The sequence below is a fragment of the Phalacrocorax aristotelis genome, chromosome 1, assembly GCF_949628215.1.
Source record: "Phalacrocorax aristotelis chromosome 1, bGulAri2.1, whole genome shotgun sequence".
Lineage (NCBI taxonomy): Eukaryota > Metazoa > Chordata > Aves > Suliformes > Phalacrocoracidae > Phalacrocorax > Phalacrocorax aristotelis.
Window position 1 is genome coordinate 174719626 of NC_134276.1, and position 243793 is coordinate 174963418.

At 38.8% G+C, this 243793-nt stretch overlaps 2 protein-coding genes and 1 long non-coding RNA gene across 8 annotated transcripts; all 3 read left to right on the plus strand.

The window, feature by feature from the left end:
* The first annotated feature begins 21489 nt into the window (after nucleotides 1-21489).
* On the plus strand, nucleotides 21490-145512 carry PPP1R12A (protein phosphatase 1 regulatory subunit 12A). 4 transcript variants are annotated; one of them, XM_075080741.1, is made up of 25 exons: nucleotides 21490-21919; nucleotides 68281-68411; nucleotides 86027-86145; nucleotides 95098-95257; nucleotides 96334-96478; nucleotides 99567-99641; nucleotides 100063-100151; nucleotides 100281-100438; nucleotides 103700-103827; nucleotides 106611-106826; nucleotides 107605-107699; nucleotides 111873-111995; nucleotides 113877-114038; nucleotides 114495-114671; nucleotides 117572-117662; nucleotides 119553-119750; nucleotides 119928-120096; nucleotides 122179-122297; nucleotides 123071-123131; nucleotides 128550-128571; nucleotides 129739-129880; nucleotides 130584-130688; nucleotides 131605-131652; nucleotides 136240-136290; nucleotides 137996-139219. In XM_075080741.1, exons 1-25 carry the CDS (start codon nucleotides 21683-21685, stop codon nucleotides 138128-138130), a joined length of 3156 nt encoding a protein of 1051 aa, XP_074936842.1. In that variant the 5' UTR covers nucleotides 21490-21682; the 3' UTR covers nucleotides 138131-139219. The 4 variants fall into 4 exon arrangements, with proteins under 4 accessions (XP_074936842.1, XP_074936841.1, XP_074936844.1 ...); XM_075080740.1 differs by having other exon boundaries at nucleotides 21546-21919; nucleotides 123071-123136; nucleotides 128555-128571; XM_075080743.1 differs by lacking the exon at nucleotides 137996-139219 and adding an exon at nucleotides 143361-145512 and having other exon boundaries at nucleotides 21547-21919; nucleotides 123071-123136; nucleotides 128555-128571.
* A 14927-nt stretch (nucleotides 145513-160439) lies between these two features.
* PAWR (pro-apoptotic WT1 regulator) lies at nucleotides 160440-240512 on the plus strand. Of its 3 annotated transcripts, none has more exons than XM_075080745.1 (7): nucleotides 160440-160550; nucleotides 161232-161901; nucleotides 201604-201732; nucleotides 223006-223040; nucleotides 231583-231730; nucleotides 233174-233278; nucleotides 238079-240512. In XM_075080745.1, the coding sequence occupies exons 2-7, from the start codon at nucleotides 161386-161388 to the stop codon at nucleotides 238163-238165; spliced, it is 1020 nt and encodes a 339-aa protein (XP_074936846.1). In that variant the 5' UTR covers nucleotides 160440-160550; nucleotides 161232-161385; the 3' UTR covers nucleotides 238166-240512. The 3 variants fall into 3 exon arrangements, with proteins under 3 accessions (XP_074936846.1, XP_074936847.1, XP_074936845.1); XM_075080746.1 differs by lacking the exon at nucleotides 160440-160550 and adding an exon at nucleotides 160807-161030; XM_075080744.1 differs by lacking the exon at nucleotides 160440-160550 and adding an exon at nucleotides 160823-160896.
* LOC142051557 (uncharacterized) lies at nucleotides 181652-184383 on the plus strand. Its single transcript, XR_012658540.1, has 2 exons — nucleotides 181652-181790; nucleotides 183916-184383. It is a non-coding gene; the product is annotated as an uncharacterized LOC142051557 (long non-coding RNA).
* Nucleotides 240513-243793: the final 3281 nt, after the last annotated feature.

Below are 243793 nucleotides of genomic sequence, written 5' to 3' on the forward strand. Positions count from 1 at the left end.
GGGGCATTTTCACTTGGAGGGATTTTATACTGATGGAAGTTTTTAACCAGCTTTAATCCTAAAAACATAGTATTTGTGGAACAGACAAGCAATGGCCCTTGGGGATTATTATTGTAGCTCCACCCCGACACCTGCACATCTTCTGTTTGTTCAGGTTTTCCCTCAGGGAAAACATTTGCCCTTACATGCAAACCTAAGAGCTTAAAAGGATTTTCTTTCACAGATGTTCTGCCTCACAATTCCAACTCCTATTTTTGAAATCTGTCAAAGTATATACTAAGTGTATGCTAAGACCCACTGGCACATCCAGCTTCAGCCCCATCATTCATTCTTTTTCAGTTATTCTTGTGGAGTGCTTGTGTGTATGTATATCTAGCCATCCATCCATCCACTCGTCCACCCACCCATCCATCCATCCATCCATCCTATCTGCCTGTCTGTGTCTTTTCCCTTTCATACAAAACATACATAGATTGAACAATCTTTTCACATCAACATGAAAAAAATTGTCCACATAGGTGCTTAACATGGCTTTAGAGATGGTTAAGATAGAATCAATTTTCATTCATAAATGACTGGTATGTGTTATACAAAAATTCTTTAGGGCCTTCCTATAATATGAAAGGCAAGTTCTTTTTAGCCACCAATACAAGCAGCTTTTTATTCCTTTTGTTTCTTGAACTCTGTCTGTCTAATCATGTACCAAAACATTGCTCTACCCATTCAGCAATTAATTTATTTTCTGGCTTGTGATTTAAAAATAGCAACAACTTCTTTGCCTTTACCCATATCCACTATAAAATTGATTTATTCCCTTTGATTATTTCTGATTTATTTATCCATTTCGCCAGTTCTTAACAGGGGGCTAAGAGCAACATGCTAGCTTTAACCTTTTAAAAAGCTGTTCTTGTAATGGTGCAGAAAAAGAAAGGTCAGACTTAGTCCATAAAGAGCAGCGTTAAGTACTACATCATGGAGATCACACGATGGCACTGGAAGTGGAGGCAGGGCTGTTGGGCAGCAAAAGTGGTGGGGGCATGTGTCAGTGTGGCTCAGGCTGTGGCCCTCTTGCCCCTAGGCTGACAGGCCATGTTCAAATCTCATTTTCTGATGCTGTGGACAGAAGTCTGAAGAATTAGTGGCTTCATTTTGCAAACAAGATATTGACCTAGGGTTTATGGAAGTTGAAGATTTCAGGGCACATTTTGGGAGGAAAAGGGGAATAACCCCAATGCCTTGGCCAACATCCCAGTCTTCAGCATAACTAGTACCAAAACTGAGTGTGATTAATGCTAAGTGCATAATGGCTGCCACATTTGTCTCTGCAAGCAGAAGGTCTCCTGCAAACTGGCTTTTTATTCTTTCTTTCTGGTTCTGGTTAAAAGTCACAAACTTTCCTTAACTGCAGGACAAGCATTGTAAAATATGTTGGCGCTCTAATGTTTTACAAGGATTATCTTGACTTATGAATATGTTTTCACTGCCAATTTTAAATTGATGTAATTTAAATACTTTCAGAAGATTTCCATTCCTCTTAAAGACAACAGTCTGTGGCCTGAACTTACACTCTTCAAGCTCAACACTGCTGCTCTGATAATCTCTGTAAAGACAGAATGGTGCTTACTGTTCAAAGATGGCAATTTTGCGTGAAATAAAACACTTTTCTTGTTCCTGTGGCTCTTGAAATTTGATGTAGCTAGTGCTGGAGAAGCTTAAGTGGCCAAGTTTAGTTTGATTTTCAGAATCATACTTTCCCCCAAAATACGTGTTTAAAAAATCACTATGTTTTTGCTAACATGGTCTCAAGCATATAGGAGCTCAGGCTGTGGCTCAGACAGTTCCCATGCTGATCACATATGCTTCAAACTTAGCACATAGAGAAACTGCATTAGAAGCAAATTATCTTAAGCCATATAAAAATTCACTTTTCCAAGTGGTGAAGTTGGACTGTGGCAGTCAGTAGCAGTTGTACAGCTCCTGGGGAGAACGCTCCCTGAGCTACCTACCAGCCTTGCCCTTGCAGGAATTAAATCCCTAAAAAGTAGGAAATGAATCATTAAAATGGCAGAAACTCGTGCTCCTAAAATGTAGGAAGTACAGAGGTGGAATACATCCACTTCTGAAACACAGCCGTAACTCTGCCCTGGGGCCTATGAAGCCAACACTGCATGTACGAGCAAGCTGCAGTTGCAGATGTACTTTGGAGAGAAACCATATGAATACTGTAGTAAAGTACTTGTTTTAACACCTTCTCTTTGCTATGGTAACTCTATGCTAACTCAGCTTCTCAGACACAGTGAAGAGGAGATACATATAGTTGGCTTATCTGCAAATACTCGGGGTCATGTCGGCATGAGGCCGTTTACCTGGCGGGGTTACTTCTGGCTCACAACTGCCAGCATTGCAGCTTGGATAGACAGAGTGAACAGCTGCTTTTGCCTGTGGTGGCCTTCCCCAGGGAACCCTGCCGGGTGATCTGCCCCAGCATCCCTCACCACACTGCCTGCTGTGGTGCTGCCCCCGGGGCAGCTTAGCGCTGTGCTGGGAGTCCAGAATTCCTTTTTTTAGATTTGTGATGGGACTTATGGGGAAAAATTCTTACACAGCAACCTACACGTTGTATAATCTTCTCTTCTCCTGTCTTTTATTTTGCATTTCCTCCGTAACATCCATATTCTTTTTCCTGTCACGGTTCATTCTCTCCATTAATTTTCATAGAAATCCAGGTGATATGCAGGCCAACAGACGTTTTGGTGTTAGAGACACAGTGCATCAGTTTGTTTTCTTTTCTTTTTTTATTACCTGCAGAATTTCAACAATTACTGAAATGACTGTTTGCAAAGCAGTGAGAATAACTGGAGTGGACAATAAATTAGTTTCTGAATGTTACTGGCATTTAAATAACACCTACACTTGGTCAGGTAAAGCTACAGGGATTGCAAAAGAAGTAATGAGAAGTGAGGCTGAACTGTCATATAAGCCTTGACGATCACCAGGAGGAGAGAGGCTACAGAAGACAACTCTCTTGGAGAGTTCAGCCCCAGCCCTCCAACTTGGCATCCACTGAAAGATGAGAGCTTTGATGGAGGAAAAAGAGATGACACTCGCACTGTTGAAAACTATTATTTGATTTTTCAGCAACTATGTGGAAGCTGGAAGATCTAAGGCATTTCATCCAAGACTGCAAAGCTACCAAGTCTGCATGGTATTGTGACCATGGGCAATATAGGGAAAGTAACAGAGGAACACAATGTAATTTGCCTCCTAAACTGTGCTTTGGAGGGAAGTAATATCACAGCTTTGCCACCCACAGCTTCCTCTCTACTTTGCCAATGAAAAAAAAAAAAGAACTAATTTGCCAGAGTTGTGAAAATATTATTGGATCACTGGGGACATATCATTACTGTGAACACAACTGGTTGGTGAGATCCATGGTAAGTCTTCAGAATGAAAGGATTTTTTTTAAGCTTTTTGAAAGTCCCAGAGGGGGACATCTTCCTAGACTGGCTCATTCACACTGGTATTGTTGCCAGACTAACAGCTTCCTGAGGAACCACCTATTTTTCCTATTCATCTTGGAGCCACTGGGACGCAAAGAAGGATGTGAGCATAGCTTGAACATTTTGCATTGCCATGCAAAATGGCTTTTTAATGTGTATTTGTAGACTGATGCTAGAAACGCCTCATAATTAGACTGTGTCTAAGTAAGCCAAAATATTTTTGTTGTGATATTTGAATGTTGCATTTTACAGAATATTTGTAAAACAAAAAGGAAAATGTTACCAGAAAAGGAGGTAGGGACAGAAATACCTCTGCTGATTTTGAACTGCCAGACACAAAGGCAATTACCAGAGCAGACTGTGGAGATGTGCACCTGAAGGAGGCCTTAAGGGCATTCTTTGACGGTATGTCAAAATCAGAGGAATATCTGCTTCGTGCTAATTTGTGTCATTGTAGTTGGCTTGCATATAGACTTTAAATGAACTGCTGTTTTTAAATGAGTATGTCAGTTTTGAAAGCTAAAGTAAATCATGATCTACATAAGAAATCATAGCAATCAGAGACATTTCTATGAAGATTTATGCCATGAACAAAGAAGATTCAAGGTACCGACCATTCTTACATGGATCACAGATTAGAGTATCATGCCCCTTAGTGTACACTGTGCTCAAGTGAAAAGACCTGATTTGGTCATAATATGTTACCGTGTGGCAGAATATGGCTGTAACCTAGATCACAAAACCATCCATACAGTACAGTAGCTCCTGGCAAGTAAGTTTTAGGTTCTTCTGCATCCTAATGCTTTGTAATACATTCTTTTGGTATTTGAAGGGCTGCAAAACATGTTGTGGGCTTCCCGAACCACCTTCTGGTTCCTCTGCCCAATCTTGAAAAGATATTCCTTTCACTTATTGCCTTCTGCAAACTCTTGACCAAGTTAGAGATCACATCCTCCAGTTTCCTATTTCTTCATTCTTCCAATTAAGTTTCTATACTTGCTTTTCAAATATAGCACAGGAGGGCCACTGAGAAGTATCTGATGAGCAAGGAGAAAACTGTAAATGAGAAAAACTCTTTAAAGTTTTCCATAAGGATATTGTTAGAATTATTTAATCTGCTTTAGATGGCTCATTCAGGACAGTTCAGCAAATCCCAGTATAATAAATACATGAAGAATGTGACCAATGGACTGCTGGATGCCAACACTGATAACTGACTATACTTGTGATTCTGACTGATATTTCGCTTGTCAGGTTGCCAAAGGGTCAGTGGAATAAACTGAAATGGATCAAGAACCTGTGTTATGTGATATTTCAGGGTGATAATTGTGCCAGAGTTTCATTGATATTCTAGGGGGTTTTCTGCAGCCAAACTTATCACTGATTCTTCTCTACATCGACTGAGGAAGTTCAAGGCTTCTTTCCTGAGAACGCTGAGGAACTAGACTTTGAATGGCATTTTTTTCTTTAGATCTGCACTGAGTCATACCTTTATGCTTTAGAGGTAGAAGTACTGGGAAAGAGGTATTTGAAAAACACACTGGGAGTTATAATGGAGGGAAAGGAGGGCTTTAGATGTAATTGCTGTGATTTTGGGACATGGAGTTCAAGTCAATAACATGAACAGTCTTAGCTGTAGGATCACAGGCATCGCTTTCACTGTGGATTAATGCAGCATCCAGACATGCCCTAATGGAAAAAAGATCAAAAAGGAATACATGTCAGCTAGTTACATTTAATCAGCAAATATCTGAGATTTTACCAACCAGACTTCAGGTTGCAACATGGAAGTAAATGCCAAACCAGGGGTAGTTCTACTGGTAAAATCATGGTGGCTAGACCTTGCCTATCTATATTCAACAGTAGCCACATCAGGCTTGCTAAATGTTAGCAGTCTTCATCATTATTCTGTGGTCTTGTAAAATATGCCAATCTTTACTCATCACCATACCATAGAAACTATAGTTATGCATGGAAGCAGGCTGCTGACAATCAAATTGACAAGATATATTTCTGCTTCTACTGTTTGCAGTCTACAGCCTACAGACCCTGGTACATTAATTCCACCTATCATGAAACATGTCTTCATATCTCAGTTTATATGGCTACTGCTCAGGACAAGCCTTAAGGATCTCCTTCAACAGTGCAACTTGGACAGAATTTTTTCCCTGTCTTTCTTTAGGTCCCTGAATGCCTGAGTGCCAAAGGACTGGTTTATGAAACAAGAAAAGGCAGAGTGTATCTCATGTCCCAGTTCAACAGAGTGGCCAGGCTGGAAGGCATCAGAGAGCTGAGCTGGAAGAGTGATTATATCTGGCTTTCAGGGCAAATGTGAAGCCCATACTAATTATCAGCAAAGACATATCAACATAATAGCAATTCTTGCAACCTTCCCTAATTTGAGTCTTCATCAGTCAATAAAGACAGACTTAATTTCATGAACCCATCTGGAATAGCTGCTAAAATTTAAATCTGTGGAAGCCAGCTCAAATAATGGCCTTTTCAAAAAAATTATTCTCCATCTCTGCTTATTATGAAAAACAGCAATTTTGAATCATTTTGGATCACTATCGCCAAAACTCCGTGGAAGCAATTGAGGCTTCTCTGCACTAATGGCATATACAGTATCTCCTTGACACTAGTTTCTTTTCAGGTAAATGTTTTTCACCCAAAGACTTCTTCCTTAACAGACCCCTCTGAAATACAACTCATCTTTGGAGTGCTGGAAAGACTTTGTTACATGAAAGACACCTAAAATACTTCTCTAGCTCTTTCTAAAGCAGGAACATCCAAATCTCTGCAGTGAGCAAGCACCTCCATGCACTATAGTCTAAAGCAGGATCTTCCTCTCCTGCCAGTTACTGTAGGATTAATATTTTAACGGATTTAGGGCATTAACTACCGGCAAAAAAGGGACATTATCTTATCATGCCTCCCTTTTACACCTCATATATATTATCTAAGGAAAATATGGTAAACTAGACTGTGATTCATTTCACAGCATCCCCAACTGCTGTAAACACTCTTCAAATTATACTCATTATATAGATGGTGTTTCCAAATAAACTTTGCCAGTGTGGGTTATCTTAGTTTACACTTGATTTCTAAAACCTCAAAAATTTTACATGCTCTATACTACTAACTCAAATTATTTTAAAATTAAGCTTCTTTTCTGTGTCTTCCATTTTGCTTTTGTTGCTCTTCTTCAGAAGATCTCAGCAAACTCGATTTCTTTAGTAAAAGCAGAGCTTTTGAGATAATATATTTCTAACCTAAATTTTCAAGCCTCTTCCCAAAGATTTAATAGACATGATAGTTCTTGTGAAGCAGTTATCAAATGTTACAGAGGCTGCACAAGGACCAGGTGTTTTTATTATTTACATTAAAATCTTAAAGTTACAGAAGAATAACTTTTATTAGTAGCCAAGTTAAATAACCTCTTTTAAATCATTCATCACCATGGCATTAACACATACTTTTGTTGCCAGACCTCTCTCTTCTGAGCTGGAAGAATCTATTTAAAGTGAACTGGAGATTAAATGCTCTCATTGTCAGACCAAAAAGTTCATGCCTTGGGACAGCAGCAAATTGTTCTGAAACACTACAAATATAAGAAGGCTAAGGGTGATTTATTAGGAGCATATTTAATGAAAAACAAGTTTTCAGATTAACATCATTCAGATATTCACAGTAACTTCTGTAATGTCTTATTTGCTTCTAAAATATGAAAACAAGCATCTATCTTCAGTTCTGTAAAAGAAAACTGAATCATTCTTCCTGCATGTAAGACCCAGGATAGCTGATTTATATCCACAACACACAAATGAATGTCACATAACAAAATAAAGTGAAAAACTGCAACTCTCCAAATGTTTTCTATTGTTCTAACCACAAGCTTTAGCAAGGCTGAAAGAGCCGAGTGATGTAGTTCATCAGCCAGATATGCATTAATATTATGTGCATTTTAAAGGCAGTGGTCCTGATCTTGCTGAGGATTAGGTCATCCATTTACAGTGGAGCAGGAACGGTCTCAGTAAACAGTCTTCAGTACCTAGAAGCCGCACCTCCAGCAGGGTTTTTGTTCAGAATAGTAGTGAGGTTTTGAAGTGAATCCTGTGATAACCCCCACTCACTCTGCGTTGGCTTGGTTTGTGGAGTCATTTTGGCCATAAAAAGGATATTCTTTCTGGGGGAAATTAAACTGTAACTTTCACTCCAAAAGTGTATCTACTGTGGTCCAAGCCTAATCAGGCAGAAGGATTTTGAACCACAAGTGGTAGGAACCATCCACAGTATAAACCTAGAAATAGTTCGAGCGTCACAGTAAATTTGGTCTAAGGTAAAATGCCCATACAGACATATAGACGTAGGACTCGGTGCCAGCCATTTCCAGCTGCTGATCTGCTCCTATTGCATTGAATTACTTGTTGAGGTAGATGTGACCATGGTGCTAATACATGGTAGCATGCAGCTGACTACTGAGTATTGAATGGAAAGTAACATCACACATTTCTGAAACAGAGCTACAAAGCATGGGATCAACAGTGAAAGCTGTGGAAATCCAAGAGCTGTAACTAAAGCTGTGAATGATAATTACTTCTTTCAGGCAGTTGCTCTGTGAGGTAACTCTCATTTTGGATTCTGCTTCCTTTGCTCATATCAGTTGCATATAGTCAATGAGACTGTGCAGGCTGAGATGTAATTGAAGGGGCTTGATTCACTGTCCAGCCACTTACAGGCGTGCAAAGACAATGTAACAGGAACGTTTAAAATTATCCCACCAGGAGCCCAGTCCTTTCATTCCACTTTGCACTTGCATTTTGTTGGTTTAAATGAGTGCAAAGTGAGGGATATTAATGCTGCCTGACTTCAGGGACCCATCTGAGGAGAACAGTCTCCTTGGATTCCATAGTCTCTGGAAAGAGAAAGACCTTTCCAGAGGGCAAGTCTGCACCTAACTTTGATGACTGAACTCAGATTGTGAAAACACTCTCTAATACATAGCAACAGAGAACCAAGCCTACTGTCAATAGAATTAGGACCTCTGTAATGTAAGAGTGCATTAAAATAGTGAATGAATGCATTTTAATGCATTAAAAATGATGGAAAATCAATGATCTTTGTACAGCATGGAATTTAAAATAAACATGGTTATTTCAAGAGAAACCTATGTGTTTCTTAAATCTGATGCAATAGAGTTTTAGGTTGTAGAACCAGAGGAAAATAATTCTGAAGCTTTGTACAGTTTTCCTTTTTAAATTACTTCATAAACAGCAAATAGAAGAGCACCCGCTTCAAAATGACCTGCCAAACATTCCAATTACAGCAAGGTTAATACTACATGATTATTGTCTGATTACTGGGATATGATAAAGTCATCTGAAAAACACAAAGCACTGGAAACCTCACATTTGCTTTGGATACATATCCTAAACGTAGTGTAAGGTATGACGTTACCTTTTTCATTTCCTTATTTAATGTGCAAGAAATAGGAAAATTATTTGAAATTGTTGCTTTTTTTCCTGGGATAAACGAAGATCACTGACAACAAATCCAGAAGATAAGTTACTGTGAGTGCATTTTCAATCTTAAGTATGAAAGACGAAAATTCTATTTGAGGAAGGTATTTGACAGAAACAAGCAAATGTGGGTAATTCAGCATGCAGGCTAATTCCCTTTACTTAGACTTTCTCATGTACATTTATAGTTACCTAAGAACACCCCATCCTGAAAATCCCATCTCATTGCTGAGAGTAATTAGTCTTAATCACAGTTTATAAGTCTAAAGGGAAGCTGGGGATGAACTGGGGCACTGCCTAAATGGCAAAAACCAAACACTTTTTGTTCCTGAAGGACTAAAAGCTGTCATAGTGTCACATGGCACTTTGGTGGAAGCTCAGCTTCTCACACGTAAGTGTAAGCTTCACGTCTCTTTCCAGCTAGAAGCCAATGAACCCAGGGAAAAAGACTCTTCAATTCTGTCGCACTGCACCAGAGCAAAGTGTGCTACAGACATAATTGCTGTTGTATCTCTTTGGTTAGATTAACATAAATATCATAATTTATATGTCATCAGTCTCCAGGCTGTTATTTCACAGGCGCTGTGCAAAGATGTACACACCTCTGCAGCAAAATATTTTATTACAATGACTTACATACATGCCAGAAAGCGAACCCATCCTCTTGCACCACCTTCAGCCCTACAGGTACTGAAATGCCCAGTTCTACTGTTTATTACATCCTCTCCTCCCCTTAAAAATTAAAGCTCCTGCTCATATTGAAGTAGAGGCCTTAATAAGTATATGTTTGCTTAATAAGTGTACATGTAACCTTATGCATACCTACTAGGGCTTACAGGTTTCAATGGGACTGATTACATGATTGCACCTCATTATATTGATTAATTTTGTGTGGAAACAAACGTTCCACAGATTTCTTTGCAGTCCTGCTCAAACTTCACTAGAATTAATAAATGCAGTCGCTTCTAGGTATGACTGTGCAATGACTAGCCAAGGAAGATGACTCTTCCTTCAAGCAGCCAGTCGTTGGGTGCTGTGCCCTCAGGAAGCGGACCTGGCTTCCAAAACAAGTGTTATAGCCAGCAGACAGATGTCATTCATTAGATGTTGGTAGATAGGTGTGTGCACGAAAGATGTCCTGAGAACAAGTGCATTGGCTTGAACTGAACTCTGTTCTCTGCCTTGCCTCTAGGCCTGGTCTCTGTCATTGTCTTTGCTTTCACCATACAGGATCCAGCTCACATCTGCCGCCTGTTCAGTCGTAGTTCTGGCCCAGGCCGCCTGTCCTTGCTGTTGCTCTGTCTGCTCCTTCTCCTGGACCCACCTCATGAATTGCACTCCCTGGCTTCCTGGCCCCATCTGAAGTTTAGCTACGCTATTGCCAAGATGTGTGCAAGCTCCCTGGCTTCTTGGTGCCAAACCCTGCCTCCAACCATATCCTTGCCTTGCTCTGCTAGGCTAATAAGCATTATATGTCTCTGGTTCTTGATTTCAGATTGCCTTAATTAAGTCACCTAGCTCCTGCCTCCACCCAGACTCCAGCCCGGGGCCTCACTATGAGGCTTGCAACACCCGTGTCCCGTCACAACAGTCTACAGGGACAGGTGCAGCCAGACAGCAGCTTGTTTCACTAGTGCTCCAAGCTGGGCAGAAACAAGCTAGCTTTGGTCTAGGAGCCATAAACCTACATTACCTGAAAGGAAGAGCTCTTTTATTTCCAGACAAGATACACAGCAGCTTGGAGCATAGACAAAGCGAATCCATCTCTGTCTATACTTGCTCAGTGAGACATACTGCGTAAACCTATACTAACTTTTAGGGTACAGAGTAAATTTAAATACTAAATAGAGACAGGTTGTGTAGATGTCTCAGATATTTGCCCAGACGTTGGGCAGCATCCCTTGTGACACACAGGTAGACAGAAATCTACCGTGTGGGTCAGAGTGAACCAAGGCAGAAAGGTTTGTACTAAACTTTCTAAAAGCTGGTTTTAGCTTACCTGAGAACAATATATGTGTTCACCATGCCATTCAGGTGAAGCATAGCAACTGTATTTAATTATATTTGGGTATCAACCAAATTCTAGTCTCAAGCACACTTTTGTGAATTAGGAGTCTCTATTTGCTTCAGCACAGTTCATCTGGACTTTCTCAAAATATGTGTTTCTATAAGTGAAACCCAAATCTTATACTAAAATTCAAAGTTCAGGCCTTTATCCAGTGCAGTTACAATAAGTTTTACCTAGCTCATGGTTTGATCCTGAGTAACTTCCACGCCAGCAGATGAAACTTCAACTGATAGAAGACGCCAGGAAGATGTGCTTGATCTACCTTAAAACTAACTAGCTTGGCTACTGGTGGTAGCATACCCAGAGCTACATAAAACTCAAGTGTAAACTAAGGTAGACTAGATTTAATTTAGTCTACCAGAATTTTGCAGCTTAGGCTGAGCTCTGTGTTTGCATAGCTTGTACCCAAGCCAGGTAACACAAACCTAACAAAGCCACTGTACACTGGATTCATTAAATCAAATATTGAATCTATATGGTGCCTGCTTTATGGCAGTTTTAAAAGCAACTGAAGCATCTATTAACTTCCAAATTGTTTCTAATACGCAAGTACCTCAATGGGACTGCTCGTAAGTACTGTAGAATGTGAGCAACAGTGGCAGGATCTGACCATAAATGCTTTCAGACATGTGATAGAGACAGAGACTTTTGTGCTTTTGTTTCTAGGTAACTGCCTGGTTTTGTTTAACTATGTTTTGGCTAAGGTATGGAGCTCATTTAACACTATATGGGCAAATGGCATGCTTTATGTTATATTTAGCTTTATCTCTCTACGTATGAGGACCGCGTGGGGTAACTGCTCCTTTGAGGCCTGATCCTCATCTCCTTACTAAAGCTAAAGTGTGAATCTGTGGGAACGTTACATAACAGGGGAATGTGACTCCAGATCTGTTATAATATGTTTAACCTGAATAAATAGTCAGGCTGGAAATTGTCTGTGTGTTGTATAACCCCATCATAAGTTAACACATAATTAAATTTCAGATTTTGGAACTTATACTGGAAACCATTTACTTGCGTAAGTAACTCCAGTGGGATTCAGTGGAACATTAGTGGTAGGTAATAGAAGCTCACTAAAACCAGTAGGAGCTCCTAAATCGAGCCTTGACTGATTTAAATAAAAATAAATTAATACATCTAGGCATTCTCTAGACAGTGTCTAATGTGACCTATGTACGTATCACCTATACACTTATACTAGAAGAAATTGTCATGAGAAGTACTGCATATATTTTGGGTATAAAATATTAAGAAATGTGTTTTCCTTTGTGCTTACTGCTGCTGCAGAGAAGCGTGAGTGTTATATGGTGGTGATTGTAGGCAGGATATGGTCGCAGGATATTCCTGGTTTGTGCTGGGAACTGCCTGGTATCTCTTTGAAAGTAAGGATCTTCTGAAATATGCAATGGAGAAAAGCAGTGACATAGATTTTGAATTTTAAGTATGGATTAGGCATTTTTTACAGAAGGAAGACATCAGAACGGTACTTTAGGCTATTAGTTTTTTACACTGTTTCCTTTTCTGTAGTAGTTAAGCCTCTTCTCCAATCTTATCTAAATGCAAAGTGATGAGAGAGTAGGGCCAGATCCTTCTCTTTCTGAAGTAATCATTTGCCATTTATTTTCCTGGGAATAGCACTGTGATTTTACAGAGATCATGAGATTTAATATTATGCACAATTTCAAAATTATGCAAAACCTAAGTTTTTTAAATATAGGAGCCCACAGAACTGTAACACAGACATTTTAGCACAGAAATCGCTTTTGGTGTTTTCTAACACACAAGAGTGTTTGTGTTTTTTCAGAACACTCCTTTCTCAATCAAAATTCCCACTGCATAAGGAGCTGCAGTATTGGGTGCTTTATGTCCAGCAGACTTTTATATCTTTATTAAGTCTTTAATTTAAATCTTTTAAATCTTAAGCTGTGAACACTGAGAGTGGGAAGATTCTAATTAATGTGATCAAAATTCTTTATTCAGCTCTTGAGGTTTAAATACAAACCGAGGTAAAAAATTTAAAATTAAGAACTTTGAGTTATTTATCACATGTAAAATCAAGGTTCAGATGCAGAGCCAGAAATATTCCAACTTCCTACTATTTATTTTACTTATCAGCCCACAGTCCTAAAGAAGTAATGAAAATGTTAATAATCAAAATAATAAATTTTTAAATTATATCTTTAAACTATAACTATATATGCAAGTATAAAGTTAATTTACTTTATTAATCTAGTTGAAATAATGTCATTCCACATCTATCTATCTACCCATTTGTCTTAAAATAAGTGTGACATAGAACTTTTCTAGGACCACCTTTACTTTCTTGAGCCAGTTCCATTAGAAGGAGAGAGCAACAAAATGCACATAAATAACAGTACAAATTAAGGAATACTTAATGCAACCTGGAGCCAAGTCTTGGATCTTGGCAAAATCAGCATTTTAGGTCTCAGTTAGTGCTTGAAGTAAAAGCACACCATGACTGTTCCATAATCATAAAGAAGCAGCTATACCAGCATTGCACGCAGGGAAGTGACCCTGACACAAACATGCCTGGGAGGAAAGGGCAGGTGGACATGGGGGATGAACGTCAGCATTGCCTGGATGTGCTGGGGGGTGAGTTTCAGCTGGGGTCCTGGCTTGCTTCGTGCCACTGTTGCTGCACTCCCAGGAGTGAGTGTGTGCTAAGTGTGGCCTCTCAAGAGTGTTGCTTTGTAAAATGAAGACCGCCAAGAATGAGAAAGTCATTTTTATTACTTAATATGAAAATTATCTAGCCCTCCACTCACTGCCGTGTTTGCACAGAATCCTATTTGCTAGCTGCCACTTGGAAACAGAAAGCGAAACAAAGGCAGATGCATCAACTCCACAGAGAAGACAAAATGGTGGGTAAAGGAGCATAGGAAAATTAACTTGGCAGTGCTCGCTTGCCTTACTCTAGTTAGAAAATTTATTTTCCACAAGCCAGAATCCAGGTCCAAAGGACACCAAACCATTAAAGAAACCTTCCCAGAGAGGAAAATTAGCAACTTAATGGTCACATCTAGAACTACAGGTGAGATTTCATGTGATGGTTGAGACCACATTATGTCTCCCTGCTTTTGAGGAGAGTGACTCTGTCCTTCTTGAGGCCTGGCCATGCACTCCCATCTCTTTTAGAAGCCTCCTGTCACCCTTTGATGAGTCTGCTCAGTTTGCTAAACCAGCAGAAAAATAGCCAAGCCAAGAAGTAAATACTAGTCTGCTGGTGTAGACAACTCACTCAGGTGTCAGATGAAAACCAAAGGCTGGGGAAGGTTGGGAATGGTGTCTATGCATCCAGGGGTAGGGAACAGGCAGTACAAAGAAAGGACTGGCCCTTTCTGTGGCAGTAACTTGCGTGGATATCTCCATTATCTGGGGAAACCTCAGCCTAGGTCTCTGGGAAAATGCTGGAAGAGATGCCTTTCTCTCAGACATAGAGAAGGCTGTATCATAAATCCAAAATGTTTAGGGAAATTAAAAGTTTTGGCTAAGATCTAGAGATTACAGCCTTCTCCTCACCTTACACTCAGTGATCAAATAATGCTTTGGTGGAAAGAAGCTGGTTTTGAGTTACTTTAAGCATCTGCTAAAGGAAAAGGATTTTTATGGGTCCCTTCTCAATGGGGCCTTTTGAGTTATCATGATGACTGAATAGGGGAGTTGCAGGCCAGCAAGCCAATTTAGGAATGGTTAGGAAATGTGATTTCATCAGATGAGGGTTGAAAGTCATAAACCTGTCAAACCAGAGGCCATACAAGAAGATTCCGAAGTGTACATCTCTGCGTATTCATGATATAGACGTTAAAGCTTCTGGAATACCTTGGCGTTACATTAGTGGTTGCTGCAGATGAATGTTGCCTCAGATTAATTGTCTCAATTAAGTCACGCTTCTTTTGAACTGACAGAATGAAGCAATTCAATTTCTTTATGGCCTTGTGCTAAGGAACAATAGGAGGCCACCAAAGGAGTCACTTGATGGCTTGGGATGAAGTCTGGTCAGTTAAGCTGTAGCCTGAGGAGCTACCTACAGAAGAAGTAGCTTTCCACAGCAAACACAGGGCTAGTAACAAATACAGGAGACAGAAAAGCAGTGGAAGTATTTATTAGAACCCTGAACTACTAGAAGTGATTTCTGAGCAAGGAAACTGCTTTCAGTTGCTTGTTTCTGTTGTATTTAGGGAAACAGGTCTTTCTGAATATTCTTACAAATAAGCATTGCTATACTCTTATTAGCCAGTTCTCTTTAAAAAAAAAAAACCACTTGGTTTTCCTTTTAGCAGCTGTCTGAATAGACTAAAGGATGACATTATTTTTGTCAGTGATATAGGTGTGTTACTTGTGTTACTACATTGCTAAGACTAAACATGATGTGAGTGCGCAGTTATGTCATATGCTCTGCTGGCTCATAAAAATAGAGCCTGTAGGCACCATGAGCAGCAGGGCATACTCCTAGATGCCCAAAAGCCAAGCCAAGCCAACTGTGCAGACACACAGGTATTTTAGTATTTTTAAACCCCAAGATGGAGAATATACCCAAAAAAATATTGGAAAGGGAAATTCATATACCTTCTAGTAGCAGAAAGGCAGAAATCCAAGTGTCACGGCTGTCAATAAACCTTGAGAGTATGTATATTTGCATTGTGAGCAAGAAGCTAGAGCAGGATGTCTTTCATTTCTCTTTGTCCAAAGCGTCTTGCTGCAGCCCTGGAAGTATGTTTCTCAGCTGTGTTATGTTCAGAATGTAGCTCACAGGGAACATCTCGCCTGCATTTCAGAGGGACGGGTCATTCCCTTCCCCCTCAGTATTTAAATCCTGTGTTTCAACAGTACACTCCTTGACTTGAGCCACACACAATAGTGGAAAAGAAACACTTTACCTGCAGAAATGTTGAACAGAGGTTCGTAAAAGCTACTGTAAAATTATGTGGCCTTCTGGACATCAGAATAAAGCAAAGATCCTTGTTCTCAATAGCAAGAGGCCAAAATGGACAACTGTCACAGCAGAGTGTCTAACACCAAGTCTACATCCATATACATGCAGCGTTCCCAGGAATGCAGAGACTGAATAACGGAATACATTTCCGTTACACAACATACAGCTCAGTTCTGTTTTTTCATGAAGTGACTAGGCAAAACTGAAATTTAATTATAAGAATGGTTTTATAAAGTCAATTTTATAAATAAGTGTATTTCTCTATTTCTAAAGGACATGGTGTTACTTTTTACTAGCCAAGACAACTATTTTTAGCTTAACCCATGCACTGTTGAAATTGTCAGTAGACCAAATGCTGGTTTAACAGATGGGTACACGTAGAAGTATGTGAGAGCTTCTCAATGTGAATCAAATTTAAATGTTAGTTTGCATTGCCATCCAAGAATATGGAAAGAACAATCTGTGTAAAGCTCATGAAAGATGCTGGGAGAATACACCATTGCAAATCTGATTCAGAACTGCATAGTTTATAAATATGTGCCCTGGTTGCTATGGTAGTTTTAGTTTTGGGGTTGGTGACTCAGGATTATGCAGCATCAAAAAGTAACCCACCTTGAAACGTGGGGTTTCTGTGCAGGAATCTTACTTAGAACTGACAAAATCAAAGAGCAAGAAGTCTGCTTCTTACATGATTTACTTCAAAATTTTGAGAGCGCTTTTTGCATAGTCTTCTTACCTCTTTTCTTCTGGATAAGGAATGTACCAGAGTTTTCACTGTTATTTGTGTGGGTTTGTCACTCAACCACAGTAGAGAATACAACAGATTTAAAAATAGAAAGGACTATGACTATCAAATAAAAGAATGAAAGAAAAGCCTTATTCTTATGATAAGTACCTCTGTCACGGCCTTTTCGTGTTGAAAAAGGCTTTTATATTTTATTATCCCATCTCTCCTTTTACAATCCATGATTCTTTATAAAAATCTAGAAGATTTATTAGAAAGTTTTGTGTCAATATATACAGTATTTGTCACTATCTCTCCAAATTATCAGTTCTTCCCAGAGCTGGAGTTGATTAATTTTAAAATATTAGTTTGCTTCACTGGGGAAACAAAAATGTTAGGACAAAATTTTTAGAAGCCACATTATGGCTGTTGCTGTTCAAGATGAAAGACAAGACAACGATTATCCTTAGGAGGCCAGAGCAAAAATTCTACGTCCCAGAAGCTGACTATTTTGGGTAGTGCAAAAGCTTCATCTGTGTACTTCTGTGGTCTAGAATTCTGCATGAAATAGCTTTGAACGATGGTTGTAATGCTTTTAAGAAAAAATGGAAAACCAGAAAGCACACTGGTAACAATCTCATTGCTAAATCATTTTATTGATCACTTGAGGCCTGCCATTAAATTAACTGAAAACATATATGTGCTTATTTGTATGTGGAAAATTACATATTCAATCTGCTTTAGTGCTATGCATATACACGCAAACAAAGTATTTTACAGCACTTCTAGTGTGTTTGTGTTGGGCAGTCTGGTAGAGAGACATCAAAAGAGCCTGATAAAACTACGTCTACTTAATGTGTCCTCAAATAGCACACATCAGGTACCTAAAATGGTAAGTGTCTCTTGTTAGCATGCTGTTATTATTGTAAACACACATACACACTTATGCAGTTACCTAATTCCATCTTGTGATACTGTCTTGCAGTAACGACTGGTTTAGGACAAATTTTGTACTTACTTTCAACATTGTCCTCGGGGGGATCCTTAATATATAGGGTTTGGTCTAACCCTCTGCAGAGATGAATTTCACCCTCCATGCTCAGGTAGGTAATTGGAAAAGAGTATCAGATTTCTGCAGCAAATATTATTGGTAATTGGTATGTTTATCTCAATTGGTACTGAATTAGAAGCTGTAGATGGTCTTGTCTCCTCTCAGTTACACTGATTTTACAATGAAATTGAATGAGATCAAACTGGCAGGATGGGCTAAAGAATGTGGTCCAGTATGCCTTTGCTACTGAAATTAGAAACATTTATGTGATATATGAGATAGGAAAAATACAGAAATTAAAAACAAGTTTTAAGAATTATTATTAATCATTATTCCCTTGTTCTGAATTTTGTTGAACACAGAAAATGTGAACAATTGCAGAGATTAACCAGTTTACATGAATGACAGCTCTACTTCTTGCTTAAGGGAGACCATATGCTTTGCTAGATCACATTAAAGGACCACATATAATTTACTGCAGAGCACACAGCTATCTGGGAAAGGAATATATACTCCATATATATGGAATATCTGAATTTCAGCTGGCTGCACAAGTGAATTATACGTTGCCTGTGGAGACTGTAAAAAGCCTCAAACATAACATAACTCCTAAATGAGATGCAACCCAAAAAAATGAAGAAGTCAAGGAAAAATAAAGTCAAGAATGCAAACATAAAAATAGCTCCAGCGTAAGGAAAGATGTTTGCTAAGTTCTCTGAACAGCTGGAACTGAATCAGTGAAAAATGCCCTGGAGAAAGGAATAGAAGGGAAGTATTAGATCTTTAAAACTAGTATTAGTTTTTAAAGCCAGACTGTATGATACTTAAGAACAGAAAGGGGCATGCTTTCTGAGCTGCAGGACCTCTACATTTTACTAACAAGCCAAGGAGAGTGAGCTGAAGGAGTTAAAGGAAGGTCCATGACCAGAAAGGAAAAGCCAGGCGGGAAGAATGTGGTCAAGGAGAGGGGACTGGAGCACTGATGGAGGCCTAAAACCATGCTCCATGACAATGAAATTCCTAAGAAAGTGCATTTTGAATAAGCCTAGAATTACTTTGCTGCTAATAGAGCACTTGATTTAAATATTGCCTGCTGAAATCAGTGTATTACATTCTTCAGCTATGTGGTTTCTCTGAAGAGTGAAATTTTCAGAGAGAGAAAGACAGAAGCAGCATGTTGGGCAGGGTACCTGTAAAATAGCAGAGACACCCGGGGAAGGAGGACTCAGCTTTTATCTTGTGTTAACTTCTTCTGAGTTACAGTTTTCAGCTCCTTAGGAAAAGGCACTGGATTGAGAGTCTGTCCCCAAGGAAGCTTGCCCACAAAGACAAGACCACAGCAGGCGGCTGGAGCCTGCAGAAATCCCCTCCTTAGACATGAGCCAGTTGGTGCAGCCAAGCTGCTGGCTGCTAACTGTCCATACTGGGCCGATGGTACAAGCGCTACGCCAAAGCACAACTCAATCACCCGTGTGAGTAATAAGCACTGCAAAGACTGCTTCTGAAGGGCATTACGCAGAATCAGCTATACTTTCAAACCCAGGAGGCCAAACTGTACCTCTAAAGAGTCACACAGGCTGTCGATGGCAAGGTATAAATTAGGTGCCAGGTAATCATTCATCCACATATTTAGACTGCAAATCTTTCCCTGGCAAGTCTTTCATCTTGACTACAAGATGTTGTCCTTCATTCACAATTACACTGCGCCTGCAAATCGTCAGTGCGTTGCATCTCATGCACTGCCATACGGGTGTATCTGATGGATGCCATGCAACTATCTCCAGATGAAAACCTCTTCTGAAAGACATTAAGAACAACACATTGCTGCAGGTACCTTACAACTACTTCTTGTGAAATGCCACTGACACTTTTATCAATAAAAAAGGAAATAAGCAGCCCAAGTAGGCTGTGCAACTACCCACCATAAGAAGGAGACATTATAATTAGAAAAGAACAAACCATGCAAAAAGTACATGAGGTTTGGTGACCCTCTCAAACTATACTTTGTTTCCTATAATTAGTTGAAAATCTTTTTTTCCAGTAAGTTTAAAACCACGTTTTATCCCCAGAGATGATTCACTTTAAAACAAAATACATATTGCTTTTAGCTAAAGAAAACACAATACACATGGAAGAAAATTTGCTACATATAATAGCTCAGTTCCTAGAAGTCACAACTCCGTACGAATACATTTTAGCCTTTGTATCTTTGAACTCTGTGTGCTTTGTAACTACTTGTTCTCCCCCAACAGAAAAGATGGATGTGCTACCCCTGGTTTTACAATAATGGCAGTGAACTTAAAGAAGAACGGACAACGAACATAGGGCTTTGTCCACTGCCATGCAGAAGCGCCAGGGCACATGGGAGAACACTTTCATGTAATTATAGAATGTCCTGAGTTGGAAGGGACCCACAAGGATCATCGAGTCCAACTCCTGTCCCCGCACAGGACAACCCCAAATTCACACCAAGTCTCTGAGGGCATTGTCCAAATGCTTCTTGAATATTGCCAGGCTTGGCACCATGACTGCCTCCCTGGGGAGCCTGTTCCAGGGCTCCACCACCCTCTGGGGGAAGAACCTTTTCATAATATCCAGCCTAACCCTCCCCTGGCCCATCTTCCTGCCATTCCCTTGGGTCCTGTCGTTGGTCACCAGAGAAAAGTGATCAGCGCTGCCCCTCTTCCTCCCCTCGTGAAGAAGCTGTAGACCACAATGAGGTCTTCCCTCAGTCTCCTCTTCTCCAGGCTGAACAAACCAAGTGACTTTAGCTGCTCCTTGTATGGTTTCTCCTCTAAACCCTTCACTAACTTCGTGGCCCTCCTCTGGAGACTCTCTAGTTGTATCCCTAACGTACTGTGGTGCCCAAAACTGCACACAGTACTTGAGGTGAGGCCACACCAGTGCAGAGCAGAGTGGGAAGTGAGCTGCCCTAATGGGGACATGTCTGACCCCCAAAACTAAGGGCCCTCAGTAGGTCACCCAGTTTCTTCCCATCTTCCCTCCGAGCGGCTGCTTTTGCCCAGTTTGCCAAAGCGGGCAGAAGGGCCGATGCTGTTGCATGCAAAGGAGTGGTCGCTGGCAGGGACAGGCGGCACTAACTCAGCTGCCCAGCGGAGATGGAGAAGCACCGCGCCCCCAGCCGCAGCAGCCCCGGGGAGCCTGGCTCAGGTTTTGCGGCGTAAGGCCTACACCCGGCGCCTCAATAAACCCCGCCTTTCCCTCTCCCCACACGCTTCGTTTCGGAGCGGCCCATCCCCAATCACCCGCCGGCGACGCCCGTTTTATGGCAAGGCTCTCGTCGCTTTTGGCCTGTGTTGTACCAGCCCGCAACGCGGACGCGGCCCGCAGCAGGCCAAGGCCGGCGCCCCGCCCGCCCCCACCGCCCGGCCCGGGTCCCCCCCCGCGGCGGCGGCGGTGGGGACTTCCGCCCGGCGGGGCGGGGCGGGGGAAGCCAGTGACCCCAACGGCTGAACTCTTGAACTCACGAGCCCGGGATAAGGCAAACCGAGACGGCCGCGCCCCGGTCACAACGCGGCCATCGGCGACGCCCGCTGCACTCCTCAGCCCGGCCCCTCCTCCTCCCCCCCCCACCCCCGGCCCCGCCGGGCACGCCGCCCCCCGCCCGCCAGTGACGCCACCGCCCCGCCCCGGTCCCCCGCCCCGCCGGGAAGTCTCGCGGGGTTATGGTAAGAAGGCGGCCGCCGCCGCCCCGCCCCACCGGTTCCCTCCCGCCCTGCGCCCTCCGTCCGCCCGCCCGGCTGGGTGGGTGAGCGAGCGAGGGCCGCGGTGCGCTGTGGGATACTGGCGGTATATAGTGTATCCTCGGTGCGGCGTTAGCGAAGGCGGCCAGGCAGGAGCGGGGTATGAAGATGGCGGACGCCAAGCAGAAGCGGAACGAGCAGCTGAAGCGCTGGATCGGCTCCGAGACCGACCTGGAGCCGCCCGTGGTCAAGCGCAAAAAGACCAAGGTGAAGTTCGACGACGGCGCCGTCTTCCTGGCCGCCTGCTCCAGCGGGGACACCGAGGAGGTGCTGCGGCTGCTGGAGCGGGGCGCCGACATCAACTACGCCAATGTGGACGGGCTCACCGCGCTTCACCAGGTCGGTGCGGAGCTCTTCCCGCCGGCCGGGGCGGGTGGTGGGGGGCCCGGCCGAGGTCGGCGGCGGGACCGGGGCTTGGGCTAGGCGGGGAAGGCGGGGGGGATGGAGAGGGGGACGAGGCTGGCCGGCGAAGTGCCCCCCCGGGAGGAGGTGGAGGAGGAAGGGGCCGGAGGCGGCTGCTTTCCCCTCCGCTGGGGGGTGTCGGGGCGGGGAGGGGCCGGGAGTGAGGGCGGGAGGTGGCGGCGGCGACGAGCGGGGTCAGGCTCGGGGGCGGCCGGCCGGAGCAGGGAGCGGGCCGAGCTGGAGGGGACGAGAGGCTGCGCCCCCTCCCCGCGGGCCGGGCGTCGGGAGGGGGCGGTCGGGCCTCTCCTTCGGCGGGGAGGAGGCGCCGGTTACCCTCCTTGGCGTTCCCTGCTCGCCCGGTTGCCCCTGTTGGCAGGGCCGGGGGAGCGGGCCCTGTCCCGAGCCGTCCGGGGGGACGGGGACAGGTGCCCCCCGGCGGAGGGGCGGGGGCCGGCAGGCGCGGGGGGCGGGCTTGAGCCAGGTCGCTGCCCCCGGCCCGGGGTGCCGGCGGCGGTCTGCCGAACTCCCGTCTCCTCCCCGGCCCCGCCGCGGCTGAGCCGATTAAACCCCGCTCGTGTGTGCGGGCGGGCGGAGAGACGGATCATCTCTTTCCCCCCGGTTTCTGAGGGGGACCAGTGTTTTGTTCCTAATATAGAAACGTGTATCAATAACAGGCTGCTCGCCTTCCTCAGCGACGGATTCTGCCGCAGTGTGAAAGCTGAACTTTAAGGGGAGCAGGGCTCTCAGAGTTTGCTTTCGTGCGTCGGAGAGCAGTGAAAAACCGAATCCATATTGCTTTGTTCTGGCGTGGGTATGTGGGAGGGGGGTTGGTGCTGAGGGGGGATAACTTTCACTTGGGGCAGGGGGGGAATGGAAGAGAAACTGGCTGTGAAGTTTCCTCAAAATGGATGCTTTGTGCATGTTGAACTTCATAGCAGTCTGATTGGAATCTCAAAACGTTAGCCAAATAAGGAAAGGCTGTGGCAATCCGGAGATAATGCGGGTTTGCCTGAATAGTTTTTGTTTCTCTAGAAGGCCAAAAGCTTCCAGACAATATTAAATTCACTGGTTCTCCAAAAAGCAAAAAATGATCTTTGACAGGCTAGCTGCCTCTGGAGTTTAGAAGTTGTTCAGTAGTTTAGGGAAAAAAAAAATCTTAAGGATTATCAGGTGCAGGTTGACCAAGTAGAAACCTTCCTAAAATGGCTAGGTGAGGTAATTAAGACACTGTTGTTATACAGTGCTTTTCTTAAATATGCCACCTCGTTTTTGTTTATATAGGATGGATAAAATATATTAGATTTTTCAAGGATGTGAGGCTCTGCAAATATACGAGTTGCCCCATGGTACTGGGTAGAATCCCCGCCTGAACAGAAGTTGTAAAATTCTACTACGCTTTGCTCTATTTCCTGTGTATAAGTCATCGCTTGCTCCCCTGTAAAGGGTATTGGTTTACTTTCAGTTGTGAACTGAACTGGAAGAATGTGTGTTGTGGTTAAGCCTGTCAGCATGTTACTGCAGTACGGTTACCTGACTTCAGGCTAGCCTGTCACTGCATAGCGAGGTTTTACGTATTTATCCTTCGCTAATCAAGTTATGATTGCTTCATGCTTTCACAGAGCTCTGTATTAGAAGTCCTGCCTTAACTGGTTAGATTGTTGGGTCTACAAGTTCCTGTCCTCCAGTGACTGATAGGATAGGATGATGTTTGGTTTAACTCTATTGTTAGAGTAAGAGATGAATGGAGTTGTCTCTCTTTGAAGTCCAGATGGCAATTTCAAAATGTCTTTGACACTATATACAACAAAGCTTTCATCAAGATCATTTTGAGCTTGTTCTCCCCTTCTTTTTACCTGTTGTTGGCTTGCAGATTGGAAGGGCAAAGTCTAGGGGAACAGAGGTGAAGATTTACATCACTGCTAAAAGTCTTGCTCACTCTCCTCCTCCTCTACCCCCTCCCCTCCTCTGGTGATACCAAAGAGCCTTTTCTGGTTTTATGATATTAAAAGCAAATAAGAAGATAAATTGTGAAGCTACAGTCCTCTTGAGGCAGTCCAGTAAATGAATGTTGCCTGTTGCTATAAAGAAAAAAGCATATAACAAATGCCGGCCTGTGACCAACTCTGTTTCACTTCATTATTATCAATAAATCTTATTCTTCTCTAACATGCCATATGAAGGGTGCAAATCATACATGATGCAGTCTGTAACATGACTTCATTTAATCAGATTTGGCTGTCGCATGGAACAAAGCTGTATCTGTTCCCAAAGGAAACTCTTCAAAAACTTGGTTATACTTCCTGACAGAGTTTTTTCTGATTGATTTCAATTGTGTTGAAATCCATGTTGTTGTGTTTAAGACTGCCATGGTTTGCTGTTGCTTTGTGGTTTTTTGTTTGTGGTTTGGGTTTTTTTTAATGTGTGTATGTTGTCTGTCAGATCCCATGTAGATTTTACTGCTTCACAGGAATAAAATTATATCAGTAAAGATAAAGTGACTCTACCTTTTTTGGGTTGTATCCTTTTTGTCTTGCATCTAATTTTTTCTTTGCAGTTATTGGGAACAAATGCATGTGTCTGAAAGAGCAGTAGAATTAAATATTTAATATACTATTCAGCCTTTGTTTTTCCAGCTAGCTATGGCCGTTATAGGAAGAGGCTTAAGCTGTGTTTTCTTTTCCACAGCCCAGGTGGTTGGAAGTGCTGAGGGGAAAGTACCATTAATCCTGAAATTGTGGTGAACTTCCAATCTCATCTTTAATGGAGCATCAAGCTTTGTTCATAAAGCCATTAGCCAAACTTTTCCTCTATCAGTTGGCTAGAATATCATCACTATCAGAAAGCTTTATGTAGAATTGTTTCTCTTGATGCATACAGGAAAGAAAAAATAACACTTGGCTTGGTAGCTTAGAGAAGGAAGGAGGAGAGCGTGTGCAGGTATTGTCTTCATCTCTTGGCGCTGCCAGTGAGTGATTTTTGTTTCATGTTTGCATGTGCATAAATGAGTGGACTTGAGTGCATCACATGTGAGGACATGTCAGTTAGATTTCTTTGAGTTAAAAATCTCACAGAAGGGGTAAAAATTGTCATCAGATGATGATTATTATTGCTGTATGTAATGTTGGGTTCAAATGTCATTCTTTTTATGAACTTGTTTTAGCATATGTTCAGATTAGGCCTTCAAAGGACAAAACTGGGTATGCTGTTTTTCTCTCTATGGGAGATACATGCAGAGTAGAATACTGCAGCAGGATAGTATGTATTCTGCAGGAATATCCTACGTTACGTACATGTTGTGCGTCTGTAAGTCTAGACTTAAATTTACAATCGGATGTCTCTTCCATTACTCTAGTGAAGGCTGAAGTTGGTGGTTTTTAAATACTGCGTTCACAGACAGTGTCAGGCAGGGTGATATCTAACTTACAGATAGTGCAGCTTTTCTCATCTGCCTTAACAATTGAATGTAAGGAGAAATTGAGAGAAAAATAGAGCCCCGAGGTGAGCTGTGACCTCACAGATTAATAGTTTCTGCGGGGGCGGGGGGCGGGAGGGAAGTGGCATGTTCTGCAATAACGTAAAGAGACAATATATACTGTTTCAGTAAGACCTGGCCCCTTCTAGGCAGTCATATGTGGAGTGGGATTTGGTTCTATTAAGCTTAGCACCTGTCCTTCCTCAGAGTTTGGACTCCCTCTTCTTCTCTGTTTTTGAATTCCACGAAAGAGGACTTTGTTCACTAGTTCTGACTGGAATTTATTGTCCAAGTGACGAAAGTAATTTTGACTAAAAGTGACGTAGAGCTTTGTACAGGAAAGAGGAGCCCACCCTTTCTGGGCAGCACCATGGCAAGGCTGCACAAGGTGGGGAGGGACCGTGACGTGACTGGTTTCCTGCAAGGCTAGATTTCCTCTACACTCTGCTCCCCAGGGGGCACAGGGTGTGCAATGTGGAGTACCTGCATGCTCCTGATAAAGAAGGCGGCTGAGATTAGGCTGTGGTTAGGTATGACAACTTAGGCAGCCTGCTTTTCGGTTGCCCTTTTTCTTTGAGGCTGTTCAGATTTAGGAGGTGGTAACCTGGTTTTTGGCCTCATTCTGTCTGGGTGAGGAGGGTGGATGCTGGCCTAATTCCACCACATAGCATGAAAGGAGCATGTCCTGCTGCCTTGATCTTGCTTCTTTCTGGGGAGGGTACTCCTTTGGAGGGTAGGTAAGGGAAACTGTCTTAGCTGTTTCCCTTAGCATGTGGGAATCTGTCTTAGCATGGGGGTCGTTGAGTACTGTAGGTGTTGTCATTGATGAAAACTGAACAGCAAGACAGGCTGCTTGCCCTTAGTGAAGAATTCGTGTGCTCTTTTTTTTGTCCAGGACAAGTACAATTAAGCAATGCTCCCCAAAGGCTCTCTCTGTTGCAAATATCAGTGTTTTTCTGCAACTCTTCAAGTACTAAATAGAATATGAAGGTGAGACTGTTTTACCCACATTATAGTTATGTATTAGTTTGCAGGCATAGCAGTATGCAGTGTTAAATAGAAATTTTGAGTTGATGCCACTGCTGTAGGGCTCTGCTGCATTGACCCCTCAGTAGTAATTAAGATGTTGAGAAACTCTTCACAGGTGTGTTTCACTGAACACTTACTCCTTCTAACTAATTAAGGACAGTTATTGCTGTCTTAATATTTCCTGTGAGTTCTGTGGGATTTATTTCTTGGAGAAGAATTGCCTTCCTTTATGGGAGCTTCTGCAATAGTTAATGTGAAAAATTCTGTCAGGATTCCTGGTGGCGTGCTCATAGTACCTGATATGGTAGAGGGTATCCTTACAGTAGGCATCGACTGTTGTCCTTGTTACAACATCCTTCCTAACAGCAGGGAGTGATGAAAGAGACACAAAAACTGCGAGCACTGGATCCTTTCGCCTTAGAACTTGGTAGAGGGCATTAAGGCTGCACTGTCAGGATACTTTTTGATAAATGATAACACAGGTCATGTATTTGAGCTGGGGCCACAGCATGCGGAGCATGTCAAGTCATAAGAGCAAAGAACAGGTTGCTACAGTCTTAAATCTCTAGGGTGGTTGCATCATAGCAGCACTACCCACCAACCAAGGGTAAGGAAGGTATGGAAACAGCTCAGAGCTATCTTAGTAACTTCCTAGCTATGACTTCTGCAGTACCTCTTTTGGAGAGTGAAAATACTGGTGTGTACACTAAACCTGTTAATTTTTCAAGACTGTCAAGTAAGAGAGCTTCCTTATGTACAGAAGGTTTGTACTCAGTTATGAACCTGATGCTTAAATCTCACTGTTTGGAGGGGAAAAAAACTCCTACCCACCGACCGCCCTAATGTTCTCATTGTAGATTATATACAACTGAGAATTTTGGAGTCATTTGCTCAGCTTGTATTGTGCTATCCTGATTTATTTTTTAATTCTCTATCTGAACAGAAAAACACAGAGAAAATGAGTCCTGAAATAAGTGTAATGTTGACTTCGCTCAGTGATTAGACTACAGAGGCATATTTGTTTAAAATCCCCTTTGTAATAGGAGTTGGTTCTTGTGTGGGCTATAGATATTTCTCCATAGTTACAGTAGCTAGGTTCAGATTCTACAATAAGTACTTGTTAACGTCCTACTGATCTTGTCATCTTAGACTTTTTTTTTTACCTTTTGAAATGGAGGCAGGAAGAAGAAAAAAGATGTGATTCTTCATAATATACTTCAATAGTGGAAACTTAAATATGGCATTCAAAAGAATTGTATTCTGCTTGGTGTTTTAAAAAAGAAACAAGTAACAATCTTTTCACCTTTTTAGGTTTATTGTCTTCAAGTGTCTCTTGGTCTCTTCATGGTCTGTCAGGTTTGAACCTGGGGTTTCTATGTCTGGTTACATAACAACTTTCTTTGCTATAGATATTCCTTGTACACAAATAGAACAACCTAAGTAAACTCTAGCATATAGTGACGATTTTAATTATTTAAAGCAATTTTCCATGTTAGTGTAAGTGACAGATTTCTTAAACTTATCTAGTCATGGATGTTCTACATTCAATGTAAGGATGAATTCAGCTGGTTGGGCTTCAGTACTTGCTGAAGCCAATGTTCAGGGGTAATTTCTGCTGGTCTCTAGCTGTGAATTTTGCTGTAGCATTAATACTGCTTTTACACTAAAGCTTTATCCATTGTATTCTGGCATATTGTTGGTATCACTAGAACATTTTTTTCATGATAAATCATCAAAAGCACCTTGTAAGGGTAGATGAGATGTGCTCTTACATGTGTGAATAAAGCTGATGTGAACACACTTGATTTGAGTCCTTTTTGACCATGGCATTGTAGTGGCAAGTCTGTTGGTTTGTGGGTTGGTTTTCTTACCAAATTAAATTTCAGTTTGTTAGCTGAAACTGAGGCTAAGAGACAGAAGCAGTCAGTATAAATCATTAGTAGAGATAGAACTTAAGTCTTCTAATGAGGATCTGTTTTCCAGGCTTAAGGGTATATGCAAAATTTTAGTTGGAACAGATGGTTTGACAGGCTCTTGGCCAGCTCTTAGCTTACTTATCCCTTTGCTCATACTCTTGCTTGCTCTCTGAGCTGTTACCTGGGCTAGTAAGACACTTAACTGCAATCTTTTCAAAAATTGAGAGCCCAGCAAATTGCTTGCTGCTTTCTGTGTAGTTGTGCCTCTTTTTTGAGGCTGCGCTGACAGGATGTGGAGTTTGAGGAATGTGCATGTGTTCTTGCAGATACTTAAATTTTATTGAAGAGTATATTCAGACGGATTAGACTTAGACAAACCAATACGCTCTGAAAGGAATGTGGTGGTAGGTTTAGACAACTATAGTATGAGGACATCCTTTTGGAACTCTTGCAACCAAGAAATTGTAAACTACGTGTTGTTGCTGCCATGCCGTAGTAATCAATATTAGAGTACATGCGTCTAGAACATGCAATGTATGAGGACGTTTACTTAACAAATGTTATATCAGTGCTTAACAATATACTTTTCTTCATTCATCTGGGCAACTGTAAAAATGCCAAACTGGAATGCAGCTGCAAGGCACTGGAGCTGTCAGTAAGCTGGGAAGCTTCTGATGCTACTGGATGGGTGGAGACATTCCAAGCTGCTTTACTTTCCTATATGCATTCCTGAAATGACAGTCAATGGAAAGCATGGCATAAGAGTGGCAGCATTCCTCAGCTGTTTCCTTTCTAGTAATTTCAAGACTGTAAGGATAGAACAAGAAGGCAAAGGATGATCAGGGTACTTGGGGATAAGGGGGGAAGCATTTCGTTTTGGTTTTTTTAAATGCTTTGTTTTGACAAGACCTGGTACCCAGCTTTTCTGTCTCAGTTGTTTTTTGTGAACACTGAATCAGCCACTCTGCTTATCCTGGAAAGACTGCATCTTTGATGACTCATTCACAAACCCAAAATTAGAGCAATATGATGAAGTCTTTTGAACAAGACTGTTTCCCATTTATGCCTGAGTGGTGTTAGCACTTACCCCATTAACAATATATTTCTTAGACTAATGGCTTCTAAAGGTCTGTTAAACAGAGTGAAGAGTGGAGTTGGCTTTAAGAAGAGGGTGAAACCCCTGAAAAAAAAACTTGGCCAGCAAATGCAGCCTCATTTTGGGCCTATATACAGAAGTAGGTTTGTCTTCAAGGCTGCAAGTGAATAGTTCTTATACCACTGTAACTTCTGAATACTTCAATTTTACATTTGGTCTATAACTGGCACATAACCATCTATTTTGATACTAAAATATCTGTAAGCTGAGGTTGTTAGAAATGGTTCCAGCTACAAAATGTTCTCTCAGGGGCCAAGTCTCAATTTCTTTTTTTTTTTAAATCAGTCTGAAATATCCTTTGATTTATTTTCCCATGTTATGATTGTAATTCATGGTCTTGAGTTCGAACTATGACAGCTTGCTTTGACAGGATCAGTTAGCCAGCCAGCGATGATTACTGTGCAAGTTTTAGTTTGAGGGTGATTATTCAGTTTTGCTGTTGCTGTTTTACTACCCTGACAGTGAAGCTAGAAGAGTAACCAAAGTATCTTCTATATACATACTTGAGTTTTTGAGGTTTCTTGTCCAGCAGGGGATTACATGCAAGTCTTGGCCTGTGTTGTGGTTCTGAAATATATAAATGCCACTTTTTGTGTGAATTTCATTTTTCTGTTATTTCTTTGGTTCTTTCACAGAAAGACTAAGAGGAATGTTAGCAGTGTGAAACCTGTCTGTTAATAGTTCTGCTTTAAACTTACAGGATGAACTTACCTAACAGTATTTTTTCTTAAAAGCTCATACTTGAGGATTTGTCTAAGGCAAAATAACAATGCCTTCATTTGGTAACAAAGGTGAACACAGCTGACAAGCGTATGCTGATGTACGTGTGTGGTCAACGCTGCCTTCTGAAACAGTTAGCCTGGATGAAGCTTTCACTGAGAAGCTGCATTCCTCTGTCAAATCTGGAATCCTTGTGGGCCCCTTTTGAAACCAAAATACTGTCTTGGACTTCTGGCTTTGAAACTTTTGGCTGACTGATGTCCTGAAATTTGCTATAGCATTCTTGTTTGAAAACCTATGCTTCCATTACTGAAGTGGAAAATTTGTTATTTTAAAGCTGCAAAGCATGTTGTACCAAGTTTTAATGAAAGCATTGTTGCTTGCAGCACGTTCACAAATGTGTGCAATTATACTTGATTGGGTAGGCTAAATTAAGTGAATCTTAATGAAATGAGATTTTCCAAAAGTGTGCCTCCACCCCCATGTCAGAGGTGAAAATACAAAGCTATTGGTATTGTCTCCTTGATCAGTCTTAATTTTGACTACCTTTCCTGTATTCTATAAAATATGAGTAACCCTGCCTATTGTTACTGCAGCATAAAGCTAGTTTTTATCTAGCTACGAAAAGTCAACAACTCTTAAACTTGTTTAACTAACCTGCTGTTTGGAAGTATTTTCAAGTCAATCCAGCCTGTAGGTGCTGAACTTGCTGCAAACTTGGGCAAAAATGGATTGCCTTAGGTTTTAATCAAAGTGAGAAGTGAAGATCGGGGTGACAGCATTGTGCCTGTGGGCCAAAGTGGACTCCTGTTAAGTAATAATCTCACTTCTATCACACCATATAAAACAGTGTTTTTAGAAAGCTTGCCAAACTTCACAATTTGCTACCACTTTTATTTTGTTCAACTACTGCAACTTGTATTATTTTAGGTCCTAATTGTGAAGATTTTTTTTTCATGAGTATGTGCTTTGTCTCCTACTCGATGGAAAGCACAAGTTTAACACTTTAAGAAAAATTTTTGTGTAACATCAATTTCTTCTGAGAATAGCAGAGCAGAAAGGGTGGTTTGCACTAACACTGTGGCTGTCAGGGGGGTTTTCTTTGTGAATCTCTCTGGACCTGGCTTTCTGTTCAGTCATTTTCTACTTGCTTGCAGACAGCCTAGCCAAATGCTTGGCATTTGTATCTCTGTATAGCTGCACTTGTATGTGTGTAATTGTAGTATTGAATGCTAATATTTGTATGTCACAGTGCTTATAGGGTATTTGTACGCTTAGTAAGAGAAACAACTTTACCCCATATCTGTAAAGGAGTAACTTAACAGATCTTAGTGGCTCTTGTGCTTAATGCTTGAAATATACTTGTAAGATACTGAAGAAGGCCACTGGCAAGTATATGATTGCCCTCTGTTTTAGTTGAGCTGCCCTGAAACTTATGTTTATGGGAAATAACTTTTTCGTATTTTCACCTGCAATCTCCAATGCCTTACATTATCCACTGTCTACCTGGCTTTGGCCTGATCTGTGAAATGCGACTTCAAAGAAAGCTCAGGAAGTTATTGTATAAACAAGTTTTTACCTATAGCTGTAGGTAAATATAGCAGTGGTGACTTAAAAACTACATTTCAAAGGAAAATATGAGATGACTTAGTGTGAATGCCAGAAGACACATTGCACGTTTTGTAGAAGTGTTTTATCAGTTACTGACCCATGTAAGAAGATGGGGGGCAGGGGGAGCTTTGCAGTTTTCTTGGCAATTTCCTTCTTGGCAATTGAAGAGGATGCGGTACTCCATAATATAGTAAAAAAGTGTTGACTGTAATTTTAGGTCTGTGCTTGCAACCTCAAGTGGCATTTGGAGTTTTAGAATACCTTATTCATTAAAAGATTTGACTGCTGCAAATACTGCTGGAAATGTCGCACTTGCTGCTTCTAGAACAAGAAGAAAAATCTTCATTTTGGTACACAAATAGCTCCAGGTATAAACATCTTGAATGTACAACTGGGGTGGGGTGGGAATCTGAATCAATTTGTACACTGTAATAGCTTGTGAAAAGAAAGACCTAAGTTAAAGGAGCTGCAGTTGGGATCCAAGAAGAGGCTGTCTTGAGAAAAGTATGCTGTGGCAATATATACCAGTGCTGAATGCAGCTATAGATACTGATGTGAATTATGGAAATGCAGGCTACCTCTGGCTACTTGTATGTAGGAATTCTTGTTTAAAAGAGGTATTTATATTACTTGTTTTTCTGAAAGTAGGATGAGAGATGTGGGGTGATTTTTATCCTTTCCCTAATTTCCTCTAGAGAGTTGTTCTTGAATTAGATTATCTTGGTGCTAACCTCTGTATGTAGTTATCATTCACTTAAAACTAGTAATTCCTGACTAATTCTTTGCTAATGGGCTAGTACTAATGAATAGCAATGACAATCTAATTTCATAAGGCTGAGTTTGGAATCCACGTGCTGTTCCAGTGCCTAAGCAATGTTGAAGACAATGCTGCCTTATGATGAGATTACTTAAAGCTGAATGCAGACTAGGCTTTTTCTCTCCATAGAGGAGTCTGAGCTTCATATAATAATAATTGTGGCTAGTTGACTACCATTAATTGGGAAAAATACTCAGTGTCAGATACTCAGTTGACGTGATGGTGTGGTAGATTATTTCTGCCTCTTTGGTAGTACCAGCATGTTAACTGTAACTCTTCTCTTGCACATTGAAGGTATTCATGTGACTGGGAGGAAAAGCCCATTTCTGTTTAGCTGTCCCTTTGCCCTTTTATCATGCAATTCTTTTGTGGCAGCTTGAGATAGTGCTTTATATTTATATTAATTAATTGCTTAATTGGTTGAGTCCATTCATTATATCTACATTCTTAAACAATACTTTTCCCCATGGTCCCTAGAAAAGCACAACTACTGTATTGGTAGGTGTGAGTATACCACAGATGATGGAGGCTCTGTTTGAAGAGACATGCATTGTAGGCTTGAAGTGCCAGGTGATTCTGTGGTACTGTTTTAGCATGCCTGAGGAGGACTCTGATTTATCCTCTTGCTAGTTACAGATTAGCTAGTATTTAGGTTTAGTTTGTTGGTTTTGGTCTTGTTTTAAGGCTAAAGGCTTCCCCAAAGTATTTGAATATCACACTACCTTCAGTAAGAACTTCATGCTTAAAAATGTTATTTCCCTTCTCCATTCAAGAAAAACTACCACTCTGATCAAGCTTTATTAAAGACTAGTACAAATATTTAACATGGTTTTGAGTACAGTTGAATACGGATCTTCAGTAAAATAACTACAGAGTTCTGAGGTTTTTCTTAATCAGCACTTTCAGTTCACAATTCATAAAGGTCATGTAACGTAAACATGAAACCTAAGTGGCAGCTACCACATTCAGTACCTGGTTATGTTTGGTAGGATGGTGGGAGTCCTATAACTGATTAGCCAGTCACTTCAAGTAGTAGCCTTATTTTGTATCTACCAATTGAGATATATACATATGAACTGAATTTGTCCAGTTTGAGAAGTGTGCTGTATCTGGAATGCTATATTAATTGCCAGTTCCTGATACAAAGGGCCATTAACTAGACATGCCTTCACAACCTCCCAATTTCTGCCTAGAATTACAGATTTCCTATTGGAATTCGAATAAGACTAATGTAACCATTTGGTGACTTGAATTTTTTCTTGATTCTAGCACAAGTATCCATCCTGTCACCAAGGCAGGAATGATACAGTAACCCAAGAAGATGCTCATCTCCATGTTCAGTGCAACAGAGGAAAGAAAAAACGTACACAGAACTCAAAATGAGGAGGACACACTGCATTGGGTGAAGTTTTGAGTTCTGATGTAGCAGGTGGATTGGCTGGATGACATGTTTGTGAGCTATTAAAATCAGCTTAAATGTGTCTGGAGCTGTCTTCCATTTTTGCTGCGAGAAGCCTACCCATGTGAGAATTGCTGTGCCCGTGAACAAGTTACCATAGCTTTCTAGAGCCTAATCATTAGCAGATTCTCTGGCACAAGGAACATGAAATAGGGGAGCCTTTCTGCATGTAGATGGAGCAGTCCCTAAGAGAAGGTCAGCTGTTGGGTGTGAACTTCAGTTTGACTTCTGAAAACTTTACAAAAGCCAGACAAGCCTGCCAAAACAAAATAATAAGATGGTGGATTTTAAAAGCTGTTGATGCTATTAATTTTTTAAAGTAACCTGTCATGTCAGGTGTATGTGCTGGATTAAAATATGGAAACAAGAAAATTCTGGCATGGAGAAGCTTACATGATAGTAGTCTTAATAAAGATGGGTTTTTTGGTTTGTGGGTGTTTTGTGTTTTTTGTTTTTTTTTTTTAATAGAGCATGTAGATAAAAGCATCAGTAAAAGTTGAAGGCATGCAAACTATTGGTATTCCAATAAAAGACCAAACAGCACTTAAAAATAACTTTGTATTAAGAAGCCTTGTTGACATCAGAGCCATAGATCCTTCAGTGACATAGTTTATCATCAGCTACACAGTGATATGACTCAAGTGTTTGCTTGAAGAGCTGATGTGTAATTTCCCCCTTTTTGGACAGCCTCCAGGGACTTTGTATCTCTGCAGCTGTTTGTTTACCTGCACATAGAGTAACAAGTTCGTAGTCTTTTCAAGACAAACTCTTGTGACTGCATTTGGAAGGCTTTGCTGTCTTAATTTCTTTCTTCTGGGATTTCAAGGACTTTTCAATTCTTTTCTATAATTATCTAATACTATTTTCTATAGCTAAGTTAAATGACTTCAATATCTTGGTGGTTTTTTCCTGTTTGTTTTGCTTTGTCATGTTTCAGTGTTGATAAGGTATTTGATGACATGCTTTGCATTTTATTAATACTTGGAAGGTAAACAAATAACAGCCTAAGTCAACAGATTTGGACTGCTTTATGCTGCTTAAACTATAAATATTACTTGGGTATTAAAACCATTTAAACCTTAAGCCAGAATCTTCAATTTTTAAAACAAACATGGTTTAAAATCTGACATCACGTTTGGCAATTGAGCTCGCGTTATAAGCTATAAAACTGAGGAGTGTCACTTAGCTAGGAATGACATCACTAACATTTTTTTTTATCAACACACTTCTGCACTTACCTTTGGTAGCTGTCTGATTCATGAGACCCATATTACATCGTACAGTTGCATAAGTTGCTCTTTGAAGAAGTTCTTTGACCTAGACAAAGGTGGGACCAGGGAAAGAGATGGTAGTAGATATTCCCCTGATCATAAGAAGTAGGATTTTATATTTTAAATCCAGGTAAATTGCACTTTTCTCTCTTTCTATTCTCCTGTTTCCTTGCTCTGCTTGCGTTACAGAAACTGGATCTTGGCAATCAAATTCTTTTGCCTTGTAACTTTTAATAAATAAGCATCACTGGTTAGTTACTTGTGCTTTTAGAGTTATAAAAGCAGGCTCTGAGTTCAAGTCTGCATCTGTAGAGAGTTAAACAAGGTGCTGATGCTTATGGAAACCCAGCATGTGCTCTGCTTTGATTTCTTCAAGAAAGGTCTCTTGCAGGTTTCCTTCCTTTCTTTGAAAGCATCAGCAACCATTGAGACACATCTCTGCTCCTCTTGACTTCATGAGGATACCTAAGACAACACCCCTACCTGCCCAAACCCATGACTGCACTGTAGATTTCTCTCTGGAACGTTTTAACCCTCTTTAATGCAAGGAATAGCAGAATGTGAGGAGTTGTTCCTTGAAAGCCAATTATGTGAACGAAAGATTTCTGTGAACTCTTGCTTTTGCAGTCTCAGTGTGTAGCTTTTGAAATGCTTCTGGCACTTCCAGTGAGTCTGGATTCACTGAGAATATTGATGACTCTGTTAGGCTATTTACCTTCTTAATCTCAAGTATTTCTGGGTGAAGTCCAATTTTAGTAACGCTCTGGCTTTAGAAGTTGCATATAAGAATCTTTCTTAAATTCATACATTAAGATGCAGATAATTTGCCTGCTTTAGGCACAGTGTGGCATGTGGGTTTTCTGCAATTTTCTTGATTTCTGAATGTAAGACTTGAAGTTGGTGGAACCTGACTCCATGGTAACACAATACTTGGGAAAAAAAGTTATTAACCACTCCAGTGAATACTGCAAAAAGTTGTCCATCTCTTGGAGGAAAATATGATTCCCTTCTTCCCCAGAACCCTTTAGTCATGCAACAATAATACTGTGGCCAATTTAGAAGAGGATGCTGAATGAAGGAAAGTTGCTGATTGCAAGATTATGCTGATACATGATGGGTGAGTAGCAGGCTGTTGGTGGCCTGCTAGGATAACTAGGTAATTTGTCTGCCCCATCTGCTTTGTTGGAGGTAGAAGGGATGAGAACAGCACTTAATTTGTAAAATTACACTTTTCAGGTTGGCACAATGTCTAAACAAAAAACAATTAGGTAACAAGTTACTGGCTAAATGGACTGGTCCATCATGCCAAGAGAACCCTCTCTTTAGTCAGCAAGGTGTGTGTTTCTGCAGTTGAGCCAGTAGTTGTGGCTACTTTGCTATCTTGTATTTGAATGTGTATTCTGAGGCCTGTTAACCTGAAGCTTTAAAATTGTCATCAGGTTTATCCCTTTGGCCTTGTCACAGCTCTAATGTCCACAAAATCAAGAATCAAAGGGAAGTGCTGCGTCTCGCTGAACGAGAATGTGAAATATGTCAGATTGGACTGGCTATGGTAAAGGCTGTAGGAGTTGAAACATGAAGAACTTGTGCAGAAGATGCTGTAGTTATAAGCAACTGTGGAGAAGAAAAGTTATATTTTTGCAACAGAAACTGATATCCTTCATCAGCAAGTATCAAGAGGTTATAAGTAAGAGCAAACTCATATTATGTTTGATTTCTTGTCTCATTTTAAAAGTATTTAAAGGCATCTGACCTTCTGATCTGTCTATTCCACTTAAAGAACTTTTAGTTTCTAGCCCAAAGAGCGGTAGTGTGTTTTTAAAACAGGCTGTTGTGGTGTAAGTGTAAATATTTTTCTCCCCTCCTGCTTCAAGTGTAAACTACACCAGTGGTTAATAATTATTAACGTTCTGAGTGGCTTTTCTTTGCAGCTATTAGGAGGAGATGTTTCCATGCCATGTGGTTTGACTCTGGTGACATCCCTTGAGTTCAGGGTTGAATAGACAGGTGTGCTCTAGAACCTTCAGATGCATGGTAGTGATGTACTTAACCTGTAATATCTCCATGCTATTACTAGGTCTTCATCCTGTTTTTACTAGAGTTTTGGCAGCCTTGATTAAACAACAACACAGGTGCTTAGCTGGTTGGCAGTACTCTTCAGCCATAAAATGAGTTAAAAATTTGGCTTTAATTATGTCTCAATCTTCGATGCAATAAACTTTTACAGCATTCTTTTTGAGCTTGGGAATTCAAGTAAGTATGTCAGCAGTGACTTTTTTAGAAGAATGTTCAGATTGGCAAGCTTTAAGTTTGTCCTCTCTAATCTATGTTTGTGCTGGGTTTGACCTGTGACTTCAATATACACACCACATAAAATTAAAGAATTGTGAATTTTCTGTTTTGCCGTAATTCTTTCCTATATTATGCTAGTTATAACACTTCGTACTTCTACTAAGTGCTGTAAGCCAGTAATCGTTTTTTTTAGCTATTTCGAAGGACTGCAGGAGAGAAGTATAGATGTTCCACACTTGTGAATCAGTGAACTTATGTTGAGTTGTACATGGCCACTGCATTTGAAGACAAAGTCTTTGAATGCGTGAAACCAAAATTGCTTACCCACCATCACTGCGATATGGGATTATTGAATTCATAATTTCATCCAACACTTGAGCTAAAACTGCTGGAAACATATTAAATTCTGCAGTAGTAGCTGAATCTCAGTAGTAAATTTTAGTGCAACTTCTGCTTCATTGATGAAGTTCCAGTACACTTGCTTTGAACTTATATTTTGTGCATGCACTGGCATAAGCAGATCCTTCAGCTTGTAACCAACCATGATGTGCAATCAAGGATAGCCAGATTGCTCTGACCTCCTGCAAGTTGGTCTCCTAAAATGGAAATTATTCATTTTGCAAATGGAAATTGGAGCCAAGCAGCTGTGAATTCCTGGAGGCAAATACTGAGGCAAACTCATAACTTTGCTCCTCTGTTCAACAACCAAATGACAGTTGATTCTAGTATTTGCTACTTGCTTTTAATCTGCGATTCAAAGGTCTTTTCCATGAAGCCAGCAAGTATTTTTATGAGGACACTGCTTAATATCCAAAGTGACTGTTTTTCTTTAAAAGTCTTTTCTTCATAATCCTAGACTTCCCTAGCTTCCTCCCATTTCTTCCCCTAAAACAACAAGACCTTGCTATCCCACAGCCCTTACTTCTGTGGCTGTTGTTTCAGGGAGTTACTGTTAATTAGCATGTAATCAGCTCTTACAAACTGAATGGCAGGAAACTAGGATAGTTTGACAACTTCGTGTGCGTGTTTTCCTATGCATGCAGCAGTGACTTTGATTACCTGCACTCTGAGAGGTCAGTGTGGAACTGCTGAACTAAAAGGGCTGTTACAAAAGTAGAAGTCAGAAACTACATGCTTATAAATAAATAACACTTCCATGAATCTGTGCTCTGCTGTGGCTCAGTATAAATGTTCTTGCCTACATGGAAGGCCTGCTGTTCCATCCTCGGCTTAGTTTTGGAAATTAAAGTTAAAAACTGGGTGAAATTGTATTACTGGTATTGCTAGTGTTCTGTGCTGTTCCCAGGGGACTATTTAGTTAAACTCACAAAACCGTCATCTAACTGATGTAGAAATTTTCAGTCTTGTGTGAAAGCTTGCTGTGTATTTCAGGTTTTGATGGAGGCTTACAACTAGCACTACTTCAGGTTTGTTTTTGACAAAAATGTGACTTGTAAGCAAAAGCAGATCTGGGAATACATGCAGGCAAACTACCAAGCAGTTCTGCTAACAAGTTCCCAAGGGTCCTACATAAGCTGGAAGAAAAATAATGCAGCCTCCTTAAACTGCAATCTTGATAGCCATATTGAAACCTTGCCTTTAAAGAATGAGGGCTCTTGTGGTTGTGCCCTGGGGTTGCAAAAAACCTAATACAATGGCATACATAGCAGAACGGTTAGGATCCTTTCCCAATAGCCAGGTCAGACTAGAAATTTTATTTGGTGGAAAGTGGACCATTAAGGAAGTGAAAGACAAAGTAGGGCTGTGGTTTACTTAAAATTATTTCCAAAACCCCCAAAAGTCTTGTGCTGGGCCTTGAAGACGAGAAGGTGCTGTTGCACAGGTTTCACAACCTTCCTTAAAAGCTGAATCAGGAGTAGGCACTGTGAACATGGCACTACCTTCTGTTATGAGGTGGGATATATTTGAAGTATATAAATTACCTTTCAGATGCCAGCTGTTGAGTGCCTAGTGGAAGGCTGTGCACTTCTACCACTGAAGTATCTGGAAAATATTTGCTTAATCTTTGTCCGAGTAATTTTAAGTGAAAAAAAGTCTTTGATTTATAGGTTCTACGTAATTCTAACTTCCTCAAGTCCTTGGCCATGGAAGGCAAGTTAATATATTGAGACTCGGTACTTACTGCTGTTTGGTGTCAGGTTTCCTGCTATAGTCTGGTTGGTCTGCCCCCCCTCCCCCCCTCCCCCCCGCCCACCAGAAGTAGTAAGATGATCTTTGCTCTGCTCTTCTTTTAGAATGCTGTTTGGTATTATATTGACCTTCATAGCTTGTGGTGTGGTCTTTCCTGTTTCAGTCAGACCAATCAAGGAGTTTCTCTCCAGTCTAAGTGCAAGCTTCAGTCAATTTCTCCAGTCTAAATGCAAGAGTACAAGCTTCAGCCTATTGAGAAGGGAAGGGGTATGTTTCTGCTCAGCCTGTTCCTGGACCCAAGAGCTTATTTCTTGGGCAGGTAGGTATGTGTTACAATCTTCCCATCTACTGCAAAGTTAGTCCGGACAGAAGTTGTGCTCATCTTAAGTGGTGTTAGTTCCTGAAAAGCTAATGTACAAAGCGGAGAAACTAGAGGAGAGGAAGGATAGCAACGGCATACCAAATAGAAAAAGATTGGATGTGAAAAGAGAGTAACAAGTTTTGTTACCACAGAGTATTTTGTTCCACAAGCAGTGATGTAAAATGCAGTTCTTAACTTTAATGCTGTATAAGTAAGCGAGTATTTAATATATAGGGTATCTTGCAGCACCTTTCTAGATTTTTGCAGCAATCTATGCCTTAGATTGGCATCTTACTTTTTTTTTCTTACATGTGACAACTATGTGAATAGGTGAGTATGAAAAGAGGTGAAGGGCACTGGCTTGAGAAATCAGTTTGAATAGAAGTATTTTTTTAAATGAAAATATGGTTTCGATTGTCTGCTTTGAATAGTCATTCTTATAATTGGATGCAAAAATCTAGATACCCAGGATAATTCTTCAGCGGTGTTGTTTGTAGAGTTCATGACTTTTGGTGGCATGCTAATTAATGCTCATCTATTTATTTTAATTTTTTTTCTTCCTCCCCTTCTTGGAGACACTCCTGGTTCTGTTACACTCAGCAGATTTTCATCGATCAAAGCAGAAACCTTTTCCAGAAAACCTGAGTTGCTCCACAGACGTAGATATAGATGCTTCTGGAGATCCTGGTCTGTGTCTATTGCTCCTAGGTGTTAGAGTCATACAGGGAGTTATGTGATAACTGCTGTATTCAATAGCTTTTATCCAATAATCTGCCCAATTTACAGGCCCAGCAGAAATTCCTAATGAAACAGTGGCTTCACATGTGCTGGGCTACATACAGATCTCTGAAGACATCGTTCGTTCCTGCTCTACAGTGCATCATAGCAGATGACGTATATGAAGTTTGGAAAGGAAGAATACAATCAAACACAAACTTGCGCTAGCTTGCATTGTAATGTCAGTATCTTGTTGAAGGAAGATACGTTTCAGACTTAGTATTCTATTCTGTGAACGGTAGGTTGTACTCCATTTGTACCTGTACCTGCAAATTGAAGGGCACTGTAGAAAAAACATTGTCCACTGTTTCTGTGCTGCTCAGTTTTTGTTTTGTGGGTTTTTTCTTCCTTACCAGATGAATTTAATTTGAGTAGTTGGGTAGGAATAACTATTCAGAACTTCTCTAGGGCAATTTTACTCCAACTTTTAAATGTGTGGTTTTTTGCTTTGAAAACTGGAATACTATCAAATATGTAAAACTCTCCAATCCTGTAAACTGTAAGGATTTTTTGGTAATAGTATATGCATGTATTTAATGCAATAGCTATTAAAGAAACAAATATGCAATCTTGCTGTTCAGAGACTTTATTTGTAATGTGATGAAGCAGAGGATCTTTTAACAGTTTTCATTTCTATAAAGCCAGGATCCTAAAGTAAGAAATTAAAACTGTGATGGTGTAAGTTAAGACCCCTGCTGATAAAATCTGTATGTTGGGTCCCTAACATCCATCTGAAAGGTGATAATACTCTTGCTATTTGTTACTCAATGACAAGGAATGGGTTAAATTTATATTTTGGTATTTAAGTATTGTGCAGGTGTTTCTTTAAGTAGATGGGCCATAACTCTTGCTTCAAGCTCTTTTTAATTGTCAATTTCAGCAAATTTTATCTTGCTTTAACAATAGTTCTGAAGTTGTGATGTTCTGAACATGCTTAGACTGAAAGCATCCAATAAAAATGAAGTGGCTTGCAGTAATGGAAAAAATGACTCAGTACAACTGAGAACAGAAATTAGCTAAAAGGCAAACAGTAATCCTTAGAACAGAAGTTAAGTTTAAGCACTTCATAAACTAGGTTGAAGATCCGTCTGTTCTGCTGGTTTTCTAGTTACACAAGTGCTTTAGTCATAGTGTTCATGTATAACTTCTAGTAAAATTTCCCAGTTTTGCCACTGTGGTATTCTAGGGCTGGTCAATTATTACCTTATTTCAAGAACCATAAGCCACCACAAGGACAGTCATCTGATATTAAGGTACAGTTTAGCTGAGGAAACTCATGCTGCACAGTTCAGAATGTCACTTGAAGAATAAGGATGGTACCAGTCTGCTCATCTTCTGCTGACTGTGCTAATAACTGCATACTTCACTGGAGTAATGAGGAGGTTGCTGGTGATGCGAGAGCCATGAACTGTTCAGCTTTTCCACTTCTGTCTACATAAGAGTTCCGAGATTTAGATCAAATAAATCTAAACTGAAATAAATAAGCTATTTCCTTATAGGCAAGAAAAATCATGTATTGCAGTTCCACATTTAACTTCATTTAGACCTCATATCTTCCCTTCAAGACCTTAAGTACAGGCTAATTTTAAATATTAAGCATTAATGGGAAAGATTGCTGCAATTAGGGACTCATTATTTCATGGTTATGAATGAGGTTAGTTTATACATGTCTCATATAAAGAATGGTATTAATCAAATTAACAAAAGGTGCTTCTTTCCTTGGATTCCTAATTCAAGTTGTTCTAACTGTACCTTTGCGCAAATTATAATAAATAACTAGAATATTCTGCTTAAACTACTAGTCATATTCTGCACTGTTCTACTATACATTGCTAGACATGTAGCAGGTACCTACCAAAACAGTACCCAGAATGTGTGGTGTAATGCATGGTGCAACTGGGTAGACATTTATTTTACAGACACTACTTTTGTTACCTTAATGCTCCCTAAATATAACATGGGAGAAGCTAACTGCTGTTTTTATGGCATCCAAATGAGCTCCAAATTACAGAAAACTGCCTTTGTCACCTGGTTTCCCAAGAGGAAGTGAAAATTAAACACAACTGACTCTTAAACTTCTTAATTACTTTTTCAAGGTGATAATCCCCAGTTTTACACTCATGTTCCCACATCCAGTCTCTGATGTTGGCTCCTGTGTGAATGATGTCTCTATTATGCAGGTGATTTAAGGCACAAGCATGCATAGACTTCTTCCCTAGGTAGCGTTAGCTTTCTGAATAAGAATGGGGAAGTTCTGAGCAAGGGCTTTGGGTTACTTCTGCAGGCATTGGCCAAGCTTGAGTCCGACATTTTTCTAGTCTCATTGTTAAAAATAATAACTCTGCAATGATTTAAAACACCAGGAAAATAAATATAACTCATCCTTCTTTGTTGTCTTATTTGTGTTAAAATTGATTCGTTACACTTGATAACTGCTCAACCAAATACTACTAGCCCTTCTTCGAAGAACACTATTAATCCATATCTGAAAACCTCAGTTATCAATGCAGGTCTAAGAAATGCTGATTATTTTATCTACACGTCTTTATAGGGTTCCACTGTAGACAGTAGTAAGCTCCGTCTGAAGCACTGGATGTTGCTTCAACACCTGGAAACACTTACTCTTGTAAATTCCAGACCTTTAGGAGAACTCTTCATAAAGTATGCCTAGTTAGGGCCAAACTCTACAGCCTTGTCTTGGTATACTTGGAGCATCTTTTTGTCAATGCTCAGACTTAAAACCATATATTCTAGATTCTCCAAAACTATAGCTGTAACTTTAATGCAGCATTCCAGTTTGCAAAGGCATTTTCCCCATCTCTAGAACAACAACTACTTACCTAAGCACACAGGTTGCATCTGTTTTAAATAAATTGATTAGCAAAAGGAACCATCTATGGTAATACCTAAACCTGTCTTACTGCAGACAATATAAAAGTACTTTTTTCTGGTCTGCTGGATAATGATATACTCTGCTTTTGGAATAGTGTGGTTAAACGCAAATCTCTAGAGCAGCAAGGTGGTGCGAGTGTCTTCTCTCTCACCACTGGTTTTGATTGCCATCTTCATGTGTGGGAACTTTGAGTTTGACCCAACTCAGCTGTTTCTTCTACTTGGATAATAACCTCACTCCTTCATAAGTGTGCTGCTGCTGGTGTCCCTGATGTCCTGTTGCTTTTCATTAGGGATGAAACTCAACATCTACATTGATTTTAATGCAAATATATACACATGCAATTTTGTTGATGACTATATCAACAGTATGGTGTTGTATGAAGATACAACGAACATCTGCAAAGTTATTGGAAGCTTCTTGGCTAGAAAGTGACTGAGATGTATTTGGTTTCAACTAGTCTGGGCCTGACCTTTTCTTCACTTTGACCTCAGAAAGCAAGGTTTGTGTTCTGCAACATCATCTTTCACAACTGTCCTCCACAGTTGTGAGATGCAACTTTTTGGTGAGAATGAGCATGAGCAGTGCCCCAGCATGTGATCAAGGTCAGATGTTCATAGGTTTTCAAAGAGGAGTGCTTATTATTCTTTGTGATCTTGCAAGGCGTGAGACTTCTAAATTGTCAGTCATTAAGTGAAGAACAGTATATGCTCTTGTTTTGCCCTGACGTGAACTTCCATTCTTTCCCTAAGTGATCATAAAGACTGCTGGGCTGAATTTTATTGGTAGTGAGCTACCCTCTCCTCTCACAGTTCCTAGGCAGCAGGAGGGGAACGAGGAAGGGGCAAGATACAAACTGATTCTAAAATTTTAAGCTAGTGACTGGATAAGAAAGTCCAGCGTGACTGTGCAGCATCAGCTGTTGTCTGTGTAGAACCCCACTCTTTGTACGTTGCAGCTTAAGGTATTTAAGTGCTAAGTACTTGGCTGTTTTAGCAAAGTGTTCTGTCTCAGACATTAGTTATTCCCATGGGAAGAAAGCGATCTATAGCCTGGACTAACTTGGGAAGGCAAAACTCACCTACCATGTCATTTCCCTTTCACTCTTGCCTACTGGCCCATTGCAGAAGACTTTGACCTGCACACAGTATTTGTATGTCTGCAGCATGCTACAGTTGAGCTGCATTTTTTACCTAGCCTAATTTAGTCAAACAAGAGTTAGCCCTCAGCAGAGCAGTAAGTATTTTCTGTGCCATTCTTAAGGCCAGTGGTATATTAATGCTATATTGCTTCACTGTTAATCTGATGTTATATATTTAGTGCAGGACTGTTAGAAAATAACTTTGCTGGGTTCTAGAAATGTCTCAACACTGAATACAGCCCTTCCAAATGAAGCTCGCCATCCCAGCGGCCACAGAGACAGTCTCTGGGATGCCCGTAGGAATTGAACGTGTACACTTCTTTAGACATTTCTTTTAAGGAGAGCCCATATATATGGTTTTTTGAGTCCAAGGCCACATAAAACATGCTTTTAGGAAATTGATATCCTGCAGAGCAGAAATGTAGTGGTAGCTAATGTTAGGTTATCTGAAGTAGCTTGGTATAATGATACTTTTTTCAGAACTCAGTGTACATTTACTTTAGATATTTAGGGATGTAGACGCTCTGAATTACAGTGCTGTCATTATTATAGACTAAATGCCTACTTAAGCACAGTACTTATTCATTGACGGCTCCTGTACATTCCTGTGCTCGTTCACTCTTGTGTAGAGAAGTTTAATTTGTCCACTTGGCACATCACGTGGTAGACGAGCTTGCAGTTGGAGTGCAGTAACTTCTAAAATATTGGTATAAGAACTAGTTGAGCAGTCCCTTAAATTACTGCTTAGGACAGGCCCATGATAAGATCTTAGAACTGGAGTCTTAGTTCTCCTCTGTGGATAAAATTGCATAAATCTAAATGCTTTACAGCTCTTTAAGGGATATTTTTAATTTGGGGGAGTGCTAGCCAAATGAATTCTGAACTTAAATAGAGATGGCTCTGATTCCTAGTGTGGCACATAGGTTTCAAAGGTGGCTGACGTTGGGGGCAAATTTAAGAACAGACTGAAATTTCATCTTACACAGAAACGTAGTGGCGTCTTTCCTCTTTGTGTGTGTATTTATACTGTGGTCATATATGTAGTTAATTTCTGTAATAAGAATGATTATGGGTCCTGTTTGGCTATACGCTGCTTCTTTTTCAACTTCGTTTTTTGTGCAAACTGGTGAACTGCCTATACTATTCATCACATAAATCTAGTGACTATGAGATTTAAGACTATCTTAAATATCACACTTTTTTTTTATTTATAGGAGGCAAAATAGAGACGAAGGTTCATAGAGAGCTGGCCCATGACATTTTCTCTAAATTCCTCTTTCTGTCTTTATTGGTCCAGAATGGTCTTTGTTTCCTGATAATTAGAGTTTAATGTTGGCCTTCCTTACTAAACTTAATAAGTGTCAAACCATGCTATATGGTTAAGTTCTCTTTAGTTATGAACAAAATCTTTGAGTCCACTGGGATCAGGGGGAAAGTAAGTGAAAGATTATTCCTGGAACATCTGGGCTTAGTGATTTTTGAGACTTTTGCCGGTAACTCACACCTCAGTTGGAATGAAAAAGGCATCTTCAGGAGATCTATATGTATATATTTATGTAGTTTAATAGGAAAATTGTCTCTTAACAGAAAGTTTTGTTCTGACTTGAAGTGGTGGCCAGTGTTTTATGTTAAATGACTGTGAAAAGATCCCTCCCGTTAGGGTGTATTAAGTATCTTACAATAAGAGAAAGCAGTGGATTTGTTAATCCTTTCTAAAGCTTAATGCTTAGAAGACCATAGTGCCATTCATAAGTACTGAAATCTTAGGCAAAGATGTGCATCCCATCTGCCTCATCAATTTAGAGCTTGAAGAGTATATGTTCTTTGGATGCCCAAACTAGCCTTTCCCTAGAAAGAAGCCAGATTTCTGAATCTTGCTGCTTATATATTCTATACCAAATCTTGAGGGCTATTTCTCTAAATAAACCTTTTATTTTGTCAGCCCATCCCGTTCTGAATCTGTTTATTTGCATTGAGGAAAACCCCCTATGTGTTCTTTTAGTTCTTGGACGTCTTTGCTTAAAGTTCTCAATGAGCAGTGAGTTGTCTGTATTTCTCAATGATGGCTGTTGTATTCTGGTTATGGATACTAATATAAATCAGTATTGTACTTGGAATAGAAGGTTCATCCTTTTGTAAAGGGTTTTGCTTTTCCAAATCAGAACCCTGTCTTTAGACTGTTGCCTTAACTAAAAATGCCACCTAATGATTACATAAAATTCAAACATTGAGGTAAGTGGAAACATAGTCTTCCTCTTTTCCTCAGGAAATAATAATAATTTTAAAAAAAAGAGCAAACCCAGGGGATGCAAAATTCAAGACAAAATTTTGAAGTTTACTTTCATTCTCAGGTACAGGAATTGTTATATGTAGGGGTGCCATAGTGATGTCATGGCCAGTTAGATCTTCGAGTGAGTGGTGTGTGTGTTGATAGTTAACAATTTTCCAGTGTGCTTGCAGGAAAAACTCAGGTGCATTTGTTGACAATATAAAGTAAACGGTTACATTAATCTGAAACCCCTATATTTTTGTGGAGGATATTTGAAGTTGATCTCACTACCTGTCATTTTACAAATTCTTTGATGTGACTGACTGGAATAGTAACTAATAGATTGATGATGATGTAATTCAGTTTGTAAGCAGTTGGGTTGTGGCAGAGGGAGTCCCAAAAGAGCTATTAAAGATAAGTATCATAAGCCATATGCAATGGAGGAAACATTTAAATTTTCAGTATTTAATGGATTGAATTGTTGGTGACTGATACTAATTACTATTTGTTATTACTGCACATTGTTTCACTGAACATATCTTATTCCTGTGATAGGATAGCAACAGTCTAAAATTTCACTTCTCTGTTAAGGGAAGGGAATTTTTAGGTAGAGAATTCTGTATTGACAGTACCAGCTTCCGTCATGATGCTACACTAGCCTGTGTCATACAGGCAGTTGGTAACCAGTGCATATAGTAATGAGGAAGTAGGGATGCTTTCAGAAATCACTGAGTATTATTTTTAATATTAGTACAGAGATTAGTGTCTATGTTAGATGGAGTATATTCTCTGAGGTGCAGGAGGGCAGCTAGGCCTGGCAGCAGCTGGAATTGATTGGAATAGTTCTCTTCAGATTGTATTAAACTACAGACGCTTTTTTTTTTTGTCCTTACGAATCAATAGACCATGTGTTGATTGGAGAATTATATTCTAATCCCAGCTAAAGCAGGTGCAAATGTCCTAGCTAATTTAACAGGTTGGGTAGTCTGGTATGCAGAATACTGTGAGGTTTGGATATCTGTTTGAAAAGGAAACACGGCGTTGACCAAACTGTAAAATGTATTGGCAAAATAGAGTTCTCAAAAAGCACTAATCCATGTTGTGAAATTCATACCTAAGAAGGCATTAATTTAATTAATTGACCTTTTAATAAACGCAAATAGTAAGTGAAGGTAGGACCTAAGAGGAATGGCAGAGTTCTCTAGTAATTTTGGTACAGTGTTTGAAGAGTTGCTTCCCAATATGTGTTTGATTCTTTCTGAAAAATAAATCCTAGAGTTAGGAAGATGCTGTCGTCATGCTGGCACATGCCTCTAACTAAGGCTTTTTGTGTTCCTGTATTTGTGTGTCTAACCCTAAATTCTGCCCGTATTTCTTTCTTGTCCCTTTGTTGAGAATGACAGTGTTTTCCTTCCATCGTCTTGAAAGCTCCCCTGCCCTTCTGAAGAGGAAGGCCTCCAGTCCCCTCTACTTCACCCCCCCGCCTTTTCAAGAATGGTGCTTTCTCCCATTCTCCCTGCCCTTTGTCTGTAGACTGTGTATGACCATCTCCTTATAAGCCCTTGCTCGTTAGAGTTATTCTTGTTGGAATCTAGGCTACAAATAATCTTTCCATGCAGCAAGTTGCTGCCTCTGATAAATGCAGGCTGCAGCCAGTGGCTGGCAGGGAGATTCATTTGCTGTCAGACCCCTGAATTGTGAATTAGGCTTTTCTGGTACTTTTCATTTGCACCAAAATCAAGGACATTGTTTATATGAATTCTGGTTGCAATTTTGAAATTGATCTAGTGTAATATTACCTAAATAAATGTATTCAGTTGAATGTTATGGTGTAGATTCTTCTGGAAGGGTACTTACATGAAAACTCAGTTAAGGCAAAAGTAATGCTATATCTGTAAGAATTCTGAAGTGTCTTTTAAAAATGTACTGCAAATGTTCTTATTAACTATAATACATAAACTATAAAGACTGCATAGATCTGATTTGTGTAAGCATTTTCCATGGGAATCCCAGTGCCTTATATGGTCAACTTGCTTTGTAGTGTTTCAGTGAAATGAAGGCAGCCATCCAACAACAACAACAAAAAAAAAAACGCAGCCCAGCTGGCTTTAGCTTTGGCTATAATACCCTCTTTCTTGGCCTCCTTCGGTAGCACAGTAGCTAATTATTAAAACTAAAAATGTGGCAAGAGCCTATATAGCTAGTAGAAGAAACTCCTTTTGTGGCAGTGACTGTATACTACAGATTTAATTCTAATTTAATAAAGAATAGTAGCATATTGATAGTACAGCTTTGTTGCATAATGAACTTTTGCCATCAGATAAGCTTTACCCAAGCTCGTTGTAAACTGGTGATAATTCCTGTAGCTGTTATAAACAAAGTTTAGCCAACAGAATCCAGCATGCTTTTTTTTTTTTCTGTGTGTTTGACCTGTTTATTAACCACTTGAATAGATGCTAACAGTTTAAATAAGCCCCTGTTGAGGCTTGCGTATTAAGGGATTGCTTCAGAGAGGTCTGGTTCAGGTTCCTTTGGAAAAAGCATCTGAGTATGGTGGCACCAGTCATTGAAAATTACTATGTTTGCTGTGAGGTAAGCTACCCTGTATTTACTCTCAGGTCTTAGGATGCACATAAGCTTTACTCTGATTCTCCTTGTGGTAACTTATATACCTATACTTTAAAAAGGCCTCATGAATGAGAGGCTAGACTGTTAAATTTAAATCATATCTCTTTATTCAGATACACAGCATCCTGTTTTACAGAAGTATAAATGGAGAACACACAAGAATGTCAGTACCTTTCTTTGGAATAGTAATGAAAGGCACAACATATTTTCTATTGCAGAAGAGAAAAAACAGAGCACTTTGTCACTTATCTACTGTGATGAGTGGTATGCAGTAAAAATGCTATAGTATTCATTTGACTTGCAGTGAAGAGAGGGTTTTTTTCTATATCTGGGCTGCCTAAGGCCTTTAGGACTCTCTCTCAGTTAATCACATAGCTCCAGTGCCCGATCTGTGTAAAAAGGAAAGGCCAAACTACTGAGCTCACTAATAAGTCATCTCTGCTTCTGCTGATACGGGGCATTCCGGTCAGCTTTCAAAAAAGCAGCTTTTGTTTTTTGATGTCTTTTGGTCTCAATTCTTAACTAGCTTCATGTAATGACTTCAAATCCTTGTACTAGCAGAAAGGGTGAACAGCTGATTCCTATTTTTCTCCGTATTACTCATGATTTTGTAGTCCTTTATTATATGATTATCAAAGTCATTTTGTTCTAGGCTGAAGAGTTCTGGCCTATTGAGTTCTTTCTTCTGGAAGATAGTCCTTTGATCAAAAGTACAGATCTCGACAAAGTCTGTTCTCTGACTGTTTTCAGCTAAGAGCCGTAAAGAAGGATGATACTGTGGGTTTTTTTCTTCAGTCAGTCAGGGTAGGGTTTGCCACCATGGTAGGGCATTCTGTTAACTGTAGCTGCAGAATGACAGCTGGATGTTTTTATACTTAATCAGATTGGGAGAATCAAAGGAGAAAGTGTTCTTGGAATGATCTGTGTTTTTAATATCCTTTGTTTTTAATATCCTGTGTTTTTAATAGCCTTTTGGAGGCTATTTAGGATTTTTCAGAACTCCTTTTTTCAAATGTTTTCAGATTCACCAGAAGAGAAGAGTGCTTCAGAGAAAAGCTCACATCCAACAGAATTTGCCAAGACCTAAAGAAAAAACTGCAGTACTATACAGTGATATATCTAGGTTAATTTTGAATATGGTAATTTGGAGCATGGATGCAGTACAGATATCAGGTTGCTGTGGACTTCTAAAAGCAGTTAGAGACATGCTAGTGCTATCTGTGCTGTGACCTCTTTGCCTCCATTAGCACAGAGGAGGAAGCTGTAAGATGCAAAAATAGAGTAGGGATGTAGCAGTGAGTCAGAAGAGTGGAGGCAAAAGCGAGCTGTCAGACGTGGGCTGGCTGTCAGGATGAAACTGAGAGTTAGGAAAATTGGTGGTGTGGAAGAGGAAGTGGGAAAGAAAGGCTTATGCTGAGAATACTGAAATAATGGAACTGAAGTGGTGGTGTATTGGACATCAGGTAGTTAATGTTGCCTGTGATATCTGTACTTGGACTTAACACGCATTAACCTTTTAATACTCTGTTATGTCATCATACCTAGATTATAGGGCCTGTATAGGGGATTTGCTCTTGGGATAGTTCAGGACATCTGATAAAAGATGCTGTTGCACGTGGGGCTCCTGCGTTATCAGTGGGGGAAAAAAGAAAGAGAATGGTATATGGGGTAGGAGATTGGAGGGAAATATGTAGAAACGTTATGCACTTGTGGCTGTAAGTGTAATGAAAGGAAGCTTTTCTTTAGACATGTGAAATAGTGTATATCCTAAAACCTCAGTTCCATGGTATTTCAAATTGTATGGTGAAATCAGGGAATATGGCTTATGTTGACCTTTTTGTCTGATTACCATCTGTAAGATGATAACTTTTGTGGTGGAGGTTTTGTGAAAATTCTGCTTATGTACCTAAATGGTGGGAAGTGCTGATAGGTAGAAGAGCCCATGAGAAAATGAGTTCCATTTGGAGCGAGATTTCAGTTATACAGCCGAACACTGAACAGTGAATATTCAGCTACACATTGTGAAAGATCTGATCATCTCTCAGATTGAATGAAATGAGTTCCTTTGGCCACAGGGAAATAGGGATCATGTAGGACTGTACACAGGTCATATGCTTGTGGGGCCATAAGCTTTGGCTTAGGCAGCATTAATTAAAGCATTTCCAAGCCCTGGAATATTTGGCTGTTTGGCCTTACTATATAACTTGTGTGTAGGTCTGTGCATAAAAATTTAATGTAAAACTTGAGTCCTTAGAGAAGCATAAAGCTTAAGCACATTTTGGCTAATTTAATAGTGTAAATTAAGCTGGCAGAACAGCTTTCCCCTCCAGGAATTCTTGTAGAGGTGTGCACCATAGAGGACAAAAAGCAAGCTGAAGGCAGCGAAGGTAGTCTTCTGGCATGTCAGGGAGTGGGTTTCTCTTTTCTGTTTAACGTGGAGGCAGTTTCTCACCGTGCACTCCAAGGTATTTGGAGCGTAGCCCCTAGCGAGATGGCTAGATCTTTCATGAAAATAAATTGAGAACCAGTTTTAAAAACAGTTTGCATTGCAGGAGCTTTCAGTTTTCAGCATGAATGGTGGATGACTGAATAGCAGAGAAAGCCAGATGGGCCTTTCTCTGTTGTCTGAAATGGGGAAACTTGGAGGTCTTCCTTGTCAAACCCTTGCTGCTGCTCTGTCCCTGCCAGGGCCACTGAATGGTTACCTGCCAAAACTCTGCAGCCCATAGACTTTCCCCATGCCCAGGCAGTGTGTATACTTGCTCCGTGTAATCAAATCTGTTTAATTTTTGTTTGTTCTTCTACCTGTTTACTTTAGTACTTGTTCTTACATATTGGTGGGGGAAAAGCATTCAGTAAAGTGACCCACATTGCTATGACTGACCTTGAAGCCAATGCGCTTTCCAACCAGGCTTTCATTTTTGTGCTCTTTGATAATAAACATCTTTAGCAGTGTGGTGTACAAGAAGCAGACTTTAAAACACTTATGATTAATTTCATGGTGACGTGCATACTGCTAAGGTCAGGTAAACTTCTGGGTTCTTCTTGTTTCTTTCAAGCTGACACAGTCCTGGTAAAGAGAAGGCCAGCGTGTTTTCTGTCCTGGTGCAATTCAAAGATGTCAGCAGTCTCTCAGAGTTAGAAGTTGACACAAATGAGTTACTACAAAATTAGAAACATAGGCTTTTAGCCCTTTCTTCAGAATCCTTTGAGAAGGAAAGTCAGAAGTGGCTGCAGGTCCAGGTGCGACTAAGCCAATCCTGCACTTGGCTGCCTTGAAAGGGCGTGCTTTTGCTTCCTTCCTCTCACCATGCTGTTTTCATTCCCTCCTGTTTTTTTATTTATTTCAATGGGTGGGGAGGGAGAAAGGCTTGTTTCTGCCTTGCTGATGAGTTGAATCGGCTAATGGAGAGTCTGACAAATGCTTTTGGGAGTGTGCAGCTGAAAATGGGGAGGGAGGCTGGGATCTCCCTGTTTGTCAACAGTGAGCTCGTGTAGAATCATGCCCTGAGTGATTAGCATATGTTAGCTCAAAGGAGTTAGGGTTTGGTGATTTTATAACACTGCGTCCTGCAGGGGACAGAATAGTCCTTAAAACTCATCTTGAAGCACAGAAATTAAAATTATCTAGCAGGAATGGTATTTATTAGTACTTTGAAACATTGTCATCTCCTGAATTTCAGAGATTCCAATGCAGAATATTCAGGTGAAGGTCCAGTTATTATCAGCTAGGGTATTGTTTTTGTATAACTACCTAAAATCATGTGTAGCAGGGGAAGAAGGTCCTACAGGCTTAATTAGAATCCTGTCTTGAAGTGCGTGTTTTTATCAGATACCAAAAGTATCTTCTGCTAACTTCTTAAAAGTGGCATTATGTGCTGCTAAAGACAGTGGAAGAAATATGTTAATGTCTTACTTTGACGCAAGTGAATGTTTCCTGCAAAGTGACACTGTTGATTAAGTAGTGAGCATAAGTACTTAACCTTTTTTAAGAAATATTTTGTTTTTCTGGCAAGTTTCTTTAGAGCCTTTTTTCCTTGAAACTGATGTCTGAGCTTCCAAAATCTGGCATGCAGGACTGAGAAGCTAGAGATGAACTGCCACAGCATGTGTAAGAATGTATTAATTTCTTGTGCTCTGGCAAAAAAGCAGATAACACGAGCGCCATGCTGATTTTGGCATGTATGCTATGGGTTACAATTGCTTATCTAGGTACAGTATTTTCGTGTTGCTTGCTTACTTGCATAAAATTGCTCTTCAGGGGCAGGATAAGTGGAAGATTTAGAGGTTACTAGACTACAGGTTTACCTTTACACACAAAGGGAGCTTGGTTTGTGAGGACCTGCGGCACTGTAGATGTTGGGGAAAATACGGCTGTATCCTAGCCCTTTTTGTAAGCTCTTCCCTAGATGTTTGCAGAGAATTTGGGGATGGCAGGGGGAGCCTCTTCAGGCAGTGCAAGTTGTGCCACACAGAATAGGCAATGACCACAGCTGTGGTTTGGACAGTCCTTAAGTCTTGCCACATGAGGTGCTGCAGATATACTGTCCAAGTGTTTGGTGACAGTGGTGAAGGTGGTATAATGTGAATTACAGTGTACAAATATGCCAGAATGAGTCTGGATACTTTGGTGGTAGTGGACCACATGCAGCAAATTGAAGAAAAAGAAGCTGCTGCTTCCTTTCCTTCTGTATCAGAATAAATATGGAGCTGAGGAGTCTGGTTTGCTTTTCCCTTTAATGCCATGAGGAGAACAATGATGCTAGTTGCAGATGTAGTCTAGAGACGGGCTTCTCAAAAATACTCGATTTCTGCTAGCTTTTCATGCACTGTGTGCCAAAACAGTGGAGTTAGTCTTTGATACTTGGTGTGATGAAGGGCTACTATGGTTAAAAAAAAGAAAAGTCTGTTTAATTCAGGTTTGGGCGGACAGAGGCGTCCTCTGATGAGGAAGCGTGTTCAGGTTCAGCACCTAAGGTGCATGAAAGCTAATAAGCTTCCATGAGCATTTATGAACAGTTGCCTGGTGTGGAGTCAACTTCAATCTGGCAAGACTACAAGCTTAAAAAGCCTTGATGGACCCATGTTTGTTCAAAACTGTGTTTGCTGGTGCCCCAGATCTTAGGAATGTGTGTCAGTTGTGGTCCTTCAGCATTGTTCAGGTCTGGCCTCATGCTGAAAAAAAGCTGTGGTGAAGCTAAGCAAGCCTTTGAAGCAATATAACTGCTCGCATGGTATTGCCTTCTTGCTAATAAGCCTAATGAACCTCAGTTATCTTGATATCTGTCACATGGATTTTTGTGTGTGTGTTTTTTCATTCTTTCATCCAGTATGGCTGACAGGCTAACTTGTTTAGGCATCTGTGTTATTGCTTTGTAGTGATAGCAGTCCTCTACTGTTTCCCAGGTATTTCAAGATCTGTTTAGAAAATAAATATCGGCAGACTTGGAGCTGCCTTAAGTTCTTCAATAGTGGCTAGAGCTGCCTAAGCATACTTGTGATTTGTATTACCAAATTCTGATGAGTTAAATAGTGATCTGTGGGTTTTTAGCGATTTTCTTTGTTACTAGTAGACTGGAAGGTGGTATATAATCCTCATTATGCAAGACAAAACTTTCTGCTTCTTTGAAAACACAAAGCAGAGGCATTTGTTGATCAGTTCTCTCTCTCCTATATTATTCATATATATGCCCTGGTATCACTGGTGTTTTTTTCCCCTACTGTTAACATATTTAAGAAATACCTTAGTATTACTGCCCCTGCCAACTGTGTTTTTCACTGATGTTCATAGCTGTCCTTTCCAAATTTCTACTCTCTGCTACTTAAAGTTTATACTGATTTATACCCATTTTTAAAAGTCTGATTTTATATTGATTTTCACAGTTTGATTTGTTAAGCATTTTACTTTTAATTGCTGCTATTCCTTTATCTCTGTACTACTGTGACTTCCTAATCAAACTGCTTTGTCTAATAACGGATTCTGGTCTGTGTGATACCCATTTAAAAAAAAAAAAACACACTTGAAAATTAGCCCTTTTAAAATGCCATGTATTGTGTCTATGTAGTGGTATGTACTGTTGTAGATGAGTCTATGTAAACTTAGATTTATTTTTTTTTAACTTGTTGGCTGTTGTCTTCCTGTCCATTTTTCAATGTAATTGGGATGTAAGTGGTTTCCTAGGAACTTGTGATTACTTGCAGTTTCTTCGTTAATCTGTCATAATGAGTTTCTAATGGGACAACTGTACCAAAGTATTTCCTGTTTAGATAGACCAGAGGGAGCCCAGTGTCGAAGCTGGTGCTTCTGTCATGCTCTTTTGGGAGAGAGAAACTTCACCAAGTGGTTGTTCTTATGTTTGTGGCTGGAGATAAATTTGGACGTGTATTATGAAGTACTCATGGCTGTTTTCTTGTGCTGGTGAAAAATTTGGATACAACTGAAAGATAGTTGTTGGAGGTGGGACTGGGATTGCTGCTGGGGCAGAGGAAGTGCACGCAAGTGAGCGCAGGTTTTCTCTTCGTTCCAGCCAGTGAGGGTTTGCTCAGCACTTTGCATGATGTGGCTAGTCTATTGAAAATAGAGTGTTAAGTTACACTGTGGCAAAAATGCCTTTTTTAGAAGTTGCAAACCATATCTGTGTGTATGAACAGCTGCATAGCTAGCCTTCGGGAAAGAGGGAGTTTGGTGTTGCATACTTTTTTTATTCTTTATAATTGACAGAGACTTGTAGTGTATTTGATTATCATCTCTGTATTTGTACAAACAGTTTTATTAGCTATACTAAAACATGGCAATGTATTTCATGTAAGTTATTTTAGAAGACTGTTTAGCAAATTTAGCAAAGGCACAGCATGAGAACACCCTTATTTAACTTAGAGGGGATTCCTGAAGTGCCTAGTCTGACTCAAATTTTGGCTTTAGGTCTAGTCTGAGTTGATCTTATCCTTGCAGAGGATTTATTTAAGTCTCGGTGACCTTTGTCTGCTGCAAGTATCTTACCTACTGGGGATCACAGTGACATTTCTTTGTGCAGATTAAATGAGAAAAAAAGGCTTTGGACAGGTTGTTCCAAGTGATGCTGTGTGTTTCCCTACAATGTGGAATATGAAAATGTATAAGGAAATTACCTGACACTGGATTTTTTAGCATTTTCTGTGTGGTCCCCTGAACAATTCCTTCAAACTTTCAGCAGATCAGAAAGCAAACCAGGGCCCAGTTTCTTTAGGCTTTATGCGGAATATATTTCTGAAGTCAGAAATCAATTGAGCTATTTTAAAATGTAGCTATTTATATAAGTGTGTACCGCAGCCAGTGTTTTCTAAAAAGGAATATTAGAGAGCTGCTTCTTGGTTTTTTTCTGTTGAAAAGTGAGGTTAAAATGCATGTACATTACTGATGAGTGAGGAACATACTGTGCTGTCTTTAGATGTTTAAGATGCTAACAGGATTATCCTGGAGGTTTATCAGCATGTCCGTGTTGCCCTGCTTCGGAGCTAGGGCTGCCCTGAGGAGCACTGAGGTGTTACTTCTGCTACACTTGGCAAAGGTGGTGCCTGACACCTGCAGGGTTGTGAGGACTGGAAGCTGCAGGTTTCTCACCTTGTTACCATCTGAATAGACAAAATATGTATTAAAAATTACAGTTTTAAGAAATAGCAACTGCTTGATTTTTACTGTAACAAGTTTGGCTTATTTGCTTTTGGGTGATTTCACTAAACTATTTAATTGGTTGTTAGACAGTCCTTGGTTTTCTGCTAAAATTTTAGTGACACTCTCAGAATACTCCGCCTTCATCCTGAACATGCTGATTTGCAGCCTACCGAGACTTAGTAGTGTTTTTGAAGAGCTGAAAATACTTTCCAATTGATCTAGTCATTTCAGTGAATCACAAGTTTGATCGTAAATGATAAAATTTACTGGGGTTTATAGTAGAGAAGGATAGCTTTTCTTTTCCCAGTCTAGGAACAGAAAGTAGGAGTAGCAATATAGTCTTCCCTTACAAATGAAAAATTATGACAAACAGTTATGTTTCCTCTTTATATGTGGTACTACCTTTGTTTAATTGGTTTTGTGTACAAAATGCAGTTTTGATAAACTGATATATTTGCCACATTTAAGATAATTTGATAAGTGTTTAAGCAATTCAAAATGCCTCTTTTACTTCTAATGTAATTCTTATTTGCATCAGGAAATACTGATTGTATTAATTAAACATGATTGTATTAATTTAACATTAATTATTAAACATTATTAAATTTTAAAATATAGAATGTATGTAAATCTGACAAACCATCATACTTCATATGTACTTCTTAATTCTATTATGTTAAATTGAATTATACAAATTAGTTGTTTATTTGCATAGATTCCTCTACGTAGGGAGTAAAAAAAGCCCTGAATGATACCAGCTTTATCAGCTTACTAAAAATATGCTTTTACTTCTAATATATTGTATAACGATGAGGATAAAACCACAGATGGCAAGTGCTAATTGAATGAAGAATTCATAGGTGTGTAGTTGCAAATTTGAGTGTCTTACTACTTTTTGTACCTGTAAACTTGGTTTCTTCTGTTAAAGGTGTTTTTTACTGTCAACAGTATGTCTAGTAGGAAAGTAAGCATAGAAAAAGTCTGTCTTGGTTAGTTTAGTATGCCCTATCAACATGGGTATTTTTTCCCTTAGTCAGATGTTCTTATTAATCGATGTTATTACTTTTAACCTGCTCAGTTTTTCCACTTGGCTAAAATTAGAAAGCAATGAGAACTTCCCCTAGATCCTACTAAAGCAGAAAATTAAGCTGACAACTAGATCACTAATGTAGCCCATAAGAGTTCACACTGGAGTGCTGATAAATGTGGTCAGCTTTACTTTCTTCCAAGGCAGCCCAGTTTTCCTCTCTGAAGAACTCAGAGCTGTACAGAGGTAATAGTCAGAAGCAGAGGAAAAAAAGGAAAACTTGGCACATGTGGTTTAAATTTAATGCAAGGAACATAAAAGTGAACAAACCTGTTTGTTTACGTAAACAGATTCTTCTAGTAAGTTTTCTGGATGCCTTTTTGTTTTGCTAGATGATTAGTTTGGTTAAGAATGTGTATTAGAGGGTATCGGTATGTTAGGTGTTTTAGATTGAAAGGCAACTTTAGCTCATGAACTTGTTTGGTTGCCCATATGCTAAAAAGCAGATTATGTTTACTCATGAAAAATTTTAAGTACTTGAAATATGATTGGCATATTCTTCAATTTGACTGGACAGAAATACATATATAATATGACACTGCCTTGTCTTCTCAAATTTAATCTTTACACATTGTGTGACCATGAAAACGAATCGCTATCTGCCAAAGTTATAACAGTGAATGCTTAATGAAAGCATAGCTGCATAATGGCACTGTATTTTTATAGTATGAAAAATTTGTTTACTCCTAAAAACCATTTCTTTTCAATGAATAAAGACTGCTTCCATACCTGTCAGGAGGTAGATGTGGAGGGTTGTATGTCTGTGTCCTACGAAGCGTGGCGCATCAGCCACAACTGTTGAAATTGTCTCGGAAAGCAAACTGCGAAGGGCTGGAAGAGTGAGAAAGCCATTTGTGAAATTAATGTATCTGAAATTCGGTTCCGGATTTCACTCCTAAATTTACTGATTTGGTGCTCCTGGACAAAGGGAGTAGGTTTCAACAACGTGTAGCTAAAACGAGAATCTGTTGTACGTGATTTGCATGTACCTATGTATGCTATCTAGGTCTTCGGGGCTCAGAAATTTGTACATCTTACTAGCTGTAATACCATGCCATCAGTCAGATATTCATTTGTCTGTTTCACGTGGTAAACTCATGGTCTTTCACCTGCAGAGTGGTTATAAAGCTGTCCAAGAAACCTGCATCTACATTTAAAAGCAAGTTCTGCTGTACCACAGAATGTACTAATTTTGTTTTGAAATTGAAGGAAACCAGAAGGAACGGCAGAAGTTGTTTCTCAGATGCTTAATATCAGGAGTTTAAGGGAGAGCCTCATTTGTGTGAGGTTTAAGCAAAGGTTGCTTCATAGAGTCCTTTGTGTCCCGTATCGTCACCAACTTTGTGTCAATGTATTTAGCCAGGAGAAGAAAGAGAATTCAGGCAAATAAATCTGCTCTAGTATCAGTATATCAGTTTTTGAATGCTGTTTGGTTTGATCGCTTCTAAAATAATTTTGTAAGGGCTAGCAGTTTTTTCCATGACATCTCATTTTTCCGGGATTGTTTGGGTTTTTTTGGCAGACTTTTTCCAAATTTTTTTTTTGGCAGGCTGTCCTGAGATTTTTCGAGTTGAAATAAATGAATGCCATTGAAGTTTAACACTAAACATTCAGTACATTTGAAACATTAAGTTTTAATTAAGAGAACTTTTAGTGTGGGAATTTCAAGTGTTCCTGAAAATAGATTTGCACGTAGCTAAAAAAGGAAACAAATATTTATCTGAAAGTAGATTTGCAAGTAATACTAGGTAGCCTGGAATAGTTGGGGTTTATTTTTTCAGCAAAAACAGGAAAGCAGGCATTAGACTGGGTTGTTTTGTCCATATAATGTCTGTCAGAGTAAGTCTTCATCCATTACTGGGATTGCTAATGGAAATGCTAACATCTCTGGCTATAGAAAATAACATGCTATGGCCAACTCTCCTCTTCCCCTTATCTCGGCAGGAGGTTAGAGGACAAGAATAATTCTATTTCTACTTGAAGCACACTAAAACTACTGAAATATACGTATTCTATTACAGTCCTGATTAAGAACTACGATTAAGCATTCATTAGGGTTTATATAGTGGAAAGTCCCTAAGAAATCAGTTTTATAACATGCAGATTGTATCAGCCTCAACAGCGATAGATTTTAGTGTTTTTCATGAAATGTGACCTTAATTAAATTTACAGGTTTAACTATAAATTACAAACGAGCAAAGCTTAAGGGCATGTAATTAATTTAGTAGTTCAGTGTAACAGAGAAAACAAGGCAAAATTGTAGTTAGAAATTACATTATGCTCTTACTGAATATTTGAGCTAAACTGATTTTGCGTAGCTTCTGGTTTTATCTACCTCTTGGAGCTGAAATAAAATCTAAGTGAACTTCTATTGAGATATACTCATGCATATGACAAGGTGTTTACATGAAGTGGAATTAATAGCTAGAGAAGTTTGAGTTCTGGGATGATTTGTCTATTTTTGTCGATGTTTGACGGTTCTGTAGCATTTGAATTAAGTAATGATGGTTAATGGGTGCTCGGTTTCAATAGTCTCTGCATGCCTTCCCCATGAGGCTTGAATGGACATGAAACGTTGCATCAGCCTCAGGTGGTGTTTTCTTCTGAGGAGAAAGCGTCTTGCCCACCTGCTTCTGGAAGTGTCTGAAAGCTTCTCATTTTCTACACTTAGAAGTGAAGCATTTCCAAGCAATTTCTCCAGAGATAAGTTTTCTGCCCTGCATTGGGAGAAAGGGAGAAAGAATTTATGCCAAGATTGCATTATATTCTGGGGTGAGAGAAATACAGACAATAAGCTTGAAAATGCTGGAATTTGCAGAAGCAATGAGATGCTCTTGAAATTATTTGTTGAGTTATTGGATATGGCAGCTATCACTTTAACAATTCTGCATGGACCAGCTCTCCAGGATTTTAAGTATTAGGTCATTATTAACTGAAAGTAACACAGTCCTGCATCATGCACACAATATTTACAAACAAGTTAAAATAACACTAGTGTAGCAAAAGGGTAATATTACTAGTTTATCAAGAATATTTGCGTGGTAAACTGTTCTATTTTTATTAGTAAGCATGCTTTAAAAAAGTAAAAGATTCAATCCTTTGTCAGTATGCAGAGATACCTGGTATGATCCCAGCTCACTGAAAAAATAGAAGCTGTGACTTGTGGGTTGGCTAAATGAACACTGGAAAGATTGCACTTAATTTCATGATTGAGCAACATTTGTCATCTGTAATACTAGATTAATGCCTGAAGTTCTGTTACAACACCAAAACCACCCTGTTTCTTACCGTAAATGTGGACATCAACAGTCTTTCCACCCTGCGAGTACTATATTAAAAAGAATACTCAGCAAATGTAAAATATGTGCTTTTATAGTTATTTCTTAAATAGTAAATAAGTGTAGTAATCACTAGTATTTCATGACCTAATATGTTGGTTATCCTAGAAGTGTTCCCAAATATTCAGTGAGTCTTAGGACACTGTCATTACTAATAATAGACTCTTAAGATGTTATACTTTGTACCTAAACATTGAATTCATAACCTATGAATGAATTTAAGGTGCAAATAAATATTCCTCCTTTGTTCTAGTGGCTGTAACTGCCAGGTTACCTCAAATCTGTAGCTTGGAAGTTAGATAAGGCTTATGTTTTCATTTCATATGCCTTACTGCCGCTTCGCTTGTTTGTGCTGCATTCTTAATTAATGTGCAGCATAAATATACGACCTACCAAAAGTGGGAAATGTTGCTCAAGCTTGTTTTGGATCTTTTGACTAAATTTCCTTTTATACCTTCTCAGTTAGTGGTTTATTGAAAGAAAAAGGTAAAATTAAGAATAGCAATGTGTAAGCTTATTCTTCTTTTTTCACAAGGAGGGTGAAGATGAACAGAAGATGTCTGTAAACAGTGTGACTAGTGAACAGTGATGTCCTTTGCCCTAACAAAACCTTTCCTCATGGGGACAAAAATCACTGCAGACCGAGACCAGTGTTCAGGCTGTAGGAATTATCTGGCGGTGCTGAGCTCACTCGAGGGCCAGCAAGAGGACCCAGCTAGGAGGGGTAACTGTGCACTACTCTGTGGCAGCATTATTTCAGAGGACTTATCCTTTAACCACCGCTTCATGACAAGTAGAGAGTTGAATTCTCTTCAGCCTCTATTTCTGTCTCAATTTCAATTGAAATTGCTGAGGGAGGGAGAACAGCCAGGTAGACAGAGTGAATTATGTGATTTCCTGAGGAAGTCTGTACAAACAAGAAAGTAGGCTAAAATGTGTTGTAAATTTAAAAGTGAGAGTGGTAGAGGTGGTTGCAAATTTAGAACCCTGTTCTTTGAAAAGTGTCAGTTTGAAACAAGAAGCTTTAACACAGGGTTTGTAATGGGTGAAATTTCATAGTAAAATGAAATTTAGTTTCTCTGATAGTGGAATTAGGACATGGAGACGAATTTCAGAACAAGGCTGCTTCTCTGAATATAAAAAACATCCTTAATATAATCAAAGCAAATAATTCTGCCTTAATCAAGTAAAGATAATAGTATATTGCTCTCCTTTTCTTATTTTATTTAATTTTAAATTCTAACTGCTTTTCTGATCCACTTCAGATCCAGTTCAGCAAAGTATGTCAGCATAGCTATAAGGGTGTGGTGTGTGATGGCCGAGGAAACAAGCAATCCAGCATGAAGAGAATAGCAACCACTTTTACTAGCTCTGCTGTTAGGTGTGGATGCCCTCCCTTAGTTTGATTCTTGGGTACGTTAACAAAGATGTTAATGTCCTGCTTAGTTCCATTGGACTGACTGGATTTGGCTCACTGGATAAATCAAAGGAAGGGATAAACTGTTCTCCAGGCCACTGCGTGAGGTCTTTCTCCTGTTTCCAGCATTCCCACAGGAATTCAGAATGGTTGTTTGGCTTGTTTTATCCCTTCAAGTCTAATGTATTACTCTGTGTTCGTATTTTTGACTTCTTTCTGTACTGGGGAAAGTAAGGAAAAATGAAGTGTGGTGACAGATTAAACATACATAGTTTATTTTCTGCTATTAGAGGCAAAAGATCTTCATTTGTGGACTAGATCAGGATAACAATCAGGTGACAGTAAAAGGTAGGTTCTACTCTCTAGAAAACACTGGTGAAAAACTGAATGTCTAAACCTCATTAGATGTCATTACCTCATTAGATCTCATCGTTGATGAAAAACAACAAAGACTGTAGTCCAGTATAAGATACATACTGTACAGCTTTGCTGCATGTATATGGGACAGTAGATTCTCTGATTGCTTGTCTCTTTCCCGACAAGATCTCAGATTTTTTAAAAAAATACAGACTTGTTTTTCCCATCTTTTGGGGAGGAGTACTGTCTGCTGAATTCTTTGTGTGGTTACTCACTTGAGGGACCAAGCAGTCTAGATATCTCTTTTAAAGTTACCTATTTTAGGGTTACTCCTAACTTAAGTTTACCCATCACCTGTACACTTAACACCTGATAGTCAGGAGAGCCAGCTGGATCCCACGCCACTTGCACCAGGATACAAAGTCGTGGTGAGTACAGTTAAAATCTAGCATGTTCAGCAGGCATCTGGTTATCCCGTTTGCAGTGATCAGAAAGTGTTTCTGGGAAAAGTTTGAAATGTTGTTTCACTTAACATAGGCACGTTGTTTCCAGGACAAGTTGGACCCCCCTAGGGTTGGCCTGTGCGGGAGCCAGGCGCTGTTGATTTTTGCTGGTCTTTGCAGTCCAGGTTTCAGGTCGTTGTACAAATAAGAAGCGGTTTTCTTTCCTTGGCCTTAATATACTTCCTTTGAGGTTTCATCTCTGTTCTTATCAGAAAAGGTAACCAGACTTTGGATTATCAACTTTGATTTGTTTTGCTTTCTTTGTGACTAATTAGCCTAGTTTCTAAATTAGTTCCCAAAGGAAATGAGGTTTATATGGTCGCACTGTCCAGCTGTTGTTCTGTTTGGGGCCCACTGGCTAACTTCCATCAAATTTGGCAGGATGATGAGTGCTTCATACAGAAGTGCTGCCTTTCTACCAGTTTGTGGTGGCTGGGAGCGGGGCTGAGAGACAGAACCAGTGCATGGGATGAAGATAATCTTGAGCATGAGCTCCCATGCTCTTCTGCTTGCCCCAGGGGCTAGCTGGTGCATGTGCTCTACAGATGTGGTGGTTAGCAAGCACTCGGAAAGAGCTTTAGGACAACCTGCTGTTTCACTAAGTGGTTGCTGAGGCTCTAAGGTGGGAACTAAGGACCGTGAAGGGAGAGACTGGGAATGGGGAGATGAATGCCAAGAACCGAGATTAATCCTAGAAAGATCATAGCAGACATGGAAGAGGAAGGCCTGTGGCTATCTGCCCTGTGTCGAGACTGGGACAGAAGTCATCATGCGAATTTATCTTTTTAGTTGCTGTAACGTCAGTGGAACTCTTTTTATTTACATCTTGCATGTACATTGCTTTTTCCTTTGTACTATTTTCAGGCTCAGGTCTAGAAGAGCAGACTTCTTGGAGGCTGTTGCTTTAAGTTTATCTTGCTGTTCTGACAAGCTTTCCTTTTGGGGTTGAGATGTCAGTCTTTAACGACAGAGCACTTCTGGCACTTGATAAATACTGCTTTTAGAAGTGACTATGAAGATAGCACCATGACAATCAGGGTAGAAATGGAAAAACATTGAGATAAAATTTCTTTTGCAACATTTGTTTCTTGGCTTTCTGATATAAGGTACCTGCTGATAGTCAGAGGTTTCTTTAATATAGAAAGTCCTGATAATTATAGGGTCCATCAAACACCTGTGGTGCTGTTAAGGTGAAAAAGGGGACAAGGAGAAATAAAATGTGTTATATAGGTATTCTTCAGCAACAGGATCAATTGCGTTTGCTTTCCTTCACCTGGAGGCCACAGTGGGTTTTCTATCAAATATTTCATGTACAAGGCTCATTTTTAGGTAGTTTTTGTTAAAGGAAGCTCAAAGGTCATATTATTTAAATTACACAACTGTCTTCCATTTCATTAACTTCAGCTTCTGTGGCTCCTGTTGTCCTGTAACATTGTTAGAACAGTTGTTCAGACTGTATAATCAGTTATGAGGAACATTATTTAAACCTCACAAATGTGATCACTAGTCATGCCAGTACTTTCCCATTTGCATATGCAAGTAGATTCTGTTATTATCTTAATAGTTACTTTTCTACCATCCTAATATATATAATCTCACCGATTGTTTATCTTTGCTTGTCATGAATGTTCAATCTCTGATAATACATGAGAAGTGTATTTGAGCTCTCCTGATTCTTGCCATGTATGGCACAATAAACTGCCCAAATTTGGTCAAATATTTTTAGCCACTTAGTCATATGTCTTTTAATGTGCTGCATATGTAAGCTTTTGATTCACTTAGCAACAGTATTTTTATGAGTATGTCTTGCCAGTTTTTTCTTATGTATACTTGAAAAATGGGCAAGGATTATTCTGTGTTGGGTTCTGTCACAACCAGATGGTCTGGCTTTTTTTTTTCTGTAATTGTGCTAATCAATTTTAAGATATCCTTTTTCACAGATTATGGATTTTAGAGGATTTTAAGATACATGAGTATGCAGCATATTGAAATATAGTATGAAAAGATCTATATTTTTAAATGTTTAGGCAATTTCAAAGTTTTCTGGTATACATTTATTTTTCTTAAAATAAATTGGTGAATATTATGATACATAGGCTATTAATGGTCAGGCAAGTTGGATATCCAGAAAAACTAGATATATGGTATATGTGAATTATGACTAGGTTAATGTTTCTATTAAGTGTAAACATCTGTGTTTCTTGAATTTGTTTTCCTCCTGAACTGAGTTCTGATGTTTTGCATTTAGTTCCTTTTTGTTTAAGTAACAAAATGCCTTGCAAAGGGAGGCGATTCTCTTCTTTCAGAGCTTGTTACTAGCGTATAAGCATTATACACTGATGACAAGTGGAAGAAATTGAAGATAATATGCTGGAGGAATTTGTAGTCTTTATTGTTGGGAGTATGTTCATAAATTATTTTCTTAAAAGATTTGCTGATTTTAGGGATGGATATGACTAAAAAGATAACTTTAAAAGTCCTTTAGGGAGGCAGTTTTCAAGAATACCTGAAAAGGTAGGAAGGTTTTTGAATGTCTTCTCTCAAGAATATGTTTTTGTTTTTAATTGAAAAACATAATGTAAGCAGTGTACTGCAGTCTAGTTGCAGTCTAGCTGCAAGTTTGTGGATGAATATGTCCAGACGAGACTCGTTGTTAAAACAGTTCTGTGTTGCATTCTAAACAAAGCCTTAAGTTTGTACCTAACTAAAGCAAATGGGGTCAAAGAGGAGTAATTTCTTGCTGTTTTTGTTTGGCTGGTTAAACAGGGCAGCAACACGTCTCTCTTATGTAGTAGCTGTTGCCTGAGCACCTCAGCATGGAGGAAAGCTTCGGGATTCGTCTTTGAAGGCACAATTGCTTAAATAAGGAAAATGAGAAATTTTTTTTCCATAATAAAGCCGTATATAATTTTCAGCCTTTATTGCTGTACAAGTATTCTGAAAAGTAGAATTTATACCTTAATTACATTTAATTAGAGGCATAATTCTCTAGAAGGATTTAGGAGCCTAGCAATGAAAGTTCTCATTTCAGCCTTCTGGTTATGTAGTATTGTTGATTTATTAAGCTAAAAAATTAATACCAGTCTTGTGGGGTCTAGCTGTTTTGAGTCCTTGCTGTCCTGAAATGCAGAGGGACTTTTCTCTCTGTTGCTCTGCCCTTTTAAGGGCAGCAGTATGGAAGTTGGCAAGAAAACTCACTGAGCACCCTGTGAGAAAAATACTCAAACGCAGAGAAGAAAGGCAAAATAGGAGCCAGTCAAGATGGAGATCTGGAGAGCAGCAGTAGTTCTTCATCTGGGCAACACTGTTTCCTTGGTAATTAGGAGATGTGCACAAATGATAATACCTTTGCAATGTGCCAAATTGATACTCAAGTAAGTTTATAAACATCAGTGATTAATAGACTGCTAAAAGATGTATGATGGTATAGAATAGGCTCCAGTAGGAAACAGTAGGGGGGTGCTGAAATGCAACATAGCATCCTCTTCCATACGCCTTAGTCTCGACTGCATTATAATTAAAACCACGTTATGGTATTGTTTTCCAAACTGCTTACCATCTCTTGGTCACAACAATTCTACTTCATGGCGTAGCTGTTTATTCAATTGTAACATAAGCTCAAGTGAGTGAGCTGGGCCTGGGATGGAGCGAGGGCCTGGGGGCTTTGTAAAGGGAACTGCTTTGTACTGGAGAACAAGGTTGCATTGGGGATTGTAAATGGCTTCTCAGAAAACCAGAAGAAATTTACCTGAGGAAATCATATTTGTTGGTTTTGTTAAACTCTGTTTGAATTTGTTCATTTAAGGATTTTTTTAACAAATCTGAAAGCACCTGCTGCTTTTCTCTCAAATTCTTCCTGTCTTGCTGTCTAACCTCAACAACTAAGCTAAACCCTACTCCCTGAATATGTTGCTTAAAGATGTACAGTATTGTAGAACAACTTTAATATGAACTTATTTCTTAAATCTTTCTTTCTTTATAGGCTTGTATAGATGATAACGTAGATATGGTGAAATTTCTGGTGGAAAATGGAGCAAATATTAATCAACCAGATAATGAAGGCTGGATACCTCTCCATGCAGCTGCTTCCTGTGGATATCTTGATATAGCAGAGTAAGGCTTTTTCCTCTATTTTTGAAATATATGTATTTTGCTATACATTGTTAGAGGGGCACTAGAAGCAGATGGCATCCATAAATTGTCTTTTTAGTTGCCTCTGGGACGTGTAGTGAGGGAGAATGCTTTTATATTGTGTGTTTGTTGTGAAGTGTGCTATGTGCATAACTATTTGTGCATTGCATTTTCTCTTTCTAATTTTCTTATGTTGTATCTTAGGTAGCTGTAAGATGTAAACATTTAAGACACTTTTAAAATTATTTTCGTCTGTAGAAAGGTCGTTATGGGGGGAGATACAGGGAGAAAGTTCAAATTTACATTTTATTAATAGTCTGAAACATTATCCTGGGATAAGTCTATGTGTAGGAGATGAATTTTGCAATCGTATTTGCAGCCTTGAAACTTCTGTTTTTCAGGTGTGGTACAAAATGGTGACTTCTGCTAATTATTTTGGCTGTGGAGCAAAATCTTACAGTTGAAGTTAGATGCCGGTTATGGTATTAGTAATAGTTTACTTAGTACTAAATTCCGGGAGTGGTTTTGTTGTTATTCTTGAAGCCTGTTGAGTGCCACTGAAGATATGCTGAAATCAAATTTTTCCAAATGTTGCCTGTTTTAACCTGAAGTAATGACTGATTTCAGAAAATGTTTGGCATATGTTGTTCAGCACGCTGTTCTTGCAGTAAAGAAGGTAATAGTGTCTTTCTGGAGACCTTTTGGTAAACACAAACTTCACTAGTTCTACTCATTGTGTTGACTGATCCAGTGTAAGACTTGGATAAAATAAAAACTAGTATTTTATCATGTAATTATATTACTGTACTAATTACAGTGGCAGAAGATGGAAATTGTAAATTTAGGGGGTTGTTCATTGATGATCTGTGACTGAGAGGTTTAATTGCTTGAATCTTAAGGAAAAGGAAAAATTCTGGAGACTGTTGTATGTCATTTTCACTGGGAAATTTTTTGTGTGTGTGTGTTCATAGAGTGAAGCGCTTTGTATGTCCTTTTCGTAACTTGGACACTGTGTGACCGCTGACTTCTGTAATCTGCCTTTCTACACTATGCAGATGCTTGATGCTGTAATCTCCCTTGCATGCACTCTGGAAGTGTTTACTTGTTGGCTACACTATGACAAGAATTTCCCTACAAACTGAGATAATATAAGCCTTTCTTCAACGTAGTGGAGGTAAAACACCTGCCTTTTTCCGCAATAGGAAAAAGTTTAATAAAGGTTCTTGGTTTGGCATTGCAGCCTAATGTAGGCAGATGTTCAGGGAAGAGCGATGTCGCTTGTCCACAAGACAGCTTTTTACTACTGACTTGAGTATCTGAAATCTGTAATATCACTGAAGACTCTCATCTGTTTTTTATTCTCTTAGACAGGGACAGTACCTGTCTGCATATTTTGTATAGATATCCTTTAAAGAAATGAGTTTATTGGAGTACAGTCCTGTGGGATGTGAGACATCTAAGATGTTGGAAGAGCAATGTTTTTAAGGGGCAAGGAGTTTTGGAGATAAGCTGTTGAAACAGATTTCTACATACAGCTGAGAAGGGTAACCTGACCGGAGTGGAGCAATATTTATATCTGATGAGGCCCACAGAGTTTAGATTCTCTTCACATCGCTTCTCCAGGAGCTCAGCTTCAAATAATTTACAAAACTGACAGCAGAATTTGCAGCTGAGGCAAAACTAGTGGAAGACAAAAGGATGATACAATAAATTACTAGGGGTTAGAAATCTGATTTTTATTTGGCCCATAGTACACATTGGGTCCAGCATATGCTTTAGTGATGATGCATCTTCTTGGGAAGCATGAGAATATGTGCTTGTGTGTGTCTGTGGCTGAATCTGATAGGCTTCACTTTTAGCACTACATTTTCTGGTTCATGGAAGGGAGTTTTTAATTTGGGTAAATTATGGAGCTTATATATATAGTTCTGAAAAGATTACAGCTAATGGATTGTCATCTTACTGTCCTATATGATACGGACTAGCATTTTTGTACAGAACATCTTCTGTTCATTTCCTATTTTCTTGTAAGGTGAAGAGAGAGGAGAGTTAGGGAATGGGTTCTGGTGCTTCCTAACTTTGTCAACAAAGAGCTGGGGAGAGCCTGAGCTGTTCTTCCCTTTCTCCTCCTCCGATGGAACTGCCTGGTGCACAGCTTTGTAGAGTTTCTCAAATTGGAGACTCAGCAATCCATTTCTGCTTCCTCTGCTGCCATCTTAAGTCTTCTTAGGACTTCCTTCAGATGTAAATATCTGGAATTAATTTCACTTGAAATAGCACGATCTGTAAAATCCTCCAAATATGCACATTTAGTTAATATATTTGTTTTGTTTACAATGCTTATATTTTTAAAATTCATAATAAAAATGTAGCATGATAGCATACTTTCATTATTTCAGGTTTTCATGTCTTGAAATCTGAAATTATGTCTAAGAAAACAGCAGAGGTAGGAGATGGAGATATTTTCTCCTAGGAAATGCATTTCTATGTTTAGAATGTAATTTAGGAACTTTCTGGCACTAATTATGTCCTCTGTACGTTAACTATGTTCACCTTTCAACCTTAACATTCTTCATGTATGTGTGTACATCACTTTCTAGGCTTAAAAGAAAGCAGAACTGTTAACGTTGCATCATAACTCTTGTATGATTCATCACTAGGGTTAGAGTCTATGAAATATAACTGAGATGGTATGTTGGAGTTTGCAGATCTGTTAATAGGATGTAAAAACTTGGTTCCGCTTTCAAAGTTAAAAGTAAAAAAGTTTAATCACTACAAACCTTTATAGTACAATCTTTATCATAGTTTTTCTTCTCCTGATGCTCATTTGACTTTCATAGGATTATGTTTGGGGTGGTTGATGTACTTTCTTAGAGAGTGAGAAAAGTTTCTCTTTAGACTGTTTATGATTGAATCAGTACACAAACAGTCTTACACTTCAGCAGTTCTTTCTATGTGTTCCATCCATTTGCTACTAACACACATTTCCTATTATGGACAGTAAATGGGAACGACTGGGAGTCACTCTGGGTTAATTCAAATGGTGCCTACCTATACAATCAATGCAGAAACTTTCCCATCTCGCTGTGCTTTCCCTGAACATCTGATTCATTCTCCCTCCCTACCTCCTTAAGTAGCACCTGCTGCTACTCAGGTGTTCCTGAGTGAGTGCACCCATGTGCTGGAGATCGGGGAGAAGTACAGGATACGTTGGTGGTAGGGAGCTTCTCTGAAACATTCTGGATGTCTCATAGAGCCACCACTTCAGCCATGTTTTAGCACTGGTCCTATGCAAATTGCTAATGGGCTGACTGAATTTGTGGCATGGCCCCCACTTCATGGGGTTTTTATTTTGCTGTTGCTAGCTGCGCTGGCTGGCCAATGGATTTCTCACTGCAAGTGTACTCCCTGTCCCCCTCTGCTGTGTTCACCGGTCCTATGGCATCTTCTGCCAGCAGTACTTCTCCTGTCCCATTTCAGTCTTCTGGTCCTTTGGAACAGCCACCTTCTCTTGAATATGCTTCCCATCCCCTCTAAAAAAATTCATCTTCTAGTTTAAGAAATGTTAGTCTTGTAGAAGCCCACTTCAGGCAGAATACAGCAAGAGAACACAGTTTAGTGTGAATAAGTGTCAGCTGGTTGCAGATAGAGAGTTGTGCTGTAAAAGCAAAAACTCCTCCATGGAGGGCAACTGTTCCTTTTGTTTCCATTGTTGTTTTTGAGATCTGTACATGCTAGGAGTGCTTCAGCTTACTGGAAATTCTTTGAATAGTTTGATTTTATAATTGCCTACTTAAGTTAGTGTTCATCTAGTGTATGATCATGTGAATTAGCTTACAAGTTACTGTAATATGAACATCTTTTAAATTGGAATTCTTCAAAATTGCCAAAACAGGTGGATTTTGTATATCATGCTCTCTTTTCTGTTTTTCTCCACTTTTTCATATACAGAAAGCTTTACACAAAGGAGCCCTTTTTTCTCCAGTGGGTTAGTATGAATTAAAAAGTCAGCATCAAATGCTTTGAAAAACTATAGTTATGTGGAAAGAAACTTTAATGCAGGAGGACTTAAACAGAATTTTTGCGTGCATTCTTTAGGGTGGTATTTAATGGATAGGATCCTTAAATTTACCTTTGTAAAATTCTTGTAAAACTGAGTATATATAATTAATCTTTTTATCTGATAGATATCTTCTACAGTTTAAAAGCTTGTATATTAAATTCCTTTTTAGAACGGAAAAAATGTAATGGAGGAAAAATAGTACAAAGTGGCATTTAAGAAACAGAATTTTAAAATGGTTACTTTTTTATTTCTCTCTGCTTTGTATTCTACCAGATTAATGTAAAATAGATCTGAAATGGTAGAAATTTCTTTTCTGTTCTAGAATTAGAGTTTGTGTTAAAAATGTATTTTCTTGTGGGCTTTGTACCATGCCTCGTTGTGAGTGCATAGTTGATGTATTTTGAAGCTTGTTCGCAAGCACTATGGGGATACAATAAGTTTTAATACTTAGATACGAATGCTTTTTCATTTTCCCCAGAATGAGAGAAGGTGCATCTTCCAGCAAGCGTAAGAAAAGCATGTTTTAAAAGTAACATAGAAGTCAGTGACAGCTACACTTTTGTGCAAAAAAATGGAGGAGGGAGATGTCTCCTGAGGGAAGAATAGGGTTTCTATACCTTCATGCAGTGGGTGCTACATCTGAGTAACAGTTTGCCAAATGTTGCTGATGAGAAATCCACTGAGGGTGGATATGTAAAAAAATACAAATACAGAATACGTCAATACAAATGGCATCTTGTTCAGAAAATCCCTGAAAGTAGTTGGAGACTGGCAAGGTATTACAGGAAAAGTAGCATGTATTTGCCATGCTTTTATCCTCCTTGAAGATGTACTCACTTGTAGACAGGCTAGTTGTTAAATGGTCTAACTTAGTATGGTTGCTTTTATGTTTGGGAGGCATGTTTGATACATGTAGTTGCACATACAGACCATAAGACAGCACAGTTTCAAAATACACCTTCTTTATTTTACAGGTTTTAAAGGCTGAAACATATGATTACAGTTAGGAAGATAATAACTTCCTAAGTTCAGAACCTCCTCACTCCATTCATTTAGGAAGAGAATAGCAGCTTGACCAACTCTGCTGCACTAAAACCCAGCTCACCCGCCTTCCTTCCTGCTCAAAGTTTCCTATGTTGTATCCCCTCCTTCCCCTAATATTTAAAGCAGACTTTAAAAGGCTTGTGTGTAACCACTGCCTTGCTGCTGACGCCCATCTGTTTTTCCAGACTCCAGACACCTGAAAGTGAACCCAGCCAAACTAGTTTGCTGAAGCCTCAGCAAGCAATTTTCCCGGGATCTCTCTATTTTAGTAACAGTCTATTAAGACTAAACGAGTGATCATTGTCTGGTATATGGAGGAGTGAGAGACAGTCCTGCAAACCTGTAGTTGAATACATAGATGTTCAGTGATAAGTGGTTTACTTACAGCTCTAATTGCCTTGCAGGGACTGCTGTGCGTGCTGGGTGCTAGTGATTCCTGCCGGTGGTACACGAACGAGACCAGTGCTCATCTGGCAATAGCTAGTAAAGGGAATTCAGTGCAGTTTCACAATATGCTTAATGTGATCTAACTTGAGACTACTGCAGAAACAGACAGTCATTCCCTTCTCTCCTTGGTTTTACCTCCTCCACAGGCTCTTACCCCCCTCTTGCATTATCTAATGATCGCACAGCAATGTGGGAATTATTAGCATAAGACAGGCCTTCAGGGGGTTTGGAGGGTTTATTCTCTTTTGGATCAGTGAGCTGATCTGGCTTGCCAGCAGCAGTTGGCATAGATACGTAGGTATAAAAAAAAAGTCTGGGCTGCTTTTCAGACATAGCTTGTACCTCTGATCAGAAGCCTGGCTGCGGAGAGCTGCCTGTGCTGAGGTGGAGTCCTCTCCTTCATCTCCCACCTCATGAGCCTGAACCAGCTGGTGCTGTAGAATGTTCTTCCACGATATCTGAGGGTGGTGGTACCACAGAATATGTTTCAAAGCAGTTTTTTCTAATCCATTTCTCTCTTAAGTTTTAATAACTTGATCATCTGGATCTATTACTTACTGGAGCGTTTCTAATCTAAACTCTTTTGCGGTAACCCATGATAAGCCTAGAGAGCAAGACATTATTTAGGCAAAGCAGACTGATAAAATTGTCAGGGTTGGCTCCCATATCCTTCAACTTTGTTCCCAGCTATGGTTTTAACTAACTGAGTATGAAGTGATGTTATTAGTTATTCAGAAATGGATCTTTGGAGGGTAATCACAAGTTTGGATTTATGAACAACAAGGTGAAGTTGGTGGTCTGATGTAAACCATATGCAAACTGATGATGCAAACTGGTATGGGGTTTGATCTGATAGAGATGCTACAAGGTGAATGAATGTTTTTGTCAGGATTCAAGATGTTACTTTAAATGACACAAAGAAATTTTAACTGGAGGAGTAGAATTAAAAGGAAAAAGGACCAAAGATGAAACTTGATACAACCACCTCAGAAAATGAGGACTTCAGAGGGTTATATTATAAAACAAGCCCCACGACAATATAAAAGCAGGGGAAGAACATTTATTCCTAGCCAGAGAAGAACAGCTCTTCTAGAAGGGTGACTGACTTCTTACAAGTTGACACTGGTAAAGATGCAGTCTTTGTTTTGAGAGCTGGAGAACGGTCACTGCAGGCTTTGGAAGATTGTTTCAGTTAATTAATTTCTATTTGCTGCCTTGCTTCTTTCTGGAAGAACAGACTGGGAAGAAAATGTTAATGGAAGAGAAGATATGCTACTATGGTAGTCTGTCCCATGTGTCCCGTGTCCTCCCCCCCACCCAAGACGAAGTGCGGTGCTGGTTCTTTATCAGCAGCATAGAAGTTGTTCCTCCTCCAAACTTGTATTAGACATCTGCAAGGATAACACTAAATTCCATTAGAGAAAAGAATGGAGAAACTTGGAGATCAGTGAGCTAGTATCAGTTGGTATTTTCTTTTGTGAAGATGTACTGTGGCAGTGTACTGTTTTCAACATATTTTTGCTATATGTGTGTATGTCCTAAAAATAATGAAACACTAAGTTGTTTACGTTGATGGTGAAATTCCCCTTTTAAAATCATGTCATGTGGTAGTTCAGTGTTTTCTGCTCTGTAGCTGTGATCTGATGTTTGGCTAAAAACCAGCTGGCAGCAATACACAGTAAGATATGGTTGATGGGTTAGAGAAAGTTACAGGACCTAACTGATTTGATACCTGTTTGTTCAACTGAGGAGGGTGTCTAGGAGAGCTGATCACTCTAGGATGCACAAAGACAGTGCATGCTCTATAGCTGCCTTCTTCAGATTGGATTACTGTGTACATCTCTGCTTCTGCCCCTAAATATTTGTTGGTTTTGTTTTGGTTTTCTGTTCTTCTAAAGGTAAATTTACTAGACCTTGAAGTTCAGAGGTATCTTCTTCAGATACATGATTTAGCAGAAAGTATCTTCTTTCTTTTAATATGCTTTAGCACTTTATTGGATTTCATGAAAAGTCAAGGGACTGATGCCCAATGTAAAGCTCAGAGCGCACTAATTTTTGTCTGAAAAAGATTTTTGAAGTGCAGCTCATGTCTAAAAAAAAATGTCCTGCTTGGAGAAGTGATGTACATAGGAAAGTTCATAATGGTTTATCACAGAGCATGAGTTTTATTGGTATCCTGAGAACAATTTAGAGTAGGTATCTTACCTATGAATTCTGAAGTTAAACGTGAGCATCTGAGCAGTACATATGGAAGAGAGACATACAGAAAAGTGATACATGTGGAAGCCTGGGAGCTTGGGTAGACTCCTGAGAAACATAACGCGTCAGGTACCCCCAGATGATGGCTCGTAACTGCCCATTGCCATGGATTGACTCCAATTTTCTAGGTGTGACTGGAACATGTGAGGGCAGCTCTAGATGTATGAGCAACCACGTTTTGAATTGAGGAAGTACTTGGTAAGTATGGCGTACTGTCACTTGTGAGGGCCTCCTCATCAACTAATTAAAAATTGCTGGTTTAGAGAGAGGAAGTGATAGCTGCTTCTTAGGCTATGGAATCTATGGAATTGTTAGTGCCATTAATAACTGAATATAGCATTTATTCAGTTATCTGATATAAAAATAATTTAATTCACAGTAAAGTCAGGTTTGAGTGTTGTTTTCTAGGAGGAAACATGGGTTTGTCTTAGGTTGTCAGTTCTGTGCATCTCAGTTTTTATTTTCTTTGAGCTTTTTTCTCTGTTGTGAGTTTAACCCTATTCTGCCACTTAGAGTGGATTTTCTAATGATACTAAAGCAACTTATGACCTACTTATACTTTCTTACAGCTAGCTGTGTCTTCTGTTGGATATCCTAAACTACATTTTGGTGCAAGTGATCCTACTCTGTGCATATTTTTCTAGTCTTATCCGTGACTGAGGCAGTATAAAAGCTTCTTGAATTCTCCTGAAATCATGTAAACGTAGTGTGGTGTCTCTAGAGACATAAGGCTCCTCTGCATTGATGAGAGTGAGTTATTTGGATACAATTCAGATACTAAGACACAGAAAATGTAATTTTTTTTATAAACAGCAGGTATGACAGCAAAGAAGTATAAAAAAGGAATTACTTGAAACCTCTTGATTACAGATGAGGTACTGCTTATCAGATTTTAATAAAGAGTAAGAGTTTCTTTTGGAAGAAATGGATTTTCAAGAAGGTTTCAAGAAAGGACAGGTAAACAACTGCTATGAAATGCAGGTTCCTGATATCTAATGAGAGGTCAGACTGAGTTCAGTACTCCTGGCGATGCTAAAAGCCGCATCTGATAGCAGTGTTGCTTCACAGAGAGATTTGGTCACTATATTATTGCATAATATAATTACAAACAAGATAAGTTCTGTGATGGAGTGATTATATCTATGCTAATATTTGTTTAAGCACAGCAAAAGAATTGATATTTGATTAAATTTTTCTGATACAGATGCCAACACTTGGCTGTTGGAGGAAAACAAGGTTGTTAAGTTAGGTCCATCCTCAAAACTTCCACTAAGTTTAAAGCAGCAGTTAAAAATCAGAATTTGTTGTGCTACTACAGCCAAATAGCAATGCTACACTTGGGACAAGGCAGGAGGGATGGTGAGCTAGTGCTGTGACCACCTCTTGTTGGTGAGGAATTAGCTGAGGGAGGTGGGCAGCAACATGAATTCCCTTCTTCCTTCTCCCTTTCTGCCTCCATGCCATCTTTAGCTCTGCTTTTTAACCAGTATAATTCAGTCCATGAGACTTCCGTACATCATCACAAATGCTTGGAGACTTGCTACAGGAAAGCATCCTGAGCAGAGAGCATCGTGAGCTAGAGCTACTGTATGTGCTCTCCTGCAGCTGCAACAAGGTATTTTTCAAACTCAGCATTCATTTTTGTACTGTAGGGTGCAAGAAGGATAATCAGGTTTAGGTAAAAACAGTCTTTATGGAGCAAAAAAATAAAAAACCCTGTTATCTGTGGTTGAAAAAGAACATGCGTTTTTGTTGTCAGGCTTCATAATCTTTCAGAATTCCTGATACTTTTTGAAAATGTTGGACTTAAACACATTGGTTTGATAGCTTAAAACTTGGTTAATTCTCTGGGGATTGAATTTTTTCAGCTTTGTTTTGTTTGGGAAATTATGTGAATTTTGACAGTATTTGCCAGAAAACTTCATATGCCTGAACTTGAAGATCAGCACACATTTGCTAGCTAGTGTAAAAAGTATTTGTTTCTTAACTTTTCAAAGACTTCAAAGTAAAGGAAACGCTTGTTCACGAAGTGCACATTTGATATGGACTTTAAAAATACTTTTTGTTTCACTTTCTGTTTTTTATTTCCTGCTGAAGTTTTTGCCCTGCATTCAGCCTGGCATTACCAGGCTCCCCGCCTTTTTTTTTTTTTTTTTTTTGTAAACAGGTTATAGCATATGTTTCCCTATATAGTGTTCGTCATGTTTCCTACTATCCTCTTCTCAGTCACTCTTTACTTTCACCTAAACATTGCTCTGCCACCTCTTGTATGGATACAGTAAAATATGATGGCTTAGTTGCTTTTCATATCCTGCACGTAGGAACTTGTCCTGCTGCATCTTTGCACCATTAATGTCCAAGTGGCTGCCTACATACAAATATTTTTAGAGCTTATTGCTGGCTTTTTTCAGAGGTTTCTTGGAACACAGGGGGACTAAAACTAACCAGGAACTGTTATCTACACTGTTTCTTCTATGCTCCAGCATACCACAAAGGAAAGCAGACGTGATTCTAGTTACTGTGCTTCCTTGGGGCATGCAGGTTGCAGTGGAGGCTAGGGACAGCCAGCTGTACGCAGAGCTCAGTGCTGTGTTGGTACATTGTGGAGTGTTGGCTTCATAAACATAAATATGTTTTTCATGTAGGTACGGTATTTAGAACTGATAAAAGGTACTCTTTGCATAGGGGTAATTTTTTCTTATCTCTGTGTTATAACACTTTGATAGCTTTGGGAGGATTTGACAATTTTGAAACAAAGATGTGTGTCTGTCCGCTATGCCTTCTGTAACAGCTTTATGAGAAGCTGGATTTGCCGCTATCTGGAGGAGCTCTTGCATATGGAAGGATGTAAAAAAGTCTTCTCAAAATGGTCCGTAATATAGAAAAACTCATATGCTGAAATACGGATTAGACTGATGAAAATTGAAAAGAAATGTCACTGCCTATCTGCTTAAAATAATTTGTCCATTTTTTTCCTCAACTATTTTTTTTTAATTAATTTTTTTAAAATGTCTCTAGTTATCTGAAGTTGAGGCTCTTATGTTCTGCAAGAGGAAATCATAAATTCAGCTCAGATCTCTTGTTGGTGTCAGCTGTCTTAAAATCATCACTTACGTATTTCAGGAGAAATAATTATCTAGTTTTGCCAAATAATCCTAATTGGCCTTATTTCACTTGGTGTTTTATGTAGCTGCTGGCTGATGATACTGTTAACAGGGGGAGCCTTCCTATTTGGAAAGTGCTGTGGCAGTTTTTTTCCAAGAGAGAAAGATGTGAGCAAGACTCTTCTGGAATTTGCAAAGAAACATAACCTTAAAAGTGCCTGAGTTTTACCCTGATTTAATTTAAATGTCATCACAGAAGCCTGTCTTCTTATGTCAGTCTGTATTAAATTCTAAATGTTTAGAGGCAGAAGGTTGAGGCACAGCAGCGACTGACAGCGTGGGATGGTGTTTTGCAGAGTGCGTGAATAAGACATCCCTATGAGTTTGACTTAATTGGTTTAAAGTAATTTGATTTCTTCTACATCGGTCTTAAAATGATGCAGGAGAAAGTATTCTTGGCCCAATTAAAATTGCACAGTTTTGGTACCAGTATTGAAGGTGGAGCCTTCATTTTCTTCTGTAAATCATAGATTGAGGAGGAAAGACAACTGCAGCAGTATCTTAGCTGGGGGACAAGGGAAATCATCTGTAGGTTGTCACTAAAGAGGACAAGGAGATGCCCCGTTGTGCAGAGCAGGGTGCTGTGCGGGGTGCCGCCTGCCTGGGCAAGCAGGGCTCCTCTGTGCCTTGTGAGACCGGCCAGCCACCTGCCCTGTTGCACACATTTTAAAGCTCTCCACCAAATGCTTACAAGCGTTACCATATCTATTTCCAAAATAGTGAAATTGTGACTTTCTATCATTACATTTATATGGAGTTTGAATAATGTGTTTAAAAGTGAGTGTGAGGGTGCATGAGGGAATGTTTGAGGGCCGGCTGGGTACTGGCTGTTCACTTGTATTCAACCAAATGTACATTTTTCTTGAAACTGGCCCCACTGACACAGGGCATACATGTACCACAACATAATTTAGCACAATGTTATTCTAATGCTATTGTATTTGCTTCAAGTTTATATTATTTAAGATTAAAAAAAAAAGCTAGGCCTTTCTTTAATAAGTTATTCTGTGAAGTGTGCCTTAAAAATTCAAGAATCACATAGAAGCTGTGATTTTATCTCTTGATACGTTGTATATGCTGGTAGGTATAGCTTTTTGCCTTGCCTTTTTTGCTGCAAATTAAAAAAAACCCAAACAAACCAGACCCAAACCAAATTTATTTTTTCATTCATTGCTTCAGATGACGGCTTGCACAGCTGCATGAACACAGTGTCACTTTTTCTGTCTTTGGCTCCTATTATCATTCAGTTAAGACACTCGTGGAATTAATTTAAACTCCAGCATCTATGGATTTAAAGAAAACCAGCTGGGTTTAGCTGAAGTCACTAATTAGTTAAAGTCTATTAGGAGACTGGTTGTGCTGTTGGTTGACTGGTTGTGCTGTTGGTTGGTGCCCCCGCCAGCAATTAAGCCCTGTTTCCCTGGAAGGCCACACAGAACACGTTTATTTTAAATGTAAATGCAACATGTTGAACCTCTGTTCAGCAAGAGATTTTTTAGGAGGGTTCCTCCTCACATTTTAGGAGTTAGAGATTGCCATCCAGTCGTCCGACTTGTCTGAAGGGACCTCCTGTTTTCACTAGTGAGTCTCCAATATGTTCAGTAAGCAATTTTTAATGAACTGAATCAGTTCAGTGGCCACTTCCGTGCCCTGCCTTGTGCTTGCCACCATTCTGGTGACCTTCAGGTTCAGCGAGTGCTTAATTATATCCCTAATGACTTCGCAAACTTGTTTCCAGACATTGTGAACTGGGCAAGGTTTGACTGCAAACATAGGCCCCTCTTTCTGTTGTTGAGATAAATAATATTAAAATGTTATCTGCAGCATATCTTGTTTGCAGCTAACAAACTTCAGTAAAGCCAAAGTTTGAGTGTCTTCCAGACTTTTAAGTAAATGCTTCCTAAATTCACAAATAAGATTCAAGTTTGGATATAACTGTCTTCAGAGAGAGGTGTCTTCCTCTCCATTTACTTTGTGTCTCTATATGCATTTCATTAGTGCATATAGAGACACATATAGTTTGACTTACACACACACAAGTCAGTGTAAGGATTTTCTTGTTTGTTTGTTTTTTAATTCAGAGTGTAGGCCAAGTTGCTAGGTAAAATTTTTAACTTCCGGTTCCTGAGTCTGGTTTTGGTGTGGGCTATTTGGCTTTTGTACAGTAATCTCAGAGGGTTTTTATTTATTGTCTCAGCAATACTGAGATTCCAGCCCTTTATGAAAGTTATTAAAATGTATCTTTCATAAAATGATGGGAGAGAGTCTGGGTTTCATAATAATTCTAGAAAATAAATTTTTCATGGTTTTTTTTCAAAGTTGCTAATTTCAGTCTATAATAGCTGTTGAGGAATATACAGCAGTGATTCATAAAAGACAAATTTGAAACAGAAGTATTTTTGCTTTCATAAAACAATGGTATCACAAAGCAAACTTGTTCTTCCAGTCTTACCCAGACTACATAATGCTTGTCATGGAAACATCAGGGCAAAAGTATCAGGAATTATTTTATTTTCCTGCTCTTGTCTTTCCTAGTATTCCTGGGATACTTGCAATTCTCTGTCATTAGACCACAAGAGCATCTAAATGTGCTTGGTACCTTTAGTTTCAGTATCAACACCTGAAAGCTTTAGCTCCAAAAATAAGCATGGTATGGATCAAGCTAGTGTTTCCTTCTCACTTATTTACATTTTGAATGAGCATCTACCAGGATGTTATAGAAATTATTGGATTTTATGAATTATTCTTCTGTAGCTGTCTGCTGAACATTTTGCAACAAGTGAATTGCAAAAGACACAAATTTAAGTGCTATACCAAAAAGTTTTGTAAGTAGGTCATGGTGGGAGTCCTACATGTTCTACTCTTCTACTGCATCCAAGTTCGCAAAAAGCACCTTTTTCTGGTATCCAAGGGCATGGCTCTGGACTTTTTGATACACAGATCTGATTTCTTTTTCACAATGTGCATGTAAGTGTATCAATTAAATATCAGCCGAAGAAATTAAAGTTATATTAAGTTTATTAAGTTTACTTTCTTTAAAAAGATGGCATTTCAAGTTGAAGGTAGCACCTACTTAATAAAGATAAAATTCAACCAATTATTTGCAGGATTTTTAAAATATGGATGACACTTTTAATGTGCATACATACCTACATGCAGCAATATGCTGTTGCATGTTGAAGATTTTGGTATATGGTACCAGAATAACTGAAATGTCAAATACACCATATTTGAAGTTATACTAATAAGTTTTAATTAACATTTAGGCTGAAGTACAATTTGTTTGGAAAGTAATTTTAAAAACCCCAAACAACTAAACCTTCTGATTTTTAGTATTATTCAGGTAGTGGCTTCTGCTTAGCTATGCCTTAGAAACTTAGAGCGTCGTTCTCTTGGGCTTGTTTACCTAACCTGTTTCCTTTCTGTGTGTGATGCAGAGTCAAGTTACCTACATGGCGGAAATGATAGCTCCTCTTCCACTTGGTAGCACTATGTTTCCTAATTAAAGCTATGATCCTGTAGGCACCAGGGTGACTACATGCACCATCTGTACCCTGTCATTGCTTTGCTGAAACTATTTTTACTGTAAATGAAGATAAACATGCATGAACTTTTTCAGGACAGGGTCATGTTACTGTGTGATGTGGAAAACAGAACAAACATGGCTTTCATTACCAGGCTTAAAAGGTGTCTCTCAAATGGTTGGAGTTTGGTTTATACTGAGTATTGCTGTTTCACCTTTAATTTACTTGTGGGGGTCACTATCAGTTTTTTGGTGGGGATAGCAGAGAGGAGGCCTAGCTGTAGTGGCTGAAGGGAGGTTGGGAAAGGACCGTTCTCACTTCCCTGGCAAGGAGCATATGCAGCTTTTTGTCTTTCTCTTGCTTCTCCCATCCCTTTAAATCCTGTGAACTTGGGGCAGGTTCACCAGGTCTTACTTTGCTGACCCAGGAAAACCAAAGCCCTGTAAGCGCATGCAAAGGGGAACTCAGATGACTGTACTTCTCCAGCCCCACTAATCCCCCTAGCTCTGCTGATCTGATTTTGGTCTGTAAGCAGCTTCATTTCTGGAGTCTACTTTAAAGGATCATTTGATCATGAAGTTGTTCATATATATGAATAATAACTTTCTGAAATGCTACTGTAGCCTTTTGTTCATTCCCTACACTTCCTTATGCATTCCTTCCTTATGCATTGTCTATAAGTTAATGAGCAGGTTGACCAAATACAACCACTTCAGTGAGATATGTATTTTCCTTACAAAAGTAGCTAAATTTTTTTCTGTATAGGCATTATCTGGAAACAGGTAAAAACCAGGTTTTTTAAACATAACTTTTTTCATGTCTATATTAGAAAAAAGAAACTTGAAAGAACATGAATGTTGACTTGGGAATTTTTTATAAAGATATTTTTGTCAGTGCTTGTGGTGGGTTGACCTTGGCTGGACGCCTGGTGCCACCAAATTGCTCTATCACACCCCTCCTCAGCAGGACGGTGGGGGGAGAAAATGAGAGGGGAAAACCCCCTCGTAGGTCAAGATAAAGGCAGTTTAATAAAAGCAAAAGCAAAGGCCGCGTGCGGAAGCACAAGGAAAACAAAGATTTTATTCTCTGCTTCCCACCAGCGGGCGATGCCCAGCCCCTCCCCAGGAAGCAGGGCTTCAGTATGTGTAGAGGTTGCTCCAGAAGACAAATGTCGTAAATAATGAATGCCCTCCCCTTCCTCCTCGTTGCTCTTAGCTTTTATTGCTGAGCAGACATCGTATGGCATGGAACATCCCTTTGGTCAGCTGGGGCCAGCTGCCCTGGCTGTGCCCCCTCCCAAGGTCTTGCCCAGCCCGGCCTGCTGGTGAGGGGGGGAATGTTGGAGAGAGCGCCTTGGTGCCGTGCAAGCACCTTTCGAGCCACCAGTACAACGCATGGCACGATGAGGGGCTGCCAGGGGGAAACTCTGTCTCAGCTAGACCCAATACAGTGGTTGACTTCGGTTTTGGATCAGCGTTTTGACTTTGTAAGAAAGTTATATTTCCCCACTGCGGCTTGTGCCTGTGTAGCAGGCACCCTGCGTAGCAATTACCTGATCTGTAACCTGGCAGGCTGTGTCACTGTTAAAACAGTATAGCTGGTGTTGCTGGGAAATGTTGTTACTTTGTATTAGATTTTCATTGCTGCAGAAGTTGAGTCTTTAAACTGGAGAGAGATAAGAGTCACAGCAGCGCTCTTTTAAGAGGAACAGGGTAAAACCAGCACTGCATACCAGCACCAAAGTGAGTGGTGGCAACTGATGGTGCATATCCTGGGAGATACGGTTACAGTTCTGAGGATTCATTTCCATTTTGTGATCTGTCAGTTCTTACCTCTTCTTGACATAATTACAGAGGTTTAATAACAAGTACTATTTAAATCATTAAAACATAGAAATGTATGAGAGTACTTGATCCTGAGTTATTGAGTAAATATAAGGAAAATATGATCCTAGATTCGGAATCTGTTATTGTTAATTGGCAGTAGTTAAGCAGAAATACCTCAAAGCATTTGTATCGGTGTTGGAGTAATTTTGTGATTGGCTCCTGCATCATCTGGCATTCTGCAGCAGTGAGGTTAAGAAGGCACTTTTGATTTCATGCACCTGTTACCAAATGGATAGCTAGCTCTTCAGGTCTGAGTATTTCCTGATTATTTTTTTTTCTCAAATATATGGAAAGTGTAAATTAAGCTCTGCAAGACAGGAGGTATCTTTGCAATTTTTCGCTTGTGTTGAGTCCTGTCGTGACTCAAACAGTTGAATTTGTTAGGAAAGTGGAAATGATATGGTCAGAAGGTATAAGACTGGTCTGTATTGATGTTTTAATTATTGTTCATTGTCTACTTAGAAACAGACTATATTAAGCTGGAGGTTCTCAATAACTTATGGTTTAATGCAACTTATTGCTGGAATTGATACATTTAAGTTAATTTGAAATTCAGAAATAAATTCCACTGAGTCTGGATTGTCAACTCCTAAAACAGTAGTTACTTTAAGTAAGAAAACACTTAGTGGGATTGGAAGAGAGTGTGAGGTACTGCTTCCTTTCTCCCCTTGCCTCTTTCCTCACCAAAAGCTGACCTTACAAATACCTAGGAGTAGAGGTGATTCTGGTTTTATTAACTTTATGAAGCTGCCTCAGAGGCCAGGAGTCATCATTCTGGCAAAGTATAGAAACATAATGTGCCACTGAATCTGGAAGGCTGAATTAGGAAGAGCGGCTTAATATGGGGAGCTCATGGGAATCAGTGGTTCAACCCCTATTAGCCTTGTGTTCGCTTTTATTCATCGTCTAACTGTTTTCTTCTTTCAGTTCTTGCAAGTAGGTGTTTAAATGTGTCAGGAGTCCTTGTGGCAAACTGAAGAGCAGAGTGCTATTTGTATTAATGGGTATTATGGTGAAAAGACATACAGGTATTCAGGGTTTGTAGTCAGTCATGAGGTTTTTCACTTATACCTAATACGGTTGTTTCTATGAATAATATGTGTGCATGTATATACCCATTGCATATGGTATCCTAGTGGCTGCTATTTTTTTGCATCAGCTTTACTATGTTGCTTATGGGTTGTGTTGGTTTTTTTTTTTCAATTGACAGGTATTTAATTAGTCAAGGAGCACATGTGGGAGCTGTAAATAGTGAAGGAGACACTCCATTAGATATTGCTGAAGAAGAGGCAATGGAAGAGCTGCTTCAGAATGAAGTAAATAGACAAGGTAATTTTGAATATGGAAGGATATTTTAAAATATATTTTAATTAATATATTTTATTAATATATTTTGAAAACTTATGCTAAACTAGGAATTTTTAAATCAATGATTTTATTTTCTAAAGAGAATTGTCAATATAATGTATAGTGCTCAAGCTGTCTTCTAGGCATTTTTACTCAGCCCAGTCTCTTGTGAAGAAAGAGTTCAGAAGTGTTGAACCCAGGTGTTGACTGGATTCCTGCGTTCTCTTGACTCAATACAATTTAGGTGGTATTCAGATACTATGGATGGTATTCAGTGCATTGGAGATATAGACTTCTGTATCCCATCTTTAGACTGTGTCTAAAGAGATTCCTGCCTTAGAGAGGAGAGAAATAGGCACTTCTAGGGTGACTCAGATCTCAGTTTTAGGATGAGATTAATCCAGCTCTAAGGTAGCTGCTTCTTTCTGTTGACTACAAGAAATCCTAGAATAAAACAAGAGTAAACAACTCTACTGTATTCTGCAAATCACCCTTTGTTTCTGACCTTCTGAATGCCCTTCTACAATGCCAAATGTTTGAAAGTACTTCTTTGGATAAGGAATCTTAGATTGCACTTGTTTTAGGCCTGAGAACCTATCATGAACCTTTAAGGTCCTCCTGGTTTTGTGTACTCTTCTGAGAGCACTACATAGCTGAGCATTCATGTAACAGTTAATGGGTAGGTATCAAGTATATTGACAGTATTGTTTAAAAATGTATACCCTAAATATATGCATCTTGCTCCCAGAAAATTGCTAGGGCAGTACTGGCAGTGGTGTCTTTACAAGAGAAACTGGCCTTTGAAAAAGCATATTGACTTGGTTTTCCCTGCTTTTTTTCCCCTCCTTACACTGCTGTTTTCCATGTTCCAGTCCTCAGGTAGGTTTTCCAGTGAAAGATCTTGGAAAGTTTCTGCTTTTTCCATTCCACAGAGGAAAGAATATTCCATTGTTGTTGACTGACGGTCTTGAGTCCAATAGAAATGTACTGCCATCCCAGAACTCCCTGTACAAGAACTGGGGTGATGTGGTCTGAGTTATATATTGAGGGACATGACATTCAGAGTGAAGATGGAACCTTTGCGGGGGGTGTCCAAGGCGACTGCATCTACATTACTTCTAGACCCCAGCCTACCTCTTAAAAGGCTTCTTCCTTCTTAGAAATGTTAATATTTTTTTGTGGCATTTAATTTGTATCTCTAAGACAGATTTACATAATTTAACAGTAAACTACTAATTGCATCAGGCTTTGCCTGATGTGATTTGTATGGTTAAACACATTTAATGCCAAAAACAAATGGTAAAAAGGAAGTGGATGATGTGATATGCAGGGGAATAAGAGATACCTACTGATACACACAAGTAGAGATTTTACAAAGGCCTTGATTCAATTATTTGGTAGTGTTAACTGAGTTTTGATTACCAGTTCTTATAGTTAACCCACAAAGAACATGAGATTAGATAGTTGCAAATATTTTTTTTTGTCTGTACAACCATTTGTCTATTTTAATTAGTTTGGAAACAATACAGTTGTTGTTCTCTTTTCTAACAGTACTGTCAATCTTTGCTGGAGAGTTGCTTCTGGAATGTGCCTCAGCCTGAATTCTTTAAGGTTGTTTTTGAACATTTGACTTTTACTGATGTGCTACACTAATTGAATGTAGTAGTTCTTTGTAAAATTTACATTATTTGGGAAAAGAACTCTTTTCCAAAATCTCTTAGTTATATTTTACTGCTTTTTTTTTTTTTAAATAAAAATTATTATTTGTTGCTTGGGGGTTTTACGTACATTTTCACAATGCAAAGATTCAACATTACACGCTAATTTTTATTCTTTTGCAAATTTAATTATTTTCAACAGCCCAGTTGTAAAATTAGCATTGGCAACCCGAACTAAATGCCACAATTCAGTGAAAATTTTAGTGTGGTTCACATATTTCATATCTAAAGCTTACAATAAACTATCTATGATACTGTCTTTATAAGTCTGAGAATAAGTCAGAAGAATGTAGATGTTCCCATGCTATAGCTGTTAGCTTCTAAAGGAATAATGCAGGTTGTTTTAAAATACTAAATTTCAGTTACCGATGAAAACTTGTTTTTCAAGCATTCCTCTTACATTTTTATGTCAGTTGGCTTGCTGACTAGCTAGAGGATTTTCAGGAGATTGGTCTTTCTAAGATGATTTGAAAAATATATTGGTTGAACAAGGCACCATGTCAGGTGAGACAAAACTTGCTAGAGCTGTGCTTCAGAGTGGTTTGACCTCCCTATGCGGAGAACAGGAACTGGATGCTCTCCTGAACAGTGATTACACTATGAACATCCCTGACAGCATTTCTGCCTTCCTGGTCTTAACAGGGCACTAAAGTCTGTGGTTGTATCATATAGCCTATATATATAAAATCTTAATTTTTAATATATATGTGCATATATTTACACAGACACACATCTATATGAATGCATTTATATATATGTATTCTGTCTATCTTGTTTTGCTGTTAGACCGCTTAGGAGTTTCAGTTTCACAGAAGCAGGGAAGAAGGCATGCAGCATCCCTCCTTCTGAATTTGTGTCTGAAGGGCTTCTATCTGCAGGGATGAAATCATGGGAAACATTTAATGATTGTGATTGAGAATGGAATAGAAAGGGTATGAACTGGATGTGAACTTGTAGTTCATATCTTAACTAAATCATGAGACAGTTATCTCAGCGATAAGGTTCTAAAGATATGCACCCTTAGCTTGGATATTAAGTTAATATTATTTATAGAATGATTATTTAGCCATTATGATGATCACTTGAAAAGTTCCTAATTGTGTGTATGTTGTGGGTAGAGAACTTAATAGCTCTAAAATAGCAACTTAATTGTTTCTGTGAATGTGGAATTAACACTGATGCATTGTGACAGTTTCATCTTTGACTATACATGTGGCTGAATGCAATTTTCCCTCCAGCTTTAGCATTGCTCCTTGTATAGAATAAAGAAATGCCACAGTTTTGATAATGCAAGTTAACTGTAGGGTCTGTGGAAAGATCAGCCCTGTCTCAGTGTTACTGGTAATGGAAGATCAGCCAATTTATTTTGCAAATAAACAAACCTGGGTGCCAAAAAATCTTACCTCTACGCAGGTAAAACATGCAGTGTGAAAATTGAGTAGACATTTGCAGTAACAGTCTTGCCTTGCAACCTTTTCCTGTGTATTTACTCCAGCATTAATTGTAGTTTCATTTTTGCATTGCTTGGTTTAATGTTGTGAGTGTGGCTTCCTGCATACTGGCGTCAGCAGAGTTGTTTGGTGACAAAAGATTGCCTGGAAAGATCAGTCAGGTTCCTTGTGATTTCAGATACGTGTAAGTGATGTAAGTGATGACATTTGATGTTTGTTTCTGGTAGAAATCTGAGGAGAATCACCTTTTTTACTGCTTTCGCAGACCTTCAGTCTTTATAGGAAAAGTTCAAACAGAGCCTTCCAGTTGTGCAACTATTCAGCCTTCTACAGGTCATCAATTCATATTTATGCCCAATTTTCACAGGTATCAAATTATACTTTAAAGATGTGTCTAACTACAGGATAAAAAATATGAGCCTCTGGAGACACTAAATTCACAGAAATAAGTTATAGAATAGGACACAATTCAGTTATGTGTGACATTACAGGCTAAATACAAGATCTGCAGTGTTTGCTCATCCTGATTTAGCATTCGGACTCCAAAATCTGACCTGGGCATGGTCAGTGATCCAAATTAATCTTCTATTTTACAAGTTCTGTTGTAAGGCATGATGGACGTGAAAGAAGAGAGCTTTTGTATTATTATTATCCAATATCTATCTTTCTTCAGTTATTCTGATCTCCATATATGACACTTCTAAATTGTGACCCTTGGTTCAGGCTGTGGGCCACAGATCCCCAGACGAGGCCACCTTGTGTTCTGCTGCGCTTATAGCAGGACCCTGTGGATACAATGAACTCTGCAGTAGTTCTGAACTAACAGACTAGCTACCCTGTAAGTGAAGCCATAGCACTCCGATAGTAAGGAAGGCATTTTTCTACAAAGGGGAATGTCTTTTTTTGGTTTTCTTCAAAGGGAAATTACTGGCTTAATTAATTTTTAAGCTTAAAACCTAGCCTACTTTTATAGTTTGTGAGAAGATAAATTACGTACATGCCGTAATAAGGTATAAAGATTTTTTGACACAGTTACAAACACTTCGCAAAGAGGAAAACTATGAGTTTTATAGAAATTATTCTGTTATTATTAGTGCTGAACAACTATTCTCTTTGCATGCCACATGTTTTAACTATTTTGTGTGTTACAAAAAAAACTTCTTGTAGGACCTGTTTTGTTGTTTCTCCATATGGCTGATATCTTTATCATGAGCCAAGCCCATGTATATAGATGCCACTGCAATCCACAGGGTTCTGTAATTGCGTTTAAGATGATATTATTCCCAGTTTATTACAATCCCTTATGCTTCTGCTCTGCAATGTTTCAGCTTTTTGTAGTTATGGAATTTGTCTTTTGTCACTAGTGTAAAATTTTCATCTGCACTTGTGAAAGCTAGCAGAGTTAAGAGAGATGTTGCTTGGCTATTGCTTCAGTCCCAGTTAGCCCTGGCCAGTTTTAAATGTTGCCTTTCCTCAGGTCTCAAGTAGGGTTAAGTGTAATGTTTTGAAGTGATTTTTTTAGCTGTTTATCATCAGAAGTCCTCTTAAATATTTTTTTAACTGCTTAAGCAGTTATTTTGAATTATAGGAAGCGTTCTTGGGAGGTGAGTTAGTGGGGAGAGGTGACGCGAGGTGAATCAGGAGTTCGTGATACAGCATGGTAGCTATTCAGTAATTATTAGAGAGATCACTTCTCCTTTTCCAAGGAGATGCAAATGTTCCTCATTCTTAGTTATAGGTAAATGTAACAAGACTCTCTCGGGTGTATTGCTTAACTCAGCTTTGTTTATGTGGATAAAATGCGAACTATTACATTTGTATATAAACATTCACTACATGAAGTAAAAAGTGGGTTGATCTTCCATGCAGTATCTATGAAACATGCCTTTATATGGCTGAGGAGTCCTGAAACAATGATTCAGCATTTAAATTTACGCTGAATTTCATTAAATGCTCACTGAACAGCACACTGTTTTCAAACCTGTTTGGAACTGTTGAATAACACTTGTTGATCAGAAAAAAATGAAAGCATTTAGCAATAAATTATTAATGATTTAAGAAGTTGTTAGGCTGCCAGAAGTTAAATGTACTGGTGGTGTGAGTGAATACTCCAGCTGAAGTTGAGCTGGGAGGCAGCGCATTGCCATCTATGGGCCATATGAAGAAAGTGTTTGAAACGTATGACGAGCATTTTCTTTTTCCCTGATATCTTAATAGAGTCTGGAAAACAAAAGCAAGGAGAAAGGTCTGTACAAGGTATAATAAAGGCTGTTTACATTCGTTTTCTGTGATTAATAATGGGAATTGATTTAGCTTATCTCAGAGAGCAGCTTTTTTTCTATGACACAAAGTTAAATTCTCATTTTCGTGCCAGTTATTAATGTGGGATATTCTGTTTAGTTTGGCAAGATTCTCCTACTTTCTTCTGTTGAAATACGATCAGAAATTTACTGTCTTGTGAAATAATTTATTGATGCAGTCATTAGTCTTCTGCAGCCATTAGATCTTGTTTGGGCTTTAGAAATGCAGTCGTTTGTGATATTGATAGAAGTCTTATGCAGTATTAGGTACGTTTTCTGCAAAAGCATTGCTATTTGGACATAATTCTTTGGGTCTTTAGGCATACCTGTCAAGTATGTTTAGACATTAACTGTTAGAAGTTTAAGATCAGGGTTTGGGAAGAACTTTTTCTCTTTTCTTCCTTTATACAAAAGTGCCTCAAAATGACCGGCCACACACAGATTTACACTGATGGGAATTTATGTCATATTCTTCAGATGGAGAAGGTTACTCGTGCTGATGAAGATTCACAGCTAGACCTCGGGCATGCAAAAGGGGGATGGACATAAATGTGACTAACAGATGATATATAAATATTTATTTGCATAGTAGTGTTTTGCAGGCAACACTGACATGTAAGTGACTGTACTCTAGAGAATTATTTTCCCAGGATCTGCTGATCTGTATTGCTGTGTCATTCTGAAACACAAGCAGATGCGAAGGCCCAAGGAAGCTACAGTTTGCAGTAGTTCATACATCAGGATGTAGGAGCCTTTGGGACAAATGAGAATACACGATTATTAATATGTCAATGATTCAAAGTTCCTGGTTTTCATTCTTAATATCTGTCAGAATTATAAAGATTATTAGATATGTAAAATTTAATCTCTGTTCAGATTTATTTAGTCACGGGTTGTCTTGAGAGACACCATTTTAGAAACATCCATGTATTTAATTTTTACCACAGCTTTTTTCAAACAAGTACATTTTAGCTTTTCCCTCTGCTTAGTGCTTCAGCAGTCTTTTGTATCTTCCTGCATCTTGCAAAATTAGCCTCCAGATTAATAGGATTTCATCAGTTTCTGATAAAACGTAATTCTATTAATTTTTATTAAATTGCCAAGACTGAAATTATTGTTTCAGTTAATTAAGTGGATGAGTCTAGGAATTCAGTCAACTGCTTGAAACGCTTTAATGTATAACCTGCCTCAGTTATTTTATGATACTTAGTAAAGTTTATCTTTTCAGCTGTCCTTAGCATAATGTTTTACCAGATTTCCTTAGTGAACAGAATCTTTTCTCCAACTGATCTTTCTGTGGTTTTTTTTCTTTTTTAAATTTTTTTTTACATTATTGTATATATGGAATCTCTGTTATGGTGTGAACTGATGAAAGTATAATAAAAAAGCAGTGAACTCTGTGGTAGCACTGTCATATGCTACTACAAACCAAACAAATAACATGTTGTGTTTCCAAAAGCATGTAATAATTACATTCTTTTCTGTATTTCAGGAAATTTTGATTTGGGCATGTAATTTTCAAGGGTTTTGTTGCTGTACAATTGGGGAATTGCAGCATCTGTGAAATACTAAATCATATGTAACATAATGAATATATCAGTCTGTTATCTGCTGTCTAAGGGCGTTTCAACAGTGCCAATATAATTGCTTTCAGTTTGCCAGTTTATTGCTCTGGCTTTCTAGTTGCCAGTGGATTGATAAGAGCTTGATGAATCTGTTTTATTATAATCTGTTTTATCATGTTTTACACCATAGGACAATGTGTTGCACTACATGTGATCATTGCTGTATTATCTGTATATTTTCAGTTTATGATATTAAGAATGTCTTTAGTGAAGACTGCTCCATCACTTAGCTCAGTTTCTGCTGGATATCTAAATGGGCAACAGTCAAGTTGGGTTTCATTTGGTTTCCATATTCTGGGGACTCATTCACACTGTAGAGGATTAATAGCACACAGTTTCTTTGAAGGCATTAGAGCCTGAAATTGCTGTTCATTATAAAGACTTTGAAAATTAGTTAAAATTAATGAATTATGTAGAGTAGTTTTGAAAAGAGGCATTCTATTTTTGCATAGTCTTGTTTGTGGTCTGCTTTATATTGTGCTTTGATTAGTTGGACAGTTAGGAAAGTTATGTGATAGAAACATGTTCGCTGGAGGAAAACATTTTGGGGACAGATGAAGCTTCAGCAAGAAATACTGAAAGAAGGCAGAATTAGATCTGAGTCAGGGAACGTCTGTCTCTTCGGTGTTTTAAAAAAATTATCTTAACTTCTATTTTATAGGATATAAGGACTACTGTTGTCATTTGTGGTTTTATCTAGTAAACCAGTACCTCTTTCTAGATTTCACTTGGTTTTATTATGTCCAAAGTTAATGGTTTGCTCCACGAGAAATTTTTCCCAAGTCACTGCGTACCAGTGACCCCAGATTAGAACAACCATACACATAAAATAATTTTGTTGAAGGCTGGCCCACTGATTTTCTGTTGAAGGTCAACCCAGGTATGGTTTGTGCTCTTGATGACCACAATTCCTAAGTCCTTTTCCTTACAAAGTTGTCACTGTTCAGTCAGCATCGAGAGAGCAATGCTCATGCATAGTTCTCCTCAAGACCCTTTTCCTGCTATGGTTTTTTTCAGATCACCCCACATGATAGTAATTGAAAAATGCTTGCCCAATACATGCTTTGCTTTGCCTATTTGGGGTCTGGGGTTTTTTTTCAATCTGTTTAACCTGATGTGTATACATGTAAATGTAATATTGTGTTCCTCCCTTTTCATCACTGTATGATAATTTTTTGTGAGATGTACTACAAAAAGATTTCGGTGTTTTTGATTCTTTTTACCTGAGTTATGAAGGGAGATTTCCAAAGGCTTGGCTATCTAAGGTTCTGTTTCACAGTGATAGAAGACAAACAGGTTGTAACGAGATAGTCTTTAGAAAGCGTAAAAAATATAGCTCTATATTTCTTGTAAGTATTCATTAATGTTGAGAAGCTAGGCTGTTCCTCTTCTCGTAGATATCTCCTTGTAAAAAAGCTGTAGCTGTTTTCTACTTTTTACAGACACATTGAGCCAGACTTATGTGTTTAGAAGGTTAAAATATAAGTTTTCTTTTTTTCTAACAGGTCGCTTCAGTGGTTATTACTGTGATGGCAGACTTTCTTAAAATTTAAAAGCCAGTTTTAGTAGCTTTCTTCTTTTTTTTTTTCCTTCCTTCTTTTGGAAAGACTTGCATTATGCATGCAGAGTATCATAAAATAATGATTGTTTCCATAACCTCTTGGGATTAATCTTCAGTAAGATATTAATGTCTAACTGTGAACATTATTCCTGTTGTTTAGCTGTTATTTTATTATATCACATAAACATGTATAAGATTGGTTACGTAACTGAAATGAAGTATTTGAACTAAAATAGTTGGTATCCTCTCTTCCCCTCTCCCCATCCCTGTCTGAATTAGGGGTTGACATAGAGGCAGCTCGAAAAGAAGAAGAACGAATAATGCTAAGAGATGCAAGACAGTGGCTCAACAGCGGCCATATAAATGATGTCAGGCATGCAAAATCTGGTGGTACAGCACTTCATGTAGCTGCTGCTAAGGGCTATACAGAAGTCTTAAAGTAAGTGTAGTTTAAAGGGAAATTTTTCATATTTGATTGTCTTGTTGATGTAATGATACTTGGAATTGATAGGATTGGACACTTCTGACTTAGGGTTTGCATCTTGGAAAATAATCCCTAGAACTGTCTTTTCCTCAGAGCTTGATTTTATGTTTTCAGGCACTCATAAATCATGCTGCTGTTAGCTTTCTACATGAAGTCATTCAAAATATGAATAGTATGCATATATTTAGGCTTAAATACTTACTTAAAAGAATAAAGTTGACAAAAAACTTGGCCTGTTTCTAAATCCAACAGTATAAACAAGCTTAATACCTTTTTATAGTGCCAGTTAGCATTCTGACGCATATTTTCAAGCCACTGTATTTATTTGCATGCATAAAGCAGGGTTTGTAATCCAGACTAAAGGTTTTTAGACCTAAAGAACAGATAATTTAATTTTGCTTTTTTGATACTGTTGTTGAAAATCATGACTCATGAAATCTTTCCTGGAAAGCTTCAGGCATTTGGTGTCCCGTAATTCACAGGTAGCTTTTCAGTAATACAATACAATACAAGTGTATACTGTAACAGAGGTTTAATTTCGTTTTCATCACAGCTCTGCTTTTATTGATCATATTGCTTTACTGTGATTGTAAATATATTTGACTGCTTTGGCAGTGATGGGAACAGTTCTGTATTGTAACATGAATGAAAATGAGCATACACCCTAACTGTGTAAGTATCGCTACTTTAAGGTCCACAGAGCCTTGTTAGGTTTTTCTCTACTACTGCGCATGTGGAGAAAAATATCTAACTGTATAGAAACAATGGACTTGGAAGTGAATAAAGTAGAAAATGGAAAAGGCTATTTTACTTGAGTTTTCCTTAAAAATATATATACCTATTTAACAATGAAAAGGCGAGTGTTTCTGTGAGGAAACAAAATTAATCAGTTCTCAATAGCCCAACTAAAATATGTATGATGAAAAAGGAGAAGGGTATTGTTATAGAATAACTTCATGATTTTATAACAGTTTATTTATCCACCCATCCCTGTCAGCAGTGTTGAGATCTAATTCTTTAAATTTCTTTAGGCTTTTAATACAGGCTCGCTACGATGTAAATATTAAAGATTATGATGGCTGGACACCACTTCATGCTGCTGCTCACTGGGGTAAAGAAGAAGCATGTCGCATTTTAGTGGAAAACCTATGTGATATGGAGGCTGTCAACAAAGTGGTAGGATTTTTATGTAATCCTTGTCAAGATACAAAGTTCTGGTCTCTAAAGTGACTTTAGAAGCCAGGGTAAGAAAAGTGATGATAAACTGCTGTTTACCGTACGTGGAAATTTATATAATGCATGTTTTGTCAAAACAGCATGTTTTGTGTTACAAACTAAATTCTCTTGATTGTCTAAATTAATTTCTGGGCCCACTTTATGCTTAGTTCTATATTAAATGATCCATGTAATCTTTGACAGGGAAATTCAAAATAAAATGGGTTTAGTGACATTTCAGAGGTACAGAATTAGTGACTTGATGGATTGCATACAGGCTTTCATTTGATCACTGAAGACAGTGATGATGCCTTTGGATAGTGTTTTAAATCTTAAAATCAGCTTATGTTGGCATACTAAAGAGTTACCACTATATGCTGGTTTGGGTGCTCTGGAAGAAACTTGTAGGCATCTCTGGACTCCCTAGACATAACTTGAATGCTCCTTAAGCTGTATTTCCTTGACTTTTACGCAAAGGCCTGCATAGCTTTCCGGCTTTGCAAGATCTTGCTTCCAATAGATGTAAGTATATTCATGATCCACATAGGCATCACAGGGATCCAAACCCTTTCATTCAACTGTGTAAGTGCTGAAGCTCTGTTTCTTCTCTTTGCACCACATTTTACAGAGAGATTCTGATGTGCTTCCAGTTTCTGTCAATACTGTATATGTAAATTACCTGCCAACTTTTAAGATGGATTCTTCATTGAATTTTTTCATAAACTAAATATAGTTTAAATTAGTTAAATTATTCATTACATTATATTTAATTAATTAATATAATTAATTATATTAATATTAAGTATATATTTTATATTAATATAATTAATTAAATTAATTAAATTTAATTAATTAAATTAATTAAATTATAGTTAAATTAATAAATAAATTAGGAAAATATGCATATACAGATCATGAATTAGCAATTATTTACTCTCTATAAGGGCAAAATTATTGCTGCTTAACATGTTTAGTCTTTGTCAACTTTTTCTTGCTTAGAAATTGAGGTTGCTTCTAATAAAATCAATGAAACCTGGAATTAAATTTCAAATAACTTCACCTCTGTTTCTGTATAATGCTTATAGAACTTCTAAATATCAGCTGTATAACTGTGTTTTGTATCAGCCAATCAAAAGCTGATGCAATTAATAGAAGCCAGTTCATCAAGTATTCTGTTAGACTTCTTACTGGGGTTGTGAGAACGTGGAGGGTGATATTCCAGAGAGCACTCTCATGAAAACGCGTTCCACTCAACTGGGGCAAGAATAAGAATAAAGAAGGTAGAAAGAGATATAAGCTATTCCATTTGGTGTATGGGCTTGTCTGTGCAAGCCTGGAAATTTTTGCCTGTTGTGTTCTGAAGTAAGCCAGTAAGCATTTTTGCTTTTGGAGATACGGAGATTGAAAACTTATCCGGATTTGGTTTCAGTTGTAGGTGCTTAGCATCTCAGGGAACTCAGCCCATTATTGTTCAGGCACTTGACTTCAGGTATTAATTGTTATGGATTAGGTGTAGATATAACCTTCCAACTACAACATTTTTTGTTTTTGCAAAATGATTTTTTGTGATGAAGGTAGGTCTAACTCATTTTTTTTTTAATAAACCCACTTAATAGCAACCTAAAAATAGAACGCCAGATTAAAAACTGTAGTCATAATGCAGATATAATCTTGAGATAATTTTGTTTTTTAGTTTCCTGGTTAGTGCTGTGTTATACTAATTGGAGTAGTTCACATGTGGCAGGACTTCAAGCTGTTTTGGGTAATACTTGTTGAAAGGTGCACGTGCTTCTGCTGTATGGTCACAAGTTTTATGGATGTGAAAGTTAGTGGTTGAAGGTCCATCCTTTCTAACCAGTTAAGATAGCCTTCACAGTGTATTAGGAATTTGTTTGCCTTTAGTTAACATTATGAGAAACTGAAATAAGCAGAGGCAAATATGAACACCTTCAATTTCCTTTATAAGCTGCTGTGACCACTTTTAAATGACAGCTCTGTCTTTATTGCTCATTATTGTACAGAAGCACTTACTTGACTGATCTTGTCACGATCCTCCCAACATTTCAGTATGTCCACCCAGTGTTTTGGTGCAGCTGCATTTACACCAATGGATCTAGGACTTTGCCTAGATTCCAGCCTTCTTATATTTGAATGCAAACTTCCAATTGCGAAACACTGTACTGCAGCATCAAAGTAAGTGAGGCTTTCTTTGTGAAACTGTGTGAGCTTCAGCCTTTCTCATCTTCAAGTAGAGATGAAGAAAGGCATTTTTTGAAATCTTTACCAATTTAGACTTTAAAGATAGAATCTTATGTCCTGTGGGCATCTGGTCTAGTCGAGAATTGCAGTGACTGTAGATGTAAGATACGGGAAGCTGAAGAAATTCCAGCTGACAGCATTGCTCTGTGTTAATGAATCACATTACGATCTGTTTAATCCAGTACATGTCCCATAGAAATCACACGCTAAGGGAGGATAAGAACAAATGGTTGTAGCAGATCTCTTCTAAATGGCGTGTAAAATGTAAAATACAGTTTTACTGTAAAAATGTGAAAGCGTGAATACTTAAATTTAATATAGCTTGCTTAAATAATTTAAACTTTAAAAAATCAAGCTGTATATGGTATTCTAAGATGGACAGGGTACTGAACTGCTCCATATCCATCCATACAACTGCCATTGGGATAGTTGTGTTGAACTAATATAATGAGAATCATATTCTTTCAATCTATTTTATTTTCCTTGATAGTTTTTTTTTTTCCATCAAAGAACAGTAAAATTTTACTGAAGTCATGTTTTTATCTCCTAAAAAACGTGTTTACTCATCAGGTATAGATGTTTCTGTTTCAATTATCCAAAAAAGTAATGTTGCGAAATTTTTTCAACTACTGACAGACTAACAGTTTGTAATAGAGCTTGCCTTATACTTTTCTAATTTCTCTATCTGAATGTGCTCCTTACCTGCATCATCATGTGATAAGGCATCGTAATCTGTTATATTTGAATTCTGCTGTACAATTATGGTGGTTTACTTCTTCCACTTCTCCAGGGGCAGACAGCGTTTGATGTGGCAGATGAAGATATTCTAGGATATTTAGAAGAATTGCAAAAGAAGCAGAATCTGGTAAGTCTTTTGCATATAAAGATATACATATATATGTTACACTTTGTTATACATATGGTTATGTTACACAGCTCAGACCTGCATATAGATTAAAAACAAAGGTTTGATTTGGGGCTTCAATTCAAGTCATTTCAGAGGTTATTTCATGTCCTTATTTGGTCAGTTATGGTGTCTCGGAAGAAAGAAGGTGCTCTTCTATTTGCCTTCTCCAGCAGGCATTTTATGATCTAAAGCATCAGCAAAGAACAACTTACTTGGAATAACAATTTCTGGGATCCTAAAATTTTGAACTTTGACATTTTGAAAGCTTGTGCACATTCTAGCGTTTGTAGTAGGTAGAGAAGATTTCCCTCCGTTTGTAATTTTTTCACGCTGATAATCATTCTGTGAAATTAACTACATCATTCTATATGTTTTGAAGCTTCATAGTGAAAAACGGGAAAAGAAATCTCCCCTAATTGAATCCACAGCCAACATGGATAATAATCAGACACAGAAAACATTCAAAAAGTAAGTAAGCTAGGACAGATAATAAGCTCTTAATAAAAAAAGATAATTTTACAAGTTGTCGCAAAGTCCTGCTTGAGAGACCTTAGAAATTTTTTTTGAACTTAGTAAGTATTTTTCTTTCAAACTCAGTAAAGAGACGTTGATTATGGAGCAAGAAAAGAATGCATCTAGTATAGAGTCTCTGGAGCAAGAAAAAGCAGATGAGGAAGAGGAGGGAAAGAAGGATGAATCCAGTTGTTCTAGTGAAGAGGAGGAGGATGACGACTCGGAATCCGAAGCAGAGACAGGTACGTTATTTGGAGTATTGTCTTTCAAGTTTTTGCTTTATAAATTTACTTAGTTAATATCATTATTTAATATACAGAGTTAAGTGTCTTAAGTTTCACTTACTCTTCTGCATTCCACTAAGCTTCCAATCATTTTAAAACAAGTTCATGTATGTCTAAAGTCAAGTCATAACAGAGATATCAAAAAGATGTCTTTACTGGAGCTATTAACCTTCTTACTTGGTTGGCTATTTAACAATTGATACTTTTAATCAAATAGTTGGAATAATGTAAGCCTTAAGTAGTATGCCAGAAAACATTGAAGAAGTCAGAAGATTAAATCAGAAATTAAGTGTTTGCTTCTAGAACTGGCATAGAGATTGGAACAGCAGAAGTGCAAACATTCTTGTTTTTTCTTGCCATCCTGAAGTAAATACCAATTAATCTGGCAACTTTAGCTCAGGTATTCATAAAGTAACAGTGCATATATCTACTGTTCGGCGTGTACTGAAATAAACTATTAAAGGTGTTATTCTAATGTCAGCAGTTACTTCATATACGTCATTTCAAGGGAAATGTTCTTTGAAAAGTTTGGAATTGTATGCAGAGAAACACATTACTCTGTACTTCTCTCTTCATTGGAATTTACCTTTTTTTCCTTGGAACAGTTATCAGAGTCTTAAAGCAAGTAGTGATGTAGGAACAGCATAGCATCATTTTTTTTCAAATCAGGAAACAAATGTCAGACAATCAGAGTTTAAAGAAGTATGTTCGGTCATAATAATTTTAGAATTACAGTGCAGTAATACAATATATATACTTAGTTGTCATTAGAAATGTCTTGTTAATAATTTATACTTATGCCCCTTAAAATGAGTAACCCTTTTTGGTGAGCTGTCAGTTCTCATTTTAAAACATTCTTTCCAATTTCATCACCTGGAAAGGAAAGGCTAAGGAGGGATTTTAGAGCCAACCAATATATCATAAATATTCAACATAGGCACAAATAAAAATAAGTTGTGAAATCAAACTGTCTATTATGTTTTAATTGTATTTTTGTATTTTGAAATAAATCAGCATTTCAGTGTTAAGCTGGAAAAAAAGTCTGTCAAGCTTTGTAAAATAGTCTTTCAGCTTAGTATGCTTGCATCCTTTATTTACAGAGACTGAGCTCTGATAAACTCAAAACATTTGTAATATGTAACATGTAGTAATTTCTCAGTCACTGAACTAACCGTAACGTCTCCTGAACTTTATGACTCTGGTAACTGTGTTCTCTTCGTTACCAGTAGATAGTTTGTGCCAGGAAAATTTGACTGTGACACAAGAATTAATTTATGTAAACTTTGGGTTTTTTAATATCAACAAGGCTTTATCATACTTTATTTGGCAAGCTAGACTTTAAGCTTTTCCCCGCAGAGCTGCATCTCTAAATTCCAAGTTTGTACTTTCCCTTTTTTCCTATTATTCAGCTTAAGGTAGTTTTCTAGTGAAAAATCTTAAAGATTATAAGAAACGTTCTGGCTGTAAAATATTTTAACAGCATTCAATATTTTGAAATACTGGAAACTGTGATTTCTAATCTAGTGAGATACTGGAAGTGTTTTCCTAAAACTCATGTTCTGTTTCATTGATTCTGTGAGAATACAGTTTAAAAATAAGTTTATTTCTGTCTGGAAGACCAAGGAGAGATTCTATCATCTCCTAAAGGACAGGGAAACAAGCTGAAAAATCAAATTTTCAGCAGTTCAGGTTCTTTAAACTTACTTTGTTTGAGGTAGTTTAATGCTTTTTGAAAGTTAGTCAGTATTCGCTCAGTCATACATACAACTATGTTCTTGCTGTCTTTGAGATAATTTCAGAATACAGTTGTGAAAAATCCGGTTTTCTCCTTCCATGCTTTCACTCCTCATAACTTTTTCTGTATATTTTAAAGCTGTATTACTCATTTGCAAATTTCCAGCAGAGCTGCCTGTGCATCACATCAAATCGTACTGTCAGTCCACGTTGCCCCGTTCAACTTTTTATCACCATGACCTAGAAGTTTACCACCATTTATTTTCACTTGTGCTTAAAAAGAACTTTCCATTAAGTGCACAAGTAGTCATGTACGCTGATTCTTTTATATATTCATGTTTGTTTACGGCATAATTCATTATTCAAAACACCTGTTCAACTATGTCCATAACTAAAACAAGTGTGTAACAGCAATACTATTAATTACACAATTTCCAATCATAGATTGGTACTTTGCTGAATTTGAATGCTAGATAGGAGAACACTGTATGAAAACATTGCATAGTTTCTAAATCAACTGCTCCTATGCAGTATGGGTAGCATAGGCATAAAGATATGTGTACAGTAGGGCCAAAACAAATGGAGATTGAACCCCATGTTGCTCCATACTGCACAGATAAGATGTAGCGTCCTACTCCAAAGAACACGCAATTTGAATAGGCAAAACAGAAGTGAGGTGTAAGAGTATGAAGCTCAAGCAAGTGCAGCGACAACAGTTGTTGTATCACAACCATGACGCTTTCTGTATGTTCGTGTAAGAGGGGTTAAGGTACGCAGACAAAGGACAGAGGAAGAAATGTGGGCAGGAAGGACGAAGCAGAAGAGGATAGGTGGACAGTGAAACTTAGGTTGGAAAAACAAGGGACAAGTCCCTGCCTCATCTCATTCCACTGACGGGAATCCCTGGCTGGATTGTCTGTGCAGTTAATTATTTCTTGCACTCAACATACACAGTTATCCAAGAATGAATGTTTTATGTTGATTTAGCATCTTCTGTAGTTCAAATTAACTATTACGTGCCAACATACCTCCTACTGTTAAATTTTTACAGTCATTAGCCATCTAGTAAAATGCAGGCTGCCTGGGGAGGCTCTAGAGGTTTTCAAGATCTGACTCATCAAAGCCATAAGCAGCCTGGTCTGTACACAATACTGACCCTACTTTGAGCAGATGGTTGAATTAGGTGATGTCCCGAGGTCACTTTCTACCTGAATGATCCTGTGGTTCTGTCTCTGCATCTCTGAGTGTTTAACACTTGCTGAGCAACCAAAAAAAAAAAAAGTTATATGCGTGAACATTGTGGAAAAAATATGGACCAAAGATACACCTTGGGAGTGAGGGGGGAAAACACCGAGGAATAAATAATAAAATGCTGTTGGGAAAGTTGACTGTCAAATCTGTTCAAAAGCAATTCAACTCTGTGTTGTGAAAGTGAAGAAATTGTGAATGAAAAACTAAAATTAAAATCTTGTAAATATTTTGCAGATAAGACCAAAACCTTGGCAGCTGTAACTAATAATGCAAACGCTACAAGTACACAACCAGCATCAGTAGCTGTGACAGCACCTTCAGTAGCCGGTGGCCAAGGGGCACCTACATCACCTGTTAAGAAGGTAAAATAAAATACCTTTCTTGGATTTTAGATTTTGGTTCTTCTGTGTAAGCATACATTTTTTGATTCTTGTATAAAAATTGGATTGGATTATCCAGCAAATTGATGAAAATACGCAGAGATTCCTAAAATATTTTGTGGTTTTGTGCAGAAACTGTTTCAATTTTTAAAAATTTTGAATGGTTTTGTTTTTAAACAGGGATCTAAAATACATAATTATGAAATAGCTGAATTTAAGACCCTTTTGAAAGAGCAAAAATCTGTTGCACAGTGACTGGAGTTCTTGTTTTTCTGAAGCTGAAGTTCATCTTTTGAAAGTCTTTTCTATGCTAGACACCTCCAAAATTTTCAGAAACTACAGGTCTAGTGTCTCTGTGCCTATATTTGTGATGCACTTATGGCAAGGGAAGCAGCCATGACTAAGGTACTTTCAGGAGTCCTTAGAAGCATTCAGCTAGTGCTTAGGTGTAGAAGTTGAAAATGATGCCTGAAATACAAAGTAGAAAGTGCCATAGGTCCCAACACTGATTTCAGTATGGTTAGGACCTCATGGAAGAGCTGGAGAATTGGGACACATAATTTATTCAATGCACAGCTCAAAAACTTAGCTAGCAAAGCCATATTGCACGTGGGAAGCTTATTACAGCTTGATGTGAAAAGTTAATTGGAATAAATTTTAGTTTCACTTGCCAAAAGGAAGATATGTATGCCTGGGGGAAAATTTATAGTAGATAATAATGCATAGTCAGAAGGTGGTATACAAGTCAAACTTTTAGAAGGGCTAAACAAACTGGATAGAAAGCCAGTAAGGCTTCCTTTACAACTTTTCTATAAATGTCATAATCAAAGCATAACCCTCTGCTGATGCTTCTGAAAATCATGTTCAGGAGAAATGGAAGCCATGATATACTGAAGCCATAGTAGAGAGATAAGAGGTACTGCTGGGCAAATAATGCATATTGTATTTAGCTCACGGGAGCTTATTGGAGTTATACTTTCATATTCACAATAGAACCTAATGAAGATTCATCTAACAATATACTTCAGTGCAGCAGATGCAGAGAATAGGTTACCCAGCTGCATCATACTACGTGATACTGTACAACAGCATTGGGCCAACCTTCCTGATCCCAAGAGCTGCTTTACAATAACCATTGTGGCAGATGTCCACCAGATTTCTCTCAAAAGAACATGAGAGCAAAAGGGGAATTGTGGGCATGGCTCACCGGCAGGAGTGACTACCGTTTCCCCTCGCTGAGTTTTGTGGCTGGACTGTCTAGCTGTCTGCTAGATTCCAGGGCGATCTTGTGACATTAATCTAAACAGTTCCTGCTGGCTCAGTAAGGAATTAACGGTTCTCTATCATGGGAGCTGCATTTGCATTGCTCAGGAGCTGCACAGAACTCAAGAGCCACAAGCTCTCCACACAAACCACAGCAAATACGTGAGGTAGGGAAGACATTGTGAGTAATTGCTGCTTTGCTAACTGTGCCTAACTGGAATGGATTCAAAGGTATAGCATGAATTTTGCTGCAAGGAAATAGGCCTACTCTATATAGTGTATTCTTTTAAATCACTTCAGTAATACAAGCATTTGCGGCAGTTGGGCAGTTCAGCAGATGTGCTCTCCACCCAGGTTTTTTACTGCAGTTAATTATCTTTGCATGCTGGATATCCTGAGATATCTAACACTTCAAATACTTCATACACTGCAGTAGCACACCATCTGTGCTACTGCAGCTGCTCCTCTGCTTTTACACCATAGGTGGCCAAACCGTATGTTGCTCACAAGTGGTGCAGATGCATTGTACTAAGCTTGAATCTGGGGTTCCTTCAGTCTATACGGCATTCAGTAATGCTGCTTTCTGTCTGAGGGTGCTGAACTAAGGCAAGTCTGGGAGTGAAGGTATGGGTTTGATAGCTACGCTAGCATGGGATGTGATTAAGGGATATGAATGAAATACGGTAAGAAGATAAGAAAGGTAAGAGGTGTGTTAGTGTGTCTTCCAGTATTCTCAACTATATGAGAGTTTAGGCCATGGACCTTGTTAGGTCAACAGGCTTTGCTGTCCTCTTCTATGCAAACTGTAATTCTGTCTCTGAATTAGCTAAACATGCTGTATTGTGGTTAATAAGAATCTGTTACTAAGGTTTTAAGTCTTTTACTGCTTTTTGGTATTTTGTGCTGTAATGAAGAGCTACGTAACACAAACATAGGAACAAACTTTGTCTTGGTTTTAAAACAACCTTTTGTTTCTATTTTCCATTCTTTCAATCTTCATCTTTCTCTTGTCTTAATTGGCTTTAGTATGATTTCATTCCTCCTATCATGCCTGTCGTGGAGTCAGTAGATCCTGCATCATGGAGGCAGGGCTTGCGCAAAACTGGCATTGTTCTTGTGCCCACTAAGGGTGAAAAATCTATGGTGAGGTTCTGGTGTGCACAGGTTTGTGTGCAGGTTGCAAAATAACATTTAATGAAACTGTTGATACTGGATTTGCATGTTTCTAAGCTTGCATCTCATTATTATGGTGTGTATTACAAAGTGTGGGTTTTTCTAAGCTAACTTTTAGAGGAGTTGTATACTCTGACCAGTCTTACATTTCTTATCTCATTAACTAATTTAAGAGAAGAGTGTGTAGGTTGTCTCACCACAATTCCCCTACGAATTCAACACTTCTATGATTACAAAAAATAGTTGTGTTCTCAAATCTCTGCAAGGAGCATGAATTACCACAGGTAATGTGAATTAATTATGTAAATTCATTTACATGTGTTTTATAGTTTCCAACATCTACAACCAAGGTTTCTCCCAAAGAAGAAGAGAGGAAAGATGAATCTCCTGCTTCGTGGAGGTTAGGTCTTAGAAAAACTGGTAGTTATGGTGCACTTGCAGAGATTACTGCTTCCAAAGAAGCTCAGAAAGAAAAGGACTCTGCAGGTGTTATGCGCTCTGCTTCAAGCCCTAGACTTTCCTCTTCATTGGACAACAAAGAAAAGGTAATAGTTTTCAGTGTGAAGCAACATTTTGAGGAACTGGTCTACCTTACTTAGTATTTATTATGTATTGTAAAAGTAAGATGTTCACTATAGACTGTGTTACACATTATTCTTGACAAAAATCCTGAAAAGTTTAATTATGCAGGTTCTGTGTAGTCTCTTTAAAAGTGTAGTGTGCACCTTCATTGCCTGGTGACCTTGTACATAGGTCTGGGGCTTTTCCCTGTTTGGGACTTAGTTTTCACAGTTGAGGTAGATCGGGGGGTTGATGGTTTTGGCATCACTTGGAGAGTGGTGTTGAAAGAATCTTTTTAAAAAGGAGTGTCTTTTGTATTGCATAGTAATTTTTTATTTACAAAAATTTAGTTCTACAGTTAAACATGACTGCACTAAACCAAGTAAGGACTAATTTGGAGCAGGTAACTGAACAGCATAGAATGTGTGGTTCTGTTTCAAGTACAAATGTTTAAATGTTTTCAGGATTAAGAATACTACTATACTGTTCTATATACAAATACTGAACCAGTTGCTTTCAGTAATCAGTGTTGGAATTGTACTGCAGCAAAGCAGAAAAATCAATTCTTTTGCATCACTGGAATGAAAACATGAACAGTTTCCTTTCCTATTGTAGTCCTTCTGATATTTAACTAAAGCTTAAAACTCATTTGTATAATCAAGTCACAGTAAATACAACTGAAGTTGTCATAATTGTGATTTTCCAGCCAACAGCAGTATAACCAATAATAGTAACACTTAAGAAAAAATACGTGTCTTCCAGGAGAAAGATGGAAAAGGAGCTCGACTTGCATATGTTGCACCTACAATACCAAGACGACTGGCCAGTACCTCTGACATTGATGAAAAAGAAAACAGGTGACTCAGAAGTGATAATTTTTGTTAAATATAAAATCACTTGATTTTAGCATGGCTGACAAACTTACAGATTTTAAGGCAATGCTAATTTATAGCATTATCCTGCTCTATAGGTTATGCTAATCCATAGGGTAGTCCAATTTCTGAGGGGTTTTGATCTTGTAAATTATAATGACCCTTTTTTAAATCCAAACTGTTATATGACAAGAGCAGAACTGGGTTGTGAGTATTGTCTTCTTGAGGGAGAAAGTAAATAAAATCCAAAACATGAAGTCATAAACTTTCAGCTACTGAAGGGTGCTAAAAGCATTTTAGTGCTTTGTCTTGAGCCATGGAGTGCTGATACTGGGCTCCATTATTACCTTTGATAATAATAAAATGCTGAGTTTCTTACAGTCTTTGCTTAAAACCGTTTTGTGCAGCAGCAATGATTTACAAATATCATAGCTAAGTTACAAAAGCAATTATTCTATTTTTCTTGTTTAAATGTTACCTTTCCTCTTCTTTTGGAGATTTTTACTTTCTTTGCTGATGTTTCTTCTGTAGCTTTCAGTATAAAAGAAACAGAAAGTTTAGGTGCATGGACTTATTACCTATTATGATTTGGGGTACTTTCATGGCATAGGTACATTATCAGAACCTTCCCATTTTTCACCTCTCTCCTTTATTGAGGTTCTACTTGGACATTTCCATGAGTTGTTATAGAATGCATAGTACAAAACTTAGAAGTCTCCCTAATGTCTTGTTTCTGTTGGATCGTATCTAGATAGCTGAATGTTGGATGACCTGAACTCAAAACCCTCTGCTTGCTCAAAATGTGCTATTATAATCATTGTCTATAAGACTGATAAATCTCCTTGTGTCTGAAGAGGAGCTTCTTTGTCACTACTCTTGAGAATGGTTCGTTTCAGTGCAAACACAAGATAAATAGCAGCTTTCCTTATGCTTGCAGAATTCTGTTGCCAAAGTTTAGTCTCTGGGTGACAAATTCTGTTTTGAAACAGGGATATTCCAGCTCTCGCAATCCCCTAAAGTTCAGCTTAGTTTGTTAGCATCTCTCACGTTACTTGGCCAGATTTTTCTAATACGTATTTCTATAACAGGGCTGTTTGGAGTTTCTGTTTGTGGTCCATTCTCTGGAGCACTATATTCTTTGGGGTTGAGTTTGTCAGTTTTAGTTTGTTTATAAGAGAGAATATTATTATTTCAATTTTATTCTTTTGAGATCTTCCCAAAAACTCTTTTCCTCCAAAAGTATCTTACATAGACGATACCTTAAGATTGGGATAAATATTTCATTGCATTTTTATTTCTTAGAAGCTGTTATAGCTTGTAACAAAGGGATTAAATTTTGCTTAACTGTTGAGGTTTTTTTGTGTCCTTGACGTGCCAGTCTTGACCATCGTGGCTTATTCACAGACACAGTTCCAAAAGTGGGTATCAGCAATAGCATATTTTTCCTCATATTCATTGGGTGAACTGGGGTCACCAGTCTCGTTAGTCCCAGTGCTGACAAAACAGTTGGGCTGAGTTTCCTGTATTCCTTGGTGTTCCAGAGATGAAGCCTGCTTTTAGGCCAGCCTATTTAGGCACCAATACTTTGCCTAGTGTATGGTGTGGCAGACAACCCAAATTACTTACTTAAAGCCATAAGAGATTCTTGACATTTAGTCTGACCTTCTTTATGTGTAAAACTTAACCATCTGCCCTACAGGGACTTCAATAAATTATTCAGGTTTCTGTCTCTGTCCCAGGTCTTCGTCCTTGTTGCGTAGCTTAATGCTGGCTTCTTGTTCCACGTGTGTGAACACCTGCTTGTATAGCTTATAAATGATGTAGTGTAATCCAGCTGACATTGTACTGTGAGTAATGGAAAAGACTTCAAGATGAATCCCAGCTGGGCTTTTAGATTAACAAATCTCAGACACCCAGCCTCAGTCAACTAGCCAGTGCTACAGAAAAGTGCTGATGTCTGTAGTGTCTTGGCAAAGTGAAACCTTCAGTAATTATGAAAAACTGGTCATGCAGCAGGACCTTTTGGTGGTAGATGATAACTCAGAGTCTGTGTTTCTGTTTGGTGGTAAGCAATAACGCTGCATTAGCCTGTGTTTGATCATTTTCTAAAGTCGTTTCCTATTGCAGAAGTGCTAGCGTTAATTTTTGTCCAAAAAGAGGTACATTCTGAACAGCAAAAGTATCCGAACATAAACTATATAAAATTTTATTCCATTTTCCCTCACACACCTGGTTGTATTTTGTATATAGTTTGTGAAAGACCTTTTTTTTCTTCCTTCTATCTGAACTTTACTTCAAATCTTGAGCTGACATTTTATTTAGAAGTTCAATTTTTTGCATCTCAGTTTTCAGGGTAGTTTTTCTAAGTAGATTTTTGCAAGGTTCTTTCTTGCTGCTATAAACTACAACAATAGGCTGGAAATTCCTTATGACTAAAGTAACATCAGCTAGTGATACATGTAATCTTTTTGGATTTCAGTAAAGCTTTTGATACCGTCTCTCACAGTGTCCTCCTGGACAAAATGTCCAGCGTACAGCTGGATAAACATATAGTGCAATGGGTGAGCAACTGGATGACAGGTCAGGCTGAAAGGGTCATAGCAAATGGGGTTACACTGGGCTGGCGGCCAGTCACTAGCGGGGTTCCACAGGGACCCATCTTAGGACCAGTCCTCTTTAATGTCTTCATAAATGACCTGGATGCAGGACTGGAAGGAATACTAATTACGTTTGCTGACGACACAAAACTGGGAGGAACTGTTGACACTCTTGAGGGGCAGAGAGGCCCTGCAGAGAGATCAGGACAGACTGGAGAGCTGGGGAGTCACCAGCCATATGAAGTTTAACAAGGGCAAGTGCCAACCTTTGCACCTGGGGCACAACAATCCCGGATGTACATACAGACTGGGGAACAAGAGGCTGGAGAGCAGCCCCACGGAGAGGGATTTGGGGGTTCTGGTCGACGGCAAGTTGAAGATGAGCCTACAGTGTGCCCTGGCAGCCAAGAGGGCCAACTGTGTCCTGGGGTGTCTCAAGCACTGCACTGCAGCTGGTTGAGGGAGGGGATTGTCCCACTCTACTCTGCGCTGGTGCAGCCTCACCTCGAGTGCTGTGTGCAGTTCTGGGTGCCACAGTACATTAAGGATGCAAAACTACTAGAGAGTCTCCAGAGGAGGGCCACGAAGTTGGTGAATGGTTTAGAGGGGAAGCCGTATGAGGAGTGGCTGAAGTCACTTGGTTTGTTCATCCTGGAGAAGAGGAGACTAAGGGCAGACCTCATTGCAGTCTACAGTTTCCTCACAAGGGGAAGAGGAGGGGCAGGCATTGCATCTTTTCTCTTGGTGGCCAATGATAGGACCTGAGGGAATGGCAGGAAGATGTGCCAGGGGAGGTTTAGGTTGGGTATTAGGAAAACGTCCTTCCCCCAGAGGGTGGTGGAGCACTGGAACGGGCTCCCCAGGGGGGCAGTCATGGTGCCAACCCTGATGTTATTCAAATAGCATTCGGACAATGCCCTCAGAGATATGGTGTGAATTTTGGGGTTGTCCTGTGTGGGGAGCGGAGTTGGGCTCAGTGATCCTTGTGGGTCCCTTCCAACTCAGGACATTCTGTGATTTTATGACAGGCCACTCAGGAATGGCTACTGCAGGCGTGTTTATACTGGTCTACAGTATCATGAGTTCTAAAGGTTAGTCAGCTTTTGAACTTCTCATAACATCCAAGAATGAAAAACCTATGAAGTCCATTTCTAAAAAACCCAAATACTTTTCGGTGTATTGTACTGGATTGTCTCAGAAGCAAACAGAAAAGCCTCTTGTTCCTTTTTTTTTTTTTTTTTTTTGAGAAAAACAAAGCCAGCAATGGTCACAGATAAAAGCTGATGATTGATTTCATGTTGATTAAATCCTCTTTAGCAGTTTTTCGTTTGATGCTGCTTTTCTATTATATTTCTAACAGTGTTAGTATGGACATAGTATTTTTTCCCCAGGAGCTTGGAAATTATTGTCCATAAAGTTCATTTTATTCCTGTTCTGTGTGGTTATGTTTATTGTAATGTGTTATCCAGGGTTTTAATCTTTAATTTGAAACGCATTTTCAGCTCGCATCAAAACCAGCCTTCTTTAATATGAGTAAGCTAAAATAATATCTTTTTTACAGGGACTTGTCTGCTAGCTCAATACGTGGTGGCAGTTCCTACACCAGGAGAAAATGGGAGGAAGATGTCAAGAAAAACAGTTTGAATGAAGGTCCTACATCATTAAACACAAGTTATCAAAGAAGGTGTGGGATTTTCTCTTATCTTTTTTTATCAGAAACAAATTACGTACTGAATCACTTTGTAAGGACAGTTTAAAATTAAATGGTGACATGGTCAAATGTTTGTAATAATTGCAGAGTGTGTACTTAATGCTGATGCAATGCTCGTGCTGATTTTAAAGCTACACCATTTTTACTAGCTTAGAGTGTTGCAGCAACTGCTATATAATTAAAATTATATGCTTCCTTTTTTTCTATTGGTTATTTCAGTTTGAGGTTCGTTTGACTCTCTCCAGATTAGTTCAGTACCCAAAGATAACTATTTTAAATATTGGAATAGTAGTAATTCTGCATGGTATCTGAAAACAAAAGGGAGGAAATATTGTCTCTGTTGAATTTTAGTTTTGCATGACGGTATCAGAGGTCTTGGGTTGCTCTCCATAATGGTAGATTATAGCCACACCTACCTTGAATATCAGCATCATAGAATGCATATGTAAAACTAACTTGAATGCAAAGTAAATTATGGTTAATATGAAAATAATTCTCAGGTGCACGTGGTTCCTATCTTGCAGGATTTTCTCAGAAGGAATCATATCCTGCAAATATATACATGATTAACTTTACTCCATTGTGTAGTTTCAATGTAGCTATGTGAGTAAAGTTCTTCACTGGAATTAGCAGAGCAATAAATATCTAAAATGAACAGATCAAAAGAAAAGATTGCTATTCAGGTAGCTAAGCTACATATTGGTATGTGCTATAATGTTTGTGGTGATGAGTACTTTTCCTTTTGTCTTGACATTGATGTTGGTAGTGGCATGTAGTCAGACTATTTCATACAGCATAATACATCTTACCTCTGTGTTAACCTCCGGCCTTAAAAACAAAACTCAGTTTTCCTAACTTCAGTTGCACAGGTTTCCTGTACTTGATGGAAAATATCAACAGTTGATACATGAGAATAATCTCTGCATGTTAGCTTTTATCAACATGTACACTCCAGTCTTCAAACAAAATGTACTCATCACTTTTAAATTGCATGTGGTGCTTCAACAATGTATTTCCTTAGTTGTTCTTGTACGATTATTTTTCCTTTGTCATTTTAGAATTGATAGTAATACAAAAAATGATCAATTGCAGAATGACAAAGAAGCATCTTTCCTTAAATCTTTTGCAGTTACTAATATGATGCTATGATGCTCTGTCTGCCCTGACTGTGGATTCTGAGGTTTAGTCATGGGCAAGCATCCTGACTTGGTAATGCAAAATTTGTTCAGCCAGAACCAATGAATAAAAATGTGGAAACCACTGGATCTTCTTTACAACTTGAAGAGCAAGGGAAAAGGATGAGTGGGAGGTTAATCTTTCTGGGAATTATTAAAGTTAAAAAAAAAAAAGGCAGTACATTTAATTGGTTGAAAATTATAAGAGGAGTGATATTTATGACATTTTCTTTTCTGACAAGCTGTGGAGTAAAATTCTGCATTTTCTGAGGTATTTAGTGTGGGTGAAACAGCAGTTTAAAAACGGGACATTGGGGGCCTTATATGAATACTTCAGTAGATGCAATCAAGACAGTCATACATAAACCAGTGAGATTCCATTCTTTATCTCTTCCTCCTGTGGAGAAATGGTCAGGACTAAGGGCTAAAGTCTAAGACTTCTAAAGAAGAAGGCAGCACTTCTTTTGCCCTCTGAAGTCATAAATTAGAAGTCCTAGTCAAGGAAATAGTGAAGAAAATGGCTTTTGAAAATGCTTCTTTTACCCCAGAAGTTTCTGAGACTCAACTGAGACAAGGGATACAAGGGCAGGAGTTTAATGGATCATTCACAGCTTTGTGATGTTTTAATGAGCAAAGATAAGTAATGCAAATGCATCCATTGTACGTGTCTCTCCTTCAGTGGCTCCTTTGGTAGAAGACAAGATGATCTGATTAGTTCTAATGTTCCAAGTACTGCATCAACAGTTACCTCTTCTGCTGGTCTTCAGAAAACACTGCCTGCCAGCACAAACACTACTACAAAGAGTACAACGGGTTCTACTTCAGCAGGTGTACAAAGCAGGTAACGGCTCCAAAACACTTCTCTCTCTCTCTTCTTTTTTTTTTTTTTTGTCAGGTCTATTGTGTGCTTATGTACGTGCATGCGTTCTTGTTTAGTAGATCATGGGGCTCTGGATTTTTTCGCTTTCCTGTTAAATTTGTTTTAATTTTATACAATTTGGCTCAAAAATCATGGATGGCTTTCTACTGTAAAGTGGGAGCCATGTTGGTGTGAAAGAATAAATCCAATGTTAGAAGGGTGTGAAGAATAAAAGTTCAATTATTGTGAACTGCTCAATTCTTAATTTATTAAATTTAATAGCTCAAGTTGAGCTTTCATAGTAGAGACATTTCTCAGTTTGCTTTTAAAAAAAATCCATCCCTCAATTTACATGTTATTAGTTGTTTAGTAAAGTGCTTTCATTGTTTAGCTGTTTCCTTTTCTCTTTTTTTTGTGTTGCTGCTTGTTATGCTGTAGTACCTCAAATCGTTTGTGGGCTGAGGATAGTACTGAGAAAGAAAAGGACAGTGTTCCTACAGCAGTGACCGTTCCTGTTGCACCATCTGTTGTAAATGCTACAGCCACTACCACAGCCATGACTACAGCTACTTCTGGCACTGTGTCCTCAACATCAGAGGTCAGGGAGAGACGGAGGTGTGTAAAGGTCCTAAGAGTAATGTTGCTCTTATACAAAAGTTGTAATTTTTTCTTACTTAAAGGAATGTGTTGGTTACCTCAAACTTGGATAGTACATTATGTAAAGCAGTGTTGTTTGTTTCCTGTGTATTGAAACAGCTAGCAATGTGCATCAGTTTATGTAAGAGCTTATTACTGGTAGAGATCATTCATTAAATTTAAACTTTGATATTGTATATTTTTTACCGGCCTTGGATTCTCATTTGGTTTGCAGTATTTTCATATTTGTGTTTCTGTTAATAGAATAAATGAGTCCTCTTAAAAATACCCATAAAGAAACTGCAAAACTGCTGAATTAAAAATAATAAAATCAATAATTAGTTACTTACTGTGCATTGCTGCTGATTGAGCTACTGTGCCACTGGCAGTACGCTAGTAAGTTACAACATGGCATTTTTTCAGTCGTTTTGTATGCCTGGCACTACTGAGAAAAGAGTATTAACCCCAACACATTCTGTTTATTTCATTGCATCATTTAGGGTCTCTTCTATTTGAAACGTAATATACAGTTATAAATGCAATGGTTTCAGTATGAAGAATGAGTAAGAATCCGATGTAAATCTCATTTTAAGAATACGGTATTTTTTCTGTTGTAGTTACATGGAGGATGAGTTAAGATTGGTGCGTATTTATGTTTCCATAAAGAGTTGTTACCTGCTGTTTATGGAAGCAAAAATAAGATTTCATAAGGTTGTTAATTCCTGTTAACTTCCCCTGGGTTTTTTGTCTTCTGGGTATTTATAAACGTTTATCCTTTAACCCTTCTGCTGAAATGCAAGTTCAGATTTCTGTGTTGCTCCTGTAGTAGTTTTGAAATGTAGCTCCTGTATCAGTGCCAGATGTGTGTATCTCTGTATGTTCACAGAGGTAACGAAGCTGTTCGCTGTTACAGAATAAGCCTGGATGGATTCTTTTGTTTCACTTAAGGCAGCAACAACATTTTAAAAATCCTCATAGCTTTAGGCCTATTTAGGATAGTCTGTTTTTCTCCTTTTTCACCCAAAACTGCGATGAAGTAATTTCTGTGAAATGGGGATTGTTTTTTTGATTCCCCACCCTGCTGCCCACAAGTACTGACAGCCCATGTCATTAACAACCATAGTCGGAACCTGCATTTTCCATACTGAAATTCAGCTGAACCCAAGCAAAAGCAAAACCAACAAAATGCCTCCTTTTTTCAAAAGTTGTTCCAATTTTAAAACGCAAATGCTGTTTCAGTCTCATGTGAGCTAGAAAAGCAAGGAAAAATAGAACTAAGGCTTTTGCTGTCTTGTTTGCTCTCACTAGTGTGTGTGTACTAATGCGCATGTACTACATATGTTTTAGATACTTGCAATTGGCCTGAAATTCCTTGCTTTTATCTTACTCTGGGCTGATTGTATCATATACTGTTTTAGATGCATTCTTGATGGCATGTTAAAAGATCCATTAAGTCTTAGAAATAAGCAAAACTGGAGTAGTTACTGCATACATTTGAGAAAGTAGTGCTGTAGATATGGGCACATGCATATATATCTGTTTATATATCATGCTTATCTGCACATGAAAAACTTTATATGAAATATTATGCTAAATATATTCTTAAGCAATTAAGTTGGTTAATCCATATTTATAAACTGAAAGTGTGTATTTACGAAGTACGTTTGAAATAGTATTTCAAAGGATATTTGGAAAATAAACACTTTATAAACTACTTTTGGTAAAGAAGCATGTAATGGTGCATCCTTTCGGAATAGCTGAAGAAGCTATATTCTTTATCTAATTTTTAGGATTGCTTTAGAGAAACAGGGAGGAGAATGACAAACCTGAATCTTTAAATCTTTGTATCATGAATAATACTGCATAGGGAACCTGTGTGGCATACACAAGGGATGTTAAGGAAGGACACTTTACACTCCGACAGTAGCTGTAGTGTGCAAAGTGTAGAGTTTTCATTTTCCCTCAGCGAGGTTTAAAGTATTGCATTGGAGGGTAGGAACACTTTCTAGCAGCCTTTTGATTTTTGCCTTTTCAGATTTTTCTAATTTTTAGCTAATCTAAGGACTTTTTAAAAATTGTAAATTATAACAGCATTTCCAGAATATTCTGTAATAGAAAACCAACAAATGCATTGAAAAAGTTCTTTAATGATGGTTTTACGTACTTTTTTTTAATATGTGTGTATATATATGTCTCTATATAATTTTTTTTACCCCAGTTGCCTGGGTTGGAGAATTTCTTTTAGATTCCAGACCTTGTATGTCTACTCTAGTAGCCTTTTGGCTTTGATTACAATTACCTCCTTACTCTGCAGGATTTTTGAGGGTTTCATGAGGATCTATTTTTAAACACAGTTTTTTTCAAAGGGAGATGGATTACTCAGAGCATGGATGATTCATGTGAAAATATGTTAACCACCTCCTCCAGGATTTTTCATCTCTGATACAATAGATGGTATAATTAGGTTTTCTGCATTAGCAGTACATTTAGCTTTTTCTAAGTTAATACACGCACGCACACGCACACACATATTTTATGTATAAGTGTGTAACTGGCTAAATCTCTGAGGTCTTCTACCCCTATGTTAGTAGAGTAGTGAAAAAGTTTAAGTTATATTTAGAGAAAATGGTAAAACCCAATCTAAATTAAGTAGGAAAACACTGTGTATTTCAATTGAGTTGTAAAGCTGCTATCTTAATGAATAGTTTATTACGGTATGGATGGAATGTCTAAAATGTAATCCATCTTATATAGTTAAAGATTTTCTTCTAACTCCTTTGGTTTTCAGTTATGTCGTGTTGTGAGGTTTTTTCCTGACCATTTAAAGCATTTGTACAAAAATTATTGTTTGCCAATTTTGTTTGTAATTAACCCTTTAGATCATACCTCACTCCAGTACGGGATGAAGAGTCAGAGTCACAGAGAAAAGCTAGATCCAGGCAAGCAAGACAGTCTAGAAGATCTACGCAGGTATAGTTTTTTTGCAAGTTCTTCATTTGTGGAAATGTACCCATGTAGCTCCCTGAATACAGCGAAGTTTCAATTTCCCAGTAAAGCTCCAAATAAACTGATGGGTCTTCCTGATATAAAACACCCAGATGAAAGAAAGCATCTTTTTTTTTTTTTCCCTTTCTTCCCTGGAAGATTTAGGATCCTTCGTTACATACTGAAAGTTGGTTTTTCTAATCACTGAAGAGTGAATTAATAAATTACTGAGGAGTAATTTAACACTTCTCCACTGAAAGGAAGTTTTTGATTGCATTATGGTAAAATGGCTACTCAAGTAATTGTTCTGATGTCATGTAGAGTTTAAATCAGAGACTTTTAATTCTCCAAGAACTAACAGCTGTATGCTTCAGGCAGAAGACTTAATACTTGAAAAATAGGCATAGCGTACTGTATTTACTTCCATTCCTAAGTATTTTTTCTGTTCATGGACTATTGAAGATAATGTGATTGAGCTGACCAACATATGGATAGCTGATGAGATCCATGGCATAGAAAAAAATACATTCAACCTGGTTTCTGTGGACATGGCGAAGTACCATGGAACAATTTTTATGTTACTTGCTAATAATCTAGAATCTAACTGCATGTCTCCTTTCAGTGTTTCTCTCTCATAGTTTACATACTGATGCGTTTGGTGGTTTTTCCCAGTTTCTATCAGAATTATTACATCATATTGAATTGCAAGTAGTGCAACTAATACAGGAAAGCATGCGACAGTAGCAAAATAGATTATCTTAGAATGGAACTTGAATGCTCTTTGGGCAGTGGAACAATCACCAACCACTATCCTCTGAAGTGTTTCTACCCACCTCTTCTTGTGTCAGCTGACAAACTGAGAATAATCAGCAAATAGTCACTCGACAAAATGGCACATAATACCCTAGCCATCGTCCTTATCTGCTTTAAGGCCAAGTCTGTATCTGTATTGTTTATTGACGTTACTTTCAAATCCCTGCAGTTTTAAACCGCTCAGATATTTCTGATTACCTTTCCCATTGAGAGAGTCACGCTGCTTGATACAGGTTCCTCTTACTGGAGTTCTTTTTTACCTCTTGATGAGAATCCAGAGCCCTGAGAGATGGTCAAACCACAGTTCAACTATTGTTGCATCTTTACAGTGGAGAAGTTACAAGGAATTACTGTATTAAAACATTATCAACAGAAAAAGCCATTAAATAACTGATAAGCTGCAAAGTTGTCTTTGAAGAACAGGTCACAAAGTGTTTGGAGAAGTATCTCAGTAATATACATCAACTGGAAAGTGCAGTAGAGAAAAGTTGTCTTCAAAAATTGTTTGTGTTTTGGGCTTATTTCAAAACAAGCTTTTAGCCTCAGAATAACAAGGAAATAAGGAATGAGTTGCAACTTTCTCTGGTGCTGTCAATGCAGGCGGTTTTTTTGTGTTGTTCACCTAAAAATCCAGTTGCAGTGAGCGAATTTGTAAAATATCAACATATCTGAAAATTTTATAAGTACTGTGTTTTTAGCATCCTTCCAAAAACATTTCATATGCTTATGATGATATTGGAAGTATCTAATGGGTTCTTAAATGATTTCTACATGATTTTCTACGTGATCTGTATGTACTAGCTCAACTAAAATTGTGTTGCTGGAGAATCTGTAGTATATCACATTAGATCGAACACTTGCCAATAATCAAAGAGGGATGTTTGGTTCCAAGAGTCGAGAGAAAAGCTTATAGGTGGAATATATAGGTAAAATTTATTTCTCAATAGAATTAATTTTCTTAAGCTGAATTTTCTATTTAAGATATGTATTTATATAATGTGATCATCTACATTAATACAAGTGATATACTGAAACGTTGTTTGCTGACTGCTGTTTTCACAGGGTGTAACACTGACAGATCTTCAAGAAGCTGAAAAATCTATAGGAAGAAGTCGTCCCACGCGAACCAGAGAACAGGAAAATGAAGAAAAAGAAAAAGAAGAGAAAGAAAAGCAAGACAAAGAAAAACAAGAAGAAAAGAAAGAATCTGAAACTAAAGATGATGATTATAGACAAAGATATTCCCGAACTGTTGAAGAGGTATTTTCATGATGGGTCTCTTTAGGTAGAGAAATTATGTGACTTTTAACTCCAACTAGAATATTATAATTTTGGTATTACTATAAGAATTATTTAGATATTTAAATGTTTTCATATCCTGTGGTTTGTAGTTGTTTAATCTTCATAAATTAATTTTGACATTTTTCTGCTAAATAGCCGTATCATCGCTATAGACCAACTTCAACTTCAACTTCTTCATCATCCACCTCTTCGCTCTCCACCTCCACTAGCTCTCTTTCAACTTCAAGTCAGCTAAACAGACCAAACAGCCTTATAGGTATAACTTCTGCCTATTCTCGGAGTGGAACAAAGGAAAGTGAGAGAGGTAGGAATACTGTTTGTGAAGGGATTTTTTTGTTTGTTTCAGTTGACAAAGGGCAGATTATGTTTCTAAAGATGGTTCAAAATGGGGGGCGATATGTAAGACCACTGAGGATGTGTCTTTCTTCATGTTCTGTAAGAAATTCGGAAAACTCACATATATAGAGAAAAAAAGACTTCTTGAACTTTGTGGTATTTTGCAGCATTTTTTGTGTGAATCTGGTTTTCCATTGGTGGGTCATAGAAACATCAAATATTCTGCTGTCAGTACCCACATAATGCTTTCATTTCTGCTTTAACACAGCAACTATAATAAAGTATCACATTTCAGGGTTTAATACTTGCAGGTATTGAGGAATTTTACTTGATTAAATAATTGCTAAATACCTGGGATTTTGTTTCATTCCTTCCACATCGAAGGACTGGAATGATGCTTTAATCCCTTAAGGACCTCCCATAGCTTCATGAGCACCTGAAAACAAAGGAGGGAAGGGGATACTTTTGGTGGCAGTGTGGTGTTAGTTAATATTTAATGTGACCATGCTTCTAGATAGTTTAACTGGTTTAGCTAATCTTAAGCTGAGGATCAGATGTGTGATTGAGATGTTAGAGAAAAAGCTTTTCTCTGATGTCACAGAGTTTTTGCCCTTGTTTCAAATATGAATCATCTGCTATTGTGCCTGATTAGTTGCCTGTCAAAGGAGGAGGCTGTTGACATGCAGTGTGATCTCCTGTTCTCTTTTGGAGGCATTCTGCTGTTGACTTGGGAGAAATACTTTAATTCAAGTTATAGATTCAATATAGGATTACTGATTGAAATTGGTAATTCTGTTATGATACAAAATCATTAATTGATCTAATCTCCATGAAGTATATAGCAGTATTGCCATGTTCCCTAGAATGGTATTTTCTGAGGAAGTTATTGGACTAAGCTTCAGGGCTATGATTTTTCTAATTTTTTTCCGCCTTTGTCCTAATATGAACTGAAATTTGGATTAAGATTCTTCAGTAATGCATGCTTACTGTAGGAAACTCTTTCTAGACTTTTCTATGGAAAGTATTTTCATGGATAAATAGTAGCTACAGCAGTTTTTTTCAAATTATGACTTTAGGAGGAGAAATACATTACCGTCTGATAGCCCAGAGGTAAAATTATTTATTTAATCCAGAAAGTTGTATGTTCATCATGAATATTTATATTTCCTTCTTTTCTGTTTAATTCCTGGTTCACGCTAAAATGTTTATTTACCTTTGAAGACCAGTGATGGTAAAGTTAAATTAGTAGTGATGCTTCAGTCTGAACTCAAATTTATGGTTTCTTTCTTTAATAAACAAATAATAGACTGAATAGACTGCATGCTAATAGGTAAATAACTTTGGCTTAGGTAGGTTTGTTTAATTAGTGGTTTGGGTTTTTGTTACAAATTACTTGTAAGCATATAGGGGAACAAACACAATCCTGAGGTATTATGTCAGATTTGAATTAAAATTGCATTTCTTTTAAAGAAAAAGGAAATCTGTAATATAGTATTAATCTAGTCTAGGTGATCCTATTTTATTCTTCTTTAGAGGGGAGAGTGGAGAGGACTGTGATGAAAAGGGGGACTCTAAGGAGGACTTAACAGACTCTCAAAAGTTTTTTTGTTTAATACAGAATTCTTGACGTAAGCAAAAAAACATTGTTTGTTGAAGAATGGTGAAGAATTATCTTCTCTTATTTTGTACTTTTAAACATTTACTGACACAGATGTTTGCATTATTATGTGACAGTTTGGAAAATTGAGTTGTAAGTCCAATTTGTATTGTATGACTGTTATATTGAAACATTTTGTCAGGTGGCTGCAATAGAATTAGTATTTTGCAGTTGCTATTCACCGGTTGGAACAATATTTACAATATTTTAGAGCTGTGTTCTGACGAATGTATATTACAGCAAACCCTGTATGTAGTAAGAAGCTCTTTAGCGAATTTATTTCAGGTGAAAACATTAATTGTAAGCATTTTAAAGACTGAGAAGTATTTCAGAAAATTATCAGAAAATTAGATTGTGTCATACTTAAATGAACAAGAAAGTTGTTACTAACAGAAGGGGGCAAAAAAGAGGAAGAAAAGGAAGAAGATAAGTCACAGCCGAAGTCTATAAGGGAAAGGCGGCGACCAAGAGAAAAACGACGATCTACAGGAGTTTCTTTTTGGACTAAAGATGTAAGTAAATGACTGGTACTGCTATTTTATAGTCTTAGCTTGTAGCAGTGTGCAATGTGTGTAGTGTATTCTTAAAATAGAGAATAGTTTAGAGTACTAATTTTCTGGAAAAAGTGATGCTGGTTCAAGTTATGTATTCTCTGTTTCTGTTTTGAAGCTTTCAGGAGCAAAATCAAAATTAAGCCTAAGTTATGTTGATAATGCTAAAAGAATTATGAATAGTGTAATAATCATAACTTAATAGGAATTAATAATTATCTAAGGAAAAAACAGTCATTAAACAATTCTTTTCTATTGCGTGCATACCAAAGCTGTAAGAATGAGACGACTTGTCTGACACATTACAAGTAGCCATGTACTTACAACTAAAAGAACTGCTATCAGATTAGAAGGGTTACAGATGATGTTTCAGCCAATTCCCTTTCCCTATTCTTCATCAGGGGATCAGTATGTAATTTTTAAAAGCAATGTTTTCATATGCCAAATGCAAAGTTCTGCTTCCTCTCCTCCTGGTACTGAAAACATGTATTTGATTTAGAATATTTATCATATATCCCATGTATTTTCATTTTCAATGGTATTCAAGTAATCATTTGATTGTTGATATTTGGTGATATATGACATATTAATCAAATTATCAACAATCAAAATTATTTCAGTTAGGTATAATCCTATCACTCTTGGTTTTTCCACACTGGAAGTCTAGAATGCCTTAAAATCTCAGTAAGCTTTCAACAGTTTAATTATTTTTCGTCTCACACCTCTTTTAACAGAGTGATGAAAATGAACAGGAACACCAGTCTGATTCAGAAGAAGGAACAAATAAGAAAGAAACTCAGGTACTTTTAAAAATATAATTAATTTATTAACTTCTTAACAAATGCATTTTGATCATAAAATTTTTGTTGCAGTTGGCTTCAATTAAAAGAGTACTTATGGTAGAGCTCTTACAAGTGCTTTCTGATTCGTAATTTGTGGCTATGGTTCAGTGCCATTTCCTTTGCAGACTTTAATAACAATTTTTAATGTATTAATAATAGCTAAACCTGATGTTTTTCTCTTCCATTCTGATTATGTAGAATTACCATCCAGAAAATGTAGGTGAAATTTCTGACGCATAGGTCAGGGACATGTTGCAGCAAGTTACTGGAGGGAGCTTTCAGTTTCTACCTTTCAAAAATCTTTGATCCATCTGTTCTGTTATTTTCAGATAAATTATGTCCGGTGACTTATGCAAACTAATTAAAACCTTTTAATATTAAACTCAGTGTGTCAGTAATGTGATTAACAAATAATATGAGAAGTTAGTGTAATGAAGCGTGGAAAGTTGAAGAGCACAATATACCCAATTTCTGCCTTGAAGAAAATGGATTTCTGAACATCCTAATTCAGTATTTTTAGTCTTATTTAAAAGTCAGTGGAAAGCACTATAGTAGGCTTGATTTGATGGAAGAATTTCTTATAAACTGAATGGTGTGTGATAGCATGATGAAGAGGGAAGTAGTGACTTAGGCTGTACTATAAAATAGTATAGCAGAACGTATTTCTTTTGACCTCTACCCTGGAGTAACAATACAGAATCAGGATCATTACCAAGGAATAAAGCTCAAGTAATGTTTCTCTCCTTTTTGCAAAAGCTTCCATTACACATTCCTTAAATACCTTAGTTAAGAGATTCATCCTGTGTGATTTTTGGTTTGCTGTATTTTTTATTTCTGTGTTTCGTTAACATAAATGCATAGTCCTGTTTCCTTTCCTCCCATGAGTACATATCAATACCCCTTTATCTGTAATTACTCCTGTCCTGTAGAAGTTCATTTTGGTAGAATGTGCATGTGGTGCTTCTGATAGAATTAGACTCGTATCAAACTAGAGTGAAACAGTGGTATATCAGGCCCAAAATTATGAATATGATTTATGATTAAAAGGGTGGATGTGTTGGGGTAGGATGGTGCAGAAGTACAGAATTGGCTACCTAATCTTGGCTTGGCTGAGGAGTCAAAACATACTCCTAGGCTGTATACTTCCTACAAAAGACTTTGGTAGCTTCGTTTCATTAGGAATCAATATAATATGAGATTTGAGTTCGTGGAGAGTTCTGAGATACATTGAATGTGTGAACCAAGGTCACTGTCACCTAGCTACATAAATCAATTTTGCTTTGTTGATATAAGCTCTTTTGTTATATCAGCTGCAGAAAATACCAAAACAGACTGAAAGTGAGTTGAGTATCAAAACAAGTATGTCATGTGTTTTTAAGTTTTCTTTTCAAATGTTGTCAAACCTACTATGGAATTTCCAGTATAGTATCAAAATTGCGAAAAACATCCTAGCTTTAGAATTAATTATAATCCTGTTAATGATGAGGTATCTTAAAATTTGTTTATAACAATTTAGTTGTTTTCATATTAAGGTGGTTTTTTCCTTTGCATACAAATGGCTTATCAGAGATTTAAAACATTATGTAGATTCCAAGTAACTTCCTCTTTTTGATAAACAGCTATTTAGCATTTGTCAACAATAAACGGAGAACTAAATGCATTAAACAATGCGGTATTTTGCCACCTTACAAAAATACCAATGGAATAGATCATGAACATTCTAATAGGCAATTTGTTCCCAAATCCATGGCAAAAAGTGTAATTTTTAATGTTTTAAATGCCTAAAGAAATTGCACTTTCCTTTTTGCAGTTGCTAAATCTACTTTCACTTTGACACAGATATTGCATGCTTTATTGTAGAGATTCCTCATTATTCGCTCATAAATCCTTTTCAGTTCTAGGAAGAGAAAATGAAAGAGGTATGAATAAACTAGAATTACAATGAAAGACATTTAGAAAATGTTTGTGCTTTTTCGGTTGTTCTGGTTATTTGATGTGCTGCTATTCAGGAGACAGAAACTTTGGAAATACTGAAATTTTCTGTTACTCCCATATGTGGTGCTGCTGTTGGGTTTTTTTGCTTGGTGAAGCGACAAGCCAGAGGTAGAAGATGGTAACTATAAAATTCCAAGAGCTTTGGCAGTAACTCAAGAGTTTAAACTAAAGAGAGGAGGTCAAGAACAAGCCTTGCACACGAGTGCATGCTACAAAGAAAATCAATGGACCTTCAACAAAATAATTTCTAGTCTGAAATCTTTAAGGAACCAGAGAAATTAACATTTTATTAATCTCAGAGGTCTTTGAAAGAACCGTCTTGTAAGATTTCAGTTTGTGCTTTCTTGTTCTTCAGAACTGGCTTTTGACTTCTTAGCTGATCATTTGTCCATAAAGGAGAGCTGTTAAAGAGAAGCCAGATTGTGCTAAGCACTTTGACAGATGGAGGTTGTTCTAATGAAATTTTGTGTAGGCTTTTTTATGTTTAGAGCTGAGAATTTCTTTAATTGGCACAAAAAATGCCACGTTACTTAAAGAAAATCGGTGTTCCTGCTAGAAGGATAGTCTTAGAACTAAGGTGTATGACAGCAGTTCAGAAATAGGAGTTGGAAGATCACTTTGGCAACTGAAGGATTCTAGGTAAAAAAGTGTTTCCTTGAAGCCTGTTTTTCCGTATGAGGTATTAAAAAAAAATAAATTGGATAGGTAGAACAACTGTGATTAGGTTGCAATTAAAAGGACTGAAATTTTATTTTCAAGAGATCATATATGTGACTTTTGAAAGGTGAAGGCTAGCTGTATTAGGATAATAAATGTCATTAGGTCGTCTACTTCTGTGGGAATAAACATGAGAATCTACCATTAATAGTGTTGATTAAATGCTGTACTCAAATTTTCTTTCTCAGTTTCACTGCTGTGGCAGTTTTACAGAAACACTCATTTAAAACAGTACAGAAAATTCCACCTGACTGATATTTTATTGCCATTGCCAGTAATTATCCTAACCTCACTAAAGTGTCATGGGCCTGTCTAGAAGCTTAAACTTCATTTTCAAATACAGAGTTTCTTTTGGGGCACCCTTATGGTGTGTATAGACTGATGGCATAGTGTTAGAAGTGTTGTTTCAGGTTGTGGAGATAAGGATACATACGTTTTAATTTTTTGTTATTGTTTGCGTGCTGCCAATGTAAGCATGGCTGCTCAGTTCTGTGACTGTATGAAGAACATCCATCTTGTGTGATCTGGATGAACGGGGATATCTGTGTTGGCACCATTTCTTCTCAAGCTTTATGCAGAGTTTGTAGACTTAACCCCTTTTCACAGGTTGGGGTTTTTTTTTGTCAAATGTCAAAAGTTGTGACTGACCCGAACGGAGACAAATTGAAGGGGAAAATAAAGCAAATAGCTGACTGTAAGGCTGCTTTAAAAAAAAAAAAAACCAAACCCAAAACCAATCAAACCAGAAAATGCTAATGGGTTTTGTGAAACGTGAGGGGTACAAGAACGGGCATGTGCTTCTGAGGTGTGCTGCTCTCTCAGTGAGATGAGGAGGCTGTATAGTACTTGTGCAGCAGGAGCAGGGCTTCACAGCTTTCAGGGAATGAAAACCGCTGATGTATAGTTTTCTGCAGACTATGGAGTCCTTGTCTGGCTTCTCAGGTTCCCAGCCTCAGCTGGGGGAATGGGCTGCATCAGTGTTTTCCTGTCTCTAGTAATTAGTGCTCTCTTACCTCACCAGTTTATTTGTTGTCCCCGTGTAGCTGGAAAATTTTGTTTCTAAGGTGGTCATGTGTGAATTGATAACTTGCCTTTCCATTCGGGAAGCTATAATGCAGCAGGGGAATGGAGATCTGGGAGGTTTTCACATTCCCACAGTACCAAGGGGAGTCTACTAGAAGCAAAGAAAAAAAGCATATTTGTTAAGAAATAATGTAGGAATGGTTTACTTCCTTGTGGTGGCTGCCCTATGTTGTAGGTAGAGGTTAAAAGGACCGGCTTAGCATTTTTCTGTATACAGCATTCCTTCAAGGTAAAAAGAGAAAACGTAAAGCCTTTACAGACAAAGCTTCCTCTGTTTTGTTGAGGTGGGAAGGAAGCAGTGGAAAAGGGATTTTTTTAGGTCATTGATTACATGGTGGAATTCTGTAATCTCACGCTGATCTTACTTAAACATATGGTAATGGAAGATAAGACTCATACTTAGCTGGAAGTCAATCATACTGTGGCCAGTAGCTTAAAAACTATCCTTGTATAGGTGTGTGCCACCTAACTGTGACATTTTCTACAAAATCGCTCAAGTTCTCAGCATTATGCATGCTCTTAACAAAAAACAACAATGTTCTATTAGGAGTGGTTAGACTACAGCACATACTTTTGATATTCTGTGTGTAGTAAATGCACTTCAAGGTGTCAAAGGGGAAATTGAGTGCATTGTGGAGAATGTGGCTATTTTCCTCTATGCAAGTAAAAAAAAATACAGGTGCCTCCTAAAAAAGGAAACCAAACAAACCACACCACCCCACAGAAAACCCACCTATGGGGAAGGTGTCGGCCCCTGCTAGGGGATACCGTTGGAGCATGTCCAGGTGATGATACATCAGTAGAGTTTCTTGACTGAAGTGTCTTCACTGAAGATTGTTATTATAATTGGAATAAATGGTAAATCTATATTGACCACCCAGAGGGGAAAGAGGTTTGTATGACTGATGTAATGCTTAAAGGGCACTCTCTCACTCTGAAGTCATCACTTCTAATTATATTCTGTGTGTCAAGTAAAGTGAGTGAACCTTGTGCCTGTGGATTCACCTGGAATGAATGACTGTATGAATGTAATATAAAAAAAATTAAATTATGTCATTTAAATTAAGTCTAATAAGTACTTCCTTATGTTGTTGGTGTAGTAGCTTGTTTCCCATTGAGCTATTTGAAACTATGATCCTGTAGCTCATTTTATGTTATTATTTCAAGCTGAAGTCATTATTATGTTGACCTTTCAAAACATTATTGCTAATGTTAGAGAAGCGGAAGAAGGAATAGGGAATTCAGGGAACACAGTTCTGATGCCTTTGATAACAGGCAGGCAAATGGCAGAATGCGCCGACTGCTGAAGTAACTCCGGTGTTTAGGACAGTCCAAACTTTTAGAGTGTAATGTTAACGTCCTTGTAAATCATATTTTGGCAAGCACATTCTAGCACATATTTATTTTCTGTTCCAGGCATAACAGATTGAAGCTTGACAAATGTTCAGATAATACATACTGTTGGATAGCATGTGCATTTAACATAACTGTTTAGCTATAGTTGTTCAAAGATTGTTATATATTTTATTTAAATTATTGACTTGATCTCTTCTTCTCTCTTTTTACCCCTCCCCACCTCAGAGTGATAGCCTTTCAAGGTATGTGCAATTTAAACAAATTAATTTAAAATTGTTAGACTTTTTGTTCGCATATTCTCATTTTAAGTTCTTTATATACAAGTTCAGCTTAACCTCAGTAGTCAGCTGGGCTGAGCTTTAAAAGGAATTAATGATATTTAACATTTGTATGAAACATGGTTGTAAAGCTACAGTTCCTGAATATTTTTTCCCATGTGCAGGTGGGATACTCCATTCTGGGGAATGTACTGGGCTCTGTATTTGTAGTTCACTGAAGACAGGCTGGGCATTTTGTAGAACACAGGGGATACAGTACCATTCCCTACAAATTATCAGTATGAAGTCAGCTTTTACCAGGAAGACAAGAGGTTCTTGTTGCCCCTTTTTTAGAATACCCTACTGAACATTTTCAAAGGAATCTCAAGAAAAGTATTACAGCCTCTGAAAATCAGATTTCCTTAAGATTTGTGAAAAGGAAATGCATTTAAAAACAATAGTTTTAATTTGTTTTCAGAGCTTTAGAATTAATTATTAGACTTTATTATGTTGTGTGTGCTGAAAATCTGTTAAATAGAACTATTACAGCACCTGATCAGTGATGAATGAAGTGAAATTATTCTAAACTTTATTAATACTGACTGTAAATTAGTGATGAATAGGATAAAAGCTGTGCTCAGGATTTGTTTCATAAACCACTTCTGTTGAAATACTGGAATTCACAACAAACAGTTTTGAAATCTAATAAGACCTGGAGAATTCATCTAGGCCAATTTTTAGAAATTGCTTTTTAAAAACCCCTCAATTAAAGTAATATATTTTTAAAAAACAGGTCTTCTACCTAAATAAAAAAGAATTAAAGTATGTAAGCTAATATAAAGTCCTTTAAGACATGTAAATATTTGCTTGAATTAAATTTTAAAATTTAATTTAAAAGATTTCTCTGCATATAAGACAGGCACTTACTTGGAAGACTGAGCAATTTGAAAACAATTTCACACAGAAAATCATGAATACTGAGGGAATGAAAAATCAAATTTGCATCAAATTAGAAGACAGTGGCTTAACTAAATTGCATGATTGCATCTGGTTGTTTTCAGCTGGGTAACAGCAAACTCACGATGTTTGATACAGTGAGTGGTCTCAGTTTGAACACAAAGGTAAAGAAAAATAAGAACTTTTCTTTTACAGATATGATACGGGATCCCTCAGCATGTCTTCAGGTGATCGTTATGATTCAGCACAGGGGCGATCGGGGTCACAGAGTTACCTTGAAGATCGAAAACCATACTGCAGTAGACTAGAAAAAGAAGATAGCACTGATTTTAAAAAGGTATCTGATAAAATAATTTTGGTGTGAAAATAGAACTTTGTTATTGTTTTTCATAAATTGTCTGGAAATTATCTCATATTGCATCACAAATGCTGCTTAAAGCAACTCAACTGAATGGAGGAGCAGAGCAACCCCTACAGTGGGGGAAAATGCACGTTACAAAACAGATTCTGCCTTTTGCACTTTTCTCTTCAATGCAATGCAAGGGAGAAATCCAGAGAAACCAAGATCCATTTTTATGAAAAATACTATAATATTTTTTTTTAGTTGACTGTATGATTAGCACTGCTTTATACAGACGTGAAGCCTTTTATTTTATATGTTTGCTAGCTTACATACATACGGTGTAAAAACTTGTTCAGATCTTGCATTAAAGTAGAGGAAGAGTTTGTCGAAAAGTTTGAAGTGGTGTCTTATCTATGAAGCCTGAAGCCAAAAAAATGGCAAGTATTTTTTTTAATACGTGTAAAGTAAGTTATGTGCTCCCTATGCAATGTTGCTTGTTCCTAGAAATATTTGGTAACAGTTCTTCAAAGTGTTTGCTAGTTCTATACATCTTTAAAATCTATAGCTGATTTTTACTTCTTCGGCTGTTAAGGTATTTGTTCATTTTACATGCAGCTTAATCATTATTTTTAAGTTTTTCAGCTAATCTCACTGAAATATTATTCAGTATTTTTTTTAAATGAATATTTTCTCTCAGCTTTATGAACAGACTCTAGCTGAAAATGAAAAACTGAAAGCACAGTTACATGATACCAACATGGAACTTACAGACCTTAAGCTACAGTTGGAGAAGACCACTCAGGTTTGTAAAAAAAAAAAAAACCAAAAAGCCTGTACTTAGCTGACATGGTAGATAGCAAACTAGAAGCGCCCCAGGGTATGGGCAGCTCTTTACTAGGCATCAGCTTTGTTTCTTATCCAAAGGCAGGAGTGAAGAAGAGTACCCCTCTGTTTCTAAAGAGAAAAGAGTGCAGGATTCTGGTCTTCAGCTGTGAACAAGTTGTGTGGGACTGCCTCCTGCCTGTTTAAGTAGTAGTGGTTCTTGCCAGCATGTATGTGTAACTTCTTTGCAGTGTAGGGATAAACACATTCTACACTGTTAAGCTTATATTCAAAGTGTCAGTTGGGACTGATCGATTGATTCATAAACCAGCTGGCAGATTGGCATAACCTGCCAGTTCTTCTTGGCTGGTCAGATAGCTTTATCTTAGAACTAAAGAGCAAATAGTGCTCTCCGGTTACAGGTAACTGCTCTCAGATAAGAGTGCTGCATACAGTAATACCAAATATGTACACAAAAGTAAAATTTGTCTTAAATTGCTAAAGAAAGAGTGTCTCCTATTCTCAGGTCACATTTGCCACAATTCACCTGTGTAGGTACTTAAGTGTCTTCCATGTGTACCCCATAAATATCAGTGAAGTGCATTAAAAAGATGTTTGTTTTGTAATGCTTTTACATAGAAATACTGTATTACTCCTATTTGCCAAAGGCTATGTAGTGATTAAACTACTTAGGGCTGGTCACAGAGGAAGTGTGTGATAAATCCAGTTCGTTCTTCTTTATTCTTTAATTCTGTGTTACTTCCCTGAACATACTTTAAAATACTTTTGAAGGTGTACTTCAGACAGAGTACTAAAACATGCAATTGAATTGTTTTTCCTCAGTTTTATGTTGTTTAAGAACAAGTACCAATGTCTTTATTAATTTTGCGTTTCAGAGACAAGAACGATTTGCTGACAGATCACTCTTGGAAATGGAGAAAAGGGTGAGTTTTCTGCCAGAGATCTAAGTACTCCAGTTCAGGCTTTGTTTTAGTTTGTTTTGCAACCCCTGGCTTGGATATGTCTTAGTGGGAACAGAAGCCTTTCTTATAACTTGCATTTTTTAGAAGATTTGGGGATTTTAGGTTTCAAAGTGGCAATGAATGTGAGATACTGTGAGATGGAATTACTCTTAAGGACTGCCTTCAGGTTGCCTGCTGGTTCACGATTACCAGGTTCTAAACCCCACAGCCCTCCAGGGATCTGCTGCTCGTTCCATCTCATCCAAAACAATGTTGGCACTCCAGAGGGTTAAGCACGTTCAAAGCATCTCATCTTCTAATGCATTTCCAACAGTCAGGGACTTTAATTTCCTCAGAGCTTTCCAGAGGCGTGCGTGTTGCTTTACCAATTATTGTTGGTAATGAAGTAGCAGTTTCTGCGTCACAGACATGAGGCCTTAAACCTGCTAATGATATAAAATGAATCATAATCTCTCTCTTTCCTTGTACTGTAACATTTTCCAGAGGGAATATGATACTGGGGCAGCAGGGAGAGAATGAGTAAGCAGTGTGGGAAGAGGGGCATCAGGGTCAGAGACAACCCTAAACTGAATGGCAAAAGAGGTCATGTAATAAATCCATATGTGACTACAGGAATTATTTCAGAAGTTGGACACATGATAATTTTAGGCTATAGTTTCATGCTAGTTTAAAATCCATCCCTATAAAAGTTCCACAGCAACGTGAAGCAAACTACATTGGCTTTGTTGTGGTCCTGGCTTCCTTCATGACCCTGTCCACATATTCCTTTCTCCTGCCCTGATCCTGGAGTGACACGTTAGACACTTATACGGGAAGAAAACTAAATGGACTTTGACAGTAATAAGTGATACAGTATACATTTATTTATCCCTGGTAAACTACACATTCACTAGCCTTTTATGTTTACTTTCCAGTATATGAGGTTTAGAAAACAATTTTTAGTTCTACAGACACTTTGTAGATTTTATAGGAGCACATGGTGATGTAGAAATGCTCTCGGGCACTTCCTGAAGTTCCATTATCTTTATCTTAATAATCTCTCCAGATAATTGCAGTGGCCTTTTAGCACCAGTTCCTCCTTGAATTTTTGGCATCCTGCTGTAGGCAGTGATTTCATCAGTGGAAAAGTTTCATCAGTGTCTTTAATTGGTTTCTTGCTTGCAATCATGGCCACACAAGTGAACTTTAAATTATTTCATAGATTTAGCTGCGTCCAAAATAGGCCATTGCATTAAAACAATTGGCTATATTAGAATTTTTTGCACCTTTTTGGTAAAGACTTTTAGTCCAACAGCAAAATGTCTTTCAGAAATGTTACTCTTCCTAAATGTATTAGTACTAAAGCTAGCAGGTTAAAAAATACAGTTAGTGATAATGCTGTATGGCTGAAACATGATTTACACAAGATTTAGGAATATAATTATATTTTATAATTTTAAACTTCAGACAGTTTAAACAGGAATTTATTTGTGATTGTATTTGTTTTGTTAAAATCTGGAGCTCATTTCACTTTGAAAGTGACTGAAGCAGGATTCTCAGCTGCTAGTCATCAATAGCTGATCTCTAGAAATAAGCTTACCAATTTCAGTCCAGATTGTAGATGTCTAAGAATAATTTTAAAGACACCTTTTTAATGTATAATGTAACAATATAAATGTAAAAGGTAGAAACAAATTGTAGGGCTTTTCTAAGTATGCTTGTCCAAGTATATGACTTCATATAAGATGAAATATGTATGTTTTATAACAAAACAATATAAAACTGAATATGTTTCATATAATATATACACTTATATAAATATATTTTATAGTATATAAATTTAATATAAAATTGAGTTTTTAATAAATTCAATAATATTTTATCTATAATATATAAAATATAAAACTTAAGATGATCATAAAAATTACGTAGAGAAAGGGGAGAGGAAGAGTAAAGTGGTGAGAATAAATTGGAAGAAAAGAAAGGCTGGCAGAGAAAAACCTAAGGCATCTTTGAACTATGACATTTTCAAGCTGAAATATACCTTCTCAGTAAAGAAGATGGGAACATTTATTAAAACCAGAATTGCACAGTAATAAAATTTAGAAAACACTGTCTTTGAATTTGATTTTAACTCGGCTTTCAGAAGTGGGTTTCCATGATGTGATTTGGTGATGCATTCCCAATATTGTGCATTTGAGAACTGTTTACCAGAAAGGGGCTCTTCCCATAGGGATGGGGGTACCGATCGGATCACAGTTGCAAGGTCATAGCAATACATAGGCAAAAGTAAGGGTTTCGTTAACTGCCTGTCACTCTGAGAAGTATGCTAAAAGTCTTTTGCAAAATTTCGTATGATGTGGTAATAAAACTCAAACTGCAAGGTTTCTGTCTGATCAGAATTCAGAATTGTAGGTACCTTTAACCAGTTCTCTCCAAATTTAGAATTAATCATCTGGGAATTTGGGTTGTGGAGAGGTGTATTTTTTGCTATTACTGAATTTAAGTAGGTATATAATGTGGTTTTACTTCTTAATAGTTTTATAACTCTGGGGTCAGTTTTTCATCTGTGTGTATACCCGTACCTCAATCTCACAGCACAAAGACTGTGGTTCCTAGTTGCTTTAATAAATACAAATGAGCTATTGCTATTTTATAAGCTGAGAGACTAGCATGTATTTTTTCCATTTTGAGGGTTACAAATGTACCTTATAGAGTTGTTGAAGTACATCATAAAATTGTAGATGGCATAAATTTCAACCCCTTTCTTTGAGTCCACGGACTAATCTAATAATACCGGCAAATCTTCCCAGTGAAATGGCAATGTGTTATTTTGCTGGCATTCCTCAAGCCAGTTTGTAAAAGAGTAAGCAGTTCAGGAAAAAGAGCAGCATAGCTTCATCTAATCAGAACAGTACTTTTTACAATAAATCTTATATCTTGGCCAGTCCATTTAAATATTTCTTTTATATAATGTGAAGCATACAAAGTTAATGAAAAAAAGGATTTTATTTAATAGGCTTTTATTGCTAATGGTTGTTCTCAGTCAAGCACAACACGCTAGTTAAGCAAATGCATCAAAAAGACTAACGAGTTTTAACCATTTGAAATTTTGAGATTTATTTTATCATCTTTTGGTAATCGCAGGAATTATCAAATATTGCTTAATGTAAGAACACTGGTAATACATGTTATTCTACAAAGCTAGTAAGTAACTGGTACAATTCTAAGCAATGTAAGATGGCGTGGGTTTTTTTGTTAGTCACTTGCTTACTGCAGTTAACTCGCTAGTACTTCTTATGCCCATTACTGTCAGTCAGTTACGGGGAAAGTCTTAACTCGAAGGAGTAAAGTACATTAAGTACTAACAACTGCAGTAATCTGTTACTTTGATAAACCTTTAAAGTTGTTTGCTAAAGTGGGAAAATGTTGGGGTATAACTGCACTATGATTAAACTAAATTCAAATGATTTATATCTGAAAGGTGACCGGCAAGAGTCAGTATCTACTGGGCGGTATGATCTAACCAAAGTTTTACACACCTCAGTCAATGCTGCTTGCTGTTTGCGTAACACCGTTGTATGCAGATGCATATGTCCACTTCGCAATAATCTGTTGCTTTTGCCTTTCACACTCTGGAAAAAATCTGAATGTAGAGTACTGATAACCGCAGCTGCTTTTAAATGAGACACACTGCATTGTCTGACACAGGAAAGCAAGCAATCAAGCTACAAATCCCTGAAGTCTATTGCATTAGCTATTCATCTGTCAGATGTGTTGAAAATTAGGAATGAACAAAATAATGCCATTTAGAAATATGCTAGTGTGTCTGCACTGCAGACTGCAGCATAATAAAGAAAACCCTAAGCTAACTTTCAATACGCTGGCTCGGGTACTGTAACCAAAACAACCTGAAGTTCTCTACAAAGGATAATTTCTCCTGCTTCTCAGGTAACAAAAAAACAACCCCCCCAAAAAAAAAACAACCTATACTAGAAACGCAGAAAATATTCAGGAAACATTTGCTCAAGAAGCAGGTGTAGCTAGGTATCTTTGGTGCTCAGCTGAACTCCTTTACTGTAAATTTGGGCATATCTACACTACGTTGCAGTTTATAGTGTGGACAGATCCCACTGAGCTGAGACGGATGTTTCAGTTACGTTTGCTTGTCTACAAAAACTTATGCTTTTGTGCTGCTTTCTTTTAATATTCCTTTTTGTTTCTGATAATTTTCTGCATTTCTTGTATATTAAGCTATCACAGAAGTCCAGCTCATGAGAAATAAATCCAAACAAATGGTACTTACAGCCTGTCTAAATTTGTGTAAAGGAAGGGGTATATTTTGTAGGACTTGATGTACATTTCTATATCTCTTCCTCCTCAGATATTAAAATTCCGTATTGACAGAGTTTCTATATATCACTGCCATCACAAGTTTCCTGTCCACACTATGCTTTTGGTTGTATGATCTTTGAAACTTGAAGTATTTCACTGTTACCACAGTATTTACAAGCAGTAATTTTTTTAAAAATTGTATTGTTCAGTGTTAACACATGTCTTCTGATTTAGGAAAGAAGAGCTCTAGAAAGAAGGATATCTGAAATGGAAGAGGAACTGAAAGTAAGTAAACTATTACACATTAAACCATTAATAACAAAGTGTATGACTATGTCAGGGCAACATGTAGTCTGGCAGTATTACTGGTCTCTATAATTTCATTAGAAAATAACTAAGTTATAGCTGCATTTCAAAATCTCTCATGTCATGTAGCTTGTAGCGAAGCTGTTACGCCAGCATAAGCAGTCACACATGTAGGACTTCTAACAATGTGCTGAGACTTGTGCTTCTGTAACACATTGGCCAACGAGAAACATTCAGAGATGGTTGGAGTGAAACATATCTGGATCTAATCAAGATGGAATTGCAATCTATGTTTTTGATGTGATGCTCTGTATTTTATTCACTTAAAAATAATGGTAGCATATAATTCCATAGGTATGCAAGCATTAAATGGTCCTTCAACCTTTATCTCATGCTCTTTAAATTATGTATTAGACAGCATGTTACCATTATCAAAACTTTCATTTCTATAGAGTGAATAATAATCAGTTTTCAGTTAACAAAAAGCAGTGGATAGATTTCAGACATTGATAAATATGTACCGTTTACCACATCCACTGATTTCCCTTTGTTTTTTTTAACTGCATATAAACTGAATCCCAGAAGGAAAATACTTTTTTAATACTTTTCTGGCTGTTTTTTTAACCAGTCATGGTATGACTTTTCTCTTTTCCTGGTCTGTCTATGTTAAATCCTCTGATATGATTAAGAAGGGTGAGAAATCTGGCAGGTTTGTTTTGTATTATGCCCTTGGATGCAATATTGGACAGGGTTAACCAAAACTGATAGAATTAAAGTACGACTAGAAAACTAGTGGAACATGACGAAACAGAAAACATTTTTTCACTCCAAAATGTTAAAGAAGACATTTGGTATTTGTCATTGATTAATAAGAAGTTTCCTTTCAGGCTCGTTTTTGAGCTCCCTCTGGTGCTTGGAAGCGGCATTAACTTGCAAATAGTTTTTATTAAAATACATGCATGAAGTTTTGTTGAAATAATTGAAGCTGACAGGCAGATGTAGGCAGAAGGCAACCACGATGCCTCTAGTTCCCTTGGATTCATGCTAAGATAGTTTGCTGTAAGGGAGGACACAATGTCTGGTCGCTTGAGGGGTCTTTAGAAGTGAAATCTGTAGAAAGCAAACTGTGTTATAGGAAAATAATTGTGTCTAAGAGTGGAAGACAGGATGTGAGCTTCTATCATCAACCTGTAAATTCCTGTTAGGAAAGGTTGGGCTTCCGAGAAACATAGAGAACGCAAATATATTGCCTTATCTCAAAAGCTTACTTTCAATGAGCAATATGTGAAAGTTTTGAATTAAAGATTAAATAGTCTTCCTATCATTTGTTGCACCGCTGTGTAAAAGTATATGTTAAATGTGTCATTATTTACAGACTTTTGAATAGGAGATTTAGTTTGTGCAATTAGGATGTCAAGTAAAGAATTCCAGGAATAGCTCTCATTGTTAATGTATCCTGAACTGTTTTGGAAAGCTGTGACGAATCACTGCTGGTTCTTAGATTGCTTTTCAAGAATGTGCCACTTGTTTGATACTTTCCTTTCAGAGAGACTTATCTACTTTAAACAGGACTGTCTTTTCAATTTTTCAAGTTTTCTTTCAATTCTGCTCATCTCTAGTTCTTTTAAACATAATATACATGTTTTTTTTCTTGTTTTCTCTCCTATTTCTTTGATTCCTGCAGCACCTGCAACAAATAAAGCAGATTCAATCTTTGAGACTCATAAATGAGCGACTGGTGACTGAGAATAGGGCCTTGACCCGGGTGGTTGCCAAGCTGTCAGGGTCCTGTAGGCAACTGCGCTCTGTGGACTTGTAATTTCTGCCTTCTCCTTTGTGTAGCCAGGCAGGTGCTGACATTCAGTTTGTGCTTGGGTAGAATTGACTATTAACACTTGTGTGTCAGAAACTGACTTACTGCTGCTCGGTTCTGGAAGTGTGGCTAAAGCATGGTGTCCGGTGTACCAACTGCAGGTGTCGCAGATGTGTTGGTATGGTGTGGTATTGTCCTAACTAGCACTGAAGCTTGTCCTCCCTTACTTGAAGATAAATTGGCGATGATCCAGGAGACCTTTGACATGTTAAAACCTTGGCAAGAATTGAAAGGATTTGAGTTCGCACTAGGATACAGTGAAGTCACTCCCTTGTTTTTATGCTTGAGTAAATGCTCAAATAGATCTGCCTCTAGATTTTGAATAAATTGAAATAAAGAATTGAGCTTTCTTACTGCAGTATAACTGAAGTGCATAGAATTGATACAAATCTAGTCTCAACTAAAGAATGTTTGAGAAGTGGTTTCAGTACTGTGCATTCCTAAACAGTTGCATTAGCAACTTTACTTCTAACATTTGTGTGGTTTAGTGTTGAGAGGGGCCCAAAGTCTTTCCTTTCAGAAATGTATCAAGAGTTTCAAGTCGATTAATATTTTCACATATTAACTTCCTGTGTGGTTCTGGTCAATCCTTATTTTTATCTAGACAGCTTAAAACATCCAGTTTTAGCACTGAGTTAAGATTATTGATTTATATTGCTGTATATGTAGGAATTCCAGTCGTGGACCAGAATCCTATCATGCAAGGACTGTACAAACACAGCCACAAAAAACCTGCCTAGTGTGTCAGATTGGTTCATACTTACTGGGTGATCTGGTTCAGTCCCCTTTTGTTAAAGGTATGAACTGTTTTGAGTTTCATATTGGGAAAAAATACCGGTTTGTATTCTGAACAGCAGGGCTGTTTCAGAAACCCACTGAAGATTCAAAACTTCTGTGGAACCACACAAAATGTGGTTTCATTCCACACCAAATCTATATGCCTTTCGTCCTTCTCTTATATAACAGCTGTATGGGGTGGAGGTTTCAGTGAGCTTTTAAGATCTGTAGGTGAAAAAATAAAAATTTCCTTCTGCACAGTGACTCCTGCTAAACTGCTTCCCCTCGCCTACCCCGCTGCCCGCTTAGAAGCAAGGCAATAAGCGTAGGTTTTTTCATCCTGCTCACAAAGTCCAGTCTCAGGTTTTCCCCACTAAGAGGCATGAAGTAAACAGGTTTATCCTTTGGCTTCATGTCTTCCTGGAGTTGGTCTAACAATAGGATGTGGATAGAAAGGTTGTTCCTGGTCCAGGCCCTGCATTCCTCAGCATTCCCTTGTGTTAACCCTTGCTGAGTGAGTCAAGCCAGCTTACTGACCTGGCTGAAAACAAATCCTTTTATTCATTGTGTTACTTGATCCATCTCACCCCAGTGTTGTTGGATAACTAAACTAACACACAGAAAGCAGCAGGAGCATACTGCTGCATGTGAAGGGAGAGCTGTCCCTTTAGGGCAGCCTGTCTTACATCAGCTTCAGCTAACAATGTGGTTTTTCAACGCAGCTGAGCTAATCTAATGACTGCTGTCCGCAGCCACACGTACATACCATCTTTTTTTGCTAGCACTGGCATTCCTTTAACCATGGTAAGCCAGTTCAGGGTGTTAACCCACAGAAAACAATTCAGTATTCCTTTTTGTAGGGGGATTTTTCAATGGCATATCATTGTGGAGCTTGAGGAGCCTGGCTAGCAAAAGAAAAGCAATGGAAACACAGCAGGGAGGTTTGACATTATGATGGTAGCTTAACCATAGCAGTGTGCCCAATTAATCTGGACAGGTACCTTAACAGTTCATGAGCTTTTTGTAATCATAATTTACAAAGCTGTTTTGTATGTAAAAACTGTTAAATCCTCCAGCAAACACAGACATTATTATTACTGTACAGATCTGAGTTGGCTCCACATATGTCAGGTGATTATTGAATAATTATTTGCTCAACAACAACAGTGCAAAGTTACTAGTCATATGTTGTGGTTTAACCTCAGCCAGCAACTAAGCCCCACGCACCCACTCGCTCACTCCCCCCTGGTGGAATTGGGGAGAGAATCAGAAAGGTAAAAGTGAGAAAACTCGTGGGCTGAGGTAAAGACAGTTTAACAGGTAAAGCAAAAGCCACGTGCATAAGCAAAGCAAAACAAAGAATTCATTCCCTACTTCCCATGGGCAGGCAGGTGTTCAGCCGTCTCCAGGAAAGCAGGGCGCCATCACGCGTAACAGTTACTTGGGAAGACACAACACCATCACTCCAAATGTCCCCCTTCTTCCTCCTTCCCCCAGCTTTATATGCTGAGCATGACATCCCTTGGGTCAGTTGGGGTCAGCTGTCCCAGCTGTGTCCCCTCCCAGCTTCTTGTGCACCCCCAGCCTACGCGCTGGTGGGGTGGGGTGAGAGGCAGAAAAAGCCTTGACTCTGTGTAAGCCCTGCTCAGCAGTAACTAAAGCATCCCTGTATTATCAACACTGTTTCCAGCCCAAATCCAAAACATAGCCCCACACTAGCTACTATGAAGAAAATTAACTCTACCCCAGCCAAAACCATCACATCTTATAATACAGGTAAGCAAAATAGTGCATGTATAATCTTATTCAGGAATGTCATCACAGGAAGATACTTTGGTATTTTAGTGAGAATCAAATTGGAATTCAAAGTGTGAAGTACAGTATGTAACTGTAATTTTACTGAATTTACAGCAAAGCTTTTTTTCCCTGCCTCTGCACATGAAAGGTGTTTGGTGTCACCTCATGAGAGGTTTGAGTGCCATAGGAATACACTGCTCCAAAAAATTGTATAAATGTCTTTGGCTAGGTTTAAAGTATGTGGAGATTAGTATAGATGAGAAGCATAAGTATTTCAGGCTACTTGAGCTTATCCTTCCTGATCAATCTCCTATTACTCATAACTGCTTTTGTCTCCTACCAGTCTTCCTCTATTCTGTAGCAGACTCGTAAGAAAAGAGAAAATATTTTCTTAATACCTATTCTATCTATTACTTTAATCAAGATTAAAATCTATCTACAGAGTTTTGCAGACATATAATGGCACTGGATTCTATTAAAGTTCTAAATTTTGAACAGCGGCCTTTTTGTTAAAATAGTTCACCAGAAAATATACCACTCTGGGTCTGCCTGTATGTAATTAAGCATTACGGGCTGCAGCTCCCTAGTCAGTAAATTAAAAGAGGACTGTGACATTCCTGGAATTACTTTGAGGTTTCATTGGAAAGCATACATGACAACACTTGTCGAGATACCCATTTAACAAGAACAGAACCAGACCCCCTTGGTTCCTTGTGCACGGCTAGCTGAAGGCTGCTGTGTCTTCGCCCAGGATCTTTGGTATGAAGTCCACAGCAGGACAACAAGGAGGAAGGAACGGTGTCGGTTGCTTTGCCTGAAGAAGTGGCTGTTTCGTTGTCTGTAGATACCCATCATAGAACAACCCCGCGTTTATCCTAATATCCTAATATTACAGGTGCACGCGCAAGTGCATGGTGCACGCGGGTGTTACCTGGGTATGACCCCAGCACATCCACCTCAGGCAGCAGTAGTTGGTTTTCACAGCTTAGCAAACTTAACTGAGGTCATACTTGAAAACTGCCAAATCATTACTTGTGTTGCCCGATTTCAAACACCTTGACGTGGTTTTTGAAAGTACTCAGCATTTTACAGCACTTACTGATCAGAGCACAGTTCTCGCTTGACTGTAATGGGATCTTCCCTGTGACTCCACAAAGAGCTCGATTTAGGTGGCTTGTGCTAAGCTCCATTGTGGAGCTTAGTTGGAATCCAGGTTAGCGGAATGATTTTTTACTTTCTCTAACTGTGGAGACCACCTTTTTTCCTCTTACGATCTCCTGTTGTCTTCGTTTCGCATACTCTGATATTGCCAGGTAAATAAACTAGAGGTCCTATAACCTCAGTCATCTCCAGTGCACCATCATGTCTCACTCGGTGAGGGAGTCTGCTGTTTGGTGAACTGAGTGTGGGCAGGACTCCTGTGGAGGAAATGGGTAAATGACGCCTCTGGTGTAATGCACAGTTAATTAACCCTGCATTTTTAAACTTCTCAGTTCTTTCTGAATATCATGGGGTTGAAAGTATAATTTTGTTTGAATAAAATGAAAAAAAAAAAAACCAACACAAAACCAAAACCAGCAGCAAGGAAATTTCATCACGAAAAATTACATAGCAGTTGTTACATAGGTCACCAGCTGGACAGATCTCTTGCATGCACTGGCACCCGAGGCTACTGAATAACTGCTCTGCAGGAATAGGCTGTTACGTCCTGTGTAAACCTGCTGCTAGTAGAGACCATACACGTAATTTAGCCACGAGTATTATATGTGGTTTGTTATCAGTGTGTGAACGTAGATATGGAGAACTGCTGAGCTTACTCCTGGTTTCTCTGACAAGTTGTATTCTCCCAGTAGAAACCTCTGTGCACTGACTCGTCCTCCTTTCCTGTCTGATCCTGTCCAACTCTCACCTCACTTGGCTTCTGCCCTCCAGCTTTTGTGCTCGTGTGTCACCCATCTCCTGTGGCAACCTTAACTTGCCATCTCCTAACTTGTATGCCTGAGTATGCAGCCTGGTGTTGCAGTGATCTCTTCCAATGATCTGATCTCGTGTGAACCAAGCTATTCAGGGATATGATCTCAAATTATAGGATGTGTGCTTCAACATGAGTTCGGAAGTGGTAGGAAGATTAATGCTATGAGCTAACGAGCTGAATCACACTGTATCTGATCGGGATGAAATCATCCAGGAGCACAGTGGTAGATATGCTTAGCCGCAGCATGTTTTTTTGAAACTATGCAAGTGCAGTAGAGACAAGCCTCTTTCAGTTGTTGATAATTAGCTTTTTTTGTGTGTTTGTTTTGCACTGAAATTTGAAGCATTTCATTACTTTCCTCACGCTACTCTAAATGCTTTTGTTAAAGCTTGTCACCTGCACCTCCGAGATCTGGTGCATCTAATCCAAGCAAATTAAAACTCCTAATCTGTAACTCTTAACTGTGTCATGCTAAAAGGTGAGATTTTTCTGAACTGCTGATGTGAAGGGGGAGAGCTGCCAAGATGCTTAAGCTGAGTAAAGGTTTTTATCCCCAGCACTTGTCTTGTCTCGCTGCTTTTACTTGGGTTATAATAGCAAATAACAATCATGTTTCATTTTTCATAGATGCTACCAGACCTGAAGGCAGACAACCAGAGGCTAAAAGATGAAAATGGGGCCTTGATCAGAGTTATAAGCAAACTTTCCAAATAAAGGTTGACTCCAGCAGCAAATAACGGTATTGCACATCGCTAGTAACTCCAGTGGACCATAGTATGGCAGTCACTGGAAGTGTGGGAAGATCCCTTGGAGACTGTCATTTTCAGATATCCTGCCAAACGCCCTCTTACCTGTGTGTGTTTTTGTATCAAGATCATTGTTTGTGTTAAAATGCAGCTGCTGAGAAGATGAAATGACTGAGAAATCTTGTTTACAGCTACAGCATAATAAGGAAAGTGTTCAAGGCCAGATACGCCTCAGATATTTAACCAGTAAGCCTTAGTTGTACATAAACACTTTTACATCATCAAAAGCTTTCAGCTCTCACAGAAGACAGTTACTCAATGATGTTTTTGTTGTGCCACAATTCCCAGTTTTTTTCTATGCTCAGTTCTTCTTTAAATCTTAAGTTTGGATTTTTTTTCCCCCCTTCTAATTATTCATGTACCAGATTTTCTTGTACAGTGTTTTCACAGCTTTACCATTTGCAGAGACCACACACCCTTTTAAATTACCTATTTGTGTAGCTACCTAGAGTTGTATTGTCCAACCACCTGGAACAGAGATGTTTGGTGGAACATTTGCTTTCACTGTTTGTGCAATATGCATTTATTTCCTATACAAAATGCTTTAAAAGTCAGTTGAAACTAGAAATATTTTAAGAGTCCTGTTTTCTGCCTTTATCGGTCACTTTAAAAAAAAAAAAAGACGTTTGTAGTGAAAGATGTTAGATCCTGTAACCGTCACATTCATTTGAGCAGGTACTGAGTGATGCTGTATATATAAATGTGTACTGGTTTGATTTTTCAGACCACCACGTGGCATGCTTGAATATATTTCCCTATTGCAAATGGCTGTTAATGCAAATTAGGCTACTCCAGAATAGTGTGTTTAACAAAGTTCATTAATTTTTATGGTATAAAGAATTTAGACATTGTACATTGTATGGAGCCCTATCTTTACAAAAGGTCTAAACTATATAAAATACTTTATTATTATCTTTTCCTCCCATTTTTTTTTCATTTGATAGTGTTCACCATAATAAAAAATTGCATAAATATAACTGCTTCACTACATTTCACATACCTGTATTTATCTGAGTGCTGTCCAAAACTGTTGTGCTAGCCAAAGTAATGTACTAAATCATTTGAAAACCATAACCCATTACACTCACATTACCGTTTATATGCACTGTTGTTGCCATGCGAGAAGGCATCCGATTTGATAACACCGTCGTGTCAGACCATTTTATACATTTCAGTGGCCTTTAAAAATAAAAAAAGTTACTTAAGTGAAGATCGCTTTTGTTAGAAACAGCTTTTATATTTTCACTAAACCATTCAAAATACGACATCCTGGTGGCACATAGCTTATTGCCTAAAACCACTGAACGGATCAGCCATTAAAACAAATTGTACATTGTAAAAGCTTGTAGTAGCTATTGTATTAATGATTATATTGTATACTATATTAAATGTGAATTTGTACCCCTTCATTTAAAAAGGTCATTGTGTTCTACTGCCTACTTGGGGGGCGGGGGTTAGTTTTACGGGGGTGGGCTATGTTTTGGTAAGGAAGACGTGATGTCCTCTCTCTCTTGATTGGTTTTTTGAAGATGTAAGGTTATGCTCTTACTACCAAGCTCAGGATTCTTGATTTTAAAGGTACACGGATAGTTTGAGATACCGTATTGTAATTGATCTGTATGAGAGGTGGGTCTGAACCATAGGGACTTCCATTGTCTTACGCTAACGTAAAATAAAGAATTGAATGGCTGCAACGTATTGAGTTCTGTTACAAGACAGTTAGGCATATTCTGGATTATACTTGGTAAAGTTTGGGTGCCTGTGAATGATTAAATACATGTTTCTAATATTTTAGTGTTTTATATTTAGGTTATTTATTCTTTATATCTAAAAAATGAATGGCTACTGTGCTATATTGATTTTATTGGTAGTACTGAGCAGACCTTGTATCTGCATGAAACTAGTTGCAAAACCCACTATTTTGGAAAAAAAAATGTATTTTGACATATACAAATAAAATGAATACAAACTATTTTAAATGTGTGAAAGTTTTACTGAGAAGACATTGAAATTTGTTACAAATTTAAACCATGTTATAAGTTTGCTATTTAAATTCTTCGGTGGGCATTTTTCTTCATTGTGTTACTTGGATGCAAAGTTCAAGTACCTTTCAAAGATTGTAATCAAATTGTGATTATTTGCACATCGTTGTACATGCACATCTGTAAATGCATCAGTAAAAATGCCATATTTATGCAATCTGTAACAACCTGGACAAATGTTTATATATTTTACATAAACCTGTCTGTGTGCAGAATCTGAGAACCATTTCTTATGTGGTATTAACCGAATCTCACAAAGCAATTGCTAAACTTGTGTCACCGTCTTACTGCCCTGATTGTCTTGCACATCAAACACATACCCAGAAAATCCAGCTGCCACAGAGAGAAAATGGGTGGTGGAGGACTGTTTTATTATTTGGGAGACAGTTTGCATAGGAGATGTCTATTATTCCTGACTGCTGACTGGCAAGCTTCCTTAAGCGACGAGTGGCTTAAATGGTAATTCAAAACAGCAGCTTAGATTTTAGGGGACTTGTCACAGTGTGGAAGGGGATCTCGATGTCCCAAAATTAACATCAGATACCCATGGAGGCACGGAAGTAGCTAGTGCTGGAGAGCTAAGAGGCAAAGGGCATGCCCAGAACCAGCCCCAGCTGTGAAGGAAGCCATAGCCCAGAGAGCGGAGTGGGAAAGCAGCCGCGGCAGCAGAGTGCGGGGAGGGTGGAGGCGGCGTGGCCATGTAAGGACTGCCTGACCTTAATGGCTCTAGACAGTCGCAGTTACCTAGAAGAAAAGACTCTGGAGCTGGAACTTCATTAGCTGGAACTTCATTTTTGCCCCACCTCATCTCCCTCTGGATCTCCCCAATTGCTACTACATACCATTTTCGGACTTCCGCTATTTCCATGCCAGATTCCAAAAAAGAGCGGTTATAATTCATGCTCTGTAGGTTGGTGCATTTGTTTGCTCAGCACCAAGTACAAAACGTGCGTGTGTGTCTTGGCATTTCTCTCCTTTAGAAATGCCTTCCATGCTTGACTTTGGTTTGTGCTCAGGTGAACATTAAACTAATGGGTGTGAGTCTTACCTGCTCAGCCACTGTCCATTTGGTGGTCTTTTAGGAGTGAATGTGTTGTCATAGAACAAGAGTCCTCTCATTTCTTTTTTAGAAAGGAACTATTTATGTGTCATCCTATAGAATAGAAAAAAGCATGCTTTGGGGGAAGGTATCTGCTTTAGGATATGTGTGTCAAAGGAGAAATTTTAATGATTTCCTGAACCTTTATCATACATAGGTGGGTTCCACGTGAGGTGGTTCCTACCCCTGCTAGCTGACTTAACCGTGAGGTTTATAGTCAAGGTATGGCTCAATGCCAAACCAGCCGTATAACCGTAGAGAGAAAATTTACACAAAGAGCAGGTGGCGAGGAGGAAGTATGCCACGATGCCGGACGTGGGAGGGCAACACCGTGTCAGAAAATGAACAGTTGACATGGAGAAGGATAGGGGACATATCAGAACAAAACTGGTCAGAAGTCGGGGCTCCATCTCACCCAAACTCCTGAACAGAGAAAAACTGTCCAAAGTTAGCAACAGTATGAATTATGCCTTGCTACTGGCTTTTACTGCTGCTCAGGAGGTGTTAATTTCTTGTTAAACAAAGTTGCAATGATGAAAAAATCATTACACTGGCTCTCACTTGATCTGGGTGATCCTGGCAGCGGCTTGACTCTCCACAGCTGGGAACTCCACAGCTTCTTTATGGGCGTCTTGAGGTCTTTACCCGCCTGTGTAGCACACCAGCTCCTCCCGAAGGGAACGTGCACCCGTTTGTCTCTATCGGGTTGCTCGTGGTATCGTGGCAGGAGCGTACACAGAGATGGCCAAATCTGCCATGCTGCAATGCTCTGCAGCCACGGGTCCCAGGAGCTCCAGCTGGGCCTCCGTGGGGCTCGTGGCAGCTGTGGCCTCAAGCCTGTCCAGTGTGGAAGGTGTAGGTGGCTGCAGTTTTAGTTACACGGCAAGCTACTTTTCCCCTTTAGTGGTAGCTTTAGCTTCTCTAACCTGACATGAGGCGGTGTGGGCAGTGGGTAGGTTTGACACTTGAATTGTGCAACTGAGACGTTAACATTTTATAGATGAAATTTGATTTCCAGCTACAATCTGGAGAACTGTCACAGCAAAACACAACACAAATTCACTACATAATGTACGGTTTAAAAAAAGAAACACTCCACAGCCATACCCAAACATTACAGAATTTTTTGTGGAGCCTATTTTCAACGAGTGGAGGAACAACTAACTGTGTTGCAGGGGAGTCGCTTTCCCACCTGCTTTGAATCTCAGGCTAGTTTTATTGCAGCTTTGCTGGTCACCTCTGGGAAATTGCTGTATTTCCCACGTAGGAATAGCCAGTATGTCTGGTGGGGGACAGAAGAAACAATTCACGTAAGTTTTCCAGAAGTTCTCGCTCTTCGTGGTGTCTGTGCACAATGTTAACCTTTAGCTATGGTGATTGAGATTCCTCGAGTTCTTAGGTCAAAGCCGCTAACAACAAGGGTAAGAAATGCTGGTGACTAGAGTTATTTGCTTCACGTTTTTTTGATTGTAAGAGCAGCAAGTTGGGGTTTGTTTAGAGAGTAATGGTAAGTAGTGTTGTGCTGTGCCTGGGCAGGGATTTAAAGTAAGGCTGGAACAGTCCTAAAGGTGGCTGCAGGTTCCTGCATAGATGGCAGAATTTAAAAAAACCACAAAACCTCTGAAACTCACAATGAATTGCTCACACTTTAAAGGGAGAGCTGCTGCCACACTGATGAAGTCATTGGCTATTCTTGCTTGTATCAGCACCTCCCCATTTTGTACTACTGATTAGATAGGGAAAGTATGTAGCTTTTAGAGAAAGGAGGAACTATTCATTTTTTCCTCTAAAAACATCACCTGTTAGATGTCTAATGTTTCTGATCTGACTCAGGGATAATCACAGCAGGGACAAAAGCCCCACATTCCAACTCTAATTATTTCACCCTTCTTACTTGGGTTCTACATGTCTGTTTTGCAAATCTATTAAAGCTTAGTAGAAGTAGTTAGCCAAGACAGCACAATTCGTCTTCCAGTGTGGTCTTTTCCCTTTGTTTTAGTTGCTGGAGAAAAAAAAATATCATGGTGGGAGGTGGGTGAGAAGAACTTCTTTATTTCCTTGGTACTGTCTTTCTGTGCTCCACCTGTTCCACTACAGAGTTCTTTGACGGTTGGGCTTGATGATCCTAGCGGTCTTTTCCAACCTTAGTGATTCTGTGATTCCACGATTTGAGCAGAGACTCACTTGGCTGATTTTCTCTTTTAGCAAACCACTTGTGGTTTTGCTAGTAGGTTAGCCCTCTGCGCAGGGAGAAGCTGCTGCAGATCCCACCATCCTGTGCATCCTGTCTGCCCTCACCGCCTCCGGTGGGAGCCCGGCACAGCTGGCTGCTGCGCCTCCCCCTGCCCCTTCATCCCCCCACAAAAAGAAAACTAAGAAAATTTACAGCCCCATTGCCCTCATTCGTGTCTTTATCATATAACCCCATTTTAATGATATGTCTCTGCATCAAAAAAGGACAGGCCTGGTCTGAGGGAGTTGCTACATGACAGCTAAAATAGAGCTACTGCTCTCTGTGAGCAGTTACCCAGCCCTGCACCCCAAGTCTTCCACAGAAAAGAGCATGACTTCATTATGTCAGCTGGTACAAAATACACATTTACACAAAATTTACACAAAATAACACATCTAGCTACACAGACTAGTCACTGTGCCCAGAAGGAAGATTTAACGAAAAAGTTAGTTTGTTTAAAAATAAAGATCCACATTTACGTCAACTGATGATACCGTGGGCATGAGTCTACAACTGTTAACGGCTCACCTCTCTTTTCAGCTGTGTGAAAAGCAGCAAATCACACTAAGTTCTTTCCCCCCCCCGTAATCCACTGCTATAGCTGCTGCATTATGTTAACTAAATTGCCCAGTAACTCCTCCTCAGCTCTCTTTGCATAAAATGCCGGGGGTCTATGAAAATAAGCGAGCTGTCACTACGGGCTTCTATCACGCTGCTTTAGACCCCTGCATAAAAAAGGAGCCGATCTATTTCCAGTGATACGGGGCGGGGGGAGGCGGAAGCGGTGCCCCTCGGGGACTGAAGTGCTAACGCTCCTGCACCGGTTCCCGCCCAGCACCAGGGCTCTGCGGCTGTGGAGGGGCCGAGGCGGGGAAGGAGCCGGGAGGTGGCACCAGACGGCTTTGCTTCGCCCGGGCTCCCGCTGGGCTTATCCCTGGCTCCTCGGGGCTCTTCCCGCCCTCATCCCGGGGTCCCGCCAGGGTCTTCCCGGGCTCCCCGCGGGTCTGGCTGCCGCCGCGCCGCACAGCTCGGACCCCGGCGGCAAGGCACGGCCTCCGAGACCCGGCCCACGTTTCGTCTCTTTGCCCCTTTTTTTACTTTTTTCCCCCCGACAAGAGTACGTAGGAATGGCTCAAACGACAGCGACGCGAGGAAATTCTGCCTGGGCTGTAAATTAAGTCAGGTCTAGCGTGAGAGAGGAAGCGTGGCAGGGAAGAGCCATCACAAATTAATTCAGACACAAGGGATGTGCCTAGTCTGAACACAGCAAGGACTCCTTTTAAGTGCTTTATACTGAAAGCCTGCAAAAGGAGACGCACGATTTAACACCCTGGGAATGGCAGAGTGCCCTGGGCTTGGCTGGTGAGCTCAAACCCACCCCGTCGGGAGGCAGAGACCCACGGAGGGCCAGGGCCGGCCTGTTGGGGAACACATCTGTTGGGAGGCACAGACAGGGCCCTGCTGCCCAGTGAGCGCTGCCGTACTGCATGAAGAGACTTACAGACTAGGAGAAACATCAAGAACTGCAGGATGGCTCTGCTACAGCCGAAAGGGAGGAAATGCAAAAAACCTCATCCTCCATATCAAAAGTTGTCAAGCCAGCAGTTCATTGCAGCACTGAGCTTGGCTGAAATGCCAAAACACTGGTTAATTCCTTCTTACTCAACTCCCTTTCCATATGATCACTATATAAGCATGTTGCTTTGCTTTGTAACCAGAGCACTCTGTACAGAGGTCCTCGTAGTCCTTTTTGCCCCCTTCAATCTCTCCTCCCCGTTCGCTGCCCGGCAAGCATGTGCAGCACAGAGCGTGCTCTCACATCCTCCTCCAGTCTCCTCAGCCCTTTCTCCTCAGCTTCGCATGGACAGGGTTCTGCCCAAGCCACCATACGTAATTCTTTTCTGTGCAAGAGAGGGCTTTGAGGTCTAATTGCATTCCCAGTTATTCAGGGTGATAGCCGCAATAACCAAAGGGCCCCAGAAGCTGCTTCCGCTGGGACCTTGAGCACTCTCTGAATTTCCCCATGTGTGTCTGGGGAGTGGCACTCGGAATTGCAACACTGAGTGCAAGAACTACCTTCATATTTTACTAACAAGTCACTACAAGCTTTCCAACATGCCGCAACCGCTGTAGAGAACAGGCTCTCCTCTGTCTCCTGCTCATCTCAGCTTTCAGTCTTCTCAGTCACTCCTGTGTGCCACGCGGATCACCAAGACCCTCCCTGGACCGTCAGTTCCCTGCGCTCCTCATGCAGTCCTTCTAGTACTTGCTGCCTATTTCTGCCCCCTTAGACCATCTCCCATCCTTCTGCTTGCTTCTTGTGTTTTCTACCCATGTGCTGCTTCTCTCTCCTGTTCCACTCCTCCTTCAGACCTAACCACTGGTCATCTGAGCTACTCCCTCTGCAGTTGTATCTTCTGTTGACTTCTCCAGTGTCCGCAATTCCTTTCTCCGCAACTCAGCAGCCTCCACGCTTTGCGTGCTCCCCCTGACCTCTGTCACTTGCATCCCGCTCCCCATTATCCCGAGCTCCCCAGAAGCACGCATCCCTAATGGTTTGAAAGATGTCATTAATCTTTTCCTGACCACTGGATCTTTTTTTCACTGATAATCTGATCTTTACTCAGTAGGAATGTCTCTACCCAGCCACTGAGTTCCCATCTACTCTCATTTCTCTCTAATCCAAGGGAGTGGTATTACCATAAACTAAGCACGCTCTACAAGTCACCTGTTCCCACTTAATCCACTTATTCCCCTCCTCAGGAATCAGCACTGTTCTCCAGAGGCTTCTTTCCCGTTTTCCTCCTTCTCCCTAACCAGTTTCGTGGTGAAAGGTCTTACACTTCTTCCTTTGTTTTCAACCCATCAAGGGGTTTGCAGGCAAACAGCCATTCACTATTTCTTAATTAGTTTCCTTTCGCCCCTTTTTGAGTGTCCAAGAATAAAGCGAATACAGAAGGCGAGGCCTCTTGGATCTTAATGCCTAATTTGGGAATAAATAATATAAACTGAGCATTGGCTTGTATGCAAAGTCCAAAGTATGCAGCTTGTCCTCTTTCAAGTAACTTTTAAAACTTAAAACATCTTTTTAATATGTATTTAAAGCATGTCATCTTCCATACCTGGCAGTTTTCACCTTGAAGCAGCAAATAATGTATATAATGAGCAAAACACAGCATTCATTTTTAAGCATTGTCCATGTTTATATAAAATCATTACAATATAGGCACATGGATTTTGTTCCAATTGTTCACACAAAAGTTCAGTCCCAAGCTTTCATCCTAGATGCTTACAGCGTGGCCATGTAGTGTTGAAGTAAGTTCCCTAATATAAAATATCAACATAGTTTGAACAATAGGAAGTATATTTTATTTTTTATGTTCTTTAAGCTATTCTCTCCCTTTGTAGTCTGTTTGGTTTCATAAACGCTGACTCTGAACTCTTCTAAGTGCTTTCCCCTCCTCTGCTTACACTCACTGATATGTCACAGCCAGTGATCGATGGCTGTTTGTGTTTGTTTTGGACACTTCCAGATGATTGCTACTAATAACCAGTACTAAATTCCTGAAATATCTGCCTGATTCCTTTTACAAGGCAACTTCGTTATGGTCCGCCATCTGAAACACACTGTGGGGCAGGAGGAAAAAAAAAAAGGCCAAATGAACGGATGACTCAAACAAAGCGTTGTAAAAAGCCATCATGCTAAATTCTGCATGCATCACCTACTGCATTTCAGCGAAGGCCAAGTTTCTCAGTCAGCTCTCTCAGGAGATCCGTCAGCCCTAACTATGAGTCTTTGGGGACATAGTCTTGCGCCAGCTGCACTTTTCTACTGCTGCAGCTCGTCACCTGCATGAGGTTAGATCAAAAGGATGTGGGTTCAACGGTTTAACCAAGAGGTATACAATGAGAATCACAGAAACACAGAATGGTAGGGGTTGGAAGGAACCTCTGGAGATCATCTTGTCCAACCCCACTGCTTGAGCAGGGACACCCAGAGCAGGGGGCACAGGAACGTGTCCAGGTGGGTTTTTAATGTCTCTAGGGATGGAGACTCCACAACCTCTCTGGGCAGCCTGTTCCACTGCAGAGACCTGATTCATTTTTACTGACTTTGTATTGGTCCTTCAAAACATACAAATAATTTATAAGTGCTAGAGGGCTGTTAATAAAAAAAAAAGCCCTGAAGAGTTACGAATTGTTACCAGTACCAACAAGACACCAACTGACAGTGAGTCAGTAACCACTGGATTTGGTTTCTAATTATTCGTTGCATGCTTACATTTGGAGATACAGAAAGGCAGGAACCAAATTGTCTTTGGTGTGGACGAAAACGTGTTTAACAATGTTTTAAACTGTAATGAGAGTTAGCTGTGTAGAGGTGAGTGTGGTCAGAGGATGCTGTCTTTAAGAATGAGTAGGCTCTGTAGGTGCTGGAAACGTATCAAATATAAAAACCAACAAAGGTAGGGTTATTCAGATAAATTAAGGTTAACTTAAGGGTAGCTTAAACCAACAATATTATTTCTGTCTTATGGATATGTATGGTCAGCTCTTCATTACCAAGGTGATAGACGATACTGTAGGTGGCACGACAGCTTGGTAACCTGGCGGCTCCCCCACTAGTGAAGACGGTGGCAGCCCGGCTGCCCACTTAGGGTATCCCCGAGAGTTCAGGAGTCCAGAAGACAATGTGGCACCAAGACACGCCACAGAAAACACCCAAGGCCAGCTTATGTCTGGAATACTACATGAGCTCGCTCTCTCCCAGAGGAATACAAAGATACCAGAGGCACCCCTGTCAGAAATCAGGCCATTCCCAAAAGGGCCAGTGTGGAGGCTGGACTAATGAGGCAGCTACGGACAAATCCAATTCTTCTGCATTACACTCCCTGGCATTCTTACTGTGAGGCAGCGTGGGCATTCTGCAGGAGCGTTCTAGTTTGACAGACTCAGTGCTGCTCAGGTATGCCTAGGTAGCTCGTTACCTTGGAAAATTTTCCCTAGCGTAAGTCACTTGACATTTACCTACGCTGAATTCCATCTGCTGCTTTACCACTGCCACTCAGTTTGGCAATTTGTTGTTTTTCACTTTCTCAATTTGTTCTGTTTCTTTCTAATACTCTAATTTCAATGGATCCTCCAGAATGAAGACCCCCACTGCGAGATGCTCTCTAGGTTCCTCCACAGTGAACACCAAAGCAAGGGCCATAATGGAAAAACTGTCTCCTTCAAGTGCTTCTTTTGAACGGGGATCATATCCTGGCCCTACTGATTTGCCATCAAGGGATTTGCATCTGTGCTTTTGCAAACTGGCCCTCAGGCATATTTATAGCCTGCCTGATAGCATCCACCCTTTCCTCCCTTCTCTCCCAAGCAATGTGAGGCTTGTCAGCATTGGTTTTTCTCTGCCTTCTTATACCTCACTGTGTCACATTTTGACTCCACGCCTGTTTTTCATCCCTACTCCTCAACAGGTTGGTCTAGGGCATACTTACCCCATTCACTGTTCACATCTGGCCCTAGAGAGTACCTGCGTGGACAGAAAAAAAGAGGTAGCACGGTTGCTCAGTAAACTGTTCCAAAGCTATGCTGACTGAACTTCGTCACAAATAGCAAGCAGCAGTAAGATAAGCGGAGTCATCGGTTTGTACCCTCATACAGTGCAGTACACGAGAAGCAGGAACAGACCATCTTACAGAGTGAGGCTGTGAACTGTGGCAGAAAACATTCTCATCACGCCTTTGGAGTAGGCTGCACAGATACTGAATCCGTTCCCAGCCCCACCATCATTCCTATCCAACAACTGCCGGCTGGAGACAGACGGCACTCTCGGCATTAATTCCTCATACTACAAGACGAAATACTTGAAAAATCAAGCAAACTTCTTTCTGTAAGTAAGTTTGGTTTTTTGCTATTCATGCTGCACCCCTCCATCAGCTAGGTGAATGAACTTTGCTGCAAGAAATGATACTAGTTTGTCTGTCAAACCAAGCTAGTGCAGAGAAACCACAGTTATTTTTTGTCAAATGATGGCAGAGTTAAAGAACAGTAAAACACATGGGGAAGCCAGACTAGACGATGGACTCTAGGATTGATCTTGAATGCTAATACCTCTTGATAAATCCAGCTATTTCACAAAGCTCTGTGGTATTGACGTGCAAGTTTTCAAATCGGGCCCTAGCACTAGGAAAAAAAGTTTTAAGCATCCAATTCAGTAGCACAGCAAATAGGATAAAATTGGTATTTCAGTAAAAGCGGGACTGTCAGATTTGTGTGAGTTTCCAGGCGCAAGTCATAACAATGTAATCTAGTTAAACCACTGACTGCAGTGTATAATTAATTGTTAGAACCTTACAGAGGAAAACCTTGCCAGAAGGTTAGCACTGTGACTCTAAGCTCCAGTAAGGGGGGGGAAAAAAGAATAATTTAATTAATTCCTGGAAGAAAACGAAATAAAAATCCATTATGATAGGCTAAGCCTCTCAGATTTAGATAACGTGCATAGCTGAGAAGTAGCAGAAAGTGGTATTAAATGGTGAGGGATAGCAGTTTATCCGCATTTAGACAAAAATGCAAAAACAACCAAGACTGAGCGATAACAGAATTTGGTAGGTAAGAAGAGATAAACCGAAGATTAAGAGAGAATTTGAAAAGCAAACAGTACAGATGTAAACAGAAATAAAAACTCCCTCTACATACTTAAAACGAAGGAAGTTGGTTAGAGACAAAATACAGCATCACTTCACTGTCCAGAAACGAGACTACAGCCACCTTCATGTTACCACTCACAGCTTCACGCCCTCCCTGGCATCCGCTACAAATGAATCTTCTGAAGTCACGGGAAAGAGGCCAATGTTCAAGGCTGCAGAGCGCCACCCAAGTTTTTAAACTCTTTTGATAAACCCTGACAGATGTATTAAATGTTCTGTTAGCAATATACCTGGGAGTAACAAAAAAGAGTGCAAGGAGGAAGACACTTGCCGAATATGTTTGGGTAGGTTTTGCATGTGGTCTGAAGCAGCATAGGTGGCTGGAGAGGAGATAGAGTATTGCTGCAGGACAGCTGAGCTTTGGCTTGGAAAGCATTAGTAAGAAAAGGTTAAAAGGAAGAGCCAGGAGGGATAGTAGTGCTATGTTTGAGCTTGATTTTACTTTTGGGGGGAGATTTGATATTAGAAACGTCATGGAGCATAAGTGGGCATTTTACAGGAAGGTTAGAGGGGAGTTACAGTAAGAGATTTAATGCAAAAGGTTTAAAGAGAGGTTTTTGAAATTTTATGAATAAAAAGAGGAACGGCTATTTCTACAAGATGGCAGTGAAATTTGCTGGAGCGTGTACAAAGAAGGGCAACAAAACTGGTGAAGGATCTGGAGAGCAGGTCTTATGAGGAAAAGTTGAGGGAACTGGGGTTGTTTAGCCTAGAGAAGAGGTGGCTGAGGGGAGACCTTATCGCTCCCTACAGCTACCTGTAGGTGAGGTGTTGGTCTCTTCTCCCAGGTCACTAGCAAGGGAATGAGAGGAAATGGCCTCAAGCTATGTCAGGGGAGGTTTAGATTGGGTATTAGGAAAAATTTATTTACTGAAAGAGTGGTCAGGCACTGGAACCAGCTGGCCAGAGGTGGTGGAGTCAGCATCCCTGCCACATGTAGACATGGCACTTCAGAGCATGGTTTAGGAGACGTGGTGGTGTTGGGTGGGTGGGTGGATTTGGTGATCTTAGAGGTTTTTTCCAACCTTAATGATTCTATTCTATGATTTCACTGAGTCATAGCAATTTTAAGCAACAGCATTTATGGTGGGATAGTGCAGAAAGAAGTAGGTAGATAGGTTAGTTGGGGTACAGTGATGAGTGTAGGGATTATTCAGCAGTTGAAATTTAAAGCAGCAGAGAGAGAAGATTTAATGGGACAGCACTGGAGTGAGTTTAATAAAGCCAGAGTCACAAAGCAGGTAGAACAAGTATGTGACTGAAAAAGTTTGTGCTGGGAGAAGAAACATGAAGAATGCTGGCTGAATGGACTTCAAAGGGGATCAGATAGGGGAAGCAGTAGGTAGGTGCACTAAGCAAAAGAGTTTGATGGAAGTTGAGGTAAGGCAGGCAGGAGTGGGGTGAAGTCCAGAGCGGAAGGAAGGGTATGGGCGTTTAAGAGACAGGTAGGCAAATACAGTAATCTCAATAGAGGCTTTGGGGAGAGCTTCCAGAGATGCCGAGGAGTGTGAGAGGGAGGGATTATTTCAGGGGAGAGGACACCAGCACCAGTGGATGTAACAAATGTTTGCTAAGCTTGGAGCCTGACGGTAACAAGCAAACAGACATTGTACAGGAATTTGAATGTTGTCCTTGATTTCCTCAGCCAATAATATGTTATTGCGTTCACTATTTTATCTTTCAGCCCTTGAAAACTGCCACTTCAGAAAAGATTATGGCTCAGATAAACTTGTACACAGAACCTTAATAAGGCTGGATGATTTGGTTGACTCTCTAGAAGAACTTCCAAAAATCTTAAACAGCTTGCAAGCCTTCACTAAGCTGGTTCCTAAAAGAACCAACTTTAAAGTGCCCAACCCTGAAAGGCACTTAATTTCCTCAAGATTTTAAGAATAAATGATAGGTTTTATTCTAAATTTTAAAAATGAAGTGTTTGTTTTTTGCCTGGCAAAGGAGATCAAGATCATCCTACCCCATCCTGGCGGTAATTTTACCTCTAGGGGAGAGTCTCATTCCATAATAATGAATATATAAAAACCAATATCTTAAGGCTTAGGGACCCTTGTCATTATGCCAGCTTAAAACGTAGCTAATCAAATGAATTGTATTTCTAGGCCTTAAGAATATCCTGAAGATTTTTTTGGTAAGAAAAGAGGAAAGTGCTGTTCTAAAAATGTTTGCAAGCTGTTCTCTGTTGTGGCAGAGGAAAACATGCAGCGTGATACTTAAACTATTTGGGACTTTATCCCTGAAAGCTCTCCAGCACAGACAACCTTATTGAGATGCAAACATCTGACAGTCAGCATTTTTGTATTGGGCACTTAAGCCCAGCCTCACTCACCACAACATAACTTCTGTTAATATATAACAGACCGTAAGGAACACAAAGCCTTTTTGGCACTAAAAAAAAAAACCCGCAATGTTTTTTATAGAAGATTAGAGAAAAAAAAAAACAACCACAAAAAAAACACCAACTCCAAAGCAATGGTAGATGCAGCTAAAGCCTGGCACCCACACCTCCTACACATCAGAAAGGTGGGCAGATAAGATGCGAAGCGGGGCGAGTGCGCCTGAGTATTGCTAGCTGCTAAGGACTGGCACAGAGAGAGGGGCCCAGGCAGCAGCTGGGGAGACCTGGGGGTGTCCTAAGAACTAAAATACACTGCTATATTTCTCCATATACACAACATACTGTAAGTAATGACTTTCTAATCTGACACTCTTACTCATTTTTGGCCAGCTGTGCTGCTCATGGGGTGTAATAGTGAGGGGCGAAATATTGGTATTGTCACAGTCATGTGATTTTAAGCAGGTGGGTTGGACAAGATGATCTCCAGAGGTCCCGTCCAGCCCTTACCATTCTGTGATTCTCTCAATAAAAGGTCTTAATCGTATAAAAGGAAAAAAATGACAGAATGGGAAAGACAAGAATTCACACAAAGGATCCTTTTTCTAAATTGTGTTTTCAAAAAATACAATTGAGTAGTATTCTAACTTAAAAACTCTACAGATAAGAGTGCAGGTACGAATGGTTTTTCAGGAGAGTGTTTAGTCAAAGCTTTTGTTAGGTCAACTTTTTGTTAAGCACTTGATCTGCTAATAGAAATATGACCAACTTCATTAACTTTGCATTGCTGAGTATTAAAGAGTAGAGCTGGTACAGAACTATGCTTTCATCATCTACTTTTCTGCCTATTTACAGCTTTCCAGCATAACACAGAACAACTAGCCTGTTCTTTTGGGGATTTTCCCTTAGCCTGGAAGCGAAGGTCTTGTCTGCACCAAGGACCCCGATACCTTAACTTCCATATATACAAACATTTACACACCCCTTCAAAAGAAACTGCTGCACCAAAAAAACCCCCACCCTAAACCCAAATGAGAGCAGAAATCGGATATGAGTTAAGTGAAAAGTCCAAGTAAATGAATGATCACCAGCAGGGCAGAGAAGGTCGGTACGGGTGAGACAGTGCCCACTGCTGTGGAAGAGAACGGGGTAGAGACATACCTAAGGTAGAAGCTGTTGCATGGACTACGCCTGTTGTTTATACTGTAGGGTGCAGACGGCCTCATGCCAGATATTTGGGGCCCCATTTTGCTAGATATTTTTATCTATATTGTAGCAGCTATATTCTTTTTTTTTCCCGTAAAAAGAAACAAAAAACTTTTGCAAAGTTTATATTCTGAACTCCTAATGAATTTTATTAACCAGGCGGACAAATTCAGGCTGAATCTGAAAGAGAGAAAAAAGGTGATGAAAAGGTGGAAACGTGCTCCCTGCTATGTAAGCCCCGCCTACATGGATTTCCTCGGCCTCGGACATAAGCTTGCATCTTATCCTGAGCCTGCTGGAAAGGTGGCACCAATACACCCCTTCATGTCCCTCAGCACACACCTTATAAAGCAGGATGAAGCAAGCCGCAAACCTATTGAAAGCAGTGATTTCCAAAAATACCACGTTCAATTTTCAGGGTGCTATTGAGACGCAGTAAATTCAGGAAAACAAAAAAAAAAAGCCGAGTTTTCTGTGCAGGTTTTGCCATTTGATCACCTACACAAACTGTTGCCCTGATACTCCCATCACATTCCCTGCACATGCCTTTTTCCTCATCTTTAACCCAGCCAGGCTCCCGCACGGAAGGCTGTATGATTTACAACCGGGACACCTTTCAAGCCTTTGCAGCCTGACTGGCGCAAACTCCTCGAATCCGTGTTTCTTGTAAGATCAGGAAGACGCGGGCTTTTTCCCAGCCTTACCCCCCGCGGGAGCCCGCTCCACTCGCCGCCCGGGTCTGCCCACGGGGCCGCGGACCAGAGCAAGGTACCGCGCTGCGGCAGGGAGTGACTTCGGGCTCTTCCCACCTGCACCGACCCCTTTCGACGACGAAGCGAGAGCAGCGGCCGTCACCGCGTTTTCAGGCCAAACCGGCGCTTCTGGCCCCCGCGCGGCGCTTCCCTCCGGACAGGCGAAGTTTGACCAAGCCGGGCATTTACACAGGGCTTTCCGCCCCGCTGCTAGCGAGGGCCGCCGGCGGTGCCGGGGAGCCGCGCCGCGCCGCCCTAGGGCTGGGCCCCGGGCACCTGCCCCGCCGTGAGGCGGCCCCAGGCCGGGGGTACAGGCGGGACGCGGCGGGCTGCTCACCCCCCTCACCGCCGGCTCTACGGCAGGTGCGGGGCGCGCCGGGCGGGGAGCCCCCCGCCGGCCCTGGGGCGGAGGACACACACATACCAGACCGCCTCCTCCGGCCCCTCGTGGCCGGGCTTCGGCAGTCCCCGCCCGCCGCCCGTTAAAGCTGCCGGTGAAGGGGGAGCGCGGCCTGAGGCGGGCGGCGGTTGCGGCGTCCCGCCCCGCTCCTCAGGCGGCTGCAGCAGCGGCGCCCCTCGCCCTCTCCCGCCCGCGTTCCCCCTCGCCGAGTGCGCTGGGGTCCGTGTCCGTGTCCCCTCCCGCGCCGGCGCTGCCTGGGGCAGGTGGCCGGGTGGCGGCGGGACCCCGCTGCGGGCTGGCAGCCAGCGCGGTCAGGTCGCAGCGCGCAGCGCACCGGGCCGGTCCGGGTGGGGCCTCCCCGCCCTTGCCCTATTGTTGAGGCCATCTCGGCAGTTTCCGCCCTGGCTTCAACTCTGCCCGCGCCGCGGTGGGGAAAGGGGAGGGATGGGGAGCTCGGGAAGCCTCGGGGCGGCGCCGCTCCTTCCGGGAGGGCGGGAGGCGGTGTCCCTCACCTGGCGCCGCCGGCGCTGCGGAGCGCCTGAGCCGCGGCCCCGCCGGGCGGGAGGTGAGCGGTGAGCGCCGGCCGCCTCCGCTCCGCTCCGCCCCGCGCGGGAGCACGGTGCCCCGGCAGGCAAGCGGGCGTCAGGGGGATGGCACGGGTGGCGGCCCCGGGGGCGAGGAACGGCGCTCGGCAGGCGGGTGGGCGTCGGCGGGTACCCCTGGGCGGCCCCGCGGTGAGGGGTAGAGGGGCGGCACCACGGTTCGAGCCGCGGGAGCCCGGCGTGTGAGGGCGGGCGGTGATGGAGACCCGTCCCCGGGGGCCGGGGGGGGTGTGTGCGGCGGGACGGGGACGGGCAGCGCTGCGGGAGGGCTCACGTCTCCCCTTTTGTTTCTCTCCAGGGTGTTTGTGCTCCTCCGAGGCGCTCTCCCCGCCCCCGTCTCTCCCGCCCGCCCCGCCGGGACCGCTCCTCTCCGGGCGGCAGTAGAGCCGCCTCGGGGCGGGCGGCGGCGGAGGTGCCGGTGGGGCGCTCTCGGCGTCCAGCCCGCCGGGAACATGGCGACCGGCGGCTACCGCAGCGCCGGGGGTAGCACCACGGACTTTCTGGAGGAGTGGAAAGCCAAGCGGGAGAAGATGCGAGCGAAGCAGGCTCCGCCGGCCCCGGGGGCGGCCACCGGGGGGGATGTCAGGCCCGCGGGGGGCGCCTCCTCCGTCGAGCTGAACAACAACCTGGCCCCCGGCGCCCCGGCCGCCCCGACCGACCGCCCGGCGCCCCCCGTCGGCGGGGCCGCCAACTGCCTCGGCCTCGCCAGCGCCGCCTTGGGCCGGGCCGCCCCCGCCAAGGAGCCACCGCCGGGCCTGGCCGGGGGCCGGGGGGCCGAGCCGGCCGCCAAGCCCCCTCCCGCCTCCGCCTCCCCTGCCGCGGCGGGGTCCCCCGAGGGCGAGGAGAAGCTGGCCGCCAAGGGGAAGAGCTCGGGTCCCAGCGCCAGGAAGGGGAAGGGGCAGATCGAGAAGAGGAAGCTGAGGGAGAAGAGGAGGTCGACAGGTGTGGTGAACATCCCGGCCGCCGAGGTGAGCCCGGTGGGGGTTGGGGGCGGCTCAGCCCGGGGGTTGGGGGCGGCTCAGCCCGGGGGTTGGGGGCGGCTCAGCCCAGTGCCGCTCCCCAGAGCGCTCCTCGCCCTGGGCCGGGCTTCACGCCCGTGCTAGCTGCGATGGTGAAGGCTTCTCCCTGCACGGCGTGGAAAAAGCACGAAGGCCCTGCACGCAGTGGGAGGGATGCACCGTGGCCGTTACGGTGTGGCATCCAGACAGACAGCGTGCCGCGTATTCTAAATAAATCAGACCTGTCACGACCTGTCTTCTTGTTGGTGGAGGGTAAGTTCTGGTGCTTTTGGAAGATCAAACCCAGACACGTGCCTGTTGAAGTATGGTCAAAACAATAGTAATGAAAGAAAACTGATTTATCGCTCTGCATAGATGTTCAGGTGTAAATATTATTCAGTTTGGAACCCAAAAGAATTTCTTGCACTGGAAAAAATGTAGTGGTTTAAAGAGCATTTTTTGAAGGCAGAGGAAGATATTTTTATCAGCCAACACCACTGTCCTCTGTGGTTTGCTACTAGTATAAAAATCTGGCATTGATTTATAATACTCCTAGAGGAATTCAGAAGAATGATAACTAAGTTTTTAGCTTTTTTTGCAGTTAATAAGAAAGGCCACAGGAAACTTTGAACAAAGCTGGATTTTAGTCTATGGTTTTGCACAAATAATGATGACCACCATCACTATAGAAAAAACTTCTAGTTCTTTTGGTTAATATTACGGATTAATAAAATAGGACTAGAAATTAGATCTCTGTTTCTAAAGCAGCAGGAGAAGATGAAATCATGTTCTCCATACCTGAAGTCACCAATCCTATTTTTGTGACATTCTAGGCACTTTCACAGAGACACTTCCATGTGGGAAGGTATTGGCAGGTGAGGAATGAGTTTTAGGAACTCATTTTAGGAATTCTGTAATTATGGGTTTGTTTTTTTAATAATTAGTTTCATAGTCTTTAGTTTGAGGTTAAGCGTTCTGGCATAGTTCAATATTCTCGCTTTGGAAAGCGAGGAATGCAAGTGAATTCTTTAATTCTCTGGCTTCAGAACATGCAAGCTTCCTAGACTGGCTTGCTTGTTTTATTCAAAGCCTCCTAAATACCTGCCTCCTGAGCTCCTATAGGAACTCTTAAAACGCTGTATCTTTACTTCCCTAAGTAAACTAGTCTGAGCCCAGTCAATAATAGTTTTACACATTGCAGCAAGCATTGTGCAACCTCATATTTTAGGGGCCTCTGCTGTGTACCCCATCCCCAGTCATCGTCTTTGGTTTTGGGTGGTATGTTTCTTTTCTCTCTTTGAGACTAGTCTCCTAGTTATCGGAACTAGTTTTCTGAACCAGTGTTCCTTTGGTAGTGTTTGGGTGGTGTGGTTTGGAGTTTGCTAGTTTAATGGGTTTGGTAGCGGTTGGGGTTTTTGTTTTGTTTAAGTATTGCTCAAAATACGCTTTGCTTTCCAGGAAAACACATTTCTTGCTCAACAGCTGTTAGAATCTTATATGTGAATTTGCTACTGTAGTTTCTGCTGTGCTGTTAAGGGTGGTTTATTTATTAGGGCTAACATACATAGGCACTGAGAAGCAAGTTCTCACCCGTTCCTGTATTTCTGAGGACCTAATAACTGCTGCCTGCCACTGTCTGTTGGCACTTTTTGGAAACTTGATGTACGTTTATACTGTTTACTTCTGTAACTAGCTATTAAGCATTCCATCACCTTTTCAGGGTCAAATTTTAATAAACGTAGATACCTGCTGTAGAAGTCATTATTGGGGAAACTTGCTAGTAGTAAGTGTTGCATTTTTGACTGGCATATACTTAGGCAAAGCTATCCCTTTTCAGTATTTCACATTTCTTAAATGTTTTTAATCATTACCACATGCATTCCTAAGAATTATTTAACTAGGGAACACTAGATCATTTCTCATGGTGGACAACTTCAGAAGCTGTCTCCAGTGTCAAATGTGAGTAACTGCTTAACAATGAACATTTTGCAGAGTATTTGCTTGTAAATGTCTTTCATGTATCTATTTATTCATGAGAAAATTTTTTAAAGCACTGATTCAACACGGTCAGTTGAAGTTCTCAGACAAAAGAAGGCTGTGATGTAGCTGATGACATGTTGGGATAATGCTTTCTCATTGGATGCTAGGCGTAGCTTTACCACGCTATACGTAGTGACTTAGTAGCGCATGCTGAATTTAACCACTTATCACACATAGCTGTGCGTGGTGTATGTTTTAAAATTACTTTTCAGGAGATGTCCTTTCAGAGCTTTACCAGGTGTTTTATTTAAGTCTTATTTTCCAAGAAAATAGTCCTTCTGTAGAATGGAGTAGCTATTTTATGCTAAACGTCTCCTTTTTATGATCAGCATGCCACTGTGGTGGGGAACAATGAGGAGATTCTGATACTCTGAAATTAAAATGGGTAACTGTTGACAAAATACACTCACAGAAGACACGTAGTGCCTAGAAGCTTCTCTGCCCAAAATGGAATAAAAAACTTTTTACCCCAAAAAAGTACGATCTCATTTCAGTTGCAATGCAGCTGGAGAATTTAATGATATGAAAGGTGGTGGAACAAGGAAAGTAAAAGTTTGTGTTGCCTCAGTTATCTTGAAATAGGCATGAAAAATGTTAGGTCATTATTCATTAATGATTAATTTATCTTCTGCTCAATAGGAAGGTAATAGAGCTAGGTCTTAAACAGTTCTGTTTCTTAAATGTATTTTGTATTGAAGTTGGTGGAGGACAGAAACCATAGGGGAAGCTGTGAAAGCAGATAGTGGCAGGTTGGGAGTAGTGGTGACACTTTGTATTTAGAGGCTATTGTGATAGAAGTAAAGGCTGGTTTTTATCTTCTCAGCACTAGTGCTTATCTAAGTAATGGTGGCTTTTAAAAAAGGCTTCTGAAATACTTGCAGCTGTTTTCAGTGGTTGTAAAGTAGTTTCTTGATCACTTGTTGGGTCTTGGAAGTTAATTTCACTCTAAATATTAAGTGCCGTGGGATTTGGGTTTTGTTGCTTCGTAACAGTTTTTCAGGTTGTGAAAGGTAACTAAATTTGTATATAATTATCATTATGTAAGTTTCCTTTTTAAATATTAAGCTTTATAACTGTTTTTAGCTATGTTAGGAAGTGTTTTCAGTTCGTAGGTATTCACTTGACACAGGTGTTAAGTTTGTGTAACATTTTTCTCATTTACAACTGTGCTAGTGTCTATCCAAGAAACACACAGAGTTCCTGTCAGTGTAGCTTAACAGTGCTTTGTGAGGACCCGCATATAGGATGAGAGTTATGTTTTGTATTGTTACAGTAGTTCTTCTGTCCTGTTCCAAGCAAAACAAGCTGCACTGGTGAAAGTGCAGCTTTACTTTTGTAACTGTTTACACTGGAGGATTCTGCTGGCAGAGCTGTGTGCGTAAGTTTTTGCTGAACCCCAACCAGGAGAATAACAACTATTTTTGTGGTTACCTTTTTAAAAAAGGTGTATATATAATCAAAATCTCAGTCCATCTAGGATGGACAGTTAGATAGCTGGGTTTTATTTAATGTGTGCTTACAGACAAAGTTTACATTTTCACCTAACCAGATGGAAGCTATCTTAATTCAGATGTGTTCTTCTGTTAATAATGGTGATGAATGATTTAAAAAGGTGTAAAGAACTCAGGTCTGTGTATTTAGCATGTGAAGCTGCCAGATTTGAGACACAACAGTCTCCGGAGCCCTTTGTTGGAAATGCCGGAGATACTAATAGAGTAAAAGGTGGTAGTGATTAAAACGTGGAATCTGTGTAGGATGTTTAGCCACTCTGTGTTCAGCTCTTGTCTTATTATTATCAGCAATAAGGGTATGACTTCTTGAAAACACGCTGTTGGCTTGCAACCAGGCGTTTGCCTGCCTTTTCAGAAGGCACTGCATATGTGGTGCTTGGTAGGTGTCATACTGAACCACAGTATTGTAAGTAGGCAGAGAGGAATGGCCTCTTTCTGTGGTGAAAGGAAGAGTTCCTGCTCTTTCTAGAGTAGTCCAGCATGCTGAGTTGTGCAGACTGACAGAAAGTTGCTGCATTCCAGTTGGAAAAATTTAAGGAAACTTTAAATGCCAAATGTGTCAAGCATAGCAATTACTGAGTATGTTGTAAAGGAATTGAAATCCTCCTCTGAATGGCTGGAAACTAGAGAGAGGAGTGGAATCCTGTACTGGTGGTTGGACTCTTTTGACCAGAAGTTTGCCTTCAGCAATATCTTCCTCAGTGATTAACTACCTAAGGATGAAGTTAAATGAAAGAGCAGTTCTAGCCATTCCTTCATATTGAGGAGGTAGCGTCTTTGCATTGTTTAACATCTCTGTGCATTTTCTCGTAAAACAACTTGCTTTTTTTGCATATGTTGGAGGGGGGAAGTCTCAGTAAGCGTTTGTTCAAAATACTGCCCCCCGCCCCTGTTTCTGACCATGGATACCTGTGCCATCCATGCAGAGGTATTCGTGTTATGACAGAAGCCTGAAATATGTTTATTTGACCTGGATGACTGTTCATGATATGTTAGGCCATCTGCCTGTTTGCTTTGTCTAGTGAACACATTGATCTTATTACGGTTCCATTTATGGCTCTTCCTTCAGAGGTGGTAGAGTGGAAGAAGCAATACAAGCATTCTCAGATTCTGATAAAAGGATCTGACTGAGATTGTTTACATCCAGCCTGTTTTGCTGTTGATGCCTTTAAATTCTGATTTTGACCAAGCCTCTGGGCAATGCCTGTTCATGGGCATATTTGTTTTTTTCTTTCCATCTTTTTTTAGCACACGATAAACTTATATGCCTGTTCTTTTTCTCTGCCCCCTCCCCCCCCCATGTTCAACAGTGCGCTTTAATATCCTGACAATTAGCTAGGTAAGGGAGATATTTGGTGAAATGAATCATACAACTTCCCAGATTTCTAAGTTTATTTTCAATTCAAGAACCCTTGTAGCAGCTTCTAAATCACTGCATGCATGTGTTCCAAACCTGGGGTCTCTATGCCCTAGGATAGCACTGTTTTAGAATAAGGCTAGCCAATGCAGTAGTTTTTGAGCTGAAAAGATATATGGAAGTAGTATAATTTCTCTTTAAAAGGTGATACGGATAACTTTATTTTTGCCCAATTTAATAAGGCTGTTTTCATAGAAAAAGAGGTTGTAGACCATTATCTAAGCTGGAATTCACAGGAATCAACCAGGAAGTACCGATTCTTTCATGTACTTAGTTCTTTTTAGTTCAGCGCTCGTTCCTGCTGGAATGGGAAGGACAGTGATGGAAAAGTGTCAGAAGCTGTTAATTTCCCCTCTAATTCTTTTGACCTTGCATTTATCTCTAAGTACAATTTTGGGAAAGTTGGTTTTTAAAGCAATCTTTTAATATTTAGGTGTAATTGGAAAATATTATTGTGTGGTTGGTTTTTTTTCACTACTCTCTTTTGGGGGTGAATCATCTGAAATGATGCAGTTACTAGGTGGAAAATAAGCGCAATGTAAGTAAATTATTTCCTCTTCTGTTGAGTACTGAATTCTACAGAAAGTAAGAAGAGTATTCAGTTTAGGTTGTAATTCGTGGTTGAAAGCTTCTTAATGTTCAGCTTTGTCAGTTACTGCCTTTTCTTGCCAGTCTGTCATGTAGCCAATAACCTTAAATAAATGTAGATGTTGGTTAACTGAAGCTAAATATTCCTTTCCAGGCTATTTTTGAGTACTGACTGCAACACTGTCTATCCTATCGTCGTTTGTCCCTAAAGCCTACTTAAAAGACAAGATAATCTGGGAAAAAAATATTGTAGGCCAAAGAGTGGAAACAGCCTGTCAGCTGTACGTTTGTCTACCTTTACACTGAAATATATGAAGCATCTTGTTTTCCAGTGGAAGTCGGGTGACTTCAGTCTCATTGAAAAGCTCAGAGAGAGAAGTGCTGGTATGGTCTCCTCTCCCTGGTAACAAGCGATAGGACAAGAGGAAATGGCCTCAAGCTACGTCAGGGGAAGTTTAGGTTGGATATTAGGAAAAACTTCTTCACCGAAAGGGTTGTCAGGCATTGGAACAGGCTGCCCAGGGAGGTGGTGGAGTCTCCATCCCTGGAAGTATTTAAAAGAAGGGTAGACATGGTGCTTGAGGATATGGTTTAGTGGTGGACTTGACAGTGGTAGGTTAGTGGTTGGACTCGATCTTAAGGGTCTTTTTCAACCTTAGTGATTCTGTGACCGAGCATTGCGCTGAAGTGAACATGCTGCCGAGTATTGCTAAAAATTACTCATCTGACAGTTTTTTCAGAAGTTGTATCTAGCTTCACTGTAACAAGTAATTGATCTGAAAATATTTCATTATTGTTGTTTTATAAAAATGCCTTAATCTAATCCTCAAATTGGAAGTGTTTCACTTAAGTGGTAGGTTGATGGTTTCCTGCAAATCAAAAAGAAACTTCTGCTGCTTTGGCTATTTGAAACTAGAGGCTCATTTCACAAATGTGAAAATAATAACTTCAAGTTAACTTTAAGTGATTTAAACTAGTATACTAAATATGAATTATAATATTGCAATGTTTTACTGTAGCTGAAACTTTATCACAAGAGACACATATGGACAAGCTGCCCTGGGTTAGATCACGTGTTTAAAGCTAGGTACTGAAGATCTCTCAGCATTGGTGTATAATACATTACACTGTAATAGGTGAAGAATAATAACAGTAATGCAGATTGGAAGGCATCCCTGAAAAAGTTGTCTGGCCTAGTCTCCCGCTTAGAGCAGGGCCAGTTTTGATCAGGTTGCTTAGAGTCTTGCCTAGTAAAGTTTTAAATATATTTGGCCTGTTGAGGCTGGTGTAAATAGCAGCTCTCCCTTCGAGCCTCTCAACCAGTCCCTGCCCTACCAGTTTGGTGTCAGCCACAAACTTGCTTAGGAGAGTACCTTCCATCCCATTGTTCAGGTTGTTAATAAAGATGTTGCATATTATTGGCACTAACATCAACCCCTGAGGGATGCCACTTAACTGGCTGCCAGCTGAAGTTTTTAACACTGATTTCAACCTTTTGAGGCTGAAGGTGCAGCCAGCTTTCCACTGCGTAATAGTACGCTTCTGTGGGCCATATTTAACCAGTTTGGCTTTAAGGATAGATACTACAGGGAGACAGAGTCAAAGGCCCTTCTTCACCCTTGGAGGAAACTTTCAAAGTTTCCGGAACTGCTGGTGCAGAAAACCCTAATATGAGAGCTGTGTACACTAAAACAGCTGAATCATTGAAATTGTCTATGTGAGGGAAATTGTTTAGGGTTTTCTAGTTTCTTTTTGGTAGGGGCAGTGCTGGAAAGCTCTTATTTTTCCAAGGCAGCGGGACAAAAGAATAACTAGTTTGAAAGAGGGCAGGTCAGTCCATCTTGTTGCTCTGTTGTATTGTCTCAAGTAGATGAAGCTACTAATACCTTGGAAGAGTAATACTAAAATAGGTTTTCTGTGGAGAACTTGTTATTTTGATGTTTAATACTTAAACAATATTATAACCCTCTACAACTTCATAATATTTTAATTAAACTACTCTGATTAATAACGAGTTGGTACTTCGGCTTCATTCTCCAGTTGAATGCACCTTTGCTATCTCATCCTTTGTAGCACTTATTTAGAACTGTCTTCGGGAGGTAATGGGATTAAATAGCAATCTCAGGTGTTTGTAATAGTGTTTTCAAAAGTAAGTCCTAGTATTCCTAGCTGTGGAGGAAATAATAACTTAATGAGTAAACCCTGAAGGTTGAAAAAAAGAAAGTATTGACAGAGAAGCCCTCCAAAGCTGCTGCTTCTAAAACTTCAACATTTGGAATTGTCGTGTCTTCAAAATGCCTTCATGACTTTGGGGATCCTGATTCATCCCAAACCTGAATATTCAGAATGAATTACTGAGAGACTAATTTATTGAACACATCTGGAAGGAGATGGTTGGAATAAATGAAGTACAAAATCTAATTTTATCTTAAAATATACTTTTGTGTTTGTTTCTGTACTAGAAGGAACAAATTACAGACTGTATGCATTTTAGACTTCCGCATTTTGACTTTGCTTTGATTGTTTCTGGTGAAACTGTGCTGATTCTAGTTCTTAATTTCCAAAGCTAAAAGCAAATTAGTCTATAATTATGTTTTTCTACTGCAGGTTCAGTAGGCTGAAGAATACTCCCTTAAAAAATGAAGAGGAGGGCGTTTTTAATAAAAAGAGAGGAGAGATTTCTGTCTAGACATGGTGTGTGTATGTCTTTAACTTTTTTATTTGTGAGAACTACTTTCAAAAATTATTATTAATCAAAAACTGGAAAAAAGTAAGAAATACAGCCCTTCTCCGCTGAGTTCCACAGATGTAACTTTCTTGGAGGATATAGGAAAATAAAAACCATGAATGGATTAATTTCCACAGTAATTCATAAACCACAAGAAGGCATGTGAATTATTTTATAATTTCTCCAGACTTGCATTATAAGTTTCCAGCAGCCTGTTTGTGCTTTCAATGTACTATATCCCAGATGTGTTACTTTCAAAAGAACCAAGCTAAAAAAAAAAGCCCAAACCACAAAACCTCCCAGAACAAATAACCCTCCACCTCTTACACGAGAGAAGCAAAAAAGCAACCCCTAAAACCCATCCAACTCTTGACTATACCTTACCTTATTGCAGTTTTGCTTTATGCAACTTGGATATTCATGCATCTCTGATGGCAACTGAGTTTTATTAGATATTTCTGTGCCACTTAAAATGAATTTTCAGTGCCAAAAAAAGTAGTTTCTGTATATCCCAGTAAGAGCTGGTGGGAAATAGATTCCTTTTTCACAAGGGAAGGTTAAAACAAATCCTACCCCAACTCTAAATTAAATACAATAGTATGAATAGATAGGCAAAATATTTATTGGCACAAACTTCTCATGCTTCTTATTTCATTGCATCTCTGGAGCATAGCTGTTTTCTAAATCCTCCTGTAGCTCGAGGTGTAGAGGGGACTTTTGGAAAGGTCACTGTTAAGTATTCAGTTCCATATAAGTTTGTACTGATTTTTTAAAACTATCTGGTTTGCATTCATTACTTATATGCAAACTCATGTATGTTTTTCTCTGCTACTTCTTTTTTTTTTTCAAGTTTGAGTTGTGTATTTAAAGACTTTCCAATTGGAAGACCGTAGGTGGATGACTATTTCCCGTGCTTCACAAGGTCATGGGAAGTTAAAATAAAAACCACAACCCTGATGTTTTATTTCAGGATTTTACCCTATTTGATCTGCTTGCATGTTGCTTGGAAGGACTGGATGGAACATTTAGGTCTCTTACTCCAGGCCTGCAAATGTCATATGCAACTCTATCGTCTAGTCTTGCCGTGTAACAATCATATGTCATCTAAAACATAGCCAGGTTTTGTGCCTAATATGAGAACATCATCCTGGGTGAAGGTAAGCTTAAAAACCAAAACATACCAACCAAACAAAAAACCCTCAGAGAAACAAAATAATGCTGTGTCAACTGCAAATTTTGCCTATTTTAACTCTCAACTCTCACCCACTTTCAAACAAAAATATGGAATAAAACTATGTGCTGGGCACGGGCTTTGCAGTGTGTTAGGCAGTACTTTATCAACAATGAGATAGCATTAATTATCTTTATCTGAAGCCTATGTAGGTAACTAATGTTTTGAAGCTCTCTTAAGTTGGAGACTTTACTAGGTGAAAGACATGTAGAAGCATGGTCCGGGGCAGCACTGAGTGCTTTCTGTGTGTAGACATTGAATCTAAGTGTACTTAAGGTTGGAAGGAAGTCTTTTATCCAGCCTGGTTGCTCAAGGCTTTACGCAGTCAGGTCTTGAACACCTTCAAGGATGAAGGCACAGCCTCTTTGGACAACCCTTCCAGTGCTTGACTGTCCTTACAGGGAAAGTATTTTCCCTTTTGGTCAGAACCTTCCTCTAAATTTATGTCTGTTGTCTCCTGCCATGCACTGCTGCAAAGAGCCTGGCTGTATACTTGGTGGCTGCCTGAGACAACTAGAAAAAAGATGCTTTTGGTATTTTTTGGCAGAGCAACAACCTAGGTGTACTTTACTCGGCTGCAGTAAGAGGTGCTGTAATGAGATTTGTGGCACAGTGGCAGGATAGCCGAGCAGAATGTATACAGCACTCGGATGTGGAAAAAGTGTTGTGGGAAAACTGTTGTTTGTCTCCACCCCATCTCCCTTTCTCTCTGTCTCTCTCTCATCTAAGCCAAATACATCAGTGACCAGAGCAGCAAAGTTTTCTAATTTTGTTTCATTTCCAAGGATCTCTGGTCTGTTATCTTGTTTTTTGACAGTCTGTTACTTATACCCATCGATCTACTGGTGTCCCTTAGGACCTTTTTTTTTTTCCCTCCTCTTTACTGTGGGGATGCTGTGGTACTTTTCCTCACTTTGTGCATGCACTTGAACTTTTATATTTTTGTGGTCCATCTGTTGAGGAAGATGGTTCATCTCATGTAACCCTTGGCTTAAGCCACTGTGGAGCTGTACCTGAAGATGAAGGGTTTTTTTTTCTGATTGATTAACATCTACCTCATGTTCCCTTTTAGAGTTTTGCTTTTGGTAGTATTTTATTCTTCCAGATAGGCTGAGAAAATTTTTGTATGCTCCTCTGTTTTGTTTGAGATACAGGCCCTGAGTGTTGTACCACTTCGAATGAGAAGTTCTGGATCCTCATCATGTAAGTGCTTGTGCAGCCAAGTTCAGGTCCGCCCCCCTAACCAGCTCCTTTTAGTTCACCAGAATCCATAATAAGGGCAGACTTTTGAAATAAGTATCTTGTTAAAGACCTTTAAAGTGGAAACATCTTATAATCTGAACCAACCACATGTACAAAACAGCAAGGTATTTTTTATAACCTGCTCTTCTGTAGTGTCCCCTTCAGCTACCAAAACCCAATCTCTTATTTTTTCACTAATTCAGATAAGAAACCTGTGTGCTGTAACATCTAGAAGTATCCAGGCCCTGCCAGATAAACAGTTGGCTTGAGCTTAAAAATTTTGAGGTTTGTTTCTTGTATGTTTATATACAATGTATAATTGTATGTTTATATAGTATACAATATATATGATATATTTATAATTTCATTTCTATATCTTGTTCTGGGGAGAGAAAGGGGAAAATTACTTGAGCATTGACGATTGCTGTTGAATTTTTTTTTTTTTTTGCTTCTATGTAAAAATTGTAGAAGTGTAGACTGAGGTTCCTGTATTTACAAATTTTATGTGGATAAAGGCTACATAAGAAGCTAGCTTCTAATGATTGAAGTGGTGGCAAAATAAACAAATGCAGTATTCATTCTTGAATGAGTCATTGATTTTAAAATAGTTTCTTAATTGTTTACATAGTGCTTTTTGTCTTGTTTTACCTCCTCTTTCAAGCCAGCAGCACTAAAGGAAATTAAGCTGACCTACATCTTTTATAATTGGAAAGGGTGGAGGAGTTTTTGATACTGAATGCTAAATTAGATGGCAGCAAATGAGAAATCAGTTATTTGCAGGGTGGCTTTTTCCTATTCAGTGTTTAGGTACATATTTGCACACTAAGGTATTTTTTTCTTTTTTTTTTAGATTAACAAGCAGAAAACTGTATACTAATTTTTTTTTTTCTCGCTACAACAGCTTCCCTTCCTTCCCATCCCCCTTTTGGTTTTTTTAAAGAACATTTGTTTTTCTAGCCAGGAATATGAAGCTTTTCAGTTTGGTATGTTTTCCCTGAATTGAAAAAATAAATATGTTCTTCAAGATCTTTTAGGCTTGTGAAATATGACCTTTATTGCAACGTTTAGGAGCTAATTAGTGTTCTGGTACCCTGAAGCAGATTGTTAAACAAAGCTAACTGCAAAAAAGCTCTTAAAACAACAATGTACTGCGAGTAGCCATTTAGAAAGAGCTATAAGAACACTTAGTCTGCTCTAAGAGCTCTTAGAACTAATCTCATCTGAATAATTCTTCCAAAGTGCAATGAACAGACTAGCCAATTACATGAAATAGAATGTTTCTTCCGTAAAAGCACTTTTTTTGTCTTTGCAAGTTTATTATTATTATTATTGATCAATTAAGCAATGCTTTGCCAAGCCAGAACTATGCCAGTGCCTTATTAGCCTTAGTTTTTTAAAGTATTTTAAGGTAGGTATTCCAAGTTTGGCAGCAGTTGTACACGTAGTCTTTGTCCCAGAGACTTAATAACACATTTAGACGTGTGGGGTTTTTTTTTTTTAACTCATGCTGATGTGGCTTTTTGATTTTTGTAGACTAAATCCAATCTGGAATAGTATCATGACTTCAATCTTCCTGTTTTCAACAAGCCAAATATCAAAAGCTATATTGATTGTTTAATTGTGTTATCTGACACACACCTGGAGCGTAGCGAAGATTCTCTGTGTGTGTCTGCTCCGTTCTTCATACTGGTTTAGTAACTATTATCTTTTCAGAGGTACCATTTAATGATTAGTAGTTTTCCCTGAAGCTGGTAGCTACTACAGTTGCCTCTAGAACAAAAAGTCTAAAGGTCATTTTTCTCTTCCTCCCCTGCCCCCCCCCTTCACCCCCCAGGAGCACTGTAGGCTGTTAGGTAAATAGTCATGTAATGTCTTACATGCTTATATTGGAAGTTTTCTGTGAAGTCTGTTTTGAGTAAAGATCTGGGTATTTTGGAATGTGGGAGGTGGAGTGGAACTTGGAAGTACTTGGTCCTGTAGTAAATTATGTTCTAGATCTGTACGAAATGAGTCGCTTAACTTCTGTCTGTCACACAGTCATGTTCAATGTTGCCATTTTTCTCCTTTCTGCAGAAGCTCTCAGATCTGTATATGAAAAAGTCTTGTTTAAATAAACATACTAACTTCAAGATTAAAGATTTAGGTTTTTGTGTGTGTTATGTTGTGCTTCAAAGGATAATTGTATGACATTGTTGTTTCAATTAGACAAAAGCTACAAGCAGCTGTAAAATGCTGAGATGTGCTGAATGATTTAAGAACTGAATGTACAGAGCAATTTTGCAGAGCAGTCCTTTCGGTTTGTCCTTTAAGGAAAAAAAGTGAAGACATGATGAATTGAGATGTTCCATGTTAGTATTTGATGCCAATAAACTTTTTTTTGTTTAAATTAATTCATTTTTGCCGAGATATAGTATGCTGAGAAGAGGTTAAAGGATATGTTTGGGGCTAACATTATTAGTTTACAGATTTGTCTTGTATTTTCATGGCATCTGGGCATACCAAACTGTAGGTGTCTGCTTTGGGGAGACTGAAAATGAGACAGGAACAGCACGTAATCATGCCCTAAAGGATGTTACAGAACTGGGGGGAAGTTTGTACTACAGTGAGCAATGGCAAAGTGTTGCTGGAAGTCTGACCAGAAGGTTGTTACATTAATGAAGCGCTTCTTTCACAAAGAAGTTAATGGAGTTAGAACTGTTGTGACTAAAACTTGATGCTTTGGGGGAGTCAGACTACTGAGTCATGATTTTGGCTTTTCACGGCATCAAAGTCACATTTCTTTCACAAAGGTATTAAATACTCCAGTAAACTCAGAAATGTGATAATTTTTCAGATTTTGAAATCTACAGCTGAATGTTTAAGTAGCATGTATTTGGTGTGCTAAGTACTCTAGGAAAACATTCCAGTGAAGTATATTGTAATTGGGCACTTAGAGCATACTTAACAATTAAATTAGGGGCCTGCACTTGACAATGAAATGTTTAGGGGCATGCATTCAGGCATTTCTGAATAATGGCATAGCTAGAGTTTAGTTGGTCTCAACACATCTGTGAAAGAATTTCCTGTTCAGCCCATTTCTGTACTCTTTTGATTTGTTACTAATCAAAAGAATTGAAAAAAGGACAGAGTCCTTAATACTTAATGTACTCCTATTGCTAGAAAGACATAGAAAGCATAAAGGTAATTCTTTATGAAAAGAGAAATAACCTAAACGTTAAGAAAATTTGTACAGTGGGTGCACATAAAGATATCTTGTATCCTGTTGAAGATGTTGTGCATTGTAATTATCTTGCGTGAAATAAAGACACCGCAGGCAGTTGACTGTTAAAGGAAAATGTAGGAGTTATTTTTAGCCTGAGGCAGAAACCAAGGAGCATCCCATTATCTGACAGTCTTCTTTAGTCTAAAACATAAATGGGTGTTTTAATATAATCCCATTTTGTGGGTTTGCTTCTGCCTTTCAATTAAAAAAAATTGGGCTTGTCAGATGTCAGATCAGTTTTTGTCAAACTTAGCCGGAGGCTATTTGAACGCAGGTGTTGCTAAGCAGCACAACACTAGAAACCACTTCTCGTAGCATGTTACATTTTTTATAAGATGCATGAATGTTTGAGAATTAAACCAAGAAATTAGAAAGGGGTGTATTAATGTGTTTATGCACGCATAAAATAGTCCCAGCTACCATTCTGCTTCCCTCTTTGATTCTTCATAAATTTTTTTTGTGTCCTGTTTATTTAGAAAAATTTGGAGGATGTTTGCCTGTTTATATGTTTCAAAGCTTATAGCACTTATTGCTGGCTGGCTCAGAGAGACTGGAAACTGAGATCTGAAGCCTGAATTCTTTACATTGTAAGCTATCAGTTAATTGCCTATTATGATGAGCGTAATCATCCCTACAGTGTTTTATAAGCTGGTACAGCTTATTAGTTTAGGTTGAGGTTTGTTAGTCTGCTTTGAGATCCCGCTTGGGTTGATCTGGGAGCACCATGATGGTGCTTGTCCACTGCTGAACTTGTGGTTAATAAATCACGCTGACCTAACCTGGCTCCATCTAGAATTACGGGGAAATATGGGTATGCAAATGTGATGCAGTGATAGTCAAGCTGACTCTCAGCCCTTTGGACGTCAGTGTTGCTTCCCACTTCCCAAGAGTGTTAGTGGACTTGCCACTGCGTTGCCTAAGTACAGCTATGTTTTTAAATCAGCGCAGATTTTGCATTGATTTGTGTGCCTGAGGTCTGTGTGTCACAGAGGTTAGTTTGGAAGCAGTGATATTACAAAGAATAGCTTTTGTACCATTTTGGCAGAATGGAATGGTAAAGAGGTATCTGAAAATGTGTTTCTGTCCCTTTAAAATATGTCTGTGAAAACCTTCTTTAAATCTGTTTGGCTTTTTTTTAATTTAAAAAAAAAGTTGATTTACTGAAGTTGTAGTAAATAACAAAAAAAGCTAAACTGAAGGATAAATTAAAGATGTGGCTATGCCTTAACAGGTGACAGAACTTTGACAAAGGTCACAACTGTCCTGGTATTTAAAAAAGCAGATGATAAGGAATGATAGCTAATTATAGATATAGTTTAGAAGAGACAGTTTTGTGGATTTTCTTATCGGTTAGGACTATAACAAGTTGCACTGTCTGTAGAGAATTGATGAGCATGATAAATAATAAGCAGCTCACTAAACAGAGGTATAGGAATGGATTATTTATCTTCAGTTGTAATAGGTGTTTACTGACAAGCAAACTAAAAGCTACTAAATGTTCAGGTGCCCAAGCTCATGTTTTTGACTTCATTACTGCCACCATTTATCACTATACTTTATTTACCATAATAAATAAAGGGAAGAAATAGAAGATTAGAACAGATTAAATTCTCTTTGCTGCTTGAACATCAGAACTTTAGTCAATAACCTAACATGGGGAAAACTGTTATTTTTTGGGTAATTTTTCCTATATGATTTTCTTTTGTCATCCATTGGTTTATTTTTATCTTCATTTTCTTTTGCTCTTTTTTGTCTGTTGAATGCATGATACTTGCATATGAGATTGTGCTTATAGAGCCTTTTGGGTTTCTTCATAATTCTGAGATGGACGTAAACTTTTTTGAAGAATCCTGGGTAAAAACAGGCTGGGTTGCAGTAAGCATCAACTGCTTTAAATCTGCAATGACTAGGTGACTAGATTCTCCCTTAATTTTCCAAAACACTTCCGAAATGAATTTGATTTGGAGGGCCTTGGCTTTGAATCAGCTATGGGACAAGGAAGGGCACATTTTCTGTGTCATAGGCAGCCCTTCCAAAGAAGACTTTAAATAATATGTTCTGTCTGCTCCTTTTTTTACATATAGAGGAAGCTTGTTTGAAAATGAAGGTTTTGCCATTGACTTGGCTTGTAGTTAAGGAACTCTGTACCTTAAAATATTTTGCTCTGAGAAAATTACGAACTTTCTAGTCAGTGTTTTCATGAGTTAGCAGCTGCTGGTAGAGGTTGATTTGAAAAGCGCAACTGAGAGAGTGAAAATGTCTTGAAAACAAACAAAAATTAGTCACCTTATTTTTCACTTTTTACTTTCAAGAACTTGATTCAAATTTTAGGTGTTGTACATCATGTCTGTAAGAGGACATTCCCTTAATCAGTTGTAGTAGCTGCAAGTTTTATTTAACACGAACAATCCCAAAATGGCATGTTCAGTCATGCCTTAACTGTATGACAAACAAAATGCCTGAAGCTGATAGAGATAACAGCAAATGGGGACTATCTCTGAGCAAAGAGACACTGGCTCATTAAACAATCATGTTCATCCCTGGTATTTCAACCCTTTCTTTTCTTTCTTCCCTCAAAATTCTGGCACTGCCAGATACTGGCAGTAGTATGCACCAGTAATTAAGAGGAGAAAGGATGTGAAGCCTATATGCCCAAAAAAGTTCATTTGAGGTAAAAATATGTGATATCATGACAGCATTTCTCATGGATCATTGAGAAGATTTAATTCGTAGTAACTATTTTTCCCAAAATAGAACAACAACAAACCTCCCCCACTTACTGAGGGGAACAGAGCGAGTAACCCATTTAAAGTGCAGCTAGCAAGCTTCTAAAGTCCTTATTCTTTTTCTGTATGTGTAATGAAGGAAAGTAGGAGGGTGGATAAGAAGCTAGAATAATCTTTAAGGTTCAGTTTTAGGACTTATTTCTCAAAGGGGAAAGAAAAGGGCAGAGGGAGCTCTATTTGAGTCTTTGCTTGGCTTCATTTAGAGCAAGCAGAGAGAGATATTTTGCACAAGTAGCTTGCATTTTTATTTCTGATTTGTCTCCTAACCTGATCCTCCATTTGTCTTAGTAATTCGTTCCTGACTGATTTTTTTTTTAACAGTCTGTTAGGTACTGTGTCCACTTCTGTAATTAATGTGCAATTTATTGTTGTTCATTCTCTGCCATAGTATCCAGTTTAATTAAATGAGACTGTTTTCATTAGTATGGTAGCCATTTAATTCTTCAATTCACCATGGCTCTTGGATGTATACTTCTAGGGATTTATTTCTTATTTATTGCTTTAGATCTTCATTCTTAGCATGAGTTTGTAGTGTTTATGCAAAATTATGCTTGTAGGGGAATTTTTATTAAACTACCTTTTGAAGTTTTAATGGGTTGGTTTTTTTAAAGACTCTGTGCTGGGAACTTTAAAATAAAACATCCTTTCAGACTGTGAATGCATATTGCATGCCATGGACTTTTTTTTTTGTCTCCAGGTATGTCTGAGGTAGAGCAAAGGTCAAATGTTAACCATCTCCTCAAGTTACGCTTCAGATTAAGAAGACATGAATGTCAGGAATTTGCAGGATTGAGTTTAGTGAGGCCAGTAATGTCAAAGTATTAGCTGAAAACGTGAGGAGGGGAAGAAGGGAATGTGGCAAGAAGGAGGGGGATATTTTTGGAGATATTTAAATATATTTGACTCAGAACAGACAATGTGTTACAAGGGATCACCGAACTGGTAGTGTTGGGATGAAAACGTGTGGGTGGATTTTGCTTCGAAATTAAAAATCAGTTTATTAGTTGCAGAATGTTTTGGTTTTGAACAAAATAAACATTTGCTGTTGTTTTGGCTTTTTTTGTTGTTGTTCTTTTTGCTTAAATGTTTTAACACCTTTGGAAGTCTGCAATATAAATAGGTGGAAGTGTAATCATGGGTGTTTAGGGTTTTTTTTTTAATTGGGAAGCTTTTCAAGAATGTGCTTATTTTCTGCTTAAATGCATTTGGTGCTTATAATTTTAATGAGTTTATAGATGAGTGCTTTTTACTTTCAAGACCAATCCTTTTCAAAAGGTGGAACTGTCCCTGAAAGGTGGATTTATTTCTAAGAGCTTTATAAAAAGGCATTTATCTCCAGAAGGCTGCTCTTATTGTTCAGAACATAATCCTGTCCTCTAAATATTTCATCTATTGGTCAGAATGTTTTATACACAGCAGTTGGTTTGAATCCCTTGATTTTTAGGGAATATCAGACTTGAAGATAGCACTATGGCTGAGTCAGTTATTGCTGAAGTATGGCTAGATGTCTACTGCTGCCATCAGCTGATCCAGCAAGAACTTGTCAGGAATTCATTCCACACAGTCATGTTACATTTAAACTTGCCTGTCTGTTGGAGTGACTTAGGTTGTTGGTGTGTCAGCAGCAGCAGCACCAAAACCTGGACAAAAGATAACAAGAAGGAACAATTCCCACTCAACTGTTCTAAAGTATTTGGAAGGAGAACTATAAAGCAAAGTGGAGACTTCTTAATTTATTTTTTTTAAGCTTTAGTTCATGCTAAAAGGTGGTTAAATGGGCCTGTAATGAGGCAGAAGGAATTGTCATTGGCCAGCTACCCATTTCAGACTTTTGGCAGCTGCCTGGTTAGTCCCCAGAAGTCCCTTGATAGTAAATAGCGAGGGGAAAAGGTGTTGTGAAACTTACACACTGGAAATCACTGTGCTGTAGCTGCTGGTAGAGTACTGTAACAGAAATGGCATGTCACATCCAGATGTTAATGTCTGCTAGAAAGGTTAAGTGCAGTTTGTTTTGAGAACCAAATAGAATTAAAATATACTGAGCTGTGCACTTCTTTTCACTTGAGCTTAATTTCGAGGCAGCCTTAATTCCCAAGACAGGCTTTACCAATTTTGTCTTATGCTGCTATGATTTGGCCAAAGATTTGCATTACTATTGTCTTTGGTTCCTAATTTTGATAAAATATTTACTATTAGGTCTGCCTTTGTCAGTACACCCACTACTTACTGTAGTTATTGACTGCAGGTTAATTTGTTTTCATCAAACAATCCTTTCCTGTCTAAGTGGGACACTTGGGAATATCATCTTGAGAAGTTACTTTATAATGAAAACACAGTTGGCCTTATGTGCCTTGTTGTAGGCCAAATCATTGTGAAAAATAAGTTATTTTAATGGTGGTAGGTACCTTTTGGACTTCAAGAAACTACGTTTTGTAGACAAATCCAAATCCAGTTTATGAAATCTTGCAAATCTTGAGGAAATCACCTTTCCTCAGAAGCCCTGTTCAGGAACGTAGGAAAGCAGCCGTTCAAAATCATGGGGAAAAATGGGTGTGAAATCATTATTACTATAGATTGTTCAGTTATGGAGCTGGGTCTTATTCATGTCTACTGGAAAGGCAATTGGACTCATACATACAGTATACCTTTTCAAATGGCCTTCATAGGACTTATTTCAGTGCCATGCAAAATGACTAGTTAAAGGCTGCACCCGTGTGTCTCTTGGCTTCTCACTGAGATCATGCAGCTGTACTCAAAGAATACGCTTTGTAGAGTATCTATGTGAAAAGCATGCGTATTGTCTCTTATCGTTAGAAGATGAGCAGGGTTGCCAGGTATGTGGGTTGGTAACTTCTTTATTGGGAAAGTAACAGTAAAAGTAATCTTTTGTGGTTGTTTTTCCTCTACAGCTTTTAACCCATGAGTGCCATTTCTTCTTTTCCTTAAATCTGAGAAAGTTGCTGTTCTCAGTAGTAATAAACCTCTTAAAAATTCCATAATGGAAGGCCAAGAAGAGAAGAGAGCCAATTAATATGCAACAGAAGGAAATGTAATGTAAGTGAATGCATCACCAGAAAACAGTAGAAAATAATTCATGCAAAGGAGAGAGATTTTTGAGTTTGTCAACTTTGATGTGATTTCGGTGAACCATCAGATCACAAATCCATTGGAACCTGACCTTCACCGGATTTGGTGCATTCAGAACTCCTTGCTCAATATACAGTCTTTGTCATGTGGTGTGTGATATGAGTTGTGACTTGACTCTGTGTGTGTGTGTGTGTGTGTGTGTGTGTGCGTGCGTGCGTGCATGTAGCCAGTAGAGTAAGAGTTGGAACAGTAAAGCAGTAACGAAACCTTTGGATAGGGCAGCTCACTTCTTGGAGGCGGGTAACTTAAAAAGCAAATGTTACAGGAAGAAGTATACATCTATCCAGATAGAGTGTGTGTTTTAAACAGTCCATCTTTCTTCATTCTCCTATAATGAATAATAATGTATCAATTGGTTGTTTCAAAAAAAGAAACTTTGGCTTTTAAAAGCTTTTCTTTTGCATATTTTAGAACTTGTCTACACATTCTTCTTAACAAATGCATCTGATTACTTGTTCGCTTGGATTTTTTTGGCCAAATTGTTTGCTTCTGCATTTTTTTAATGCATCTTTGGCTTTGTGCCTGAATCCTCCTTTCCACAGAGCTTTGAATCACAGAACGTTTTGCCTGAATCATTGTAGGAAGGAAGTATTAATCTTGGCTGTTGCCCAAATGTAAGAAAAAGAAAAGCCAAGTGGACCCAGAAATTTCCAGTTTGGGGGAAAGTGGGCGAGAAGGCATAAAAAAGAAATCAAACCACCCTACTGGCTCTGTAAATGCATAGAAATGGTGGTTGAAGGGGGCCTTTGGAAGTGTCAGAGCAGTACTTTCAGCAGCCCTGGATCAGGTCAGCCGTGGCTTTGCCTTGCTGAGGCTTGAAAACCTCTAAGGATGGAGGTTGCTATGTCTCTCTGAGTAGCCTGACCTGCTGCTGTGCTGCCCTTTCAGTGAAACGTTGTTCCTCATGTCCAGTTGATGCATTTTGTACCACTGGTATCTCATCTGCTGTTTCCGAGAGAAGCCTGGCTCCATCATCTTTGTAACTAACCTTCTGATAGTTCTAGATTGCTATTAAATTGCTCCTTGAGTTTCTCTTCAGCACATTAAATAAGCCCTGTTTTTTCATGTGCTCTTGCTCTATGGACCCTCTCTAGTATCTTCCTGCTGCTCACTTGGTTCCCTTATATCAGAACAGATTCCAGTTTTGTACTTTAATCATGTTTTAATACGGGTAAGGGCAGTATAAGGCATTATTTATTATTTTTGTTGGTTTCCCTTGCCCTTGCTATCGGTGAGCAGAAGCACATCGGAAAAAAGTTTCTTTTTGTTGATTCTCCTTGCTGGAGTTGCTGGTCGTCAGAAACATATCAGAGGGAGCATGGTTTGGGTTTTCTTTTTAAGGAAAAAGAAACGACAGAATTACTTTGAGACACAGATAATTCTTTCTCAGAAGCTAGTTAAAGTTTACATTTTTCTCAGATCCTTTTGTTTCCAGATGTTTCAGGGGCCTAGGGAGCTTAATTCAACTGTTCTTTCAATGATGGAATCAAGATGGATCCAGAAAGGATATGTCCAATACAGTAATTCTATGTAGGAAATATTTTTTTTTAGGTTGTTCCTCATTCTTTAAACTGAAGCATTTTAATTGCTAACAGAACCAAAAGTATTTCTAGTAACAAAAATAGTCAGTCTTTATTTGGATAGATATGTATTCACATATTTCTAGTATTTTAAAGAATTCTGCTATTGCTTGCAGCAGCCATCTAGGAGACTCATAATCTTGGCAAATTATGGAATGCACATACAAATATATCTGTTCTCCAGTTATAGAAAGCTGAAGTTTAAATTTGAATGTTAAAGCAGCATTAAATGTTTATTCTGACCAGTAGAAAAATATCATTACTTTTCAAGTCCATCCCAATATCTTAAGCATTCTGACAGTGTTTGTTTTGATAAGTTACTTGCTGCCTTTGTGCTGATAAGAAAAAATACTTATTCCAGTATTTTAAGAATAATACTTGTTCTTTCTTAAAAGTTCTAAGAAATGTTTACAGATACAATGGACTGCATAGTGGCTTTTTTTTTTTTACAGGATGGTTTTGGAAGTTGAACATGCTACTGTTTGTGAAGCATCACTTAGCTTGGTGTTTTCAAGAATGGTGTTTTATTTCCCTGGTTTCCTTTCAGAAAGCCAAATTCTAAATTATGTGTCCATAGAATTTTTTTCCCCCCACTTCCCTTGATGGGTAATATGAAGCCTTAAATATGTACTTTCTGGTGACAGAGTTATTTGCTCCTGGGCTAAATAAGGTCCGTCCTTTGATTTTGATTTGACTCTTTAGTCATTCTGATGTTAAACTTATACTTGTCAATAGAAAAATGAAATCTGCACTTGCTTTTTTAATCGGAATGGTGTGGAATGGCTTGTTGCGAATAAAGTGCTTAATCTAGTTGAGGAGCCCAGAAGCAATCTGGGGAAAGTTCAAAGTAATTTTGTCATCCTAATACTTGTCAATGTTCTGTTTTTATTTACCAATAAAGCATGTAGTAGGGAACAAGATCTGGCCATTGAGATACCTAAAAGTCTTTTTCTTTGATGGTCTGAGGGAGGTTCTCAAGGGGAATACTCAAGTTGGCTCTGTTTTCCAGTAGTGAATAAATGTGACATCCATAATGTAAAATTTGTGGATCTGATAAGGCTCTTCGATAGTGTTCATTAATAATGTTCGAGCAGTCACAAAATCGATTTGATTTTTATGGTCTCCTTCTGAAATAAGACTAAATAAGATGTTCTTCCCCACTGAACTCTCTTTGACTTGTATATAAGAAAAGTTGTTTGATTTGGGTTTTTTTAAAAAATGATTTTGCTGTTAAACTAAAGGTTGTGTGAAAATCCTCAGAAATCGGCCATTTCCCAAGAATGTGACTCCTGAAAGATGGTCTGTTCCAACATAGCGCTTCTCCAGCCATGATGTGCTGCACGTCAGAGTAAATTAGAGCACAGTTTATTCATTCTCCGGCTACATCACAGGAGTTGGATTTTGAATACCCATTACTCTTTATTCTCCAGACTTCATTAATGGTTTCGGACCACAAGTAAAGTTCTAGGTCACTGGCCCTTTCCCTGTTAGTGTTAATGGAGCCCTTTTTATGTCTACTGGAATGTGAAGAATGAAGTTTTACTTCCTTTTTTGGGAACTCCTAATTTTTGCCAGTTGTATGATTACTTCAAGCTTCTGCATTGCTTTAAGCAATAAAAGAGTATCACTAATTTATTTACTATGAATAATTACAATTTACAACACAAAGAAATAACATTTAAGCCTTAGCCTTTCAGGAAACAAATTATTATGTATATGAAGATTCCCTAGAAAATGAGAACTGAATGCTGAGAAGATTTGATTTAATGAGACTGTTTTAAGATTCTTTTTTATATTAAGGCCTGTTTTTATTCTGATGCCCTACTGATAGGCTGAGTGGAAAAATCAGATTGGAGTGAGCAAAAGTGAAATTATTTTAAGGCAAGCATGTTTCAAATCCTATTTAAAAAATCAGGAATTGCATTTGAAATGGAGATGTACAATTCTACCCCTTAACATAAAATTATCCTTCCAAATGTCGGTTTACAGCTAGCAGCTTCAACTTCAAATATCATAGGACTTTACAAAGTTAGATTCCATAGTAGTTTTGAGAAGTACAAATGGGTTTAATTTTATTTAGAAACAGTATTGCAATAGGTATTTTTCACTTACCAAAAAAACCCTCACGTTATCCTATTAAAACAGACTTTGCATGTTGATGGTTGTGTTTTTCAAGGAAAAAGATCAGGGGGAATGAGAATGTTCTCTTTGTGTGTGTGTGTGTGTGACTGTATCCAAGTTACTATCTGTAACCCAGGTTTTGTTCTGCAGCAAACTAATTTAAATCCTCCTAGGAATGCACAATATCCTTGCCAAAGGGTTTCACAGAGTAATTGAAAGCTGTGTTTCAAAATAGGCGTTCTTTGCAAATACTTCAATTAAAATTTTGTCTTTAGGAGTAGACTGTAATAGTGCATGTGCTTTGTGGTAAACAGAGGTAAATGTTTAGTTTGCACTGTTGAATAACTAAAAGCTTGTCATGGTTAGCTTTGCCAGTAGCGCAGGTCAGCGACGGGTGGCATTTGAAGAAAACCACAAATTAGAGCACTGTAGAAGTGTAATACATAAAACAAATTGTTGGATTGATTGATATAATTCTTCTCTCTTTTTCTAAAAGATTATACATAACTAATGAATCAAAACCAGTGCAGTCAGATAAATCCCCAATGTTTCTAACACTTGGCTCCACACATAGATAGTTCAGCCAGTGGCTTGTGACCACTACAGATTGGGTTGGACCCGCCCTGCTCCCAGTAGAAGCTGCGTTCTTCTCCGAGATGCGCAAGGGACTGACTGCTTCAGAGCTGGGTTATGGTCAGCCATCAGCTAAAATGGTGTTAGTTTGGGGTTTTGTGCCTCTTGCTTGCCTTTCTCACTCAAGGTGGAGTTACTGATAGTGGGTGTGCTGTTAGCCCATTGCAATGCAAAATAAGGGGCTGTTTCAATAGTCTGATGGATCCTTTAAATGAATCCTTTCAGTTCAGAGGTCTGGTAGCATGCCTGTGGCCAGGCGCTACATTTCATTTGGAGGATCCCATCTCAGTTAAATATGCCAATTTTTCCTCAAACATTATTTGGTCATAATCTAAGACATGTTGGTTTGTCTTTCTGGTTAGATTGGTGGTGTTATGCTACACTGATGAGTGCTTGCCGCCATTAGGAGTACATGTTCAAGAAATATTCCTGTTTTCTGCCACGTGGAAACAGGAGTAGGTATTCATATCAAAAGAGGATTTTCCAGGGAGTTAGTTCATCTTCAGTAAGGATAAACGTTTGGAAATGAGCATATCCAGATAACTTGCACTCAAAGCAGTTGACCAAAGTAGTCTCTGGTCTATTAATACTGATTTCTAAGACACCTTGGAACACTGGAGAAGTTTTCAGAGAATTTGAGTATAAGATTATGATTATAATTAAAAAAGCAAATCCAGGAGTATAAATCTGGATCAGTAGACACTAGCTGGATAGATCTCAGTTCCAGGTAAATTAGTGGGAGATCTATTTTATTTAATTCTCTTGACTGAAAAACAGGCAGTGTAATTTAGCAGATCTTTTTTTCCTAGGATTTTAACTGGATCTTTGAGACCTTCATCACAGAAGTCTATTGTAGTCTTCTTGTGAATAGCTTGTGTTAATAGGAAGGCAGAGGTTGTAAGAAAGGTAGTAATTTTGACTAATCGACCAGGAAAAATGGATACGGATCAGAGTTCTTCAGTAGGTATGATAGACTAGTAGTAATTGAAGTTAATACTATGGTGCAGACAACTGGATAAGATCAAGGGGGAAAAAACGTAATTTAAGAACTGATATTCTGTGCTTAAAAAAAAAAGAAAAAAGTCTGTACATTGAAATGACATAAGAGTAGTTGTCCTCATTCAGGGAAACACTCCAACCATCCCAGCATCCTTTCTTGGCAGGGATAAGTGGGAACACTTATTGTTTGAGAGCAAAGCAGGTGTAGAACCAATTTTTTTCTCTTTCTTTTCTTATACTGTTACCTTCCCTGATTAGAGCAATATTCTGCCCATGTCCTCTGATGAAAAGCCAGAGTGCTACAGTCTTATTTGTTATTTATGTTGCCACTGCAGCTTTTCCTGAGAAAAGTTTACTGTTATAAAATCCTAGACAACAAGGTTGCAGGGTACCTTGAAAAATCATCTCGTTTGTCATGTTGTCCCAGCAGGATCCCTGTACCTGTGTTTTCCCTGACATTTGTCTGATGTTGACATGTTCTTTAAGATCTCCAGTGATGAAGATTGCTTCTTCTAGGCAGACTGTTTTATGCCCTTTTTTTGGTGTGTGGCTCTGTGTGTTATTTTTGTGTGTAGTGTATTTATTCAATGAGATGCATCAGTGAATCAGTCTGCATTGTATCTGCAAGGTGATTTTTTTTTTTTTTTTGCTGTTGCTGACCCAGTAAGTTGTTTTTGATGTTGACTGGACTTTCGGGAGAAATGCTTTCTTACAGCATTTCTTATCAGTGGTGAATGACTGAAAGCCTTTGTGGGTGTCTGATATGACAATGCATAGAAGTATTTATGTCTTCTTTCCTTCTCTACACGTTTTAAAAAGTCTTCAAGCACAAACCATAAATTGAAAAGCAGCTACAGAAGAGAGTCAGAGCCTTTTATTATCTCAACTCCAGTTAATAAGGTGCTACATTATATATAAATGAAGACAGCCAAATGTTAACCTAGCTGTTCCACATTTTCAGATTCACAGCCAGAAGAGGTCCTAGGCCAGACTTCTATTTCAGGCATAAACTACTACAGCTTAATTAACTTTTTATCTTACTACAAATCCATGTCAGCAGTACAATAAAAAGAATCATGGAAGTGTAAATAGAGCTGTAATTGTTTCAAGAAAAAGGAGTTCCATTTAAAAAAACAATGTGGAGAATTTTACTTAAAGCAATAATAAGAGAGTACCAAAACCCTAGCACATAAGGCATAGTGTAGTAGTTGTGCTATGGTCTTTGTGGTCTTGATTTCAATAGATATTTCTTCCTAAAATTATTTGCATATGTTAGCAAGAGACTATTACTAACATGAGGAGCCCTGTGTATACAAGTATACATATTTTAATGACATTTTTGCATATCTGTGCAAAGAGAGGGGCTAATTCAGAAGGAATTAGGCCAGGTCTAGTGGTTCCTGTCCTTGTGCTGTCCCTTTTGTTGTGTGTGGAGAGCTGTTTTGTTTGTTTGTTGTTTTTTTTTTTTTTAAAAAAAGGGAAGTGGCAGGTCTGAAAATAGCGTTTCTGATTTCTGGATTTTGATGAACTCATTTACAGCAGGATCAGTTCCTGTACAGGTAAACATTGTGCCAGGACAGAAGAATGGGCAGTGCAGGCTCCAGGATGAGCAGATGATGAGGCTGGGCCATTTGACCAGTCTGTAGGTATTTCTGAGTTCATGCTGTTTGTGGTGGAAAAGCCAGGTTAAGAAGTCACAGAATCACAGGGGTTGGAAGGGATCTCTGAAGATCATCTTGTCCAGCCCCCTGCTTGAGCAGGTATACCTAGAGATCCAGTTTGTCTTGTCTTTCCATCCTGCTCGTTTATGTTGTGGTTTTCTTTCAGTTACAGTGGCCCAGCTGCGTGTGGAGCCCAGCCGTCAGGAGAAGCATGTTAATCCACTGTCCTTGACTTTTTTATTTTGGGAATCATAACATGGGGCTATGCCACTATGGGGCATGGTGGTCAATCTTCCAGTGGTTGAATGGATGAGCTCTATAGTAGTCCCCTTGCTACTTGGAGTAATAGCAGCTGTGCAGTTTACAAGGGGAAAACTGTTCTGTAGCCCATACAACCTGCAGGTTAAAGATGTCACCTTGGCCATGTGTCAGAGCTCTGAAATCTGAATCAATAGTTTATTTCCCCTTAGAAATAGATGGTGTGTACTATTATCAGGGATACTATTTATATCCCAAAATAGTTAATAATGTTCCACATAGTATGTGCTTTTAGATGAACACTTCAATATTTCTCTGGTTTGAATTGCTGAGGTTTTAATTTTGTGAGAGTTTGACTTTTTCCATGTCCAGGCTGCTTTGGATCCTTGCTTTTACCTGACTTGCCTGTGCTGACCCTGGCACTCCTCTGATCCTGTAGTTAGCTAGACCAACATGTACAAAAGACTATTCACTTTTTATAGGGGTAGTTGTCTGCTAGTGAGTTACCCTGACATGGCTTGCCAGTAAGAGGGGAGGTGATGCAGAAGACTGCTACAGAGGTAGATGCCCATGGGCAGGAGCGGGAAAGAGGGTGAGTTGGAATATGGCTGAATAGACACAGGCTAATTTAAGCTGTTGTGGAGCCTCAGTCCTAGTCTGTCATGTTGTTAAATTTGTTAGGAGTCTTGAGGGAGGGAGAAGGGTCTTGTTTTCTTGGCTGGAAAAAGAAATTGTAGGGGGGCATGTGAAAATAAGAAATAGGAAGTAAAAAAATCAAAGCAATGCAGAGTTATTTCAGTGTCTGAATAAAGTTTGGCTCAACTTTAGGGTGAAGGTTCAGTTCTGATTCTATCTGGAGTAGTTTTCTTTCTTTATATTGTCTGGTGCCTTTATACAGTTATTCATAGATATGCAGAGACACTTTCTACTTCCACATTATTTTAACAGTGTTTGAGAGAGTTTTGGATTCCTTGCTCTTCCAAATCTACAGATAAGAATTGTGTGCTGGGGGAGGAGAATGGTTTTAAATACATACTGACAAAAAGTCTGTCTGTCTGTCTGTCTATCTATCTATCTATCTATCTATAGCTGACTGCTAATTTTTTGTATCTTAGTGCAGGTGCTAAAAGGTTAACAGCTAGCCTATCACTTCTATTGTATCGAGGTTTTTTTTTAACCTAAAGCAATGTTAATTTCCATTTAAGTAAGAATGTCGGCAGGAGCCGGTGGTATTTACTAACTGCGCCTGTGAAAACATTCCTTTTCACCCTCAGATGCTCACTCAGCCTTCTGTTTTCCAAGTGACATTATTACAGGCTTTAGCTTGTAGTCTGAGAAATTAAAAGCACGTTTTAATAACGTGAACAGCAGAATCCTCAGTCCTGACTCTTCCTCGGATACTTTCTCACTTACGTTCCCCTGGCTTGGGTTGGAGTGCAAGTGTAGCAATGGCTGGGGGATTTATTTTGTTGGTGTTTGGTGTCCTCCCCCGTGTACAAGGTGAAGACCCCACTGGAGCATCATTTTATCTTTTGATGGGGAAAAAAAAAAAACCACCACCCCCCAAACTTTCATATTCTTAAAACCAGGTTTTTTTCCCTTGATTTGAAGTATCGTTAGGCTGTGATAAGTTATTGCACCAGATGAGCTGAGCTCTGAATCCCATCTCCAGTGCTGTCAGCTCATGCTAATTCCTCTCCTTGTCCTCTTTGGTCTGAGTGAAAGCCTGCGGGCTTGGACACATGAATGGCTCGGGGCTGCTCCATGGTAACGGTGTGAATGCTCCTGCCCTGTGATACCTACAGGATATGTAAAGTTGTTTACCTTTCTTTCACTGGGGGATGGTAAAGCTTGAATTACCTTGTGTTTACCACAGTTTGGTCTACAGAAAAGAACGCAAGTGAACAGTTACCATGGAGAAGACGATTCACGTTAATTTGTGTATCAGTCTTAACCTTAACCTCACGCTCTCTTTACACTCAACAGAAAACGGTGGGGGAGGGGTGTCGTGGCCCTTTCATCCTGTGCCTCAGCAAGGGAGACCCTTGCCAGTGCAGTACGAAGCAACGCACGGGTCTGGAGCATGGAGCGGATCCGTGTCAGCGTGTGACGAAGTTTCCTGAGCATCTTTATAGGTAGATTTCTGAGTACTTCAGAAAAGAGGACTGTACCCTTTATTCCTATTTTACAGTTGAGAAACGCATGTGACAGTTGATGTTTTGAATCAAGAAAGCAAATGCCTTAAGCTGAAACCTTAATGATTTGCTTGAGCTGTCTGGCCTGAAAAGGTACATCTATTGACATGCAAAGAACTTCATTGTTGCTGAATACTTGGCCAAGACTTACTCTTTATTGTATGTAAGTAACTGTGTAGCTAAAACCTCCCAAAACGGTATCAGTGACTCAAAAATTGAAAAAAACACTAATGGAAAATTGCCCTTTTTTATACAAACTTTTTCTGCACTTGTGAACATAAGCTTTTATTTATCCAGCGTTTCTCTGCTTTATTTATTCCGGGTTGATTTGCTGTAGAAATACCATATCTCTCTCACGCAGTGGGTTACAGTAGTGCAAGGTTCCAGTGAGTGCAGTTGTTGTGAACCAACTGTATCGCGTGACTCATTCCTCCCATTATAATCCTATACTACATTTCCTCACACCTAGATTGATTTGTTTTTGTGTCTATGTATGTTGTTCTTTGTTCTGAGGTCACCATAAGCAAATGCTATGGCTGTACTAAGGTTCTTGAACCTGCTGGTGCTGTTTTGTGGGCCAAAAACATGCACATGAAATGCTCTTGAGTGGCTAAGTCTTGTCTATCTGCACGCTCCGATCCTGAAGTCCTACTTTTCCTTATTTTCTGGGAGAGGAGTATGTCCAGCTCTGTCTTAGATCTGGTAATCAATATGTAAAGATTTTGGGTGAGTGCTGCAGGGGAAATTAGGCAGATCACTCTAACTGACAGAAAAAAGACCACAGAAAGGTATAGTGTGCAGTTTTGCTTCTCAGACCCATCGAAACAGATGTGGTGTTTGCTTGCTTGCTTATTTTTGCTGCTGAAATCTCATTTTACTTGCGTAGTTCACTCTCACCAAGCATCAGCTGCATGTTCTTTCTGTGATCCTTTCCCACAGCTCTTTCTGTCTCCCACGCTTTCTCCTCCTCGCTCGTAAGTCAATCCTATAGTTCCCTCAGTTCCTCGGGGAGTCTTTGAATGGGAAGAGTCAAACACCTGCTGAGCTGGTTCAGGGCTCTGTACAGTGATGACTACTCAGGTGGAAGGGTAACTGCCTGCTTTGTCTAGCCCTTGAATTACTGTGGCAGCTAATCTGCATCTTTCACTTTTAGCAAACTTGATTTAAAAAAAAATAATTGTGCAACTTTCATATCTTCACAATATTAACCTATTATTTATTACTGTCTGGACCACCTCTGTCACTAGTGATTTCAAAAAAATATGGGGACAAAAGAACTGTAATATCTAAACACAGTTTCCATAAGAAGCAGGGGTACAAATGCTGGTGACAGAAGACTTTTGTGCTGTTAGGAAATGGGATTGCACTGAGAACTTGGACTGGATTTCCATCAGGAGCCTCGGACCTTGATATGAGCTGGCAAAAAAATGCTGGCAAAGCCCCTGAGGAAGATGTCTTCTGTCTGAACGCAGAGCTAAAGGGCGATCTCGGAAGTCTAGGTTGGGAAACAGCTTCACAGCATTGTTGCTAGGATTAACTTGTAGGTATATGGTGTTCTCCCAAGAAGTAGTTACAATATTGAGTGTGGCAGCAACTTCAAACTTTCTTATTCTTCTCTGGGCATTGCCATCCTAGCAGGCTTCGGTACTGCAGATGTGTTTTGCCTGCATGGCTTTGATCAGTACTATCTACTCCTGACATCAGTGCTGAGGGCTTAAAAAGTGCTTATGTATTGCCTTGAAAGTCAAATTCAACAGTTTTTATCCGGCTATGTGCCTATCCTGTTTAAGGCACTCTTTCAGTACTTCCTCTTCCTTTCTGCCACACAGCTGAGTGTAGAGTCCTCGTATCGGTCTGGTTGGAACAGCTCTTTATATTAGGACTCAAAAGAAACAGCTGGGAGAGCAGAAAACCTGGTTGATATTTTTATCAGCTTTTCTACAGACTCAGAAGATCCCACTCCCAAATGAGAGATGTAGTATAACTCTCAAAAAAGCATTGTGCCGAAGTTTTTTTTTCCCTTGGAATTGGTTCCCAGTCTATTGTTGTGGCTTGTCCGTGCTCACTTGGTTGTCAGCAGCCTCTTCGGCTTTGTTTAGTTTGACCAATCCCACACCCACCGTGTGTGAACACTGCGTGAGATTGTGTTGGGTAGAAAAAGAAAAAAGATAATTTGCCTGTTAAGCAAGAGAGCAGAAACCAGTGAGGGCACTGTACTGTGTTTTTGTGTTTGTTTTTTTTTTAAAAGATTTTAAATGCAACACGATATTCAGACAATATAAATTGCTACAAACTACATGCTTCAGCGGGTAGGATATTTAGAAGTACAGTACGCTGATTAACCTGTTTGATCTCGTTTCAGAACTCCTCAAATACTGATCTCATCTTTATTTCTTTTTAGAAGTACCATAGATGTACTAGGGAAGAAAACAGGAATTAGATGCCTTCTATATTACATGGTCACATTAAGAGGAATAATTCTGTTTTGAAAATAGTGTGCTAATCGTCTCCAAGATTTGTTTCTCTCTCTGTTCTTCTGGCTTTAGAGAAGGGTACTCAATCTTGTATGGTCTTTATCTACATGACAATACGTCTTTTCCTCCTTTGGAGCATTGTTTCTGTTTGCTTAGTTTTGGCAGAAGTACATGACAGTGGAAGTCAAAATGATGGTGGTTACAGGCATTTTAACTCCATTATTTTAACTGTTCTTTGCGTGGCTTTTGTTCAGCCATTGTTCCCGCTGGGTAACCTGCTCCCATTTCAGATAGTTTACATGCCCTCTAATACCAATATCTCCCAGAATCCTGCCTAATACAGGAGCAAGTTTTATAGGAAAAAACAGTGTAGGTGGGCATCAAGTCTGTAAATTACAGCTTTTTCTCTATATATCCAAGACAAGTTCTCTTTTTCCATTCTTGCAGTCTGTGATTTGTTGTTTCATAACATGTATGGCATGATGCAAACTGAGAAATAGTTCTTCCATGAACAGTGTAAATATCCTCAACAATTCTGTTTTGTCCTCCTGGCTGAAACAGGCAAATTTTGTTTTGCCAGGTTTCTTCTGCTCAGCCACTGGTTTGCGATCTTCATATTAAGTAGGAATGCATCATTTCAGAATGTAAAATAGGAGGCTAAGGAGATGGGTTTGGTGAATGACACCACTTTGGAGTGAAATTATGATTTTTCTTTTCCTTTTCTTTTTTTTGGGGGGGAAGGGGAACAGTTCTGTAACTTTTAGGTTTGTATGTTCAATGCTATTAGTGATTTCTCTGTACAGAATGTAGTCCTTGTTAATTTCGTTAATGCTATACCAGGTGTAAACCATCAGCAGAGGAGGCAAAATATGTCACTAGCAAAACTTGATTAGAGCATAGAGGTAGGAAGAGCAATGTGCAAAATTTCGAAGAGGAGGGTGATGTTTAATTTCACTCTTCTAGCACATAGAGTGCGCTAATATCTCATGCCTAGGCCCTGTAGTTCTGGAAATCAGGTAGGCTGAAACTACCTGTGGATCATACCAACAGGAGGAAGAGGATTTGGCTGCTTTTCTCTTAGCCCCTTCATTTGCTGTTGGTTTTTCTTTTCTTTTTAAGAGCACTTTTTTGGATGAGTCATTATTATATCATATAATAATTTCCCCATGCAACAGGCGTCAGCAGTTTGACTTCTCTGCATAAGGATCTTCAGTCAATTCTGTTGTTTGGTACTTTTGTTCTTAGGTGGCAATCAATCAGAAAAGACTCTAAGACGCTAACTTTGAGTAGTATGAATTGTTTGGTGCTCAATTGTGATAGCTTGCCAATCCATATTTTTTATGATGTTTTTCTCTTTTCTAGAAGGATTTGAAATGCTAGAGAGCTTGTCTTTTGCAGTTTCTGTTTTATGCCTGGCATTTTACTCTGATTTATTAATATTGATATCACATACTAAGTAGTTAAATCGAGCATTTCCACCATTCTTGACTAGCCTTGTGATAAAGGATTTTTTGGCGACTAGTTTAAGTTAAGATTAGTTTAAGTTAAACATTTGACCTTGAACTCATTCTTGTGGTATGTTTGAAGACAGTGGTGGCCAAACAGCGTATTTTGCTGAATAACAAACTGCAAACATGGCTGCTTTTTGTTACTATAATGAGGGATAACTGACATTCTGGTGTTGATATAGTTGATGTTTTACTTAAAGCTTTAAAAGAATTCAAAATTCTTTGTTATTTTGCTCTAATACAGGCAAATATGTAGGGTTTTTTCCAGAAACATTTCTAAGTGGATTTTAAGACTGCAAATTGTATTTGCTCTGAAATGTAATTGAGTATACAAAGTAAGCGCTTGTAAATTCTTATGGGTGAGAAGAGGGTAGAGTTCAAACAAAATGTAAATGTGACTTATAGTCACAAACACTATGAGTTCTGTAGAGGGAGATGTGCATCTTTCTGATCTCGAAGTGATGCTTGTCCTTTTGGATCACTTTGTTGGCAGCGTGGTCAAGGATGAGCGCATCCTATGGCTGCAGTCAGCTGTGCTCTGGCCCACCTGCTGGTCACTGACCCATTGCTGCATTCAGGTCGCTTTTGATCTTGGATACCAAAGATTCCTGCCTTTATTCTTTTTCTGGTTCAAAAATCCATGCTTGTGATTGTACTAATTGTTGATGTTGGACTGCTCCGTTTGCATACATAGGCTTTTAGAAGTGCACAAAGATCGTCCAGATGAGGTGTTCGAGTTCAGAATCCTTTTTTTGGACTCTCTTAATGTGAGAATTAAGGTCAAGTGTTCTTAAAAAAATAAAACCTTTTACTGGGCAATCCATATCCATTAAACTATAGGTTTTAGATAGTTCCTATGAATAAACATTAGCTCTTTGCACCTCTATAAGGATGTTTTTCAACCTGTAAAGAAAAGCACTTAGGCAAGTTAAACCTAATGAAAGGCTTGTGTAGGGAAGAAGGTGCAATTTTCCCAATTGTATTGTTGTTCTCCTAAAAGGTTATATTATGTAAACAGCTATACTTAAATATTTTGGGTACTGCCTGGACATTGTAAAAAAAGAGTGTGTATAAAAAGTGTGATTAAAAATAGTGTTTTTGAAGAGGAATGTTAATATCTCAAACCATTAAAGTTTGGGATTTTTGCCTGGCTTTGCTATGTATTTTGAGAGGTGATGGCAGAAAGATTTCATACTGTGCAAAGAGGTAGGAAGATGGTATTTAACAGATATCAGAGCTGTGCGTGGTAAAGCGAGGAAGCATTTGGTTCTCTCTGCTGCAGTAAGAAGAGTGATTATAAAGAAATTATGTGTAAAATGATGTGCCTTTATTTTGCAGTTAACTTTTCCAGGCTTTTCTGAATGATCAGCTGAGGGAAAAACAATGTTGAATCCCAAAATGTATTTTGTTGTAGTTAATTGCCTAGTTACCTTATTTTTTTTCAGAGTTAAAACCAAAATTCTTATATCTTGTCTTGTATTTCTGCTGTGGAAGTTTTTAGGAAATGTTTACATTGAATAGAAACCTTTGCACTTTTTCCAGCATCTTGATATGACGTTGTGATAATGTACTTTGAACTTTTACTAAACATGGAAAATGTCCTTATGGTAACATTGATTATTTTTTTAAAAAATTGGTTAAAGTCGTTTTGGTGCAATGGGAAGAAGCCTAGATTTGTTTCCTCTCCTAGATCATTAGCATGGTTAAGAAGCTAAAAAAAGTCAATATAACTCATGGTGCTTGTGTTTTAGAGATTCTATGTATTGCCCAATGTGAAGTTGAACACAGGGTTTTACTGAGAGTATGTATCTGCTTGCACATCTTGCTATACTGGTTAAATATGTTATTATCTCAAGTGCTTATCAATTTCAAAAAGCTGATGTAGCACAGCCATCCATGGCGTTCTGCGAAGTAAATAGTCTGAATGGTCTTGCATCTAGTTCAGGCAAAAATCAACAGGGCTAATTAAAATTGCTGAAACTAACCTGACTGACCTTTCATGAAACGAACTGGGAAGCTTTTAGATATGTGCTTGGCCAGCAGAACTGCAAGGCAAAAGCAAGTTGGTGCAGGAAGGGGGATGGGGATAGTGACATTTTGACTCGGCACCATTTCTTGTGGCGAGAGCAGCTTGTGTGTGCTCAGAAACTGATCTTTTGCATGTAGGAGTAGTGCTTGTTTTCATGGAAAAGGCAGTCTGTCCCCAATTTTTGTTTGGTCTTAGCAATGCACAAATGTTTATAGGAAGCAAACCAGTGAATCATTAGAAATGTTTTTTGTACAATGTTTCCTTAAACTGCAGGCTGGCGGTGCGCTGGAATGCGGGGATATCTTTTGTGGCTGTTTCCTTCATCAGTCTGATTCTTTTGAAAGCATCTTATTCTGCTTGTACTTTCCATACTAGAGGTTTACAAAAAAAATGTTTATACTACAGCTTCAAACATGTACTGAAATGCTAGAAAACCTAAAGAATTTCTGTGGATCCCTTATATTAAGATCAGATGTGGGAATGTCACATTGAATATCTGCTGTACAAAACTCAGATATATTAATGGAAAATAAAAATCTGAAATGGTATGTGCCTAGCAACAAAATAAAAAGGTAGGGGGAAGGGAATGGACAGAGAGAATTATATAATGGGCCAGAATTACACCTTGGTGGTTACAAGTCCATTTCTCTGCTGTGCTGACAGAGAAGGTAATTACTGCATTTATGTCTTTTTCAATGACATGAAACTAGTTTTTAAAGCAAAGTGGAGTATTTGAGAGAAGCCTGCAATGTGAGCAATGCAGTAATCCATCTGATTGAAATGTCCTGTGGGCTGAGGCAGTTTCAGCTGCAGGGTAGTCTGAACAAAAATGGTTTTTAAAGTGTGTAACAGCACTTTGTATATTTTTAATTTTTCAATAATAATTAATCTGCCAAACGAAACTTGGCTATCGTTGATTTTTATTTCTTTAAAAGTTAGCCTAGAATATAAATAGCATTAAGCTTAGCAATCTAACTGAAGTTGATGGAGAAGTGCATAAGCAGAATATTGAATGTAAAGTATTTTGCATAAGAAAGCTTATTTCATCATGAATCAAAACAAATGGATTTCCATATTAAGGAAATTAAAACAAAACTTACTAACTTTAGTAAAAAGCAGTAAAATGTTAAAATTCCATAGTTGTTACCATGTTTACTTGTGCTCAGCAGGCATTTCATGGACATCGTTTAAACTGGTGTGCAGGTATATGCGTGTCTGTGTGTTTGGAAAGGGAATGTAGCCTTTGTTTTGGGGAAACCACAGAAGGTCCTTAACAGTTACCGGTAATCTGCTTTAGGGTAGGAAGGCATTGGCAGCCCGAGCCAAATGTGCCACATCAGCTGCAAATGGTCAGGATCAGCCTGTCCATGACTCTTCTACCTCATCTGTAACAAGTAATAAAAACCCACTGCTTCTGGGGTTCTCACCACTCAAACTTGTGTTGGCCCCAGCTGGCTTGAGGCCTGCTCCAGTGAAGGGAACTGGAGTGGGAGCAAGCCCCTGTAGCCTTCAAACCAGGTTGTATGCTCCAAATTAGGTTTACATTAAGCTTGTTCCATGCTTGGGAAGAAAGCCTTTAACTTTGGAAGTATGAATTTTTTATTTTGGGGGGGGAGTGGGGTGGGAGGATGTGTGTGGGGGGTGTTAATACCTTTCTATGGTATCAATTAGCAGTCTTCTGTGATCTTGGGCCTTCCTGATAAGAAGGGAAAGGGTAGGAACCGACATCTCTGGCAAATCCTAACTGAAAATGCCTGGTTTAAAATATTGTGGCTGGAAATTTCTTATCAGATGAAGACATTTTGTTCCATCCAAAACTGCTAAGAGAATAGTTAGTAGCAGGTGACCTGTTATCGAAAACCAGAAGAACATTCTTCCTCACAGATATGATTGTATTTGCAGAAAAGTATTTCTGTGGAATGCTGGTGGTCTCTGGAAAGCATATAAAACCATGTATCTGAAGGACAGAATTTGTGAAGAAAGGAGTGCTCGTCGACTTAGTCACTACAAAGACTACTTTTTACCTACAGTATCGTAATTTGAGCTTTATGTTCTCCTTAAAGAATGTTGTTCCTTAAAATGCAAAGCTTTTTTTTGGTGTGTGTACATTACTTGTCTCTTCTGTCTCCAGTGGGTTTCTCCTACACTTCTTAGAGGCTGCTCTTACAAACTCATGTCAAACTCTGTTTCCTTTGAGTTTATCTGGGGGGGTCTTCGTTCTCTTACATGAACAACTTTGAGGCTGGAAGAACAGTCTGGAAGTTTTCTTGTTTTTCTAACACAGTGTCATTCTTCATCAGCACGACAGTCTTAGGTTTTTGTGAGACCTTCTGTGAGCCTCGTAGTACTTTCTGAACAAGACTGGTTTTGCGAGAGCTGAAGATCATTCCATTTCTTGTTGCCATAGTGGCTCATTATTTCTTATTTTGTCACTTCAGAATGGATTATTAGGATAATGGGATAAATTAGGATACAGGCTTAAGTTTATGTTACCAAAATTTTTAAGCTTTACAGTTTAAAAAGGTAGTGGATGTTGATTTAAAGTTTGCTTCCTAGAATGTGCCATGATAGTGTTTTTTAAATGCTCTGTTAAAAACCGACCTGCGAACCAAATTAAGTATTTTTCTTATAATTATTTTATTTGAAAAGGCCACTTATTAAAAGTGATTTTGAATGTGTAATGATTTGGACGTAATAATTTTTCAGGAATGCCTTTTTTTAGTGATAGAAGTAAACAGGTCTACACCAGTTGCATTAAAATGTTAGAAGTAAATTGGTGGAATTGCATTAGGTTTCTGCTGTGCATGCTATTGCGCAGGATTTTAAATGGCCTTCATTCAGGTTCACTTACATTCACTTTATTACGTTCACTTTTGTAAACATACGTTTCTAGTTTGTCAGTTTTCTAACACTTCTATCACCATAGCATTTGCTTTGGAGCAGCCAAAGTTAGTTTTTTAAATGCTAGTGCAATTTTCAGTTAGTAAATAACACTGGTTTTCTTTTTTTAAAAAATACTATATTCCAGAATAATCACTCTTTGCTTTTGACTAGTTTTGGGTTCTTTGGATAAGATGATATCAGAGATCGTCAGTATCTAAGCTTCAGAATAGTGATTTTTTGGGTTTTGTGCATTAGAAATTTCCATTGAAGTAGACTGACATTCATCTTTGGTGGTTTTTTTTAGCCCTTTTCTCTGTTTCTCAAGCTGTTGCATAGTTCACTTAGAAGCTTTTTCTGATACCTTAGAATGGTTAGTCCCTGTGTTTTTATAACTAGGTCTCACACACCTCTTGTTTCAATGCAGAGTGCTGGCAAACAGCTTGTGATGTTATCAATTTTTTTGGAGTCAATTTTTTTGGAGCTTCATGTCTCTTCAAGTTGGTCTTCTAAACATGAGGCTATGATTTTTTTTTTTCCTTTACGTAATTTTGTACATGGTAAACGAATAGAATGATGTAGACATAATTGACCTTGTCCAAACCTGGTTGAGTTCTCATGTTTCTGCCCTGGCCTCAGTGTGGCTTTGAGCTAGAACAGAGGTGGCGTTGCTGATTTTTTTTTCCTTATTTTTATTAAAAAAATTATTTTCCCTCACCTGTCAGCAGTCAGTTCTTTAAGAAACGTAATCCTTTTGAATCAAGTATTTTCGTAAATCTAGTATGAAACATTTATGATGAAGAACCAAAATGTTGTATGTTAGTGTAAACTGATAGTAATTAATAACTGCCCAACTAATTAAAAAAATACTAATTTTCAATAAAAAATTTTCAAAGACAAAAAAGGAGAGTAAAATTAAGATGGGTGATTTGGTCTGATGCTTCAGTCTCAGCAATTAACTTTTTTTTCCTTTTCTGTGCTTCCTCAAGATCTCATATGTAGAGGTAAAATTACCACTTATGACAAACCGGGTTGTATAGTCCAAATGGAAGGAACCTCAGGTATAGTCCATGGCCCTGCTCACAGCTGGATTGACACTGAACTCAGACAACATTGCCCAGGGCTTTGTCAAGCTGGATGTTGATCTGATTATTTCTTCTTTTTGTGATTAAGAAGCAGCAGCTAGTTGTCAGACTTTATTCTTGTATCGGAGATACCAATATCCCATGAAAAGAAAAATCATGTAAACTTTTAATTAAACTTCTCTGAAATACAAAATCAATCTTTGAAAAAATTCACTGATGCATGTATTCTATGAAATATGGGAAGCATGTGAAGCAACATACAAAGACTGTCTTGTAACTGAAAATTTTTGGTTTTAGAGCCTTGATGAATATGAAGATGATGAAGCAGGGCAGAAGGAGCGAAAGAAGGAGGATGCTATTACCCAACAGAATACGATACAAAATGAGACTTCCAGTGCAGATACCCCTGGCTCATACTTACTACAGGTGAGATTGTAACACTTGCTTGTTTTGATATTTTGTTTGGTTTTTAAACTCATACTATCTTCTTATTTGTCCTCCTACTTAACAGTAGACTATACGCTATATAAAAACAAACATGAAATTCAGGAGTTGTCATATTACTAAAAACAGAGTATGAGGTTCCATTCCCCAAACTCAACACCGGTGAGACTGGTTTTGGAGAACAAAATCTCTTGTTTCTGTAGGGCCTTTGAAGGTAAAGGTATCGATGTCCACCAAACACTCATCTGATAACAGGAAGAGAATCTTGGAGATTCAAGTAAAAAATACTTATAGTTTTAGAAAATTCAATTAATTGGAGGTAAACTTTTCAAATCAGGATCTGTTTTCCCTATTTAATTCACTGTCAGTTACCAAACTTCTAATTATGGATTTTGGTATTGAAACAAGCACACAGAATTAGCGAAAACACTCTTTGCTGTCTGTGAAACCTCTTTTCCCCTTTTTTGGTTCTCCAGTCACCTCACCACAGGTTACACTCAGTTCTGCAGCCCTTCCCCCATCAAAGCCTTGCCAGTTATGCCCTGTACACTCCTCCTGCATGCTACACTACCTGTGGCACATGTTCTGTCTCTTTCTTTTAGTGCCCTTAGTCTCTTTAGCCAGTCGTCTTGCTCCTTCTCTTCTGTTACCTAACAGTATGGGCAAGCCCAGCTGTATGCACTGATTCCATCTAGCTCTGCCTCTTGCCTCTAACAGAGGCAATAGCACATGTGTAAGGAGAAGAATATACAGAGCAAGCCCATAGAGGTAGTTTTCAAGCCACCTGAACCAGAGGGGGCATCACTGAATTTAGTGGGTCTGGATGCACGCTCCTAAAATTTTGCCCAGTCTTTCACATGCTCGTGGGTTAATTACCTGGAATGTGAAGAACAGTCTCCTTTTGTTTAAGCTGAACCTGTCATTTGTCATCAGTTTCCATGTGATTTCACCAAGGGGTCCCCGTGGAAGACATGGGGAACAACTGTTTCCTCTTCATGTGACTGAATGCTGCAGAGAGAGCACAGCCCCTCTGTGGACTCTTCTCTAGGCTGAAGAATTCCATTTTCTTCAGTTGTTCCTTGTACAGGAGGTAGTAATATTTTGTACTTTTTCTGGTTTGAGCTATATTTTATTTGGGATTAGGAAACAGAACTGAAGAGTTCAGTACAGCATGCAATTGTAGAGTGGTTTAATGGTGGTTTTGCACTCTGTTTCTTTCCTGATAATTCCTGATAGTCTGCCTCGTTGTCTGCAGCTGAGCATTGAGTTACATTTTTTGTTGTGTGTGTATGCTCTTACCTAACATTTTGGGGTTATCGGTGAGTAATAATAGCCAGCTCAGAGGCTGATGCATATGTAAATTTAGAAGCATTGTTTGCCTTTTTGTCTCACTTTGTGCTTATGTACACTGAATTTAATCTCATGTTTCACCTTCCTACCACTCCCAATAGAGAAGTCCTGCATGTTTTTACAGTTGACCCTCATCTTTTCTCTCCTGAGTGGCATCTGTGGACATCTGCTTCCTGAATATACTGGAAAGCACAGGTCCCAGAACAGGTTCCCATGGAACCCTTTGGGGTACTCCATCCACTGCAAAAGCTGAACACCAAGGCCCAGCATTATTTTCTCTTTTCACCAGTGATTTATTCATGGAAGAACATTACCTGTTATTGCAGTGTGGCTTAATTTCTCTAAGAGGCTTTGGGGAATGCCATTTTGAAACTCGGTAGGCTGCCAACCAACTTTCTCTTCTGGACATTTTGTCACTTAAAAAGTTGTATTAGATTTGTGAAGTGTAACTACTTTACATGTGCCCTGGTGACTCTTCTACACTATATCATATTTACCTCCTTATTCCCTAATTGTTTTAGGCTTACTGGCACCAGTTTATTCAGTATAAATATCAAGCTTACTGGTCTATAGTTCCCTCTCCTACTCTAGAATCTGCTTAAAGATAGTGATTATGTTAACCCCTGGTACTAGAGCAGTTTTAAGTGAGAGATTATATATGATCTTGAGTAGTTTAGCTGTTACATTTCTCAGTAACATTAATGGTTCCTTCAAAGCTCAAGGAGTAAGTACCTTTTCATTCTGGCAATCAGCTTTTTTTCCTTTCTTTTTTTTCATTTTGATAATTTGTTTTTAAGTTCTACCAGTGCATCTGTTTGAAACAGACCCTTTGAGTCTTCCATGAAGAACTACTCTGATGTGAGACCTTTACCATGCTATTCCATGGTGAACACCAACAAAAACATTTCTGCAGAGAAACTGTCTCTGAGCATGCCTCTTAAAACTTGATCTCTTGTCATTGCAGATTCTTTGGCAGGGTTCCTCGTTCTGAAATGTTTTCATACTTTTTCCAAGTTGCTTGTTAGAGTCTGTCTTATTGTGTTCACTCTGTTTTCATTTCTTCAACAAATACTCTGAAAGTTGTCACTTCTTGTTTCCCCTAGTGGCATTATTACATAATGCTTTGGCTATATTCCTGTGCCAGTGTTTTTTCATCCATGTTTTCTATTCTTCTTGACCAGTAATCTCAGTTTCTATTTACCAGGCTGTCTGTATTAATTGTATCCTACACAGTTCCAAGTTTGTCACCTCTGTATTCCAACAGGCACTACTTCTTTGTTGACAGAGCACAGCAGGGGTGTCCTGTCACTAACAATACACAAGGGAGTCCCAGTCCTCAGATCTGGCAAAGACCCAGGATGGCACACGTACTGAACAGATGGAACCTTAGAGAGTTGTAGCTGCTAAGACTTAAGCAGTTTATTACTGACGCTGTCAACTCGCTTTTTATGAGAGGACTTAGAAATTGCCCAATTTGAACAGAATTTGACAGCAGTGTTATTTCAGCTTTGATGACTGACTTCCCTTTTGTTTCTCCTCTGTGCAACAGTTAAGCCTAATTCTGTCCTTAAAAGTAGTTTGTTTTAGATCTAAGAATTTGATAAATTCTAGTTGCCATTGACCAATATTTATTCTAGTTCTATCTGCTAAGCAGAACAAATACATTTCTGTAGTTACAGACACATTCACTGATGTGTTCATTCTGTTATCATTTTATGACATTTATAAATACATAATTACTGTGACATTTGGGAAACAAGACAGTTAATATTGACTTCATATATGATGGACAGATACGTTGCTGAATAATGTTTTGTTTCCAATCCTTAAACTGCTCTTTCAGTTCAATTTTAATGTTGTCCGAAGTAGCTGTTCTACTTCTCATGGGCAAAATGTACACTTTGTGAAAACTCTGGCTGAATTTGAAGTCCTTGATCCAAAGCACAGAGATAGGAGATTTGTTGAAGAATAGATCTAAAAACGTACCAGACGTGAGAGTATTTTCCCTGCAGCAGAACTATTTGGCTGAAATCAGCTTCTCAATCATTTTATATTGGAAATATGGAGCATGTTAAGTCTGGCAACATTATAAACATTGAAAACCAATTACAATCAGAGCTGTTACTCAACCTTAGCAAAAGGTAGCGTGGAAAGCCACGCCTCACCAAGTGAATCAACAATTCACTCCCAAACACCATTTATATTGTTACATCTGGCTCTGACTTCCTTGCTTGATTTTTCCTCCTGTTTTTAATGCTGCAGTTCAGTGGCTCTCAGCTTGTGAGTCACAGTGCTTTGCACTAATCATCGATGTGTACGGGGATGCAGATGGAGAGTGATAATGTATATGTAATGAAGCTTAGAACTCTTGCAAATAAGGTAAAAATGTGTAATGCTAAGGACAAGCGTAGTTAAGGTTCCTACTTTAAAGTTACTGAAGTTACTATTTTAACTAGGAATCAATGGAGTCTGGCAATTATACAAATCTAGCTCTTGCTTAGCAAGGATGGTAAAATTAAAAAAGAGTGCAAAATGCTTTGGTAGCAATGTCTTTCTTGAAGTTGGACAGAAATGATGTTATGTTCAGGGTAATGAACGTCTTCTCTTTTCTTAGGTGAAGGAGGTGTTAGTATGTACACAATATAAAGATAACTTGCATAAAAAAAAAACTTAGAAGGTTTGGCTGGAAAAATGATTAGTGTACGATGATTTTTTTCAAGTCTCTTAGAAGAGCTGCTGAGTTCCAGAAGGTGGAAAAACACTACTATTATGTTGATGCCCCCAAACCCCCCACCAAAACCCACTATATGCAAGGATGTAAAATATAAAATTTTACGTCAAAGCATTCAGGTTGTGCTGATACCGTGGTCATCTGCCTCCTGGCATTCAGTTGTTTGGGGAATATTTCAGGAGACCAGATCCACCAATATGTGCTCTTTTTGGTGTAATCCTGTGGCAGTAGGGTTAACATAACTTGTATGTCATTATAGCAGTGATATCTGAGCATGATAGCATGTTGTGGTGTCTATTACTTTGTGGTGGTCTTGGAAAATTGGAGAGCAAATTGGGAAGGCTGAGAAGATTGATGCAAAGCGATTTGATTTGATTGATGCAAAGTCTTGCAGTGTAGGTCCTTCATCCCTTAAAACCTTCAAATTATAACTGGTTGTTTTTCTGGAAATTATGCCATAATCACACAGAACTGTCATTCTCAATAGCTTGGAAGGCATTTGAAATCCTTTGCTTCGTGTTATCTCTGGTTCCTTCTCTCATTTTATTTCAAACGTTATAGTGTCTGTGAATGCCAGTTGTGCCTTGCACTGGATGAACACACTGAAAAATTTCATCAGCCGTGAACAGTTTGATATTTAAGCATAAGACATGGGGATAGGTCAGTAAATATGTATTGGCAAAAACAACAAGAGACAAGGTATTTGAGTTCTTCAGAGTTATTTTTGACATTGGCATGGGGATAGGGTTTACTGTGTTCTAGATGTGTGTTTTTTCTCCCCACTGACAAAAGGGGTCTCAGTAGATCAGATATAGGCGTCTACAGTTAGATGGGCGGAATCCTTTCCTCTCCCTGGCAGACCTGGACCAAGCACGTAAGAATGATTTTTGCTACTAACATAACTTGGAAATAGGGATCAGTTAGAGAGTAAGATACCAATTGTTGTGCCTGTGAGCATGAAAAGGGGAAGCTCTTGGTCACTCAGATAATGACGTTCAACCTTTTTGAAGTAAATACTCTGGATCCTTTGAGTGAAGGGTAACGATTTATAAAAATGAGAATGATTTAGAGTATCCTGCTGTAAAAAGGGAATGCTGATCTTTATTGTCACACAGTAGCAAAATTTGTCCAGTGTATCTCTTAATTCCAAGTTAAGAAACTGCAGATCATAACTATCACAGTTACCAATAAATTTTGTGTATGGAATGACTGCCGAGGATCTCTCTATGGTCATCTGCTAGAAACCTGCATTTGGATTTGTATTGCTGGCATGAAACTGGTAGGGGAATTCTGCTTCGCAGGCATTCTGAAGCCAGGGACCCTGGTGGGAGACAGACTCACTCTTTTTGTTAAGCCAAACCAACTGTTCTGCTGTACCTGACTGCACATTCTGTACTGCTGCAAAGCCCAGGACTTCATTCAAGACCCTAGCAGTCTTTTTAGAAATTGCGATCATCTTGTTCCAACTATTAATTTGGTTTGTGTGTACAATTATAATGGGCATTTCTTGGAGTCTCTGTATTGCTCTTAGACTGTGCAGCAACAAGAAATTAAAGATATTTTAAGATGTTGAATCTTAGGAAATGATTTTATACAAGATACAACTTTGTAAGGTACATTTGAGACAATTAAACACCCACATGAAACACAGCAACACTAGACAGATTTGCTAGGCAAAAAAACCCACTTCATTTGTAGCACTGGGCCTTGTCTTTATACTATATGTTGTATCGTGTTCTTGAAATAAATTCAAATTATGTGCATTAGTAGGTAAGCTAAAGCTTGACCCTAGTACTGAATTTGTGTGGAACTGTTAATCCAAGATAATAAAAGGAGAAGTTGCTCTAATTTTCAATTCGGAACACTGACTTGCAAACACAGTAGTATTGCTATGTCTTGGATAGCTCTCACTTCTCTGCAGCAGCAGTGCAGGGTTTTGTTCTCTGCAAGAGATCAGCTTCTGATAGATGCTTGGATAATCATTCTGTTTAGTGTAGAAATTACCCAGGACTTCTGAAAGAATCCTTCTAGTTGATTGGAGGTGAAGATAGGATGAAATGTCTATGTACATTCACCTAATGGTATAATTATAAAATTGTGCCACAGCAGACTGGGCATCATAACTTCAGTAGTGAATAGGTTAGATGGCTGGTGAAGTAATCTAAACTTGATATATTATCATGTCCATTTAGTTATGACTTGTGCATTTAGTCCTAAGCCATCCAAGAGACTATAAAAATTGAAGGAAAACCATATCTGATACTTCTTAAACCTTTTGTTCTAAAAAAGCTTAACATTTCACCAGAACACTGCAGGCAATTTCTAAAAGGAACGTGGTCCTCTGGTGCAGTTCTGACTGCTTAAATACCATCCTTTACTTTAGATGTGACCCAACATGCTAAAATTTTCTGAAGCTGTGATGCACTTCGGTGTTACAAAGCTGTAAATGTTTAATACAAGCACCTTATAAGCTATGCTGAAAGCAGTAAATAAAATGAAGTTAGGGAGTAAAAGTCTTCGGTGAACTACTTAGCTGTTGACAAACTGCGAGAAATGCAAGAACTGAAGTATTACGTGCATCCCCATTAGGAAACAGAGCTGAAAACCTGCTTGACACAAGCTTCCCCAGAGTCTTGTACTTGAATCTTATGCCAAGAATTTGTTGCTAAGTAAGCTTCTCAATCGTATTGTAGTATATAGCTGTCTGTTTTGCATTTCCTGGCTTTTTATTTTGCACAGCAGTGTATGTCATACAGCATCATTTTGCAATTACCTTCATTACCCAAAGTATGAGGTAGCGATACTCATGTCATTACCATATTCATACCTGACCACAACTCTTCAAGGATGTTGTGCATCTAAGTTTCCTGTAGTTCTTGCAAAGAACTGCGTGCGTGCGTTCAAGAGTAATAATTCATCTTTTATTAGTCTATTGTCATGATGTTACTTTGTGTTAATTGCTGTCCATAGAAAAAATTCAGTTGTGCTGCAGAGCATGCCCAAATGTATTAAGACATGTTTTATTTTTTATGCTATATTTCTTCAGGCGTTAGGCCAAGTATTATTTTACATAATGTGATTATAATATGGCATTTTTTAAAAAAAGAAAGTAAAATGTGAATAAAATACAGAAATATGTAAATTAGGATGAACTGTGTTTGAGGATGTGAAGTTGTATGTAATTCTTCAAAATCAGATAGTAAGACTCTGATATTTGTTGGTGAAGTAACCAGATAATATTGATCTTGGGTTTTCTAGCTGCTCATTAACATGATCCATCTCGCAGGGATGGTGTGAAAACAGTTGTTAGTATTCACAAACCACTTAAGCAATAATAGCAAATGCAGTAAAGATGATGAAATTTTGTGTGTCTAAAAAGGATCCCATAAAAAGGAGTTAAAGAGTTTTCAAATTCAATAAATATATTTGCATCTGAAGTACGTCTCGCATACAGTATTTTTGAAGTAGATGACATCGGTTGCAGGGAACTTGCTGCACTCTACACCTCATGACATGAACCCGGTGCTTCAGATGTTCAGCTGTCACGCTCGGCGTGGCTTGGGAGACTCAGAGAATTCCTGTGATCTGTATAGGGAAAACAGGAACACAGGAATTCCATCCTTCTGTGATTATGTATGATGAGACCTTCACTCAGCAGTTCCTAGCAATACAGGTGTGTGTTCAGTGCAGTTCCAGTATGTGAATAGCAGTAAATAAGGCATGGTGGCTGCTTCATGAAAAACAAGCAAATGCAAAATACTGAATGCTACTGAGTACTCTTTGTGCTCCACATAGGAGATCTTGTGGAAAAATATTGTGTGACGATGTCAGGAAACGCAGTGTCATGATGCATGTAGTTATAAGAGTTTGAACAAAAGTTGCATAAGTCAACCATGTTCTCACCTGTTTTGAACTGGTTGACTTTGCAGTCTTAATTTTCTTGAAATGTTTTTTGTTTGTATTATTAGAGACAAGAATGAAAAAACACCCCACGTAGTAACTTTTTAATTAATCCTCAAGGTAACTTCTCTGAGTTTAGGGGTAATAATGTTGCATGGTGGTGTTTGGAGGCTTTAAAGACACTGAATGAATTGTTTTACAAAAAATGAGATTGCTAGTTTTTAGCTAAATTGTGCATGTGTGTGTTTATTAATAGAAACTGAGTTTTGAAACAGTGGAGTCTGGATTTCTCAGCTGAATGGGCTATGTAATAGACATTGTTGTAGCAGCATAGGTTCCTCTGCCAAAATCCTCCTCCTCTCTTCCCATGTGAGCAAATTTAGTATATGTGTGCCTATGTGTAGTGCTGCTGATACACGCACGTTCAGTGGGCTTTACGTTCCCAAAGGATCTGCACATGCTCAGCAAATCTGATTCAGCTATATTGCACGTGCACTGCCTAACGCTGATGCTTTTGGAAAGTGCTTAGAAGTGAAATTGCGGTCCCCCTTACCCCTAAGAAATCAGGAAGCTGAGAATGAGCAGTTACTGATGTGAGGCTGAAGGGAAAGCGGTGTGGCTGTAAACTTGTGATGAGCCAGGTGAAGTTGTTCTGAGTGGCAATGTGTAGCCTTGAGGCTGGAGGTTGGGCACCCCTACTTTGAGTCACCTGACTTCTGCTCTTGTAGAGAAATACTAATATCAGTTATCAACATTTGTCTTCATAAAAACTGATCAAAAGGAGAAATCTTTCCATTTGTTTGTGGAAGGCATCATATGTGTTCAGTAAGTTTGATTACCTCAACAAGCAAACTTTGCTTTTCTTACAAAGAAATACAAAATGACGAACATTTTTAACATCTCTGGTCAGTAAAGTTTAATTTAGTGGATAATAGGTTTTAGCCTAAAATTTTGTTTCAGGAATGCATTTCACTCCCAGTAAATGAAATTAAATGTACCTATGAAGTCTCTTATAACTGAATACTCGGTTTTGTGTGTCTGTGCACATTTCTGACTATTCATCACAAGACCTGTGTGAAAACTGAAACTGTATCAAGCTTGTATCTGTGAAGGCAAGGCGGCATGGAGGCTTCTTAACTCCCGCATCAGAATCGTGTGCCTAGGAACTGCAGGTGTTACGCAGCCTGCTCTTCAGGTACTTTGTAAATCCTTGTGCCGACCAAGTGGGAAGCAAAGTGTGTAGTATCTCTTAAGTTCAGTCGTGATCCTTCCCTTAAGATTTTTTTTTTCTTTGTTTACTTCTCTTTTTTTCTTATCTACAGATGTTGCTGCTATGTTGTCAGCCTGTATGAGCAGGCATTTGCTTCGTTGTTGTACTGCTTGTTTCTTTCACAGTTGAATTTGTGAAGCTATGCTCCAGAATTGCATCAGCTGGTGCATTAGCTGGTGTTACACTGGTTTGCAGCTTTTATACAGCCAGAAGGAATGGGAAGCCATTTCTTAAATTCCCAGCTAATGTTTTGAGCAGTCAGCAGGGGCCTCATGTGAAGGAATTAATTTTCTTTCCCACATACTTTCTTTTTTGGACTGGCATCACTTTTTAACTCAGCTAACTGAATGGTGGTTTGAAAAGATTGTTTTATCTCTGAAAGTCAATATGGAAATTCTGTTCAGCTCTCAAAAATGATGATGTCTAAGTGAGTATCTCCTTCCAATCTTCTCTTAGAATTTCTTGGGGGGAAAAATGTGATCTGGTGGAGTATAATGATACACTGTAGCAGAGGTTTCTGTGGGAGGAAGAGCCCTCTTGTAAATACAAATTTATTGAAGAAGGAAGGACTTCTTAACGTATATACTTTTACAAATAAATGACATGGCCTGACTGATGTCAAAAGCTTCTGTAAGATAAAGGAATACTCCTGATTCCTGTACTTTTCTGCTATTCTTTTCTAGAGGCAGAATTTTAGTTAATACTGTTTTCATGACAGGAAGAAGTCTGAAGCCTAGCTAATGAAGTTGTAAGTACTTGAGGTATGTGAATAGAGGAGGACGACACCGTTCTGCAAGAACCTGCTTGGACCAAGGGGACCCCTGCTGAATGTGTATGTGCAAGGTGGAGAGGGGAGAAAACTTACTCACTGTTGCAGAAAGATGAACAAAAACTTATGCAGCTCTACAGAAATATACACAGCAATAGTTGTTCAAACATTTTCATAACATGGATCATACATTTGTGTTATTAATACTAAATTAGAGAATAACATAGTGGTAGTTACTCAGGTGTGCTTTTGTGTTAAGAAGCTGCCTATTCCAGTTCCATAGTGGTGCTTCTCTATGTCCTTGTAGACTAGTGTAATTAATGTGATGGCTCAGGGGAAGAATCCAGAAATCAGAGTTGTTTGGTGGAGCCAGTCTGACTAAATTTATACTGCTGAAAAGAGTAAGACCTGGGTGTGAGCTCAACCACTGCAGTGCTGATAGAGCTTTATGGCTTAATTATTAGCGAGGTTTTCTGGCATGGTTTTGGTTCATGCTACCTAGAGCTTTCCTGTTGCATACCTGGGGACTGTTTGAGGAATAATGTGCCAGGAACCACTCCTCGCATGTAGTATGGACATCACAGCACCAGGTTTGGCTGCTGTTTAGTGCTACGAGGACACTGCTAGCCTTTGGTAGCTCAGGAGCAGCTGCACGCCCTTAATCAACACACTGGGGTGTGCAACACAGACCTAGGTTTCATGCTATGAAAACACCACTTTGGGCTGTAGTTCAGCCTTTGCGTTATTTGCATTATTTCTGATGCTTTTTAACCAGGGGTAAGCCTAGAGATTATTATTTCTTGGCGGTGCCACATGGGACATGAAGGAGATGCATAGTCAAGAGCTTTGGAGTATGATTGTGGTGATTGTGTCATTTGGTTTCAGAGCCATAGAGTAGCCTCTGGCTCATCTGTCTCCATTTACTCTTTGGTTAGTAGGAGCTATCAGGCCCATTCTCCTGGTAAATTCACTGACAAGGGCCTCTCCTTTCTTTTCTTGGAACCAGCACCTGGTAGATGTGGACAGGATGGTTCATTGTTTTAAACTGGTTCCACTGAAGAATCTGGTTTTATCACTAGTTACGTTTCTAGTACATAGTGTGCAAAGCATGGTGTAGACAAGTCAACAAGCAGCTCAGCTCTCTAGGGTGAGGTTTAAAAAGTTGTAATGCTTTGTAACATGTGAGACAAATCCCATCAAAAATAATTTTGAGAAATTTCTATTTTGTGTATATGTCTGGGCTCAGGCTAGTGGATTTTGAAGGGCCTATGCACATAGCTCTGTGCAGGATCTTATACTTACACTTGCTGTAAAGTACGTCAAATTCTGTTTGTTTTCACTGTCATCACCTCTGCTGTGGGTTTCATATCATGATGTAGCTCTTCTGTGATTCAAGATCCTCACACTGCTCAATTTGTCTGAGCCATTAAGGTTTACACCCGTCTGAATTCTATCCTTTTTTAAAAATGCTGTCCTGTTTTGGCATCAAGTCATGTGTTTTAGATCCTGTACTTTCTCATTATGTGTTGGAGGTGTTCTTCGGGTTTCTGGTATTGATTGTTTATTTCTTTATGTATGACTGCCGCATTGAATTTGGAAGCTTTGTGCAAGTATTTCCAAGTTCCCTTTCTTTTCAGGGAATTCTAGGAAGCCTACGTTTTCAGTTCACGACTATGCAACACTGATCCATAAAGGCCATATGTTGGATATAATCACTATCTTTGTGCAAATTTTTGCAGTTCTGCTCTGTCAGTGAGTCACCTGAGATCTAGTCAGGTTTTGTTAGCCTGATGTAATCAGCTCCTTCAAAGCTTTTGTTCCAAATGCCTAACTGCTTGCCCTGAACCTCTTGTTCCGGCTCTTTGAATATTGCTTGGGTGTAGAAATGGAGAATCATAAATGAAGAAAAAACTCTGTTCATATATTTTAGTGAGTATTTCTGGTTTCCTTATTTTTGGGAACTGTTTTCTTCTTGATGATACTTGACTTCCCTGGGAGTTACTGGTTTTCCATGCAGGTGTTTCTTTAATTTTTTTCCTCTCGCCTGATGTCCTTGATAGTTTCTTCATAGGAAGGAGTAGAGGTTAATTACCTTCCTGTTAGGCATCTGATTTGATTCCCTAGATGTTCTTGCAGTGTTTCTCCATGGCCTCCTGGCTCTGTGTAAACAGGGAGATGAGTCATAACTTACTTCTTCGGTTTCACAGGAAAAATGCGTATCACTCACACTCAGGCATTTTAGCACGTCTATGTTCTTGTTTGAAGTCCTTATTAATTAAAGGTAGTAGATGAGGCTGTAAAAAATGAGGCTGACTTAAGTAAACAGAAGTAAGGACACTTAACTTTTCCCTGACTCTTTTTCCAATCTGTTTTTTTGAGGGGGTTTGTCCCCCCCCCTTGGGGTTTAGCCCACTAGGTGGAAATACTATGTATTCCTTTCATTTTCTCTCATATTAGTGTCTCATTTTTTCTGAGGAAATTTTCATCAGGTAATAATTTTGAAACCTTTAGGACATTGTAAACATTATAGTCTTACTTAAATCACATGACTGTTTGTCAGTCAATACGAAAACAATATGTTACAATCTAACACTAAATATATAAAAATACTTATATGTATGTGATATATTTAGCATAAATATTATGTCCCTTCCAACCTTAAAGTATTCAGTGACTCTGTTATTAACATCTGTCTTAAAGCTGATCAAGAGATACTGGTGAACTATAAGAACTAATAAACTTTAAAATACTTCATTTGTTTGTATAAAAATACAAATAGGTTTGTAAGCCAAGTTAGCCATTAGATTTAGTTCATATCGGTTTTTAGGCAAATAACCACCATGAACCTATGTATTCTAATGAGTTTTTCTTCACTTCAAACATTCATACTTCTGCAACTATGGAATTATGTAGAAGCAGATAAAAAACCTTATGTTAAGATTTTTGAAGAATATTAACATCGTATAAAATCAGTCTGACCTAAAGTTGTGCCACAGTTTAATTGGTGTACCCAAAAATTTGATTTTTTCCTTCACAATTGGACAGGTAATTAATATTTGGACTAGCTGGATTTTATCCTGTGAAGTAATTAGAGATGGATAATGTGTGTACTGCAGAACACTTTTGGTAACATGATGCAAATATATTTCAGTAGGTCAAGACAGAATGAATGTCTGTACGGCAGACTTCAGTGTTGCTGCCCGTGCTGGAGCCTGGCTGGCTCTTCTTCAAGGCACTTGAGTGCCTTTGAGCCATGCTTCCCACTCAGCTGGGCTCAGAATGGGGCATGCCTGTGTCTGCTGGGTGCAGTGCCCAGGCAGGCTGTGTGTAAGAATGCTTGAGTTGGCTCTGCAGGAGCCAGGCAGGCTGGTGCTGAGCCAGAGTTCATAGGTACCCTTGGATCCCGGCAGATTTTGGTAAGAGTTCTTTGCATGTCTGTCTTTATTGCTCCTGATTTCTGGAAAAGCAAAACCAGCCCATGAACAGGCGCTGTGCATGTGTATATTGGATGTGTAGTATTCACTGAGGCTGTGCTCTGTCAGGTAAAGGGAACTGTAGTGGTTTTACCCAGGACATCGTTCATCCACAGTCCAGAAGCGCACACACATCACAGAGAATGGCATGTTTTCAGATTTCTCTTTTGAAAAAAGAAATTGAAAAGCTCTTCTCCCCAAAGAGTTGCAAAGTCAAGAGGTAGAAAAGACTGCCTGGACCCTGTTTGAGATGTATGGATTTCATATGGGCCGCATTGAAAGGACCAGGGAAATTAAAAGTCAGTCTAGGAAATGGATAACTTATGATGCTGTCCTAATTAATTTTTAGGTTACTCTGCATCTGGAGACAGGTCTTCTCTTTGGACCTTCGGTTTGGTCTGACTCCTTCTGTGTCTCTCTCAATAAAAAAATATAGGCAGATGCTCTAAAAGATTAATTTATTTATTGAACTTACCTTTGTAGTTTCTTTTACGGCTTCCTTGCTAAAGAAAGCATCATCCTTGTATAGACTGTAATGTCATTGCCTTTTAACTTTTATAAAATGCTTACCTGAATCGATCAGCCAGTATTTCAGAAATATGTGACCAGAGGGTGTAATAACCTTAAATTTCCTCTCTTTAGCACAGATAAAGAAACTGTATCTTCCTTTTCCCCATGACATTTTTTTAGGTCTTGCTTGTTACATCATCTGCTTCATACAGAAGAGGTTCTGTACTGCTCATCTGGAATTAAGTATCTGGGTGCCACCTTATCAGAATAGTTCTGGCAATTGAATTGTAATCTCCAGTATATAGGAACGTCTTTTTTCTGCTCAAAGTTTTATTCTGTTATGTGTGATTCATTATGATGTGTTTTAAAAAGATCAGCTGGATGGAAATGAAGCAAGGCTCTCTTAAAATGTGTTGATTCCAACTTGACAGAGTACAAATCAAAGGAAGATCAAAAATATGAAAAAATTTGTCAGGCTATTTCAGAATAGTAGGTCAGCTTTTGGTTTTGTTTAATCTTAACAGGTTCCTGTTTCAGTTTATTTTATAGCTGGCTAATAGGTGGTGATAACTTCATGCTTTCTTACCAGTTTTAGAAATAAAAGCTAATTTTTAGAATGGCTGCTTGTAAAAGAGATTTATTGGGTGAGTAAAGAGTGTTTAAGGTCATCTTTAGGAAATCCACACCAGGAAAAAATAAAATGTAATGAATTGCGGAAACAGACGTGAAGTCTTGGCAGCTAGAAGAATAAGGTGAGGAGAGGGAGCCAGGGATGGTTTTGTACATACAAGTGTTCTGTCCAAGTAGAGATATAGAAAGTGCACAGCTGCCAGGGGTGCAAGTACATTCCATGAAAAGCATCCCTAGAATTTTCAAATGGTTTAGAATCAGGAATGGAAGGTAAGTTGTACCTCCATGACTCTTGCTTTCTGTTGTTGAATTTCTATGCCTTTCAGTTGTCAGGCATTCAGATGCTATCACACTTTGCTCTCTGAATGAAACTTCGACTGCATTGCAGAAGATACGTAACCTCCATTTCCAAGGAAATGGCAACGTAAAGTTGTGCTGAATGTAAGAAGAAAGGAGATGTAATTAATCAAGATGGGACTAGTGAAGGAGACTGGAGTTAACTTGATTGGCTGGATGGAGATAGAATCCACCTGTTCCTTTGTATGTAAAAAGGCAAGAAACCCCAGCAATAGACCTCCTTCCTCCACGCAGTGAAGTTGTATCTGCTCACATTTTGAAGAACCTATAGGAGACTTTATAGGAAGCCCATATTTTCATTGAATGAAAAAAAGAGATTGTTTTGGCCTAGTTGCAGTCAAAATTTAACCTTGCATGTTGCAGGAATTTCGTTATGTAGTCATAATTTACACTAGTGCATAGTCAAATTCTTAAACACCACACGTATTCTTCATGCCAGTATATATCCCAGTGTACCCGAGCAGCCTGATTTCATCCAGGCAAATTGCTTTAGTTGTTTGCGAAACTTTTAAGTAGTCTTTCAAGGGATTCCAGTGAACCATTTTCATAGTCTAGCTGACTCTGGTGTTTGTATATATTTAAAAACAATGTTTGTTAGTGCATTTTAACTAGTGGATTTGTAACGGTTGGGTTGGTTTAACATCTGGAAATCTTTGTCAGACACTTGTAAACGCAGGCAACTCTATTTATTTAAAGCCTGATGACCAGCTTGTTTATGTAATCTCTGTATTGGTCAGATGAAATACCAAGATGAGCTAGGAGCAGAGAGGGGATTGAGTAAGGTTAGTTACATCCTAGTCTGACAGAAATTTAATTAGCAGTAAATGGTTTAATTAATGGAAATGCCTTTTCTGCCTTTACGCATTCTCTTTCTCTTGTGCAGCAGGTGTGTGTGTTAGGTTGTGTGGTGAATCAGCTTATGTGGAATGAGACAAATCTTTGCTTTTTCCTTGGTTATTTTCACTTAGATCATACCCTGTCGCGCATTAACACGTGGCTGCACAAACACTTTTGTAGGCATGAGGAAAAGGGAGCATGACCAGTTTTATGGAGCAGTGCTGACATATGTCAGTCTTCAGTGTTCTTGAACTCCCACTTGTGATGGAGCAAGAGCAAGACTACTTGATGACGTAATTTATTAGCAGTATAAACAGTACACTGCTAAAAGCTAATGTAAGCTGCCAGAGATCACGTGCAAGAAGTAAAAGTAATTTTAAAACTGTGTTTTGAACACTGTATTGAAACGAGTGTTTGATTTCAACCCTGGATGAAGAACTGATATTGTTAGATGTCTTTGGCAGCAATACTTTTTCACCAGTATGAAGGAAACCATTAGCATAATTTTGTGTGTTACTTCTTTACTGATGGCTTTTTCTGGTCAGGATTTCCACAGACGGTAAGGAGAATTGCCTTTTCTGAAAGGAGACTTTCAGCTAAACTTATCTCTTCATTGCTCATAAACAACTACTTCGACAAATCACTCATTTTTATAGTAATTACTAGTTATTTTAAACATGGGTTAAAACTTAAAGTTTAAAATATAAGCAAGATTTGTAAATTAGTAGTTATGTACATGCTTAATTGTCTGCTCTTAGGTTAGTTCTTTGCAGAACAGGAATCTTCCTCCTTTCTCCTTCCCCTTCTTCATTTTCTGCCAACCTTCTCTTTTCCAAAAGCAGCAGAGGAGGCAAGATCTTAAATTATAAAAGATGTTTGCCTCATTTTAAGAGCTTTTGAATAGTTTGAAGGCTTAGATTAATTTTTGATTAATAGAGATGTAATGCTGTTTATAGTATAACCACATATATTCCTGTTCCCAGCAACTTTTGCATAAATAACACACAAAATAAATTTCAGAACATGCGAACAGAGGTAAATAATATTTCCCTCATTCTTGCATCATCACCTTAAAGAATGATTGGTTTGCATTTACATTAGAGATTCCAAAATAATAAAAGTCACAATTTACCAAACCTGCAGGATTAATTTGGTTATCAGTAGAGATTGTTTTTATGCATCAGGTGTGTATTTTTAACTTTTTCTTCATAGTTTTAAATGCAAAAATAAAAACCACTAATACTTGCTGTAGAAACGTATGTTACAAAGGGCTAGTTAATTTTTCTTTTTTTTTTAGTTTTAACAGCTGTCATTTGTAGGAAATGAGAGTATTTGCCATGGACTTTGTCCCTGAGCATTTGTTTGCTTTCCCAGCTTTCTTTTTCTGAAGAACTGTCTTTTCTGAATAGTACTGCTGAACTTTTAGAAGCCTCCTGTTGAGGTAAATGTACAGCTCTATGTATATAAATTGCTTTATAGCTTATATTTGCATTTACTATATGAAAAGGTCTTAGTAGATGTGAGGGTGTACAAGTAAAATGCATTCATTGCATCCCTTTGGTGTCTTAGAGTAGAAAACAAACATCAAAGATCCAGAGATTTATTTGTACAAGGGTACGTGTGCTTTACTAGATTGCAATGTCATGTGCAAATTCTCCCATTCTTGTGAATTGTGCCTTTCACCCTAAGCAGAGGCTTATGTTCACCAGGAAGTATGGCCATAACCTCAAGGCTTCAGCATTTTCCTAAAAAAGAGGCTGTTTAAAAATAAGAACTGAGGAAGCTTAGAGCCCAGAGTTTCTACTTTATTGGCAAGAGTTTTACCTACAGACAGGCAAAATTTTGTCCCAGACACCTATGTGTCTCTCTTTCTCCATCCAAGCTTAAAAAGTGAGTTGAACCACTTGTGTATGGCTGATGGGACAACCAGGATGTTTGAGACCATCACCTCTAACAGCTGTGACTGATACTGAAATGGCATTTCAGTTTTCATATACAGTGAAGATGTATCTTAACCTATTAGGTCAAACTACTTGAATCTCTTCACGTACACCAGAGTGAAATCACCTTCTCAGTCATTGTTGACTGTCTTAAAGCTAAAAATCAGACCATTACAGTCCTCTGTATGTGAAAGTTCAGATAGGCAAGTCCCTAAATAAAAATATTAAAAGGCAGAATGAAATCCTCTGAAGCTGCCAGATGTTAGGTATATGTTTACTTAAACTCCCTAAGCTGAGAGAAGAATGCAGATGGAAAGCTCGAGACGAGCAGAGCAGAAACACAGAATCATTAAGGTCTGGAAGGAATCTCAGGAAGTCTGTAGTGCAAACCCTGTGGACAAAGCAGGCTCAACTATAGCAAATTGTTCAGGACTGTGGCCAGCTGGGTTTTTATTATCTCTATGGATAGAAACTCCATAACGTCTCTAGGCAACCTGCTCCAGAGTTTAATCTCACAGTAAGAAACTATTTTCTTACGTTTAAGTTGAATTTCCTGTATTTCTGTCCATTGCCTCTCATCCTTTCTCTGGGCACAGTGGAGTATGGATCCATCTACTTTACCCCATCAGTTGTTCATATGCATTGGCAAAATACCTCCTCAGCATTCTCCTCTCCAGGCTGAACATTCCCAGCACTCTCAGCTTCTCCTCATGTGTCAGATGCTCCAAACCTTTAATCGTTGGTGTGGCCCTTCACTGGAGTGTCTCTGTTATGTCTTTCTCATACTGAGAAGCCCAGAACTGGACCCAGTGCTCCAGCTGTGGTCTCACCAGGGCTGAGCGGAGGGGAAGGATCACCTCCCTTGACTTGCTGGCAATGCATCAGGAGGATGCCATTGGTCGTCTTTGCTGCAGGGGCACATTGATGGCTCATGTTCATCTTGGTGTCCACCAGGACTCCCAAGTCCTTTTCTGCACAGCAGCTTTCCAACTGTTCCACAGCATGTGCTGGTACTTGGGGTTATTCTTCCCCAGGTGCAAGACTTCGCATTTCCCTTTTTTGAACTTCATGAGGTCTCTGTTAGGTCATTTTCTAGCCTGTCAGTGTCCCTCTGCCTGGCACAAGAGCCATCTGATATATTATTAACCGCTCATCCAAGTTTTGTGTAGTCTGCAAACTTGCTCAAGTTGCACTTTGTCCCATCATCCAGGCCATTAATGAAGATGTTAAACAGTACTGGCCCCTGTATCAATCCCCACTAGTGACTGGCATCCAGATGGACTTCATGCTGCTGTTCATAACCCTTTGAGTCCGGGAGTCTAGCCACTTTCTGTTGCACCCTACAGTTTACTTACCTGGTCCATATTTCAACAGTTTGCCTATACATATATTGTGTGGGAAGGTGTTGAAAGCCTTGTTAAAATCAAGATAAGCATCACCTGCTCTCCCTTCATCCACTGAGCCAATCGTGTCCTTGTAGAAGGCTGTCAGATCAGCCAGGCATGATTTCCCCTTCATATATCCACGGTGATTTCACCTTCTTGTCCTTCAGGATTTGTTCCATCACCTACTCAGGGAATGAGGTAAGGTCTGGCCTGTAGTTCCCTGGATCTTCCTTCTTGAAGAGAGGAGTGACATTTATTTCCTTCCAGTCCTCACAAACCTCCCCCTACTGCCATGACCTTTCAAAGATAAGGTACCCTTGTAAACGTTAAAAATAGTGTTGGTATAATTTAAAACTCTGTTTCCTTGCCCTTTTAGAGATGAAATTAGGTTGCTCTTTCATAGCTGTGAGTTGCTACTTCTCAGATGCTGTCATCAATGATAAAAGGTATCGGTGTTAAAACAGTGATTTTACACCACTTTGTGGGTTTCTTCAAATAATTCCCATGACTTAACTTTGTTGAATACTGTTCTTCTGCTTATATTAAGGAAAGTGTAGCACATATTGCAGAAGTTGAAAATGCTTCATAACATAAAATGCACTTTAAGATAAATTTTTGTTTCTGTAACACAAATATTTTTGTCAACTGTATTTTCTAGAATAAAATAATTTTTTATCCTATGTTTTAGCTTGTTTTGTTACTTACAAAGACATTAATACACCGATCAGTGAAGATAGTGTAATGTTTTGTAGGATTTTCAGTGTGGATGGAATTTCTCTTGCATCTTGGTTTGAGAACTCATTTACTCCTTTGTCTGCAGTTAGCATCATAAATAGACAGAATTTCACACTATGACATTATTTTTTTCTGGTAAAGACAATTGTTCAGTTCATTAAGTCCTTAAATGTTCTTTCCTGACTTTTTACCTAATATTTGTTGATGCTGGGGGGAGTTTTGTCTATGATTAATAAAATAATTGGTTCATGTTCTTCTTACAACATCCTAAAAAATACTTGTGGATTTACCCTGTCTAATCTGAGCAATCATTTACCAGTTGAAACATGCCTTAATTTTCCTATGTAATGAGACTGATATTGAGAAGGTACAAGCATAGCACTATTGATGCAAATACATTGTTTCAGGTTTTCTTATTTGTACATACTGCATTGATGTTTTTTCAGGGATGATGTAAAAATAAATTAGCCCTTTTGCCCACTCTTCCTTTTGTTTCCATTTCCATTTTACAGAGCCAGAACAAAAGCATAATGGATTTTTTTTTTTCAAATTAAAAAAAAAAACAACAAACCCAACCCAACAAACCCCAAACAAAACGTAGTCTTAGGGAAAACTACTTCTTACTGCATTGTGGGAATCAGAAAAATAATGAAGTTCTTACCTTAAGCTAGGAAAATTACAGTAAGACTTGTAATCTGCAATTAATCCATGTATGTATCTTTGAAGGGCCAGATGCATAGTTTTTGCACCATTGAACTTGTTTGAAATGCGTGCTGTTATTTAAAATGTGTTTTCTCATGGAGGTTGCAACACCTGGGTTAGCATGGCAAAGAGCATGCCTGTAGTTACCATGTCCCAGCTGATAAGTAATAAATTGATTTGGGTCTTAACCCTGTACTACTTGCTGGTTTTGGTTTTTGTTCTGTCCAGAAGGACAGCAGTGGTGCCGAAGAATTGGAACAGTTTTGCTCTGCTGCTCTTGGACAAGTAGATGAACAGCTATCAAAGTGCGCAAGTGTTTCTGTATCGGTAGTGGTAGGAAAGGTGTATTGGTGGCAGGATGTATCCTGTTTTGGTAAGCTGCATGTTCTGGATGCTGGGAGATGGAGTATAGTGCATCCAGTTTTAAGATGTAACCAGAAGCTGTTGTTTAAGGGTTCTGAGCTGATGTTCAGCAGCAGTAACGCGGTGACGACAATCCTGGTATTCTGACTATTCCTGACAGCGAAACAGTGCGAAACTGAGTTGTACCGCAGCTGTTTCTCCTGCTCTTAACTGCAGGCTCCATTTTCAGTGGAGTGATAAAGTATTTTGGAAGTACATATACAGGAGAAATGTTAATTAGTTTTTTCTTTCTGTTTCTTTTAGGACTCCTCCAGGATGGTTTCAAGCAGGTATAAAAGGTATGATATGTTTGTACACAATACATCTCTCTACATATATAGCTCTGCCAGAAATAAAGCTGATTAAATGGATGGGTGTAGTAGAGGCCATCATACTGCTACTGTAGATACATAGCCTGATTTTGGGATAAAGACTTGAGAGATGCAGCAAACTTATCCAAACCCCTCTATTACGTTACTATTATTTAAAAATAAATTTGGCTAGTATTTTGCTGGGTCTTACTAGTGCAGAACAGTTTCCCAAGCAAATGTCTAACTTGACTACACATTACCTAGGAGCTAGTATTTTCACAGATAATTTATGAAACACCATCTTCTGAAGTTTAATACAGGAAGATAATTTTGTTGCTCTCCACAGTAATACTGAAAGAAATTTCTGTGGTTTTGTCATACTACTGTCTCAGTTGTAGGGGATGCTGCCCACATGCAGCATGTCCTTATTGTTACTCGTTTGTATTTGAGTCAAGTGTTACTCTGATCATTACTCAAGTAAAGTACGTCAGCTGAGACAAGGCATTTGGGTAAACATATTTTTGTTTGTCACATTGAATGTGTTTTCATTTAGATATCCTTTACTCAGGTAAAATGTGTAGGTGGTTAATTAATCTGTGTATATATATCCTGGCTGTAGAAGTAACTGCAAAGAGCACCTACAATTATGTAGTCTTCACTGGTGTATTTTCCACTCCTCAGACTTGTTCACCTGTAGAATCATAGAATAGTTTGTGTTGGAAGGGACCTTCAAAGATCATCTAGTCCAAGCCCCCTGCCATGGGCAGGGGCATCTTTCACTAAATTAGGTTGATCAAAGCCCCACGCAACCTGCCCTTGAACACTACCAATGATGGGGCATCCACAACTTCTGTGGGCAACCTGTTCCAGTGTCCCACCACCCTCAGTGTAAAAAATAATAACCTACCCTGTTACATTTTAGATTTCTTAGCGTGGTGCTGTCTTTTATATTTATATTTCTGGGTTCTCATAAACCTAGTTGAGTAATGCATTTTATTGCTGTATGTTTTTTTTAAACCACTTTGTCATTGCAGAATGGGTGGACTTACTGACACAACCTTAATAACTATACAAATTCATGATTACTTCCTTATTAATCAAACACATTTTAGTTCAGTCTCCACTTCCTCTTCAGTCCTTGTGCAGAACTTCATTTCTATTTGTATTTGCCGAATACTTAGTGGTGTGTGTCATAGTGCTTTGTGGCTTTTCATAAACCATATCTTTACTCCGTATATCCTCACTCGCTTGCAAAAACCTGGTGTTGTGTGTGGTGTTAATAAATAGTTTACGCAATCACATTTGTAGTTTATTTGAAAATAAGATAATTCTTCTGATTAGCCTTGCAAAAATAGGAAACTTCAAAGCTAGAAAATGCTAAAAGAAGACTTTTTTTGTGCAGTCTTTGTTCAGACAGCTTTAGTTGTACGTAGGATGTACATTCTTTGTGAACTTTCTCCCTCAGGACTGGCATCACATTCAGGAAGAATCTGACTTGCTGTGAGCTCCTGCTCAATACTTTATGTATGTTGCCATCTATCTTACTCATTGCTTAGTCTTCAAACCTCATGTTGAAAACAAAGGATTACTTTCCTGTGAAGTCAGCACAGTGCCCAGTGCTCACAAATGCTAATAGTCTAACTGTATTTCCATGAGGTATACAGTAGCTGATATTTTATGGATAAAGATTCAGTGCCCCCTGTGTTTAGAGTTAACAGTATCTATTGATTTTCCTCTATATTTGAAAATTTCTACCCTCCTCCCACGTAATTTTTCAGGTAAGAGTACTTGAACAAAGTGTGGCTCCCAGTGGCTTCGCTTTCTGGTATGAATGCTAAAGGAAGGAGTCGGGACCATAGTCCTCTTCTGTTCTGGCAATGTTTGGCTTGTTTGCCCCTTACCAACATCTGCAGTATGGGAAGGTCCTAGAGAAAACTACCTCTTCTATGGTAATTCTCATTCACTGTGGTAGATATCTCGCTTATGTCCCAAATACAGCACAAGTTAGGTGAAAACCAAAAATGCCAGTCTGTGATTACACCTCGTACTGGAATGTGAATGCCAAAAGGTTAAATTGAGACCATAAGCTCCTTGAAGGCTCAAATATGTTCAACTTAACGTGCTTTTAACAGTTTTGGGTGCACTCCCTTAGGTTTTCAAAGCACATCGAGAGCAAACCATGTTCTCACATAGGGCAACCACTTTGATATCCCATTTGAAACTGTTGTTTGTGCTACTCTGACAACAGGTGGTCAGTACTTTGTGAGTGGGGAAAAGAGACTGCTAGTAACCTTTACACGCATATGACAGCAAAAGTAAAAAGATAATGTTTGCCTAATTGCTTGGGCTCTGTTACAGACTCCCTGCTCTGGGAAGAATGCATTATTTATCAGAAATTTTCAGGTCATTTCCCCCTGTCTTTACTACTCTTGCTCCTTATCTTTTCCTTTCTCCAGTTGTTCCTCATCAGAAGTGACATCTTTTCATCTCAGCATTTTTCTTCACTTCACTGGTTTCCATTTCCTAGCCCAGTTAGACACCCTTTCCTTTCTCTCCCCCTTTCTCCTACATCCTCAATTTAGGGTTCGGGCCTCAATGGTTAAATTTAACCATTGAGGTCCTAATCTTCTTTTTGATATTTTTCTGTCTTTGGTTTTTAACCCTGTTTTGTCTCCATCCTCTGTCCTCTTCTGACTTCTAGTCCTGGGGTGTTGATACTGTCCTGGGCTTCCAGTACCTTCCCTTTCCCTTCCCATATAGCTGTTTTCATGTCTGCATTGAGACATGCAGCCTCCTGGTTCATGGAATTGCTGTTCTCTCAGTATGTTCCAGGGCTCAAGGAATTGCACAGATTTTACACCCATTTAATCAGACACACTGGCTGCTTTGCCTTATATGGATGCAGCAATCCATGGTTAAACATTTATATGACATTGCTGAGAAACCTGCTTGAGTGCCCATTGACTGGAAGACATGTTTACAAATGAACTGTGCTGGCTGCTGTTGTGTTATTCTACTTCTGTTCTGGCTGACTTGGACAAACTGAGCTCGTCTCCTTATGCAGTAAAGTAAACAAAAGTTTGGGATGAGGATCTTAATTGTAGTCTGTCTTCTCAATTTACTTCAAAAATTTTCAGGCTTGCACCCCAAAAGTTTGTGTAGGCGTTCCTTCGTAGTTGCATGATTCACCACATAAAGTATTTTCAAAAGAAAGTGATGGTCCTGTTGTGATCTGGAGTGGTACTGCAAGATCTATTAAAAACATGACCAGAATCTTCAAGGTCATGTTGATATAAAGGCCACAGGGCTTGTTCATGAGCATATTTGGGAGTTGCAACCAGCCGTCCGTCCTGACTGTGAGCTTCATGTGATTAAAATGTGTAGGTATCCTTCAGTGGTAACAGCCCAAATCAACTTGCTCATCTTTAATTCCTCCCTAAGCTTTTCTTCATGTGATATGCCTCATCTTGGCCATTCCAAAATTCTGTTACTGTTAACTGGGTCTACCACTTGTTGTGCTGCTATGTGAGTAGTTATTTTAAAGCAACAAGCATGATGCCATTAGTAAAAATGTTTTTCTGATTCAAGACTGCTCTCAGGATAGTTGGTGTCATCACTGACTTCTTAAACAAGAGAATGACAAAGTGTATTATGTTTATTGAAATATTTGAGGGTAATCTACATGTAAACATGAATTATGTTTCTCTTGCATTCTGTGAACTTAAAGTTTGCAAGTAACAGTAAAGCAAGATGTATGTGGACATAGGAATAAATACAGAGAATTTGTTCTAGCAGCTTGTTTTTACAACGGTCTACTAGCTTCTGAACCAATTTAGCCTCTTTTTTAGAAAAGTCATAAATTGAAAAGAAAACCTTGCAAATCAGGATTTAAAATAAGATTTTTTTGTATGGTTTATGGATCAGACAGGTCAAGCTGGATCAGTTTACAGAAAGAGTTAGATTAAAATCTCTTAGTGGTTCAGGGGTGTGTTCCACTTATAAGTTTGTTTATTAGTAGACATGAATGCAATATAGTATGGCTTTATGGCTTCCAGACAAAACGTCAGAGGGTTTTTTCCCCCTGTTTTAGGATAGTACAGCACACTAACATGGAACCCAACAGGCAGAGACAGACCCTTGGCCACTAGTTCTAAAGGCAATGTTGTACTCGAGTTCAACATTCATGCAAGAGTTGAAAAATAATTAAGGAAGAAGAGATCAGCAGGAGAGAAGCTAGTGCTTCAAGAGCAGTCATTGAAATACTGTGAAGGAAATGTTAAAGCCCTGCTGAAATTCTCACGCTTGGTGTTTTTAGATTACTACAGAGCTTAAATTCTAACAATATACATACCATCATAGTAATTTTGGTCTCACTAATTCAAAAAAATACAGCTGCAAAATACTATTTCATAACACTATGCCCAGACTTGCTTACTTGCCTGTGTTTGGGAGTTTTGCAGCGAGGGTTGGCTGTTGAAGCACCATCTCATCTGGCTTGTTACAGTAGGACCACTACTGTGCAGGTATGAACACTTAAAATGAGTGACTCAAGGTGCTTTTCTTGATTTTTGTATTCCCTCTTCAGCCAATGCTGGCGTTATGAGAAGGCAGAGACACTTAGAGTTTATTTCTACAGAAGTTTTTGAAGGTCTGTGTTGAGCCAGCTGCAGTTCCTCCCTGTTCCTTGTGCCAGTGCTCATGCAGCTGGACAGGTTGATGCTTCAGGGAGCCACTGTGGCTGAAAGTTGATGGCTTTCTTTGCTGGGCTGCTAGATTGCTGCATCAGCTCCTTGAATCATTTCCTGCTTGGTCACCTGAAGGCCAGAGCCAGGAAAAGTGGAGACTAGGAATGTGCAGCTGTAGAGAAGACAAGACTGCCTTTACTTGGCTCAGCTGTGAAAGCCATGGACTTGGCTTAAGCAGTCCAAAATCACAGAAGTCCAAGGTGGCCTATTTAGAAATATTGTCTTTTGCATATTCTTTGAAAGAAGCTGTTAGCAACTGACTGAATTTCAGTGGCATAATTAGGAGTTTCCACATCAAGTATAGTTACAAGATTCTGGCAGTGAAAATAAATGTGTTCTAGTTGAAAGCAATGAAATCTGGTTTTGACTGCATGATTTTAATTGGATAAAGTTGTAATTTGGAGAGTGCTTCAGGAAAACATTGAGAGAACCAAAGAGGCCTTGGAAGGAGCAAGATTTATTCCACCTCTCTGTAATATTGCTGTTAAACCTGCCCCTTTATGAAGAACTGATTTTAACTAGAACATCATTCTGAAACAAAACATTTGCTTCTGTGTAAGAGTAGTCAAACTGCGATGCATGTTGATTTCGCTATATGGTTTTTATTTAAGTACAGCCAGAAAAAAAACTTAGAAAAGCAAGTCTCCTCAAGTTGCAAAAATGTTTTCTGTTTGGGTGTTCTAGTACAGAAAGACACATTTAAAATGAGGGTTTGATAGTGGCTGATTGTTAGTAGGCTGATTGAACAACAAGTTTGAATTTTGTTAAACATCTTGTCGAACATGCCATTTTGAAGCAGTAGTGAGGAATGTTTCTATCCAGGTGTATTCTCATTTGCTACTGTCCGTGTGGGCATGCTAATCTAGTGTACATATGGCTACAAATACAATCTGAGAGTCTGCTTGAAAACTAATTTTAAAAATACTGTTTCCTGCAGCCATAGCCTGTGGCTAGGTGTTTCAACTGCAAGTGTTGAAACAGTCACATGCATAAGGTACTTGAATGCTAAAAAGTGGAATACATTTTAAATTGCATTCTTGAGCAGTGACCCTAATTTTTTTCAACTTGCCGGACCCCTACTTTTTTCTGCTGGTGCTAATGACCACTTTTACCCAATGTACATCTACTGACAATAGGCTTTCTTTTCTTTCATACCTCTTGTGAGATTCCAGCAACTTCCAAGTTACAAGCATTTGTAAACCTTTATTCAGTTAGAAAGTGGAAGAAGAAAAGAATGGTTTCAGTTGCAGTCTCAAACTAAATGGAGTTCTGCTGTCACGTGCATGCACTTTTACTGCCCTCTTCCAAAAGAAGACATAAACCCAATTTGTATTCTTAGTAGTATGCAAAGCTCTTCAGTTTGGGCAGATTATCTTTATTATTAGTAGTAGTATTGTTGTTACATATTTATAAATATATATGTATAGATAAGTGTGTGTATATATCCACACATACATACATACAGGTTTATTTCCATAGAGATAGCTTTATTGGGGCTGGTTGATAGGCATTTTCTCTTAGTAAAGCATAGACACCAAGTTCAGTGATATTGTTATTCTAGGTAAGTTTTCTGTCTTGTTAAAGGCTCAAAAAGTGACATTGTATCTGAAAACTAGAATAACATGCTGTGTGAAAGATGGGTCTACCGTGTCTGGGATGGTACCTTTTTTGTGGTTGCTGTGTACTGCACGTTGGTTATAACAGCCCAAATAATAAACTTTGTATCTGTCACATTCTGTGTGTTAGGTCACAGACTAAGATGGACTAATGCGTCCGTAAATTTTTTTTTTTAGTCCCATTTCCTAGAAGTTTTCATGATCTGTCCCTTGTACTTGCTGATATGGAAAAGGAATGTGTTCAGTAGGGTCTGCTTCCAGGGGAATAGATAAGGAAATTTGAGTGTGACTTTCAGGGAAAATACAGAAAATGTCTTAATTTTCAGTATTAATGAAACCCATCCTATCTAGGCGTCCTTTCTTCTGACTTTCTTGTAGGAGCATTTGCCAGTATCACTCACTGGAGCTGAGTTGAGATACTCCAGTATATTGGCAAAAGGGTTCATTTTTGAGTGATGAAAAATTGAGCCTTTTTTGTGTGGTCTATCCTTGTGACATTAACGGCATGAAGCAACATGTCTTTCAGAAAGCTAAATAATCTAGAATTTATAGAGTTAAACTAAAATATTTCTCTTATGTTGTGTTGCAACATGCGTATCCGGTCCTAGAAATGTTTTAAAAAAACTCTTCTAGATGAAGAATAAACAGTGCTAAATATGGTAATAACATTAAGCTACAAAATTCCTTACAATTGTGTCAGTGTGCCTTGGAAACTTCACACATACTGGAGCAAACCAATATTTATATCCATGAAAAGGCATCCATTTGCCAGATACTCCTGCTTTTCATTTGCACTGTATCCGTCTAGATTTGCACATTGTCAGCAGGGGATTTCTAGAGTTGTGAAGGGCAAAACTGTTAAATGAACACATTGATCATATACTCGTCTATGTTTTAAGGGAAATGTTGCAGGGATACTCACAGTACTTTTCATTCTTCTGCTAAGTGTTCTAGAAAACCATTGTGTACATATTTCAGCTGTGTGATTTCACAGAACCACAGATTGGTTGAGGTTGGAAGGGACGGACCTCTGGAGAGCATCTTGTCCCACCAGGGCCACCTAGAGCTGGTTGCACAGGACCATGTCTGGATGGCTTTTGAGTGTCTACATTCCAGTTCTCCTGGTGAGGACTGAATAAGGGTTTTGGGTTTGGTGTGGGTTGTTTGGGGTTTGTTTTTTTTTTTTTTTTTCCTCCCCTGTTTGATTTGGTTTTGGCTGTTTAGCTGTATAGTTTCAGAGTTAAATGTGGTTTTGGTAGACTGGGGAGTGGGAGATCTGTATCTCTCTGCCTGGTCCCAGGGCGCACTCTCTGCTGCTCTTAATTATTCATTAGAGTCTACATTGAAGGTAAATAACAATGCTGTTAGGAAGAAAATAGCTCTGTGAAAAGCACTGTTAAACCTGTGACTTTGAATATGTGTATTTTTAAAATAGCACTGGTTTTGTACATAGCAATCACAGTGAAGAACCCATAAGCTTTTTTTAAAACTAGTTTATGTGCATTTGCAGTGCTTATCTGTTAAGATTCCATTGCAGTGATTTTAACGAATAGACACATGATCTAAAGCAAAAACATATCATCAGTTAATAAGTGAGTGCCTACCAACTGAGCTATGACAAACTGCTGTGTATTCAAGTTCTGAAGTAAAATATTTGGAAATGGTATAAAACTAATATGTTGGGCCATATCACTTTCTCACTCTGGTTTGCTTTCCAGTTCCTTACAGGCCATGTCCATAGTTCCTGAAAAGTCAGTTGATACGTGTAAGCTTCTTACGTTTTTAGACATACACTTATTTTTCATCTTTTATCTTTCTATCTATTTAAAAAGATGCTTGATTTCAACTCCATAGTGCTACTTAACTTTTTAAAATAAATTGTTTAGCTTGGTTTTTAATGTGCACAGATCATAAAATTTTTAAATATTTAACAATAAAATAGGATAAGTATGCGTTTAAAGTTGATTAGCTATGTGATGAGAGCTGCATTATCCAAGGATTTGACTCCCTGAGGCAGTGAATTTAGTGAGTTCTCAGCAACATAAGAGCTGTGAAGTAAGTTCTCTGCAGTTTGATCTATTGAGTGCTTTGGAAAGCACTTCTTATTTCTATCATTTCAGTTTTGTTAAATGTATAAGTAGGTGTCTGCTTTGCTCTTTGCCTTTGTAGCACAGCTAATGCAGCAGATGATGATGCTCCAAATAGATATTCCCGAACAGACAGGACAACTTACAGCAGATACAGCAGGGATGCAAATTCTTCTGGCAGTTCTGTAGCAAGTAACACTTTGGAAAAGAGGATTGAGGAACTTGAAAGGGTGAGTACCAACCAATGTCTGCATAGCATACATCTGAAATAAAATACCTTTGAAACTCCATGGGGAAATTTACAAGTGAAATATATAGAAGTGATGCTAAATGCCTGAAGTACAGAAAGTTATGTCTATTAGATATATGAAGAGTCAGACTGACGGAGAAGAATGTCAACTTTCTAATCACAGATGTTTAGTTTTCATTTGGTATGTAAGTGAGAAATAGTTGAGGTGAAGATCCATACACTTAGAGAGCCAGCAGTGCTCTGCGTCTTTCTTGTATGTACCTCGTGACACACCAATACAGGGCACATAACTTGGGAAGGAGGGGCTCACTGGCTGTTCAGAAAATTAGCAAGCCTGCTCCTGATCTACTTCTTGTTTTGGATTTTTTTTAATGCACTGAAATATAAAATGTGATTGCTATCCAGTTGTTCATTAAAGTTTTAAATATTTCAAATATATATTTGAAACAAAGTTTTCATTAGTTCAGACATTCTTCATATAGTCAATTCTGGGAAAATGTAATAATGTTTTAGGTGAAAATCTCAGCTTTAACAATATTTTGGTAAATACTGTCATCTGTGTAATCTATTACTGGCTTCTCCGTCTTCCTCTGAAGTGTATTTTTGTGGGTAACTTGCCAAATATCCTTGAATGGATGGTCATATGGATGAAAGTTACTGAGTAAACACCATTTGAATAGGTCTTTATTTTAATCCTTTCAAAAAAAGCATATTTTGTAGATTTTTTTTTTTAAAGACTTGGGAAGCCTGATATGAGTAAAGTACACCATAACCCTCCCTTTCAAATCAACTTCATTCTGAAATAATTAAAATGCCAGTAACACAGAAAACAGAGGAGGATTTAGGGGCTTTCTTTTAGCACCTTGAACTCTGATTTATTGAATTCCTAATGAACCTTTTAATTTTTTCACATGGTCAGGCCCACAGATCTAACAGTGAGTCTTCATTCCTTTCTAACGGTAGGATAAACCTGCCACCTCGAAACCCCAAACAAAGCAAATAAACAACAAAAAAACCCCCAACCAACAAAAAAAACCCCAAACAAAACAACAGTAAAAAAGGAATAACCCTCCCAATATAACAAATTTGGAAGCTAATGCTTTACATTTATTTACTTCTGTTCTGGGCCCCTATCCAATTTTGGGTTTATGCTTAATTTAAATATTAATTAAAACATTATCTCTGGAATCAGAGCTATCACACAGGTTTGCTGTGGGTAAAATACTTTCTCAGATGAGATTCTGTAGCTCCTTGAAGTGTAAGGGTTTGAAGATGTGGGTTTTACTTGCTGTAGAAAAGGAATTATAGGTAAGTGTGTGTTGGTTTTTCTCCTTTGTATGTTTGTTTTAAATCGTAATAACTTAAAATTGTCTCTTAAAACTAAAAATTACATTTCAAACTTTGTTGCATATTCTGTTTTTAGGAACTTGCGAAGGAGAGACAGGAAAATGCAAGATTGCTGAAAATGACACAGGACAAAGAGGAACTAATTGGAAAGCTGAAGGAAGAAATTGATCTATTAAGCAGAGTAAGCACATACTTTCTTATATAGCGCCATATAAAGAGATAAAAGTCTCTGCATTCTCTATACTCTTATTCAGCTACCTGCACCCACTGGGCAAGGTCAGAAGAGAATTAATTGTGGGGATGTTTTTTGTATTTGTGTAACTTTTCAAGAAGGCATGTCAATAAGTTACATTTTTCCAGGTGACTTCTGTTTGTCATGATTAACTTCCATGAGCTATGTGTTATTGGAGTACCTGAATCTCTTGTTGCTGTAAGTGCTTGTAGAACAAGGTTATAAAAACAAGAGTTCTCTACTGCCTCTTCTCTCCAAATCCTGTACGTAGCATACCAGGAAATAATTAAGTTGGATTTTTGATGGTTTTCTCAATAAATTGTTACTCAGGACTTTTGTTAGACAAAGTAATTATTAATTTAATTTTGGTTTAGTCAGCTTAATTGCTAATACCCAATTACTTATGTAATACTAATACTTAATTACTAATAATAGGTTAGATGATCTTAGAAAGATTTGGGAGTAAGTGCTTTATATTCTGACACATACGCTCTTTACTGTTGATCCACAAGGTTAAAGGCAGAACAGGATGGGGGCAAGAAACTTGGGCTAGCATCACTTAAGCAAGGTGTGTAGGCAGGAGAAGAGGGTGTAGAAGGGTTGAGATGTGCTTGGGAATGGGACAGGATGAGAAATTTTAAAGTTGATAGAAGACACCAAATTAAACAAGTCCCAGTTTTAAGGGCAGACTGGAACTCTTTCATAGAATGGATTAGTGACCTCATCTTGAACTTCTGGCTGAGGTGCAGAGCCTGGATGTATGAGAGAAATATGCTTCTACTGGTCCTGTGCAGACATTCCCATAAAAATTCAGGAAAAAAAATTCAGAACTGGCTTTGGTCAATCCACTAGTGAAGGGACGCAATAACTCTATGTGCATAGTGGCAAACTGTGCACTATTCATTTGTAGCAAAGGAGGATGACAAAAGTTTGCCAGCTAATATAGAGGACTAAAGTAGTTGAGATTATTCGGAAACATATATCTTTTGGTTTTTTTAATAAAGAAAGTTGGAAGTAAATTTGTAGGGTAAATGAAATATTGTCTGTTTTGGAGAGATTTCTGTTTCAGTTGGAGAATTGGTCTTAGTGCCATTCTTCCATTCTGCAAATAATCTTGTCACATCTAAGCTGGTGACCTTATTACAGTCAAGGCAAGTGTTAATTCCTTCTACATAATGGATGGCAAAGCTACTTAAGACTGCTGGACACACCTGACTCAGAGGTTAAACAGAACAAATTAAAAGACCCTAAGTTACTGAAAGCTTGTGTTTTAGGACCACGACTGTTTGCAAGGTTTGCTGTTCCAGAAACAATGTTTTTTTCTGCTACATTTGAAGTATGATATCCTAAATTAAATCTATCGAGTGTCTGACTAGAAACCATCTGAACATCTGCAGGGAAGTCAAGCAGTGCCTGTGCCTTCCCTGTGTTGAAGTGTGATGGGAATTTCTGATTGTTGTGTGGAAAGAAAACATAGAATATAGGCCTTTCAAAAACCTCTTTATTACAAAATTACTAAAACTACAGTTCCATGAGATATTACAAAGCCCACCTTATTGGTGCTCCCTACGTAGCCTCTCTCAAATGCAGAAAAGAATGCTTTCTTTTTTTTTTTCTCTATCAGATCAGCATTTACCATAGCTGTGATATTGCCTGTTAGCTTAATTGCACTGCAAGTTATTTACATTTGCATCACTTGGGGTTTTCTTAATGATGAAATAGCTGCCTTTTGACTTTATAACCAGCTTAATGATTTGTCATCTTACAAAAGTTTGATCCTGTGACACAGGTGATGCTTCCATTAAAACAGATGCAGTTTTGCTTTCTTTTTTAATAGCTCTTGGATTTATGACTCCTATATTGGCTATCCGTGTGGATTTAGAAAGAGGAAAGCTTTAGAATATTAAGAAAAGCTACAGAAATACTGCATCATTCCTGTGATACAAGGTTATGGAGGTTATCAGCGCAGTCACATTTGCCTAAGGTTTATTATCATAACTGAGATCACAAGAGCCAGCACTCTGGTCTTCATGGAATGTTACTCTGTAGACCTGGCACCTGGATTGGATGCTTTGCGTGGAAGAACAGTTGTGACCTTCAGCCTCCTCCTCAGACAAAAGGATGTCCTGAGGAGTAAACTTTACTTAGTGAGCTTACGCAGAGTTCTCTTTAAAATGTTTTGCTGGTAGGTAACCTAAATAGGCGTCTTTAAATTTGACCATCTATGCATTCATGGTATTTTCTCCATCTTTTCTATTTATCAAAATGTGCAGTTATTGCATGTTAGGTTGTACAGACATGGAAAGAATTTCATGTCAAAGAACCTAAACAACTTTTTAAAATGCCATTTTATTGCATAGCTTTCTGACTGCTCAGTCCTCAGATTTAAAGAAATGCTAATTCTAGAAGTTGCAGTCAATTCTTAACCATGGATGCATCCTCCATTGGCAAAGATCTTGTGTTACACATGAAAAACTTTTTCTAAGACTCCTGAAAGCTTGGCAGACTTTTTCTCATTTTAAATAAATGTATTTATTTAACGGAATAATATAATTTTACTAAGATTGGTCAGTACATCACAAAGATACTTCAAGAACATGAGCTGCGTTTATATTGAGAAACAGAAAAGGCTTTCTGCCGTAAATGGCATTCTTTCACTCCAGTACATTGGCCATTAAAAGTATGTCTGTCACGTCTTATGTAAGAAAGGGGTAATTGCTTCATAAAAACCTCAAACATCTGAAGGGAAAGGCATCTCAAGGCATTTAAATATTTATAGGCTAAGTTCAACTGTCAAGTAGCTTACACTTGGTCATCTCTGACCTCACTAAGATGTCATTGTCGTTAAATGTGTGTTTGGAGAAAGACTGTCAGCGAGGATTTATAATCCAGTTAGTGTCAGTTGTGTAGTTATGGGTTCCTTTGGTATGTGAAGCCCAAGCTTTCCTGCTGTTGCATCTTTTTTACTAGTAAGCATACATTACTGTTGTAATTTTTAATATGAAACTTTACATTTAAGAGTGGCACAAAACATCTGCATCTCTCGGTCCATGGTTTCTGTACGTATTTAAACTGCAATAGTTATTCTTCCTGGCTCATATTCAAGGAACTCTTACTTGTAGTAATCTTTGGAGTGTTATTTTTGCAGCATAAATCTTTCACAAACCTTTAATATTTTATTTTGAGTAAATTACAAGTATTTTAAACAGAAGGCTTTTAGGTAAGCTTTAATTGAGGCATCTGATGGCTAGGTTAACCACAAGTTCAAACACAGTATTATGAATACTGAACTAAAAAACCCCAAACAACCAATTTTTTAAAAAAATGCTGTCCCTTCCATCTGATTACTGATCCGAACTGCACAAGAGAGAAAACAACGTGTGTTCCTCACAGTTACATAGTAAACTTTCTATAGTAGCTATCCATCAAAACTTTCCCTCTTTCTTTAAGTCACTTGTATCTGTTATGTTGGAGTGGTCAAATGCTGTTCCTGGAAGCCATTTGTACTGTGGTGCAGTGTTACTTCGGTGAGGAAAAGAGGAATTTCTGCTGATGATTTCTTGATTCCACATTGCAAAAAAAAAAAAAAAAAAAAAAAAAAAAAAAGTAGCTGTGAAGGTATTGCGGTATGGATTTTGGCTTGGCAAACAGAAGAGGCCTTTAAAAATCATGATACCAAATAAATGCAACATCTCTAGCACGCACTTCTGGAATGACCCCACTAAAAAGAAACAAGAAAATAGACTCTGTATGTCAAACATCGCCTAACAACTTAAAGGAACAAGAGAGAGAAAATCTTTTCCCTACTGCTGTTTTATGTTTAACCTAGCGTGGCAACAGGAGGGTTTTGCAGACTTCAGTCAAAAGGCATCTACGATCTCTAATGAGAATCATGGTTCTTCCTCCTTTGCCTGCCTTTCATTTTCCTCCTTAAAATGCTGTTCTTGAGGTCACTCTTCTGTTTCTTCATTGTTTTGTTCTCATTCTGTTTCTTTATTTATTTTTTTAAATACTAAAATTATTTTTACCAAAGTAATGCTGACATTAAACAGCCGAGGTAACTGGTTTTCATTTCAAAGGCTTGAAAAGACTTGGTGGGAAGTGAAGAAGTGAAATGGGAAGTGAGTAAATGCGGTAATTGGTGGAAGGGGGATGAATATTTGGGGTGGGAGCAATCTATTTTAAGCACCCATTATTACTGTATATGCTAACTGTTCTATTAGTAGCAGTTTAGACAGAAGGTACAGAACACCTTTTAATTTTTTTTCACAGCAAAAAAAAGGGCTGGCATTTTTTTGGAAAATTTTGGTACATAATTTAAAACACAAAGCAGGTCGTCTTGCAGTAATAACCAGTGATGTGTATATATGAGCAGGATAGTTGCAGACAAGCACACTCTGGGGAGCAGAGGCAATACCTGAGTAATCCACTCTCTGTATACCAATAAAATAATCATGCCTGTTCTGGTTTCTTGATGCATTAATTCCTGCTGTAGCTTTAGTTTTGATTATATGTTTCCATTTAAAGGCGCTTGTACATGGGAATATAATATTTAAGTTTTTACAGTTAATTAAAGTAATACTTGGGAAAAAGCTGGTTTAACAGATTTGCGGGTAGCTACTGTGACACTAATTCTTCCCAACCACAACTTCTTTATTTCAGAGCTAAGATGCTAAATTCCTGCTGCTACTAATTGACAGCTTGTATTTATGTCCTGAGAAATGTTTGTTTTTCATTTTACTTTCGCAGGACCTAGATGATATAGAAGATGAAAATGAACAATTGAAGCAAGAAAATAAAACCCTCTTAAAAGTTGTTGGACAGCTGACAAGGTAGAAGATTCAAGCCTCAATGAGGAAAGATATAAAAACTACTGATTGAACGTTAAGGTCAATATAGTAATACTTCCTGTGTTGCAGTATGTTATAATAACTATCTTTATATTTATTGTTAGGAAACCAGATGAATGTTTATTTTCATAGTACTTTCTTCTTCATTCAATGAAATGGCATCAAATCTGGGGCTTATTTTTAGCTTTCTTTTCACATAATTAAAAATTTTGACATATTTCAAAATACTAAGTTCAAAAATATTTGGGTTTTGTATCTTCATATTACATCTGGATACATTACAGTAATTTAAAATTCATAGCACCAATATCACTTTCAGTCCATATGGGTGTATATTTTTGAAATGAATGGAAGCAATGCATAGAACCTTTGTTTACACAGATCCAAAATATATATTTTGGGAAATATTTCCTTTTTTGTTTAAACAGCTGTAAAGTGGATGCCTTAATTCCAATGTATAACATTTTGCAGATTGATTACTTGGTCTAAAACTCTTGTATGTTGAGGGGGTTTTTACCACATCTGAAAGACTGACGATAGTAGAGTAGCAATTTTTTTTCTGTGTAACAGTATTCTGGCAGGAGGGGGAGGTTTTATTTACAAAAAAAAAGAAGAAAAAAAACCCCAAACCCCACCCCCCTCCCCCCCCCCCCCCCCCGGTAAATCACCTGTGGTACCAGCATTAATGAGTTCTTAGAATCATATTGAAATTGTGCACTGCAGTTAATTTTAAAGCTTTTGCTTTAGCAATGAAATGCAAGTTTGCTATCAGACAGTAAATTTGTTTGCTGTGTTGAGAACTCAAAGCCTGGAGCTTTCATTTTAGCAAAAACACTTCAGCAATACTCTCCTACTTAAAGCTGTCACCCTAAAATTTGTAGTGATCATAACCAATATGAGTTTTTGATGTTTTGTTTTTTAATTTTTTAAGCTGGGTGAAAATTTTTGTAGATAACAAAGTACAGAGACATACAAGTAGTTTGTGTCCTTTTGAAACATCAAATGGTTTAAAAACCCCTTTTATCCTTGTTTTTAAACTAACGAGGTGTTTAAAAAGTGCCTGTTTAGATGTTACAATGCAGTTATGACTCTACTGATTCTTCTATAACATGATAGTAGATAAAATTTTCATTTTACATTAACCACAGACCTCAGATAACAGTTCTCCTCTTAAAGGTCTTGTTAGGCTGAAATTTGATGTACTGTATTTCATCTTAATACAGCACACTTTTCATTCCTGATCAGAATAAATATATATGTCATTTGAGTCGGGACACTAGAAATGAAAACATTTCAAAGAGCCCAGGTTTTTTCTTGACAATTTTGAAGTTTGGTGTCAGAAGTTGCATGCGTATAGTTTTTGTTACCTTAAAACTTAAAGGCAACTTTAATATGTAATAACTATCACCTTTTCAGATTTGCCAGTTGTTTTCATAATGTTTATTTAATAACTGTAAGAGTTTCTTAAATTTCAACTCCAGGTATTACTGTTACACCTTGGATTGTTTTGGATATAGGATAGGCTATTTTGCATTTATGTATTCTAATGAGGAGGAACTTTTCAAAGCTTTAAAGTATTTTTCAAGATGCTTATATTCCAGGATGCCTTGATGTTTTCCTTCACAGTGGATGAGATCCCATGGGATACCATTTAAATGGTATGGGGCGTTTGAATAGGCCCTCTGAACAATATATACCAATGAATATTGCTTTTAATGTATTCAAACAGCAAGAAGTCCCTTAATTTATCAGTTTCATGAAATTAAAAATTAAATTTAAAAAAATCAGTTGAGATGTATGCCTTCTGAATAAATATGAAACACTCTCTGGAAGAACATCTGATTTCCTTCTTTGTGTACTAGGTAGGAAATACACATACCATTTACAGCATGGGATGTCAAACCTATTGAAGCATCATTAAAGAGTTAATGCAGAACACACAGATATTAATATGAAGTTGTAAATGAGATATTTCATAAACTGTATTTCACATATTTTAAACCAAAGAACAATGACAGCAAAGAACATAAGCAAGAATTACTTGCCATATTACCTCTTCTTGGTTTCCAGGTGTACTGACTAAAACTTAGCAGCAGAAATTCCAAAATTTGGATTTCTTTTTTAACCTGGACTTCTGGCTGACAGGAGTATTTGGCAGAAGTACTTCTGATACCATAGCTTGAGGAGGTACTGGCAAGGGAAGTTTCCAAATATATGAAACCAGTAATGCTTCAGGCAGAACATGTGAACAAAGGAACTGCTGGGAACTCACAGATAAAGTACCTCAGGACGTTACTGTGTTTTGTGTGTTATTAAACAAATGTAAAGCTCTTCATGGTTTTACAATTTGTGGGAATTTTTATCTTGAAGCATAACAATTTGCTGGCATTTTGGAAGATTTAGATGGCTTTTTGGAAAAAAAGTATGTCAATAACAGTTCATTATCACTTACATTATCAGACTCTTGGGAGAAGTTTAGTAGACTCTAGGAAAAATGATGTATTATGTAGAACGTTAATAATTGTCTAGTTGTTACTTGCCATTATCTTTTTATTTCAGTAGGGTTCCCTTATAGTCAAGCTCAAACATAGAATAAGTGTTTATCCTAGGTGACTTAAAGTGTTAAACTGGCTACCTTGCCAGCAACTTACTAACCCATGCGCATGTCCTCACCAGTCCAACACCTCAGTCATTCTCAGTTGTGTGATTGAAAAGCAGAGAGACTGCTGTAAGCGGGAACCCACCACATGTGGGAAAGCTATGTGATTCCTGAATGAATCTGGGTATTAATGTACCTAGGCTAAGTTAATTTGCGAGGGTGTGGGGCGGGGTGCATTAGTATGCAATATTAACTGTAAGTTAATACTTAACAGTGAGTCTCTTGGAGATTTCTGAGCTTTCATGTCTTAAAATTCATATCAAACCACTTAGGTCTAGTGTCTGTGTTTCTGGGTAACTTGGGTCATCTAGGAAGTCTAAACAGAAAAGCACTCCCATTGACTAAAGCAAGTAAGACAATTATTTCAAGATACTTTAAAAATTATCACAGTACATAATTCCTATTTTGATAATGCAGAATTACACTTCTGTTGTGGTCAAATGCTGTTGCATAGAAAACAGATACTACATCCAGAGCCGAAGCTTAAAGTTCTGCAGAAATACTTTTTATCATTGATGATATGCACTAATGTTTGTGGGATTTATTCCCTAAAAAGGAATAAACCGTATCAAACCATATCTAAATGTTGGTGAATTTTACAAGGACATTCAAAATGGCTCATTTTTTTTCATTTTTAAAAATAATAAATTGCCCTGTTTAAGTTCAGTGTTACTTGATGTATATATTAACTGAAGGAGTACAGTCTGCATTTGCAAATGAGTGTTTTATCTATTTTAAAGCAAAATTTTTTCATCGTTAATTACCAGATTTGTATTTACTTTGAATTTAATTTGAATTATTATTCAGAGGTTAATTATTTCTGTGTTAGATTGGCTTTGAAATTGGGAGGTAGCGTGAGAAAAGAGATTAACAAGAAATAAATCAGTGATTTCCAAAGTAGGAAGTGTAACACAATGATTTTATTTTTTTAAATTCAGCTGTACTGAGAATTAGCTCTGGAAAGATTTTTGACTGGCACAAGCACTATAAAAAATATAGGGGTTTTAGTTTGTTGGAAACAATTGATTAACCTCCATCAAAGCTCTTTTCAACTTGGCTGGTATTGTTACAGCTTGGAAACTTGCTACCATAGGAGACACCAAAAGGAATAATGGAGATCAAATTACTTTTGTAACATTTTGCTATGAGAGCAGAGTTACAGTGACTCCAGCTATTTTATGGTTTTCTGTATGTTCTTTTGGCTATTTCCAGCTTGAATTGAACCAAATAAGTATTAGTAGCCAAGAGGAGAGGTAATTGTTGGGAAACAAATACATGAGTAATAACTATGGATGCCATTAACATGTGGCTGAGTGTCAGTATTTCTTGGGCTCAGACCCTTTATGAAGGTGTCAGATGAGTCGGCCCATTTTGCATCAGTATTAATGATCATAAACATCTGACACTTCCAATAAGAAACAACTATTTTAGTTAGAGAAAATACCATTGCAAGCTGTGACTTAAAAACTTAGAAAAATAAAAAAATTTCATGCTAGTGCCTGTAGCTGCTGAGACTAAGGAGCTAAGGATTACACTTAAGTTTTGTTAAAAAATGAAACAAATTAATTCTGGGTCTTGTCATTTAATTTCACTACAGATCTGTTCCAAGCCAGTCATTCTGATGTCAATACCTGCAAAAGGTGTTGACACGAGCCTTTCTAGAAGCGTTTTGACTTCTGATATGAAGCATTTCTTAAGGCTTACTTAAGTATGTCCAGGGCAAAAAGGACTTTGATATGTATTTTAGTAGCATTCATGACCTTCCACGTATGTTGACTTACTGTAGCAAATCTCCATCTACCATTTTGCCTTATACTCTAGCAGATGTACATGACTCTGTAAATTTAATCTTTTTGCTTTTATTTCTGGATTTCTGGTGTAACTGTGTTCAGGGCTAGTTGTGATTTTTCTGTTCTGGAAAAATTGTGATAGTTGAGTTTTCCTCTGAAAATAGTCTCATAATCATAATGCGGAGTAATTTTTTAAAAATATCCTTTTTATGCATTAAAAAAGTTGAAGCGTCATTAAGCTATAAATAACTAAATATCCATTTTAGTTTTGAACATTGACTAGTTGTGATATTTGTGATACCACTTTAAAAATTATGTTGAGATTCTTAGTATTGCAGGTAAAAGATACATGTTTAATCTAACAATAAAGACTGTGTGCCTTTGTCCAAATAAAACGAAATTCTTTTTAATCCAGGCTGACTACTTATTGTGTTTAAAGGAGAATTAATATTGTCTGACTAAAATTCTCACTGGATTTGTCACCCATACTGGGAAGCTCCCAACCTGAACTGTTAGAATTATTTTTACGTTAAGGTCTGATTCTTAAAGTGTGTATGTGTTTGCACACACACAAGAGAGAAACCTGCATATTTCCGCTATACTAATTATCTGCTTCGGGAATGTAGTGAGTATCCTTCCATCAGTTAGGTGGAAATGACCTTTTCTGGTACATCAGAGTTGAAGTATAGCCCCTCCCAGGAAAAGGTAGTGAAGGATGTTACAGTGCTACTTCTACACAGACAAAGTGAATTGACTTCACAATAGATTTAATTTCTGAAATTTCCATACGAATGCATGTTCTTTTGTCCTGCACAGGCAGAATCGTTAGAGATAACCTCCTTTTCAGTCATTGCTGCAGACTACACATAAAGAGAAAAAGGGGATAATCAGTAGACACCAGCGAGACAATAACTATATCACAGTTCATCATGAAGTTTGTAATGTTGTTTTAAAAAACAGCTTGGAACATAAATACCATAAGAAACGATGCATTCAACAGCACGGTTACTTTATGGGTAAGACATTATGACCATTTGCACTTAGTAAATTTTAAAATTTTAGGTGAATTCAGTTTAGGATTATTATTCCTACAGTTGGCTTCCTTTATGAAAGCCTAGTGGCCTTTGGATTTTGTTTTAAGATACAGAAGTACGTCCTTCCTCGG

Excerpts from the sequence above, each read along its gene's own strand:
- PAWR (XM_075080745.1), top strand. The coding sequence starts at position 161,386 with ATGGCGACCGGCGGCTACCGCAGCGCCGGGGGTAGCACCACGGACTTT. Across the intron at positions 231,731-233,173 it reads GGATTGAGGAACTTGAAAGG|GAACTTGCGAAGGAGAGACA; the intron begins GTGAGTACCAAC and ends TTCTGTTTTTAG. Across the intron at positions 233,279-238,078 it reads AAATTGATCTATTAAGCAGA|GACCTAGATGATATAGAAGA; the intron begins GTAAGCACATAC and ends TTACTTTCGCAG.
- PPP1R12A (XM_075080741.1), top strand. The coding sequence starts at position 21,683 with ATGAAGATGGCGGACGCCAAGCAGAAGCGGAACGAGCAGCTGAAGCGC. Across the intron at positions 96,479-99,566 it reads TGGAGGCTGTCAACAAAGTG|GGGCAGACAGCGTTTGATGT; the intron begins GTAGGATTTTTA and ends CCACTTCTCCAG. Across the intron at positions 123,132-128,549 it reads AGGAACAAATAAGAAAGAAA|CTCAGAGTGATAGCCTTTCA; the intron begins CTCAGGTACTTT and ends ACCCCTCCCCAC.